The sequence below is a fragment of the Melanotaenia boesemani genome, chromosome 17, assembly GCF_017639745.1.
Source record: "Melanotaenia boesemani isolate fMelBoe1 chromosome 17, fMelBoe1.pri, whole genome shotgun sequence".
In the NCBI taxonomy this organism is placed as follows: domain Eukaryota; kingdom Metazoa; phylum Chordata; class Actinopteri; order Atheriniformes; family Melanotaeniidae; genus Melanotaenia; species Melanotaenia boesemani.
Window position 1 is genome coordinate 20,846,493 of NC_055698.1, and position 272,216 is coordinate 21,118,708.

The following is a 272,216-nucleotide window of genomic DNA, read 5'->3' on the forward strand; positions in this document are numbered from 1 at the left end:
AATCATTGGTAAAAAAAAATAAATAAAACTATAAAAAATTACAAGATGACATCATGGTAGATATCAAATAAACTAACAGCTAACCTAGATTGCTGCTAACCCAGATTACTGCCATTACGGATGATGCTAATTTCTTCAATAACTTCAAGACTATTATGAGCTTTTGCTTTTATCTTGGTGTCTAAAGGATCTGTTACCAGAGTCGAGGACTCTAAATAAGTTAGGGCATTTACTTTGATGATGGAAATTGAAAGTGATATTAGCTTGAAGTATACATTAGAGTCTTGGCATGGGGTTGGTAACTGGGTGGGCTGTTGGGCCTTTTGGGGTGTTTCTTAGGTGAGTGACCTTTTGGCTTGGCAAAGGTCTATGCTCTCTGAATGCTTGTAGTTTGATTTGTTTAACAACACCTGGCTGCTATTTAAGCTCTTAAATCATATAGAAACAGTAAGGGTTAAGTAGTTTATTACACACTTGCTTTTTTTTTTTTTTTTTGTTAAACAACATGTCATGCATTTTTTTATAGCTGTGGTATGGGTCCCAATATGTAACATTTGGAATTAAAAGAGTGTGCACTTTCCTTTTTATCATGACATCTATCTCATCCTGACTTTTTTCTGCCTCCTGACGTTATCTCAATCGCAAGTGTGTAAAAGAGAGAACATGAAATAGTGGAAATGTGTTCTGTGGTCGAACCAATCAGTAAACAAGATCTTTTGAGGAAGAAGTGGATAAAAGACTAAAATGATTTACTGCTTCTATTAGTAGTAATAGGTCCAAAAACCAGACACTGTAATCCAGTGGGGTTTGTATCGGTGCTGTTGGAAAAGCCAATTTCTTCTTCTGTGGCAACAGTAATCCAAAAACAGACATTTTAGAGCAACATATGCTGTCTTCAACACAACATCTTTCCCAGGGATGGGTGTGCATTTTTCAACAAAACAATACAGAACCATGTTCTAGACACATTTCAAATGCATTGCTGCGGAAGAAGAGGATGTAGATCAGGGACCTCTTGGGCCAGTGTCCTGCAGGTTTTATATGTTTCCCTGCTGCACCAGCCAAGAGATCTGGAGTTGTTGATCCCTGGTATAGATAATGGACTAACCTGTCTGCAGCCCTGACACATTCTATCTATCTATCTATCTATCTATCTATCTATCTATCTATCTATCTATCTATCTATCTATCTATCTATCTATCTATCTATCTATCTATCTATCTATCTATCTATCTATCTATCTATCTATCTATCTATCTATCTATCTATCTATCTAAAGGACTGTAACTGCACAACAAATGTTGGACAAAAGCAAGCTTTCTTTTCTTTCCTTTTAGCTTGGAACTCAAATGTGCCCCCTTGACTGATGGACAATTCATCTAAGGGGTCACCATAGCAACAAGCAGAATGAGCTGAAGCTTTTTGTTTAAATCAAATAAATTAATACGTTATTTATGTTTTTCCTGAAACAGTGTCAGGTTGATCAACGCACTGCAAGGGAAATAAAACTTTCTGGCAGAGCCTCTCAGGGTACGTTTGTGTAGTTTACTCTGTCTCTTTCTTTTCTTTCCTTTCACAAATACTTTTTCACATTGCCAGAAATATTTCATCAGGTCTAGATCAGATGGGACCCCTCTGGAAACATGATGCACAGCAATCAGCCAACAAAAGGAGTCATGATGTTATCTCCCCAGGTTGTGTAAGTGTCTCTCCAAATGGCACCTTGCAGACAGACTGTTCCACAGAGTCACAGAAAGATGGGAATTAACCTTGTCTGATATTGTATGTTGAGAAAGGCCTCAGAAAAGTATTTTTGAATGCAAATTAACCAACCTTTCCTGGCAGCTCTCACCGCTGGCTGACCTCAGACTCAGACATGCAGACGACAACAGCTACTCCAAGCTGAAAATAGGAAGAAAAGAATGGCCCTGATGATTGAATAACACTGGACACTGCAGTAACCGCTGCTATGACAACAGATATTGTTTGATAAATCTCTGATTACCCTGAAAGTCCTTACTTAATCTAAAGAGATCTGATGCAAACACTCATGTTTAAATATGTAGAAAACACAGACATTAACCTCTTTATCTAAAGCCTTCAGCTTTTTTAATTAAACTGCACCTATCCAATATGTTGGTAGGACAATGTTGAATGACATCCAACATGAAAGCTAGATATAGCTACCACACTGATCACCTACTGCCATCAGTGAAGCACAGGGGTGGTGATGTGGAGCTGCATGTGTGCAAAAAGAAGTTGGTGAGCTGACATTTCTGCATGCTCCTAAGAATGTCTGTAGATACTGAAAAAATACTGATTGATATGATGTTCAAAAGTTACTGTCAAAATGTTTATAGAGAAGCAAAAAGTGAAAACCATGACCTGGGAAAGTTTTGAGTTAAGTAGAACAGCTGTTGGATATTTTAATGAGAAACACAACTATTCCAGCAAAGAGCAACTGAAAAATGTCTTGAAATCTGTTAATTATTTGAGCATTTGTTCTCACCATTATCACGATTTCGCTCAATATTTATATTAATAAAATATTTGCTGCATTTTGTTGAATTTTAAAATTTCACATATGGGTAAGTAGACTGTAAAAATAACCCAGTTATCATTTTTAATCATAAGACCTTTTGATTATTTTAGTATGGACCATTTTTTTTTTATCCTATTTTTTTTACAAATTTGCAGAAATGCTTGATTAACTATAGAAAAAGTCAACCCTATTAATTAGGCTCCACCAATACAGTATTATAGTGAAAATCAATTTAATCTGAATATAGATTTGTGTTTAGTAAATTGTCCTGCTTTGGGGTTGTATATAGTTTAGAAGAATTGTTAAGTGAAGCGCCACCTAGCGTTAGAAAATGTGGCTCTACCGGCACCCGGAACCTTTTCAATTATGCGTTAGCAGCCGGACCGGAATTGAGCAAACACCCAACTCATCATGGCGAGGCACCTACGTTTCATTTCCCGGACAGTTATGGTGGAAGATGGGAAAGTTGATGCAGCTTACAAGACATTAAACAGGTAAACCTAACTTATTTAGGTTGAATGTTAAATGAGATTTGTATTTGGAATGATACGCTAACCTAAGCTAGGTCAACGTTAGCCTTCCGCTCAATGTCACTGAGATGCGGCTGCGCAGTTGACGCAACACTTAAGTCATTTCAATGTAATACTCAGCGGTAGGAAAAATAAACTACATTGAAAGGATTCAGAGTCTGCTGCAGCATAATTATATATTAATATACATTTAATTGTAGTAGAACGTACTAGTTACTGTTTAAAAAAATATACAATCAAATATTTCAAACACAAAACTATGGTGAAAAGTACTATTTTTCAGCGGTCATATAGATCATAGCTTTGTTTTTTTTATGTTTAATATAAGGTTTTAATAAAATCTTTAAAAATAAACAGTTGATTGTGGATGTTTATGCTCTTTGAATTATCCTAAGGTTGTATTATAATCCATTATCAGATGCATTTATTTTATACAGAGAAATCCATATGTACACTTAATTTGTATATGTACAACAACCAGATGGCATTCGTATTAAGAGAACATAAATTGTCTTTGTATATGTCTTATTGTTACTTTTGAGTGGGATGTCTGGATGTGCAGTTTAAAAAAACATTTTTGATTGTAGTAATAGTAAGCATAATATTAAAAAGAAAAAGTAGAAAAAATCTAATTACTTATTTAAAGTTTTAGTAACTTATCAATCCACAGCTGAGGGTTGCTTAATTTTAAAAGTGTTTTACAAACCTTAATAAGATATTTTCCTTTCAGAAGTTTAAGAGGCTTAAATTTATAAATAATCAAGATTAAGAAGTAGTCAGAAAATTTAGAACTGTTTTGCAAGAACCATTTCCACCACCCTTTCTGTTTCCACCAACCTTTCTGTTTAGCTGTTGAACAGACACTTTCTTCACTCCTTCCAGGGTGCTGGCTCGGGATGGGGTTATTGACACGGTGAAGAGAAAGCGCTACTTCGAAAAGCCCTGCCAAGAGCGACAGCGGAAGAACTATGAGAACTGCCGCCGCATATACAACGTGGAAATGGCCCGGAAAATTGCATTCATCTCCAGGACAAACAGAGATGATCCCTGGCTTGGCTGTTAAGATGATGGAGTGTGTTAAGAGTAGACTTCTACATTAAAGTGGAAGAAAAAAAAAGCCTAACTAAGGGTCTCTTTTACATTTAAAGGGACTTACTGATGAAAGAAGCTGTCAAGATTGTTATGATGTCTGGAGGGAATGTTTGTAGATATGCATTTGTTGTAAAGTTAATTCCTTTACTAAATTTTGTCTGAAGATTTTATGAAGGGCAATTAAGATATGTGTATTTTCTGTCTTTCTAATTACTGTGCCCGGTATTCATCATAAGTTTTTATTTAAACAACAAAAAAGTTGGTTTATACTCCAAACATGTCTGTATACAGCATGATGTGACATTTGCCTACAAATTTGCTCGAGGAAGTTCAGACTATGTTGAAGATGTTTGTGATAATGAGATCTTGGCTAAACAGCTGCTTGCTGTACATTAATTCAGATCCCTTCTGCACACTGTGTTGTTGTTGTCACACTAACTCCCTTAAGTGAGACTCACCAGCCATGCACGTCTGTCGAAGCTTGAGCTTTTGCCATGGTATGAGTCTTGGAAGTGGGACAGCCCCAAAGATTTCTCTTATTGCAAAATTCCTACACAGCATGGAATTCGTATTGAACAATTTCCACATTTGTGAAGAAAACAAATCTTTCCATTTTGTGTTTCTAAAAAATGTTGATAAAGGCAGATTTTTTTTAAGCTGCCAATTAGTCTTCTGTCATTGAAAGATTGTCAAAAAAATGTGGCATGTGATAATCCTGTGCAGTTCTACCTCGATGCTTGTGTGTACCAGCTTGCGAAACAGCTGATTCAAATATAGCTAAGTCATATAACTGAGTCACTGTCATAAAAATAAACATTGCTAAAGACTGCCCCAAAAGGAATGTACAAGTGAAGTTATTTTGTTTATACCTATCATGCAAACATCTAATCCTCTTTAAAGCACCTTTCAAACCACCTTTGAAATGAAATTTTCTTTAAAGGGATTTCTCTTTTTAAATGTCAAAATTTGATGTTGGCATAGTAATTATCCATGCAAAAGGACAAACTGGATAGAAAATTAGAAAATATTTGACTATTGTCACAGATCCAGCCCAAAGTGAAAACGTAACAGTATATATAGATATATAATTTTATTTTAAAGAAATACATTAGAGAAATAAGCCAGAAAACACCCTTTTTATTGGCCCTTTTGATAGCTGAGCAGCTCTCTTTTTTTTGAGGGGAGGGCATATGTCTGTGAGAACATTTTAGTCATAACAGTTTAGCTATCTGCGTAACATAGGCTGTGCAGTAATGTGAAATGTGCAAATATTTTTGTTGGCCTTTCCTAACTTATGCACACGGCCAACCTCCTGTAAACTAATAAACTGTGGTGAGTGCTAAAAAGATATATCTGTATCCATTTAATAGGTTACATTTACTATATATATATATATATATATATATGTATATATATATAATTTTCATAGCCATGTCTCCAAAGCCTAATCTGAGAAACACGTTGTATAACCAGCACTCTGTCTGTATAGAAAGCCTTTGGTGAAGACCACTACTGCTTGCACGTTTCTTTTTATCAGCTGAGAGTAATGACCGTTAATGTTTGCATGGTTACAGTATCTGGTGTGTTGCAATCAAAAATAAAAATGTTTCTATGCAATTTTAGAAACGTGTCAAGCCTGTTGCAACAATGAACCATGAAACCAGCATAACTGATTGGCTAGTTTACATGGGGACCCTGTGCAGTCTGTCAGGAAACTTGGATCGAGCTTCGTCATTTTACTAACAATTACAATCACTATTGTTCAGAACCAGCCTTAAAAGATGTTTGAACTGACTTTATCTAGCGTCACCCCTTTTTCTTTTAACGTTGGCATCTGTCACTTACTTTTTATTCTTTTACTAATAAAATGAGTATCATAACATCCCCATTTTGTAAAAATGATAATTTTGCAATAACTGTATGTTCCTGAAGGTAGCATCCTATTCTGCATGTGACTATGGAAGTGATTCACTCCTCCAGCCTATATCTTATTATGTAATTATGTAACTCCCTCCCAAGTCTTGTCTCAGAGAGCTTTAAAAGATGTGTGAAACATATCTCCTCATGCTGTCAATCTTACTGTTAGCTACTCCCACAATAACAGAAACAACATTCTGAGTTATTAATTTATATTTTGAAGCAAAGCTGTTTTCTTCTCTGTCATGTCATAGGCTATATTTCTCCCATGCACGTGCTTGGCCAAACCTAAGTTAACCAATGGAGTGATGCTTAGTTTTCAACACAAGAAAGATAATTTTATCAGGAGATAGGGATGTACCATCTCTTATTTTACTGAAAACCCTTACGTTAAAATTACTGCCTTCATATCTTCAAAATCATTTATCAAAATAAGTCACTTTTTGAAGTCACGTTTCTGTCTTGGCCCACCATATTTCCCATAAGTGACAAATTTATGAGAAAGAGATAACACCTACAAGGGTGCTATTTTAAAATTTGAAAAAAACTTGTTGCAGTTTTTATATCAAGAGGGACCAAATGTGAGCTGTTATGAAAAGCAAGATTCTAAACAGATGCCAGCTGCCGCGTGCTGCTTCTCTCCTTCTCCAGCCACACCACCCACACGTGCTGCTGTCGGAGGTGCGGTGAGAACGGTGTATGTCCGAGCCAACCAGCGCCGCGAACGCTGCCAATTGGGTAAACCTCTCAGCCAATGAGAACACTGTCCTCAGCCAATCGGCGGCTTCGTGCCCTGCTAGCACGTGTAGCGTCCGTTGCGCCCCGCGAGTACTTTTTGTACGGGTCGGAGATCTCGCCGCGCTAACGAAACACGAGCTCAAATAGAAGAAACAGGAAGGGGCTGAGCGTTTACTGGATAATAGAAATCGCAGCTGTGCTCGCTATTCAACCGTTAGCTCCGTTGAGAACAGTCCAACAGCTTCAAGTAGCTGGGACTTGTCAGTTTTTTGGGAGTGCAATTCGTCCCAAACTAAAAGGTAAGAACTCTCCTCATTTTTATTTTAAAAGAAAGGACCCATCTTCTTTTTTCTTCCCTTAGCCTGGACGTTTAATATAACTTAACAAAAATGCTTTCTGTCACAACAATGTGTACTTTGAATGGGTAAATTAAAACACTATTTAAATTTAGTTTTGATATTTCTTGGCTTATTTTTTTTTTGGCTTATTTCTTGGCTTAAGCTTAAGTTATGACATTGTTAGCTACCACACTTGTTATTACCACTTCACATAGATTGTATAACGTTGTGTTGGGACAAAAATACTGACACTAGTTTAAATGTTAAACCATGAATGCCACTGGTTAAAGGTTAAATAAGAAAATCAAAGCGAGTAGCAGCTGTACACATCTGATCTCAAATGACTATATTTTTATTATTATTATTATTATTATTATTATTTTTATTGGACAGTGCGCAAAAGTTGTGAGGAAACCCAATGACAGATGGGCGTAGTCTTCATTTTACCAGTGTGTGCCAGTAAATTTGCGCGCCCGCGCGCGTGTGTGTCTTGGGGGTCTTCTCTTTGAAAATTTACAGCTTCACAACTACCTTTCCAGCATTCTGGGTGCACCCATTTGTGCCTTCAGTGCATACACTTATGGGGAAACAAATATGGGTTTTTTTTTGTTGTTGTTTTTTGGGGGTCTCATGCTGTGAAAAATAAACCTTTTAAAATGTGTTTGTGGCACCTAATCTAACAGTTATGTGCCTATATTCATGCTCAAGTTCCAAATGTTCTTTAAATCACACATCCATATTTTTCAGTGTGTTTAATATTATTATTATTATTATTATAATTTAAATCCCAAGTCTTTTTAGGCAGCTTACCAACTACCACTTTGATCAAATGCAAATAATTTCTTTAGGGTGCGTTTTTTTCTGAATAGAACCAAACTTTCAAAGCAATGTGAGATAAATATGGACATTGGAATTTGGAAGACTATGTCTAAGGTAGTTATTTTTAGCAGTGGAGATGTACATAAATCTTTTTGAATTTATAAAAGGGTCAAAGGGGTTTTATGTGTTTCCTTGTTATACACTCAAGTAAAGATACCCAACAAAGAAACAATGGTTTCAAGGATTGTAGCAAACTATTATGAGCATCTTAGCTCCTGTGTTCAGAAGGACAAGCTTGAAGTCATTACTGCAGAACAGTATCTTTGTATGTATTGTTCATGCTGCAATCATATTTCAGTCAAATTGCACCAGAGTTTAGTTGGAAGTCAATCGAGACAGACCTCTTTCAGGGTCCACTTGATTTCTACGGACCAAGGCCCAAATAACAGTGCTATATCTAATAAATAATCTGCACTAACACAAAAATCCATCCATCCTTCCAGACATCCAACCATCCATCCATCCATTTTCTATTTCTACACCCTGGACAAGTCAGCAGCCCATCACAGGGCACAATCACATCAGTGTATTTTAACATAACTAAACCTGTTATGTGTGAACCCACCCTCAAATGTGTCATTTCTTTGGACAGGGCATAAAATGCCTCATTCAAACTGCATCAGAGTTGTACAATATTTTTGTGTACAGTAAAATGCTGCCTTACATTTTGACATTTCTCCACCTTGATTATAAATTCAAGCATAAAACAGCAGCAGAGCTGAAGTAGGATGGGGGCGGTGCCTGCTCAGGCCAGAAAAACTAACCAATCAGAGCAGAGTCAGTGTTACCAAAGCGTGGATTGCTTCCTGGCTGTTGTTTTTACAAGAAACTTGTGAATGATTATAGCACGCTACAAGCCTTTCTATAGGTACTTTAACATTGGATAAAAGCTAGCAAAAAATAGGAAATCGAAACTCATTATCAAGTGGTCAATTAGCTTGCAACTTATGCATCGTGAACATAGGAAAACTCAACCAACATGGAGGCTATGAAGACAAGCTTCCATCCAGCCTAAACGTTAACAGCCCGTTGGGCCTAGGAAGTGATGCTGTGAATAGGTTAGATTATGAATCTGTGAAAGTTAATCTGAATTAGAAAGGATTGACAGCATATGTATGAATGAATAGGCAAAAACGATAAGTAGGTTTCCATTAATGCTCCTTTTCTGTTAGCATTGTGAAGTTGTGGGTGAGAAAATAACCTTCCAAAATTTAGGAAAAAAACAAATAATTTAAATAAACCAAAACTGATCTTGCCTGTTGGCAGCACAGTGTTTGCTGTCTTGTGTTGATTTTGCTGTGTCTCAGCACAGTTTGTCCTTCACCTCCCACTGGTAAGATGATACTGGCAGATCCAAAACTCAGCAGAGCAGGGACTTTTATTTTTCGAAAAACAGGGAAAAGGTCATGGCATGTTACCAAGTTTGTACTACTTTTCATGCTTTGTACAGTTTAGGACAGTGTTTCTCAATCCTGGTCCTCAGGGACCCCAGTCATGTATGTTTTAGAGGTTTCCATTTGACACAACTGACACAAATAAATGGCTCATAAACAGGCTTACAAAGAACTTGATGAGCAGTTCAGTTAATCTGAATCAGGTGTGCTGGAGTTAGAAACCTTAAAAACATGCAGGGCAGGGGTCCCTGAGGACCAGAACTGAGAAACACTGGTTTAGCAGACACACATCTGCATGTTGTAGCTGTAATGTACAGGTTAGTATCATAGATAAATTAAAACAGCCTGAAATGTAGGCTACTTCAATTAGTGTTTGTGTTGTATTTGGTCAGTTTGCTTTGCCCTGCCAGGGAAAAACAGAAATCATAGGGTAACACAAGAGATAAGAATAATCAAGAATGTTTAGTTCAGACATTAGCTGTGTTTCCATTCAAATGTCAAATTAAGTTATAATAAACTTTTGAAAAGCTTTTGAATGATCAGGCATGCCTTCATGGACATGTTTGGAGTCAATAAACCAGACAGCATAGTTTAATCAAACTGTGGTAGGAATTTATTTTGAAGAAACATATCTGGGGAAATCAAACCATTATTCTCCAGTTCCTTCTGCCCTTAGGTTATATAATCCTGACAGTAGTTTTTCACTTTGTATTTTTATTTTTATGTTAGCACTTCTTTATCTACACAGGACCGTGTGAGACGATTTGCATGTACCAAATCAGATGCCAATTTGTTTTTGACATGTTGCTGTGCTTAACTATGTCAACCAGTAAGGTGGTCAAACTGAATTACTCATATGGGAGATGTACGGTTTTCTGAACTAACAAAAAGAGGGGATAGTTGAGAAAACTAAATAAAGTTTTCTAAATCATTTACTCTTTCACACTTTTCATCTCTCTCTCTCTCTCTCTCTCTCTCTCTCTCTCTCTCTCTCTCTCTATATATATATATATATATATATATAAAACACATTCTTATGTAATAAGTTCTTAGTGTTGAATAAAACACAAAAACCTTGTTGTTGTTACCTTCATGATTAAAGCCTAAGAGGTTTATGTTTACCTTTTTTATTATTTGCTCTTCTACATTTTTAATGGGGAGCAAACAAGTGTGTCTTTTAAATAATTATAACAATGATAAAACTGATTTTTTTTTTTTCATATTTATACCCCAGATAATATAAAGTAAGGTGCGGTAAATTATGACAGTCATCCCTAAATGCAGCTCAGTTTTCAATTATTCTTGTCTTTGCAGATGAATTCACTGGGCAGTTCTTCCAAGTGGCCATCATACGACTCGCTGCCCTCCACCTCGAGCTTCATCCTGAGTGAGAGCGAGCAGACTGAGGATGAAACAGACATCTTCTCAGAGGGTGAGGGAGATGGTGGAATGAAAGGATCCCTCTCAGCTGATGAGGAAATCTCAATTTCGAGAGTTTACCTCGACTTCCCACACCATGCAGATCAGCTGCACTCAAAGTCTAAGCACGACCAGTCTGAATTTTGCCCTGATAAAGCTAAACATCCTGACCCAGCCTCTTCTCCCGGAGCTGCCACACTCAGGTTATCATCGGCGACACCAGGGGACCTGGCCTTTGCTCAGAAAGTGAGCAGCATAGTCTTTGTCTCTGTCTTTCTGTTAGAAAAAAAGCAGTTCAATGGTAGAAGCAACACTTGACTTTGTATTTCTTTTTTAGTGTGCTGATTTACACAGGTTTATCCATCCATTGCTTGAGCTTCTGCGTGGATTAAAGACTGGGAGATTTGAAAAAGGTATGTAGCTGAGTTATATATTTAACACTATCTTTACGATTAAGTATCTGTAAACCTTGTACAAATATTTAGCTTGACACTCAGATGGGATATGTTGACAGGTTTAACCAGTTTCCAGCAGAGTGTTGCCATAGACAGACTGCAGAGGATTCTGGGAATGCTGCAGAAACCTGAAATGGGGTAAGATCATTATAAGTGACTTCATATTAATAGTAATAAACATGTGGATATGATTGTTATTGCTAACCAACTATATTAATCTTTGTTCCCTAATTCTTTTTTTTTTTCCTACAGTGAAAAATACCTTCAGAATTTGATGCAGATAGAAATACTGCTGAAAACATGGTTCCCTAGGGAGGCATTTAAGTCTACAGACACACCAAACCTGAGAAGCACTCCTAAACTTGCACCACACCGACGTGAAAATCAGCTCCACATGCCGGTTAAGGTGAGCTTGTAGCATCTTACCTTTGTTACTATATGGCAAAATATGGCACAAAAAGGTTTACAATATTCAGTTTATGGTAGTGAGTCTTCATGCTTAAGCTCCTCTAGCTAATTTTACCTTTGATTGCTTATGAGGGCATGGCAAGTTTATTTAGCTAGTATAAAATAGGGAGGGAGTAAAGAAAAGTTTTAATTTCTTTCTCAGAGACATTGAATGCAGGCTCTGTGTTACAGTTGTTATTTATGGTTTTGTTTTTCCAATGCAGAAGAGGAAACTGAGCTGGACAGACCCTGACGGTGCTGGCAGCGTCCCCACCAAGCTGAACTGCCACCAACATGGAAAACAGCAGAGCTGCCGCGCTACGAATTCACACAAGATCATTTCCACATGTCTTCCTTTATCACATAACATACAAAACACACCAGAGGAAGAAACAGCTGAACTAGCTGGTGCCAACTGTTCATCTGGAGATAAGTTTACAGACGGGGTTGGTTCTTTAGGCAGGTCCTCATGTTTATGCAGCAGGAGAGAAAATGAGGAGCAGAAGCCTCTCGAGATTTCTGTGCTCGCCTCGCGTGGCAGTCCAGTTACACAGGACTGCTCAGTGTCTTCGAGCAACGTCATAACTACAAATGACTCACCTTAACTGGTGGTAGCCGACCTTGCTCTCACATGGAGGTGCTTCAGCGTGCCAGCCAGAGTAAAGGCAGTGGGCGGACTTGATTACATAAGCATAAAGTTAGGCGTAGAGCCAGTCTGTGATGGCTGCAAGGCACAACACAGCGGAGGAGGAGAAACACAGAAAGACACCCATTAACCCCTAACTATCAGATGGTTTTTAAAATGTTTTTGCACTATATTATGAAATAAGGTATTAAAAAGGAGGACTATTGTTTGTAATAGGTTCACTTTTGTGTACATAACAAAGTTAAAAGACATTGAAATGACTTTATATGTGTTATCCATTAAGGCAGTTTGTGTTTTTTTATTTTTTTTATCTTTTCATATCATGAAAGAATGCCCCAAACGTTGCAGCATAGGAGTTCATACCTTTGGTAAAAATAAAAAAACAAACAAAAAAAAAAACCTATATAAGACATTGGTTATTGTGAAAAAGCACATAGAATCGTTGACTATGTAGTTTAAAGCTAAAAATGTTTTTATTCATCATATAAAGTAATTTAAGATGGGCGTCATCACTATTTTTGTATATTTTATGAATTTAATGTCAGATTTGCAGCTTATTGTGTTGTTAAAATAATTATTAGTTGCAGCCATTGCACATTTACACAAAAAGCACTTACCTGTAGTGGGTCTATTTTCTTTAAAAATCAGCACTCTGTTTTGTAGTTTGAAAGAAAGTGACCGCGAGCCACGCAAAATTTTATTCAGTTCTTCCTTTGCCCATGTTTCATCTCCACCAAGTTTTGTCAAATGAAGGTAGTCTTTGTGTAATTTTGCTGACAGACAAATCACACCTTCACCTTGACCCTCGCTAATCACTGTGAAAGGGGAGAAATATTGCTATAATGAGGAAAAATGACTAAAAGTGGAATTAAGTCAAGCTTTGTCAGCTGACTGGTTGTAGCATGTGATGGAGTAGGTACATGTAGCTGCTGCCAGAATGTGCCACACAAAACTCTTTCGCATTACATTGTTCACAGCTTACACTATTGTCACTTTTTTTTTGTTAATTTATTTTTTTAGAGAGCAACAAACATACGCACCATCTTTGCTTTTACCTTAACGCATTTAAAACAAAAATGATAAATTTGCATACATTGTTGAGTTGGATGAGCAATTGGAAAATTCTTGGTTGAATGTTACTCGTAGTAAACATCATCACCATGTTTTTAGTTGAAAGAAGTTTTGTCAAATGTTGTATTACGCTATTTAATTTAAAAGGTAATGTATGCCAGTTTTACACATTTGTGAATATCAAAGAATTATTTTTGCTTATAAAAGCATTACTTGACATTTTAGATCCCATCAGCTTACTGCATTAACTTTGAGATAAGAACTTGACAAGTATTTCAATTAGAGACTTTTATAGACAACAGTTATTTGTGGACTATGCTGTGAAAGAACAATTAAGGAATTGAGAATAAGTATAGCTTATTACCAGGCTTGCTATTTATAAAAGTTCCAAATACAGTGTGTCACAATGAAGACAAAGACCTTTAAGACATTTTTGGGACACTGAATTGCTGTTATTAAATTTGCAACACTGTATGTGCTTTACTGTTGTCTCAGCAATATGAAATATCTTGGAGATGAGATAAACTCAGCTGTTTCCATTCCTAAACATTTTTTTTTCCTTTTATACCATTTGGGGTTTGTACCAGTATATTTTAATTCGGGTATCATTCATGTTGAATGGCATCTCATTTGTGGTGATTTATCACAAGTCAGCCTTACTTAGAAACACAAAGATGAGATGTTTGCCTGACTATAAATTACACAAAAGAATTATTCGAGAAGTCTACTATTTATTTAATGATGGTTTTAAAAATAATCATCATTTCACCAGACGTGTCATTGCAAACCAAATGTGCTTCTGTGTAGATGTTTCTCAGGCTTTGTCATTATTGACTTCTGAGATTATTCTGTTATTGAAAATGGGAATTGTAAGCAAAAGGCAGAAAGCAATACTGTAGTGTAATGTTTGTTTCTGTAATTTAATGTAAAGTCCTACAGTTCACTTTAAATGTGCTGAATAAAACTCCTCATTTATAATATAGGAGTAATATTTGTTTTCTACAATTGTGTTTGTACAGATTGTCTTGTTTTTAATCTCTTCATTTCTTCAGATGTCATCACTGATGATTGATAAATGCAGATATTTTATACATTAAAATGAGATGATTTACAAAAAATACAGTTTGGTGAATTTTTATAATGAAATACACTACTAGTACATTTTCATGTGAAATATGTATGGAAAGCATTTATAGCTTCTTGCTTTAACATTATAGCCTATACTTCACAGTTTATGTAATTTCATGTTTTTAGCCAGTGTGTCACCTAAAGATTGAATGTAAGCTAAAGCACACAGCAGCATACAGAGCTGTTTAGTCAGCCACAAAGCATTAGTAATCAATGCCTAATTTAAAAAAGCTGGGATGCCTTGTAAAATGTACATAAAAAATTTATGATTTGCAAATCTTATTAACCTATATTTTATTCCCCATAGAAAATAAAGAACATATCAGATGTTGAAACAGAAGTTTTATCATTTCATGGAAAATACTAATGAAATGCAATTAAATAAAAGCAACAATAATTAAATATCTACTCACTTTTAATTTGATGGCAGCAACAGATAGCAAAAATGTAAAAAGTAGGAACAGGGTAAACAAAAGGCTGAAAAAAAGGAGGAAAATTTGACAACTAACAGTAACTGAGTATAAAAAGAGCATTTCAGGGAAGCAGAGCCTCTAAAATGTAAAGATGGCAGACGTTCCCAAATCTGCGACAAATGACGTCTACAAATTGTACAACAGTTGCATGAAAATATTCCTGTCTGAATTAAAATGTGAAGACATCCATCTATAATGTATAACATCATAAAATATTCGAAGTTTTAGGAGGAATCTTAATGTGCACAGGATAAAGCCACAGACCAAAACTGGATGAATCTGAAGCTCGTTTAGAAACAAATGACTACATTCTGTTTTTATTTACATTTTACACAAAATCCCAACTTTTTAAAAGACTGAATCGCTGTTTCCAAGTTTCTTTTTATTAAACTATCAAAGAATCTTTGTCCATGTGCTACCATTAGACATTACCCGTAAAGACATTGCTACAAATGCACGTGCAGCTTACCGACCCAACCGATAACCGCAACGTGCAGCAGATGGCGCTACTGTGTGATGGGAAACTTTGAATAACCTTTTTTTAAAAAACATTTTTATTGAATTTTTAGTGAGCATAAATACACATAACAAAAATCAAATACGAAAGACTGTGTAATAAGGTCAATCATATGAAGCAGAAGAAAATTCAAACATTGCAATATAGTGAACATTAACAATCATCCGCGACGCTCGGTGGCGCTATAACTACGCCATATTTGCGGAAGTGATCATCACCGTTTTCATCAACGAGTAAACACAGCTAAATGATGTCGCAGGGCGCTAAGTTTTAACCACAACTGGTAATTGATATTAGCACGACGCTGCGTCATAGTCTCACGTGGGATAGCTGGTAAATTCAAAAGGGGACCTGAAAACTGAAAAGCTAAAATTTAACACTGAAGTGGAAGCTGGGTGGCTGCTGAATACGAAGATTTCTGTTTTACGTTAAGCTAGCATGCTAAGCTAAGTGCAGGTTTCGGCTAACTTCATCTTGTAATGATAGAGCGCAGCGCGAGCTCATCTGGACATGGCAGCGGGAGCAGGAGCCGCTTTTGGTGGCTCTCTGGAGTCTACATTAGAAAAGAAATTTCGAAGTGTGACCAACACCATGGATTCTATTCAAGGACTGTCAACGTGGTGCATCGACAACAAGAAATACCACAGTCTCATTGTGCGACACTGGCTAAAGTGTTTGAAGAAATGTAAGTCGATTTACTTACCTGCTGAACTGCTGCTTCTGTCTTAACTGTAGGAGTGAACTTGTGCGGTTATAATAATCCAGTAGTCAAAGTTACGAGATTTATTACATTTTCTCTTCCATATGGTACATTTGAGTTAGCTTGAGACCCGGAAAACGGTGGAATATAAAACGTGTGCTCGTCCACGCTTAGCAAGGAGTCTGCCTCTGTAATGATCGTGTGGGGATGTCGAGCAATGCAGTTACACAGAATATAGACAATTTAATCACCCACTCTTTATATGAAATTAAACCGCTAGAGGACAGAATTATATTAGTAAATTAACTTTATTGGCTAAATGGTATTTGAGAGAAAATATGATTTTCAAACAGATTTTTTTCTGTACACCCCTTCTCACAAAGTGCAAATCAACTTGATAAAGTGGTGTTACAACAAAATGTTATAGTCTTGCTAATCTACAGAGGGCCCAAGGCCATCTGGTTTTTGTTTGTGCAAAATATTTAAATGATAACTCGAGAGCAAAGAACAAGTCTTTACCCTGGGCACTTTAACAAGTCAAGGGCATACATTACAAAGAGAATAAAAAGTAGTTTAATGTTCACATGAAAATTGTAATGGAAAATTATTATTAAGTCCTTATGCTAAAATGAGTTTAACTGGAAAGGTTACACTCAGTCCCATTTACACATATAGAACTTTGCCTTTTGTATACTATTTTTAATAGTTAAAAAATTGTTAAAAGTAATGTGTTGTTTTTAAGCTAGAAAAAAAGAAAATTAAAAATCGATTTTGTGAAGACCCTTTATTCTAATATGTCAGGAACGTATCCGCTCAACGGCTTATCCAGTAAACAGATTTCTGTTCTGGATATGTTAGCAAATTAACATGGATTTCAGCAGATGATAATTGATTTGTATAGTTATATGTAAAATTTTAATAAACTTGTTGCCAGAGAAGCTGAACATTTATATTAAGTAATCAAATCAAGTAATTTAGAATTAACTGGAGTCGCTACTAGGACAGGGTATTGTCACTAATTTCCTCAATCGATTCTGTTCATTACAGCTTATTTTGATTTGATTAAATCTGTATTGATATAGATTTATTTACAGCTAATTGTGTTAACACCATCTCTTTTTCTTGAATATTTAAGACATTCTCATAACTATTTTTACAAAACACAATGTATTTACTTGACAATCAAAATCAGTTGTCTGGAAGTAATTAGATTACTGTAATAATCTGATCTGACAGATCTACATGCATTTCTGAAATACCATAACAATACAGTGTTTTCCTAGAGCCAGAAATGCTGTGATGAGGGAGAAAAACAAAAACCCACTCCCGTGACGACTGTGAAGCTGGATTTATACTCGCGCGGTCTCTGCTGGTGGTCGGTTACGGCGTAGCTGATGCTGGTTAGTGTGCTCTCGCACTCGAGCGTAGGTAAACATGAATTTGGTGGCGTGTTGCAGTTTCTCCTCCTAGTCAGAAGTTGGCGGCAAGGGTGGTATCAGCTGCTAAACTCACCAGGTCAGAGTTCTTTTGATGGTTCACTTAAGTTCCGGTACGTATTTTCAGTTTTAAAACAACAATGATGTCCAGTATGTTTCAGTGTCTTTATTAGTTTGTGGAAGAAAACAAAGAAATAATTTGATCAGCCTCTCATAAACTTGATCCACTGGGTGTTGTTTTTAAAAATGGCGGTTACTACACAAATTCAGCTTAAAGATCCAGAAATCCGGAAACTCGTAATCCCAAATTGACCAATCATAAGGGAATACATCTTCGGAACTGTCTGCATAGCAGGGATGCACCTCAGGCCTGGAAGAGGTGTGCGTCGGGCCCCTGTGGAGCTACGCAGTGGCAACGGTGACGCAGCGCAAATATAAATCCACCTCACTGCTATTGGCATAACAGGATATATACTCCAACTGCTTCTCACCTGCTTGAGAGACTTTGGTAAAAACTAATATTTTTGTCTGGTTTTTATTTGGTTGACATGTTTTCTGATGGGTGCACTCTGTCCTCTGACGTAAACCTGTGTGTGTGTGCTCACGGCCATGGACACAGAGAGCAGATGCAGCTATGACACGGCGTCATGTAAATCAGATAAATAGCATCAGACTGTTTACTTTTTGAAGGGCGAAGTGTAAACCTGTTCTAGAGCAAATGTGGCTTTAAATTACCTTGTCGTATAATTTTAAAGGACATACGTGTGTGGTGACATCACTTCCTGTTGTGGAACGTGGGCGCACCCGCATTCTTAGCACTAGCTGTTATGGGCTCGACACAAGGGCAGCAACCAGCGACAGGCGACACTCTTCACCAAGCCTGGTGAACCCCAACACACAGGACACAACAAACAGCAGCGATGGCAGCAGTGTTTCGTATCGCACTCTCGGATTGCTGTTCTCTAAGAAATTTGATTGGTTATGATATTAGAGAGAATTTTGAAATGGGAACTTTCAAAGGAGTCTGTGACAGACAAGGCATGAAGGATGAAGAGTCAAAAGATTTTAATCTTATTGACAGAAATCTTGCTGTTGACTCTATTGTACAGAAGAAAAGGACTACCCTGGGTTCATCCTATTTTGCAAACAACAAACAGCTTGGTAAATGTCATCGTTTGATGGCAGACCTCAAGGCTGATCCAGATAAATCCAGGACCTACGTTCAGACAAATTCACCCTGGCACCATGCAGCCGCCTTTTTATTTACATCTCTAATCTTTGCATGAAGTATGGTAAAGTATGGGATAGTCAGACACAGTTAAAATGATGTGTTCCTCCATGTTGAAAGTGTTTGCAGACTGCACTGTCTAGCCCGCTCTCAGCTCATTGGTGAATCAGTGAAGCCCCTTGCCTGCTGGTTGTAGTGGCATGCGACAGCGACAAAAATTTTATATTTTTCTATTTTCTTGTGTCGCGTCGCAAGCCCCTATGTGCACTTCTATGTGAACGAGTGCAACATTTCACATGCACAAATGTCGCCTGTCGCTTGGGTGGAAGAGGCCAGCGATTTTCGCCCCATCGTGCAAGTTCCATAAGAAATGAATAGAGGAGTGACGTCACCTCCCGTGTGTTGAACCTAAAATGTAAGAGGTCCTAGCGTGAACTGCTAGTGGTCTCAGTGTTAGCTGCTAATGTGAGCAGTAATACGCTGCAAAATACTTTACAAGTGAATGTAATCCACAATGGTGAATGAAAACAAGGACTTACATAAGGGAGCATAAATGAGCCTTTTGTTTGTTTGGTTTTTTGTATCTGTGTCTGCTTACTTTTGTCAAGGAGTGGTCATCATGTTTTTATGTCAGAGATGTTTTGCTCTGTAGGTTTTGCCTCTTAGTCTGCAATTAAATAGTGTTAGTGTTTCTGAAGGCCCATGTTAGGACAGCCAATAACTACTTTTCCTACTGCCAGCATTAACTTTTTTTTTTAGTTAAGAGCCTATTTTTATGAAAGCAAGAGCAAAACGGTGAATAAAGTTTGAGAAAAGAATTAAATTTGTTTATAGTTCACCATATAGCTTTAAAATTATAAGTTTAAAATGCCTAAAAGATATTTAATTCCAGCCTTCTTGTATTATTATTCTTGTATTTTTTTCATTCCTGTCCAAAAGGGTTTTTACCTCACATAATACAGAAGTTTGTCTACTGCTGCCTCACTGGGTTAGATTGTTTTTTATTTTGTTTGATGTATTTAAAACAGCAATCTGTCATTAAACAATACTTAAATTATTATTATGTAGGTATAGTGTTCTACATTTAGAGATGGAAATTATGTTTTGAGCTTATGAAACTACCAATAGAGGGTGTGAGGCAGGGCTCCAGACTGACTTTTTTTACGAGGAGCACAGTGGCCCCTAACTTAAACTTTTAGGAGCGCAAGCAGAAAATTTAGGGGCACACACTGAAATCGCCTTGCAAAACAAATATTCACAGTTCCTCTCATTTTCACTGTATTAGTGATAAATACTTGAACGATAAATTCAGAAATTACAATGTTTACAATTCACATCATTTGTGCAGCAGTTGACATAACATTAAAAAAACACATCTTACTGGCTGCACTAATACAAAACAAGTACACATAGAACTTGTCAAATCAAATCAGATTTGATGATTTGATTTAATTTTCACTTTGTAGTCGAAATAGAACGGCAACTTTGTCACCATCATCCTCCATAGGGCATGGTATGACTTGTCCATGTAGTTCCTGGCAATAAACAGCTTCAGGGACTGATCCTCCTCTCCAGCCACTGTTCCCAACTCCTCAGTAAGAACAGTAGCTATTGGCTGTCCTGAAAGTCGCTAGAAGTCGTAATTAGCATAGTCAGCCTAGTAAATATAGTTGTAATGGATGCTGCTATAAAGAGGAATGTCGTGGGAAAGGCAAAAATTGATAAGACAACCTAAAACTGATTGGAACATCAATCAGTCAATCAATCAATCAAATAATAATTCTGTCAAAATTTCTTAATTTTTAGTTCAGTTTTTTAGTGTATTTTGTTTTTTAGTTAGGAGTCTGGAGCATTGGAACATCACAACATATTTTTGTTCACACTCTTCATTAGTAGACATTACTCTGACGGTAAGCCAGTGCAGGATCCTCCAGGAGCAGCTTTGTATGTTTCATTTTCAGCCTGGTCATGAAATAGAGGTGAACGTTGTCTGCTCTGAATGCAGCTGTGAGCTGTGTGCTGCTCAGGCTCTGGGAAGAGCAAACTACGTTCATTCACGTCAGTCTTCAAAAGTCTCCAATTATACCAGAAAAAGTTGCTAGATTTGTCGTTAGTCCCTTTTTTTAAAAGTAGTCGCTAGAGGGGTCTGAAACTTGCTAAGTATAGCCACAAAGTCACTAAGTTTGCAACACTGAGGAATAATAAATCCCCCCCCCAAGACCCGTCTCTTTCCACATATAAAAGCCAATCAGTGGTCGTTCGTCCCCGCTCACACGCACATTGGCTGCAGGAGCTTAATCGTAAACTGGAGGCTATCCTAGCTCAGAATGGCCAGCTGGTTGCGATTCCGGAGCTCGTACGCAGGGTGGACACCAACTTGGAGAAGTTGTCGGCTCGGCTGGATGGAAATTGACCCACAAATTCGGATGATTTAGAGTCGCCAGTGGGACCACTGAGAGACTCAAGGCAGACGAAACAGCTCTGGCCTGAAACTAAAACAAATGCTGTTATCTAATTTGGCTCCCTGTACTGGCCTGGATGGCTGGTTATAAGGTTCTCATGGAACGTTATGTTGACTGATGCTCAGTTCCCCCACCCTCCCCACACCCTCCTCTCGGGCGGTGGACTTTTCCTGGATCAGCTCCCAAGGTCGCCCCACTATCATCAGGTAGCAGAGACTGGAGAAAGGAACTGGGAGAAAGTTCACAGGCTCACTACTGCGCACACACATGCACCACACTCACGTACACCACTACAGATACACCTCCCCGATGATTCACAGTCTTGGTCGCGCTGTCTCACTTTTTAGTTGCAAAATGCGATCATTTGGTCGCAGTCTGGAACCCTGTGAGGTTATGACAATATAGAGGCATTAATAACAGAATAAAGTCTCTCCTCAGTCCAAGCCTGCATGTTGTGCTGATGGTCCTTGCTTTCCTTGTCTGCTATGTTGTTTTTGTGGATGGAAATTAATCAAATCACATTCTTAATCGGTGAATTAAGGAAAAAATATTTGGGCAGCATGGTCAACTGTAAGGTGGTGTAGACCCTTGCAGTTTAGTGGGGATGATAAAATTTACATCACACAGGCTTTTGGTTGAGCCGATGCACAGTCTATGAAATACCTTTTGAAGTGAGAGCTCTATACTATAATATTATACTATTATAATGATAGCATCAATTTTAGAGAATAAAGGACAATTGAATAATTCAGTGATGTAAATTATGTTCCATAATTGTGATTGCTGCAACCACTGCCGGATAATCCAGCTTCATTCCCACAGAGCTGCTGGTCATGTATGTCAGTTTGGTTTCTGTTGTTCTTGTCCAGCACACAACAGCAAACGGGAACAGCAGCTGTTGCAGATTCTTAAGGAATCCTTGCTGTAGTTGATGGGGAAGACCCTCATTCTCCTCATATAAGGGCCCGCTTATGCTTGCATAAATGTTTCCGTCTGTCGCTCTCAGTGGAGTGAAAAATATTTTGTATTTTATCAACCCAGACAAACAAACAAAAACCTAACGGTGTGTAGCTCTCAGAAATGATGCGATCTTGTTAGCCAAAAACTGATTGGTTAAGAGGTAGCTTGAGTTGGAAGAGGCTGACATCAACAGATTTCCCTGGTCAATCTTCATTATTTAACATTTAACAAACATACCTGTTTTAGTCACTACTGTGAAAATTGTTTAGGTTAATTATTAAACTTTTTAATATTCTGCCACACAAAATTTTGGACCATCCTCTTTTTCCTGTTTGTCATTGTATATGAAATGCCTTGTTTTTGTTTGACACTGTTGAAGGGCTGTATTGTTCTTTGGGAAATTATCAGGGTTGTTTTGTCTACAATTTTCACAATACAAGTTGTTTCTGGTGATTCAGTCTGTTATTATGACTGAATCTATTTTATTACATGCTGGAAACATCAAAGAGCCAAGTGCTTACATCCATAGTTTCTTCACCATATTGTAGTATGCTTGTTTAATTTTGAATTTTGTTTTCGGGTGTACCTCTGATCATTGGCTTTAGGTCCTCACTGTTGGCTTAACTCAGTTTACGTAAGCTTTATTCTTACACCAGTTTACAACCTATTCTGCTTATGTTTCCAGTTAACTTCGGCTTATTTATGTTACTGTGTTTTGCGTTAAAGTTTTAATTTGTGTTGAGTGACCCTAGAGTATTACGCTTTCATCCTTTTATTCTGCTGGTTACTTTGCAAGCTTAGGTGCCAGTATGATACTGAAATGCAGCAGTTGATTTACTTTTAAAAATAAAAACTAAAATCTTTTGTTTTTTTGCGCTAGTCTGTAGGAATGAAACAATATCAAAGATACACCTTTTGCTTTCGTGCTGCCATCACAAAGATGCTGCTTCAGACAGTTTCTTTGAGTAAGAAATAAGGACTTTTATCCCCTACCTGATGTTATACAGGAACTCAATAAAAAGCAGCAGCAGTGTAAAGATTTTGGCTTTGGTTTTACATGCGTTCAGATAGACTGGGTGATTTGTGTAGGTATCTCTTACTGTCAGTGAACATACAGTACCAGTCAAAAGTTTGAATACACTTTCCAGGGTTTCCTGGAACTCTAAAACTTTTATAAATAAATTATTTATGTAAGGCAAACATGTAATGTAACTTTATTAAATGGCACAGTTTTGCAGCCAGACTGAGAGCACTTGATTTCTTTTGTTTTGTTGTTTTATTTTTCCCTTCATGCACTACCGTACTTCTGTTTTTGATGTATCCCATATTGTCTCATTAATCATATTTTTACGTGAATACTTATTTGTTAATTGTATATTGCAAAGAGTATATTGTAAATAGAATTTTTATCTATACATTTTTTTTAGAACCCGACCGATTGATCAGCCGGCCGATTGACCGATTGTAGACCTTTTCAAAATAAACATAACTGACCAGAGCTGATATATTCTTTAAGAAGTAGTGCACCCTAAAATGTGTTTTTTTGTGCTGTAAACAACATAGTATTGCTTGATTGTGATGAAAACCACCTATACTGTTGATTAAATTAGTATTAGATGCTCTGACTCCATTCAGTCCTCACCACTGTCAACATGCGTGTTGTTGTTTCAGGGGAAACAGAAAGAAGCATGGACCAGCATGCAGGTAGCTATCTAGCTAGTTTACAAGTGTTAAGAGGTACAAACTAAATGCGGGACATCCCATTTTAAGCCACCTCAGAAATGACAGTGACAAGGAGACTGTTTAGCTGTGCATGTTTCCCGAATGACACAAAGTTCTTAGAGAAGGTAAACCCCTCCACCTGCTTTACCTCCTCTAGCTGCTCTTAGTGATGAACAAAATCAGACGTTATTATTGAAGCACTTATTTCTGTCCGTTTTTTAGGTGATTGATGCGACTATTTCCAAAGTCTGCTGATAAAAGTGCGACTCACCTGTATGTGTGTGTGTGTGTGTACTCGGCATGTAGTGACATGACGTGACATAACTGCAACATGAGAGAAAGATAAAGAAAAAAAAAAAAAGAAAAGATGAAGGATAAAACTGTTTCGTTTTTCATGATTAAAGGAAAAAATATAAACCCGTTCTAGTGAAAGGGAACCCTAGATTACTTCCGTTGTGATCTGGTGCAAAATAGAAAAAACCTAAATAACATATTTAAATATAGAATAATTGAACGAAACATTATATAAGATATTAATAAAGTAATTATAGAAAATAAAATAAACTTGGTTTTCTATGGGTGGCCAGGGTTGATGTTAGGGGGTTGGGGTGCCCCCGTAATATATTGGTCAGGGAAACACTGGTTCACAATGAAGTTAAATTTAGCAGAGTTTACTTAAATCCTACTTGTGTCTATTTATGCCGGATAATGTTAAATTCACAATTTACAGTGTTTTAGAGGAGATTTTAAAACATCAAGATGTATATCGTGTATCTGGATAAAGCAAAAAACATATCAGGATATCAGTTATAGGCCCTATCACCCCGCCCTAGTTTTAGTTTAACGCTATTTGTCACGATAGTGACCCATGCTTCTTTGAGTTGGTCATGCTTTTTATTTGTTATATAATTAGTGCTGGGCAACAATTAAAATTTTTAAACACATGAAATGTTGCAATTAATCGCATTGTTACATGCAAATGTCCTTTTTCATCTAAAATAAGGTCTACTGCTATATGAAGAAAATGCAGTAAATTTTTGGTTTTCAAGCACTAAATCAGAGGTCTGCAACATGTGGCTCTTGGATTAAAACACGTTTTTCCTTTTATCATTAAAGTGTTTGTGCAGCAGTGATAGAAGTCCAACAGCAGCATCACCCAGTAAACAACTGTTGATAAAACTATGTCATTGGCTGTTTGTTTTACAAGCTTTTCTTCACTTTTTTACATTAGATGATCACTTTAGTTAAGAATAATCAGTTCAATATTTCATAAAATCTAAACCTAAAAAACAATCAAAACTTTTTTAGACCCTCCCCTGCATATCTGAAACATAAACCCTGGCTACCTCCAGCCAACTACTGTGTTTGAAAAGGGTCCTGCCAAAACAAACTTGACAGTGTGAACCAGGAACCGCTAGTTTCCTCCTTCTCATCTGAACCATAAACAAACGCAACAGGAGAGAAAAGCCGATCAGTTGATCACCGACGCCATCATGATTTACGGAACAGCCTGAGAGGAGAAGAAGGAAGCATCTGCTCCACAAACAGAGACGACCAGAGAGCCACTAGAGGAGACAGTTTGGTTTAAAATGCAAGAAAAGTAAAAAAAAAAAGACACAAAAAAAAAGAAATGCTGCTCGTCTTTTCCATCTCGCCATCTTCTGTCTCGCGTCATTACAAATGACGGATGTATGGGGCTTGTGATGCCTCGCATGGGTTAATTGCGCTAAAAATAAATTATTTACCACCATTAATGCATTATTTTTGACGGCCCTAATATAAAATCAAATATTTATGAGAAAGAAGGATGGACATTTCAGGATTTACTAACTTAAAGGTAAAAATCAGTAGGATTAATTTAAAGCTGCGTGTAGCTGCTACCTTCTAAACTAAGAAGGAATAATGTCTGATCAATATCAGCCATTAGGTGAACAGACAGAAAGCAGGATTAGAATCTAACAGCTTATAGATGGTGAGGAGAGATAAATATTCACAATATGCACAACAACTTCCATCCATGCACTTTTTGTAGTTCATTTTCCAGTTTTCTTGCCTATAAATTTTCTAAATTTGCATTCTTAGCTTGACTGTTTAGCTTCACCCCTTGCGCCTGCACCCTCCACTACCAGGAGTTAAGGGGTTACAGTTTTACGAGTGTAATGTCAGGTCTGTAGATGTAACTATATACATCTGAGGTATCCACAGAAAATCCAGAATCTCAGCTAACAGCTCAGTGAAACCATTTCTATGAGCACCAAACACAATTAGACAAAAACAACAAAAAAAAAAACCTGCATTAATGCACGTTTAAAAAAATTTATTGACGTTAACTAATGCGTAAACGCGATAACGCTTTAAGAAAAAAAAACGCGGAACAGCCGGAACATGGTGCACATGGACACGGTGGAAATTGGCCGTTGGATAGCTCAGAAACTGGCAGGACTAGGCTTATGGTTTGAGAGGAGCGTGCCTGGTCTGTGTTTGTGATTGGTTGGGAGGAAGTAATGACTGTAATATTAAGCTAAATGATAGGCTAGAATGACAAAGGAAGGGAAACTGTGTTTTTCTATTGAAATTATTATTATTGACCCTTTTTTCCTATCGCACCACACGTCTATCGATTGATATGTATTATTAAATTATCATCCCGTGATATCCAGTATGTGGTATTTTTGTTTTTATTTAAAACATGCAAAATCTGGAGATGATGATCAATAACTGAGCCCCCCCTCCCTCCAGGACATCACTAAAAAAATATCAAAGTCTAAACTAGAACATGTGCTTATGTGATTAAAAGTAGCCATGGTGGTATGCCATGATCATGTACAATGTAGCAGAAACTTATTAAATCCGATGTGAAAGTATGTCCAAACTTCTGACTGGTAGTGTGTAATGTGTGATCCTCTTGTTTAATAATGTGTTGTGCTTTACATTTATGTTGGATCTGTAATTCTGGTTGGTACTTTATAAATTATAGTATGTTTCTAGTACAGTTTTTAAGATTGCTGAAACCTAAACTGCCCACAAGATGTTTGGCTTTATTCTTAGTTCTGCACCTACCTACCTATGTAGTTAGTTAGTTACTTACTTATTTATTCATGATTTGAATGCAATATGCAATATTGAGGTTTCCATAAAGGGTTTTCTGGGAAGTGGTATACTCAGTCAGTAAAACCAGGCAGACAATATTGATTTTATCCTTATATAATATTGGCACCACTATCAAATTATTTTAAATGATACTCTCTGTGTGTATAATCTAAAAATAAATTGTTGTTTTAAAGTGCTTTCAAAATTGAGCATACAGAATAAAGATTTGGATGGTTGTGTGAGATGCTTTATCTGTTGATGGTTTAATATGATAGTGGTTTGTGCAAATTGTCCATTTCAGTGAGTCATTTGTTGTTTCAAAAAGATTGAGATCTATAATGAAATCTGAAAAGCATGCACATTCATGGTATAACCTTAAGGTGCTGAACACAGTCTTGCTGAAGTAGCAAAACTAGAAAGTCTGTACACTGGGATAAATGCTCTCTGTATTATTTTTTTAAATTGCCACATCACAATGGTGTTTTGAACAGAAATAGTCCTGAGAAAAAAGAACAGCTGCAAACATCTTCTATAGCTACTGATACAAATAGTTTTACATTAATATATAACTGTTTAACTTTAATACATTGTCAAATAAATACAGATAAAATATTAATAATAAGCCAAAAATCACATTAAAATTTCAGCTTTCAACCCAACTTTCATACTTAAATTTAACATTTAATAACTTAAGTATTACATTTTACTACCTTTTATATCTTAAAATACTTTTTCTTTACCTTTTTTGATTGATCTCAAAATCTTTGCATGGTCTTTGACTTATGACAGAACTAGTTTCTAAACTGTTAAGGTTAAAATTTGATAGCTCATATTATTTGGTATGGATGATGTTTAGAGATCAGTATTACATCCAGTTTAAAGAGATGAGTCTGAGGTTATTTGGACTATAAACTAACAGGAATTTCTTTCTTCTCCAACAGCTGACCCCTCACACAGACTCAATCTCTTGTACCTTGCCAACGATATCATTCAGAACTGCAAAAGGAAAAACGCCATTGTATACCGTACAGCGTTTGCTGAGGTGCTTTCAGATGCTTTCTTGCTGGTCAAGTAAGTACTTTCTAGAGATTTGACTTTCAGAAGAGAAGTTGGATAGTCCTTATTTACTTTGTCAGCTAGTGATTTTTTTTTTTATGTTTCACTTTAACAGAGCAACTATACTTACAACTGTCCTATGTTTTAATCTTGCTGTCAAATTTCCTTTTTTTTCAGCCACGAGAGTGACTCAAAAGTGATTAAATCCGTGGAAAGGATTCTGTCCATCTGGGAGGAGAGGGATGTGTATTCAGGGACACTTATTGCTGAACTGAGAAATATCTTAGTCAAAGAGGATTCCCCACCTCCAGAGCAAAAAAGTGAGTGTGTTATCTTTTTTTTTTTTAACTTTTTTATAAATAAACCCAACACTCAACTTTGCTTCATGTTCAGATACAGTGTGCTGCTCTGTTATCATCTAGCTTTATTTTACAAAGCCTTTAAAACATTTGTCATTAAAAAAAAAAGTGTTTTCATACAGAACTGAATGCTCCAAATGTGCATGTGGATTATTATACTTTACCAATTACATTATATTATTATCCAATTATTTTAAAGCTCCTGTTGAGTCTAAAGCAGATCTACGGTCTAAGGTTGTTGCTGAGTTTGTGGTAAGCATGACTTTAAATACCCCCTAACTAAACTGCAACATTTACACAGTAGCAGACAAGCCAGCCATCTTTGCTTCCTTTATACAAATATTGTTTTGATCTGACAAGACTGACTTTCCCTCTGCTTCAGCCCCAGGCACTGATGGAGCAGCTGTCCAAGTACAAGAGATCTCTGGAGGAGGTTGACCTCAGAGAGAAACAACTGGCTGCTATGAGGGTTGACATCTTCAGTTCTGATGCTCTCAAGAAACTCAAAGGTGCCTGATGCCATTAATCTTTTACTGCTGTACTGTCAAACTTAATGTTATACACAAAAGCATTAGTGAAGTATTTGTTCTGTGTATTTTTCTCTTTCGCACAGTCCTTCTAAGTTTATTTTCACATGCTTGGTTCTTACAGATAAAGCAGGAGGAAAGAAGTTCTCCCGGGACTTTGAGGAGGGAAGTGCACAGCTGCACGAGTTTGTAAAGTTCTTTGAAAAACAAAGTAAAACAGGCCCTCCACTTATGGAAGCGCTCAGCAATGCAGATATCTTCTATGAGATGCAGTATAAGGAGGTGAAGATTGTTGCTAATGTAAGTATAAAAAGATTAAAATTTAGGATGTTTGTTTAACCCACTATGATCTAAGACTTTGTTTTAAGAAGCCTCAGAAAATGTAAAGATTTTCTGTTCATTGAGACCCTTTGGTTCTCAGTTTCAAAAGAAATTACACACATAAAACAAATATTTGAGAACTCGAACATTTGTTTGGGATAAATTATTGCCCTCATGCTAATACATATTAAACTAAAGATACAATACTCTGTCTAAAAATGTTAATGCAACACACTTTTTGCGTTCAGCGACAAAGGTGAAGCTAATGTTGCATCAGTTTATTGTATTTCACTAACTTTAACATAACTTGCATGTTGTTTTTCCATTTGCAGTAAGTTAAAACACATGGCAAAGGTGTGCTTATGTAATTTGTTATAGAAGGGTCAAACACAAAAATCCAAATTGAAAACACAGGATTTCATTATGTTTTCAATAATTTTGGGATACTGAGAATAGATTGCCATCATTTGTGAATAATTCAAACCAAGGGTGTCCAAAGTTGGTCCTGGAGGGTCACTGTGCTGCAGGTTTTGAACTAGCGATGTGGGGTGATCATGGGAGGAGAGTGGGCGGGTCGGGAAAACACAGGCAGAAATGATTGAATGACAAACAGCAGCTAAGCGGCCACTATATAAATGGAAAGTAAGATTCACAAAGCACCTACGCCACTGAGTGGTCTTTGAGGTGGAAGACTTTCTCCTCCAGAATCCCCTCAGCTACACAAGAAGAAGGTGGTCCTGAACTGTATCAGTCTGAACCGTTAGCGCTGTTGCGCTGGCCTGTCAACAGCTTCTGCAGACTCTGAAACGATGTGGCAGCTCGCTGCAGGTTGGAGCAGCTGCCGGAAGAGCCGCTGTAAGTTTTGAACTGCTGTCTGGCGCCTGATGAAAATCAGCAGGGAAGGAATGAAGTCCGGTGTTGCTTTTACACCCCTCGAAAGCACAAATCCACCCCATTGCAGGATTATTTCATCAGAAACTATATGAAAGAATAGAAGTCGAAACTAGAAGATCTACATCATATAAGTTCACATCCCTTCATATGAGTTGGTGGGCTCAGCTTTTCTATGTCTGCAAGGTGAGGATCTGCCTATTTGCATCTAGATGGAGGGGGGAGTGAGGTTTTTAAAAATTTCTCATGACAGAGAAGCACCAAGTCCAGCTTAACATCACAAAAAACAAAACCTGGTTTTACCCTGTAGGGGGCGTTATGAGCCATTTTTGACCCACAAAATCCCGTTGTTTTTTTTTTTTTTTTTTAAGAAATTAAAAAATGACAAATTTTATCAACATTATTGGTGGTTTTCATCACAATTAAGTAATACTATGTTTACAGCTCAAAAAATACCTTTTAGGGTGCGCTAACCCTTTAATAAGAGAGCAACTAATAAACTAAATTAATCTAATTTAAATGTTCTCCAAAATAAAGAAAAAAGCCAAACTAAATCAAAGACAAAGTCTGTAGTTACGAAAGGGGATGCAAGTTCCCCATGCTGTGAAAGACTATGTGGACAAATAGTTAATCTACAGACAATATTTTTCAAAAATCAAAAGACTTAGAATCTGGACAAAACTACACCAAAAGTAAGGAAACTTGTATTTTGGTTGATTATGTCTTTGTTGAAACAATGCTTATTGACAATGAAACTTATACCATTGGAAAACCTGTTTGTTTCACTTTTTTATGGAGCCATGTTTGTAAGGAAAATGCATTTGCAGGATGAACAGCAGAGTTCAGTATGTGGATTGCGCCCATGAAAAGCAAGCCAAACCTTCTCTGTCAATGACAGCCTGTTCTGTTAATTGCCCTTGTTTTGAGCTTCTGGTACTCCAGGTGCCTGATTTGCATCTAGTTAGCAGCACCTGTGAGCATCGACTCTGCTACAGTGGTCTGTTGGTATCTGCTCCAAGCACGCCGTGTTTGACTGATCTTGATGGGGCTTGTCCTATAAGGCAAATTCAAGCTAGTGACCAGTATGAGGAGGAGGTTCCAGGCTGTTGTGGCTGTGTATGGTTCGTCCACATGCTACTGAGGCCTCTGTTGAACAAATAAAATATTTATTTGCCAATTTCTCTCGTGTCTTCAGACTTCAAACATTCAATCCAATAGACGACATCAAACAAAAATCAGTAGCAGAATAACCTGTTTGGGATTGGCTTAAAAGATTTTCCTGGGCACAGCCCATATACTTAACTGCTGCTCATCCCACAGAAAACATATTATCCTTATAAATGTTGCACCATTTAATAGAAAAATAAACTGGCTTTCCAATGGTCAAAGATTTAATGTCAATAAATAAAATCCAAACACTAATTTCCTCGCTTTGTTTTTCGCTAAGTTTATAAGAGACATATCTGACCCTGTTCACAAAGTGGTTGTGCTCTGAAAGTTTCCCATGTTAGCCTAACATTTCACATCCACTCTGACCACTTTGAGCATCATAGTACCGTCCCAATGTGTGCTTTCAGATAGCAAGCTAGCATCCACAGTGGTGTGATGCATTTCTTGATTAAGTAAGAAAATGTACAATTTTCTGTGTATTACAACAGAGTGGCTCTGTAGCAAGGCAGAGTGCAAAGTTTCTTTTTTATTATAAAGCATGGGAAAGCAAAGTATTTATTTTTTAAAATCAATAAAATTTCTCACTTCAGAATTTGATATGATGTCTTTGTTTTAATTCAGTTTAGAGTTGAAATGATGTGTGAAATGAATGTGACGAACAAATATTTACCAGTTTATGAATCATAAAGTAGCCAAATAACTGATGGACTGCTAAAGGACAGTTATGTGTGTTTTCTTTAGGCCTACCAAACATTTGCTAACCGGGTGTCCCACCTGAAGCGTAAGCTGGATGCTTTAAAGGCAGCCTTACCAGACCTGGATGAGTCACCCATCCCCTCACCGTCTGCAGATGCACCATCTCCAACAGGGTCAGAGTCCCCTTTTCATGGACTGGAATTGGCCCACCCCGATCCAGATCTTGATGGTTCTGCTATGGATGATGAAGCAGAGCCACCAGCTCCAAGCCCTCTGTCCTCACCAGGAGGAACCCCCATACACACGCAGAATCTTGGGGAGAATGACAACCGTGAAGTAGAGGACATGGAGCTATCTGACGAAGAAATAGACAGTGTTGGCATTATAGGTGAGTTTGTTTTTTTTTTAAACATTTGATTTTGTGGAAAGTTGGAGTTACTTAATTGTTGTTAAAACTCCTGGGAGTAGTTGCAAGGTCTGTCCTTATACCTGCATGCTGTAGCTGACACACGTATGTGGATTTTTCTTATCAAATTAAAGAACATTTTAAGGTATATATAGTGATGAGGACGGAATGAAGTTAATATAACCCACAGTTAAGTGCTTTGCAAAGCAGTAACAAAACAACTGTGACTTAAATGAGTGCAAGATAACACTTACCTGGATCATTACACAGAACTCACTGCTCTCATTTTCATGCTTTTCACTTCAGTTGAGGAGCAGATCAAACCTGTACCTCTACCAGAGGTGTCCACTCCAATCCCAGAAAAAAGTGAATCATCAGTGGTCACAGAGCCTCCTGTCCCACAGGTCCCACCCCCTGTGACCACCCCTACAGCTGCTCTGGAAAGTGTTGACATGGATAAAATTGGCTCCATCCTCAACAATTTTAGCTCAGTCATGAAGAACACAGGTGAGTGCTGGTGGTTATTCTTCCATCATAATAATGAAGTCTGAACTGCTCTGATAAGTGACATGTATTCAGAGCTGATGTGGGTTTTTCGTGGCTTCTGTCTCTTGTTTGTCGTGACATCTGCCGTGAAAGGACTAACTTTGCAAAGTTTGATTAGATTGTGTCTGCAACATGAAAATGAAGTTTGAATTATTTCTTTTTAATGTAAGCAATTAATTAATTATTCCACTACAATTATTAAAGGGATATTGTTAACATTGATCAAAGTGAAATGATTTTATTAGAATTCAAACGATAAAGGAATCCTTGTTTTATTTATGTTTCAGCACCAGGGGTGGCAAGTCCTCATACAATTGCCCCTATCAACTCCTCTGTGACGTCCACACCTGCTGTCTCTGTGGCCACACAGGACCCCAGCTCTCTGGTCAACATCCTGTCCAAGGTGGACGTGAGTCCTGCTGACCTCCTCAGTGCTCTATCAAAAGTCCAGGGCAAAAGCAGCCTTGGGGGTAAGAACAAGGAATAATTTTATTAGTTTGAAAGCAACAGTTTTTTTTTGTTTGTTTTTTTTGTTAAATATGAAGAAAAATTCTTAAAACACCTTTTATGTAATTTTCATTTTGTCACTTAGGCATCACTTCACTCCTGAGCAGCTCGGCTGCAACTGTTGTCCCAGACACCTCCAGTACAGGCAAGATTACTCCCTCTCCCTCATCCATATCTGCATCAGCAGTGCCCTCTCAGAGTTCTTCTCTCTCCTTTGTAGCACCTGTGCCGTCCTCATCAAGCTCTATTAGACAGCAAAGCTCAAGTACTCAAGCTTCTCCGCAGACTTCCAACAAAGCGTCTGCTTTGGTCCAGGCTCTCCATAGAGACATGGACTTGACTACAGAGTCGGAACAATGTGTTTCATCAAGCTTAGAGTCTAAAATTCACAGCTTTCTGCAGGGAAACCCTGCTTTCAGTACATTTGATCTGGGTTTCTCTACCAACCCAACTCTGGGAGGTGATCATTTCAGTCCAGTACCTGGCACAGACACACAGGATGGGACGCCAGTGCGGGATGAGGGGGGAGGAACCCCAACACAAGATGAGATTATGGATAAGCCAGTGGTTGTCCCATTCGCTTCCAACATAAATCAGGTATCTGTAGGTGAAACTGCTAAAACAGCTCCTATAACCTTTGAGAAAAGCATCCTGCAGAGCTCTAACACCCCCCAACAGCAAACTCACTTACAGCCAGGTGCGACTCAGAATGGGCAGGCGTACCTGCCGAACCCACATGGCACGCAGGAGATGTCAGAGCATGGGATCACTACGTCAGCTGTACATTACCAGCAGATTTCTGCCCACACAGGGGGGCCACTGCCTGGAGAAAGACCTCTAGGCAGTGCCAGTGACACACAGACAGGTAGTGGCTTTCAAGGGACAAGCGAAAGAAGTTGGTATGGGGATAGTTACCCACAGGGGAACACTCTGCAACCCAGTGGCTACAGTGTGACAGTGCCTGGAGGCGCTAGAGAGGACAAGACTTTAGGACTTTACTCATACCCAGCAGGGCAAACTCAGGAACCACAAGAGTTTGCCTCCCAGCAGCAGGGGGGAACTGCAGCCCCTCCTTTCTTTGGAAGTATGCTTCCTCCTGTCCCAAAGTTTCCACCTCCTCCTCCTTCTTTTGACACCCCACCACCCTCAATGAACAGTACGATGATTCCCCCAGAGCAGCAGCCAGGTCCCAGTGTAGATGTCGGGGGTTTGATTGGAAACAGACGGGACAGCCTCATCAGTGGCATGGTGGTCCATGACCATCATCACAAGTCTCTGCTTCCTCTGGGTGACTCACTCTATGATGGTGACTCACATCATCCAAGGCGTCCTGAGTTTTTGCCCCCTCACCCAGATGACAAGCATTACCGGGAAGATGTCACACGTTACCATGACGAACAACTTGATGCCCATCACTTTAACGAAGGTCCTTTCTATCCCCCACATGATGCCTATTTCAGACCAGGCAGTCCTCCACATTCCTACCCTAGAGTTCGGGGGCGTATGACTCCCCCACTCTCACCCTCAAGTGACCCTTATTATGCCCATAACTACCAACGGCAAAGCCCCCCTCCTCTGCAATACACGCCCAGGCGACCTCCACCTCATGAAATCCAGCATCCTGGTATGCGACCGCCACATAGGCCACCCCACCCAGCACACCACCAACACCCCAGAGGACCACCTCGTCCACCATTCCCTCGTTTCCTTGGCCCTGATCTGAGATCAAGAGGCAAACGTCCAGGCCTAAGAGGAGGTGGTCCAATGTTCCCCCCTAAAAGACCCTTCCTACCCCCACAATACTGACCGAACATTTACCTTTGAGCTCTAAAACTGGCTGTGTATCATGAAGAAGGGGCAGACTAGCTAGTTCATGAATGTTGAAGTCTGCACTCTGCTGCAAGAAGCCTTTGAAAATCTGTAATTGAGCAAGGGGCTCAATACAAGTGCAAATCTTGATGTGGGCACCAGTGGACAGTTACTCAGAAGAAGCTACCAGAAGAATACAGAATGTTTAGAGGGTTGAGGACAACCAGAGACAACACCAAGAAACAAAAAGCTGATGGAGAAGGCTGAAGAGTGAAGACCGAAGAATAAAGAAAATAAGAGGTGGATATATAAATTCACTTTTTGTGTTTTTTGCTTCATTATAAAGCACTGCATTAAATGTTAATAAGCATCCGTTTGCTATAGGTCAGTGTGCACGCAATCAAATGTTAGTTAAATAGTCACTGACCATTCGCAAGTTTTTTTTTTTTTTCTTTTTTAAATCCCAAGTTCAGTTTGAAGATAGTTATTTACGCTACAAAGGTAACGGAAATGTTTCTGCTGCTGTTTAGTTTCACCATGAGCAGTTGTGACTGCTTCTCTTTCACATCAATCGTGTCTCTGCAGCTTTGAGGAAAATATCAATTTAAATTCCGTTTGGGATAAGATAATCTGTATGTTGAAGAATTTCTGTTGCTTTACAATAGCATATTTGGTCTGTCGTTTCTCATTGTTCCAGCCCCGAATGTCCTATTTGTGAGGCGATCTGTCTCCACCAGTGCGCAACATGCCTCCGGTGATAGTTTTACGTCTCGTTGAGTTTCTTAAAGAACGTCACAAGTCTAGACAAATGGAGAGAGAGAGAGGTGTGAGGTTTTTTTTTTTCTAGCCTTTGACGCCGCCGCAGAAGTATATTTCTGGAGGAGATGAAGATTTTCGTCTTCAGTTTTATTTCCTTGTATTGAATAATAAAAATCTGAGTCTGAAAAATGTGTTGTTTACTTTCTTTCCTGTGATCTTTGTTGCACCACCGTCCTAAACTGTTATTGCTTATTGCCTGGTAAACAAACTTGAATACAGGCTATAAATTTCAGTGTATTTAATTAAATTAGCTTTAATAAAAAAAATGTCCATATTAATCTTTGTTTTCAAACAAAAAAAATTTCCCTTTAGGGCAGGGATCTCAAGCTCTGGTCCTCGAGGGCCACAGTCCTGCAGATTTTAGATGCTTCTCTGCTTCAACACACCTGCCTTAAAATTATGAGTCATTGTGCAGAACTTAGCAAAAAGCTGTTGGATTTATTTCATTTAAATCAGGTATGTTGGATCTGGGAAGCATTTTAAACCTGCAGGACAGTGACACTCAAGAACTGGAGTTTGAGATCCCTGCTTTAGGAAATTATCCACTAAAGTGAGTCCTGTTCGCAGTCTTTAAAAAAAGGAGCTACCACGTTTCCAGAGGAGTAAAAGTGGCAATGCAGAATGTGTGTAGTGTATTTGTTCACCAGCTGAATAAAACAAATAGACTTAGCTACATTTAGGCACTTATTGCTCCAGTGTTTCTCAGTCTTGGTCCTCAGGACCCACTCCCCTGCAGGTTGTAGATGTTTATATACTTTAACACCTGGCTGAAATGTGTGTCATTGACAGGCTTACAAAGAACCTGAGGAGATGTAGTAATCACAATAAGGTGTATTAGAGTAGGAAAACATGCAAAACATTGGTCAGTGGGTCCTGAGAACCAGGATTAAGAAACACTCTTCTAAGACAATAGTTTGTAGTTGGCTCTAGAAGACAACGGTGCTTTTTATTGGCGCTGCTTGGTTGAGCTTTCTTTTTTTTTTTTTACAATCAGGCGTATGTCTTAATTTGGTGTGGAAATGGGAATGCATTTTTATTATTAGAGGTGCCCTTACTCATCCAGTTATGTTTTAAATCTGTTGGATTTTCAACTCACTTAAAAGTCTTGTGTGCAGGCTCTTAGCATTACTGGATTCAACTTGAAGTGCTTTGTAGTTTTATAGCCATATCTCCAGGAGATGATTGCTTTTCTTATGGCATGCCGTCATACTTTTAGAGCATTTAATTTAAATTCAAGTGCGAGGGTGAATTGATAGTAAGTCAAATTCATTCTACAAATGCTTAAACTGATTTCAAGGGCAAAGTCAGCTAGATTGTTGAGTTCCCACATGTTTCTTATTTTTAGTGTTGTCTTAAAAATTCATCTCAAACTATGTGGAGGAATAGTTGAGCTTCATTTACTACTATACCACAATAAAGAAACAAGTTATAGACTTTAATTTGTTTGTTACAAGCACTTTCCTGTGGCATAGTAGGCAATAAACAAAGCTGATTTCTCCCAAATCAGGTTAAGTTGATATCTGGGGCTGTTTGACTATTAACCGTTTGGGTGCCAGAGTTTTTAAAAGAAAATGTAAAATTTTGATAAAAAAAAAAAAAAAAATCAAAAGGCTGTAGCTTGGAAAGAGATAAAGGCATACTGTAAATTAGGGAGGGTGAATACGAGTTTATGATGGGAGCAAGTTTACTGACCTTTTTTGCATATTGAACCAGAATCTGCAAATAGCTGAGAAAGTCCACAAGCAGTGAAAGTGTTTCGTGTTTAATTGTAATCTCCTCTGGATCACCGACTATGATGCTTCCTCTTTAGCTCAGTGGTGTGTTTTCCAAACTCAATTTTCTCATTTACTTTGAATACACCCCCTCCCACACACAGAAAAAGTGTTAACTTTGAAGATAGGAGTGTCTGTCATCTCGTAGAATAAAGTGGTGACAGGGTTTGGCTCTTTCTCTGGAAATATGGCCTGTTTCATATGGTTACGTTGTTTGGTGTAATGGTTAACGAAAGTTAACTGAGTCAGAGAAAAATCGGCATTGTGTTAGACAAAGGTAAAGAAGATAAAAAATAAATTTGAAGCGATAGCTGTGGCAGTGAAAACTTAAAAAAAAAAATGAGCAAACACCAGAATTTTGCTGTGAGTTCTGGTGAAGCCGCGGTCGCCAGGTGTCAGTAGATCTTTCCAAGATCATTTTATTAGGATGTCACTTTGTCAAGTGAGCAGCATCAGATATAATTAAAGCAGCTAACTAAATTGTGCAGCTTTTATCTAATGTAACACCCAGAATGTGTTAGCTTTTTTTCTCGATGAGCTTTATTGCACGGAGTCCTGCAGTGCGCCAGCATAATTATTTACTTTGTGTTCTCTGGATGACTAAGTTACAAATAATGCAGGTTTTACTCGCACAGATCTGCTTTCCTTGAATTTTAACGTTGGTGCTTCTTGTTACATTCCCTCCCTCCTTCCTCCTGTTCCTCCTCCTCAGGGATCCGGAGCCACTTTGATGTGTCTGATGTGATGGAAACCTTTCCCACATGTTAACTGCTGGAAGTGGGGAGGGTGATGCTCTTTGAATCCTGTTCCGCTCCCGGTGATGGCTCTTCACGGTCTGTTATGAATGCTGTGCGCCGCAGCAGCTGAGTAAGCTCGCAGTTTTATACTTCAGAAACTACAGTAAGTGCCACCAGCAGGACATCAAAACAATCGATACAAGCAGGGGAAAGTAAAATGTTTTAACTGCGTCTCTTCCTCTGTGGGTGTTTAGTTCTGTGTTTGGGAGGAAACTATGGAGAACAGGAAGGACAGAAAGCAGCTGTAAGTAAGTACAGTCAGGTTTATAACTAAGCATCTCCAAATATGATCCATTATGGGGAAAAAAATAAACTAAATGTATGTTTTGGCGGAAATAAAGTGTTATTTTTGGTAATGAAATAAACATGATTTTGTTGTCTGTTGATTTATTTATAAAATACACATGTGCCTGGTATTTTGATAAAACCATTTATATCCATAAAGTGTGTTTTCAGGCAGCCTTAAAAAACTTTTCTGACAGAAATTTCTCAGAAATAGTTGATTAAATAATATTGAAATTATTAAAAACTATTGAAATTTACCACCTATCATTTATTTATACAATGTCAGGGAAAGACAAAGTGCTTTATGTACTGGGATTTATTGAACCTTAGTTAAGTTTTCTTGTAATTTCTTTAAGTAATCTTCAGGAATAGTTTTCCAGGTTTATTGAGGAGCTTTCTAAATCTCTTCTTTGGATGTTGGCTGTCTTTTGCTTTGTACTCTGTCAAGATGATCCCACACTGCTTCAGTAATGGTGAGGTCTGAGCATCACACCGTAAGACCTGTTAAGGTCTCCATGGAGACCATTTCAGATGAGGTTTCATTGAACTATTGATGGATCTTCTAAAGGACCAGATGCATCTTTCTGACATTCAGATACTATTTCAGATACAGTTAATCTATTGTAAATCGTTTTTAGGCATGCCACTTCTTATATTGTCCTTGATTTCTCTAGTTTAAAAATGCTTTTTGAGGACACTGAAGACCACGTTGAGTTATATCAGGTCATAGGTATCTAGTTGATGCGTAGATACTATTTTTTATCTGTCAAACTGTGTTCTCTTTTAAAAAAAATCATAGATGAAGGTAAATAGTTGAAACAGGTTATGAGTCTTTGACAAGCTGCTAGTAACAAAGTGCATGAAGATACGATTTGACTTTGTTTTTTGTTTGTTTTTGTTATGTGTAGATGCACAACACTGGTTCATTCATCAGAGTTAGTCATCAGTATTGTCTTAACCAAAAAATAAAAAAATTAATCCATATTCTTATGAAAATGTTCAGGTACAATGACTGGACAGAAAATAAGTTTGAAAAAATATGTCCAATAAAAAACTGAAAAACCTTCACAAAGCTTGGAGAAATGTTGCAGAAGACCACTTTAAAGCACAAAACATAGCTACTTGAAAGCCAAACATAAAGAATGACTCAAGACATTTCCACAGTACTGTATATTTTTGTAACCCTGTCTGGAGACCTTATAAAATTAACCTTTTTTAAAAGGTAAACTAATTGACTAAACTCAGACTGCAGACACATTTGGACCTAATCTGGGCCTCTGCTGCTGCTTACCTCTGCTGGCAGTGGCAGTGGTTGTGTTAGACAGACGTAGGCCAAAGATCATCAGCCAGACTTAATCTGAGTTATGGCAAGTGCTGTAGGCTATGCATCAGTTGTGGCCAGAATGAACTGGTCTTAACAGCCTGCAGATTTAAGCCCCATGTCTACTGGATCTGCAGCTGAGTGTAGCCAACCATGCTCACCCTGACTCAACAATATTGCTCAAGGTTAATGCGAGCCATATTTAAAGAACACATTTTTTGTTACCTGTGAAATTGATATGGGATTTGTGGTGCTTCATGTCTGTTGAAGCATATTGGATAGACCCTCAGGGTCAGTGTCAGGTACAATAAAATTGAGTTTATGAAGCTGTATTAGGAGTTTTGATTTGGTGAAAATTTTAATTTATCCTTTAATTAGTCAGTATTTCTGAATGCTTACAAGCATCTCCTGTCCAAAGTGCCACAAGTTAAGTCTTCTTGGCCAAATAAATTACCACACAGTTACGTCATAAGTGAATTGATTTACCATGATCTAGATTTCTGTTCCTGAAACGTAACTTCTAACCCGTGTAATTGCTCACCAGATCTGTGCCTGATTTCATGAAAAAAAATGTAATTTTATTGAAACTAGTCATGAGATGCAAAACATGAACATAAATGTAGCTTCATGTTAAAATCCAGTTAATGTGCATACCAAGTCGTTATTATATTTCATTATGAACTAAATGTATAATTTAGCATACTAATTCATTGATGCTGAGCAAATGTGAATGCTCTGATATTTTTACTCAATAAGAGGTTTAATGCTCCAATTAAAACCAGTAATTTGTTTATATATAAACTGTCCAGTAATATATTACAAACTGCAAATGTAAAGGATCATGAGTATGATAGTTAATCAGTAATATTCAAGAAATTTGAGCAATGTTTGACTAATGAAAACCACATTAATTTTTTTCCTGCTCTTGATCATTTCAGTGCAGGACCATTTCTTTTTAAACTAAGTGGTAGGGTTTGATTTGCATTACTATCCCTGAAGTATTTACTCTGAATAGTGGCATTAATGTTAAATGCACAAAAACCTCTTTAAACCCACAGACGCATCTGTTTTTTCCAAGTCTATTATGTGATATTATTTAATATTAACACCCTTCTTGCTGGCGTCATCATATGCGTTTGCAGCTTGTCACCAGATGTCGTCGTTGGTTACAATCTGCCGTCCATTGTGAAAATGATACAGATCACGTCCCCTAAGCATTTATATTGTCTTTTTTACACCTGATCAACTTAAGAGCAGTTGAGTCTTCGCCACACCTGCACTATAAGCTTATGGTGGCGTTTAGGGGCGGGGAGGCAGATAGGACTTAGTGACTGATGGCAGATGGCGGTCTTAACATCCGAGACAAGCCGGAGATATATTCTAACGTCGGAAATAAAGGAATTAATGGTGAACCCGCAGAGAGATTTGTGCCCAGAGGTTTGCTTAAAATAATCACCATAATGTTTCTGCTGCTTTTTGAGCCAAACAGGTTCAGATCGTGACTACTTTGAAGTGCCGCCGTGTGCGCATGTCGGGTGTGTGCAGCCCTCTGTCATGTGGGTTCATTGTTTACATGCTGCCGAAATTTCAGAGAGGGTGTGTGTGTATGTTGTGAAACAGCAATTTTACGAATACACATATGGAAATTTTGCCCTCTCCGCCCCCGCTCAGAGAGGTTATGTTACATCCCTGATAATGTGACACGAGTTGAGGAGATACATTTCAGGACCATGGCCAGCTCCACAGCGAGAACAAAAGGCGGATTTGAAGCCCTTGATGTCAGGGAGTGTCTGCTTTTTAATTTCCACAGGAAAAACGAAAAAATTAAACGCAGACACCTCCTGCCTTAAAATAAAAAAAATAAACAAATAAAACTATATATATATACATATATATATACCTCATTCTTTACTATTTTAATGCCTTTTGCATTTTACATTTTTAAAAATGAGCTTACATATGTTTTCATTTTAAGTGCATATATTTCATATATTTATGCCTCTGACTGTATTAGTTACTATCAGAATGGTTTAACTATTGTACAGACTTGACATAAAACCTGAAAACTTAAATGAAACCTTTCTGTACTAGTGAGTTAGACAAATTTTCAGTTGAATGTGATTTTGATCATGAACATTTATCTGTTGGAAAGTATGTCATATGACTGATTTGTCAAGAAGGAACCTCTTGGATAATGCTTGCTAGATTAGTCTTCAGCCTTTTGGGATGAGTGGATATAAATACAATAAATAATACAAAATGAACCAAAGTAATATTTTGTAAAGGCAATTTATTTGATTTCTTTCCTAAAGATCAGTGCAAAAGTAATTTTTGTAAAATATATTCATAACAGAATGTAATTCAAAAGTGAAATAACCTGTTGTCATGCTCTTGAAATCACATCTCAGATATGTTTATGTTTAAAGGTGCTGTGTGCTATTGCAGCATCCAACCCTATCTCCCATCCTTCTTATGAAGATTTTGTGGCTTCTTTAAGCAAAACTTGTCATATTTCAAGGTTTTAAAGGCAATGATGCACAGTGAATCAGCAGTGTTAGGAGTGAAGTTTTAGGCCGATACCACAATTTAGCTGAAATAGGACTTGCGCAACAATACTTTGAGGCTAAAGATAAGTTTCCGACCCATAAAACTATGTGCTTCTAATTCTTTTTAATGGCACACTGACATTCTTTATTCACATTCCTGGGGCCATCATTGCCCTGTAGCATCCCAGGACTCAGAAACTGCACTACGTATCTTTGTGTTCTGGCCTGGATTATCACATGACAGCCTCATTTTGCTTTATTGCATCGGGTCACATACCAGCAACTGGATATCAACACACTGGCCGTTTTGGGTGCGCACCATGGCTGATTCAGCAAAGAAAAGAATGAGAAAGTGAGAAAAGAAATGAATAAAATAAGTCAACATCAGAATGGCTTTTATTGCCTGGAGAGAACTCAGAAAGGAAACAGGATGTGAGACGAATTAGCCTCCATTAGGGGTTGTCAAATTGTAAAAACCTATCAAAGTTCAGTTGTGTCATTTTAATGAAAACAATTATAAATGACGCCTATTCCAATGTATAAATAATTGTGAGTTGTATTTCCCTCCACCTGTAGGGGGCAGTAATTTACCATTTTGATGGTAAGGACAGTATACAGACCACCAGCATAACAAATTCAAATCAAAACATAAAATCAAAGACACAATAATCAAGGGAATCGTGTACAGCAATGGAGAACAAATACAAGAGTGCCTAATGATTCAGTAAATGTATTTCTTTTCTTTTCCCCACCACTCATCTTTCTCCGCGGTGACAGAGCTGATAGTTTGTTGACGGTCCCTGGCGGCAGACATCACGGCTCTTCAGCCCAGGGGAGGGATGGAGCTGAGATGGACAGGGAGGGAGACACCGGCTTACGACGTCAAAGGAGTACAGACATACACACAGGGAGAGGAGAGGACAGCCAACCAGACTGCCAATTCCCCACGGTCTGCTGAAGGAAGTCTAAATATTCATCTATCACGAGACTCTGTTTAGTCAAGCCAGTAAGAGATAAGGTTTTTTTTTTAGTATACTAGATTTGTTATTTTAAAAACCATATATATATATTTATAGAAACACGAAGCTTCTGTCAGAAAAAGAGTAGTGGGGGGAAAAGGAAACAACAATCAGCTCTAGGAAAGCACGCTCATGCCGAATAAAGAAGCATCGCTGGATGTTACTTGTGTTGTTTTAGGGGGCGTGCAGGCCTAACTTGTTACAGGATTCAAAGACGCTCCGGCTGACAAATGAACTGAGTAACTGAGGTTTAATAACTAAAATAACAGCGGGGGAAAAGAAGACAGGCATCCACTGATCGCGCCCGATTCTTTGCTACGACCATCACCACAGGTACCTTTCTTTTAACTCCTTGTTGTTTTGTGTTTTTTGGTCAAATGTGTGAAATCGCATCCAGGTCATTGTTGTTGTCACCGACGTCTTGACAAAGGGAGAGCAGGTCTCCAGCTGTGTTGACTGACACGCTGTCACGTTCCTGCTGGAGCTCGAACATAGGCGGCCAAGGCTTATATTTAAGCAGGAAAACATTGGGGTTTTTTTAGGCTACTGTAATTAAGACAATGCACACGTCTCTATCTCTCTCTCTTTTTTGTTATTACTGTAGTGTAAGTCAGAAACCATTTATGTGAGTTCTGTTGCTGGGATTCTTGTTCACAATATGGATGTGACGCCACAAATGAGAGAGTTATTATAATTATTATGAATTGATATATATGTGCATTCATGTTTTGTGGTTGTATTGGAGTGAACCCCTAAATTGGGGCTTAAGTTATTAAAATATTTTTTAAAAGAATGTGTATATGCATACAGTCCATTCAAAAAAAAAAAAGGTAGTTCTTATAGATATTTTGATGTATATTTTTAAGGTCACTTTTTCAAGAGAAGTCAAATTGTTCGTTTCACTGTGAAATCTGTGCCATAAACTGCAAATCTGCCACAGTATTTGGTGCAGCCTTTCTCTAAGGACGTAGAAACCACTATTTCAGTTGCCTATTCCAATTGAATGCTCCCATCTGCACTTCCATCCCCGGCCTCCTGTTTGCACCTCCTGTGCAGTGTGAATTTAAGCCTGCAGGCTCCTGCCTGCTCCTCCTCATTGCTTTCACTCTGTGGTGTGTGTGTGTGTGTGTTATGATTCCTCTCCAGACTTCTCAATGAAGGAGCCTGACGCAATCAAGCTCTTCATCGGGCAAATACCCCGAAACCTTGAGGAGAAGGACTTGAAGCCCATCTTTGAGCAGTTTGGCAAGATCTATGAGTTAACTGTGATAAAGGACAAATATACGGGGATGCACAAAGGTAAGTAAGGTGCTAGAGAGGCCACTATAGAGACCAATGTGGAGGTTGTGTGAAGCAAGTTAAAACGTGCAACCCCAAGAGTTTCTACTAAATTTTCCAGCTGGGATTGGATTTCCAGTAAATATGATTTAGCTTAAACGACTTCTTATTGAGCTGTTGTCCACTGGAGCCTTTTTAAAGGCCAACATGGGGCCAATCACCCATTACAGCTTCAAACAGCATCAAGAAGAAATCGGATGTCAATAGTTCAGAGTTTATATCCCCCCCAAAAAACGGTTGTAGACCGTTCAGCCGATTCATATTATTAATAGAAATTATTTATATTGGTTTGTAGGTCAAATACAAATACTTTGGCAGAATTGGTCAAACATATTTAAAGATATACATAGTTTTAAAAAAACAAAACTTTAAGGCAGTCCTTAAACCAATTTCATGATCATATTGACTTTCAGAGCTGCCATCTTTATGCCTGTCTTGCCCAAACAGCTACTCAAACAAATTCAGGAAGCGCTCCTGTACAAACATATTTGAAGATATAACAATGAATAACAGCACAATGTTGTTTTCTCACACAACAATGCTTTGAGACTTATTGCTTGCTTCTCAAGAACAGCTGTAATTTAGTGGCTTCACAACAGCACACAAATCTTTATTTATAGAGATTTTTTCAAACAAGTGAATCACCCAAAGTAATTTTAACAGGAAGAGCAATATTTAAAGAAACAAACATGGAATTAAAGCAAAATGTAAAAGGTTAACAACACTTGTAAATGTACTATAATTGTAGGATTATGTTCAGGGTTTGTTTGAATTGTTTACTGTACAGTAATGATGAGAAATAATGCTGACCTCATACACAAAACGACTGTTAGATTTAAGTTTGTCGGCTCGATGCGTTCTGACATGTTTGTCTTCGCTCCTGATTTTCTTTAGCTCAAATCACAAAAGTTGAACTCGAAGCGTAAATCACATTCTAACACCAGAATAACGAGCAGAGCAAACTTTCTCCATTATTTATCAAAATAGGTCTTTTAAAAGAGTATTTTACTGGTTTCGCTTGGCATGGTCACCACCCATGCCACCCACTGCTGTTCCTCTTCATCACATGCTGAGCAGGCTTCTCATATTTTGGAAGAAAACTTAAAAAAACAAAAAAAAAATGACAGATGGACTGAATCTGGGAAGTGATCTAAGTAAACAATGATCTTACTGTCATTTCTCATGCTAATCTGAGCAGGGAAAACAAAAGGCTTTCAAATATCCACAAAAACCGTCAGCCATTGGGGAGACATACGGGCCAGGTGGTATCAGTCCTCTAACACCTATAACACCTATTCTGCATATATTTACATATTCATGATTTGGGGAGTCTTAAAGGTTAATGAAGGCCTTTCTCTATTATATGGGACTGCATACATTTTGTTTGAACAGCGTGATATTAAACACTCATTCAGACTGCTTGTTTCTCAAGATATTATGATTTAATAATCTCATGGATCTCAGCTGGTGCTGGGAGACCTATTTAACAAATCTGGGAGAGGCATTTTTTAGAAAATGTAAACACATTGGATCACAAATCACATGTAAAAAATAGCATTCTTATGATAGTTTGTGTCTGTCTTCATGCCTTATGATACTGCTAAAACCCAGCATATAGCATCCATAATCTTCTGTTTGCAGAACTTCTAACTTCTGTCTTCCTCCAGGATGTGCCTTCCTCACATATTGTGCTCGCGAGTCTGCCCTCAAAGCCCAGAATGCACTGCACGAGCAGAAGACCCTACCAGGGGTAAGTGTGTCATTGTCTTTTCGAGTTCTCACCAACTCACAAAGGGAACAGAAAAACAGGCTATCTGAGCAAAAACACATGTGGACACGTGGAAAACTAATAAAGTTTGACATGTGGGGTTGACTTCCCCCTTTAGCTGATATGCTCTAATAAAGGTCGGAGGCTGCTCTCTCTCTTATGTTTCATATGTGATGCATCCAGACACATCCATCCAGTTGAGGCATGACTCATCTTGCCTACATGTCACGGGTTGAGAGAGACAGCCTATGAAGCTCTCTGCTGGAGTGACTTTGCCAGCTCTTATTCTCGTCGATGTTTCTCTTCCTTTCTGCGTCTCCGTCTCCCCCCCTTCCCACCTCTCTCTCTGAATTCTAATCAAAGTTAAACCTAGTTTTATTAGCATAGCCAGGCAGCAGGTGTGCTGCCAAATGACATTTCCAGAGCTAAATATGACATGACAGCCGCGTCTCTATAATAACCATCTATATGGGAGACAAGGCGACAAGGCAAGGAATTACTGAGACAGAGTGTGCTCCCAGACTTGGTGCTGCTTCCTCTTTTACTAACAAGGCGTTACCCCTGTTTCCTTTTGGTTATTTTTGTTAAAATCTACATCATTCAGTTCTTTTTTTTTTTTTTTTTTTTTCCCTCCCTCTTCTGAATGTCAACTCATGGCTGTAGATTTTGAAGGGAGAAGAAGATGTGCACAAATGAAGGGCTGCAGTTAATGGACTGCTTTTAGTATTATTTAATGGTATGGTATGAATACAGCAAACTATGCTTCACACAAATAAGTGATCTAAATTAGTAGTTGTTAGATGGATGCTTCATCAAATCTGAAGAATATCTGTTTTTATTTGTCTTGTTAAACAGGAAATCATTTAGTTTAATGTTTTATTAGTACTAAATAAGACACATTTACTACATTTTAACAATTTATAGACTTAATTACATTAAAAATAAATGTAATCCCTAGAGAAGACAGAAGGACCAGAAATCCTATTTTGTGAAGCTTGAATTATTTTGAAGGTTTAAAGTTTACTTTATCATCATTCAGTGTAGAAATATGGAGAACCAAAATTTTAGCCTCAGATAATAATAATAATAATAATAATAATAATAATAATAATAATAATAATAATAGTGATAATAATAATAATAATAATAATATTAATAATAATAAATATTCTAAAACTAATAATAATAACATAAAACATTTATTTTGGATAAGAAATTACTTAATTATTTTAAGGTAATGACATTTAATTATCTTCTGGCCACATTTCAGTTCTAGAACATTACTGGAATTGCAGGGAAGAGGCAACTGGGAGGAAATGGAGACAGTTTTAAGGAATGGGCCGCTATTAGGACAGCGACAAAAGAAATCCCATTGTTAGCGTGACAGTAGCATAACCTTCCTGACCCCTCATAGAGGATCAGCAGGGGCCAGTGCCCATACTAAAACCCTCTCCCCCCTCTGCTTCTACTCTAGCGGCTCTCTTCCTCACAACCTCTTACCTCTAAGCCATGTGGAACAAGCTAAACCCTCCTGTGTTCTGCCAATCCTTCCCTGCCCCCTCCCCTTCCCTTGCCAAAGGAAGTGAAAAAAATGGGGGTGGGGGGGACCATCTTATTAGCTCCATACACGCCCACAAGGACAAGATCTGCTTTCCACCCCTGCCACCAGCTGTGGTGTAATTGTCATGTAATTGCACCTGCGCTGCCAAAGAATAATTAACTTTGGCATCTCATGGCCAGAGTGATACAAAAGGAATAACATGATAGCAATTATAGGACTGAGAGGATAGAGCCTAAATGAAAGCACACCTGAATGTGGAGAAAGCTGAAAGAAGTCATTAATGGTCAGGGCTGCTTTTTTTTTTCTTTTATTTAAGTTTTTTTAGCATCTCTCCTTCCTGAGTAGAAAGAGTCACTCATACTGCTCTTTTGTCTCTACTGACAATGGAAAAGAAGAACGATGGGAAAAGAAAGAAAGCAAAAGAAGTCAGGCAGGGGCGAACAGATGGTTGTATCAGAGAGGCACCTGGTCTTGTGTTTAATTTCAGGTGAGAGTCTTTCTCTAAGTAGGGAGAGGAAGAGGAGTGTCAAAGGCAGCTGAAAGCAAGGAAAGAAAGAAAGTGAGAGCAGTGAAGTTGGAAAGGAGAGGGGAAAATGTAGCAGAAATAATACATATTCACCCTGAATGTGGAAATGGATGTTTTTAAAGGAGCTGTACTCATTCTGTCCTATTTGGACGTCCTGTCCCCTCTGTTGTTATTGCTTCATCCATGTTCTGTCTTAGGCCATTTGTCTTGCCTGGTCAGCTGTTAAGAGTCTCATGGAGACAATAACATTCACATTATGCCACATTAAATTAAGGTGTTTCACAAAGCAGAATCCAAAACAGAGCTTTGGCTCTGAGCTGGTTAGTCGAGCTGAAGCGAATTTACATAATTAACATGAGTGAAAAATGAATCAGCCATATTTTTACAATCCATTAACCTTTGAAGACATTAAAAAAGAAAAAAAAGTCACAATTCTCTGGATTCCTGCATTTTCTATGTGCATATTTCCTGTGCTACTGAGGTATCTTTGAAACCCAACAGAATATACTGAGGTTTTAAAGCATCAGTCAGAGAAAACATGGTCAGATGGCTCTGAGATTAATCAAGTAGCAAGACAGGAAATTAAAGGAGAGGTCTGACATTTTGGGGTGTAAGCTTGTTTGCATTTTTGTTGATAGTTAGATGAAAGGATCAATAAAACTCTCTTGTCTGGTCTATAAATATAAACAGTATGCTAGCTTAGCTTAGCACAAAGACTCAAAGCTGGAAGAAACACTGACTCTAGCCATGCTTCCATGGCCATTTTACATTTGTATTCAGATGATGTGGATTAGAAAAGATGAATGGAAACTTCCACTAAGGAGCTAAAAAAATTTATGAACTTTCCTCAAGTGTCTATGCCTGTTTTGAAGGTTTTATTAGGGGAACATTAGGGCAAAAAAAAAAAAACTATTATGAATCATGTTTGACCTGGCAAATATTAAAATGATGTCACTCATAGTTGTTTCTGGTGCTGAGTTGACAGAATAAAGTCATGTGACTGACAGGAAATATATTATGAATATTCCAGATATTCTCAGAGATAAAAGTAATTATACAACCTAGTTTTGTCACTTCAAACCAGTTGATGGAAACATGTCAGATTTACATTTCATATTTACGATCACTTCATAGAAATCCAGCCTGTGTCTTGCCTGTACTTTTAAAGCCCACTCATGAACATGCTACGTCATGTTTGTTTAAGAGAGTTTACAACAATGACTCACTGTGTTTAAAATCTCATATCTAAATGTGATAGTGAGAAGTCAGGAAAGTAGCTGTGTGTGTACTTGTATATTTGCAGGGGAAGGGAGGGCAGGTGTTCACACTAGCACGGCTTAATGAAGGGTGTGCGCTTTTGTGTAAGGGTGTGCGAAACTGTCTGTTTGCTTTTGTGCACGCACGTATCCATGGAGAGCACACATCCGAAGATACGGATGGAAGTTTCAAGGTGTATTATGTGCTCTTCTCATGTTTCTACATTCACAATCTGCAACGTGCATGAGGGTGAAATCTCCTGCTTCCTTCAGAAGCAGAAGAAGAGGCCTCTTTATTTGGAACATCTGACTAAGCCTGACATTTACTCAGACATAGGAAAGACAGGGCAGACTGAAGGGTTTTATCAATACTCAGAAAAAAAAATGCATAAACTAAATATAGCCTCAGCTTTTTACTCGAGATGAGAAATAGGAAGTTGTAAAGATAGGATGGGATGGTATGTGCCATTAATGTCTGAACAAACATGTGGATGCACATCAACTATGAACCATTGCAGGGTAATGTTAACTATCCTTCATATACCTTTTAGCATAGCATGCTTATTCAGCGGCTGCATCTTGGTCTCTCTTTTATAATAAAAGCTGATAGAACAACATTTAATGTGTCACACGTCAAAAGGCGTGATTCACTGGGGGCGAAGACATGGTATTACAATGTGAACACTAACATGCGACCTGCAACATTATCTGACAATGAAGAGAAAGCAGCGCTTTAACATGTAACCTATATCTTAATGTCAGTGGGATGCGGATGGTGATGATAGCAATTAGTGCGCCTCAGAGCGAGTGCGTTCACTTGATGAATCTACATGGAGTTAAGTGTGCATTCATGCATTGATTCATTTACATATGCATGCATATCAATGTGCCGCGGGGACGACGTGGGACAGGCAGTGCTGACTGACAACAAAAAAAAGGGCTCGTCCTTTGTACGTCACTGTGCGGCGACTGTAATGGTGAATGCAGATTGGATCAACAGAGGTGGTAAAAGGGTGTGAATTAGAGAGAAATTGGGTAAAGAAGGGTGGGGGGAGAGGAAGAAATGAATGAAAGTTTGACATAATGAAGGGGGGGGGGGGGGGGGGGGGGGGGGGTTGGTTGGAGGTGCATTGAGGCAGTGTGTTTATCAGCTTAAATACAGACATCTGTTACTGAGAAATAGTGTGTTTTGGGGGGGAGGGTTGGGGAGTGTGTTTAGTAGATGTGCACACACAGAAGCCACAACATTCACGAAGTGCTTTGAACTTTGCAGGAGAAGCTATGTAATGAACATGCATACATATGAAGAGTAGTGGATTTAAGTGTGTAAATTGTGCACAAATTAAAAAAAAAAGTAGGACACACAAAAATCTGTACGTGATTCAGTTCCTCTCCCCCTTTGCTTCACTGATTCGAGTCAAACAACACTTGACATGAATATTTAACAATCAGAAGAGACAAGACAATTGAGAGTCAACTCAAGTGTTGTTAGAAATTTACTCTTTGATATTCAGTTTCTTCACTCTGAGGGATTTTTGTTGGCTGTCTGACAAAACGGCGGAGTGTCAGCTTCAAGAGCTGTCAGCTTCTTTGTAATACCGGACAAGCTATTGAACCCTATAAGATGGGAGACAACACTAGGAAACAGCTTTGACACTGAATACGTGGACATTGATTAAATATTATTGAACTGTACCAGCACTGTGCTGTCCGTCTCTTTGTGTTTGATTGATTTAGCGACTGGCAGGAGAACGTTGAGTTTCTCTTCACTCGGTGTGCCTGCTTCCTTATGTGTGTGCGCATCTGTGTGTTCATCCACGCATGGAAACATTAACAGACCGTAGTTGTGTATCTCTGCTTTGTTCCAACTCTTTGTGTGAGTGCACAATCAGGTGTCTCTTCATCTCTTTCTCGCTCTCTTTTTTTTTTTTTTTTAAATCATCTTTTTGGTTGTGAATATACCAATTTCCACCTGCGCTTCTCTTCTCTTCCCATCCCACCCTCCCCCCGCCGAGTGAATTCACAAGTGCATCTCAGCGTTAAGACGCGTATTTGCGACGAAGAGGCGGATGGAGAAGCGAGAGAGCAGGAGCAGCAGCAGAGATGGGAAAGGAACAGAGCAGGGAGTGAGTAAGGGAGGTGGGGGGTGGGGGGCAGGTTGATTACGGTCGCAGGTCTCGTTGCCTGGAGACGGTGGGGACAAGGGATGCCAGGTTGCTAGGCAACCAGAACGATGCAATGACCAGCTCTGTGTGATGGAGTGGAGGGGAGGTGAAGAAGGAAAATTGTCTTTGTGCCCCCCCCCCTTCCCTTCCCCATCCACCCTCTATGCCCCACCCAGCTACCCCTCCCTCCCTCCCTCCACCTCCCCCACCCGCTATCCCTCCAGCTCTGCCTCCCTGCTGTAAATGTTCTTGAAAGAGCAGGGGTGATGGTCTCTGCTGATATGTTTACCATTCAGAGTGGCTGCTTTTTTAGGGCAGGCAAACAGAATGGATTGAAATTGGAGAGAAAACAGGCGGCAGAAATGTGTCACCCTCACTCAGCAGCAGCGGCCGACTGTATAGAATAAACATTAGCGGCTACGCTGAGGGGAGAGATAATCATCTGATTTTTCAGGCCATAACAGAGATGTGAGAAAAATGTCACCATCAATATACTTCACTGTACCTAACTGTAAACAGTCGTCGATGTAAAGCACATTGATGACGCTGTTGTGAATGAAACTGCATTTACAACATGGTGAATGCCACACCTCCGTTTGTATGAGCATTGATGGCATTGGGGGGGTGGGGGGTCATGCATTATGGTGAAGGGGTTGAGCTGTGATTTGATTGGATAATCTATGGATTTAATATCTCATAATCCGAGTCAAATCCCACAGTGGCATTGCAGAAAGAAAAGTATGTGTAGATGTACGCTCTGGAGCAGACACTGTGTGTTTAGCCAGAGGACGATTGTATATAATGTCTGCTCTGTGTGCTTGGAGAGGGTGAAAAAAAAGAGAGGACAATCTCTAATAGCAAAAACACGCTGTCATAATGGGTTGTTGATCAGTCAGGTTTTGCCTGTGTGTTGTCTGTGCACAGTATGGGACTGTTTTTGTAAACAAGCTGAAGGGAGGGGATGGGAGCAACAGGATGAGGAGGAGGAGGGAGAGAGCAAATCACTGTAAAGTGTGTGTTAGCGGTTGAGGCTTAGAGGGAGATATTTTGCTCCCTGCTTTTGCATCTGCTCTCGAGGCAGCGCCAACATTCAACAGGCACAATTGCTCTCTCCGTCATCCCTTTCTTTTTTTTCTCTTTTAGATGTTCAGTGTCTTCAATTTTCCCCTCCCCCTTCCTTTCTCAAACATCTAATCCCTCCATCTCTTGACCTAGAAGCACCCTTTGTCCTTCTCATTGTTATTTTCTTTTCTCTTTCACACATCTCTTCTGCACATTGCTTCGGGTAACCTTGTTTACCTGATGTGAGGTTCTCGTCACTGGGGTTGTCATGACGATGGCCGTGCGAGCACAGCCCTCATCAGAGCAGTGAGACCAGTTGCTGTGCTGATCTGAAGTGGGGCAGCCTTTATGGCCTCCACTTCTCACTGTTTTCCCTCTTGTATATTCTAATTCCAATCTCCTGAGCCATCTGCTGCGCCTCTCCTTATCAACACCACCACGGCCTTCACTGTTTGTCCCCTACGGTGAAATATGGGCCATGGGATGTTTCTCTCTTTTTCCCCCCTCTAACATCAATCAAAGGTGTCTCATGAACGAATGACATGAGGTTGATATGCTTGTAAATCTTTCAATTTGACAAATTTTTATTGAGGATTCAAAAATCTTTATCTCATCTGTTTCCCTTTATCTTGATTTTTTAAAACATTAACTCACATATATGTTATATCCATGTAAAATGTGTTTTGTGGTATGATTCATTAAAACTCTTCCCTTTACCTTATCTAAGCAGTAACAGAAAGTTTTTTTTTCGTGAAAAGTGCCTTTTTTGGGGTCACAGAGCCTGTTGATTTGAATGAATTCTTTTTAAAAAGTGACCAAAATGTCTAAAAATGATCAACTAGTAACTAAAGTAAGTTTTTTATCCTGAAATTTGCTATGTAAACACAAAATATATCTAAAACATGCAACAATAAAATGTATTTAAAACATTTTAAATGACAAAAGGTAAATGCTGCAGTAAATAATATTGAGGCCTCTGTGCGGTAGGTGTGCAAACAGAATAAGAAGTGAGTGGTGCAGTGGTAAACAGTGGATAAGAGACATTGAATGGCCCTCTTATACTAACAGAGGTGATATTTATTGAGAGCTTTAGTCTGACTACATGAATTTCAGCAAGCAGACCCAGTCAGGATAATGTTCTTTTCACTGCAGCAGATTTCATGTGAGGACAAAACTTTACCTATAATTTAAATTAAAATTACTATTCATTGAATGCAGGAGAAGACCTCCATTTGCTTGAGTGATTGGATGACGGTTCTGACACATCTTCTTCCATCATCCCATTAATTGGTGCAATCAATTGGATGCTCTCAGTGTGGAGCCACAGGAGCAGCAGGTGCCAGTGGTATTTTTTTAGTTGGCCGTTTCAGTGCATTTGCAGCGCCGAGATGATTGTTCATGCGAGTCCTGCTGGCGGGAGCGCGACCGCTGCACCGATCGATAGTGTCTCCCGATCACAGCGGATCAATCAGTGACACAGGATCAGTGACTGGCCGAAATGTCACCAGCTCCATAATTAAGACCTTCATTAAGCCACAGTTAACAGAGTGTCACTCTGTTGCTTTCACCTTGACTTGTCACCCCTCCCCTTGTCATCCTCGTCTCTTGCGCGCACTTCCCCCACTTCCCTCCTTGCCTCCATATGCTCCTTTCCATTCCCTTCAATCCTTCTCAATCCCACCCTTCTCCCCTTTCTGCCCTCTCCTGTTCATTCTTTGTGTTCATTTCATTCAATGCCTCCTTTTACATTTTCATGCTCTCTATACATTTGAAGGAGAAGCTGCGAAGGCACTGATGTGTGCACAGTTTCATGCCGAGCTTTAGTTAGATAGTGGTGAGGGACACTGGAGAAGTACAGGAGGCAAAAAAATGGCATTTCAGCAGCTTGGTTCTTGATGAATTATGAAAAGGATCATTCTTCTCATTGTTGGGTGGTCTCAGTTTCCACTATCGTTCTGTTTTTTCAGATATTATTCCTGCCTGTCCAACCCTGTAGACATCCATCTCTGCATCTCTGTGAGGCTCAGAATCTCTGTATTCTGATGCTGCGTGCTCCTTTAATCCAGATTAGCTGGCGAGTGTTCTTAATCTTATCACTTCCCCAATCCCGCGTGGGTGTGTGCTTTTCCTGGTTTAGTGTGATAGGGAGAGAGGGAACGATAGACGGCGGGATTAGAGCAGATTCTGAGAGCGCTTCAGAGAGAGGAGGTGGGGAGGAAGAGAGAGGCTGTATGACACTGCAAATGTAATGTGGCACATATCAGTGTCAGCTGTGGTCTGCTGGAGTAATGTTGGCCAAAAACAAACAAGAGAAAAAAGGAAAGGAAAGAAGAAAAATCTGTGTGGAGTACAGGGAATATTGCCAAACATCTATTCAAGCACAAATATGTCACAAAAAGTCAGCAATAGTTGATTTATATTAATGGTAATGCACATGCATAAGACAGTAGCAGGAACATTTTGATTAAATGCCATAATAAAAATTCCAGTTAGTGCCACTTATATCCAGCTTGTACGTCTTTTGCCTCATAAATTTCACTTGTTTTGACTGTGCTGTGGTTTTGTTCCAGATGAACCGTCCAATCCAGGTGAAGCCGGCAGACAGCGAGAGCAGAGGGGGTAAGAGACGCCTGTCCCCACCCAGACATGCAGCACCTGTTCAAACAGCCAACATTACCAAAAAAAAAAAAAAATTTTAAAGTCTACAAATCCCTTAGTCTTAAAATGATGTTCAAACACTTGCAGGAAGTCTTTTAATACACTGACTAGAATGAGGTCAAATCTGACATTTAAAGGAAAGTGCAAAAACAATAATTAGCATAAAGATTTTACAAACACATTTAAAAAAAAAAACTAATATTGAGTAGTATCTTCTTATGCCAGTCGGGCAAAGAACATGCTGAGTGTGTCGTTAAGTGTCTGGAACTGGACGTTGTTGGGTCTTTGTGTTTGCTCCCTCGATGCCATCAGACTCCATCAGATCGGTGTCTTATAAGTTTTGTTGTGTTCTCTGAACTCCTAATCAATCTTTCCCGCTCCTATAGTAGAGGAGTTTGTCTTAGTTTTAGATGAGGAGTGTGAAAGCTGGATCCACGCGAGTGACAGGAAGCAGGCTCTGCTGCATTGTCAGAAGATGAGCAGTGTTCCTCGCTTGTTATAGGAGATCAGTGTAAGCGTATGCGAAGCGCTGAGTCTGAAATTAGACTTATTCTTGCTTGATAGATAATTTTAGCTTCTGTGTTGCTGACATTGGTAAAAAGCATGTTGCCTGGGTGGCAGCTTATGTTATTTCATAAAATTATCCTGATTGTATAAAAAAAAAAATGCATCTTAAACTTAAGAAATGTTTAAAAACAGCCTCCTGAAATCTGACACAATTATCACTGGCCTATAAAAACATAAATTAATTCAGAGGCAAAACCTTTGGTTTCTTATTTAAAATGACTGACTATGCTTTTATCTCCATCAATATGTAAGTGGAAAAAAAAATCCTTGTCTCTTGAATATGATGGCAGGCTTAAAGTGATGCTCATGTCACATCAAGCTTGAAAGGTCAAAAGCGCACAAACGTCCCTCCCGGTCTGAAAGTGAGATACATGTATACAGTATGTTGCATCTGGTCTGAGTGGGTTAATGGTGCCGTCACAGATGTGCAAGTTTAATACATCATGTGCACCAACGCACCCCCATATCATCACAGATGCTGACTTTTTGAACTATATGCCAGAGAATGGCCTGATAGTCTATCTCCTCTTTAGTCTGCTAGAGGAAGAGTCTATGATTTCAAAGAAAGAGTTTCAGTTTTTGATTAATCAGACAACAGTGTTCCTCCCCATCTCAGTCTACTTTGAATCAGTCTGGATGTACAGAAATTGTTTCTGTTCCTGGATCTTGTTTGTATGTGATTCTTCTTTTTATGGTAGAGTTACATTTGTGGATACAACAACAAGCTCTTATCACTGATAGCAATTTTTAAAATCGCTCCTTCGCCTATTTAATGTCTGAAAATGAATCGTATCTGTTGTGAGTGCAGTGGTGAAGGACCAACAAATATGGCCAATTAAAGCAGGTGTTTCATCCTGTCCCCTGTGCACAGGGACTCCTCTTAATTCTTTGAATCTTTTAATGATACAATGTACTGTAGATGATGTGAGCCCCCATTTTTTCTTTAAAGTTAGCATTAAATTAATGAACTAAAACTAAAAAATTTTGAAAACTCCCTTATCTTGATTTGTGAAAGACTCTGGGATGCTCATGTTGTATTCAGTCATGCGATTGACCAGATGTAAGTGGTTTTAAAAGGTCTGTCTTTGAGCACTATATAACTTTTATAGTCTTGAATTATTGTACTGCTTATTCTTTTAAACATTTCCTTTAAAATAAATAAATAAATAAAAAGAATACACTATATAGCAGATAGGATTAGCAGGTGTTTGGTTTTCTTTCATTTTTAACACATTGGATCAATTAACTTGCAGACAGAAATTGTTTTAAATCAGTGTAACAGTGGGTGTTATTTTCTGGCAAAATGGGTCTAAAAATGGCAGGACATGCACTGACCAAACAGAAGGTGCGTTATTTTGGTATCAAGTAACTACCATATCTAATAAGTGCCGATTATAAAAGTAAAACCTACAAGAAAAGAGTTATTTCTTATTTCAACATGGTTCTCTTTCCCTTTGTTTGTGCCCTAGCATCATTATCCAAGAGCAGTAAAAAAATAATACATAAAATAAAATAAAAAGAAGTGTTTGTGATTTTCATCAGTTGATATTTAAAGGCTCCATATCAACACACCACACAGGCAGGTGTTTCCAATGAAGCCGCATTTTCATCTGCTGCGTCCTGACATTTAAACTGTACAGTATGTAAATGAACAATAAAGACAACAGCATGTTCTCTGTGACTGATTGTATCTCAGTGTTTCAGACTATGGAGAAAAGTCTGCAGGAATGTAAATGTAGTCACTTGTAGTGGATGCAGAAATACTGGCATGTTCCCTCAGGGACAGACGGCACAGCTTCTTAGAGGGTGACAAACATTTGAGTCACAGCCAGATGCTGTTTTGTTTGTTGTGCTGCTCATGTTACTGCACTCTGGTGGTGGTCTGAAGAACAGCAAGCTGACATCCATCCAGACTATGACTGCTTATCACTTTGTTGTTTAAACATGGACAGAGACGTGGCAGCTCTTACTGTCAGTGCTTGTGTTGTAACTCTCTTAAAACATCTTTTTCCTCTCGATCTTTGTCCTCTTTCACATTGCCTACACATGATCCTGCTTCCTCCCTCCCATCTTGGCAACCTCCTTCTCCTTAGAAGACAGGAAGCTGTTTGTGGGTATGTTGGGAAAACAGCAGACGGATGCTGATGTGAGGAAGATGTTTGAGCCATTTGGCAGCATAGAGGAGTGCACGGTGCTCCGCGGGCCCGATGGGACCAGCAAAGGTAACGTCAAATCACTCCACGATCCACATATGAAACATATGAAAAGCTTAAATATAAACAAAGCATTGTGTAGAAAGGTGAAGCATGACAGTTAGATATCATACCACAAGACATGAGATGCTGATTTTATCAGCTGGTAGATTAACTTTTGTACTTTTTTGCAGAAAGACAGATCCAAATAAGTTCTGTTTTTTATGACTTATAGCTACTTTAAAAATCAAATATCACATTGAAATATTAATTACTTTATATATCTTCCCTATCAAAGTTTCAGTTTAACATGTTTTAAACTTTGTAGTTGGAAACAGCTACTTGTTTATATTATTATATAGCACAGTTAAGTAGCCAGCTTCTCTCCTGCTGCCTCCCTTGCATTTCCTGCTCATAAGCTCACTGTTATTGTGACATGGTGCATCTTTTTCTGAACGAGTATAGTTACAGCACTCAACCCCAATTACCCCTCTGTGCCCTACCACTTGGCTCTACTCCTCTATTTTGAGATAAAGTATCTTTTTTCTTTTAGAGATTAAGGAAAATGGGAAAATTGGGAGTGATTGTGATCATTTCGATGACTAGGTGACCATCACTCTTAAGCCCTAAAAGAAAAGTTGTCTTACTTCTGCAAAACAGAGAAGTAGGGCCAAGTGTAAGAGTGTTAAGTGAGCATTAACTGTTCAGCTTTTGCGGCATTCTACCCTGCAGGTTTTAGACATTGCTCTGCTCCAACACACCTTGTCAAATGAAATGAATCTCATCAACAGCTTGTCTTCCAGTTCTGCACAAGTCTGGTAATAACCCATTCAGTTAAGCCTGCTGAGTTCGAACAGGGAAACATTTAAAGCCTACAGCACAATGACTGAGTTAAAAAACACCAGCCTAGGTTTTCCTTCACTGAATAAGGTACTCCTTCAGTTCAAAAGACTCCTTCAAGTAGAGGAATATAATCTGAGTCTAAATTGGTCTGTTTTATCCCAAACAAAAAACTTTATGGGCTGTTTGACAGGATGCACCTTAGTCTTCACTTCCAGTTTTGGCTGTGTTTATCTTTATCTGAGTTGCTGCTGCTAAAGTGGGACACACACAAGATATGATTAATAAGACTTTAAATTACTGTTTTAAATATGCTCTTTGGGTGGGGGTTGATTTGCAGCCCAGAGTGAAGGAGTTAAGTATTTTGTTACCTTGTTCACAAATAAGAATAGTAATGCAGAAAGATACAGACAGGCAGACTGGTGTGGTCTCTGCAGTAATACAGCCGTTATAACAGACTGTTGAGGTAAAAAGAGTTCAGTCTGATTTACCAAGTGGTCCAAGTTCAGACCCTCTCCTGTGGTTATATGATTTTGTGATAGAAACAGAAAAAGATTGTGGATGCTATAGTGTCTTGACTTCAAACATGCAAAGACATTAACAAGAAAGAAGTCTGTTTAAATGCTGCAGGCATCTGGTTAGGATGCTCCTGGGCATATATATTTATATTCCTTTGGAGGTTTTTTAGTCATCTGGGAGGAGGTCCCTAGGCAGACCCACAATTTGCTGATGAGATTACACGTCCCATCTGTGTTTACAATTCCTCTGAATCTATCAGGATTAACAAGAAAGCATTGTTGGAGAAAATTATGTTTGCAATACCCTGCTGATTTTATGTAATTCCGAAGGAATTCACAAAATCACAGTCACCAGAAAATCCATCTTACCAGGAACCAAGTTTAATGCTGGTTTATAACAAGCAGCTAAAGGTGGGATTAAGGTGTGACAATATTCATCAATGTCGACTAATTTGAGCTAACTGGCTCCTCTTTTTAGACTTTGTTGATCCTATTGTTATAATTACCCTCATGCTGTTTAAGACACAGACGCACTGATTCAAACACAACCCAAGTTTTCAGTTCCTATTACCTTAGTTATCAGACAAGTTATTACTGAATGTATTCAAGGGTGATTTGACTACTTAAAATCAAAGGAAATAATTAAGATTTCTCCAAGTGAATAAAACGATTAACAAGTAGATAGTTTTCCAAACAGCCTCAAGTCGAATATCCTTTCAAGTACGAGAGGAAACGATTACGACCTGACTCCGGGTCAAGACTGTGAAAGTGGTATTGACTTTGTTTAACTGTTTGTAACCCTGACAATGAAGCCTGTGGCACATTACCACCACGTGATATAAATTACAATTGTCACTAACAACAATGCTAATGATATTTGCTGTGTAAATCAAAGTCCAACGACAGCTCGAACACAGATGCTAGATTTTTCTACTTTTGTTGCATGAGGCATGACTAATAGTGCAATAGGTTTTATGGGTCATGGCTAATGATGCGTTTGGTGGTTTACGGGTTATGATTGATGAAGCAATGAATGTTCTGTGGACCATGTTTAATGATGCCACGGTAACTGATGGAGTACTGGATGTAAGATGGCTTCTAATGTATTTTTAAAGGGAAGCAGTTTTGTAATACTGTGTGTGTGTGGTAGGCCGTGTTTAATGATGTGTCATTTCATGTAGGGTGTGCATTTGTAAAGTTCCAGAGCAACGCAGAGGCCCAGGCCGCCATCAACGCTCTGCATGGGAGTCGCACTTTACCTGTGAGTCCTCTCTCCAGTGAACGCACTCAGCTTTACTAAGCTGTACGAACACACACGCGCACACGTGGTCATAATTCAAATATATCAAAGAGACACACTCAGATGCCCCAAATCTAGTCATTTGGGCACTCAACATGGTGACTCAGCTAATAGCAACCACTTCTCATTTCTGTCCCCCTCCTCCACACACACTCACACGAAGTAGAGGACTTTTTACAGTGTGGTCAATTGTTTTTTTTGTGTGTGTGTGTGTTTTTTACATGAATAGCTGAGTTTATGTGAAAATTTTTAATATTTTTAAGCTCACAAGTGCACATTCTGAGTTACTTGCTTATCTGTTCATTATGTGTGATGTGAGCTTTTAAATTATGAGTATAGATAAACAAAAAGGCTTTTTTTTTTTTTTTTAAACAAACTATCCACAGCCCAGATGAGAAGATGTAACCCCTTTGGCCACAATAAACTATAAGAAAAGTTTCAGTAAATTGTTGTAGCTGCAGATCAACCTTTTTTTTCTGGGGGAATATCTTTCATGTTGATATCCAATGCCCTTTTTATATTCTAAGTAGGAGCTACCTGGCCTTCCCAAACAATTCAACTTTAGCTTTATTAGTCATTTTCCTGTCAACCGTGGAGAGTTAAAGTACTTTTTGGGAAAAAACTTCCTCCATCTAACCTTGAGTCAAGATTTCCCCATAAGAAATTCATGAGCATACATGTGAAGTCTTTAGCTCGTTTACTAGACTTCTTTTGCCTCATTGAACAGTTTTTCCCCAGCTGTAGCTGCAGAACTAAACCACCAGTTTGTCTAAATATGACGATGACTCGCTACAATCTTTGTTCGCAGATCAATCATTTTCATGAGATCTTTTTTTTTTTATTGAGGCTTTTTTTTAACATCAGCAAAATATAAATGTTTTGATAACAGTGTCACCCACATTCACACCTCCAGATGTTCCTATGGATGTTTCAGGGATATTTTATTTTGTTTTGAATTGTTATTTATGGTAATGTGAAGCATAAAATTGACCAGAAATGAGGGAAGAAAAAGAAGAACAAACATCCTTAGACAGACATGAACTAAGGAATGTGTGGGTGATGGTTCATTTATATGTATTTTTTAGAGACGATGTCGACATGGATCATTAAAGAGAAGGGCAGCCGGTGGTAGATCTAAAACAATGATAGTATTAAGCACAAAACTGCTGAACTTTAATTAATCTTTATTGAAGATTATTGTTTCTGCATGATCTCTGTTTAAGTAAGTCTTTTCTGCAGTCTGGGGTGTATTTATTTAAAATTCAAATGCATAATCAAAGCCGCTGTTACACAGCAGCCACACCAAAAAGACTGCCTGCTCTGCAGATGTGTGTGTATTATTATTATTATTATTATTATTATTGTTTTTTCTTTACTGACTGTGTGAAACAATCTTCCAATCTCAGGCATGTGAAAATGGCAAAGAATGGCTCCAGTTATTGGACACTTGGAGTGATTAACGAGTGTGTTTCTTATTGCAATGACATCCTCAAGTGTTTTTCTTACCTGTTTTAGTCTTTTAGAGAGGTGATCTGATGCGAAAAGCTGTGTGAGTTCTGATTTTCTGCATCTCCTCTGCAGGGCGCCTCTTCCAGCCTGGTGGTTAAGTTTGCAGATTCGGAGAAGGAGCGAGGGCTTAGGCGGATGCAGCAGGTGGCCTCTCAGCTGGGAGTCATCAGCCCCATGACCCTGCATCTCGGAGCCTATAATGCCTACACGCAGGCTGTGAGGAACATTCAATCTCAAACACAATTCTTTTAGACACACACTCTACCTGTACTTATTTTTTATTTTTAAGTAACGATCCACAATTAGACACTAGGAACCTTAATCTCGCATCTCTCCTTGTGTGACTTGAAGCCATATTTGATTGTTGGGAGGGTAACTAGACAGAGATCATGTTTGTAACCCCACAAACGCACTAATAGGAGATATCCTGTGTAACTGTATCCCTCTTTGTGCATTCTGGTTGTCTGTGGCAATTAGCAGTTTGTCCATCAATCAGTTGGTGGTGCAGTCACAGATGGAAAGCTCTGCACAGACTAATGTTTGTCTTAAAGGGAAACAAAAGTTAAAACCACTGACATGTAGTGGAAGCAGTTGTACTCAACACAAGCCAAAGAATAAACCGAATAAACTCTCTGGAAAGCAAAGCTTACTCAATTAGATATGCTCCATGTGATTGATTTAATATGTAACTAGATGCTTTTACTTGGAAAATGGCAAATTGCTAAATAATCCTCTGCAAGATCTCTGTTCTCCTCTTTGTTAATTGACTGCAAATGGCTTCAGCTTTGCCTCATTTAAAGCTGCAATTTGAGGTGTTTAAAGAAGCCTGACAGCATTTTTACTCAAGATGGATGTATTGATTTATAGTGATGTTATACGGTTTAGTGTAAAAAAAAAAAAAAAAGTAAAATAAAATTGCTTACTCAAATGTAAGTGCCTGAAAGATTTAAAATTATACAAAAGCAGAGGCAGGATTTTATAAATGTAATAATTTTTACACTTATAGTCCAGACACAGAGCACATACCGTGATGCAAAGACCAATTATTCCCCTACATTGGCCATAATGACTAATTATGAAAATCACGAGGTGAGCGCATGTTCCTACGGACAAATTTCTGTCACGTTATTCCTGGTTGTGACCTTCGAATATATATTGAGTGTACAGCCCACTTTAGTTCAGTTTATATGACTGGATGTCATTATTTGAGCTAACTTTTAATGGAAATTTGAACAAACGGTGTTAATGGTTAATCTTTCATTAAATGTCTGATGACCAAGCGTTCTTTAAGTGAGTGTTTGTGCTGGTGTTTTTAAACTCAATTACTCTCTCAGACTTAAAAGACACATGGCTTAACAATGTGAAATATTTATCTCCTTCATCACAACATCCTTCTCTCTCTGTCTGCCCTCCAGTTGATGCAGCAGCAGGCTTTGGTGGCTCAGTCGGCCTACCTTTCTCCTGTTGCCACGGTGGCAGCGGTTCAGATGCAGCAGCTCGCCGCCCTCAACCCCAGCAGCATCATTGCCACGCCAATCGCATCCATCACCCCGTCCTCAGGTAATGAGGGGCAGAGATGTCTGGCCCCGGCCAGCCTTGATTAGATTTCTGCTTGAAATATGAGGACAGATACAGAAGGAGAGGTGGACCCAAGAGGACTAAATTGCCAACGTCCATTTGGAAGTATTTGTTTTTTCTTTCTGTGATGTTAGCTTTTACTTTTAAAGTCCCTATTTTGTCCAATGAAATATTTAAGTGCTGTTTACCTCACATTACATGCCACATATCCACCAGAATCTGGTTAAAAATGGCCAAATAAGTCATTATGAAGGTATTCTTAATTGTATTTCAGAGTTCGTCATTTCCTGGACGTCACAAGAAGTTTAAAGAATCCTCTTGATCTTGTATCATAGACCAAATTGGCATCCAGTGCATCCACACTTTCCTGAATTTCACATTTCATTAAAGCTGATGCAGAATGATGAGTTTGTGCCTGCTCACACTTTTGGAGTTGACCAATCAGAGTGCAGTGAGCTTTTCAAGAAGGGAAATGCCTCCATATTGTTTTCTAGTTAAAGGAAATAATAAATAATCTGAAGTATATGGCTCTCTACTTGTGTTGTTATGAGATAATAAAGGTATAAAAACTAGTTAGAGGTAATTCAATAAAAGTTCCCTGCTAGGTTTTATTACAAATATACTTATGGGAAGGTTTATATGAGACTCTTAAAAACTGGTAACATAATGTCTCTTTTTGGTTTATTGGCCATTTGTTTTCCATTATATCAGGTTACAGTAAAAATATTTCAGATAAAATCACTAAGGATAACAATATTATCAGTGTATGTGCTCAATCAAAGTAAGGGAACTTTAAAAATCAGCACAAGAAAATCTGTAATGTTTTGATTATCAGCCGAGATCAAATTCCGATTTTATCATATATTTGTTATCAACATGATATTGATATCAATATTATGATGTATTTAAAAAAGAAATTTTAAAGTGTCCTATTATGAATATATCACCAGTAAAAGTCTGTTGCAGTACCACTACAGTCATTTATTTGAATGCAACTAAACAACTAGTGTCCTGATTTGTACATGAAAGGCTGTAACTTCAATGTCTTTCCCTACTGAGGCCATATCTTAAACAGAAATCTGTCTTGCACTGTAATCAAATCTGTCTACTCTTGCAGAAAACTGTGTTCATGTGAGATCCCATCACTTACAGTCTGAGAAAATAAGTCTCCAGGGCTTTGAAATATAACAATATTCATCTTTTTTCTCCACAATTGCCTGCAGGTACCAGCACTCCTCCCTCCATTGCAGCAACACCAGTCCCTGCTCTGCCTCCACCCATCGCAGTGAACAGTTACCCCTCTGTGCCAGCTCCACCCAATGGCCAATCAGCCACAGAAACCCTGTACACAAATGGGGTTCATGCCTATCAAGGTACAGACATTGTATATTTAGTAGATTAAAATTACAATTTCACTGTATAGATCCACATGCTTTCTGCTCTCAAGTGCAACAGTTAGGGTCTAATTAGAGGAAAATAAATTAGAAAAAAGCACCAAATATTAGTTTAAACATTCTTGGTTTTTATGCATTCAGTGGTTGGTAACCTCCATGTGTTTGCTATGTCACAGCTCAGAGTCCTGTCCTGGATCCCCTGCAGCAGGCTTACACAGGCATGCAGCACTATACAGGTTAGTCCACTTTAATGCCACAAACTGTGACATAAAATATCATTTTATGCACTGTTCAAAAGTCTCAAGCCACAACTCATTTCTTTAAATTTGACTTCCAAGGAGCCAGACTATCTTTTAAAGTGGTCAGTCTGGTCCTCGTACCTGAACGTTGTCAGAGGAATGTGATTTTTTTGTTTGTCAAAACACTTAACGCTGACGTATGAATAACTAACTCGAGGGATAAAATCCCTGTCTGTTCATAATAGGCAGCTTAACAAAGAACTCATTTTGAATAGTGTCTTTAGGCCCTTTCATACTAGCAGCTTGTCACCCTGAAAAAATTGTTCCCTTTTATTTAATTGCATTTAGAAAACATCCAGAAGATAACACAATTTGACAGATGCATAATAGTACTTTTACACCAACAAGCTGATTTCCGGAGAATTCATAAGCAAAAGCTTTGCATATTTCAGCAGTGTGCAGTGTGTCCTTGATAAATGAGAAAAATAACAAGTGAAGGACAAAATACGAAGCGGCTGGCCTAAAAAAAGTCTGTAGTAGATGAACAATACCTGAAAGTGATGTCCTGAAAAAATAGAAAATGATCCATCAAAGACCTGACACAGGACCTGAGAAATGCCTCTGACCCTTCAGGTGATCCATCTAATGCTCACTGAAGTCTCGTCAGAAATAGTCTTCATAGAAGGGTGGCTGTCACAGAGGCCATTCTTAAGGAAGGGAAACAGGAAGAAAAGGCTGAGGTATGACAGATGACTGAAAATCTGTGGTTTTAGGTCTTATGGAGGGATAAATCATCCCCAGAGTTTGAACCTCAGCATTGCTGAAGTAGAGTGTGATCATCCTGACAGAAAACAAAACAAAAGGCAGCCAACATGCAAAGAAGAGCTTATAATTTACAAATTCTGTTGTTATATTTTAGACTGAATTTATTTCTGAATCTATTTATATTTACACATTTTTCAATAACTTCCCATCTCCCATATTCCTAGCATTAAGTAAAGGAATTTTTGGTCATGCTTACATTATTTTATTATCAGCTGTGCCAGTATACGTGCTCAGGTTCTATAATACAATATACAAAGTCAGCTGTGTGAACAAACACGTTGGCAGTTCGACTTCTAGACGTCACAATAGTAGTTTTGAGAAAATTTCAGAAAACGACAAGACATTTTCTACAACATAATAAAAAGCTTTTTTTTTTACTTTAACTTATTCATCTACTCAGCATTGTATACATAAAGTAGAAATTTTCATCCAAGGTCAAAACATGCACCTATATAATTTAAAAACTTCCATCAGAATTGAATGAATGGTCGCACACCATGCACTAAATGCAAGTCAGTCTGTTTTTATAGCTCTTGGTGTCAGGTGTTAAAGTTTGCAGCATTTTTCCTCCTTCCTCACCTCTCATCCCTCTCCATCAGCCACCTACCCTGCTGCATACGGCCTGGTGGGACAGCCGTTCCCCCACCAGCCCACACTGGTGGCCCAGCAGCCTCAGCAGCCGCAGCAGCTTCAGCAAAGAGAAGGTAAATCAAAGAATTGCACACAGGTGTGGAATAATGGCTGCCATATCTTAGAGAAACATTCCAGTGGTTTTGTACTTGCATGGATTTGTGGTCGCTTTGATTACCACAAAACAAACTTTTCAACAGATAAGTATTTCTAACAATGAGACTGATTAAACCTTTTTATTTATTTTTTGTACTCTCTAATGTTAACACTTAAGAAAAAAAGCAAGAGAAAATGTTTCTTTGCATTTTTTCCTCTTCTTTTGTGCAGGAATAATTAGAATAGACGTTTTTAAGCAAATGGTTAAAATTAAAGTTTATAATACAGTAACAATTGTGAAATGGTCAAAATTTGAAACAGCAATAGGATGCCAAACACTTTAGAATGACCAAACGGTAGAATAAGACCTCAAAGGATTAACAAGATGCTGTTTTTTTGTTTTGTTTTGGCTTTTTTTTTGCCAAGAAGTATTGTTATGGTTTGCATCCCCATGTTTTAGTGGCTAATATATAAGTTACATGTACAAAATTCACACGGTGAGTCAAAATAGACTTATTATAATGTAGGAAACCTTTAAAGGTCTGATTTTCCTCCTTGATTGTAAGAAGTTGCACACAATCTGTCCTCAAAATGTATGTACACACAACAACCTAAAGAAGACTTGTAGCAAGAAGCAGATGTATCAAACCACACACCTGCAAGTAGCGCTAGCCACCAAGAAATGTTTTCTTTATAAATAACAGTCCACCTAAAAATGTGACGCACATTGATCAGAAACACCCCACTCTCTACACACCCACTACACATAAAAATCAATGGAAAAAAGAAAACAAAAAGCTTTTCTTGACGCATATGTCTATGAGTCAGAGGTATCTGAACTCTATTTTCCTTCTAATTCTTCCATTCATGCAGTCCTCTAGCAGCACTGGTTGTTTCACACATTGGCTCAACACCCAGGGACATTATTTAAAAATGAGTTTGATACGTGTTCAGACTTTATTCATTTATAAAATCAGAACAAGCAGTTAGCAAAGATGTAGCCTGAAGATGTGAAAATTTGTGAGTGGTAGTCTGGAATTATCCTTTTGATGATTATTTAATCAATTAGCTTTATTAACTTGAGGTGGAGATGCTGTAGTCTATTTATGTTTAATAACAGGGCATCAGAGGACAAACTTTGAAATAGTTTTCTTCTTCTCCATCCTTGCACTTCTACCTGTATTATCTGCATTCCATCTTACTTTGCTTCAGGGGTGAGGGATGTGATGAAGACAATGCTGAAGACATTTAATTCCACATTTGAGCCAGCTTCCATCTTTTACAATTGAACCAGGCTGAAGGGATAATTAAGATGCAAACCACACTGGATGTTTATGATCAGGTGGATCTGAAAGTAACTAGTGTTGGGAATTAAAGCTAAATGTTTGAAGACTCTCACATTTAATTTATTTATCTGGCTTTAATTCAGCATGTTACCTTCTGTGTCTTCAGTTTCCTTCATCTCCAAAATGTTTCTTGAAGTAGGTGTTCTTTTCATACATTCAGACTTGTGCATTAAAGATGGATGCCTCTGTCCTGTCTCCTTTTAAGTATAAACAACAATTTGAGCCACTTCCCACTTCTATAAATGTTAAAATTTTAGAAAATATTTATGGTGAAATGAGAACAAGAAACCATTTAGTTTACCTCAGACGTGTGTTTCCTCTGTTTTTTCTATGGTCTCGGCATGGTTTAACTATCTCTTCTGCCTTTGTGTACAGGTCCTGAGGGGTGCAACATCTTCATCTACCATCTGCCACAGGAGTTCACCGACTCAGAGATACTCCAGATGTTCCTGCCTTTTGGGAACGTCATCTCTGCAAAGGTCTTCGTCGACCGAGCCACCAACCAGAGCAAATGCTTTGGTGAGTCACAGTAAAATGGTGACTGAAATGGTCCTGTCTCTGGTGCTGTTGTTTTTCTCCTGATAAGCAATACTAGTTTTTCTCACACTTGAAAGTGTGTGTTGTGTAATTTCCCTCTCAGGTTTTGTGAGCTTTGACAACCCATCCAGCGCCCAGACAGCCATCCAGGCCATGAACGGTTTCCAGATTGGCATGAAGAGACTGAAGGTGCAGCTGAAGAGGCCTAAGGATGCTAACAGGCCTTACTGAAGGAGGTGAGCGGCTACATATTGATGTGTTTGAGGAGATGCGAAAAGCTAGGGGATTGGGGGGGATTGATTGACAGCTGGAAACGAAGGGCTACAAAGTGTATGCAATTGGGAGCTCAGCACTTAAATGGCTGTTTTGTTTTCATGTGGAACTGAAGAAGTCAATAACCCTACAGTAGATTAACTTTAATGAGGTGGCAGCACTTAAAAAACATCAATTTAAAATACATTACTGGGACTAGAAGATAGCTTTGTTGTGTAAAAGTAGTTCTTTTTGTTTTTGCTCAATATATGAGGGACACTTTAATTGAAAAGTAGATTTTTACTTGGTTCAAATGTTCTGTCTAACCAGTGTTCTGTCGCAGGATTGAATGGCAGCTGCTGTCCGTCATTAATTTTTTGTTTTATTTTCATTTATTGTTTTTGTGCTGTGCCACATGTGCCATTTTTCCTGAAAAAAACATCACACCACTCTCAAGACTGTCCCGCCCATACATATATCGTGGAGACGTGCGTCGCTATGGCTACGGTTGCCTAGCAACCGTTAAAACCTACCCCCCTTCCTTCTCACCGCGTTGTAAGTTAATTGGCCTGTGTTGGTTGCTGTGGCGATATTGCCTGTGATGGTTGCCATTAGCAATTTTTATTTTGGGCCGTTGCCTTGACTCACCATGCTCAGCTGCATGGCGGGTTACTGTGGCGACCGTGAACTGTGTTTGGTGCGTTGTGAGTTTCCTCTTATTATTTTGTCCTGGTTTTAATCCTTGCAAACACTGATCAGTAATTGTCACTTTACCTCAGCATCTGTAAGCAACTGATTATCATGACATGCTGTTTCCTTTTTTCTTTTTTAAGTCCTCTAAAATCTTCAGTGCTATAAGCTAAATTAGCTTGTTGTCCATCAAATATGGATCTATTAGAAGTTTTTTCCCTTTAGAGTTTTTTTTTTTTTTTTTTTTTTTTTTTGGTTTTGATTAGTTTCCTTTTCGTTGTCTGTCATGATTATCATTCTTACACATTCCCCGTTTAGTTGGTTGCTGTGATAGTCTTTCGGTGAGTGCGGGGTTTTGTTTGGTTGTTGCTAATTTCTAAGTGACTTTGTGCCTGAACTTTGTTTGGTTTTTGTGACACTGAAACTGTACTTAACGTGCCTCTGTATATGGTTGACAACATAGTGTTTGTGTATGAATGACTGTGCGTACATATTGTCTGAGTGTGACTTGGAAGAAAAGCGTGTGCATTCGTGTTTGGTAGATGTGAAAAATAGCGTTGGTGTGTATGTGACCGTGTGGGTGTGTTGTACTGCCCCAAAATGAGAAGCTGACCTTAGTCCAGAAGGTTTTGGGTAAAGCTGTTTGGTACCTGTGATACGTGCTGCTGGCTGAGGAACTGCATTCCTCTGTAGGAATTCTGGGATTGTAAAACCATAAAATATTTTAATCATACTTATAAATCGTAAAAAATGTCCACATCCTTTTCATAACAAGTGGAAATTCATAATGTGTCTTGCGCTCCGAGTATCTGTAGGTCATAAATGAGTAAGAATGAGTATGATGCCTTAAAAAGACCAAAACTGTATTTTTCTTTTTGCTTTTAATATAAATAGAAATATAAAGCAAAACATAAGCACAAACACAAGTTTTTATTAAATACTAATTTAATTTATCATTCTATTTTGTCTAAAAACCTCTTTAATGTACAGTTTTTCTCATTTTTATGAAAATGTTTAAAGAGCCACACTGTTTAAAAGCTTGGTTCTACTCTTTGTTGAAGCAAAACTATGTATGCTCTGAGTTAAAACCAGGTGAGATCAGTGACATGGGTTATTCTGATCCAATTCATTATTCTGCTGGGAACTTTTACATCCTGGGGTTACTTTGACGTTGGCTATGCATACAGTTACATCAATATTTCAACTGTTGACATTATTATGAATAAGAAAATATTCTGTTTATTCTACATATTCCCATATGCTACAGTAATTTGCACATTACCTAAACCCTTATTACATCGATATCCCCTCAAACACAGAGCATTACTAGAGTTTCTCCCCACCCCAAATACATGTCTTCTTTTATTACACGCTTGCTATTCTGCACTGAAGTCCACTGCAGCCATGTTACCAGATCTTGTGGCAGAAACAAATCACCTGGTCTGATGAAAACAAGCACAAAACACCTGACAGTGTTGCTGAAAAAACAAGCCCAAAGTTACTCATGAAAAGTGGGCCTGGCAGCTCTTATACCCAGAGAATTTGCTGTGAATTAGTACTACATGTGCATTGCAAGATATCTTGAACACCAGGGTAGGATGTAATGATTTGATTAAGGTGTATATGCGTTTACATAATGCGACTAATATCAGCATACCCCACATAGCTTTAACCAATTAACGTTTACTCTAAAAATGTTCTTATTCAGGTTAAAGGGCGCTAAAAATATTGTTGACATGGCAGTGTGTTATTTAGAATCTTAATCTGTTTAATGTGTGAGTATTGTGTCTGTAAACATAGCCAATGTTGCAGAAAAAACCCTCGTGTAGATGGTCTGTCTGAGCAGAACAGTGCACCTCTTAACTCCTCAAAAACAGTTCAAGACATTGACCAGATCTCCAAACTCCTTAGATCCTGTTGTGCCCTACAGGATACAAAGGATCTGTTGCCAGTTTCCTGGCATCAGATAAGTCAGAGGTCAGGTTTTTTTTGGCTGCATCCACACAATATTAGGAAGGTGGAATGTTGTGGCCACTCAAATATAATCATTCGTACAGACATCTTTTAAACACACAATTATATATTTTTTATAACTTGGTTATCTTGAATTAAAGAAAAGGAAGTGAAATAGATGTTTGTTAAAGAGTTTTTAATATCTAATCCATTTCAGTATCCAGTTTGTAATGACACATTTACTATTCCAGTACATAATTAGTCATAAATTCATGCAGAACAAGCGTGGAAAATAAAAAATAAAAAGGTTGATAAAAATAAAATAGATGTTCGGGTACCTTCAGATACTCTGTTAGCAGCAAAGTGAACCTGATTGGAGACGCTGATTCATACAGATGACTTTTTTTTTGCTTTTGAATGTCTTCACAGTAAATGTAAAATTCCCTCTGGCTGTTTTCCTAAAATTTGAAGAGCTAATCCCCACCAGAATTCCTACTGTGCATGTTCTGAATTAATTTGCCTGCCAAAACAGATGACAAACTATTTTTCAAATACTTGCATACACTTACAGCAAAATGACTGTCACTGTTACAGTTGCATGGACACTAGTTGATTACTGAGACTCCCCCTGAGGCTTCAGTGCAAGCAGTGTGTGTTTTGCAGACACATCTCCACTTCAAAAGTCTTGAAAAGATGTTTTTCTATTTCTTTGATTGGATTAAAAAGCTCTGTGGTCTTTTTTCTATTTCTCCTCTCCCTCTTCTTCTTCTTTACTTCCAGGAGTTCAATCAAGAAAAACCACTTGGGATGTCCCAGCCTTTTTTTGGTTGTTTGACCAACCGTATAGCACAGGAGCAACACTTCACAAAAAGCAGTATCCCGTGTATGTGCTTACAAAAACAACAACAGCAGTAATGTCAGCAACAAATCCATCGACAGAGTCCGCATCTGCAGTATCAGAAGTGCTCCAGAGTTCCTTATCATTCCACAGCTGGATTCATTTCTATTATGTACATACTCTATTGTTGGCAACAAGATATACATGTTAAGAAAAAGCATATCACTGATGTTATTCTACTGAACAGGGTTCTTCTGTATAGTGTGATTTGTGGTCTATGGCCTTAAAAAAAAAGGCCAGTCTACACAGACGGAGGCAAAAGAAAATACTATTCTGTATGATTACCGTTGGTAACATTGTTATGTAGAGTTAGTTTTATTATTTATACGTAAATAAAAGAAAAAAAAAACATGGAGTGATTAAAAATGGAAGAGAAATGGATTTCCTCTTACTGTACATACTTTGGTTTAAAAATGGAAGACTTAAAAACTTCACAAATTAACATTCTCTGCTGCCACTACTTTTAAAAATTAACAAAGCGAAAAGGAAGGGCTGGGAATTTTTCTATCTTGATTTTTTTTACGTTTAATTTATTTGGTAATCAATTTGACTGCGAGGGAGAAGTGACAATTCCTTTTTTAATTTAAGAAAAAAAAAAAAGATTCCTGTGGTCTTCACACAGTTATTATAGAGTTTTTAATTGCATAAATGTACTTATGGAAGTAAAAAACAAACAAAAAAAAAAAAAAAATTGTTTCTTTATTTATTCTCTACACTCGCTGTTTTAAAACATATGTCTTTAAAAGAAAATAAAGTACAGTTTAGAAAAAAGTGTGTGAATTCTTCTGTCATTTGCCAAATAAAGTGTTTTTGTTTTGTTTATTTTTTTAAATATATATATATACCTAATTCAATACAGCAGATTAAAAAAAAGAAGAAGATATTTTCAGAGCTTGGGTGAACGCTCATACAAGCGTTTTGTTTTGAGGGAAGTTTGCTGCTCTCTGTAGGCCTGGACAAGTATTGAAGAACATGAAAAACATCTTTTTTTGGGTTTTGTTTGAATATGAAAGTGTTGATTGAATGAACAAATAGTTTTAAGAGGACAGTTATTGAAATATAAGTACAGATCATTTACCATGAAATGTTTACATTAATGTGAGGCAGCTTAAAATGACCACTCTTATGTAAAAGTAAGAAAAGCATTTTCATGCCTGCACTTAATGCCGCTTGAATAGTGCTGATTAATGATGATTCTATCTTAATATTTAGCTCAAATATGAAGACGACAATAGAAGCGGAGTTGTGTATACCCACAGCTGGGGTTTGCAGAAAATCTGCCTGTCAGACTTTTGGGTTTGGTCTGATGAGTCTAAACATGCCTTGGCCTCCACTAACATGGCTGGATGGTATGAGAGGTGATTAATGCCACATAGCTCTGGACTGTTGCTATTTCGATAGCACTGCTGCACAATCTGTTGAACAATAATCTATTATAACTTGATCAATCAGAAAAATATTAACCAACGTATAACAATTGCTCTCAGGAAAAATGACATTTAGGGACAAATTAGGTAATCGATAAGATGATTGTTTCCTCACATCTACCCCGTCTGAGAGTTACATCATCAAGAGCTGTGGCTCCAGTTGGTCTGTCTATAAAATCAAAATAACCAAGGCCGTGTCTTGGACAGTATCAACAGTACTGCCTTTATCACTTTCTTTTCTTTGTATTTAGTTTGTTCTTAGTTGTCATTCCTTGATAATGTTTGAAATGCTCCCTTATATGGTCTAAATAACTGCACAAAAAGTATCTGGTCACACTTTACAAGTCTCCACTAAAGTATTATTTTTATTTTGTTTAAATAATACATCAAATAAAGAAAGCTTGCAATGTGTAAGTAAAATGTTTGAAGATATATTTCAATAAATACAGTGGAAATAATAGTTTTAATATGTTCATGTAAAATGTTAGGAAATTTACATACGAAACCTCTAGTGTGCTAATTTTTAACTGATAATGTGCAGTATTTCATAATATTAGATGTTTTTGTCACATTTCGAGTTATCCTTTAAGGTATCATTAAGATTAAAGCAATCAAAATATATGTCACAATGAATCTATGCAATATTTCTTTTCTTTTTTTTCTTTTTTTTTAAGAAAAAGGCTGTTCTTAAGACAACTGCACCTGCTTTCCCACAGAAACTGTAAAGGTATGTAATGTGTTGCATGCTAGGATGGTAGCGACATTTTGTAAAACTCTGATACCTCTGCCTTTTACCATTGTTCCCTGGTTAACTATTACCTTTGTTTGGCTCAGTCAAATCTGGTGGGGAGTTAAACAGATGGAAAAAGGACAAGGAGGAAGAACACTGACCTTAAAGAGTGAAAATTATTCTCACTGCTTATTCTCAAGCCAGTATCACACAATTTAATCCTATGCTAAATTTTACACAGCTACTACTAAAAACAAGACAGCTCCAACCTAAACTGAGAGCCTGCTCATCTTAAGCCCTGTTTCCACTGACGGTATGAGTCGGGATGCATTTTTTTGTGTTTCCACACGCAAAAACTGGGAAGGGTACCCTAATATCCGAACCAAACCATCTTACTTTGTTGGGACCCTTTCATTGGGGTACTACTCTAACCAACCCTACCTGAAAGGGTGGAGTTTGACACACTGCAATCTGTTGATTGGTTGAGAAAAAAAAAGTGACTTCACAAGCAACCTGGTATAAAAACAAAGCAGGAATTACTCCTTGTTTAGAGCAACTTGCGCCATGTCTCTTCTATGCGCTCTCTCCAGTCAGTAAAAATTTAGTCTAATGTTGATTCATGTCTCTTGCTCTGTCACTTTTTCTCTTTCTTTTCCTCGCTTTCTCAGATAAAGTCCTTTTGCATTTCTTTGCTGAATCAGCCATGGTATACATTCAAAATGGGAGGGAAAAAAAGTTGTCAAGTGAGGTTTCTCAGCTGCAGGGCAATAATGCCTCTGAACATGTCTAAAATGAAGCCCATCAAAACAAGTCAGAAGCACAGAGTTTTAAAGATACACTATGTAATTTTCCAATCTTAAAATTCAATGTTCCTAAAGGCACCAGACAGGGCTGCCCACTGTCTCCCTCACTTTTTGCTATTTTTATTTAACCCTTAGCAGCTGCCATTAGACAAAATACAGAAATTAAAGAAATCCATGCCAAAAATATAGTACATAAGATAAGTCTTTATACTGATGATGTATTACTTTCCCCCCCGAACTCACTGACATCTCTCCCCCAGACAATCACACTCATTAACACATTCTCATCAATATTGGACTACTCTATTAACTGGTCTAAGACCATAGTTATGCCTATTAACTGTGACTTACAGAACATACACAATACTGCAATACAGTTTGAAAACAATGCATATTTAGGCATAAACATTTCTCCCAATTATCAGAACTAACAAACCTAAATTATGTCCAGCAACTTAAAACAATAGAGGATAATCTCTCATGGTGTAGGTGCTTATCCATGTCAGTCATGGGCAGGATTGTCACAATCAAAATGATGGTTCTACCTAAAGTCAACTACCTGTTTTCAGTGATACCCACTAAACCATCCTCCAGCTGGTTTAAGTCACTGGACTCATTTCTATGGAAAAATAAGCCATCACGTATTAATCTAAAAACTTTACAACTGTCTAAAAAGAGAGGTGGATCGGACCTACCTAACTTAATTTCAGCCAGACAGTGAATACTCAATTGATGTTGGAGCTCGGAAGTCAGAAGTTAAGGCTGAACTCTGCACTATCCTCTAGTGGACGTTTTGTCTAACCATACTAACATGAAGCACACATGTGTTATATAGGACGTGACATTTGACAACATTTGAGACTGGCATACCTGTAAAGTGAGCAAAAAAAGGCCCTGAAAATGCAGCCTACAAAAAATGCACAAAATAAACGCTGAGGACAGACAGAAGACTCTTTTTATATGTGATGATCTATCAGAGCTCGCTCGGTGGCATTAATCACCCCTCATACAAGAAGAGGCGTCACTTTAAACTGCCTGCCCTCCTCATCCTGGTTAAACACACTAACCATAAAATCCACTTGAACTTTCCGACTGATATGTAACAGCAAGATTCAGATTACTAGGACCAGAGTTGTTATTATTTGCCATATTTTTGGGTCGGCTTTAAACCACGACCACAGGACATAGTACGACTTTGTTTCTTCTTTCATTTATTTTCACTGAGAATGAGGCGAACCTGACTTGGGAGGGGAAAAGGCGGATACACTCATTGTAAGAAAAGTAAGTCAGAGCCTCTTTAATAGCGAGATATTAATGAAATCCTCTCAGCTGCAGCGCAAGCAAAGGACCAGCAGCAGAAGCAGCGGCAGTAGAGCCGCCCAACATTTAGTGCCCCATTGCCTGCCTGCACACAGTGAAGAGAGAAGAGGTAAGTGGACCTAACCGTTACGCATTGGGCGGTGTATTTAGTGCTTTTTAACAGCCTCTAACTACACTCCTTGTGCACACAAACTTCAGGCTGTTATTTTTAGACAGAAACGCGAGAGTCTCCTTCCTTTGAAGATGTTATGCCAAGTTTTAGCCCATCAAACTTTGCTGACATCTTCTGAACGAAGCCCTGTCGTTGGAAGAGGTTTCCACATCAAAGTTAAAACAGGCCAACGGGCCTTTTACTTCTTCTAGTGTCGGTGGTGTTTTGTTCGCAAAGACCGCGATAAAACACGGTCGTGAAAGCTTTTAAATCTATTCAAATTATTCACCACTTTCTCGCGTAAAATAAATAAAGTTTTCCACAGATAAACGGAGATAGTTACGGTTGTTCTTGCGGTTTATGTGACCGTTAAAAAACAAATAAAAAGTTTTGAGACGTCGCCAATTAACGCTGTCTTTTTATTCACCAGAGAGACTTTTAATAAATGGCCTTGCATTATCACATTTTGATTCTGCAAGTAACTGTCAGTGTTTAGTAACTTGTTTGATCCTCCATCTCGGCTAGTTTGTTCCGCTAACTTTCTGGGGGACTCCCCGATATGCGCGCGCACCCCGCCACTCCCTGAGCGAATTTACGCAAAGAACGTAACGTAAACCTCGTTCAGCGTAAACAAAAACTTCCTGAACAACTTAAGCAGCCTTAAATGAAGAGGGTATGACTGATAGACTATTTAAAAAATTAAAGTTGATTTTTGGATGCATGTTTATTTTTTCATGTTGTTATTTTTTTTATTTAAATGAAGGCAAGCAGGTCAAATTAAATGCACTAATATGCAAATTTCTTTAGATTTAGCTTATAATAAACCAGACTTTCATGTGATCTTTTAAACTAGCCTTGAGCAGCAGTTCAGGATTTTTGAAGGTGTTTCTTTGGACTGTGGCTGCATTCTTACTAATTTCATTTCAGTCCTTGTAGCAGACCATTTTCAGAAATGTGTTTTTGTTTAAACCATTCAAAATTTACCTGTGAGTAATGGAAGCATAAAGAAAGCTCCTAATTTAAGGGATAAGCTAGTCTTGCATGAATACATAGTTCTTCACAATTAACCATTTTAAAATGGTACCTGTTGTCATTTGCAGCCAATAGCAAATCGATATAATTTTTTCCAATGTATTTAGTTGCATCAATAAGAAAATACCAAAGATAACACAGTTTGCTGTAAAGTACTAATACACCAACGAGGTGATTCCCAAAGAGTCATTTTCCATAAACTTGGCATATCTCATCATAGAGTGGCATTTTTCTTTAAAAATCGGAAGAAGCTGGAGAGTTGTCCTTTTTCCATCAATGGGTGCCTTCGTTTTGGAATGGAAGTAGGGAGAAAAGGCTGCAGTTTCCCAATGACAGAAAAACTGAACCGAAAATTAGGGACAGCAGGTCTCATGAAGTGATGAATCCTCCCCGTATTTAAGCCTTGTGGGGTCATTTTGACAGAAAACAGAACAATATACAGCCAATATCCAAAGAAACCTTTGGAAAGTCCTTCAAGAATTTTAGAAAACTGTTCCTGAAGACCATTTAAATAAATGACACAGGGTTCAAGCTTTGTTGAATAAGATAATCTTATTAAATATTCACTTAAAGTTCAGGTAACTTTTGAGGAGCTGTAAGAACTTCTTTGGTAGCTCAGTGGTTCTGGTCTGAAATGTTTTTAAAACTGTTTATATATCATTTTTTTTTTTTAACAATTAGTGTAATCTGTATGAGTGTTGGTAAAATAACAGTAGAAACCTGATCTTGGTATCGAAATGGTAACATCCTGATTATTTTTTAACTGCTGCATCTGTTGCAGCTTTGCTGTCCTCACAGAATTCACAATGTTATCTATAACTTATTTTATCTGACATAATGAGCTCATGATGTCATTTTGTTTCCTGTTATTCCCGTTCAGTATAATATGGCAGTATTATTTAAAAAGTTTATATTTTAAGAGATCGGCTTTTATGTGAAAAATCGTGAAGTTCTATCAGTACTATTACATTTCGTACAGCAATTCTGAGTGGCTGTTTTGAAATGAATAGAAATATTTTAGATTTTTCAGTGATCAGAGAGCATGTCGTAACCTAGCTCGTGTGTATTCAAACAGCAGAACCAGCTACAGCTGCCAGAAAAATCAGCAGATTATCTTGTAACGAACCCAGTCAGAATAAGTTCAGTAAAAGATTGGGTAGCATTATAAAGGGAGGTGACCCAGTTTAATGTCTGAAAGTCAAGATATTTTGGATTCTTCAACACACAATGTGCTTCAGCTTTCTAAAAGGAAAATGCTGTAATACTTTTTTTTCAAATCTGAGAAACAATTTGCAGCAGTTTTGTGCGCAAAATACTCTGAAATGTTTTTAACTAAAGCTGTCAAAAATAATGCGTTAAGGGCAGTAAATAATTTATGTAATTGCATTAATATTTTTAAGACATTTCACGAATATGCAGCATGACAAGCGCCATACATCCCTCATTTTTCTGTTATGAAGACGGAACATGGAGGTGTTTCAGGTCAAGATGAGCTGACTGGCTCTATGGATGGAATTAAGTATTAAAAGAATGTTGATGGAAAATCCAATGAACAGAAATGATTTGCATGATCTGCAAGAAGGAATTTCACTTTAACCAATGCTGTTCAACCTTAAAGTACCATGCTAACGCTAAGCACGCAACAAGTAGCTTGCTCTTTCTGTTGATACAATACAGAAGGAACAGGCATATTGCAGGCATATTTGTAAGTGGTGATTAATCATGATTAATTCATTTGTAAGCTGTGATTAATCTGATAAAATTTTTTTAATCATTTCACTGCCCTACTTTTAACATAACTGATAATATTGCTCATACAGAGGTAGAACAGGCAAGAGGTAAGTAATGTGAAATCAGAAATCATGCAAATAAAGAAGCAGACTGAACTCCCTTTGTTATGAAAGTGGTGATGTTGTCACTTAACTTTCAAGTATGAACCTCCTAAGATACAGCATGTTATTTGCACATACTTTGCTTTCATGTACTTCTCAAGCTGTTAGTTTGGTGATTAAGTTAAGTCACATTTCTACACAATGAACGCAAGCTATTCGGTTTACTTTTGCCACAGGCCGAGTGTTTACTTTGCATTCATATACTGAAATGCACAGCCTCAAGGAGGGGTTTTCACTTCCGCCATTGGACAAAAAATGTCTGAATGGGTTCACCTAAGTACCATAAAACACTCAAAGACTGAATGCAGACCTGCACTCACCAACCTTTTATACACAGTCGACAGAGAGCCCATTTTCTGGTCTTTTGTTCAAAGTATTTAAAAGAGTCAACCTGATCTGCTGTCAGGTAGACAACTGAGACAATGAGTTTAGGTATAGAGTTGGATTCAGAGAGACCATTATACTAGATGTCTGACATGAGAAGGAACAAACTGAGTGAAACGGGTTAAATGAAATCCTGACACTGACAGGAAAGTTGATCTGTAACTATTGTCTTTTTAGGGTGAGCTGATGTATCTTTGTCATTTAATGAAGTCAAGCCAAGTCTAACAAAGTCAGGCTGCACTAGTCATTCTCCCTTCATTAAAGATTTACTATGGTTTAAAGTCCATACACAGCCAAATTTCTATCTCAAAAGATTTGGATCAAGTAAAGTATCATACTGTAACTCCAATACCGAGTGGAGAGCTAAAGGTAAAGTTGCAATTTGAAAAAGAGAGTCAGTCTGCCCATCAGGCGTTGTAATGAAATCCGCTGGTGGCTAAACACTCCATTCAGGTGTTGCCAGTAATTACACTGATGTCATCCCAGTTTACCTGAAGATCCTCTTACTGTTTGTGTACTCTCATAAGAAATCACTTATTTTTGCTTTTTTGACATCAGCCCTCAGGAACGGGGAAAAGATGTTGCAGATATTAAGACTAAGAGAGCATTGACATTTTTTTTTTCTTTCTAACCTTGAATACTGTTGCTGTAAAAAGCTTAGAAAACTTTAGTTCTTTTATTTGAGAGTGCAATTTATTATTAAGAGCCCAGCTTATGTTAATTTTAAAATTATGTTTTGAGGGTTCAGTTCTGCTGTTATACTTTTAGGGAGTCATGATGTAACAGCCAGCTGGTTATTGAATAGCACAAAAGGCATTGTGAAAGTGCAGTAAGCCACACCCAGTCTTTAATCATTGGTTTCATATCCATATTAAACTCTCCACAACCACTGATTGACCACGTTTACATGAGAGTTTTAATTCCCCTTTAATTTAGAGTAAAAATCCTTTTTAAATGAGCTTGTAAACACCTAATTCCGAATGAACATTCTGAATTTAACTTAACACTGAAGTAAGTGACTGTTTTATTCAGATTTTAAATTGAATTGATTAATTGCTCGATCATGTTGACGTTAATTCTGCTTTAAATTAATTCTGAATGTTCTGCGCATGCTCGTTCCTTTGTCCTGTCGCGATGACGGTACGGTACTCTACCATCTCCTCCTCAGCTGACCAAGTAGTATGCTAGTGTCGAGCTGCTGCTTCAAAACTAGAACCAAAATCAGAGCGAAAATGGTTCTTATTATGTGGTCTTCCATGTTGTAGATAAAAAGAAAAGAAGCAGGAACTGGAGTTTGTTTTCTTCCGGTAGATGTAAATACGTCACGCCCGCTCCCTGTCCAATCAAAACTCTTCCCAACCCCCTGATCTAAAGCGGAATTGAATAAAGAAGATTAAACATGTTTTCCATTTAAATCTCAATTCAGAATTATTATTTCCATGTAAACATGAAGGAGAATACTTTAATTCCGTGTACATGGAGGGGATGAGCAGGCTCTACTTCTTGAGACGGCTCAGATCCTTCAATGTCTGCAGCAAAATGTTGGAGATCTTTTATCCGTCTGCCGTCTCCAGTGTGATTGTCTTAGCTGCTGTGTGCTGGGGAGGCAGCATCGCAGCCTGCAACAACAACAGACTGAAGAAGGCTGGATCTGTCTTTGACTACAAACTGGACAATTTTGAAACTGTGGTGGAGAGAAGGTCGCTGAACAAACTGGTTTCCAGCATGGACAACCCCCACCATCCTCTCCACCACACACTGGTCAGACGAGCTCCTTCTCTAACAGACTGAGACGCTCCGCTGTCGTACGGACAGATACAGGAACTCTTTCCTTCCATCACTCTGTTCAATAAGTCACCTCTGGCAGACAGGGAAGACACCAGGCTTTACCTGCTGCTTTTATCCACTTGCCATTTTATTTTACTTTTTAAATTCTACTTTGATTTTGCACATCCTTATTTAAATTTATATACCTCTATAGCCTATTCTCCTTACTTATTCTCTCTTGCTCTTTCGACTCGTATATGTTGTACATAGATTTGTATATTTTGCTTATTATCTGGTATAAAGATTTGTATGTTTATTTTGCTGCTTTTTTTGTTTATCTAAATATTTTGCGCCAATGCATGCTGCTGCAACCCCTAATTTCCCAGCTTTGGGATCAATAAACGTATCTATCTATAAGCTGCTCAATTTGCCATATCAAAGGATTATCTTGTAGTTATGGGGGCTTTGTGATTTTGTAAAAGTCCTCCACTGATCCTCTATGATGAAAGGAATGCATTAAGACTGTTCTGTTTGTACCACAGAACATTTGGTGAAGTGCATTAACGGGTGAGAAAACAGCTTGCTTTGAAGCATTTGTGCGTCCTAACTAGCTTTGATTTGAAGCTAATCAAATGTACTACATGGAGATGTGGATAAGCAACAGGAACATTGGACCATGAATGAGCAGTTTCAGGTGGTTCAGGAACAGATTATTTTTGTGGAAAAGAATCTCCTGCTTTGGACTTGGTGTTTATAACTTTGCAGACTTTGAACACACACCAAAAAGTTGCAATAGCCTACGCACAAATAATAAAACATAATAAAACAGTAAAACATGCAAGCTCTTTCAATTTTGGACTACGCTGATCTTTAAATGATATCCTCTTGCCTCATCTAAATCTTAGATTTAATTTCTTTTCAAAGCTCTTTGAAGGACTTGTTGAATATTCAATGATTAAAATGTGACCTTCTTTGGTTAATCAAAATGAATATTTGTATTATGTGAGTGTGTAATATATGCAAAAAAAAGCTAAACATTTGTTTAGTGTGATATGTCTCCATGAGCAGATGTTTTGATGATTTTCCATAGATGCTTTAGTAGAAATGTGATAACACTCAGAGGTATAAAAAGAGTTATTTTGCTTAAGATTATCTGCACATGCTGTTAAAGTTACGCAATTTCCTTCCCTAGATTCAGAAACCATGCATGTTATGAATCAGTGGGAAATAGTTTATGTAAAACCATTTCTCAATCATAGATGTTGCAGAAAAACTTTTTTTTCTTTGTAAAATCCTTTTAATGTTACGATAAAGCCTTATGGTCAACTTTCTGGGGATTTTTAAAACCATGTGTTTGAGTAAATGCATCATCCAGGAGCAGAAATGCTTTAAATTTGTGTCAGATTAAATTTAACTATAGAGCACGGATTTTGTTTTTTATTGCATAGGCTCCTGCATTATAAGAATCCTTTCATTATTCCCTTTTATCTAGATAAGGAAGTGGTCAGATATGGAGCCTATTTCAGATGCTCTGTTAGATTAATAACCTCCCATCAGTCATCATTCCTCTGAGCCCCGTTTCCTCTCCTTCCTCTCAGGATATTGTCATGCCTGAGTTAGTAGTTGTAAATTTATCTAATGGAAAATCTAAGTGGAAAACGGCAAGCAGACAAAATCTTCTTTTTAATACCTGCCTTAATTTCCTTCCTCAAGATATGAGTCCCTTCTCTTCGTTTTGTCTGTAGGATGTTATCTCATTTGAGTGAGCAGATATGGGCCGACTGGATTTGGTTCCCTGAAGGCCACGGATGGGATGACTTAAAGGATCGTGATGGAAAAGTCTTCCCTAAAATTCAAGACCTGTGGGCCTCTTTACCCATTGCTCTCTGCTTCTTACTCATAAGACCCATCTTTGAGCGGTGAGTCATTTCCAGAAGTGACTTCTGGGCTTCGTCTACCTATCTGATTTAGATGTTTCGTCTGACAAGTATAAAGCGACCTGTAAGCCATCCATTATTCTCCTCCGCTTTCTAGGACGGTAGCGATTCCTTTGGCTTCTCTGCTGGGAGTGAGAGACAAACAGCGCCTTTGTGCTCCTTCAAATCCCATCCTGGAGTCCCATTTCTGCAGCACGTCAAAGCATCCTTCACAGGTAACCGTGCTGCAAACATCAGCACCTCGTAGCTGTTTGAAATGTGTATGTTTAAGGAATAAATGGACTAACATGGCAACATTTGTTTGCATTTGAATCCGTTTTAGCCAGTTAACAAGTAATTTAATGACTTCATTTTCTTTTCTTGTCTTCTTTTGTTTATAGAACTTTATAGAGAATTTAAGTAAGCAGACGGGTTGCTCAGTACGACAGGTGCAGAGGTGGTTCAGGCAGCGAAGAAACCAGGACCGGCCAAGCAAGCTCAAAAAGTTCAGGGAAGCAAGGTACATTTATATCTCTAATCACATGTTCAACCCTGTACTTCCTCTTCACATTTATGACAGAACAGTGTTTCATTTCACCAGCATAGTTTTACTTTAGTCAGGATTTTGAGGATATGATGTTCGATTAGACTCCAGATCCTTTGCAGCTGTCATGACACCATTAACAGAAAACAAGAGCAACAATATTTCTCATCATGAAAGACTACAGTAAAACTAACCTCACCTGTAAGAGTTGTCAGCACTTCATATCGTTACAGCATTACAGGCAGCTCTGTGCAACGTAAAACTTTCAGTAAATAAAAGCAGCAACATCTTTAGTAAAACAATAACAATGATTTATTGAGCCGTCTCGTAAAACTTTGGTAGTATCTGCCACTGCAGCATATTAACATTTTAATTATAGCGTTTTACTGTTCCACAGGGTGATGATGATTATTTTATCATAGCTGTCCCCAGTTTCAACCCAGACATTTGTTGCAAAACAAGCAGAAAAATGACAACTGCTGCACATAAAACACTACTCAGGGTTTTCCCTGCAGCTTTGAAAGGAGGACTGTGGACATATGTTTTGTTATCTTTCCATTGTCTACTGTGATCTTGTGTTTATTTTGTTTTTAAGTGAGTCTCCTTTTTTCTTTTTGATATACTGGGTTTACTGGAAAAGTAAATAAATCAGATTTGACTATAACATTTGGTTGGTTTAGATATCTTTACGACTAAAATGAAAAAGCTGAATTATTTCCGCTTGTACTTCCTCATACCTTTGAACATTGTAAACAGATGTGGGAAGGTTTGTCAGCTGTGGTTTTTTTTTTGTTTGTTTTTTTCTTCTTACAGTTGGAGATTTACCTTTTACCTTCTTGCTTTCTTTGCTGGCCTGGCAGTCCTTGTTGATGTGAGTAGTTCATTAGAAAATACTTCCATGTGTCGTAATAGCAACTAAAGAAAAAAAAATTCCTTTAGTTAAATACAGTATTCAGTTCAATTCAGATTTATTTGTATACCACTAATTCATGAGTCATTTATTGCTATTTTTAAAGATACTGTTACACCCATTTATAATTCAATTAAAACAAATATGATCCACAGTTATCCACTTTATAATGTGTTTATATGAATCCAAACAAAAAGAGAAAATTCCCAATAGATGGCATCAAATCTTCTCTATTTAATCCTCCATCCTGAGCTTGCATGGTGTGGTGGGTGATAGTGGAAAGGAAAAAACTTTTCCTGTTTTACAGGAAGAAAAACCTCCAGCAGAACCAGACTCAGGAGAGTTGACCATCTGTCTGGATTGGTTGGCAGTGTTAAATAAAGTATAAGAAATATTGGCTACATGTTTCAGCTATGGTTGGAAGCTGCATATATTTATATTGAACATGAATGTTGCAGTATTTGATTCTCTTTTTGAAGACATGATGAACTCCATTGGATTTAATGGGGAAACTGTGTCCAAACTATTGACTGATAGTGTAAATACAGAAGTCTAGAAGTCAAATGAAAATTCAGTTCAAACAGCTGTATGTACACATAAGTGATTCAGGTAGTTAGGAACCACCAGAGTGCAGGTCCACTATGAACTGGAAGTTGCTGGAACACCAGCTACAGTCCAGCAAGTTTTCTCTGACTGCATGCATGAAGAAGAAAGACAGATGATTTTTGTTTACTTCAATAATAAGAGGTGTTCATGGAGGAGCAACGTTATACTTACTGTTAAACATAGTCATAGGTTGAGTTGTTTTGCTGTTTTGTTAGAACTGCTAGATTGCACAAACTGCTGAGTAATGGAGGATTTTCACAGGAACATTCATTTTAATGTAAAACCATTAACTTTGCAACAGGACGACTCATCTTAACAGGACAGTGATTCCAGAACGCACCAGAACTGGTTGTTTAATGGATAAATCCAGCTAACATTAAGTGTTTGGAAAGGCTTGACGTTAATGTGCGAATTATCTTTGAGAGTTGAGTCTGTGCCTAAAACAGACTTCATTTCTATTAATTTTTGTCAAGAAGACTGGTGGAATATTCAACCATCGTTTTGCATTATCTTAAAGTGTCAGCTGAAAGTGCAGCGAGCATTTGTTAGTCATGCTGTGTACATTTCAGCCTGTGTTTATCTCAAAACCTCAAACTTAGTATATTTTTTTCTACTAAATATGTACACACATTGCATCTGGAAGTTGAATCACTCCTGCATGTGTATGTTTATCTACACTCATCCAATCTCTGAAGCTCTGTCTTTTTTAAAAAAAAAAACAAAGCATAATAAAATGTATGTATCAATAAGTCTATATTCCAAATGAAGCTGCAAAGACTGTGGTTCAGTTAAAAAGCCAAGTCTAACTCTATAACCAGTCTAGTTTAACTATAGATGTGACCATGATGGATAACATTCATGCTTATGACAACGGTGCTGCTTTCCATCACAGTTGCACACATGCCTGGCAAAGTACAGAAAAGGATGGGATTTTTCTGTTGCATCCACAGTAAACACCTTGTTTAACGCCACATGTACTTTGTTATAAACAAAAAGGAAAAAACAAAGTTAAAAATAATCTATCTCCCCTCAGAAACCATGGTTCTATGATGTGAAGCAGGTGTGGGAAGACTTTCCAAAAATGGTGACTAATTTCCTTTTTGTTCTGTAAAATCTGTGATCATACATGTTAGTTTATATCTTAACCAGTGAGTTACAGTAAACAGTGGGTAAAAGACTCTTTGCCCTTCTCTTGCAGCCACTGCTGCCCTCACAGTACTGGTACTACATTATCGAGCTGGGCTTCTATGTCTCTTTGGTTTTTAGCGTAGCATCAGATGTCAAACGTAAGGTAAGTGAAACCAAACTGTTTCTAAGCTCTGTTGGCTTTTTACTCTATCGAAAAACCATTCAGTAGCTTTCCAGTGAGAGATGACTCCCGGGGGAGCATGAGATGATAAGAATGATCTGTTGTGCTGGTGTCATATTTTGAGGTTTGGGTATTGATTTCCCCATTAAGTTCTAACTTGATGTATTGAGTGTAGCTGTTGGCTTTCAGAATGCCATTAAAGATGACGTTCAGTTTAACTCATGCGCTCCAGCTGGAGTTGATGCAAAAAGGTCTAAATGTTGTTCAAAATGTTCTGAAAAGTGACAGAGCTTCAATCCTGTCGGCACACACAGAGGTCACCGTGCCAACGCTGGTTTAATAACTCATGTTCACAAATGCAAGCTGCTTATCTTTTAAACCCAAACAAGAGATTTCTTTAATTTTTTTTCTGGGACAAAACCACCATGATGAGATTGTCTAGTCTGAGGATTCTAAATTTTTATAATTTTTCTTTTCCACTAATATGTTTTAATTTAGCTTTTTTTTTAATCCCACTGAAGCTCTGCAGTCTGCTCTGTGAAGAGTTAATCATTTGTAAAAATCAAGCGATCCTGATTAGTGACCAATCTTTACAGCTTGATCAATAAGTGACCAAACACTGCTAAGTTTTGTTTTTTTTACATCATCTCCTTTATGTCTGTCTAGGATTTCAAAGAGCAGATCGTGCACCATGTGGCCACCATTGTCCTCATCAGTTTCTCCTGGATGGTCAACTACATCCGGGCTGGGACTTTGACTCTGGTGTTGCATGATGCCTCTGACTATCTAATGGAGGTATGATGCAAGTGTCAGTGGAATGTAAATAAGTTGTACTCAAGTAAAAATGTGCTGTACTTAAACTTGACTTGAAGCTTGAAGAACAATATCTGTTAGTTTAGTACATTTTATCTTACAGATTTAGTCACTTTACAGATGATGATGTTTAAATACAAAACATCTGAAGAACTAATATGATTTTTTATTAATCTAGGGTACAAATAGAACTTAAATGATTAGGCTAATCTATATTTAGTATTCCTAAATAGATTTAATGTAATGTGAGGATAACTTGTGTCCTCACAGAGTTGGTTGTCTGCCCTCTAGAGGTAAATAAACAAGAAGCTCAGACTCATGATGTTTTTTCTTTCTTTCTTTCTTTTTTCTTCCTCCTTTTAAATATAGTCAGCCAAAATGTTCAACTATGCAGGCTGGAGAAGAACGTGCAACTTCATCTTTGTGGTGTTTGCTGCAGTTTTCATCATCACCCGCCTTGTGATCTTCCCCTTCTGGTAAAAAGGATGTTACATCAAACTTTTTGTAACTGTGAATGTGTCATCAATGTTCGCATTAGTTAAAGAGTTGACAATTTTTTTTTTTCTTGATTGAGTTTTCATGCAGCATTTCTTATGTTTTGTCTGCACTACTAGTTTATACTTGAGGGTGAAAACCTTTTATATGTAGTGTGAAAAAATTTGTGACAAAAAGAAGTGAATCCCTCAGCAAACCATCCAGCAGTTAGCTTAGTTCAAGTCAGAAATCCTCCCTGATTCTCTAAAATGAGAGCTTCTGAATGCTGTCTATTGTGGCTACATTTAGAAAAAAAAATCTAAAATATCTCTTTGACATCCTTAAGAGATAAAAACATTTAAATGGGTTGCTTTTAGAATGTTAGAATATTTTAGTGATTTCAGTGTATTAGTTGACAGTAGTTCAAGTTCAGGAAATCAGCATTATCTTTAAAGTTATGCTGCCTCCCATGGTATAGCGCTTTATCTTCTTTAAAACATGAATAACAGCAAGTGGGTGTTGGGTTCTTCTTTTTTTGCAAATGTCTCCTCACTGTGTCACAATAGCAGCTGTTCAGAACAGGCCAGTTCATTCAAAATAGCTGAGAGGCGTCAGCGGCAGCCATGCTGTTTAGTTTCTGATAATAAATTTATAAATGCTATCTTAACTTTTTAAGCAGGAAGCTGACTAAAGCATGTACAGATTCATATTTTATTGTGCAGAAATTAAAAAAAAAAAAAAAAAGCTTTGCAGACTTTTTTCCCCCCCCTGTAAAAACAACAACCACATTGTCAGAATTCCTCTCAATGGGCTGTTGAGGGTGACTGTAGGTGGCTCTGACTGGACTCTTTGTTCTTCCTTTTGTCCTCTTGCCCAGGATCATACATACAACAGCGATCTACCCACTGTCTGAGTACAACCCCTTCTTTGGCTTCTACTTCTTCAACGGCCTGATGTTTGTGCTGCAGTTTCTGCATATCTTCTGGGCAGGGCTCATCTTGCGGATGGTTGTCAAATTCCTGCCAGGCAATGTAAGAAACGTGTTCTTCATACATACGGTGACATGTAACACAAGCGGCCTTAGACGTGCAGCATTTCATGCCTTGTTCCGTCTGACAGGACATTGTGGAGGATGAGCGGAGCGATAAGGAGGAAACGGAGTCTGATGATGAAGAGGATGATCGCACGTGCATTGAAAAGTCCAAAAATGGCCATGTGCAGAATGGCCACGCGCTCCTAAACAACAACCACAATAAGATGGACTGATGGGGCAGCGAGGGTGTATGAGGGGCAATGACGGGCCCTCGTCTGGAAGCCAAAGAATGGGAGCATGGCATGTTGAAAGGGGTGGCTGGCAGCACAGACTCAGATTTACACTCATATCAAATCTTCCATTTCAGAAGTCCTGTGCGGGGTGGGTTGTTAACTTTTTGTGGATTACACTAAGTTAAATAAGAGAAGAGGGTCAGATGAAAAGCTGCAAACGTGTCTCTCTTCTTATCTCTTTGTTCACGCCTGCAGCTTTTCTTTCTTTTGCTTTCCGCTCAGATTTTGTGCTGTCGACCAAGCTGCCAGTCAAACCTCCCTGCTTGTAGCTTTGTTTTATTACCAGAAGCGTTTCAGAAGATTCTGCAATTGGGATGAGTTGATCATCCCCCTTGCAGTCGGCTAACACTTTTGAGTATTAATTATACCTTAAACGTGACCTAATTTTGCTCTACATAGCCACCCTGGCACTAGGGTGAATGTGGCAGTGATTTTCTATGGACCATAAATCTGTTACCTGTAGTCCAGAGTTTCATTCAGTAATGAGCCTGCCCAAGTATCGCAACTACCAGTTTTTGTTACTTTGGCTCTTGCCAATGAAGCTTACAGTGAGGTGTACAACAAAATAATCGGTTATCATTTTTAGCAGCATGAAAGAAGGTGCTACTACATCTGCATGTGCACTAAATCGTGCCTTTGTGGAAGTTTGTCTTAAAACTGTATTCTGGAAAGAGATCATTTTAAATGTTTAATGTCTTTTAGTTGTGTAATTTTTATTTTGCTTTATGTTTTATTTGTTTTTCACTCCAGTTCATGGTTTAAATTTGGGAGCAATTTGAGTATTAAGCGAACCAATGAGTAATTGTAATTTCTTTGTGGACTGGAAGCATTCAGTGTTGTTTTTTTCCCCATCCAAGATGCACTTTATGGTTCTTCCATAGTTTAGTGTCATTAAAAAATCTTGTAACAAACTGAGCTAGTAGGTTCAATTCAAACAGAAATGTGATTTTTCTTATTAGTTTAAAAAAAATTCTGAGTATAATTTCAGTTTGTTTGATATTTATTCTCATTGATTCCCTCAGTGGCAAAGATTTAGTTAGTATTTCTATTTTCTTTTATTTCTTTGGGGGGGGTATTTTTGTTAAGTCATTAAAAGAAATCTTCAGCAAAGAGGTAAAAATTGAAATGCCAAAGCATGGTTTACATTTTTTATCTTGTGATTTTTCAAGTGCCTTCTTCATTTCAAATATTGTTAAAAAGAAAAGAAGTTTGTTTCTGTGCCCGTTGTGTTCTAACATTTACGGTAATTTTCCTGAGTGCCTCCTTCAAGCCCGTGCAGCTCCTTCTAAAAAGCTTTGCATCTGCTGATGTTTTTAACTTGCAGCCTGTGTTGCTAAGCTGTAAATTTTGGAATTAATGATAAAAGATAATTGTGGATAACTATTCTGTGTTTCTTCTTTCTTTTTAGAATTTGAATCTGAAATAAGTTTGATCTTAATTTAAAGTTGTCTTTTTTTTAATTGTAACAAATTTAAAGATCAACTGTGTAATGACTAAACCATTTACACAAGCCTCTAAATATTTGGATTATTAATCAATGTAATTTTCATTCAGATGTTATGGATAGAATTTAGTTAAATTTTCAGGACATCTGAAATAGAATAAGGAACAAGTTATTAGACTTTGGGGGTGACCCGGCTCACGGTCTGGACCCAGGTATTTTATAAAGGATTCTTTACTGTGTGGAGAATAAAAATCTGGTCCTTCCTGCACAATAATTTAAGTTAGGAGCATTTAAAGGGTAACTTAAACTCAATGTCCCAAAATTGGTATGTGCCTTTTGAAATATTTTGTTAAAGCACAATGTCATTTTTTGCCCATATCCTGTGTGGCTTTTCATTTGTGCTACAAAGCCAAAACACAATAGGTTTGGCAGTATTTGACACTGTTGGACATTCATTGCAATTCTTTAACTCCGTTCTATTTTCTTCTTTCTAATCTTTAGTTTCTTTTTTTCCTTTAACTTATTGCATGTCTTGAACAACCTTTCACTTTGATGTTTTGGAGATGGGAACCGTTTTATCATTTGTATCTACAGTACTTTCTCTGTAAAGAACAAAACTTGGCAACGCTCACAAAAGCTCATAAAAGTGGAATAAATGCAGACTGGTGTGAGAAGCATCCAGCAATCACTGGTCCCACTGGTGTACAGTAAACCTGAAGGCGCCATGGAAGTTTGTCTTAAACTTGTGAGGTGATGACACATGGGCTAGCACAATTCTGAGATCATGGATGCAAATACATACATATATATATATATATAAAGTCAAAAGGCTATTTGAGGCTATAAGTTTTTAGCTTTTTTTTCTCCTTTGCTATCCAACAAAGAAATGGAAAAATAAGCTAATTTTAGTCCCCCTGCTCTGCCTTACAGTATTTTGGCTGCAGCCTAAAAGCCCTCCTTGGCTAATTGCATATAGAGTGCGATCACTTTACAATCCTGCACTGCACTTTAGCCTCTGCACTGGTCCTGTCACTGGTAGCCTCACTGTAACTATTACCATTTTAAAGCAGCAGGGTCAATTTCAACCCGACTCCTGCATCTGGCTCTGGCTCTGTAATTTAATTGCCAATGCATCTCCTGTTTCTCCTTTCTAAGCCCCCTTCTGTGTCCAGTCTTACTCATCCTCCGTAAATCTTTTGCATCTCCTTTATCCAAAAGTTCCCCTTTCCATCCTCTGGTGCTGTTTCATCCTTGTGAAAAAAATAACCTCAGTGCCGCCCTAAGGTGCCTGAGTTGAATGTGGTGTGAAGTCTAATTGGTGACAATGATGAAGGTCTCTTGACAGGAGAACAAAAGCGGAGGGGTGTTTGATTCACTTGTGAACCGTGTAGGCCGTTATTCAATTCCTCCTAAAGTATTAATAAAGGCTTTACGTGCCAGGGGGAGGTTGCAAAGTGCAACTGCACTCTTGTGTATCTTGCATGTGTATGCATGTGTCAGTTCAGGAGCTCATTTCTTGGCTGCCTTATTTTTCGTGCAATAATACTGAAAGGGGAGGACAGTTAAGACTTTGGTAACTGATGACAGTCTCATGTAACTCAAGGAAGATTGTGGGGACTCAAGAGTTATGCTTTGAGAGTTTTTCAAAGGTTTGGGCAGGTGGTGGAAAGGCTGCAACAAAAAAAAAAAAAAAAAAAAACTGGTCACTGATTAAAGGACTGGACAGATGGTAAGTAAAGATGTCTTTGAATTTTAATTGTTTCAACTAACAATTACCCAGACTTGATGCTAAGTTTTACTTTTAAAGATATGAAAACGTGTTTCTTTCTCTAAACTTTCAGTCATTTGTGTTGTTTTTGCTTCAATATGAAAGGCTTCAAAATGACTATAATTTTAAGACCTTGTGGCAAAGTTGTACAGCTGTTTCCAAAACATGTTTGGTAGCCGTGTAAAATGGAAAATAAAAGGGAAAGCAATGATGTGCATGGTTAAAGTACTACATTTAAGTAGAAACAGCACAAAGACACGATGTGAGGCGTTGAAACTAGGAAATTGTTTTAAAATGCATCCTACTTTTGAATATGATGCTTGCAGCACTTACTTTTACCACTGCGTTGCATCATCACCTCTTTCAACACCATTCAAAGTATGTGGGAACTGAGGAAACCAACTTTCTTTCGACTTTACTACAGCTTTTCACATGTGTGAACTGCAGCTAGGCCTGTTTAACACCCAAACTCTTTCACTATGGCGTCATGCTGTTTATGTTTTTTGTTTGACGGACTTACTTTATTTACTCAATTAATTTAATGAAATTGTATGTTCATGTTTTTTCTTACACCGACCTGCCATGTGACTACAGATTAAAATGAGCCTGAAGAGCTAAATCTGACATCTTTACATAGTGAACTTCATGTCAATCAAGAGCCACTGTCACATTTTAAATAACAAAAAATGAAAAAGTGTGAGCAGAATGCTTTTTTTCTGAAATCAAAACTTTCCTTGAAAAGACATAATCTGTGTGCCAGCGTATATCTGTCCAAATCTTGTATGTATATCATTCAGCATTTATGTATTTATACATGCTCAGTTTACATCATGTTGTGTGTACTAATGCACCTCCAAACCACCATGGAGGTTTAACTATTTGTCCCCCTTGTCTTTCACAGAGTAGTGAAAACCTCCCTATCGTTACTTCTGAAAGTCTCTGCCTCTACATTGCTGACCTGTTGCCAGTTAACCTGATGTTCCAAAGCATTGTTTTAAGTTTTAAAAATTAGGTTTAACTCTATATATTTTTAATGTGGCATCAGTTTAATTTGAGCTTATGTTTTCCAAATAACACAGTTTCTGTTTTGACATTTAAGATGTCATTTAAGAGTTGCAATTAAATGGCTGCATCATTTCCCTACATTTAAAAATGGATCACAACTGTTTTGGAAACAGGGCTGTAATGACTTGGCTAGTGTAAATCTAAGCTTCTCATATGTCTTTGAATTGCATCAATTGTGCATTACAAATTCTGCATGATTTACCAGCTGACACACACACCAAGTAAGATAATATATCCTGGCAATTATCTCATATGTAACGGTCTGGCTAATTTTATCAGTGATTCTTTTTTTTTTTTTAATTTATGATATTTTACTGACCAAGCAGTTGATAATGAGACTAATATCAACTTCTATCAATAACAAATGCAAAGAGCCAAAATATTTAAGGAGGAGTTTATATATCTGTTTTCGAGCGAGACAGAAGGATGTGGTATATTATGCAAAAGAAATGTGTTTCATACCAGAAATTAAACACAGCTTCCTTCCTTTAGATAACCAATTCAGAACTACAGAAATAATGTGCTGTCTTTTCATTTAAAAGCTTTATGTAATTTCATTTATCTCCATCTCTCTTTCTTATTTATATTTCTTTCACCACATCTTCCCTACATCTCAGTTGCACCTTCCTAAAGTAAAAGTGCTGAAGTGAGGAGTGAAGACTATTTAACAAGGATCCCCAGTCCTCATCACCCACATGGACCAAGTTTCTGACCCTGCGCCACAGTTTGAGGTGGACGTGGACCTCGGCTTTGCTCTCTTCTTCCTCTTCCTGTTGTGTTTCTTCCTTCTGGTCACGGTGGTGCGTTGCGCCCAGACAGTGGTGGATCCTTACGGCATGATCTCCACCTCTACCTACCAGGAAGAGCAGATCACCTGAGACAGAGAAGGGGGAAAGTCTCACAGTAATAAAACTTTGCAGGATAATGAAAATATTCTCACTTGTATTTATGGAGGGGACATGGCAGAGAAGGCAGGGGTCACTATGAACAAAGCAATCACAGTGACACTCAAAAGACATGAGACATCAGGAATCCTGCTGTGTTTGCATGGATTACAGACTACAGCGGAACCATGAGCTTAAAAAGGGCCTACCCCCTTCACTCCCACTGAGGATCAATTCAGTAGGAGTTCAAAGTTGTTGTTTTTTTTTGTGAGTGTGTGTGTCCTGTATAATAAACTGTTTGAATGAAGGGTTTGAGCCAATGACTTTTTCTTCAGTTTCCAGAATATCATCAGTTTGTAGCAAACCCTTTTACATGTTACCAGGTGGTGGTGGTGTTGCACTACAAAACTGTTCCCCAGCCTCCGTTAAATGTTAAGAAACATTCGAAGGAGAAAAATCACACAACCAAAATGCAACAATTCAGCATGTAATGGTTGACTGCAACAGAGAGAGATGAAAAGGAAGGAAATGGTAGATGAACTCAGGACAATGAAAGTAACATTTGAAATCCCAGGCATTGTACAGGGTTGCTCAGGAGACTATGCATCTAATCATAATTAATTTTCTATCTAAAACAGGGCTGATTGGAGGTCCCTGAACAAACTGGTCTCCATCATGGACAACAGAGCTCTTTCTCAAACAGACTACTGCAGCTCCGCTGTCATAAAGAGAGGCTCAGGAAATCATTGCTTCCTTCCTTCAAATAACTCCTCCATGTATGAGAGTGATCGTCAGCTGTGCATTAACCTATGCATACCCAACAATCCATAATCATAATTGTAAATAGTCTGTGTGTATATCTTGAGTTTATTTTCTATTTATATGTATACATTTTTTCTTATGTATGTTTTTCTTATGTCTGTTTTTTTTTTAATAAAGTATCTATCTATCTATCTATCTATCTATCTATCTATCTATCTATCTATCTATCTATCTATCTATCTATCTATCTATCTATCTATCTATCTATCTATCTATCTATCTATCTATCTATCCATCCATCCATCCATCCATCCATCCATCCATCCATTTAGAGAATGTAGAGGATATAGAAGATAGTTTTTTGTTGTTTTTTTTTTGCCTTTTGTCCTGTCCCACACTCCTAACCAGTAGGTGGCGGTAATGCACATCTGTACATTGTTTGTCAACCGCCAAGAAGAAGAAAAAGAAGAAGAACGGCGCTCAGACGTAGGTATAATAAAGATGTCTAGTATGCCAACAATAACAACGGCTGCAGAAGATGGTGGAAGTCGTTCTTTTTGCTAATTTGTTGCGTAAAAAGCTACTCAACTTTTCCACAGTGCTTAATCTAAAACTTTCATTTTTTTTGCTTTACTAATTCATAATGGTCCTAGCTTACTATAGCTAATCTAAACGACTGCGTTATTCTGGCGATAACGTACACGATCGAACAAAACAGATAAACCCCAAAGAAGAAGGAATAAATAAATAAATAAAAAGCATCTGTGGCGTGACCAGACTTTTGTCCTTTAGAGGCAGGAACTCGTCTACAGGTAAGCTACGTGTTTTGTTTCAGGCTTTTAGGCCTCGCGTTGTTAGAGCCAGTAGGTTTTTGGCTTGAAACGTAAACATGTCGGTAGCGGTTTTACACGACAAACAAGCTAATGCTGCCAATGCTATGTGTTATCGTTTCAACCCATTACTTTAATCACGAATTCATGTCATTATCACGCGATGACAGTCTAAATTTGACAACCTTAATCTTTCTTTTATGTAATGTTGCCAGCGGTTTAGACATCGTGTGGACACAATAAGGCAACCTACTTTTACTATTTTAAGCTAATCTGAGTCACATCAGCATCTAGATGGCATTAAGGAGGACTGGTCCTGATCTGCTGCGTGATCTTTGGAATAGACGCAATATTGTTGTATATTGGTATGACAGAATGGCGTCTGATATAATAACAAATATTTCAGTATGGTGTTCATCTCAGATGTGTCAACAAGGGCAGCATCGCACCTCTGCAGCTATGCCGGCTGGTTAGTTGTTGAACTTGACCAAGAGATGAAGTTACGTCCAAGTTTAAAGCTGATTTTATTAATCCATCTGTGCTTGTTTTATTTCAAGTAAAAAAAAAGAGCAAGATTTCTATTAAAATAAATAAAGAAATATATATATATATATATATATATATATATATATATATATATATATATATATATATATAAAGCTTACCGTTTTTTGCAAAACAATGCAATGATATTTATCATGCACATATATTTTTAGAATATATTTTCCAAACCTACTTCTCTGGCAAACTGGCAAAACACCTTTAAAATGCTGTATGATATAATGTCAGTAGCATGTGCATAAGAGAGGTAGAAACCAAATACTTATAACAGCACCACTCTCAAAAAACTAAAGAATTGCATTAGAAACAAAACATATAGAAAATATAATGTTTAATGGACGCACAATCGATTCCTGTTTGTTCTACTTTTATTCAGGGTAAGTACTCAGCCATTAAATTTTGTTTTAGTTTATTTTTATACACAGGTAATGTTATAGATGAATCCAAAAAGAAGCAAACATCTGTTCCACAGTTTAGCACCATGGTATCTGATTGCTATTGATCATGTGATGTTTTGTACAATGACAGATGCTGATGTAATTTTACCGCCTGCCCAGTAGAATAATGGTGGGGCTGATAATTATATAAAAAAATAATGTTTTATGTAGTGAAGTTTTAAAATATTCTTTGTTGGCTTTAAAAGATTTGTTCACCACCTGTAAATCAGTCATCAGAAGGAAGAGTGTTCAAAAATCCACATTTTTAAAAGAAGGCAAAAACACCAGAGTTTGAGTAGAATTGACAATTCTTTGTTAAGCCAGTAATAAGAAAACAATACATATCTTCTCGAGAAGGAGGCTTGTTAGCTTAGCTTCTGATCAACTAATACACAAAGTGTCGGGACCCTTCGGTTCAGCCAAAAGACCCGCCTAACTAAATTATCCTCCTCATTTATAGTGATACAAAGCATTGTGGCTATGTGCGTGCATGTGGTGAGCCTTCATGTGAATGTGTATTTTGCAAGGTGGTCCTTCCTTCTTCCGGGAATTTGATTCCTCCAGGTCCTTCTTTTGGGGTACGTCAGCTGAAAGGACAGAGATACTATGCTCTGCCCTGTTATCTGTCTGCCTCTCTGTGCTGACCTCCTTCTACCTGTTCCCACCGTTTTACACAAAAGGCTGTACTTTTAATGATTTCTGAGTTACTGGGAAATTCCGTTCTGCTAGGAGTGAATAGATAAGCAAAGAGATGCAACAATATTTACGATTTACTCCCTACTGGCCATCCAGAACATTGTCAAGGCCGCTAGTTCTTAGCTCTTTTCTCAGTATTGAACTCAGTAACCTTATATGAGTTTATGTGAATGCACTACCTGCAAAGCAATGATAACAATTAAGCTGTAGTTCTATTAATTAAAAGCAGAGCCTAATGCATGTTACTAAAATCTAAGGATAAAATGTAAATGAATAAATTAATAAGAATGCTTAAATGAGTAAATGAATAATAAATGAGTAAATGAATCAAAATGCTTATAAAATATTTGCAACAGTAGGAAGGCTAATCATCATCAAACAGTGCTCTAAATACAAATATACAGGACAGAAGATCAGAAGAGTATTAATATAAATTTTTTTTTAAAAGTTTTAATAAAAAAAATAATAAAACAAAGGTGAACTTGGGGCACTGGGTTTGGAAAGAGTTGCTATCCAGACAAACTTTTTTTGTAGAATAAAAAAATTATTTAAGTAGGTAGTGAAGGCATTTACCCATACTATATTACAATAATTTAAATAAGGACGAATTAAACTGTAATATAGTGTTAAAAGGCATTTATAGTGTACTGGATTTCTTCCAAAATACTTGAAAAGCACAGATTGAAATTTACAGCATATGTGTTTAGAGGCCTATAAATACTGCCTTTTAGTTCTGTTATTAGATCATTTTTATATGAAGACAGATTCCATTTGTGTTTCATTTAACATCATGACAAGTTCATGTCATGACAAGTTCATGTCAAACATTGAAATCCAGATTTTTAAATGGAAATATTTCATTACATACATCCAAATATTACACTACTTGGCTATATTGTAATCATCATATATTATCATATAATAGATTTACAGTGAAGGATGACATTGCAACTCTTCGAGCAGAATTTGTGAGACTAAAATTTGATCATTAAAAGGTTTTGAAACTGAAAAACTTCAATGACCTAATGCTCATGGCAGCTACTTTAAAAAAGCTTCCAACATTCGTCGCGTAATATTTTTAAGAGGCCAGAATTTACTCATTTTTTAGGGGAGTCAGTTCGGTTATTGATGGGTTTCCTCGTTGATTGTCTGCTGCCTTGTTTTAAAACTTGTGTGTTTTCAGATATAATGGAGGTGGACGAGGTGGAGACAAGAGCGCCGGAGCTTCAGGAGTCCAGCAGGAGGATAGAAAACAAGAGAAAGACTGATTCTGAAGAAGAAAGGGATGATGATGGTAAGTATAAATGTACTTGTAAAAAAACATAAACTCTAAACTCACAGGTGTAAGATTTTCTTTAATCGACAGATCTCACCACCACAGTATGAGTTTAATAACGACTGGAACTGTTCATGTTATGTAAATTTATCTCACTAATTTTTCCAGCCTTTGGACATGTTCATTTCTGATGTTTTTTTTCTAGGATTTGTTGCAAATCACAGTTTAACAAATGCTGTTTTTATTTATTTATTTTTAACCTGCAGAAAATATGTCTGAATCTCCATGTGACTCCATTTCCTCCATGCATGAAACTCCCAGCAAGGCAACAAAGTTGGAAAATGGTTGCAACTCCTTCAATCTAATAAAAAATTCAGTTGTGGTTTTGACCAGACTGCCCGAATATAAAATTGGTGCTCTGCGGCCGCCAACACCTGCACAATTCTACAGTGAAGATGAATCCTTGAGCAGCTCGGATTCTGATATGCCATGGGAATCAGAAGAGGACTCTAGTGATTCAGATTTTTTAGTCTTTAACAAAACATCAAAATCCACAACAACTGAAATAATAAGAGTTCCTGCAGTACCTACGACCAGTAATGGTAAGCCCACAAATAAATCATCATTGAATACATTTATTATACTGGCAGTAAAATGTTTAAACGTCCACATTTTTGTACTGGATTTTACTCGACTGTGGCAGAAAATAACTCTGAATCTGTCAACAGTTTTTGGCCATAGCTCTCGTGAAACTACAAAGGTCCGCCCTGATATGCCAGAGGAAGAGATCAAAGTGGACATGATGGTCCTGGCCAGGAGGAGACCCATGAGGTGGCAGCGGGGGAAAATAGTGGAAATTGTTACAAAAGGTAAGAGAAAAATGCTACAAGGTACACCGGAAACATAGGCAGTGAAAGAGGTCACATGTTGTTTCTGGAAAATTTAAAACCTGTATGAATATTAGAGCTAAAAAAGAATTGGGTAATTCATTTTATGTATTGTTAGGAAAATTCTTCCCAACACCAAGCACCAAGCTAAACCTTCAACACAAATTTTACTTTGCAAAGGAATATGCGCATCATACAAGTATGATACACACACTGCATTGTTTTACCCATCACAAGCGGTGATGTGTAAAGGGAGGTTCACGAAGTCCTTCCCTTGAACATCAAACACTTCAGAATTACACAAGTCTCAGGTTTCGGTATTTTCCACTAAAGACAAGACATGAAAAAATAGGAGGCATCACGTCCTTTCATCTCGTCCATGACCTTGACTTTCTGTTCCTTCAGACTCCAGCATAAAACCAGCACACATGCACAAAGAATGCTGCTGAGTACATTTCCTAAATCTTAATACTTGCAACATAATGATTGGTACAAAGTATAATGAATCACATATTCTAATAGTCAAACATACTGATAATATACATGTTTTTTCTTACATGTATTTTATTTAAATTCATTCTGTTAGATAAAAAAATCTCAGACTGTAGTCGGGGGAAAAACCAGCGGAATCTTGGTTGTGAAAGTTTTACTTATAAGTAGGGCTGACAGTATGGCCTAAAACTGATATCCTGATATTTTTTGGCTTTGTCCAGATACACAATATAAATCTGAAATCTCCAGTAAAGCACTGTAAAGATTGAATTCAACATTACCATGCATAAAAAGACACCAGTAGGATTTAAGTAGCGAAATTTATCTTTATTGTGATTTTTCCCTTTCAACAAACTTTTTGTTCTGACCCAGGGACCTGCACACATTTAATTAAACCCAGTATTTCCCCAGCCATTATATTAGAGGTGCGCCCCAACCTCCCAACAACTCCCACCAACTCTTGAAATGCAAGTTTTCCTCAAATGTATTTAAAAATATACAGGAAAATATGTTTTCAGCCATGTAGTTGTCATTTTAACTAACACATGCAGAGAAATAGAATAGAATAGAAATACTTTATTAATCCCTTCAGAGATAAATGTACACTATCGTCCCCTGTGGTCTAGGGCTGCAACAATTAGTCGCTGTTGTCGACAATAGTTGACAATAAAAATAGTTTACAACAAATTTACACGTCGACTATTGTCGGCAAAAAAACAGAGTGAGACATCGTCTTCTTTTCTTATCTCAGCTGAGTGTTGCACATGCGCAAAAGAGTCCGCGGGGGGAAAAATATGGTGGCGGACCAGGGAATAAAACGATGGAAGAGGACGTCAAAAGTCTGAAATAACTTTACGTTAAACTTACAAAATAAATAAATACATGTGAGATTTGTAAAGCGGATTTTGCGTACCATGGAAGTACGTCTGCAATGCTCGAACATTTAAAGACGAGGCACGTCGGACTTACATAACAACCTCATGCAAGATTTCAAAGCTGAAAGTGAAATAAGATCCATTTTATAATTATGAGATACATAATCCGATTGGCCGACTAATCGTTCTAATAGTCGGTGGCTAATTGACAATCAGAATAGTCATAAGTTGCAACCCTACTGTGGTCACAGATTTTGGTGTAACACCAGCAAAAAGCCCATCTTAATCCTGTCATAATGGAAGTTTCCTTTGCTTGTAAGCAGAAATATACAGGAACATAGTCGACTACTGCATAGCCTGTGGCATTTGTGCCATCAGGGTTTTTCTAAGAAGAATCATCTACAAATCAAATCAGACAATTTATTTCGTTGTTTAGTAAGTCTAGTCTGGGAAAGATACTCTGTGCTTCCAGCAAGGCAGTCATGTGGTGTCCCATCATCAAACCTCAGTAATAATGTGGCTGGATTTAAGCGTGTACATCTTTCAGTGTTGCCATGCACGACAGATGTCTAGAGGGTTACAAAAACGCCATTTTGTTCTAGAGAAGTAATACTGTTACTGCATGAGGTGCCAAAAGTTTGAGTGGGTGAAATAATACCAAGGCCACAGAACTCCGCACTGGATCAAGCTTAGATGAGTAATTAACTACTGGTCTTAATTTGTCTCCATAAGACCGCAACAATACTGAAGTCATGTGTCCATCCTTGGAGTTAAAAGTCTGAATAAACTCTTTTCTGTAGTCTGGAAAAGCTAGTACCGTACTAGTCAGAACATTTTTTTTTTTTTGATGTGTTAAGACTTTTTCAGCTTCTAAAGTCTATTTTAATTTATCTGTCATTACTTTGGGTTCATCATAGATAAGAGCTGTCAAAGCCCTTTGTGGGAATTATGCCCAAATTAGAAACATACTTGAGAGCATAACATCTGATCCTGGAGTAAAAAGGGAAACACAGAATGAGGCATCAGCACTTTGCTCAAAATTGGGCAGTCTTGAAATATCATTTATGGCACAGTTTTGGTTCTGTATCTTAAACAGATTCAAAGCAACAAGTGCTTGGGCGCTACAAACGCTACAAAAGGCAGACATCAATCTTATGACTGCTATTTGTCTCTGTTTGACTCATTGAAATAATTTGAGGCCATTTTGACCATTTTTAAAAAATCTTAGAAGAATGTTTCCAGTGTTTGCCAGTCATACAGAGATAAACTGCAGAGGACCAAGAAACGCAAAGCATTTTCTGATGAATCTACAGAGCGTGAAGTAACACTGAAAGGTCAGGAACGATACCGGGTAGAAACAGTTAACATTATTGACAGCCTAGTTAACATTGGAGCAGAGACTGGGGGCATACAACAGCATTAATGAAAAGTGTGGAGTTCTACTGAACATGGAGTCTGAGGATTTGGCCTCTGCTCGTAAACAGGCTGCTGCACTCTGTGCTTTGTACCCTTCTGACTTGGATCATAACCTAGCAGATGAAATTCTCCAGTTCTGGTGTTTCATACAGAATGAGCAGGATAAGTCTTCTCAAAAACTGCTGGAGGTCCTCTTGAATCATAGCCTGCAGTCCACCTTCCCTAATGTGTTTTTGGCCCTACGCATTATTTTTTACTCTGCCGGTTACAAACTATGAAGGAGAACAATCTTTTTCACAGGTGGCAAGAATTAAAGATGAGCTGAGAACAGCACAAACTCAGCAGTGCCACAGTGCTCTGTCACTGATGGCCATTGAATCTCAGCTTGTCAGGAACTTGAACTTTGATGACATTGTGACTGAGTTTGCTAATAGGAAAGCCAGGAAAAAGACTTTCTGAGGACACCTGAGGAGAAGATCTTCAGACAGGAGGACAAGGGGCAGACAGGAGGAAGACGACAAAAGATGTGTGAGAGATGGGAAACAGGAAGAAGAAAACTGTAAAGAAGACCTCTTCAGATAGACAGAAACAGAAACAGACATTGAAGCATTGGAAAAATCACATGTAGAGAAGAGGTGAAGACAGAGAGACCAGCCTTTACAGGATGAGAAACAGAAACAGGAGAAGCAGAAGCACTGAGAGACAGAGATGGTGAAAGGAAGAGAGAGACAGTCAGGTGAGTGTATGTGAAGACAGTCCTCAGGAAACCGTATCATCATTAAAAGAGAAAGAAACCTCCCTTTTTAAAACTTTGCTTTATTTTTCATTTAATATCAGATCTTTTAAAAGTTTTAGTCCAGTTTATCTGAATTGATTCCATATTGTTTTATCACAAGAAGAGGGAAGAAAAGCGGCTGAGACACTACAAGGTAGGGATGGAGAGCTGAGGAGTAAGGACCAAAGGAGTGCTGTAAGACAGAAAGAAAGAGACAGAAGCCATGACAGAGAGATGGGACAGAAGCACTGAGAGATAGTCGGGTGAGGGGGACAGACACAGGAATGAAACATTAGTAGGTGTGACTGTGTGTTTGTGATTGAGTAATGGAAAAATCTGAAATGTAGACCGCCTTGATGGACATGAAACAAAATGTACAAAAGCCAGTGAGTTACACCACAATGTGTAGTGTGTTGCTATTGGCACCACTGACTGAGAAATGTTAGAAATGTAGTTTTACATTGTGTCATGGACAATTTTCACAATATTGCTGTGGGTAGGGGGGGCCTTACCCACGTGTCCAGGGGCCCCTTCACTTTTAATCCGGCCCTGTTTGCTAAGCGTCACAAAGCTAACTTTCCAGGAACCCAAGTGAAGAAAATCACACGTAGACGCTTTGAACGCCATTTTATATATAACACGTAAAACTTCTCGGGATACATCGAGTAAATCCAATATACTGCCCAGCCCTTGGAGTTCACATCAGCACAAAGACGTAAAGAACGAGCTGCCAGCTGTGAACTGAGGATACAATTGTTGTGCACAAGTAGTTAAAGCTGCGTTATGTTTTTGGGAAGGTCATTTTAGCTTCCCATGGGAAAAATGAGTTCTACTGACAATATTTATGCAGCTACAATGTAAGATTCACAGAATATGATTTACAAGATATGTTTGCAGTAGTCTTAAAAAGAAACTATTGTAACTTTTATTTCTATAACACCTTTTAGATTACTCAGTTTCTGCAAAGTGATGCTTTTCTCAATTAAATGAAAACTACTTTATAAATCCTCCGAGGTGGAAATTATATATCTTTTTCTTATTCTGTGAATTTGAGAATGCTTGTATTTAATTTATCTTGCTACGCACATACAGATACCAGTGGATGTTGTCTAAGTGACCCATTTGACTTCTTCCACAGTTTTGTATCAACAATGGAAATAAGTAAGCAATAAAAATTTGACATATTTTATTACAAATCTTTTGCAGAGGATGGGCGGTTAAAGTACAAAGTCAGTTTTGAAGAAAAGGGGAAGTGTCTTGTATCTGGACACCACATCGCCTTTGACACGAGACCAAAGGTGGAGCAGCTGTATGTCGGCGCCCGTGTGGTGGTCCGGTGTCAAAATAACAAGTTCAGGTTTCGGCCTGGAATTTTGTCCGAACTCCCCAGCAGAAAGAACCAATTCAGGTGCGTATTTGAATTAATTTTACCCATAGATTTATGAATCAACACAATTAGTTATTTTAAAACAAATATAACACAAATCTCTACAGAAAAGCCACATTTATTAGTAAATACTTGTTTTGATACAATTTCATATTGCAGGTTTTTGGTGTTTATGGATGACCACACACCAGTATATGTTGGATTACCTTTATTTCATCTGGTATGCAGACCATGTAAGTTCACACTCAGATTCATAAACTTTGATTCACAGAGTTGGCCAGACTTTATATATAAATAAAGTCTGGCCAATGATATATATAATTATATGTAGATTTCCACAGATTTTGCAGATGTTCTACATTTAAAATGAACTATCATTTCATTTGAGTTAAATCAGTTTAAATGGGATCAAAACATTAAATAAAGAAGGTTGCAGTAATAGTAATGAAAACAAAAAAAGATTTTTATTATTATGCACATTAGCTGTTCACAGGTCTTTTTTTGCAAGTCCAAGTCAGGTCTCAAGTCTTTGACCTCAAGTCAAGTCACTTTTTGCTACATCTAATGCTTGCTGTCTGGACTAGAATTCCATTATAATATCCAAGGAATTAAAAATCTGTATTCACCCTTTAGCTACTAGCACGTTGTAACAGCACTGATCTTTAGTTTTAACTGACAAATGCTCTGTCCCTCTCATCTGGACATTTTTTTTCCCAGGATCTAAAACCTGCAGGATCACCAACTGTCCTGCTGGTTTTAGTTGTTTCCCCGCTACAACACGCCTGAATTAAATGACACCTTGTTGTCAAGTTCTCCACAAGCCTCTAAATTACCCGTTAATTATTCAACTCAGGTGTATTGCAGCAGGTAAATGTAAGGTCTGCAGGACAGTGGCTCAAGAAATCCACATTTGGTGATCCCTTAACCAGTTCATCAGAGAAATCTTTTTTCTTTTTAAAGGGCTTGGTATAACTGTTAGATGAGTGCAACAAAACAAAAAAACAAAACAATATTAAACTTCTTAAAATTTAATATAAAAAAAAAAAACATCTTAATTAATTTAGATCTAATACTTTCAGGTCCAATAAATATTCCTTACATTCCCCAATCAGCAACAGTGGTACTTTTCTAATAAACAGAGCCAATAAAACTGTGTTGTTTACAGTGGGTCTGTTCCCATTTTGGTCCTACTTAACGTCATCATGGCAAAGTCAGGATTTTATGGTAACTGTGTTCAGTTAATGTCTTATTCCTCTTCTAAACACATTCAGTGAAGCCAGTCTGATAAAGTTAACATTATTTTAGTACAAAGCTAGTAACAAACTAACATTTACACTGCTGTGGCGCTGAGCTCTCTGCAAACATTGATGCTAACATTAATATTTCATATTACAGTGACTAACTTATCCAAGTGTGTTTCCAAAGTGGATGAATGTGGGTGTTGTGGATCCAGCTTCTTGGTTTTTAATATCACACATATTGCAGTTTGCTGCTTTTGTGTTTTTCTCTTTTTATGACGTTTTTAATACAAAAAGTTAGAACGGTGCTACAGCAACAAATGTGTTCACCGGTGCGGCCATTGTTTTCATTGATTGTGCGTGCGGACACATCAATGTTACATCTGGGGAAATGACAGCACACAACACAGACAGCAGACAAGAGATTGGACAGAGAGAAGGTAATGGGGGGGGGGACAGTTTACAAGTCTCAAATTGTTAATCCAAGCCTCAAGTCTTTGAGTGTGAGTCTAAGTTGAGCCCCAAGTCACTGGAAATGCAACTTCAGTGCAACTTGAGTCCAAGTCCTAGATTAACGTTCCCATCTCTACACAAACATAAACTTCAATCCTTATTTTCTGCCTCTGAACTGAATACAAAATAAATAAATGGGATTTACGTACGTCACTCTTGTGCCAGATTTTCTTGCAGCTAAAGGAACCAGAGCCTTCTTTTCCATGTTTGTTGATTAGCAATATTTACAAATATATTTATTTACAACACACTAGAAAAAGAACTGACTTCTATTTTGTTTTTTATGTTTTTCAACAGTGGATGATGTCTTTGACGACGTTCCAGACGGCCCCCACAAGTGTTTTATGAAGCAGTACCTGAAAGACTGGCCATACCCTCGTTTAAACAAGTACAGGGCTGGACAAAGCTTTAATGTAGAATTAAATGGAGTCCAGCAGAGGTGCGAGGTGCTGGCTGTCGACTGCAGCTTAATGCAGATTGTTTTTCAGGTCAGTATCTCTGCTTCTTTGTGTGTTTTTATTTATCTTTAATGCATTTTAAAATCTATATATGAATAAATGTAAACAAGACTAGGTAAAACTTCATGGCCCAACTGAAAAAGTAGATAAGTGCTCACAGAGGTGGTTTTCTCTTGTTATGGGAAATTCTGGATAATAGCAGCCAAATCTTCTAAATATATGAAATGGCAACAAAATTAATATTTTTATATTCTTTTATCGGTTGTATTTAAGTTCAAATTTAACAGTAATTTTAAGTTAAAAGTTACTATATACTAATCACTATTCTTTATTGTGTCAACATGGACCAATGGGGTTCTGACAAAAGTGAGAAATTTAAAAAAAATTGAATGTTGGGTGGGCAGTGGCCTTTCTGTGTGGAGTTTGCATGTTCTCCCCGTGTATGCGTGGGTTCTCTCTGGTTCTCCAGCTTCGTCCCACCGTCCAAAGACATGCATGTTAGGCTAATTGGCCACCCTAAATTCTCCCTAGGAGTGAGTGTGTGCTTTTGTCTCTCTGTGTTGGCCCTGCAACGGAATGGTGACCTTTCCAGGGTGTGCCCTGCCTCTCACCTGCTAAAAAGGCTGGGATAGGCTCCAGCTTACCCGCGACTCGTAGTGGACTAAGCGGTACAGAGAATGAATGTCCGTCTGTCAATAAAGTCAGTGGTGTGAAATGTGGATGAGTGAATTTGAGCCCCACCCTTTCCACTAAGGGTCCAGCTCAGGATGGGATGTTTTGCTGTGGTAAATCCCGATCTCTGTTGTTTCCACAGCCAAGCATACTTTTACCCGGTAGATAAGGTTTTAGCCAGATGTGTTGACTACATGGTTGTCTGACTCCATAGCAAAGCAACACCTTCTGTGAATTATAACAAAGAAAAATGAGACAGCAGAAACAAAGGACAACATTGGTGGACATCCAGTAGTTTGTGCTCTTTTTTTCTGGCCATGTCGCTTTAAACAACAGAAAATTCGGAGTATATCACAAACATTAACAAATATTTTTTCAGGTTTATATTTTTTGATCGTGCTGTTATTTATACAGTGACTGTTCTTTTATTTTGTAATGCAATCAAAATTTTGTCTCACAGGAAAATCAGCGTCGGGAATGGATCTTCCGAGGCTCCATGCGACTGGAACACATTGCTAGGTTTTGGGAGGTAAAAGAGAGGGAAGAGGCCAAGGATGATTCTGACTCTGATTAATCCACAGACACAGGTAAACTGTGAACTGACTGTGGACAATAAAACATGAATGAATTATTTAAAGAGTGTCATCAATGTTTATCACCTCAGAGGTGAAGTTCCATATGAATTTTTGTTTGTGGGGGAGGAAAGAAACATTTATACTCAAATAATTTTTTTTTTGTCAAAATGAGTCTGTATTATGTTTAAATATGATTTTCTCCTTTCTTCTGTTTTACTTCTGTTGAGTATAAAGATCTTACCTTGTAATGAACTCTGCAGATTAATTTGAAATAAACTGAACTGTGAAACAGTCATGAAGACTCCACTTTCTTGTAAATGTTGCCTGATATCACCTATGTTGGTTGTCTTTGACGCTTGTGAAAATAACTGAGAAGTGGGGGTGGGTAACAAGATCCTATGACCATCTATTGAGGTAGAATCATGACCTGTCTTGTGAGTAACATTTAAGGCTAAAGCTTAAAGTCATCATTCCTTACATCCTATGTTTGCTCTGATTGTTTTGCAAATGCTTTGAAAGGAAATGGGGATTCAGATCTCCATGTTTTGGTAATTTTCTTTTAGTTCTATCAGTTTAAAAAATATCCAACAAATGTTTGGTTACAACTTTTGGGATTGTTGGCATGTAGTAGAAATTTTAGAAAACTGGGCGATTGGTGAGTTTTAGTAAATTGTAATCATGATAAAGTTATGCTCATGATTGGGGGCAAAAAAAAAGTTGAGGTGAGGTGATGCGGAAGCAGAGATATCATGGCTATCAGGTCAAAATGGTTCCTACAGGAACTTTCCCAAAACTCAATTTCATGCAGCTAAGATGAGAGCCTGCGTCAGATTCTTCTAGTGGACAAGTTATTGCCAGCAAGCGCTACCAATTTAGCAATGGAGCGATACCAACTGATTTCCTCAAACTTTCACTAAATCACTGGACTACAAAAGGTGCACTTGGTATAAGTAGATTATCCCCACTGCCTGGTTTATTGATACATATAAAATCAGAGCTCTGCACCAATGATTCTTTTCATAGCCTGGTGAATTAGCACATTTAATGTCTGCCAGGCAGAGTGAAGCATTTTTCAACTAAATGTAAGGTTGCTTACTGTTTCAAATATACACATATATGTTGATGCAGCTTCCTCTTTCCTGTTTAGATATTTAAATATTCTGCTTCACTTGTCACCAAAAGATATATGTAAATTATGGTTAAGATTCAGGGTTTTTGCATACAAGCTAACCCTCTTTTCTAACTCAACATCGAGCTACAAGGCTGCAGATTAAGCACAGCAGCCATCACGATGAGTGCCTACAATACAAGGCTCTGGGGGCAGTGTTATGCTTTGCCAGGTTCAATAAAGGAATACCAGATGACCATGTTTTTTTCCCCCATAAATGTTTCCCCCCCTGATAGCACATGCATATTACAAGATGACAATGCCAGAATTCATTGGGCTCAGTTGTGAGAGGGGTTTAGACTGAATGAAGCATTTTCTATTTTCATGCATGAATTGGCCACTGCAGAGCCCAGACCTATTGAGAATCTTATTCAATAAATGTGCTGAATAACTGTGTTTTGGTCTGATTCTGCTATCATTAATAGAAGATAATAAAACAGAAATTAATGTTGTGACATTGCATGAGTTTACTGAAACAATGCCACAGTAAGTGCCCGTCATAACTGGCCATATTTGTCAGGTAATGTATATACTGGTCTGCTGAATCGTGTATAAAAGTTATAGACTTCAATTTTCAACCCTCAGCTCCAAATAAATAATTTTATGAATTTGAGACTTGTGTATGTACCATCAGCCACAAAGATGCATTGATCCTTGTTCAACTTGTTTTTTCTGCTATCTACTTAAAGGCATTTAACTCACTGTAACCCTATGATGCCTAAACCATGTTAACATAGACGTCTAAGGTCTCAGCTAACTAAAATTGGCATTTAAAACAGATTGTATTGTTTATGTATTAGACTGAACCTTCATTCTGCCTTTTCACACTTTAATTTATCTTCATTTTAGATTCCATTAGTCTGAGGACTTAAGAAATGTGTTGAATGCATTGCACTAAAACTCAAAGCCAGTATGTTCTCACAGTAAACATTGGCACATGAAAGGAGAGCTGTGATAAAGCTGATCATTGTGGGTAATGTCATGACCTGCAAATAAAGCAGTTGAGCTTGAATTTTGCTTTACCAAGTCATGGCAATGAAAAATTCTGAATATATTGTGGATACAGCTTTTAGAGACTTCAGGCAGAATGGCAAGAGTAAAGAAAGAAGGAATACAGTGTTGATGTGGTGTAATCCTGGACATATTGCTGTAAAGGAACGGTCTCTGCACCTCAGATGTTGGACTATCGTGAGTTTTTTTCCATGTTGTCTACTTAGAGTTCATCTTTTGTTACCTGTCAGCACCACAATACATCATCAGCATAGTGGTGGCTGTCTATAAATACAACATCCAAATGTATTCACAGTGGACTCTGAAGATTTTAACCATACCTTTCTAGTCTACATTTTCAACTCTTGATCACTTATCTACTTTATTGTTGTTATCAAGTTATTTTCTTCATTATTTATACTGCAGCTATATAATTTCTTTCTGGGGCTAATGAAGTATACTTAAATTAAAATTTCCTTTAAGTCCATCTTGCTTTTGTACTATTTTGTAGTGCACAGACATGCAAAACTTTATGGCAGAATATTTTAACACCATGGGAATACTTTATTAACCAGCACCGAATTGGAGGACGTGATCAAAGTTGACCACAGAGGGCAGTAATGAGATTCACTGGACATTAGTACATAAAGTGAAGAAGTCGGTTAAGCTGTTAAGGAAAGAAGCTTCGTAAAGGTACGTTTTTGTGATTATATATTGACTGATTTGACTGACTCATGGGTGACGACGAAACAATAAGTCAGCCATGTCTCTTATATTATTTGAGTATTAAAGATTAGCCCAAAACAACTTTTATCTGCTGACTGAGACTTTAGCGAAAGTCGAATAAGTGTTCCTGTAGTAAACGGTTACTATGAGCTGTATGAGACAAATGCCACATATAACTAACCTAAATTAAGATAAAGCCAAATTAATCTTAAATCCAAACTCTGTGATGTGCTGCCAAATGCACTGCAGAGGAAGAAAGGTACGGGTGCTGGAATAGGCCAAACTGAGGAAGTGAAGTATATGAAAACAAACGGTCGGACTAAAACAGTAGAATAGATTTAATTTTTATACAAACAGAATAAAAAGAAGAAAAATATTTTCACATTATGTCTAAGACGGCAGCAGTTTATTGCTTTGATGTTATTTTCTGTTAAGCCTTCCCACACCATCGGGCTTTGTTTTGTTGAAAAAGGCCGTCATAGAGGCAGTAAAGAGTGTTTAACGAAACTTGGCACAAAGAGTAAGTAAATTAGTGTTTGTTCAAATATTTCTTTGTTTTATCAGTGGTTCTTTGAGATATATTTCATATAGTTTTGAGAGCCAGACTATATCCCTTAAATGGTGCCACATTTGTGGGATGAGTATGTGGGGGTAGCCCCATTACAAAACTTGCCAAATCTGCCAAAAAAAAAAAAAAAAAGGCACATTCTGCTGTAGCCTCTACTTTGTTGTTGTTTATTTGGATGATTGAAGTCTGAAAACATTAGCAATTTAACAGTTTAACTAACAGGGACCTCAGTAGAATGTCAAAACAATACACAGCCACAAGAACCTGGTTCCTCCTCTTCATACTGGTCACCAGCTTGGTCACACATGCTGTGGGATGGCATCCCATTCTTCAACCAGCAGTTGTTGCAAGTCAGCCAATGTGGTTGCATTTCTCACTCTGGCAAGAACAGTACACCTAAGCTGATCCTACAAGTGTTCAATGAGGTTGAGGTCAGGACTTTCTATCTTCTCCACTCCCAAATTCAAGAGGTAGTCTTGGATAAACCCCGCTCTGTGGGAACAAGTGTTAAGTTCGAGACTATGGAGATATGGGATTGTCACTGGTTGCAGAATCTCATCTTGATATCTCCAGATTACGATTGATTTCAGTGATGACAAGCCTTGTTTTTCCAGTGAGGGTGATGCCGTCCCATACCATCACACTGCCTCCACCAAGTTCTGTCATCGTATCAGTGCAGCAGTCAGCATAGCGTTCTCTGTGTCTTCTCAACACTTCACACACAATCCAGCTGACTGCTGTCACAGATGCAGTATCTGGGGTACTAGAAGCTCAAGACAAGTCAAAAGAATCAATAGCAGAATTAGCTGTTTGGCATTGGCAAATAAGATTAGGAAAGTTTTTCATGTTCTCTCAGCTCTTTTGCTCCTCCCAAAAAAAGCATTTACCTTACAAACATGGCACCATTTAAATAAACAGGCTTTCCAACAGTCTAAGAGTTATTGACAAGAAGCAGTGTTACTACAAAGAAATGCTCGACCAAAATCAAATTTTCATTACTTTTTATGCTAAGTATTTTTTAAGGTCAACAATGTTAACATGCGTCTAGGTGAACAATAAAGTTTAACCTCTTCTGCTGTGTGGAACAAAATAATCAGGCTTCGAATAGTTAACTTTTATTTATTAATTAATCTGGCAGTGATATGCAGTAAAGCATGTTGTGAGTTCATTATTGTTTCTTGACATATGAGGCTGTGGTTAACGGGGTGGTGGGTTGTCAGAATGGGACGACAAGAAGCTGACAAAGTTTTGAAAATATAAAACCTTTTAAGTGCCTAATTTTGCTATGCAGGGAAAATAAAAGCTGGATAAATAAACTCAGTTTTATGCTTCTTTTTTCTGTTTCATGGTTATGTTATTTCTGTTTTAATAGTGTTACAACTTTTGTTTAGGTCACCTAAGATTGCCCAGTGATCCTTACTAATGAAGCTTTCAATGCTTCACCTCATTCACACATAATAGACACTTGGTAAGTGATGTCTTCAATCTAACTGCTTGAGGGTAATTGAGGGTAATTGTATACTATATCATACATTCAGGGGGTATCCTCTTTCAAATTTGTGGCTAAATAATTAAATTGTTTACTTTGAAAACTTGTTTGTTGCAGTAATAATGGAGGAAGATGAGATGGAGATGAGCAAAGAAGAGCTTAAGACTTGGATCAGAGATCAGGTAGAGAACACCAGGCTGACCTCCCCAGGCTTGCTTGAGAAATACAATTTGCTGCATTCCCTGCTGAAAAGGAGAGAGAAACAGGCTTCCAACTTCCTGAAGCTCTGTCAGTGAGTGTTACATCTACTTGAAGCTTTTATTCCTGCCTCTTCTAAAAGGCTGAAAGACATGAGGTTTTCTACTTGTCAGGGACAAACATCTGGATTAGGCTCAGGCTGAAGATGTGTTTGAAGATCCCACACAAATACAACAAATGTAGAAAGCTTTAAAGGATCCACATATACATATTTGCTGTATACACCATTTCCAGTTTAGTAACATCATAATCTTAAATGCATTGTAACCACTTCAGTTATCACAAATGCTCGTAGTCTTGTTCTAGCCTGGGAACTGGATCTACAATGTGTCTGTGTTTCTGTGTATGTTATTTGTTTTGTTTATGATGTCTGTTGACATTATTCAGGTCTGTGGCAGCATGTGAGGAAATAGTGAAAGAACTGTATGCGTTTCTGGAATGGGAGTACAAAGACTCAGATTCTGATGATGAATCCACAGGTAGTGGTATGAAACAAATAACTTACTTATTTGGGGAAAAAAGTTAATCGTGTTTCTATGCCCACCTTTTTTTTTTTTTTTCCTTTTCCTATGCTTTCTCGTTTTTTCTTTCTAGGATGCACAGTTCAGCTACAGTCCAAGCAGCACTTCCACAACTGTGCAACATCTAACAGCTCAGATTCCCAGTTATCAAAGTCTAAAGCAAAAGAAATAAAGAAAACAGGGCATCCCATTTTAAATAGAAAAGCAGTGGTGGTCTTGACAAGACTTAGGAGATCTCAGATCATCCGCGCTGTACGCCGACCCCGGCCTCAGTTTAATTTCAGAGAAAATGAATCCTTAAGCGGTCCTGAGTCTGATATGCAATGGCAACCAGGAGATGAGCCAAGTGATTCCGATTCATCTCTGTCAGATTTTAATACTGGGTCAAAGAAAAGAAGAAAAATCCAACAAAAGAGCAAAACACGGGAGAGGAGTCCCCCAGCTTCCGGAGGAAGTGGAAAATTTGCTGCTGTCATTGATGGAGCAAAGACACGAAGGCTCACAGCCAGGAAACGTATCAGTACTCCAATAAAAAAGACATTAACGCCACACACAAGTTCAAATACGGATGTTAATGGCAAAACTGCTGAAACAATACCACAAGTCAGAACAAGAAAAACAACAACACCTGAGGCCAACACAATTAAGACAAAAAAGCCTGAAGCCAACGCAGTGCAAACAATAACATGTGAAGCCAACGCAACAACTAAAACATGTGAAGCTAACGCAACGAAAACTAAAACATCTGAAGCCAACTCTACGAAAACTAAAACATCTGAACCCAATGCAACGAAAACTAAAACATCTGAAGCTAACTCAATGACGACTAAAACATCTGAACCCAATGCAACGAAAACTAAAACATCTGGAGCCAACTCTACGAAAACTAAAACATCTGAACCCAATGCAACGAAAACTAAAACATCTGAACCCAATGCAACGAAAACTAAAACATCTGAACCCAATGCAACGAAAACTAAAACATCTGAAGCTAACGCAATGACGACTAAAACATCTGAACCCAATGCAACGAAAACTAAAACATCTGAACCCAATGCAACGAAAACTAAAACATCTGAACCCAATGCAACGAAAACTAAAACATCTGAACCCAATGCAACGAAAACTAAAACATCTGAACCCAATGCAACGAAAACTAAAACATCTGAACCCAATGCAACGAAAACTAAAACATCTGGAGCCAACTCTACGAAAACTAAAACATCTGAACCCAATGCAACGAAAACTAAAACATCTGAACCCAATGCAACTAAAACATCTGAATCCAACGCAATGAAAACTAAAACATCTGGAGCTAACGCAATGACGACTAAAACATCTGAACCCAATGCAACGAAAACTAAAACATCTGGAGCCAACTCTACGAAAACTAAAACATCTGAATCCAACGCAACGAAAACTAAAACATCTGGAGCCAACGCACCGAAAACTAAAACATCTGAAGCCAACGCAACAACTAAAACATGTGAAGCCAATACAAAAGCCAGTGCTGAGAGGAAGGAAGCGACGACCTCAACGCCATCTGCAGAAACCACAGGTAACGTCCTGTGGACATTTTCAGAAGCTTGCTGCTGAAATAGCAATACTGGATTTTGATGATGAGTATTTAATTGTTAAATAAAAATATAGATTTCTAAATATAACATCAAATTCAGCAATTTATACAAATCATATAATCCTGTAATTTGTAAATGTATTTTCAAATGCTATTTCTAAAAGGAGAAATAAATAGCACAATTTATAAATTTGGTTATACCTTTCCATTTCATACACTATAAAAGGTAATTCCCTTGTCCATGTCCATTTTAGTTAAACCAATCACAGCTGCTCCTCAGATGTAACCAGCTCTCTCATTGGTTAGAGAGCCACACTTTCATGCTGTCTTGCATGTCAGATTTAGCAAAGTAATAGCTCTACCTCATCATACTTTGAAAGAAAATCATATTCTGAATGCTGGATTGGACTCGTCAAAGTTTATGTGCAGCTGTCTCCTTTAAGTATTTGCATTATCGTCTGTTGCCTCTGTATATGCATCTGTACTATCGCCGTAGTTAGCTAGCTGTTAGCGAACACTTTGTGTTACAAGACACATTGTGATTTGATTTCTTTTTGTATGAATTGTTCAATTTGAAATTATATTTAGAAACCTATATTTTTATTTGACAATTAATGCTCATCATCTAAATGCTGTATTGCTATTTCAAAGACCCCCCCCTGGTCCTCCATACGCAGATGTGTACTTATCATTGTAGGGTATAAGGTTTTAAACAAGTCGTTGGTTTAAAAAAAAAAAAAAAAAAGGCGTATTTCACTTTGAACTTTTGTTTATGGATATTTAAACACCTCCTGTCCCCTGATAGATCTAAATTTATGAATGAATCAGTTTTTCTATGTTAATATGTTGCTTCTTTTGTTCTGTTAACAGTAAACCCCCTGAACCAAGGGGCCACTCTGTGTATCAGGACTGCTCCGATCATGCCACCAGGAGAGGTCACCATGAACATGAAAGTCCTGGCGAGAAAGAAGGAGTTGAGCTGGCAACTAGGGACAATTAAAGAAATAATTACAAAGGGTAATCATTTAAAATGCTCTTTCCAGCATGCTCTAAAGATCACAATTAAACACTTGACTGCAATTGTTCTGTTTAAGGTAATGTTTTTCAATTGCCATCAACTATCAAGATATGGTTTTATTGTCGTATTAATGTTGAACACTATTGTTTTGTATATAAGAAAAACAACAGGAACGGTGTTGTAGATTTTAACATCTTTCACAAAGCCTTTTTTACAAAGTGGCCACACTACATCGGTTATTCTAACAAATCACTTGAAGGCAGACAAGATGGTGATTGGTTCTGATCCATTCTGGTTTGAATGTGTTGTGTGAGAAAGGCTGCAGATATAGGCCCATGATGCATTGCATATTATAGCTATGAGATTTTCTCTTTTTTTAATTTCAGATGATGGTAGATTGAAGTACAAAGTCATTTTTGAGAAAGGGAAGAGCCTTGTGTCCGGTCACCACATTGCCTTTGAATACTCGCCAACGGCGGAGCAGCTATTTATTGGTGCTCGTGTTGTCGTCAAGTATACAGCTGAGAAGCCAGAGTTCATGCCTGGTATCATGGCAGAGCTTCCCAACAGGAAAAACCGCATGAGGTTTGTTCATGTTTACTGATTCAGGAACTCTCATTATTTCTGGTTTTGTCTATTTATTTAGTTTTAGATGAACCAAAGTTAAATTATGAAGTCCTGTTTAATGTTAAAGTGTTTTTTTTTTATTTTTTAGATTCCTAGTCTTCATCGACAATCACACCCCAGTTTATGTTGGTTTACCTTTACTTCGCCTGGTGTGCAAACCCTGTAAGTTTAGGCATTTATAAGTGACCCCCCACCCCCACCCCACCCCAACTCTAATTTATTTATCTGGAAATATAAATACATTTAATCCAAAGTGAGAACTGCTTTAAAATATTCTGGTCTTGACTAAAAGTTTGCGTCAGTAGAGCCGTGTATTTGGCTTCTCACCTTGTAAACTTAAGAAGTAAAGGCCAGTGTATACAAATCCACGTGAAAGGATGATATTGTGGCACATGGAACCCTTTATACTTAGTTGCATCAGATGGAAAACAAATGACTTAATTTGTTTCAGCTTAATCAGCTTAATTCCTACCAGAAAGGTGTTATTTACCATGTATTATACTCTTATACACAACAAAGAGGAACAGTCTCATCTCTAAAGAATTGAATCATGTCACCTAATTTGTTGACTTATTGCCTACAATACCTGCAGGAAGAAGAGTGACTTTTTTTCTATTTTCTGAAACAGTGGCAGACCCTTTAAACGACATTACTGAACAAACTCACCAGAGTTACATGAGAGAGTATTTGAAACACTGGCCTCACCCACCCCAAACCCAGTACAGGGTTGGCCAGCCTGTGAAGGTAGAGCATAATGGTACTCTGCAAAGGTGTGAAGTTGTCTCAATCGACTGCAGTTTGATGGAAGTTTCTTTTAAAGTAAGCATTTCTCTTTTTTTTTTAAATTATTTCTTAATCATTAAGATAGTTTGACAAAGTTGTTTGTTTTCATGTTTAGAGTGATCAGCATAAAGAGTGGCTCTATCGAGGCTCCATACGGTTGTATCACATGTCTGATTTGAGGCAAAAGATGGTGTCAAACAAGGATGATGAGATGAATTCTAAACCTACCTCACTCAAGGGTATATTAAAATCTTTTATATAAAAAATGGGCAATTTAGTTATTCCTAATACCTGATTTGTCTTTTCTGTTTCCTTTTTTTGTGTACTTCAGGATCATCAAAAGCGACACCTTGAAGGGACTGTGAACACAGGATACTTTTATTGGTTGCCTACTGCTACATCTATTGAGGATTTATATTGTTATGATTTCTTTTAAATATGTTAATGTAATCCTTTTTTTCTATCCAGACCAGAGCATGTGGCAAAGACACATCCCTGTTTTTGTAAGTTTCAGAAGAGTTAACCAAAAAAAAATAAAATAAAATATGTATCCAGCAGCCATCTTTTGCATCTGCAGGTGGTAATCAGTTGGTTCAGTTGGTTCCTGAGTGATGCAGATGTTTCTAGAGAAGAAAAATGCTTGCATATTGAAGCAGCATGAACGTGTTTGTTGCACTGTGTTTTATCTAGATTGCACTTCTAACTGCAGCGTTGTTCAATAAAAGGGTTGATACACTTCTTATGTTCAGATTTTCGTATTGTTGGACTCTGTCTTTCCAAAGTGTCTGAAGACTGTTAACTGTCATGAAACCAACAAAGAATTGTTTTTGTGTTATTTTACCCATCTTTTAATAAATATTTTTGCATTTTCTTCAAGCTGTACGTTTTTAAAAGTCTAAAGTAAATGCATATGAATATTTCAGGTATATTTTTTACTGTGAATTAAGGAAGTAGAGGCAAATTTTACACTAAGGAAATATAACCTGTAGAAAACTGTGTTTGAAACACAATTACAGGTTTTTACATCTTAAGTAAGGCTTGATAATGGGCTACATTTAGAGTTACTGTAGCAGCCCAAATGAAGGATGATATACATTTTTTTTTAATTACCAGTATTATACAAACAGTTATGGATGAATTCAAATGAAAATTTTAACCAGAAATGGAGGATGATCTGGTTTAGATGTGATTAACTTGCACATAATCCATCTCTGGATCTACTGCTAGAAAAGTAGGAAATATTATACATACACTACTTTATATATATATATATATATTGTAATCAGTACAAACTGAATAGCATTTCAACATAGAATATTGGGCTGAGTATTCAGATTTCTGTTCAATTTCCATTTAAATTATTTATATACACTTTTAAAACTTGTAAATCAAAACGTGTTAATATAATTGTCACCTGTAGTACTTCCAGGATTTGTGATTACTGAAAAATTATACATTTTCATGCAGTTAGAAATCAACATGAGACGAGCCCATTTTTTCCATAACATATCTCAGTATACCATTTCACCCTAAATCTTGGCAAATGTCTCATTTTGACTTTATTTATGATAAATAAACACTGGTTGCTAACTAGCTGGTTATACATAATCAGACGGGACTACTACGCCTCGGCGCCGGGAGGCGTTCCACTCTAGTTTAAACCAGACCTTGCTGTGCTGGGTAGACGGGTTAAAAAAAAGGAAAAAGCGTTGGCTACGTGTTAGCAACTGAGCTTTGAAGATCGATCTAGTAAGAAGATATTGGATAAACGTACAACGCCACCACGGATTTTTTATGGGACAAGCGTACAGGCCTCGCTGCTAAAACGGTTAGACAATATTTTTAGGTTGTCCCTTTTACATTAGTTAGACAGTGTTTAATAGCTAGCATCCGTTGCTGTGTGTAGCTGGTGAACGTAGCTAGCTAAGATGGCGGTCAAATTATTTACATTAGCACGGTATGCTAACTGCTAGGACGTAGTGGTGCAGTAAAATATATTCTGTCTTAAAACTATTTTTATTACACTCGTTTGAGTTTTAAAGTGTTTAAATACCTAATATCATTGTGTTAAGTTAAATGAAATGCACTGACGGTTTTTTAAAACCTTCTTGCCAATGTTGCGCTATGACAGGACGAGAAAGCGATGGATTAGTTAGCTAACGTTATTTTGTGAGCTTGCAGTTATTAATAATTTAATTAGGTTAAATGTACATGTAATGGCGCAGTGCTAGAATATTGTTTGTTATTACGAAGCTAGCTTGTTATTTACATCTATATGAAGCGCCTTTGTGTTTACAGTAGGAGGTTGTCCGCAGTTCAGTGAAATCGTGCAACAGGGTTATAAACATGCATCTCCGCCGTCTACATATTTGCAGCTTACACCAGTGTACCTTTCTGAATAAACTTGGTTTCGCATTAAGGCTACATCCCTGCTTTTGGTATACGTTGTAGTTAGACCACTGTGTGGTTTTAGTTTTGATTACATTTAAATCTTGGCAAGCTGTATGTTGCATGTCCGATTCAACCACCATTCTTGACCTTATTTGTTTATTTAAGGAAGAAAGAATTGGTCTTGGTTTCATTGCAACTAATAATTTGATCGTTGAATGATTGCAACATATATGTAAAGAGAGTTTAACTGTTGTACTTAATGCATAGTTGACTCCATGCTCCCAAAATTTGTAGTTTTCAAGGCAGTTATTCAGTTAATTTTGGTATTGCCTATTATAGCCAGTCCTCTTACTCAAAGATGCTTGCAAGCAGCTGTCCAACCTTTGTTAAAAGCCTCTATAAGAGCAACCTTTGTCAAACAAATACAAGCAGTTTGCAGTACTTAAGTGTTAATTCATTTTAAATTAAGTTATTTGTTTTAGTTTAGACTTCAGTGAGTTGTTATTTAATTAGCAATAATGCTTTGTTTTTCAAACAATCTACTAGATGCCTCACACCAGACGATACTCGTCTTCGGAAAGAGACAGCCGTAGCAGCTACCATGACCGTTACAGAGACAGGGGGCGAAGACATCGACACAGAAGATCACCTACTAACTCTTCTAGTAGTGAGAGAGACCGTGACAGAAGAGGATGGGGGCACAGACAGGAAGGAAGCTATGCACGCTCACGGAGGTATGTTGTTATTTTAGGTGCATCTTGTTGTTTACTTGATTGTTTGACTGTCTTTTATTTAGATTAAAAAGATTAAAAGATCACCTTGTTCTGTTTGTCCAGTCGCAGCTTTGACAATCGCTCTACGGAACATCGACCATTTGATCGAAGATACTGCGAGGGATACAGGCGGTTGGATCAGAGCCGAGATCGAGACCGGGACAGGGAACCACATGGAGCAGCTGAAAGCTATTATCCACGAGACTTCTCCCCAAACATGTATGACTACCGACGTGGCCGTGAGAGAGAACGAGAACGGGACGAATCTTACCGGCGGAAAGGCAGCAGGCGTAAGCACAAACGAAGGCGGCGTAGAACCAGGTCCTATAGCCCATCCACCTCGGTGAGTACAACCAGGCCCGAGATTGTATTCTAACTCTCTTCTCATCCTCTCTTTTCACCCCTTGTTTCTTTCACTCAGCTCTTCCTGTCTTTCTCTAACATTTCTTGTTTACAGCCCGTGGACTTGGTAAGTAGTACATTCTTTATGATTTATTTTGTTTGTTTTTGTTTTGTTTTTATTTAATTGGACTTATTGAATTTGGTGAATATTTTTGGCAGAACATTTTCATTTTATTCTCTATTTAATAGTAAAACACATTTTAGTAGTTTAGTAATGACACAGTAAATGTTTTGTCATCAAATTTTCTTTCTTTTTTTTTATTTTAAGTAGAAAAATGGAACAACTTGTTTAGCTACTTTTGTATTTAAGTAAAGATGGCCTGAAAAAGTGAAAATGTTCTACCAAACACCAGGCAAAGATTTATATTTAAGTTGAATTTGATTTTTGCTTGAAGTTAGCTGTATTCAGAAAATGGAATCCTTTTTGTGTGGATTATGTTTAACCACACCTTTTAAGTATGATAAATTAAGTTAGAGGGTGAGATTGATGTAGTGTAGATAATGGGATTATCTTTAAATATTTCCAACTTTAACAAATCTGGTCCAATCATTTTATCTTCCATCTTTTTTTATTTGAAATGTCAGCCTGAAAAGTTTTGATTTAGTTATATTAATGTCTTAATGGGTTTTTTGCGTTGATGAATGGATATGCCAGTTGCTTCCTTGTTTGTAAGCAGCTGTGGTACAAAGGTAGAGGGGGGAGCAGAGGACAACATGTGATCTTTGACTTGTTCCCTTGCACTATATCCCTATCGTTATATATTTCCTTCACGTGGTGTCATGCGTGAATCGCCCCATGACCACGAAACCCACCTACAACCACAACTACATCAACTACCAACACCCTCCTCCTCCCTCCTCATCTACCTGTGCCGCCTGATGCCATGGCTGCGGCTGCCACTGAAACCCCTGTCCCCTTCGGTCGTGTTGTGACCTGCTGATGCGGTTTGGGTGTGAAAACAGCGGAGCGACAGCCGGACGCGGGCACTGAGTGTGAGGGACGACGAGGAAGGGCACCTGATCTGTCGGAGTGGGGACGTCCTGCAAGAGAGATGTACTCACTGCCACTACTCTATCGTAACCCTTCTCCACATGAGTATTACAGCATAGAGCATTTATATGACATGGGAGTGCCATATGATGATGATGCTGCCTTGCTAGAATGCTCTTCGCTCTAGCTGAAGTAGCAGGGTGGATTGCAAGAATGTTGAAGAATTTGACAGGGACTTTAGATACAATCTGCTTTTTGTTCTAGGATTTTAAGCTGTGGAGCATTTCTGTGTTTCACAGGTTATTTGACTTTCCAAAATGTAGAATCCCATTTGTAGCTGTTGTTTCTTTCTGTTTCACTTTAGCTTTATACTCAGTTACAGAAGTCTGTAACTTAAGCTAGTCGTTTTTGACTACAGTGGCTTTAGAGATTGTTGTAAAAAGCTCATATTCACATCGCTTATGTAGTCATTTTCTTTAATGTTACTACAACCAGCACACATAATCACTTGATTTACATGTAATTCTTAAAAGAATAGTTTAGCTTTACACTAATCAGTTTGTGTTATCATGCATGTATATTACCCATATATCATTTTGTGTAAAGGCAGCAACATCTCTAAAAAAAAAAAAAAAAAGCTGTGATTTTCACTGGCTGCCAGTTGGTCATTAAAGGGAGTGCTTTATAGTTGCCCCCTTGTTTTGCATCATAGTGCCGTGCATTCACTTATCATAGACTCAGAATGTTTTCAGCCTGCCAGATTGAATAGGCAGCTTTTTGAAAAGGGGATGGGCGCTAGAACTGATTCGCCTGTCTACACTTTTGGATAACGTATTTCTGCTTAAGTCCATGTCTCTAATGCTATCCTATTCTTTCTTTCCCCACTCTCCCTCTCTTCCTTTTCTCTCTTGTGTTGTGTCGCAGATGAGATTGTCAGCACTTTGGGTGAAGGAACCTTTGGGAGGGTGATGCAGTGTATTGACCATCGCAGGTGCGTGTCAACTGAAATTGTTAAACAACAGTCAGCCTTTTGGAATCTTACTTCCATGATCATCTGTAGGAATATGTGTTTATTGAGCTTGATTTTCGTTACAAGTGTCTTTGCCAAATAGGATTGGGATAAAAGTATTAAACATAGCCAGAGCTATCTTGTTAAGGCAGAAAAATGTTTTCATTCTACTTTGTTTACCTGTTTAGTAGAATTTCATTCTAAACATAAAATCAATGAAAACCCCTTTTCACTTTTATGTTGAAACAGGTTGCCAGTATACCTCTGTTTTCTGGATTTCTTTTAGATTTGTTGTTGTTTTAAGGTTATAAATGAAAACCTTCTACTACTAATCATTTTTTTTTCCTTGCTTCATACTGGTCCAATGGGTCCAGTTTACCTCAGGGGCTAGCTCGGTTATATTTTAGCTTTGTGTCTCTGGGTCCCCATGAATGCTTGGACTGTTTGTGACTCAGTCCTCATGGAAGATTTATTATCTTGTGGCAGGCCTAGATATATACATCCACCTAATTTTCATTGCTCATGCCTTTGTACAGGGATAGAAATGGCTTGCTATTTGGCAAATAATAGCTTTTTTTCACATCAGATAGGTTGGGTACTATAAATGATATAGATCTTGGGAGACCTATATTTTTGGTTTTGTTTTGGTGGTGGGGTAAGTGTTGTTGATAATTCCACTGTATGTATGTCAGCTGTCAGGATTCTAGCAAGGACCTAACATTAACTCTGCTGGACCATGCAGGAAGATTAAACACAGTGCTGTCTTTCATTACCTGCTTGGTCTGGAGGTGTCTGGAAGGTCTCTTTGAAGATAGTGTTATCTTTGATTACTATGTGTCTCAATGCCTTTTATTATTTTTTCAACACTAGAATTGCATCCACACAATAAACTGTCACTTTTAATTTATTAATTTTGTTTTTATCTGTGATTTTATTTAACTTATTTTAAGCTCCTTCATTGTTTTGAATTGCGTGAATCTCTTTTTTGACATATGCCATTGGTTCTGATTTTGTTTTTTGATGTTTTGATGAGATGTTTGTCCTATTTGTGTTTTCTGGCTGCAAAATCAATTTCCCCTCTGGGGACAATAAAGAATTTGAATCGAATTGAATTTAATTGAATAGGCAGTAGAGAAAATTTGCCTGAAGTTGACTTAATTTTCACATTTTAAGAAAATGTGCTGTGATCACACATCTTTGAACAAGCTTTCATGATCTAACATGAGCATTTAGAATTATTTAGGTGAAAAATCGGCCGCCATAGAGTTTACAATACAAGAAGCAGACATGTAGTGTCTCAACAAAATATTACCATGTGAAAAAATACATCGTATCTCGTTAAATGGCTTCACAATGTTACACTGTGCCATTGTGACCCTGCAGAGTCTTTACTTTTATTATTATATTAACAGATTTCTTTGTTTTCCTGTTGTATGCTTTACAGAGGTGGAGCCCGTGTTGCTTTGAAAATTATCAAGAATGTGGAGAAATACAAGGAAGCAGCTCGACTGGAGATTAATGTATTGGAGAAGATAAATGAAAAGGACCCTGATAATAAATTGTGAGTGCTGCATTTAAATAATCTTTCAGGCAGTTTTAACTGACAAGATTAAGGATTTAAACACTTTGCAGTATTAAAATTAAATGTAACCCACCTTACTAGTTTTGCTCATTTTAGTAGATTTCTTAATGTCTTTTATGAAGAAAAATGATACCGGTGTGTTGTTTTGTTGTTGTTGTGTTAGTTACTGTTGACTGATAGATCACTGTGGAACTTCCCATGTTTTTTCTATTACAGTTTGTGTGTACAGATGTATGACTGGTTTGACTACCACGGTCATATGTGTATCTCCTTTGAGCTGCTCGCTTTGAGCACCTTCGACTTCCTGAAGGAAAACAACTACCTGCCCTACTCCATTGGTCAGGTCAGGCACATGGCCTACCAAATCTGCCTTGCTGTGAAGTGTAAGTCACTCTCATGATATGAGACATTTATAATAACATGATTTGCTGAGAAGAGATTTAGAAATGCAGCTTAAAGTTTGCAAATTAGAACTGGTTCTCAAACATTTTTTACCTGGTTAAATAAAGGTTAAAGTAAATGCATTCTCATTTTCTTACCTGTTCAGTCAACCTGTCTGTAGTAAACTACCTCTAACCACAGGAGGGCGTCAGAGTAAAATGTTTTTTTTACTGTCATCTGGTGTCCACACACATGTTTGAATAGTATACATGTATAGTGTGTACAGATAGTAGACAGAATTCTTAAGTTGCTCAGTCTGTTGCCTTGAATGTTTGTAAAGATACAATTTTAAAAAATGTTTTCTAAATGTTTTAAGTGGTCTGTTAAAAAGGTTTACATGAGTAGTTTTAAGTAAATTTATTGTCAGTTGTGAAAAACTAAATTAGTTGTTTTTTTTCCCCCTCTATAGTTCTTCATGACAATAAGCTGACACACACAGACCTAAAACCAGAAAACATTCTTTTTGTCAACTCGGATTTCACAATGTCATACAATGTAGAGAAGGTAAGAAACGGAAGGTTTTAAAGGAAGAAATGTAAATACCTTTTTATCATGTGTATCTAGATAGCAAGTGGTGACCAACCAAGACTTGCTCTGTCTGATGTTTCTTTTACTTAAAATTAGCCTTACTTTCTCGTTGTCTTAACATCCTTGCTCAGTTAGTAGGTATTACATTTCTCATTAGCATACTTTGAACTCTTGATTCGACTTGATTATGTAACATACAGCTTGCCATAATTAGCTGCTAAATAACAAAGAAAACAATTTCAAAGTTGAATATATTTTGCAGATGAATTTTTCTGGTCTGGACACAGTTTGTAGGTCTCATGAACACATGAAATTATGCCTTTTTATGCTAAAAGCATGCATTAGACAAGTTATACCACATGTTGTTTAACTTGCAGAAACGGGAAGAACGGACCGTTAAGAGCACAGCAGTGCGAGTGGTGGACTTTGGCAGTGCCACTTTTGACCATGAACACCACAGCACCATTGTATCCACACGGCATTATCGTGCCCCTGAAGTGATACTAGGTAAGAATAACTGTAGGTGTAGCAGTTGAGTGCATGGATATTTCTGCAAACTGATGGCCCAAATATTCAAATAAGCATTGAAATCCTGTCCATGTTTCAGCAGTCACAATTGAGTAGTTCTTACTTTACTCTGAAGACTAAAGATTGGCTTCTTGTTCCAGTAGAAACTGGCCTCATAATACCATTTGGAACAAGGACAGCTTACAATCACTACCGAACACTTACAGAAAATTGAGACAATATCTCCTGATTAAGTTAATGTGTGATAGAATCATCTATACAAAAAACAGAAGTAGCACGACCACGTTTTGATGCAACAGTCAGGTACCGAGATAACTTAGGGCTGTTTAACGTGAGGAATACAAATTATCACCCACGAGTAGTCTTAGGTTCATGCTACTTTTTAGGTTCCAAATACTCTAGTGAATAAATGACATTACTTTGATTGCTGTGTGAAGCTTGTTTCATTTGGAAAATCTTACGTGATTTTAACCAGAATTAACCATAGTCAAGAGTACTCACCACATTAGACACATTTTTAAAGGTGTTATCATGCATTCATCACATGTTTTGTCCTTTAGAGCTTGGCTGGAGTCACCCCTGTGATGTGTGGAGTATTGGCTGTATACTGTTTGAGTACTACTTAGGCTTCACCCTGTTCCAGGTACAAAAATCTGTACTTATTTCTGATAACTGATTAACTTCATTTTAACTATTGATACATTTCTATTTGTGGATATATTTCACTTCACAGTGGCAGATGTATTATGCATTGCCGATTTCAAGCGCACAGTTTAAGTGTAGTTGTGTTCAGTAAAGCTTCCTTTCACTGATAGGAAATTAACTCCCTGTCTTTTGTGAGGGCAGATTTAACTTCCTGTTTGAACCTCATATGCTGAATTTAGCTTGTTCCATTGAATCATTGTTGTTTTCTATCTTATAGACCCATGACAACAGGGAGCATTTGGCCATGATGGAAAGAATCCTGGGACCAGTGCCCTCTAGGATGATTCGTAAGACTAGGTAATGAAGCAGCTTTAAAATGCATTTGACACATGTGAATACACCTTTTAGATACACACACTAGTATACTAGATTGCCATTCACATGTATCTTCTTAAACTCTTAGGAAACAGAAGTATTTTTATCGTGGCCGTCTGGATTGGGATGAGAGTTCCTCTGCAGGAAAATATGTCAGAGAAAACTGCAAGCCCTTACGGGTAAGAGTAGTGGGCAGAGACTGGAAAAGATTGATTGTGATTAAAAGGGCCAAAAATTTAAAATGCAGCTTTGTACTGAAATCACAATTATGTTTTTTGTTTTGTGAGAGTTTTTATTTATTATTATTTTTTTATTTCCCCAGTCTGCCTTAATTTTGCCGCTCATTAGTTCTTGTCTCTGTTTTCCCATCAGCGTTATTTGCTGTCAGAGGCAGAAGAGCACCACCAGCTATTTGACCTTATTGAAAGCATGTTGGAGTATGAGCCTTCTAAAAGGTTGGTGCTGGCTGATTCTCTAAAGCATCCTTTCTTCGAGAGTGGAGGCACTGGTGAAGCAGCAGGCAGCAAAAGCTGGGAGGGTAACCGGGACATTAGCCGGTGACCCGCAATCCAGCAAAGACTGAATGATGGAGAAGATCAACTCCTTTTCATGTGGAGCAGCTCAACTGTTGAATAACTAGGACTTCAAAGGTTTTCTATTATTTGTCTTTAAAGCATGGACATTGACTTCCTGCTCCTCCACCCTCTGACACCGACCTCTGCAGCCACAAGAGACATGCTTTTTCAACAGAGAGACCAAAATAACCCACAAAAGATGGGAGAAGAGTCATGATTTTTTTTTCCCGCCAAAATGGTCACAGCTTAATTACAAGCTGAAAAGTCTTAGATGGAAAATTGTTTATACCTAGAGTAGCCCTCTATGCAGCTCGTCTTCCTTTTGACTTCTCTACACTTTTCCTCCTTTCCGTCCGACTGCCCATTATTTTCATCAGCATGTGATGAAAATAATGCCTCTCTTTAAAGAAACGTACACAATTATCAGAATTATCAGAAAGCAGTTTGGGAGAAGAAATGTCTTCCAATGCTGAAGTAAAGCGCAAAGGAAGACAGAGCATTATATGCACCGCAAGTTTTCACCCACTTTTAATTACAGAGAAATCAGAGACATTCTCTAATAAAGTTGTCATTAAAGTTGAATATCTCATTTCATTCTGACAAAAACTTTTAAATTTTTGCTAATGTGATGTGAGGACTTGCGTTGCATATATTTGTCTCATGTATAAAAGAAATTTCTCCTTCGTAAAGACTCTGACTTGATTTTGTGGTCGGTGGGTCACTCTTATTGCCAGTGAGATGATGTGATGGCCTCTCTGTAGCCTGACTTATTGATGAATACGTTCGTTATGTTATGCAATGTTTTCTAAATGTGAGTGTGTGTTTGTGTGTGCGCACGTAGGGTTGCGAATGGATTGGGTGACTTTCATGTTTCGTTCATTAGTTCAGTTGAACATTAGTTATGGGATCGATCTCATACTTCATTTTTTTTTTTTTTACCCAAACTGCCTTTTCCATGTTTGACATCAGACCTGAAATCTCCATTTTGAGAGTAAGCACACAGCTCCTTTTGATGATATTTATTTTAAATTCCAGTAGGTCATAGTCTCCACTCCCCACCTGTACAACTGTTTTTTTTTTTTTTTGTATGTAATTAAAGCGTATAAAAATGTATATATGTATTATTGTGTAGAATAAAAGTCATCTTACCAAAGGCTAAAGGGTGCTCTCAGTAGCATTTTGGGCCTTTGGTAGTTAAATGTAAATGTTCCGTCTTTAAATACTGTTGCTGTGTATTGAGTCCATGTCTTACCTAACTGACTTATACCTCTGCTGGGTAATCTTAAAGTCTGGGACACTTGAGTAGGCAAGAGAAAGGCTGACTAAGTAAATTTCTCAGACATAAATGTGTAAATTGACAGACCTGCTGACTTGTCCCTGAGCTCTCTTGATAGTTGCTCATACAGGTATACTGTGCTAACATAGATCAGTTTCTAATTTATGTTAGACACTAATCTTGTATTTCCTCCCAAAACTAAGCCCAGATGGCACTATATCGTGCTCTAGAGAGGAACAAACGTGGATGATCTGTCTCAACAGGTGTCCAGAAGCACCGTCATGCAGGCTTTCCCCATCTGTTGGTAGTGATCCAGTATAGGGTTACTTGATTAACCCCACTTGCTGTCCCCGTTCTTTCCCGCTTAGCTCTGCTCCCTGCTGTGTTATTTTTACAGCAGACAAAATTAGGATCATGCTGTACTACACAGCTTTGTGCTAATAATACAAAATCTGAACCGTTTAATAGAAAAAAATTCTTGATTTACAGATTTGGTACATGTGGGGGTCCAGTTGACCAGTGAGCTTCAACTGGCTGAGTCAGGTGCTCACTTTGCTTGGGTGGTAATGAGGCGTTAACAGTCAGAGAACATAGAAATGTTTTTCATGACATATTTTGACATTACTTTTAGGTTTAAGTTCAAAATATGCCAGCTGAGTATTTCTTCAATTATTTTGGTAAATTAGAACAATTACTTAAATGAATGAATGAATGAATGAGACTTAAAATGAGTCATATTTACTTTTTAAGAAATTGTTTTTGTTTACCAGTGTCTTTTTAAAGCTTCCAAGCAGGACTAAATAAGGAAGTTCTCTGAATGAATCAGTCAATGAGTCATTGAACGTTGTAGCTGATGTCCCCAGTCAATGAAAATAGGGGAAACAAATCCTCTCTGCGTCATCAAAGCGCCACCCGTCACCTTTCGTTATTTCCGTACTGCCATCTGTTTCCCTTACTTTAACACTGGCCAAATTTTCTCACCTGTCTTCACTTACCTATAATAGTGTTGAAATTAAAGTATAACCTTTTAAACCAGGTGAAGGCCACATGAAGCATAATCCTCAAGTGCAAACATATTTTAGTTATTGCATTGGCCAAATGTAAACATGCAGGTTTCCACTAGTGCATATTTGTTTTGGACTGTTGTTAATGGGATCAACAACTTAAGTGTCTTTAGCTAATCCTGTTTGAAATCCAGCAAGGTCATCGGTTAAATCCTCATAAGAGCAGAGGGCAACTGAGCAGAGGCGTGTACAGGTACACGACCAGGGCTGGGAGCGGTGCATCAAATGAACATTGTGCTTTTAAAGATTTAACAAATGACTCCAAGCTGAATGTATCAGGAGGAGATTTCCATCACAGGTTAGTCTGGCTGTTTTTTATGTAATGTGAACTGTATGTAGTTATATTACACTTAAAATATACATTTTGATTATTGTAGAGGTGTTTGCTGTCTGATGATGCTATTGAAAGTTTCTATTATCGTCATACGTTGCAGATTACAAGAAATAAAGCCTCTTCTGCAAATCAAACTTGGTGAGCCAAGCCGGGATTCCAGTGGGCAGTCCCTCATGCCGATTTTGCCTTAAAGGCCAACAAAGACCATCTGCAAACATCTACACACAACAAAAGTCTGGAGATGGATTCCTTCATGTCACTGGGTGCACCACTGAAGCAGTTCACCACCTGCATGTCAGGCACAAACACCTCAACCAAGAGAGGGACCAAGAAGAGCCAGTCTGTCCGCAGAAGCAGTTTCACCCGCAGGAAGAGCATCAGTAGGAGGAGAAGCCTTCCTTGCAACAGCCAGAAAGTCCCTGACTCCTGGCTCAGGGTTTACCAGGATGAACTGAAAAGAGAGAGGTATGGAGGGGAGAAAAAGATGTTTTGAAAAGATTTTTTTCTCATTCTAGTATGATTTTTTTTTTACAATTCAGTGTTAACTTTTATTTATGTTAATTATCAGTCATTTTAAGTAATTTAAGATTTTAAACTACTAGTAACTGTCTTGTCATCCAGCCGAGACTCTTAACTGGCTAGACTTGGCTTAATGAGGATAAGGCTTTTCATCACATGAATAAGCTACTTGCCCATGTGCCATGCCTAATGTTGCTTTTTGCTATTTGCCAAAGGAAACGTCAGCAAGCCATGCTGGCTAAGAAAAATGCTGAAAGGACTGTTAGACAGACTCACTTCAGGAGCCACCACTGCCTCCCAAGGGTGAGTGAACAGTTAAAATGAGACTTGAATTATTTTGAATGTTCACAACACTCAAGTCATCACCTTCTCTTCTACTTGCAGCACACCAATGCTGCCAGGAAACCATCTCCAGTGAAGGACGATTCTTTCTTTGGAGCCTTTCAGGGCCTCAGTCTAGACGGATTGATGGGAGGCACCGGCGGATCTCCTGCTGTTGCTGCTCCTGCTGCAGGAGGAGATCAGTGCATAGTCATGTGAGCTGAGGCATTTAAGGACAGTTAAATGCTGAAGGTTTTCCAACAAAGATGTAAAGAGAAGTGATTTGAATTGAAAAATGACTGTTATCACCTTGCAATGGCAGGAATGGCTGTAAGCTGTAAGAATGAATTATTTCACCTGAGATTATTACATGTTTGTAATATTTTTTTTGTACTTGAATAATCTTTGTGTTCACTTATTTGTCAGTTAATCTATTTTCCTGAAATGAAAATTCTGCAACATCTTCATTGCCTGATTTTTATACATTCAAGTTCATTTCTAGTTGAACTGTTTGAAATCCAGAGCAGAAACTAAAGCAAGCAAAAGGTTTTTATTGAGTTTTTCCCCATGCAAGCTAAATTATAAATGCTATTCAAACACCTCCAAGGTGTCTGATTATATTTGAATACAATTAAGATACTATACACAAATATTTTCTGGCTCTAACAGAATATTTGGAAGTACAGTGTTTTGTCATTATTGTAAAATAGCTTCTCAAAAACAATGTCACCTCCTAAATGCCTATTAAGCTTTTCTACTAATTACACTACTTTGCTCTGCTTTGTAGATCACAGTAAAATAGGCTCTTTAAGAACAGATTTATTTGTTTAAAAAAGAAAAAGACAAGCCACACACTTCCTCTCGGTTACATAAATGGAAGGTTCTTTCTTACACATGAAAAGGTACGATCTCCGGCTCCACATCACAATATGTACATTACAAAAACCCAGGTACAAAACTACATTTGTCTGGATAAAGAACCTGTCATACGACTCATCCTGATGACTGATGACAATTACACAGCTGACTGCAGACAAGGTGAGGATACACAGAACAGAAAGATTTTTTTTTTTTTTTCCAACAGTAAATTTTGATCTAGTAAAGTCCAATTTTCTGCATCATTCCCTCTGTTCCATCTTGACTTTGGGAGGCTTGAGGAAGGACCTGTTCTTTTTCTCCTTGCTCTTGCCTTTGGCCTGAAAATTTCTCCAACTATCCACCCGCCCATCTCTTGTTTCCTGGAAAACATTACAAAGAAATTACCATTTTAAAAAAAATGCCTAAAGCAACAGTCAATGTAGCAAGTAACCACAATCAGGGAAGAACGCACCTCGAAGTTTTTCTGCCATTCTCTGTCCCGTTTAGCTTTCTCAGCTGCCTCGATTTCTTCCTCTCGTGCTCTTTTCCTGGTAAATTAATCATTTCCAAAACAAACTTATTAGGACACTTAAAAATACTGACCTTTTCTAACTTATTTAAGTCACACAACAACCAGGTTGGAAATACAGATTCGTCTACCTTTCATGCATATCCTTTGCTTCCCTTTCCTTCCTTTTGATTTCAAGCTCCGCAAACAGCTTCATGGTCTGTTTATACACCGCTTGTTTAAACTGGAGAGACCAATATTTCATGTTATAAACATCTGGCATTCTTCTTTACATCCAAATCTAATTGACACTTTTGTGGACAGGTAATTCATTTAGATCGTCTCTTTATAGAGAGCTCACCATTTCAGGGTCATCCTCCTCCAAAATCTGTGATTTTCCTTCCTTTTTCAGTTGTTTCTTTTTCTCCTTTACCTGTAATATAACATAAACATAACTAAACAAGTGCATATTATCAACACTTTTTAACATGAACCAACACAACACTTTTTTTTAAAGAGGTAAGTTGGGGTGGAGACCACTCACCATGTGCTCCACATACTCTTTTCCAGCTTGGATCACATCTAAGGCTCTTTTCTTTTGCTCCGGGTCTAGCAGTAGTTTATATGCTTTGTCCACAGCTAAAAACACATAACGCTACTGATTCAAACTGTTCAGCTTAAATTTTTACTTGTTTTGGGGGGGGATACAATAAAAATTTGGGTTTAACATTATTTAATTATGTTTAGGTGCAAGTAAGTTACAAATAAACTTTGAATGTTTTCCCTTTGGAAAGTGTAAAATGCACACCAAATATGTAAACACAAGTATCTGTACCTTCAAAGGCTTTCTGTGCTCTGTCTACATCATCTTGATTTTTGTCTGGATGGACCAAAATGGACAACTGCAGAGATGAAGATATCAAGAACAGTTGTTAAAAACCAGGACTATCAGCATGTCATAAACTAAGTTATGTCTTCTATGATAAAACCACTGAATTGGTTTCCTTACTGCTCGAAATCTTTTCTTCAGTTCATCATCTGTTGACTCTGGATCTATTTGCATAACCTAAAAAAAAAAAAGTAGACACTGAAATAAACGTTATGCACAAAAGAATGCATGGGATGTAAAAGTGATAGGTGAGATGAAAAATAATTACTGCAATTATGATAGTATCTGAGGACTTTGAAATTTGGGGATGAGACTTTTTCAGGTTCTTTAAAGCTTCTCTAATTGCCATTTATCAAGCCTGCTGTTGTGCTGCTGGGAGAGACTGCTACTGTAGGGGAGTCATGTTGTTTTATAGGGATGTGCAAAATTAGCAGGGTATCTGGCAAACTGTCTGCGGTTTACACTACAAATGAATAAAACACAGCATTATTGCACATGTTTACCTCAAATGGGTTAAGATTGAAGTATGACGAACCAGGTCTGAGCAGTCTGTCAATCTGCTGCTTGGAGGTCAACACGGAGTCTCTCTTCTCAATCTGCTTCACCTGTGAAAATACCATACAAATCAACCAAAGTTAACTCTATGTGTAATAGCTAATGAGTACAACCACGTTTAGTAATGACTGAGGAAACACTTAAGGATGCTTTTAATATTTGCCAAGAACCTGATGTCATCTGCCAATGAATACTAAAAATGCGCTGCAGGAAAGGCTTACCCCAACCATCTAAAGAAAAAACACTAACGAAAAACGAATATTTAAGTTACTTTTGGTTACAACATTCTAGAAATGCGATAGTAAGTTTAGAAAATCTTTGCTGCTTTTGTGAAGCGACTCACAATCACCTCAGTAAACGTTAGCTTTTTGCCATTAGCAGATGCTCCTGTCTCTAGGGCCTCGTAATTGATGGCCGTAGAGACGTCGTAAAACTTGAGTTGACACAATTATTGTAAACGACGTGAAACAAATACAACTCATAACTTAAATTCTGTCATACCTCCGTGTAAAAGTTCTGGAATAATTCATCCGAGACACTGTGAGAAGGCTCTCCTCCGGCGGCCGCCATCTTCGCCCGGGTTTACATGTGACGTATCAAGTCACGTGACCACACATTAATTTACCGAACCGCTTTAAACGGATACTTCTGCGTATAACATTCATAAACTTTTATTTCACATAGAAATATAGTAAAGCAAAATAATTTTGTGCCTCTGCGTGATAATTGTGATCATATTAGAGACATGAAAAATTAAACAAGTTTACATTAATAATCTGGATCACCAAGTGAAAATATTTACAAAAGCAAGGTGCAGTATGTAATAGTAGGGGGGATCAATGGGCTCTCTCCGTAGCAGTTCTGGCTTACTCTCTGGTGGTAGTGGTAGATTGGATCATTGAGACTGAAACATAGTGTGGCTCCACGTTGAGATATATCAGGCTGGTAATACTAGCTTCTGGGTCTGTCTTGGCCTGATCTGTTCTTATTCTTTTTACTTTTGTCGGTTCTAATATGAAAATCTTGACCAAGATGTGTGCTGCCTAAATAGCTTCATGTTAACATCAACTTAAAAATAGTCTTACATAACATTAGCAGTTGCATGTATGTAGTGTGCAGTTAAATATTACTATTTTCAAATAATTAAGAAAATACTTAAATCTAACTGGTGTAGCAACACCGGGGATCCACGCAAGTCTGGAAAGACGTTTTCATTCTCCTGGAGTTACCCGTCAATCACCTCAGGCGGCACCTAGGAGTATGTCCAATCAGATTTCAGCTGTGGCCAACGTCACCCCGGACCTTTCTAGCTCCGCCCCTGCAGCGCTGCCCGCTCTACAATGTTAACGCCTCTGAAATGCCTGTAGTCGCTTACTCATTTGGCTGATTGTGAACACAATTTAGAATTAATGCACCAGCGGTCATTCAAAATACATTTTAACATAAAATATCACAACATTCATATGACTGTTAAAAAAAGTGCCAAAAAAAAAAAGCAAACAAACGTGTAAAGACATTTATTTGGGTAATACATATTGTACAATTTTCAGTTTAGATATTCTCCTTTCCTATAAGACTTGAAGCAGAATCGAAGCAGTGGTTTGCTAGATGTGAAGCTGTAGGTCACATATTGTCCTCCATTTCTGTCAAAGTGAAAAGACAAAAGAACATTGAATGGGGGGGGGGGGGGGTGTACTGTCCTCTTATAACTCAAAGATGGACAGCTCAACAGGTTTGTTGTGGCATTTATATTTAGTGACACTAATCAGTTTATAAATTAAACATTTTTCCTACACTAATCCACAAACACCTCTTACCTTTGATCGCTGTTTGGATGAGGGCAGACAAGAAAGTTGCTGCATTTTCACAAACTTCAGTGTTGATAAATCCAACTTTAGGTGTCTGAAATCCTACAGAAGATCTGGCTCACACCTGGTAGGGGCCAATGTACCGACTGAGCTATAAAAAAAATAAAATATAAAAAGGGCCACACAAAGACATGCTAACAAATCTTGGATGTTTCTCTGGAATGGTCTAACCAGCAAACCCAAAACATTGTTTAACAAAAGATTGTACAAAGCTTTATTTTGGAGAAATATTCACAGAACTCACTTGCTCTGGAAGATTAAATATGTTGATAAGATATTAAACATTTTAATGGATCTGAGCGTTATTGATAATGAACAGTCTTACCAATCAGTCTCTCCCAATTGTGTGAACTCATTCACATGGATGTGGGCAGCTCCATTACTGCCTGCTGACAAGAGGCAACATATAAAGACACAGTTCTGATATGAGAAGATGTTTAAGTGACACTGCAGCATTTGATGGTATTTTGGTGCTAAATCAAAATATCTCAACAACTACTCTATGCTGTTTTGTGTTTATTTTTATTTTTTTACATCCCAGTTTTACCTGGAAAATACAAACAATGCAGACTTTATACCGCCATCATGTGGTGATAAAAAGTAAATTCACGTTTTGAAGTGCAGCCATTGTTCCTAAATAAGCCAATATCATAGATATTTTAGTATCCCCAGTGCTTTCTGCACAAATTTAAAGCGACCGTTCTTGAAAGGACAGAGCAACACAATACCTAATTTTCCTTTTCAGAATATGGACAGTAAATGCAACATCGAAAAAAGAAACAATGGATCAGTAGTCATGCTGGCGTGGAGCTGCTACCTCTAGTGGCACAGGAGGGGAAATGTCGTTCTTCTCCATTGCCCCACTCGCAAAAATGTGTGCAGACAGCTGACGTGACTTTGGTGCAGTGAGCTGAGACATGCGGCAGGTGCGTGCATGGCTTTGGATTTATAGCGATTTCCAAATCCTTCCCTGGCTGCCTTCTAGCTGTTTAATCCAGTTTAAAGAGACAGCCATTTGACACCTAGAGGTGTGCATAAATTCTATCCGTAAGTGAAAAATGTGCTGTCTGTGAAGACATATGCCCTGATCATATAGCCCCTTAACGACCAAATTATACAGGAAACAAATTTTGTAGTGGTTTTTCAGTCAGCTTGAGTGACTTATCTTCTTCATAGCTTAGAAAAGATATATAACTCTTACCTGATTTTATTTTTAACATCTGATTTACAGGACAGTATATAAAGCCAGGGTTATTTTTAAAAATAATATATTTGTAACTAGTGCTTCTCCAGTGATTAAAATTAGCTACAGGAGAGGAGACAGTACTCTGTGCAAGGCTAGCTCACCCTTGAGTACCGTTCAGGTGAGTTCTTCATTCTAGTGGTGCCGCTGCCATTGCTTCTCCACCTAGGCAGGTTGGAATAAGAGGACAGACACGTGAAACAAAAGACAATAGCATGGTACCAACAGGCAATACCTAAAAACAAACTTGACATTAACAAAATTCTAACAGGCGATCTCTTGCTATTGGTGAATGCCAGTTTAAAGAATTTTAACCCTCTAGATGGCCAGATCCTTGGTGTCTTCAAAAGGAGATTTGTTGAGGTGATGTGCTGATTTTGGGAGGAACAAAATTAAATTCAAACAACTCAGCATACAAGAAGAAATCCATTTAAAGTCAGATGTGGTTCTAACTGGGTGTCACTGTTGAGATTGTTCAGGTTCACGACTTCTCACCATTATCCAAACTTGCTCTCGTCTTTTCAGTTTGTGACGGTGTACCGAATCAAAGCTTCAGTAGATGTCAGCCCATATTAATATATAATCTACTTGAGAAAGGTGTGTAAAAACAATGGATTTCAAGGTACTAATAATGATCATGTCCAAATATGCAGGTAAATGTTTATTTGGTTGTTACAGTATAGGTTTAAGCACAAAAGACATTTTTTTTTTGTAAGGGTAAATTGCTTTTCTCCCTCATCGTAACTAGTAAAGAACATTTTGTTTATGGTAGGCTGAGATTTACTTAAGCATAAACCATACACCTGTTAGCACAGTCTGAAAGAGGTAAACAACGCTGGGGAATGGTAAGGAGTCAGATTTACAGTTTGATCCTTTAATTGTTGGTGGCATTGCTGAAACATTTTCAATAAAAAATCTGTGTGCAGGAAATCATTGCATTCTGAACACACTGAGGAAAAAACGGTTCAAATCCTGCTTGACCACCGTATCATCCAGACACCTTTCAAGTTCTCGTTCCGTTGTCTGACTGCACAATTTCAGTCTTTTGCAGTTCTCCTTTCAGGGACAAGAAATTTGACTTGGGTAAGAAGTTCTTCCAAATGTGAGAATTGAGATTATAAATCAAATCAAATATTGAAAGACAACACTGAATTTGAGTATCTGACAATTGACTGATTCTCAGCTGAGTTTTATTGAAACTGAACAAACGTAAAAGTTATAAATACAAAGAACATCAGAGAACAAACTGCTATGGCTCTTAAGGTAAGCCAAACCGAATTCTACTGGGCAAGTTTAAAGAAAACAAGGAAGTTATGGTATTTGTTTTAAAAAATAAAATAATCACAATTTAACTACTTCTAGAAATGCTAGGCATACACTTCGAACATTACAAAACTTTGATTTTCTTCCTTCCTGTGGATTCTTTTCTCCACCATAGCAAAAAATGAAGTATGAAGCTCTAACCATATGCATTTATTTACAAGCAAGTCCCTAAGCAGCTATGAGAAACCACAAATAAAGGGAGTACAAGAAGGGGAGGGAAGAATGAGGACATAGACAAAAACTTCCTGCAAGGCAAAAATCATTATTTAATGTCTTCTCAGATTTTTTAGAATGAATGTCCACGTTTTAGTAAATGTTCATTGTTGGCTTTAAAAGGACCAGGAACAAAAAGTAACAATAAAACTGTTTTTGTGTGTTTGTATTTTTTTTTAAAGAAAAGTCCCAATGTTACCGTAGGAGTAAGAAATGACCATAACGGTTAAGTTCATTTCTTCAGCCAAAAGGATTTCCAGCCAATCTTGAGCCAATTCTGCAGTCTGTCCATTTTTTTCTGGCATATATACAGATTTTATTTCGTGAGGGATGAAGAATAAAAAGTCAATCACAAAATTGTGGCCAATCTCCTGTCTTTTTTCTTTTGTTGATGTTTTTTTTAAATTTTCTTTATTTTCTCTCTTTTCTTTTTTTGCTTCCAAATACCTTTTGATGGATCTACTTCCACTGCTGCCCATAAGAATCCTGTGAAAACTCCATGGTGTCATTACTGTAACCATAGTTACCGGAATAGTCGGCCCCTTGCTGCAGGGGCTGCTGGGCGATGGGCTGGGACCCCCAGTTCTGTTGGTTGTTGGTCTGGCGGCGCTTGGAGTCAGGCTGGTTAAACACGTCTGCCTTCCTCTTTCCGCCGACGTTCCCCCCACGATTACCCCTGGCACCACGCGGACCACGGCCTCTCTGAGGCTGGAAAGGGGCTCCTCGCCCCCCTCGGCCACCCCTAGGACCACCAAGGGGTGGCCCTCTTTGGGCATAGCCACCTCGGCCTCGGGCTGGAGGAGCACCGCGAGCCCTGGGCGGTGGAGGCCCTCCCCTGCTGGGGCGAGTACCACGACCCCTCATGCTATACACATCTTCATACCCGTAGTAAGGGTCCTCATAGCCACCACGGTAGTCATGATAGTCGTAGCCATAGTAGTCATCATAGTAGTCCTCATACCCATAGTAATCAGGTGGATAGGCATAGCCCCCTCGCCCACCACGACCCCTGCCTCGACCTGGTGGTGGCATGCGAGGAGGTGGGTAGTAGTAGTAGTCATCATATCTGTAGAGGATAGGGCTTCATCAGTTTAACTGCTTAAATTAAATTGAGTTGGATAGCTGACCAGTCACATGCCTGACTGACTCACCCTGCATTCCTGGTTGTCTGCCGTGCTGCTTGCCGCTCTTTTCTCTTCTTGTCTGGGGGCTTTGCCAGGACAATCTCAATTTCTTCTCCACCCAGCTCTTTACCGTTCATCTCATCCATAGCCTGATCGAGCAGAACAATCCATTACTGTAAAGTACACAGAATCATCACACATGCAAATGCTTTGGCCACAGCATGAAAAACACACCTTTACTGCAGCATCTCTTTCCTCAAAATGTACAAAAGCATAGTCTTTCAATTTCTTCACTCGCTCTAGCTTTCCAAACTGTGAGAAAGTCTTCTCAAGAAGTTCTTCAGTCACTGCTGTAGCGAGCTTCCTCACAAAGAGTACCTTTACCTACAACGATGCAAAAATGAGGAATTAGTAAACTTAAAATACAGAGGACTATAGATGTGTTTTTTAAAGATGACAAGAGGTATGCTAACCTTGGCCATGACCTCTGGGTCTGGTTCAGCAACAGGGTCAGCCCACTCCACAGTGACAGGGTTTCCCCACACTTTGACTTTCCCACTCATAAGGCGGCGGCGTGCCTGTGCTGCAGATTTGTGATCCTCATACTCCAGGAAACAAAAACCACGATTTTTCTTCTTATCATCTGGCTGGTGGTACAATATTACTTCCTGGAGACCCTCTGTGAGGTAAAACAATAACACCTCTGACTACAAAAAAAAACTGTACATTTCTATTCATGTCTATGGGTTTGTGGTAAGAAGTTTAAAATTATATTCATCGCTGTGCTTTGGAAACAAACCTGTGACCTTGCCAAAGTCTTCGAGTATGCTTTCCCTTGTTTTGTTCTTTGGAATTGATCCAACAAATAGACGATTGTTTGCAACAGATATACACACTCCCAAGTACTTGCCAGGGCGGATTTCATGGTTATCACACTGAAAATAAAACAAAACTGTAACTTCTGAGCAAAAAAATAACAGCACTGATTGCAAATACATAAATAGAGGCGAACTGATCCGCTTTTTGGGGGTTCTGATCTAATATCTGAAATTTGGAAACTGGCCGATATTGATAATTTCAAATACCAAAAGCAGATTATGTGAACATTACTGTAATTATGGTTATTATTGCTTTTGTTATTGTCTAAGGTTTCATTAGGCTGTAGTGTACCACACAACATGAAATATTTTATGAACTGATTCTGCATCAACATATTTTGTTTGGCCTAAGCCTGCATAATATGTATAATTTGTAAACATAGGACCATAAAAGGTCCCCCTTTAAATCGGTGAGGTGGATTGGGGGAGATTTCGCCAAATACTGTGAATCACGTTAATATCGGAGCTCAATATCGGATCGGTCTCAACTCTGGTCATAAATTACATGGAATCAATATTCCAGATTACAAAAAAAACAAACAAACAAGCAAAAAAAAAAACAACAAAAAAAAACAAAACAAAGCAATAACCCTTGAGTAGTGTCAGTGTCGACTTGCTAATTTCAGAAATCTCAAAAACTACTTACAAGCTTCACAGCCTTTTGTGCATCCTCCTTATTGCAGTATGTGATAAAGGCATAACCTCTGTTTTGACCAGATAGCGGGTCCATCATTAACCTGAGATCCCAGATGGGACCAGCTGACTCAAAGAGGGGCACAAGCTCATCTTCATACAAATCCCTAGGGATTTTTCCAACAAACACCTGAGAGAGAGAAGAAAAAAGATAGACATAGATTAATGTACAGATTTGCAACATACATTATACAGGACAGCAGCTTGTTATACGTCCTATAGCCACCCTCTAAAAAAGGTAATCAGTGTTAATATTCTCAGATTAGGCTCAAAATATTGTTTTCGGCTTTGTCCTCTTAGTTCAGTTTATTTAAATTCTCTTGAGTGTTGTGCAGAACTGGTAATCATTTGTGTATGAATGTGCTATTTAATCAGATCTGACAAGTCAAACCCTTTATGAAATAAAATAAAATAAAATTCAAGTCATCAACTCCTGACAAAACACATCAATCCATTTGTTTATCAATTACAGCTCTACCTCTGTTCCAATCCCTGGTTGTATGCCTTTGAACATGCTCTCAGGTGGGGGGCCTCCATATTTTCTTTGTCCAGTTGTAACATCCAGGGTATATCCTGTCCGCTCCAACAGTGCCTGAAAAACATGTAATAACATAAACCAAACTACAGAGGGATACCTAAAAATATGAATAAAAAAAGCTCAAGCAAACAACAGTTTACCTTTATTTTTGCCTCGTCTGGGCCCTTGGTGGATTCTTGTACTTTACTTCCTTGTTTTTCCCTTTGCCTGTATGTTTTCATGACTCCGCACAGGAATGCACTTTTATTCTAGATTTAAAAACAAATTACACATTAAGTGTTGCATTCGACATTAAATAAATCTCTTGTCAAGGGCAAAACTACCTGCACATGGGACAGGTCACTCTCTTTGAACTGCTGCAACACAGTGAGTGCTCCCTCTTCATTAAACTCTCGTAGGGCATCAATAGCCCTTTCATCCAGGTCAACATATGACACCAAGCCTGCAGTAACAAAAAAAGGCATGTCATGGTAAGCTACAACATTATATCTATTTATCAAAGTTAGAATGGTCATAACAACAATTACCCACCTGTTTGAAAGATGTTATCTAGACTTTCTGCAACTTTCTGCGGCAGCCCTGCTGCAATTAGTGTCTTGTAGTCCTCCGTGTGTTCTGCAGTCACATCCATGGGCTCTTCTTCCTCCTTTACCGTGCCAGAACTACCATTCATTTCAGCAGCAGCCATTCTCCTGTAACAAAACAATCAATGAAAACTTTTTTCTTCTGTTATTTTTGGAAATTGTCCAATAGAATAAAACTAATAATGAAAAACACAAGGATTCATAAACTTCTTAGCACGCAATTATTCAGCTATCCAATACCAACTACAAACAGTTTATGGTAATGTGGTTTAGGGTTTGTGGTTACAACCATTGCCATTTCATGTACTGCAAAAAAGAATGTGAGAATCAGTTTTACCTCATATAACAAGGGCAACAGCAATAAAAACTGTTTGACAATCAAAGACGACGAGGAAATTTTGATATATTTCAAGGCAAGATAAACCGGTCACTTGAAGAACCCACCAATTGCCACAGTCCCGCCCCCTTCACATGCAGCCTGCTAACTAGCGGTGTAAAAGCGTTTTAATGTATAATATTTACACAAACAGGCTTTCACCAGATAGACATAATTTCAACTAGCAGTTAACGTCAGATGTATATCAAAATATCCCGAGCAAGCCGGATTCGATTACACGTGTATTTTATTTTTGATTTAATAGCCCTAGCGGTTAGCTTTCTGGCTAGCTAACAAGCGAGCTAACTAGAAGGCCTCGTCGTGCAGACAGGCATCTCTCAAGAAATGAAACGCACGTCGTACAAGGTTCAAATAGATAGTTAGCAAGACTTACCGGTAGAAATAAGATAACTAACTGCGACGTCTTTAAAAATACAAAACTACTAACTTGCCGAAGGTATAAGAAATGCCTAATACGAGTAATGTTTGTGTCCAGCCCACGAGACAATTTTCCAGACACCAACGGTCTCGTCGTCGGCTCGCCCGAACAACGCCACGGCTCTGTAACCATCGCGAGATCTCACCGAGAACACGAGAAAGGCGAGTGGTGAGCTCGTATATGCGAGCAAGATTGATAAAATATTCCAGAGGCACATTTTCTTTACTTCAGGGATAAATATGGTAAAATAATCAAACAACGGGGCCATGGTAATAGTATATATATATATATATATTAAAGGAGCATCATTTACTTACACTGCCTCAAACATGAAATTGTTGAGTAACAAAGAAAAGGGTATAAAAATATAAATGTACATATATATATATATATATATATATATATATACACTCTCACATTTATACATAAAGACATACACGTATACACACACACACAAAAATACTTCTATGCACATGCTGAAGGGAAATGTACAAAAATGATGGTGGTATATGATGATTTATTGTACTTGATCCCTTTCAGGTTGTAAACTTGAGGATTTCTAATTGACTGCTGAGCAGCATTTAGCATCCTGATAGCTGTGGTATGAAAACTATCCTTTAATCTACTAGTCTTTGTTTTTAATTACCTGAAATGTCTACCTGAAGGAAGATGTTCCACCAGTCTGTGTCAGATCCTGAATAACCCTCAAAGTCTTTGAGACAGTGAAAGTTGTGCAGTTCTTTAAGAGAAGAGAGAGGGCAACCGACAATCTGCTGGGTGACCTGTATAGCCCTGTGCAGCTTTTTTCTCTGTGCTGCAGTGCAGCTGGAGAACCAATGTGCAGCAGTACAATGACAGCAGCAGTGTTTCAGGAATGTTATTCTTCCCGAGAACCTTTAGGAAATAGTCTCTTCTGGGCCTTCTTAGTGAGCTCAGCGGTGTGGGTCTCCCACGTCAGGTCTTCCCTGATGTTAACTCCCAGGAAGCGGAAGTCTGTGACCCTCTTTACATAGATCCCTTTGACAGTAAGTGGTTGAGCACTATCTGCCTTCTTCCTAAACGCCACAACCTGCTTCTTCATTTTTTCAGTGTTGAGAAGAAAGTTGTTCCTCCTGCACAAAAAGTTATTAGATTGAAGAATTATAAAATGTAAGAATCCAAAAAAGGTAGGAAAATGCCTTATTAAAATAAATTTTTTAAATGCATCTTTCTAGGTCACTTGGGTGTGTGTGTGTGTGTGTGTGTGTGTGTGTGTGTGTGTGTGTGTGGGGGGGGGGGGGGTCATTTTACATCCGTTTTTGCAATACACACATTTTTAGAAAATGATGGTTAAACTGTCCTGCAGGCCTGACCAGCTTCACCTTAAAAAAGTAATAAATATGGGAAGCCAGTTTTCAGAAAAGAATGCACACTTCTATTATGCCAGTAAACTAACCTTTGACCCAGTTTTAACCCAATAAAATCCCATTGTTTTGTACATACGGATTAAGCCTAATCTTTTCAATAGAAAATTAAAAAGTGAAAAACAACTTGACAACAAAAGGAAAATCAATCTTTTTATTGTTTTAACAGTCATATTGTCAGTACGATGTCTCATGACTCATGACTTGACCAGCAGATAATCAATATGTGACCATTCCTGACTTGTCTGACTGCTTTGTGAGGTAGAGAAATAACAGCAAGCTTCTTTGCCTCAGTCGTCATGCTGAAGCTTTCTGATTTTGCCCTTGTGGCGGTCAATTTCCCTCTGTAAGCGCTCAATCTCCTTTTTGTGGTGCTCAATCTCCTCATGGTGATGTTTCCTCAGCGCCTCCAACTGCTCCTGCTCCTTCTGCCTGTAGGTGAAAGAAAATGCAGAGGGTTAAAAGGAAAACCAAAAGACACAGGCCTGAGTTTTCAATCACTGCCGTCATGTCTCGCTACTCACCTAAAGTAACGCTCCTCCTCAGCTACTGCTCGCTTTCCCAATGCACCTCCTGCCTCTCTCACAGTGCCACCACCACCTCCACCTCTTCCTGCTCCTTTACCCAGCTCACCAAGCTAGAATACAGAAATGTTTTCATACAAATTGATAGTTGGCAACTTGATTAGCAACAACCCATTAAGATTATGGCAAATGTGCAAACATTTGAAGTAATCTGGTATTCTCTATAAATCAGTGAAACATAAATCTGATTTTCATCTAAGCCTCAGATCAACATCACATGTTGGGTGCTGATGGGAGCAATGAGAAATCATATAAATTAAATTAGTAATGTCCCTTCTGATATTTATTTTCAATGAAGCATTTTGGATGGCTGTGGCTAATGTGTTCTCATCATACTGTTTCCCAGGACTTAATATAAAAATGCTACTTCATTATCAAGATTGGCTAATTCAAAGAGGAAAGAAAGCAAGAGAAACATGACACTGGCTGCTCACACACACCCTCCTGTCATTTATTTACAGTCATCTCAATCAGTGCTAATACATGAGAATTACTGAGCACAGATGGAAACTGCAACTGCAGAGATGGGACAGATTTAAATTTCTCTTTCTCTATATGACGACCCATTTCTCAAGTGCTTTTAATTCACACAAGTGTGATATAAGCTAAAAAAGAGTTGTTTATCACCCGATCCTGTTTTCTCAACATTTTCTGTTGCATAAGTTCATGTTCAAATAGTGGTAAAGTAACCACAGCCTCTATTAGAGGTGACTGTGTAGTACCTTATAGATGCATAATGTTCAGCCAACGGGTGCTGTAAGTTAAAAGGAACTAAAATTTGGAACAACATCCCAGCTGATGTTAGAAACTGTCACATTCAAAGTATTTAAAACAAAACTCAAATATTAGCTAAAGAGGAACCAGACATGTAAGCACCAGTAAATATTCTTTTACTTATGTCCTATGTCTCAAGTGTTGGATTGTGTGGATGGTTTTTGTCTTTGATTCTGTTATTGTGGTACTTTTATATTTCCTTGATCTGCCTGGGACTACAGATGGAAAGTAGCCACTGACTAATTCTGGCATATTCAAATTTTTATGTCCAATAATATGCACGGTCCCTTTTAAATAAATACATAAATTATAGAAATAATATTACATAAAAGATTTTGTAGGCTGAAAGGTTCGGAAATTCAGAACTGCATAGAGATAACGGGAAACCTGGATACTTTAATAATCATATAGAGGTGCTCAAAAAGACTAATGTTAAAACTTTTTTCTGTGATATAGATATATCAACCAATTAATCAGCTATCACCACAAAGCGTTTGTCTTTTGTGAAGGGACTCTGTGCCCTTGACGGGTCCCCACCCCCACCTATCATCTTTCCTAAGAAACAATCGATGGATATATGTTATTGTTTTCATTTATAAGATAATTACTATGCTGCAGTCTTATTTGATTGCAGATTTTACTTTAAAGATCCTAATTAAACCTGCATCTGGTAGTACCCTGACTAGACATGAAGTTACCAACTAACTGACCAGCTGGCTTATCTGACTACACGTGTGGGGGTTGAAATGATCAAGCTAATGCTAACAGCAGCAAACGTCAACATTTTTTTTTTTTAACAGTTTACCTGATCAGATTGCATTCTAATCTGAGAGAAGACGCATCTCCTTAGGCTTGATCTCAGGAAAAGTGTCGCCATTGCAACTTTCATGTGAATTAACGCCACGGAAACAAGGGAGGGAAGACTTGTGTCAGCTTCTGCTAGTCCTCCTGACTACTATTGTGGGTCGAAATGTGGAATTTAAAAGTAAGTGGGCGTGGTGAAAACTGTGCATCACATGAGGGCTCAGTGCTGCCACCGCCTGGCCAGAGTGGGAAAGTGCGTCAAAGATGTTCTGAACACAAACTGCTCAGATTTTGGTTTATAGCTTTTTACTTTTTATTTTATTTTTTCTAATTTATTTCTTCCCTTTTTATTGTATATATTTATTTATTGATTTCACAAAATATTTACATAGTTCTGTTATTATGGCTCTGGAATTGGCTAAACTAAGGAAGTTTGCAAGAAGAATTAGAAATATACAGAAAATGCAATTTATTTTAAAGACTGGACAAAGATTTTTGTTTTTCTTAATGCAGTTTTCATTATTCTTTTAGATTTAATTCCTGCAGAATTATTTGATTCTTTTTTTTCCCTTAATGTGTTTTACTATATGAAGGACTCATGATAGTAATGTGTTATGTTGAGTTTCAATTTCCTGCAGAAATAGTGCCACTTATATTGAAATTTCAGTTCTTTTGAAATAACTGCAACAATTAAAATCTTACTATTTTATTATTTTTGGAAGCACATAATTAATTTTAAATAGCTTTTCTGTAAATAACTTCCTTTTATTCTCATGTTCAGCTAACCTACTTTAAACTCGCTGAAACTTAAAACCTATTGCTGAAATATTAAAACTGAGAGGAAATGCTAGAGTATTGTGTGAAAAACTAAGTAAAACACATGATTGTTTGCAGAACCAACTGTAATAGCAATTACATGATGTAACTATTTTCTGAACAACTTCACCATTTTGTCAAATACTTGTGAAAGAATTTTGTCCCTTTCTTCTTTACAATGTTGTTCCACGTCTTTGAAGTTTTTGGCTATTTGTGTATGCCAGACCCTCTTAAGGGAGGTTGCACCACCGCATTTCAATCTGATTTTGGTTTGGACTTTGATTGGACCATTGCAACACTTTAATTCTCTACTTTTTAGCTATTATGGTGTATCTTTGCTGCTGTGTTGGGTGTCATTGTCCTACTGAACCAAGTTGCAGTAGTGATTTAATTGTTAGACAGATGGCCTCACATTTGACTCTAGAATACTTTGGTATCTCAGAAGATGCCAGAAGAAACAATAATTCTGTCAGAAAACTGAACGCCTTTGGAATGAACTAGAGTATCCTGCAGACTTTTTGTTATTATTTTATTAAGTGTCATCATATTCTCAATAAACTGCATATTCCACACATTAAATCCTCAAAATCTGCCTTCAAAACACAGTGAACACCATCACAAAAGTGTTTGGACATCCATTCAGGTCCGTTTCCAGTGTATGACCAGGAAACTCTGGACAGTGTGCAGGATCTAACACAAACCCTCATTGGTCCCATTTTAGAGGGTTCCTCAGGACCCTGATTACACTACTTGGCTGCAGGGCACAAATGAGGAGGAAAACTTTTGAATATCTTCTTTGTGTTTAGATTTATTCTTCTTTTTACACGTATATCTTTCTTGTACCTTTTACTTTGTTTTAAACTTATATATTCATGTGTGTTAACATCTGCCCTATGTCTAAATGTTTCTATGAGGACAAATAAAGTTGGTTAGAATCTAAATGTTGAATTTTCAAATTCCAGGTCAGCATTAATAACTTCAAGGTGTCCCGGTTCTATGGCTGCACACTGGTCCAAATTATCACCCCTCGAGTGGTATAAGGTGCTTGTGTTGATATGAAGCTTTTGGTTTTCTCCAAACCTGGCTCTGTGCATTATGACCAAACATCTCACTTTGGTCTCACCTATTCAAATGACATTTTTGCTGAAGATTTGTTCCAGCTGTTCAAACTTAACTGTAATGACAGGAATCTTAACATCTAACAACCGAATTGAGATATGGCTCTTGGGCTTTTTGTAGTTTCTCTAAACATTGCACAGAGAATTCACATTGGCCTTAAATCTTTTCCACTTGTGAAAAATCCTTCTCATTGTGGAATAATAGATTACAAATAGTTTGGAAACAGCCAAAGAATCTTTTCCAGGTTGTTGGACAACAATTGCCTCTCTAGGATCATTACAGATGTTTTTCCTTCTTGGAAATGTGCAAACAAACACCTGAATCCAGACCACACTGCCAAAACTGCTTTTATAGAGATACTCTAACTTGCTGATGATCAGTTAATAAACACATTTGATTAGAAGCACCTGGGTGCCACTTACACACTTACAAACACACTGATTTATTGGCTTAGGTTTTCAAATAAATCATGAAATTATGTAATATATCATTTGTTGCTAATCTGAGGTTGTATCTCATTTCAAGTTAGGAACCAGATGATTAATATATAAAATCTTGGAATTGAAAGAGGGAATGTTTTCTTATCAAGTGGGAAAACATGCTTCACTTATCTATGGTAGAGTTGTACTCCGCTCTGATGCAGTTATACTTTGTTTTTGAAGCAATACAAGTTATAGACAGAGGGTGCTCATTTCTCAAGTGCTGGATGAGACACTTTCACCAGTACAAAGAGAGGCTTTGCACAGTAAGGAGGATAGGTGGGTGTTTAGTACAGATGAGTCATAATGTAGTTTCATTGATAAAGAGCTCCCCACTACCTGACAAAGCTCATCCCTGCACAGTGTGGCATGAGCTCACCTTCCCTGACAATCCCCCTTTCATCTCTTGAATCCAGCAGAGGTGAGGGTCAACGAGCAAGTGTTGGTGTGGGGCTACTGTGATGACGTGCTACATCCTGTTATTTATTTAGTTAAGCATTGGCTATGATGATATGAAAGTGCTTGCTGGCCCTCTGTTTTGTGCATCATCCTTGGTCTGTAAATATGGAGAGCAGAGACACAAAGAATGAATGAAGGTTTCTGCACAATTTTGTCAGAGTAAAGAAAACATTGTGAGAAAGTACTTGCACTATTACGCAGGTTTGTTATCTTTTCCGATTAAACTCGACAACTTAGAGGCACATTTTGACTATAACCTCACTAAATTCCACGTCAGTAAGAGGAAACAGCTTGAGAGGCAGTAACACCTGTTCAACAAATGGTGGCAGTATGCACTCATTCAAATGGAGAGCATCTGCTATCATATGCAAGGATTATGGATTAAACTACCATTCATATGGTTAGTTAGTTATGCTTCATCTACTCTAGAAATCTCTTATATAACAACAATCCAATTTATTTCCTAAAAACCAGCATCTCACACACATACACTCCAGTGTTAATAAAATCAAGCATACTAGAAATATAAGCTACCAAAGCTTTAAAGTGTCAGAGGAATGAGTGTATTTATCTTTAAACTGAATTACAGCTTGTTCCAGAATCGATATGTGTGCACGAAGAACCTAACATTCAGATAAAACTGCACTATTCCCATCTGTAATGGACCACGCAGAACATTAAATGTAGCACTGCAGAAACATTTATTGGATAGAAGACTTTAGAAAAGAGTTTACAGTGATAGCACAAACTGACACATTTGTCACAAGCTGTAACTCACAAAATGCCTCCAAACAGCAGAAAAAAATTATCATTATCTTATAGTTTACAATAAATGATACAAAATTTAACAGAATTATAAGTGCAGGTTGACTTATTCCTAAATTTATTTTTGTTAGCAGAAAATGCTCTGAGGTATGCTATGACTGAAATTTCAGGGCTGTTTCTGCGTGTGGTAGTTTGTTATTGTGCAAGTTTGTCTGTGGTCATATATGGACTTCCGGTCCATGGGATGCATAGCAGCCACCTGAATGCTTTCAGAACAGGTCACTTCAGTGGTGAAGTGTTGCAACAGGAAGTGGTATCCTGGCAACAGCACTAACCTGAGCAAAGACAGAGTAAGGTCATACAGAAAAGATGTGACACACTTCTGCAGTATGATCAATTCCTTTTCATAATCTCTGCCTCCCAGCACATTTGTTAGAATTCTGTAATAATATATTTTCATAAATTTGCATTTCTGTAACATGCAAACTCAAATTTTATTTACATGGATTTCACATCAGCTTCATTGCTGCAGGCTTTTGTAAATCCACATATTTGGATGTCAAGCACAAGGTAATATTCTGCCTTCCTCCACAGGTGCATCAATAATTTTGCAAAAGAGGCCCCCAGTCAGAAATGCTCTAATACCCGTGGGGAAAAAAGCAGGCTGATGCACCTCTGTAAATGTACCTTTTGTTGAGGATATTAACAGATATGGTTGAGATAATTACACTGTGGTGGCAAAGAGTTACTGAAATGCAATCTGTTTCTGAAAGCCTAATCTTGTGGAGGACAATTAATAAACCTACAACACATGGATATTCAGTGAATATGTCTCCACACAATATTCATTTGTGAAACTGTTGTCCTAATGGTACTTCATGGTTAAATATCATCATTACAAACAACCTTACTTTCCTATGAGCCTCTCAATAACCTTGTAATTCTAAGTGATAATAACTAAAACTTCCTTTAAACTTCAGACTTGAAGTTTGAAGGTTTCACTATATATCCAACGTTTTTCATGATTCCTATAACTGTTGATTGAATTTTTGTGCTTATCTGGCCTTAAACTGACAAAATTGCATAAAAATTGAAATTCAGGGATTGTCAGCTGTCTGATTTTGTAAAGAATAAAACCCATATTTTACTCCTCCATGTAGTTTTTCCATTTCTTGGTTTTCTTTATGTGCTTTGAGTTGATCAATTTCTCTGGGTCTACTGGAGTAGAAACACTGTTAATAGCTGTCATGAGCTGCCTAGACGCTGCCACTGTTGCTATGGTGATCATCAGGACTGATAAAGGGTACCAGATTCTTTATGTTCTGTACTTATAATGTCTTTTGGTGAAAGCACAGTGGGAAACCTTACTTGCTGGACTCACAGGTGGCTTGGGAACAAATAAATATTGAGCTTATACATTTAGCAAACTGAGATGTGAAGGCTAGACTCAAATAACATGTGAGTTCTTGTGATAAAATGAGACTGACATAGCACAGACCTGTACTTTTGTAGCATCTATTCAAAGTTACATTAAAATGTGAAGGATTTTCTAATAGTTAACAGCTTCTGTTCATTCTTCAGTCATGTTTTAATCTTTTAGGCAGTGAAGTATTTAGCATCAGAACTTATTTTCAATATGAACATGTTTTCTGCAAATAACATGCTGCCACTTAGAGATTAGCAACATATTTATTTTATTGTTTAATGTTTTCCATGACATTAAGCATAATAAACACCTTATGATATCATGTTCACTTAATTCATTTCATTCTATGGGGGACATAATTGTGTGTAAAAATAAGAACCTAAAATCCTTGTGGTCCTACAAGTAATTGCATTATGTTCTTTTTTATGTGTAAAGGCTTATTTTGGTTTTAATATGCATGAATTGAATTGTGCTTAATTTTTTTTTTATCTTGTAAAGCACTTTGTATTGCCTTTGGCATGAAAAGGTCTTTTAAATAAAGTTTGATTGACTGATTGATTGAAAAGCCTGCAAACTTTCACACAGCTTTTAGATATTTGTGAAAGTAGTACCCATTAGAATGCTCTCCAACTAGTCTGGCACAACTCCTGACAGACGCAGCTGATCTGGGGAAGGATATGTTGGCCAGCCACTGTGCATGCAATGGGTTGTTTAGTTGAGAAAATAGACAAAGCAAACATGAAGGAAACATGTGATTGCAAACATGTGATTTATTTTTATTAGGTTTGAGTTGTATTTCATGAACTTTGCTCCTCTCTGGCTGTTCTGAATAGCCGTTAGCTCTGCTCTCATAATTGCTGTCTCATTCTCTAAACTAAGCGCATTCTTACTTCTTTTGACTTACAATAAGACGGACTTGGTTCAAACCTGAGCAGTGACATTCCTGTATATGCTTTTGAGGGGTGCTCTTATTTCCTCCCACAGTCTGAAGACACAAATTGGTTTAGTTTTAATTATAAACTGTGCAAAGATATGAGGCTGCAAGTTTGTCTGGCTCTGTGTTGGCCCTCTGGACTGATGAAACAGAAAGGGTGACTCCCACCTGTTGACCCTAAAGACCACAAAGCAGATATAGGAAATAGAGGGAGGATTGCATATCATGGTGATGCCATCCATCAGTTTATCAACTGCTTTATCAGCTGTGAAAAGCAGTTATAAAGGGCTGGAAGTGATCATATCTGGATAACAAGGTGGAATTGGAGAGTGTGGAAAATGAGTATAGTATGAGTTTATTGACTATGAACACTAATCAGAATATATTAATTTACCTTAAATGCTTGATGGAAAATTAGAGCCAGAGATGTTTTAGACCCAGCATGTAGCACTCATCGCTAGGGTTATTGTAAAAGACATTTCCATACAAGTAATTACAGCCATGTTATACATGCAACTGTGATTTTATAGGAAACAGGAAGTATACATGTAAAATACACATTGCTAAAAAGTAAAATAGAATAGAGGGAACTCATAATCCTTAGCATGTAACTCAAAGTCAGTCATACTCTGGGATATCAATCTGTCCAGTTAGGAAGTAACAATGACTGAGAATTAATTACACCTGCTATTGTGCAAATGGAACAGGTGGAAATGAGAAGTAATTAGCAAGACAACCCTTGTAAAGGGTCCTGCAGGGAGTGTCCACAGACCATTTTCCTTTCTTCATTCTTTTTGGCTGATTTTGGTCAAGTTTGCATTTTGCCAGTGCCCTCATCACTAGAGGTAACATGAGGTGGTGTCTGCAGCCCACAGAAGTGGCTCAGGTGGTGCAACTCATCCAGGATGGCATATCAATGCATGCAGATCAGTATACCAGGAGATGTGGAGAGGGCTGAAGGAGGACAACAACCCAGCAGCAAGACCCCTAACTCTTTTGTGTAAGGAGGAATAGGAGGGGCACTGCCAAAGTCTTACAAAATGATCTTCAGCAGGCCGCTAATGTGGATGTTTCTGCATAAACTGTCAGAAATAGACACTATGAGGTTGGTGTGAAGGACGTACACAAGTGGGGCCTGTCCTCACAGCCTGACTGCCATTTGCCAGAGAATACCAGGACTGGCAGATTCACCATTGGTGCCCTGTGCTCTTCACGGATGAGAGCAGGTTTAGTTTGAGCAAATGTGACAGATGTGAAAAACGGAGATGTCAAGGATAACCTTCTGCTGCCTGTAACATCCTCCAGAATGACCCATTTGGCAGTTTGTCAGTGATGGTCGGGGGAGGCACATCCTTGGAGGGCTGCATAGACCGCCATGTGCTACCCAGAGGTATCCTGACTGCCATTAGGTATCGGTATGAGATCCTCAGACCCATTGTCAGAACATACGCTGCTGCAGTGGGACCTAGGTTCCTTCTGATGCATGACAGTGCTTGGCCTCATGTGGTTGGAGGGTTTCAGCAGTTCCTGCATGATAAAGGCATTGAGGCTATTGACTGGCCTGCCTGTTCACCAGACCTGAATCCAATCTAGCACCTCTGGGACATCATGTCTTGTTCCATCCACTGCCGTCATGCCGCACCACAGACTGTCCAGGGGTGGACTGATGTCCTGATCCAGGTCTGGGAGATGAAATACACTAGACCCTCATCTTGGATTGTACTGAGGAATTTCCACAGATGTTAGGTCAGCCTGTGATCAGATCGGTGTGATCACTTTTATTTTGAGTATGATTCTGAATCCAGACCTCCATTTTGATTTCCATTAATCATTCATTTATTTTGTTTTCAAAATATTCCACTATAATAAACATATGTTAAAATATAAACATATATATTGTGTTTTTTCGAGTCATTATTTTTCTTTTTTTCAAGCTCATCTGGGTGTCTTATAGACTCTGTCCATGTGAGTCTGTGGTAGAAAATGTCACTTTGCATACCCGCTAAAGACACTCATTAGCCTTCACAAGTCCAGTCAGCCCATGGCATTTGCATGCCGTGTAAAAGCAGTAATACACCACAGGCAACCATTCTCAAGAGTGTGTCAGCATTTCACTATGACGCACAAGCACAGCTGTAACCCACCACAGCTGGTTTCTTGCTATTCAGAAATAAAGGAGTCATATAAACTGAGGTCTTTTATCACTGTTTCTTCTAATCTCACTCCTTCATTTTCCACAATCAGGAGGGAAAATGCAAGTTTATGTGTCAAGTGTCTTTGTATAAATTCTTATTTTAGGTCAGTGAGAGCCCATTTGTCATCTTTTGACACACTGAAACACCCTGAAAGCGTTTCTGGGATCAGAAGTAGACAGACCAGTGCTCTGAGGAGCTCTTGCTTTGGTAGACAGAGCTGAAGACATGCTGTGCTAGCTGAAAACAATGGCTGTAGCTAATCTCCAGTGCTGAAGTTTTGTTCTCGATTAACGACCTGAATTCAGCACAGTCTTGCGACAAAAACAGAGCAACACAAAAGAATCCTACACTAAGCTTCATTTTAGATTATATGAAAACTGTTGGGAAGGGGCTGAGATCTGTGATGGTTTTCAAATGCTTCCTTTGATTTTTTTGAAGAATAATACTGTAAACAATAAACTGTTAATAATATAATTTAGTGTGAATGTTTTAAATTACAGCGGTATCTTAGAATATAAGACAAGTCAATACACCAACACTCTAAAAGCTGTGATATTAATACATTTATTGCAAAAATAATAAAAATAAAAAAAGATAATCTAATCACATAGGAGCCGCATGGCTCAGTGGGTAGAGTGGTCGTCTTGTAGCCTGAGGGTTGCTGGTTCGATCTTTGGCCTGTTGAGCTCATGTCAAGGTGTCCCTGAGCAAGACACCAAACCCCAAATTGCTCCTGATGGGTCATGATTTGCGCCTTGCCTGTCAGCTTCCGTCATCAGTGTGTGAATGTATGTGTGTGTGAATGGGGGAATGTAACGTATACTGTAAAGCACTTTGGGTTAAAGCGTTATATAAATACAGACCATTTACATAATCTTTGAGAGTCTTTGCTTAATTATCATGGAGTAAACTGCTCAAATCTAATTTTTTGAGCACTGTAACTTATAATAGACAAATTCAATCTTTTAAGGAAGATTCAAGTTGAGAAGCTCCAGACTGTCTAACACACTGAAGCTTAACACCTGCATGTAAATGACATGGTATTACATAACAGCATACAGATATGAAGCGCATGAGCTGGTGGTACTTGTGCCATGCTCCACAATATGTTTACAGGTTGCAGGGATACTAATAGATTGATCAATCTGTGCACCAATGGTTTAATTGAGAAACTGTTTCTGTAATTACCCATGTCTTTCCAGTTTCCCAGATAAAATTTCACCTCTCAGTGTCAAATGAATGAGAACACACCATTACCGGCATCATTCATAGGTTAACACTTTAAATTCTTTTGTTAACTGGTACAACAGTGTGTGCTCTGCAGAGAGCTTTCTGTTAGGAATGAGATGCAATGTTTTGCTTATTCATTTTTACTGATGTTATCCTCAGATAAACTTTTTATACCATTCCCTGTGAACCCAGAGCACTCTGAAAGTAGCAGACCTGTAAAACATATGTCCTTATCAAGCCTAATAGAAGCATTAAGAACAAGAGATTAAGACCACTAACTTGGCTCACACTTAACTTAATGAACTGCTAACAAACATTAGGACATCACCTTTAAGAAAAAGATGCTCTTTCACTTCTCTTTGGGAGTTTAAAGCGTTTCTCCTCTTGACATCTTGTAGATGAACATCTTGTGTTTCTATAGCAACAGGCCTCAATTAAGGGACAGGCTTGCTGTTAGCCAACTTGGTACTAATTGATATTGGATTTTCTGGCAGGTAGAGGTTGAGATGAGATTCAGGGATTTTGTGTGTGCTTGAGGATAGAGCACGGAGAGTTGTTGAGAGCTTTGGGTGTTATTAGCTTTGGAAATTTGTGTTTGATATACACACACAGACAGACAGCATCTACATCTAATTACTGTACAAACTACTAATTAGCTCATTGGCTAGGAAGGGCTGTATTCTAAAACAGCATACTATTATTCAGAATGTGCAGTTTTCTCTGTCTCCTGTTAATCAGAAGTATTAAAAACTGACAGGATTTGTATGTGTGTAACTTTCAAGCCTATTTGTTAATTTATTATAAATGGAAAGCATTTAATTTGGACATAAACGTTAGATGCACCAGATTACAGCTACAAACTCATTTAAATCTGCAGTCTGCATTTGAAAGTGATTTGAGTGAAATTCTGTGACACAAATAAAGCTGAACTGAGCTGAAGGGAGGTCAAAGGACACCTCACTTATAACTTATAACTTATATTATAAATTCCGGAAAAATTAACTTTTAAAAACACACAAACAAAATTGAAAACACAGGGTGCATGTGAAAAAGTTACATGAATATACATACAAAATGTTTAACTCTTTTTTTCTAATATGTCTTTAAAATTACAAATAAAGATTGAGTATCAGACAGTTATTTAAAATTATTCACCACATCAGTGTTTAATCATTCAATAAGGATATCTGCATCAGAAGGTGTACCATCGTCTTTTGTACCACATGCCTTTTTAAAATAGCAATAATAATCTGAATCATCTGCTATCCAGTGTGACCAAAATGAGCCAAGACTTTTGATGTTTTTTTTAATCTTTGTTTTTTTTTACACCTTCCTGCTCATTTTTCTGACAGTCCATCCTCTTGCTCACTGATTACGACACTGTCTCCAACATTAGTCCCCTGAATCATCCCCATTAGCAGACTGTATAGATATTCACACTGATGACTTGTGGTGAGAAAATAAATTAGCACAAAATGTTCCACAAATAAAAAAAAATACACACACACACACACACACACACACACACACACACACACACACACACACACACACACACACACACACACACACACACACACACACACACACATATATATATATATATATATAAACACAAGAAAATGATGCTGTAGCAAATATAAAATGCAGTGACAATGACACCTATGGTAAAGCACCATTTGCTCAGAGGCTGGTCTGCTGTCAAGGTGACCTCATAAAATGAGCAGTGTTATACAAATGCATGGTGAAAATCTACATTTACTTACTCACTGCGGCAAAATTATGGTGCACTGGTTCAATTAAAAAAAACAAAAAAAAAAAAAAAACAAGAGCTGAATATGAAGAAGCAATACTGAAGACAAAATACTCAGAACTTAATTTGAGCTGTTAAGCATTTTCTATATTTAAATATGATCTTGGCCCCTGTCAGATTTGTTTTCTGATTAATCTCCTTCACAAATAGCCTGTTTCTTTGTGATGATTTGCCTCTCCGAGAAGTATGGAAATAGAACAGAGGAGAATTGCCCTTTTTCATCTTAAAAGATTGCTGTTTAATGTACCTGCTAATCATGTCTATATTTAGAGGAGGGAAAAGTTTGCCAGAGGCTTTAACATGACAAGAGTTTGAAATCTTCACACCTACTGCAGCATTTTCTCTTAGATATTTGACTTGTGAACGTTTATTTTTAGGTGCCGATTCTTGTTTCAATGTTTTAGAAATACCTGTCAAAATGCAAATTTTTGAAGTAGAGGTTGTTTAGCTGCTCTGAATCGGATTAAAGCCCACAATCAAATACCGCATCCTTTCATATTATGGTAGCGTTGCTGGTTCAACACCCAACTCATGTCAAAATATCCAAAGTCACTTTGGAATAAAATGCTAAATTAATGAACTCTAGACAATTGATTTTGTAATATAGACGTTTTTTTTTTATTAGAAATAAGTCACATTCATTTTGTGCTGTGAAAACTGTACATTTACTGGAGGTAAAACAGAACATAAGAAACAACATTGTGACAAGAAAATACAAATGGGTATTCAATACAAATAACTCGAGGTATGACTCGGGCTTTTGGGCAGGACAAGGAAATCTGAAGGGACAGGGGAATTGGCTGGTAGTACATACTGTTGAGTTACAGTAACACGCTGTTAAAGAAGACATGAGGTTCTATTACCCATCGCTACAGAGCTGAGAGTAATAACAAATATCCTGAAGCACAGTAAGGAGATAATCATAGGCTATCATTCACTCTATATAATGTTTGCTTTATAGAAGAACAATTATCTACCTGTCACAGGGAGCTCCAAATATGGAGTCTTCTGCTAACAAATCTCTAATGAATAAATTCCTTGAATTACTAATACAGATTTGTTATACAATATTCTCATAAAGCATCTATGTGCTCTTTAAATATGAGGAAGATGGTACAAAAGTTTTGAAATATCTGTAAGAAAAATCTCTGCCTAAATTATAATATCAGTCTTGCTTGAGCATCAAGCGCCCATCATATTGCACTATTTCACACTGATGGCTGAAAACACAAATGTGTTGAAGTCTTGAGGACCTGACGCTGCAAATGGAAGTCAAATCAGCGTCAGGAGGCTCTGCTCAGTCCAAGAGTCCTGCAAGGCTGAGAAACAAAAGGGCGATGATGAAAGGCTGCACTGACCCCATAGAATCCACATGTGTGACATGGAAGAGCCTGCATCTTGTGCCAGGTGAGAGGAGTAGGCGAAAGACCGTCTCCTCACATTTCCATCCAGCGTTTCCAGATTGCACTGCTCTTCCTTTGTGAGAGTCTGTGTTCATCCTGGTGCTGGTCATTTGTATTGTAACCAGGAAATGTTGACTGATCAACCATTACCTCCATCACCACTCAGTATGTTTGTCCCGATGCAGTTCATATGGGCTCACAACACATTATGGATGCATTGAATCCTTTTGTTTTAGAGCATAATGTTGCAGGTCATGGTACAAAAATAATATATCTTGAGCTCGACAATCATTAAGGAAAATAATGAAAAAAAAATATAGTCTTTACAATTAATAATGACAAGAACAATGCTAATCATAACACTCGCAATAATCACTGAATTAATCATAATAAACATGGTGATAAGAACAGTGAAAAACACTTTCGGGATGATTAGGCTCCAGTAGAAGAGCTAAATTCTCAGCAGAGTTTCATTTCTAGCTCTGGAGTGGCGGCTCCAGGTGTGAAGCAGAAATAACAAACACAGACTGGCTAAAGAAAATAAAAATAAAAATAAAAACTCACTGCACAAAGCCAAAATGTGTGTGCCCATCTACCAAAGTGCACAGTATTGGAGCATGAAACTGGCCCCTTACACTCGCCTTGTCTTGTTGGAAGGTTACTCGGCTGCAAGCTCTGCCAAGACTTCCAGCTGTGCCCCCCGAGAAACAGGGAGGCCACGCTGTTTCAATGTTAGTTAATTTTTCTCCAAAGTTAAGTTGAAGGAAAAAAGAAGCACAGACATGTCGACCACATCTTCTGAAACCCAGGCTGCAAGGTTCAGGAAACTCCCAGTGAGGCATTAATGGAACCACAGACAGTCCTGGTCCATGGACTCCTCTGATCGCTCCACTAACCCTTCTGACCTTTAGAGCACTCTGATAAGAGTCCACACAGAGAAGCTACATTAAACATCCCATCACTATCACCTCCACTCTTTCTCCCCTCTTCCTTCTCTGCTCTTGATGAGGGTTTGAAGACATTGATTCTGGGACCTACATTCTCACTTTCTCCCTTTTTTGGCTTCCTCTACTCTATCCATAAAGGATTCCTTTCCCAAACCAAAAAAGGTAACTGAGGTGAAATCAGGTGGCTTCGCTTGCCCCCATCCTCCCCCTCAGACCTCTGTTTGCAGGTCAATAATGTCCTGTCCCACCAGAGGGATGGTGGTGCTCGTCTTCTCCCACTCCACAGAGTGCAACTCCAGAGGTGAGGCAGCTAGGGGCTCCAGGTCTTTACGCACCCATGCAGGGGGTGACTGTGGTATTCCCCGGACTCCCTCCCATGGCCTCTCCATAGGAGCCTGCTGTTTGTCCTGTTGAACAACAAAGAGAAGACAGTTTAGCATTGGTGTCTCTCATCAGCCCTGAGCTATTCCTAATTTAGTCAAAATGAAATGAGCTTCATCAAAGGTGGTGGTCAAATAATGAGAGTCATTCTGCCATTTGGGAAAATTACTCCTCCTTGAGGCAAGTGTACTGATAATCTAATTTGAAGGTGCGTCTTATCTATGGGCTATAACTTTTGAGATTGTGAGGTTGTATATAAACACTCACGCTGTGGTTCGTTTTGTCACTTCCTCCTGATGACACACTCCATCTCACAGACTGTAAGAAGGAAGAAAATACATCCTTATTCAAATGACCTCAAGGTGCTGACAACCATAGTTCAATGCATTATGTAATACATTGGTTTTTAAGGCCATTTCACATCAGAGAGAATTTTTAATGGTGTCATTCTCTCTGATATTCTTTATTATTATTTTTTTTAACTTTGTTCTGCTTCTCAATCAATGAGTGTCAATGGAAATGGATGATGAGAGTAATGTTACAATGATTTACCTTGCTATCAGAAGCAGGGGACTCTCTGTCCTTCTCAGCATGATGTAACTTCCTGTTAAGGTCCTGAAACATGTTCTGGTGGCGTTTCTTGGTGTGCATTATTTTCTGGAGAAGTGAGAAAAAGATTTTCAAATCAGTGCTTGCTGAGATACATGTAGTAAACATCAACATATGGGTTATAATTTCAGAAACGGTAAATGAATAATATTCACCTCAAAGTCCAACTCTGCATAACGAGACTTCTGTCGCTGCAAAAAAAAAAAAAAAGGGGGAGAAACAAAGAAACAGTTTAGTTTTAGATACATGAAGATAACTTTGTAAAAGAATGCATGAAACAACCATTTCATGTCCCCTTACCTCCAAGGAGCTCATGGAGAGGGTTGAGATGGTCTCACTCTTGGACATCATGGAGTTCATAGACTCAAAGGTGTTTTCCAAGCTGCTATGGGTGATGTGAGACTCGCTGGACATGTTGTGGATATTCTGGATGGGCGAGTCTCTCTCTGAATATGACATGCTGACTTGATCAGGAGGGATTGACTTCATCCCGAACGCTGCCTGGGGCTCAGCGAAGGGCCCACCAAGGTGCATGAGTCTGGCCTGTGGCAGCTGCTCCACAGCAATGTTATATTTTGTTGGGTCATCTTTAGGCTTTGACCTCAGAGTGGAGGTAGTGTTGGGCATTAGAACGTAGCCGCTGCCATCAGAAACGCTGCCCTCAGCCTGAACCTGAGCGAGGTCCGCATCCAGTTGCTTGAAAAGCTCTCCCTCACAGACGTACACGGGTTTCCCACAAGATGGGTCGACTCCTCCTGCCAGGCGGCTTTTCTCTCTTTTCAGGGTGAGGGTGTGGCTGGAGTACTCGGGAACTGCCTGCATGTGACTGCTCTTCGATGGCAGGGTGTGGAAGTTGGAGCCCATGGGAAGAGGCAGCTGAGGAGGAGGCATCTTCTCTTCAGAGGAGCTCTTCATTCCTTTGAGGGAAAAAAATCATAGGAGAGGGTTTAAAATGATTAAATATTTGGCTCAATAAATACATCCTCTTTTTATGTAAGATCAGATGTTTTAAATGCAAGTGCCACAAAAGTTGAAATGCAAATGGAAAAATGGTTAAGGGAAAAGGGAGAAGTTGCTGTAAAAGGGGTTTACCTTGTCTGCTTGAATCTCCATCCTTTTCATTATCAGACTGCCAATAAAAGAGCAAAAACATTCTATCAGTGCTTAATGCATGCATATATTCATTTAGGGATAAATGTAAGAAGCACTCAAGACATTAAAAAGGCAATAAGCCAAGAAACTCACCATATGCTGAGGGTGGCCGTTGTGAAGGGAACTGCCAGAGTCCCCATTTCCATCGTCCTTGCGGTCAACTACTCTGCACTTTACAGCCTCTTGAACCTAATGGATGAACAGAGAATTCAAAATATTGTCAACCATGTTCTTTCCCAAGTAACCTGATGGAAAACGGCTAAATCAGCTTTGCTTTTATTTCTAATTCCTTTCCTTTCATATTTTCAAATTGCCTTTCTCACCTCTCTGCGTAGAATGCAGTGCACCATGACAATGATGAAACCTTCCAGAGAATCGAAAACGGCAAACAGGATCTGAAAGAGAGCTGAGCGGCGGTCTGTGATGGCCAGGACTGCAGACATCCAGGTGAGGGCCAAGAGAGGCAGAACCACACAGGAGCTCCATAGTGATGCTCTGCAGGGTGAAAAAAACAGCAGATTAAGTCTCAACTCCTCTTGTTTGATTGTGAGGCTTGATATCAAAGTGCATCATAAATAACCCTGTAACAGCACTGATAAGGGTGATCAGTACACTACTCCAGTGTGTGGTGAAGATCAATAAGACCTACCCAGCTCTCTCCTTTAGTTTCACATCGGTGATGCCGTCCTTGGATACAAGCTTGTTGAAGACCAGAATACCAATGACCATATTCACCTGTTTAAAAAAGAAAACATTGGATGAGAGAATGTAAAGATGGGTAATGCATTTAAAAAGAGAAAATCTACTCTAAAGGGCTGGACATCAAAGTCAGAATACGAACCAAGACAACAGCTGCAGCTGGACCAACAAAGGAGTAAAGGAGTCCACCCTCAAGAGACAGCCAGCAGCTAAGAGAGAGGAGGAGGGATAATATTAATACTAAAGCAAATGGATATAAAAAAAAAATGCAGAGAAAAAATAAAATGCAAAAATAGAAAGCTGAGACCGGACTTACTAGTTGACAGTGCCATATCCCTTAGCTTTTGTGAAACCAACAGAGACAGCAACAACCAGAGCAGGAAGGCCTGCAAGACAAGATATATGCATTGAAATTAGAGCCTACAGGATACAGAAACTATGTAGAAAACTTATGCAGCAAAGCAGAAAAAAAGCCACATTTATACACGGCCTCTTACCCCAGCCTAAGCATAAGAAGCGCTTGCGGATGATGCGGTTGCGTAGACGACCAGTGACAGCCATGTAGGACTGCCAAGCTTCTGTCAGCACCCAGCAGAAAGAGGAGAGGAAAAAGAAGTGGAGCAAGGCAGCTACAAGAGTGCACACCACCTGCAGGATCAAAGATAGAGGAGACAGCGCTCTGATGAGAAGTCAGTGTAAGCAGCACTGCTCAGTATCCAAGCGTTTGAGAGAAGTTTATAATAGAGCTTTGGGTTATATAGAAGAGTGATTTACCTTGTTGCGAGCCTGAGTTTGTCCAACAAGAATGAGGGCATTGGAGCAAATAATGGAGAGGCAGAAGTTGATGAGGATAACAGAGCGCTCTGAGCGAATGTACCTGAAGATTAGAAAAAGGACAGGACATTAGGGGTTAGCAAGGACAGGGAGGATATACGAAATATCACATCATATAAAATTAAAGGCTAACATAGCTGAACTTTGCTTGTAGGGTAACTTACTTCCACACGGAGACATAGATGATGATGAGGAGCAGCAGGGTGAGAGAAGAGACCCCACAGCCAACGATGAGAGTCACGGATGGGAGCAGTGCTTTGTCCATGATCTGCAGAGGAAAGACAAGACCAAACATACATTTTAGAGATGATTACGCACACACAAAGACAATCATGCAGAGGGCAAACCAGAAATGGGAGCCACACATACACACAAGCACACACAACAAAGAATAGGCCTCTGGGTGTGCTCTATCTGGAAGAGCAGACGGCTCCCTGTAGGGAAACAGCTGAATGGCACAATCAGGCCACGGCTGAGGCAAGGTGACCTCAAGGTGAGCATGTCAAAAAGATGGAACGGCCACCTAACAAACAGTCAGTGCTTTTCTCCATTGAGCTTTTGAGTCAGCAAATGAGGTGAGAAGGATATGCTGTTGTAATCAGCCATTTGTTTTAGCTGCTATTGTAAACCTCTAATTACTGCCAGCCACGTTGCACTCTTCTTTTGATTTTCTCCTCGTTTGAGATTTTCTCACTATTTTGGTGCATTTGTGCCAACCAACAGCTCCTTGTAGATCCCTGGAGGGGGGAAACAGGTGGACCATTATCACCTGTGCATTAATCTGCTGCCACCTGCCCTTCTGATCTTTGACAGCAGCTTAGCGGCTGCTGCTGCCAGCGGCAGTGACTGTCCCATGTTTCAAACAGCCCTGGCACCAAACTTCTGGTGGATTAAACAGAGGAGGGGTTGTTTTATTGCCTGTCTTCCATGCAGCTCATTCACCCAGAGGGCTAGTAGGTCACTGCTGCACACACAAATCTCAGCTCACTGACAGTTCACAAAAGCCTTGCTGCTTGGCTAACACACCTACAGATAACAGTTGGTTTTCACTGCTTCTATAATCCTTGTCTGTTTCACACCTGCTCTCATGGCTCTAATGAGGCTTCGAGTTAATCTAACACCCCTGATCAAGTTGTCGTTGCCCCATTTGCTGAGCCGGACAACAGTCTTTTATGCTCCCTGACTGAGAAGTACTATGATTATAAAAACAACAATATTTTGTAAGGGAAACCAGCCAAGAATCTCCAAAAGGTAAGTAAGAAAATGCTCTTGATATAATAAATCTGTAGGTAACAAATTAGCACCGGTAGAGGGTGTTACATTTTTGTATGGTGGGAGTATGATAGCGTCACCAAATTCAAACCATGCAGTATTTAGCCTTGAAGGCTTCTTCACTCCCTCATAATGTGTGCTCCATATATGTGCTTCTTAATTAAACCACAGATGGTGAAGTCCAGCCCATGGCAGCCAAAAATCTAATTTAGTATGGCAAATTTGTTTCAAAATCTACATCAGAAGAGTCCCCAAACAGATGGTAGATAACAGAGTGGTTAGTTGTCCTATTGCCTTGGCTTTTACTGAATCTGGGGTATAACACAGTTGATACAGTATGTCCTGTTCCCTCTCCTCTCAGTCTATGAATCTGGGTCGAATCTTGCTCCGTTGGCCAGTAAGCAAGATTCAGACAGCCAGTTTGACCTAAATATAAAACATGTCTTCTGTCTGTCCTTGACCACATTACATATGCTCGTTTTAAACAAATTTAGTAGGAAAAAAAAGTGCAGAGAAATTCCTATTTTCACCTGTAGTCAAGGGCATCTGCTGTTATTAGTGTGTGGACCATTATGCTTCCAGCATATGAGACCGCATCAAATCAGAGCTGACACACTGCAGCATCTAGCTGTTTTACACATCTCCTCCCTCTCCATTTCTACCTCTCGATTCTCACTGGTTTTTATTATGCCGTTCCCTGGAAGACATTACTGAAAATGTCCACAGCACAGATCAAAGGATGGATGTAGAGGCTGGCAAGATGGAGGGGGGGGGGGGGGGGGGGGGGGCATCAAATCAACCATTAGTGCATGACCAGACGTCTGTCTCTCATTGGTCTGCCTCACTGACATTTTGAGTCTTGCTGCTGTGGCTGAAGGAGCAGGAGAAGAAGAAAGAGGAGGAGGAGGAGCAGGGGTGTATGTAATCGAGAATTCAGAGATATTAGCAGACTGAATGACTGGCTCCACTGCCTTTTCACTGTTGCGGGATGTTGGGGGGTGGGACAAATATGGAAGGCGCTGTTCGCACTGGCAACAGCAAGAACAAATCAACTGAGATGTAAATAACAGGTTTGAGGGGAAAAAGAAAAGCCTGAGTGGGTTTAACAGCAGAAAAAAACTGCAGTCCTAATTCCTGTTTTTTTTTTTTTCCCCTACCTGCACAACGAATAGAGATTAACAAAAAGTACCCAGTTATACAAATCACTTCCTCAAACTATTAGCATCTGTTGATCAGATTTCAACTGTGATGGACAGATCATTTCCTTTTTTCCTGCCCTGTGGGTAATGTTGATAGGTGGGTGGGTGGGGGTTGTGTTTTTTCCCCCTTTAGGATCTCAGTTTTCAAAAATTACACAGGCCGAGTTGGTGCTGCAGAAGCCGTTACCAAGGCAACTGGACGACCAGCAGCACAGAGACTGCACAGTCTATAGGGGTAAATTACACACTGTTTTTGGCGCATGAAATTGAGCGATGCATAATGGTATACTTTGGTAATCAATGCACGAGGCATGCAAGCACCTTTTCACTAACTCTGAATTTTAAAAAAGGTATTATCAGAAATTAAATCGAATTGGAACAAAAAGTCATTTTTGTGAGATCTAATTAATAATTTGGTGCCCACATCTTTTAATTTTATTTCTTCTGTTGCAAACATACATAAGATGTTTCTCAGTGCCGCAATAGCCTAAAGCAATTATGAATCATAATGCTGTAAAAAAAAGAAAAAAAGCTTTATCAGACTGTTAAGCGATAAAATCAACATGGCAATATGAAATTCGCAAGGCATTAATTTAAGAATCTTCATACAATGAATCAACATGTTGAATAAGAATACAGGCTGCGATTCTCCGTTTGGAGGCACCTGCACGGAGACAAAGAAGCGCTACAGCAAACCGCTCGAAAACAACAAGTCCTTCTCGTTCTCACTGCACCGCATTCACACGCGCACTGCAGGAAACATTTAACATGCATAGTTGAGGGGAAAAACAAGCCCATTCTGGGAATACATAGATGACTTACCGAGTCGAAGTTGATGCGCGCTAAAATGGCGAAGGTGGAGAGGCTGTCACACACGCATTTGGTTCTGTATGAATGAACGGGCACAGCTCTGCAGCTCCGAGCAGACCAAGATCCAAGCAGAGAGGAGCTGCACAGGGGAAGTGAGGGAAAGGCAGCTTTCGGTTAGGAGAGGGGAGATCTGACAAGTCTCTCATGAGTGTCTTAAGGGAATTTTTTCTGTTATGAATTTGAGATGAAAATGATTGAATATATAAAGAAGTAGAGAGAAAAAAAAGAAAGAAAAAAAAAACAGCTACAGGCTAGTAAGGTGTAGATTTTACTCTGAGTACTCAAATTCTAATGATAAGATTACATTTATTTAAGCAGAAAGCAGATTTGATTTTTTATATCATTTGCAACTTAGGATTCATTTGGATATGGACCTTTTTGTGTATGTGTGCCATGAATAACAATAATAAGTCATCATAAGCATAATCTGCTTTTTTTTGTTATGTGCACTTTTTTCCTCAGAAGATATGAGGGTATTAGTAAAACCTGTCCTGCTCAGGGACAAAGGATTGCATGTTCCCTACAGAAGGTTAAGAACATGAATGCATTATGAATTATGATTATTTCATCCTTTTGAGAAAGCCACTAAAACTGCACTTTTGTATTGAAGCAACAGATCCAGGAGGATCCCCCTCAGGCCCTGACTGACTTGTGAATACAGGGGGGGTGCATCTTTGCCAGCAAGTCCACCCTGGTTCAAGGTATGATAGGACAGCCGGAGGGCAATGATCATGTCAAAGCTGCACAGTGTAACATGTGCTTGTTGTGTGTGGAATTGTAAAGCAGGCTTTATAAAGCCTCAGTGGCTATGTTGCTGTCATATAAAGCTGCAGATAATTAGTATCTGTAATCACTGCTGTAATGGACTGCTTCTTGTGATTTGAGTGCTCTTAAACATATGTAACCCTGCAAGTAAACACTGACCAAAAACTCTGCTGTCAGCCAGACTCAGTGCCATTTCCCCAGTCCTTATCCTTTCATTAATCACATCCGCTATCTAAAAATGAATCTAATTTGGCTACAGGCACACCATCCTCCCTTGGAAAGTATGAGTAATTACATTTTCCCTCTCAATTCAGTTTTGCTTCTGCTTGTGGAAAGGTGTGGTAGGTGCATGCAGTTGCATTTTTATTTCTTATTGGCTCAAAATGCAAACAGTGTACTGTTTCCTTTATGGAGTGTTCATAATGAGGTTGTAGGTGCTGCCTGTGTATTTTGTTGCATATTAGAATGCATGACTTTCCAAATATTAAGTAAAAAATAAAAACGAATGTAAGTGATAATTAAATGCACATTTATATAGATAAACAACAGCATTCAACACTTACGATTCGCTCTCGTCCCATGAAAGGCATGTCTCATTTACTGTGCCCTGCAAAGAAGAGGCAGATGGAAAACGCAGTGTGAGGAATCTCTGTAGAAAAGGGAAATATGTAGGCTGAGACACATTACTATAAACGTGTGAGATGCAACAGCTTGCTGGCAAGCACCTGCCCACATTTTTCATCACCTTCCTTGTAATTCATGCATGAAACTAAAAACAGTTTCTTATCAGCTGCAGAGACTAATTATTGCTCATGATGCTCTCATCATCACCATCAAGTGACCATTTGGCTGTGCTGTGATCTTTGGTGAGTTTCAGCTGCCGCAGGTATACGTAAAAGTCAGTATCACAGCAAATGTCAGCAAAATGTCAGGCTCTGTGCACTGTGGTGCACAAACACCCAGAGGGGGGCTGATATTTTTCATAAGGCTTAGTTTGCTTAATCATTAGGGACTCACATTGTACAGGTGGGGGAACTCAATCTCAACGGGGGATGACAGGAGAGCTGGTGTGGGTTTGACGATGACGGTCACCACCTTGGAGTTGAGTAGTGTAGTGTTACTGCAGAGAAACAAAATGTTGCAAAAATGAAAGGAAAATTAGATCATGAACGTTAGAAAATACAAAAACACAGAAGCAATGCATTGTGGAAGAAGGGGCGCCATCTTGTGACTAAATGATATATTTCACAGAGGGCCAGTTTAATAAGTATAACAGCAGAGAAATTGTATTACCTCTGGAAGGACATAATAGAAGCAAGGTTTCTGTAGAGGACGATGCCTGTCACAAAAGCATCATTGCCATCTGAAATACAGAACACATGCTTAGATTCAAATTCATAAGATTGCATTTAATTAAAAAAAAAAAAAAAAACATCATATTTGATTGATCTTACCAGATTGTTTGATAGAGAGAGCATCACGGGACACAGAGATCTTCTCCTCAGAGGTTCTGACCCAGTCCAGCATGCCTCTCCAGCCCTTCACAGGAAAGGTGAAGTTGGAGCTTGTAGTTGTGGGGCGCTTGTGGATGCTCAACACTGACAGACACAAAGGTTGGCAGACAGGCGCTTATGTTAGTAAAAGCCACTTCCTTGTGAATTGTCTGAATGACCTGATGGAAACAGTGTCAGGTACATTCAGGTTTCATGGACTGTGTTTCTGAACCTTGTGAGAATGTCACTTTCACTGAGCCAAAGCAGTCACAGAAGACATGAGTGATTCAGTGTATGACGTTTACATTTCACACTCCATTATTCTTAAAGTATTTGACAGATTAAAAAGTTTGTGTCAAGCCGATTAGGCATATCTATTGTGCAAAATATATTGCACAACATCTTAGAGATGGTACAGCTGATGGACTTGACAGCCTGTCAGGATGATAACTGATTCATTTTGCTGCTGCTTATATTGCCTGAGATTAAGATTGATGGATTCTCTAGCTGTAGAAAGGACAAATCATTTTGACTTGACATGAACAGAGATGGGCTGGCAGAGGAAATTAGGACTCACCTAAATTCTCTGTGACTTCATAAATGTCCTGAAAGCCGCTCATTTGCATACCAATCATGTTCACAAAGTCTTCAACTGTGCGGAGGAACTCTTTGATGGTGCCACCCATCTGGATAAGAAAATAAGGGAAAAAGAGGCAAAAGAGTCAGAAATATGGACAGGGGCATCTGGTTGCACAACATGTTATTAACACAAATGGTTTAATTCTGCAAAGAAGCCATATGATTTATATATGATGTGGCTCAAATCTAGATAGTCAGTTCTTGCACCATTCCAGCCAGTATTTATTAATTCAGAGCACTCAGCAGTGGACTGAAAAAAATGAGAAAAAGAAGATTTCTTGCTGCTATGCAACCTCAGAACTTCCTTATGGCCATAAATGGGCAGGCCGTTGATTCATACTCAGGTTTTTATGCCCTCTCTCTTCTCCAGTGAAAAGGAGGGCTGCCTGACTTGCGTGTCTCTGACGCAGAACTGCAGCGATGTGGGCGCAAGGTGTGTGCTTGCATGCAATGTGCTGTGTCTCCTTACAACAGCAATCAGTATGTAGGATGGCATGGAGACACAGATTGCAGAGTGGGAGTAGTGATTTTCCCTGATTCAGTGATGCAGTGGCCTTGGTAGCTCATCCGTCTGTTTTCAGTTTGTGCACAAATAAGTGTTTACTCTCTACTGTGGGAGTCTACTGTTTTTCTAACTTTTTTGTGACTTATCTTAACTCTGGGAAACTTCATGAGTGTTAGCAGGAACACTGATAGGAAGGCACGACTGTTAGGAAATATGCCAACTGTTGATCAAACTAGAAAAGGTTCTGTTGAGTCTGTTGCAAGGATAATGGGTTTACTCAAATTAGTTAGGGATAGATAACAGACTAAATTCCACACATCCAATTTCATGTTTTTGTCTATCAGTTATCCAATTTGATTTCTTTCCAACTCAACATTTGGATAAGAAATAAAGCCTTTTTTGGAGTGTTAATAAGCACCAATGCAACACCCAAACACACTTCCTGAAAATTCTCTTCCAGTATTTTTTTCTTTCACACACCCATCCCATATAAAGAATCTTAGCATAATAGACTTATTTTCTTCCCCCTGCTCATATATAATCTCGCTCGCATACACCCTCTTATCACGTACCCGCTGTGCCTCCTCCCATTTGTCACGATGTTCCTCCTTCAGTAAGTTGCTGATAGCCTGGACGTAATTCTGCAGATTGTTAAATGGAAGCAGAGGTGTAAGAAGATGTTATTTCTGGTCAGTGAATATGAAAAAACAGTGTGTGATATTGTTTCTAAATATATGAATACTTGTTGCCAAGTATTTTCCAGATCTTATTTTCCAGATTCATGCTTACCTCCACATCAGCATTGCTCAGTCTCAGCCTGGTTCCCTTGTATAGTTCAGTAGTGTTCCTCAGGATCTCCATGACAGCCAAGAGGTCGCCACTGTATTTGGCCCCTTCATCAGAAGAGAATCTCAGGCGTGAAATCACCTCAGCAACACCATCCACACTCTGCCCCATCTGTGCTTTGGAGATGTAGTCCCTTGACTACAGACACAAAGTCAGAGGTTAATATGAATTCTGGACTGCACGTGAGAAGAAAACAGATGAGGAATTTAACATTTTAATTATGCTTTAAGGGGCTTACCAGCATTTGAATGTTCTCATAGTTCTTAGAGACACACTGGATGTGAGTTGGGTTCTCCCAGGAAGCGAGCCCTACAGCATCAAGGGTGCAGCGGCGCAGAATCAGACCTGTTAATGAGAAAAAGCAGAAACTTGTTTTTGCTACTGCTGGGACTTTTAGAGGATTGATGTTTATTTAAGCATCATCTAACAACACTGTACGGATTGTCATTGTACCTGAGGCATCGGCAGGGCAGGAAATGGCAGCCATGTCCCCAGCAGGAGTTTTCTTCCATACAACATCTCCAGTGCTCTCCTCAGGGCAGATCTCATGGGGCTCTAAAGGTTTAAAGAATCATGTGTGATGAGTAATTTATTTGCTTTTGGACTTGGTTTGTTTTGTAATTGGACTTCAATTGTTTGCGAGCTACTAACCAGGGCATCGCTTCTCATTGCAGCGCTTCTGCTCTCCAGTTTCACCAGGGCAAGGTTCTCCTCCAAAGGAAGGCCCTTCACAGACTCTCTGTCTCTGCTGGATGCCTCCACCACAAGTCTTGCTGCAGCTGCCCCAAGAGCTCCACGAATGCCAGCGCCCATCAACTGTGGAGAATATTGATCACCATGAATTCTGCACTGTGGTATACTTAATTTATTTCTATTTTATCTACATAGCTAATTGCAAATCTTGAATTTTATTTATTTATTTATTTATTTTACCTGGGCACTCCCTCGGAAAGCAGTTGGCTGATTCTTTCCAGCTTCCATGGCACTCTGAGCCTCCATAAGATGGCCCGTTGCACTCCCTTATTCTCTGCATGGTGCCGTTGGAGCAAGTGGCAGAGCATGGGCTCCAGGCAGACCACTCATTCCAAGATCCATCCACTAGAGGGAAGCAGATGAACATATACGCCAGAGAATTAGTCAGTGCAAGGACAAAACAGACCTTCAGGCCACAGACATCATGGCAAACCTAACATTTTACATGGCCCATTTAAACTGAGTTTCAATGAAACAGAAAATTAGAGCGCAGATATGAGCTCTTCAAGCACCCTTCTACCTCTAAGATCCACTGTCTTTAAAACAAATCACATTGAAGCCCTTTTGGGCATTATGCAGATTGGTTCACTTAATTTGACTTAACTGAATGGGGGATTTATTAGTGATTTAAATTTGGGAATACAAGGGGCCTAAAATCATATAATAAAAAAAATGGAAATAGAAAAAAACAAATCAACCACAGTTGCTTTTAAAAATCCTGCCTTTCCAGATGGTTAAAAAAAAGATTAGGGGTGTATTCTTAAAAAAGAATAAGACTGGTCAAAATAAAAAATACTATTATGCCAAATGGGCTGCTGAAGATGATTTAATTTCCTAAGCCTTTTGGTTTCAAATGAAAGACATAATCACCTCTCAATAATGGCTTTGGATATTCTCTGCTAAGTTACTTGTGGTGCACAGAGACATCTACCGATGAAAAAATGTAGCTGCAACAAAACCATATTGCTTTAAAGTAAAGTGTATGCGTCTTGCAACGACTACTGAATCTGGTGAGGATGAATTCGAACAAAAAACAAAGTGCAGCTTTGACTTAAAGTTAAATATGATCTGCACAGGAGTAGGTGGCAGAAAAAGAAAAAAGTAAAGTTCTAATGGACTGAGTGACCATGAACACAGCATGAGTCACTGGCTGCTGTTACAAAGCCACTGACTAATACCTACAGAGGGTTTTGCTCTGATGAGTCAGATTTAATATCAACCTGCCACTGCAGTTGCTGTTTGTGATGATGGTGATGCCATGAAATGTTTAATTATCTCTTGTATCTGAGTCAGTTAGATAAAGAGTTAAGTATCATTGTCTGAGTCAGTTATTATAGATTTTTAAAGTACATTAAAAGAACAAACTAGCCTACAGAGGCAATATTTGGATTTTTAGGGACCTTGATGATACATCCGGACTTTAAATTAGCAATTAAAAAAATACTCAAACTCTTGAAGTGCCTGACTCACCTGGACAGACAGCAATGTTGCAGAACTTGGTTTGTTTTGAAGGGCCACTGCAAGGCTCTCCTCCATTCTGGGGCTGCTTGCAAGCGCGGGTACGTGCACGGAAACCACGGCCACATGTGGATGAGCACAAGCTCCAGGGGGTCCACTCGTCCCAAGCACCATCCACTACACAGGCAACACAAAAGGGCTTTGAGATGGACATTGTGGCTTTTTTAAACAATGCCAAGCTGTTGCTTTGAACTCACTGGAGCTTCATGTCTATGAGGAGCATTTGCAAACTCTCTCCTAGGTGGGGTACATCCATACAACTTCAAGGTACCATTAGTCTAATAAATACATAATGACTGCCTTTCTCCTCCCTACTTCATTAACTCAGCTGCTACTTTTCCTTTGTGACTATTGCCGTATAAAGGAAAAATATTATGTGATAATGGTTTTGCCTCTATTGTGTACTACAAAAAGCCAAGTCTTCCTCTTACTCTTTTTGTTGCTTTTCTACCCCTTTCACTCACAGTGGAGAAGAAGAATCAGACACTCACCAGGGCAGACGGCTGTGTTATTGCATGGCCGGTTCTCACGCAGGGATCCAGTGCACTGGTTGGCGAAGGGGGAGGTGACACAGAGACGAGTACGGCTCTGCCAGCCCTCCCCACAGGTAACTGAACATGCACTCCAGGTGGACCACTCATCTGTTTTAGAATCTGTTGTGAACAATATGAATTGGTCATGACAACAAGCCTTCAACACTGTTACTTAGTGGCCCTGTACTTTGTGAATTTTAAATCTAAAACATGATCTTGTTTTCTCACCTGTTTGTGTTGCAACAACTCCTGTGTTGGAGTCAGCAGCATTGTCTCTCTTCAGACCAACAATAGCCCGCAGACCCTGGCTCCTATTGCGTTCCTTGCCTGAGAAAATTTGAAAATTGCAGACATTATTACTTTAAACCTGAGCCACCTGCAGGAGCGCTCATAATTTACCTGCTAAATTACAGTTTGGCTTACCAATACAGGGCTGAGGGTTGCAAGCACGGCCTTCTTCAACTGTTCCCTCACACACATCATCCTCAGGCTGGCAGGTTCGGCTGCGCACCTGGACTCCGCCACCACATTCCTGGCTGCATACAGACCAGCGGCCCCAACCAGCCCAGCCCTCTGCAGAAACAGATGAAAAGAAGACAGATATTGAGCTCAGTTGGAAAGAAACAATGCTGCTCAAAATGACAGCAATTTGAAACAAAATGACTGTCATTGTGCAAAAGCGTTCATAAAAGTATGATTACACAAACATTTTTTTTAACTTCATGTTTAAGAGCAGGAAGTGAGTAATATTTTCTTTATGTGCAGAGAATGAGCAAGGACGTTGCTTTGTGAGCAGAACTGAGCACTCAAACCAAAAGATGTTACATGCGAAATTATGATCGTTTGCTTTTAACCACTTGGTGCGAGCCGTAGCAGAGCAGCATGTGAGGCCAACTGACAAGTTGCTATGGCGACCACAAGTGGAGCGCTTCGATTTCTGCAGCCAACTGAGTGTGAGGTCTTTGTGTTCTTTTCTGCTCCCTCCCCAGTCTAAAACACAAACATGCTCTCTATCCCCTTGCTAAAAACCTTAATTCCTTGCCAAGCACCAAACCAACAAGCCTTCCTCAGATAAAATGAAGAGCTGGGCAATGTGTGAGGTTCAGGGGGTAATGCCACTTAGGCTTTAAGATGCACTGGCAAATATCTCTAACAACTTCAATTCATTTCTCATTACTTTGTGGTGGCATAGTGCACACCCTATCCCTGAGACCCTTGCTCTGCAGACATGGATCATTAGTCTTAGCAGGTCCTAAGACACACTCCTAAAACAATTGGTATTAGCAAGTCTGGAGAAGGAACTGTGAGGTCCTATGGAACAAGACCTCACAGCCAGTCAGCCCCACTTGTAGCCAAGTAACTGTGATTACAAACAACAATGAAAACAGCAGAACACAGTTTTGTTTTGCTACTTTGATGTAAGCTCCTGAGAATCTTTGCTGTTCTTTAAGTTTCAAATTTTTAAAGCTTTTCTTTAGGTGTGAGCAAATGATTGTCTAAACTTACTGATAATTTCAGCATCACGTCCATTGTCTTTGGGAACAGGAAGGCAATTCTCAACATAGACGCCACCCCTGTAGCAGCTTCCTGGCTTCCTCTTTGGGGCCTCCCAGCACTGGCAGGGGGTGTTCATGATGCCACAGGGATAATCATGGGTGCTAGTTGACAGGCACTTCTCCAGCCACTGGCACAGCATCTGGCAGGCAGGCATGCTTGGATTCCTCTTCCCCACGACCAGAAACTCAGCCTTGAACTCGCTAACATCATTCTCTCCTCCCACAATCTCCAGTCCGTTTCTTGGGGCCACCTTGCGCATCTGCAGGAACTGCTTGCTAGACTCTAAGTAGGTGACAGTGGTTGAAGCATCACACAGCCTGACAACCTCATCGAAGCTCTCCATGCCCAGGTAGGTGCGGGAGGTCTCAATAAAGGAGTCAAACTGGAAAGTTTTAATCTGGCGGGGCACACAGGAGTCAGTAGGCTTGGTGATTTTCATGTAGACAGTGTAGCGGCGGGGATCGGGATTCTGGAGGGTCCAGGAACATGGTGTGGAGGGAAGAGTGGTTGTTGAAGAGAACACACCAAAGAAGCGGCTCTGTTCCAGGGTGGCGCAGGTCGCAGAGGCTGGGCCAGAGGGAGTGCAGGATGTCAAACCGAAGAAGAGCAGAACAAGGGCCACACAGGGGCCGGGAAGTGCTGACCGTGCCATTGGGTCGGCTTAGGTAGAGGACGTTGTTGATGTTGAATAGTTTGACTAGGTTTTTTCTTTGACTTCTTTGTTGCAAGTTACTGCACTTGTTACAGATCTCTTGCTTATCTTCGCAACCCCTCTGAGGAATTGTATTCGTAGGCTTTAGAACATCAGACAGTCTGTCTTGTCTGTATAAGAGAGGGATCTGAAGAAAAACATTGAAAAAGTTTGTTAGCATGCTTCAACATCTAAGGGAAAAGAACACAATATTAGTATGCAGTGTAGGAGTTTTCTTCAAACACAATGCTTTTTCCCCCGTCACAATATAAATGAGATGCATATTAATTGGACCTATTGTTAAACTAATATTTATGCAAAGGGATTTGCCTCTGATTTGTATCACAGTGTTTCAGGGTATGTTCACTGATCTAAACTGCACAGTTCTCTGGGACATAATTGCCACAGCAGTGCAATTACAGTCCTTCACAGCAAGCTGGTATCTCCAAGCTTTTGCTTTTTCCTCCCACACACTGAACTGTGTGCGTCAGTCTGACGTCCATAGATGCTTCGCCACCGGCAACAACAGATGCTTAGTAGTTCCATTATTTGTGTAATGCAGTCTTTTTATTAACCAGTAAACAGGAAAAACGGTTCATCGGTGTCTATGGTGAGGGGTGATTACATACCCTGCAGTGGCATCTCGCAAATTGCATTGCAAATATGTTCTGTGTTACATACCAGGGCATGAAGTAAAATGATGTAAATGATTATCTTTTGCATACTATGGTGAATGCATACATGCACATGCATGTACATTTACTAAAACCTGTTCAAATTATGCAGATTTTGCTCTATTGCAGAGATGCTTAATGCATTCAAATTACTTTAATTTTTCTCTTAACTCTGTCTTTTCTCATGCAATTAATTTTTGCAAACATGCATATCTAGGGACGCTTGCTTTTGCACTTGTATAACATACATTGGTAACTGAAAGCAAAGTGAACAGTTGCTTTCTGAGTTTGTATTTGACTGAACCAACACAGGTAATGGGATATGCTCCTTGGAGCACAGAAGAGAAGGGTTAATGTTGTTGCTCAGCAACATCCTTCCCATGCAGTCAGGGTTAGTATTCTGCTCAGACTTTTTCTTTTTTGGTCAGTATTGTTCATAAAATGCACAATCTCCAGTGAAACATAAGTGATAAGTGATGAGGACTTGTATAGTATGCATATGACAGGAGGTGTTATTTCAACATCTTCGGTAAAAGCTTGTATTCAAATGTGACCGTGGGGTTAATCATAAAGACATGGCAGAGACACCGCGGCACAATTGATGCATATAGCAGCAGTCTCTATGTGAAGCACCTGCACTTTTCATGCAGAGAACTCATAATTACGTTCCTCACATCTCTCCCTCCCTCTGCCTCCTTCCAATCCACCCTCCTCTCTGTGAACAACTCATGCAAAGACCTCTACTTTGTATCAGTGAGTGTCTCTCCCCCACCCCCTGACAACCGGAAGCTCCATGAATGGGCACCTGATGAGGAACAGAGTGAAAAGAAAGGTCCAGCTGTGGTGGGAGAACTGTCTTCTGAGTTCCCCCGCCCTAACCTGTCTGTCTGTTTCTCCTGCTTATCCATTTGCTCCCATCAACAACATATTTTGCAGACCAAGCAGCATGAAAAGCAAGTTTGTTGTTATGGTGACAGGGTTTATTTTTTGTAGATCAGTGCGAAAAACACAAAAGGTCCATACTGGCCATCTGTGACATGCTTTCTATTTATGCAGGAGCATACAATTTTGTAATAGTTTGTCTCATCACAGATACAACAAGCTTTTCAGAGCTTAAGGTGCATAAGCAACTGAAACACTCCTGCATTGTAAAGCAATAAGAATTGTGCACACACTTGGAAGGGGATGTGCCACTTTCACAAGCTATATGCAGCTGGTTAAATAAGTTGTGCAAAAAGCAATATTTTCCAAAAAGCTATGTAAAGATATAAGAGAGAGCCTAAAGTACACACTGATTTCTGCATGAGTAATGCAAATATTAGATACACCAATTACTATTACTGCACTACAAATGCAGGCAGGTCAGGTTATGATTTTCCACTCTAACTTACATTGGCTTAATGTTGTTGAAGACAAGATTTTTCCCTTCTTGAAAGCTTATTGATGTATGCATATGTATTTATGAGTGATTGCAATAAACAAAGAATGACATAAGATTGTCAGTATTTCACTATCTCATTCTTATCCCTCAAAGTGATTCTCATTTTGCTGAAGCAATTTTTGTAGCACAGGTGATTACTCATCCACAAATTGTTCACATTTTTCTTTTGCTGCACCTGGTGCAAGGACTTACAGATGTACAAGAAACAAAACCTCCCAAAGCTTTGCTGGAAATCTGTACCATAGCAAAAACACACACACACAAAATTATACATGCATGATATGTGAAAAGTCTAAAACGTGTATAGGAATAAACAGGGATGAGTCTCATAAAATTACTAGAAATGAAATCCAGTTTCTTGGTTTTCTTAGTCTTTGCTTGTTGCTGTTCAAGTCTGGGAAAAACTTTGATTAAATCAAAGTCTTTCAAATCAAAGTCTTTCTTTACAAGATGCTGTCAAATCTTTTCAGTTGTTTAGGACATAAATTAAAACACATTTGCACACAACTTAATGGCTTTGTGTTACATGTCATTTTAACTATTTGCACAACCACACCCAAATCTGTCGTACAACAGAAAATACAACCAGAAAGTTCTATCAAGCGACTTGTTGCCTTGGTATAACTTTCTGTTGCTGCTCTCACACAGCGGCATGACAGTATTAACATTCTAGATGCAGGCAGCATAATGTAAAGAAAAGACTGTGGAAATATCAGATGTGCAAGAAAACGAACAACTTAAGTATAAACAGAAGTTGAAATACACACCAAAAGCAGAGTAAAAAACACGCTGCACAAGCAGGAGAGTTTCAGCACCACGGACAGCGACGCACAACTTTTAAACCGACCGACACAGCAAAAACTCATCCTCACTTCGTAACTTTTTCTTCAACCAAACAAGAAACATGTTTAGACAAAAAAAGTAAAGTAATGAAAACTAGTCTTACCTTGAAAATTCTTCTTTGCAGTCTTGCCAGTGGCTCTCTAACCGGTCGTCCAGGTGTCTTGAATCTGGACTCGGGTCAGCAGCTGCTGAGATGATCTCAAAGTCTGACTCGACTCAAAGTCTTCAGATCTGCGGTCTGGCCAAAACTTTCGCAGTGTTTGAAACCGCTGAAAGGATGCGCCAGGTCCAAACCCGACCCAGAGCGGGTCGATCCCAAGTTTCAGTGCAGTCCACTCTCACAAGCAAAGAAAAAATAAAGCGACTCTAACCAAACTCCAAAGAGTTTACTACCAACTTTGTTTAGCTGCTATATCCAGAGAAACTGGCGTATAGCGGAGTGACAAATTGGTTTGTATCGGAGCTCCAGCAGACAGTCCGTAGAACCAAAAGATGTGGTCTCGCTTGTCTTTTCGCTCTAAGCTCCAGGATAAATGTTGGTACTTCTACTCCCGGCTTCGGAGTCTTCTTGCTTGTGGTCTTTGCACTGCAAGTGGGTCCAGTCTCAGTGAAGCTTGTGGCCTCCTCTCGGAGGTATATATCCAACCCCGCCCCCCCGGCTTCAAGTTGGAGTCAGTGCGTGGATGGACTACCGAAGTGAATGAGACAGCAGTAAGACGGGGGGAGTGTGCGGGGGAGACGTGTTTGTGTGTGCGTGCGTGTGCGTGTGGAAGTGTGAGAGTGACTATGTCAGCGCACGGAGGAGGGAGGGAGCTGAAGAGAAGGGAGGGATCTGTGCAGAGAGACAGAGACAAACGATTATGAACTCCAAACTACGCAGATATCAACGCACAGCCAAAGGTACCGGAAAGAGGATCAGCGGAATATGTGTGCAAGCACAGGGACGCAATGAAGGGATGAATTGTCTCAGTTGAATAGTAATACGACGTATGACATTAACAGTGTAGGTTACAAACATTGCACAGGCAAATATGGTTTTTAGCAAAGTGTTGATATGCTAATTTTAAATGTTCATATTTAGATGATGTTCAAGGCTATCGTTATTCTGTCTTTTATTTAAACATGTGATGCTTTGGTGATAATAATAAAAACATTTTAAGGTTTGTTGATGTGCTCATTAAAGTGTACAGGGATGATAATTTCATTAGGGGCAATAAAAAGGCAATAAAAGTTAAATGATCACGCGGGGTGTGATCTCATCTGTGTAGTACGGATGGTGTATACCAACATTACCGACAGTACCACCTCGACCAATTAAAAGTAGAGGTTCAGACAGTGCGGTAATGCACGAGTAAACACAGGTGGGTACATCCTCTCTGTGCCTGCCTGGCTGCCTGCCTGGCTGGCTGCCTGCCTGTCTATCTGTCCCTCGCGCTTCCTCTCAGAAACTCACACTCACACAGACAAAAACACACGCGGACACAGGAATAGGCGTCCCTCCTTTCCTCCCTCCATCCTTCCATCCCTCCCTGTCTCTAGTCTCTCTCTCTCCGGGGAATGTGGGCGGATCTGGGTAGTTCTCAAAGTGTGAAAGGGATAACCTGACGTGGGTGTCTGACTGTTGGTGTAATGCTGGCTTTTTTCCTCTAGCAGAGCTCCACGTGTGGAAAAATGAGAATATAATAAATAAATGACTGTCCAAACAGCATGAGTCAGGAAGTGTGAAGCTGAAGCTCTGTTAGCAGTGATCATTAGTCGTGTCCTTTTTTAATATTGTTCCTCAGTTTACTCAGGAATTGTGGGAGTGAGGAGTCATAAGCTGTGTTGAGATTTGGGCATTTTATGGGGGAAATCACTGCATACTTTTCAGAGCAACTCAAAAAAAAAATACTTCATATTCCTCTTCCTACTTAAGTCTATTAATTTACAATAATGTGCCTGGAGGGACTTCATCCAGGTGCTTGGTGGTTAAGGTGACCTACTGGACTGAATGGCCTTTACAGCAGTACATAATATACCAAGGTTTCAATTTCAGGTTGCTATAGAAGATCTACAAATGTCACTTTCACCAAGCATATATACTCTGTTTCCTATTAGGGAAAATGGGATTTCTCACTTATTAAAGCTTAAAAAATTAGGATTTAGCATCAGATCACCATGCTGGTGTCTACTTTAGGAATTATTTCATAAAAATTCTTAAATCTTTAATTATTTTCATATTAGCTTTAAAATCCATTTTTTAAAATGTGGATTTAAGTGATTATTAGAGGAAATAGATTGATTTAATACATTCTCTTGATCAACTTTCAAAAGTCATTATTTTGTCTTTTTTAAAAAGTATTTCAGATAATCAGTTAAAAAATTATTTGTAAAATCTATTTGTATGTTTATTTTCTATATAGAAACTTTGAATTGATATTGATTTGTAACCTTTTTTGGTTTACAATAACATCATAAAACAGTATTGCTACAACTTTCTTCAGACTTTATCAACTGCAGCTCTTGTTGTCTTTCCTGTTGTGTGAAAAGTCAAATCCCTCCTGGGAGATATTTTAATAACTTTTCAGACAGAAATGAAATAACCTGCAGTAAAATTATTGTTTAAAATGAAATCAGAGGGGAGGCTTATGACGTCTGCACTATGAGTAAAAACAACAACATTTATTTTTCTTCACACATGCGTATGTGAAATGTGTCACTACAAAGCAATGTCCTGTGCATGCAATGCAACAATACATATTACGCACGTGTGTGTGTGTGTGTGTTTGTTGGGGGGATGTCACACAACATGATTTGATCCCACACACTTCTGCTCTCTCATTCTGTAGCTTATGGCTATTGAAACCAGTCATTCATAACACACCCTGCAGTTATTACATTAACTTTTGTTTAATTTTATTCTTGTTATTAACCTACTTTTATTCAGAATTAGCCAGAAATGTAAATATTATCTGTATTATTAATTAACTGACTGTTTTGGCCTGTTTGCAAAGTGACAGGATCTGCCAGTGAGCAGATTAAAGTATAAAACTTGTGTCACTTTCACAACAACACATCAGCCTGAGGGCATTTCCCTGGGCCAACGTACAAGAACAAACTAATCAGCTGTTGGTCAAAAAGACAAAAAACAAAACAAACAAAACAACAACAACAAAAACCAAAAACCAAAAAAACATAAAAACCAACAAAAAACAAAAGAACAAAAAACAACAACAACAAAACAAACAACTTGCAAACGTAGTTAATGCCCCCTTTGAATAAAGCCCTGTAGCTGGTTTATTCACCAAGATAGTTCCCTGCAGACATGTAAGGAGAAATATCAGCGGTTATTCTTAGCTTTGATTTCACTCGTCACACTTTCCACTATTTAAGCAGAGTGCTTCTCAATGGATGTGCCAAAATGATGCCCAGCTGTGTAATCAAATAAGTTACCAGACAGCCAGCATGTAAGAAGGTTAGGAGAGTTTGACCCAATGCCTAGCATTCCCTTTCTCCTTGAGCATAATTGGTGTGACAGGCACAAAGAGATAATGACAGGTAATGACTTGTAATGATGAACTATTGGTTTAAAAAACAGGACAAACAGTGAGTCCAGTGGAAAAACACCTGGCAGGCTTTAGACAAAGAAGAAAAACAAGCAGCAAGTGGAGGGTATGACTGTTTGCTGTTTACAGTTGAACTGCCCTTACGTAAATTTATTTAACCTGCAGCTAATGAGTCAAATATACAACTGTGGACCAGTGAGCATGCATGGGGCTTATGTTGGAATAACTAACAAATATGCAACATAAGCTAATGAACAATGATTTATCCAAATGCTGCACTTACTGATGTGAACCTCAAATGCCTTCTAGTTTGACAGTGCTCATTTGCAAGGGAGGCGTAGGCTGCAGCAGGCACAGTTATATAAACAAATGTCCATAAAAGTCAGAGAGAGATAAAAGTTTTGAGGAATCACCACTACACCTGTGGACCTCTTACCTCCACACTCCTTTCCAGGACAGCCCTCTCCAAACAGGTATTTTGGAGGCAGCATAAAGCACTTATGGGTCCATAAAAAGGTCTCACTTTCACGTTCAAACAGAGGCAAATCCCTACATATGTCTGACTCACAGGATGTAGTTCTTTTCAGCAAAGTGCGTGAGCGTTTTCTGCATTAGTGTATTGATTTTGTTGTAAAAGCTGGAATAGTCTACATTGACTTTATCTAACATTTAGTGTATTCATTTCTGCAGCATTTTAGCATTTTCAAATCTCTATACCTGTGTTGACATTTTCCCGATAAATCCCTGATAAAATTTCACAAATATGACTTCCATAATTTGCAATGCTCAGTTTCTGGTGTCATGGTACATGCTGACTGCAGCTATGGTGCCATCTCAACCCTAGATGGTGCTGTTTTTGAATTAAGCTGCTGCACGCTGGACCAAAATCTCACTTATATTTCAAACAGGAGGAAGAAAATTAGGTTTATTGATTAGAAACAGCTAATTTAACCATAAATAAAAAAACAAATTTGTTGCCAAAGACTGCAAAGCATGGAGGTGATTATGACTTTGCAGAAATGCACCCATTCAAGTTTGATTATCAAACACAGCTGCACTATATGTAATTTGCACAGGGGGGGATAAGGTGTTGATTTATCTTGATTTTGACCCAAAAATGTCCTTCAGTTTGGTGGCTGCAAGTGGTAAAGAGTGCCTGTAGCTATACTTGTTGCAGACTGTCGGGAAGAAAAGGCCTCGGAGAAGCTTAAGCCATGGTTAATGTCTCATATATACTGTATGTTAATTCTAAAGCCTGCACTTGTATTACTGCTCCATAAAGGAACACCTACTGCTTTCAACACGTGCTTGAATAAGAAGGTTGCTGTGCCTGTGTGCAGAGGTGCTTGTCTTGTATAACAAAGAGATTGCTGAGAATCAAATTGGCTGAGATGCTGCTCACATTTTCTGGTTCATGTTTTACACCTGCTGCAATTTCAACATGATAAAAAGTTTTGAAGAGAGGGAGGGTTACGGAAATAGAGATGTATATATTTTTTCAAACATTTTCCCATACCTGCAACTGTGATTCTCTGTCACTGTTTGTCTTTCTCTATTTAACAGTAAAGCACAAAAGTAGGACAAGCAAAGAAAAAAAAAAGAGATAGTTGGTGCTTGTCCAAAACCAATTATTGTCCCGTGCCTGCAAATGATTGCCCACAAAAGCAGGGAACACACCACTTAGTTAAACAGGTGTCAGTCCTGCTGGCAGAACAGTATAGATAAACTGAAGCAATTCATCCTTTCCCAAATGCAGCTGAAACACCTGAAAAGAAAGACAAAATTCAGGACAAACTGTTCAGTAGATTTTACTGATGGTAAATGAACAGACTGAACTTCAGAAGACAACAAGTAGCTCCTTCAATCCCCCAAATAAAAAGCTATGTGTAGATTATAATAAGGTACCCCAAGGCAGATACTTAATGCAATTATAACATCTCAGTGTTCAACAGGTCATAGATGCCACATACTTACTGTGCCAATAAGGTAATTTTAAATCAAAATGCCTTCTGGAGTATAATTATAATAGGGAGCTTTAAACTGTTCCCCTTTAAAGTCAGTCCAACATAACCCAACCTAGATTTTAATGTGCTTTTAATGTGTACTGATATTACTTGTAATGAGATGAGACAGAGAAGTCTGGGCTTCCCTTTTTAGGCAGCTGCCCCCGCGACCTGACCCCGGATTAGCAGTAGAAAATGGATGGATGGAGATGAGACACTTTTAATGAATGGTTTGTCAGGGTTTTTATCTTTACTCTTAGCATGTGCAGAAATATTTTGTGTTTTCGGGTGCTTTCATGTTGCACGTTGGCCGAGATAGTGAGAAACAAAAGACAAAAACAGAAATCTTGGTGGGTGTTTGCAGGCGTGGGCAATGCTTTAGTCCTCTAGATGCTTCTCCATGAATATAAAACAGTCCTAGAAAGTCTTTATTCTCATTTGGATACATTGGCAAATTAATGTAATATATAACCTTTAATGGGACAATACCAATCAAAAAGTACAGGTATAAGAGTTTTACAATCATAAAAAAAAAAAAAAAAAAAAAAAAAAACATGCAAAAATTGTGGCTTGGCCTTTCTACCTCCATGTTCCTGTGTTTACCCACAGCCACCATATTCCACATGTGGCTGTAATAGGTGCAGCATTAGTGGAAGTACAGGCTGCCCTGTCTCTTTACTCCAAGATAAGGACCTTCCTGAAAGCTGAGGGAAAAGAAGAGAGTTCCTAACAGACATAATAGGATCTGTATTTGAGAAAAGAAAGATATACCCTGCAGTCAAGAATATTTGTTATACAAGTTTTTCACTTCCTGTTGTGGGGGAAAAGGATATGACTTCATAATGTAAATCAAGAAATGTTGTTTTTCTCCTCATTTCCCTACACTCAGCTCTTTTCCTTTTTATCCATCATCATGAACTGATTGACAAGCACATGTTTGAAAACCCAACTGGCAATTTGTCCTAAGCTATACATCGCTGTCTTAATGAATTTGTAAAATCTTTATTATATTAGTGACTCTTAAGTGTGATAACCTAGTGTGTCAGTCAACAGTGTTGTATGTCTGATGAAGACAGATGATAAAAAGCAACACAGAAACAGGTGCAGGTCTCTGTTGTTGTTCACTGTAAGCTTAGTTACGTAATTTTGTGCCAACATTATTCAAATTATTCTAGTTACCCCCGCTGCTAGCCTTGTAGTCATCACAGAATAACACATTAGGTGAATTAGGCTGTCATTGTCAAATTCATGTGGAATCAGGTTATAGAAGAGCTGTTAAAAAGGCAAATTTGCCCTGTTTCATGTTCTCACCAAGATCGGCCTGCTTACTTGAGCAAGAATTATAAGACATATGTCAAAGTATGCTAATGAAGTCTTTTTGAAAATGTTGCTGAAAACAATAGACATAATATGGGTGAGAGAACCACAGGGAAGTTTTTACAAGACACAAGCTGAGTGTTTTAAGAGCACTACATTTTCATACAATGTACTCTCAGCAGGACAGACACTAAGATGGGGTTTCACTCCTTGTAATCAATATCCCGCAGTGCTCATCGCTTGGTCGTAACGTCTGCTGAAGTCTCACATTTCCGTTTATTGCTGGGTCTGCTGAACATCCTGGGTGGCAGCTCGATTGTTTTGGCAATCAATTTGAACATGGAGAAGAAAAAGGAGAGAAATACTGCCACTTGACTTGTGACAGGAAATAGATTTATTTTTTCCAACTTCCTGCAGAACTAAATTGAATTCTCCCGGTTTTGCTTTTAGCTGGACTGTGATTTGGTCAGACTGAGTCGAAAAGTTTATGCAGTTTGGTTATAAAAAATGTGGAAGTAATTTATTTGTGCCCATTTTCATTTCTATGGTTTAAAATGGAGTTGGACTTATATAGCGCTTTTCCAGTCAGTTTGACCACTCAACACGCTTTACACTACTTATCACATTCACCCATTCACACCCCGATAGGCACATCGGGAGGCAACGTGGGGTTAAGTGTCTTGCCCAAGGACACTTCGGCATGTAGTTAGTGGAAGCCTGGAATCGATCCGCCTACCTTCCGGTTGAAAGACGACTGCTCTTCCTCCTGATCTACAGCCGCCCCTTTACATAAAAAAAGATGAGTGACTTGCAAAAGAAAAAAAATCTGGCAGAGGCTTCCCTGCTGTTTTTCCACTGTTAACGACAACAACAACACAGAGCGGACAGCACGCACCAAACTGTTCTTAGTCATCATCATGTCTATGAAGCACCCAAGATTCATTAGGTGTTGATGGGGCAGGTGGTGTGAATTTAATAAACACCAGAGAGAGATCTGTGGGCTTGTAATAGAATGACTCACAGGAGTTTCGCCACTCTGAGTGCCAGAGGAAGGCCTCTTATGAACAGGTTCTCATGGAGGAAACTGATTCAAGTGTAGGAAAGACATACATGGTGTTACCTGTCAGTTAGCACTGCAGTAAATCCCAAGAAAATGAAGACAGCATGAAAAATATGCACAAAGTAGAGCACAGCCAGGCTGGCCTTGATGCTTTGACAAATTTCTTGTTGAGTTATTGAAAGAAGAACTCATGTAGGTAGTTACATAAAAATATTCACTTTCAGTAAAAAACATCATAAACAAAGAAGCAGAGAAGTAATGTTTAAAGAGTGGTTAGGAAGTAACTACATCAGTAATTCAAATCAGTGATGTAGAGGCTACAGAAGATTAATCTGTTTCTAATATTGGTCCAATTAGCCTCATTGTGTCCAATATATGATACTTAATCAATGTTTCATCTTACAAATCTAAAAAACTGTATTACGGTTAAGTGATTTGACACAGATAAGAACAAATAAGAAGGTTTCTGACTTGAAAATAGCAGAGAACAGAATCCAAGATACTCAGATAACTTCAACAGCCTACTTTGCAAACAGTATTTCATAAGAGTTATTAAAAATCCTAGCCATTTTGCAGTGTTCCCAGCAAGGCGTGAACAACCTATTTAAAGATTTTCGTTTATAAAGTGTGACATGCTAAATATATCACAGACATATCAAGATGTAAATGTGCGCCATGAATATTATTAGCAAGTTTTCTTTCACTAGAAACACTAGAACTGTCACCCTATCCTTTGCTGTTTGGATTCCCCAAAGACAAAACAAAAAAAGAACAAATATCACAGCTTTTTATTACCTTGTGGGTGCATGTTTATTATAGTGGGAACTCAAAAGCTCATCCACATGTCTGAACTTTTTCTGTGTCTAGTAAAATTTTTACTTTGAAGAGCAGCCACATGACAGAGAAATGTACCACTTTGATAACAGTGTAACTTTATGGCTCTTTGCACACAAACAGCAGACAGAAGAGCTGCTAAGGCTCAAAGGGGATTATCCTCCTCCTCTCCCAAATGAGAGTTCCAGAAAGTTAAATTATGTGGCTCTAAGCCGTCTAAAAAAGATTAGGGATATTTTCTTGATTATGTAATTCTTAGTGTTTGTATTATTTTATAAGAACACAAGCTGCTATCTTCATAAAGCCGTTGAGTTTTAATGCATTTATCTATAACCTGAGCATGCTCTGCTGTTCTAAAATGTTTAGTTGGAGTTAAGGCTATACTTACTCCAAATCAATCCACTGATTGAACATTTGTTTGAACAAACAAACAAATGGATGTTATATCAATGGGATTTTCTTACCTTAAGTGGGTCAAATTTTGGAAACATAGAAAGAGATATGTTCCAGACTGAGACTGGAAAAACTAATACCTAATTGTTTTAAGAATACATCAACTTATCCCTTTCCCCGGATTACATGGTTTAGATCCACTAACTGCAATAATCCAGCAGTGTAGTTCTATCTCTTTTCTACTTGCTCACCGGCAATTTTGCTTTCTATTGTAGAGGAGCATCATACTCCCACTGCATAACAACACATGTTGCAGCCTGGTGCATGTGCATATCAAAGCTTATGTGAAAAATCTCCATTGCAGGTAAAATTATGCAAATATGTGAAAATACCCCCCCTCCCCAGGTTTATTAGTCAAAGGCATTTATTTTTCACTCTGAATCTTAATGCATTGCAAATATGCATAAAACATGAGGCAAACAGTGTTTTGGCTGCAGGTGGAACAATCAGGGACTTAGAAAGAGGAAAAGGGCTTTTATCACCGAGAGCAGAGACTAATGCAATGAGAAAGGCATTGCAGCTGTTTGCTGGTCTCATTATTTCCTCGGTGCACATGTGTTGATATCATAATGTAAACTCCATCCTTTGGATTTAAGGATTGCTCTACAGTACACGTTTTTTGCAGTGCTTTTGTTTCGTTATTCTCTTACAGTCTCACTCTGCTCTCGCTCCCTCTCTGTCTTGCACACATGTATGACTGGGGAGAGTGGTAGTCTGGAGGGTGACTCATCGGTTCCTCACATCATCACTGCCTGACCATATTTGGGCTGCCCGGAAATCCATTTTGTTTAGCAGAGAGGAGCAAGCAATGCAGAGACATCACGATGAGCTCTTTTCTGCCCTTTTTTTCTTATTCCGTATTATTTCTCAAAGCAAGGACCTTTGTGGCGTCTTCGTTATCAGGACAAATAGTACGCCAGTTTTCAATGTGTTTTTTAAAGCGCTCTCTTTCATAGAAGGTTTCTTGTTTAAGCGTTAATCAGCAATGAATTAGTCAGCGATATATGCATGTATAGAAGTGTATGCTCTATCATACACAAACTAAGACATGTCATCTTTCTTGGTCCCGCTCAAAAACACACACACAGCTGCAATGTGAAAATCATATTCTCTGCACTTGATATGATGCATAAGATCATATAAGGAAGACTCAAAAACTGATTTTTTTTCATTTATTTCATACAGTTGCTGGATTTAAATTTATAAATCTGGTTTACCATTGACACTCTGCTGCACAGGTTCTTGAAAGGAAGCCATATTTAAGATAGTTCTGCTAGAAATGTAAAAATATGGATACCTATTTGGGTGTGGATTTAAATGTCAGAAATAAATGAGTGTGGGTAAAAAAAATTTTTCTGGGAATCATCAATTACGCAGAGGCTATTCTAGAAGATAATTGTGTTTGTGTGACTTCACACAGTGGAAAAAAGAAGAGCACTAAGGTCAGGATGCTCTTTGTGCTTTACTTATTATGTTTGGCCACAGATAGAAGAGGAGGTGTGCACACATGTGCACAAAGAGATGCTCAAGCACACCACAGACGTCACTGCATACAATATACTTGTTTTCTCCTCAGGCAGACTTTCCACATGCACTGCAGACTTGAAATTTTATAAACATTAGATGGATGAGCTGCATGTGACTGATATAGTACATACTTTTAATACATGTATATTAATTTTAACACAAAAAAAGTCATCATGGAAAAGTTGGAAGGCTTGTCTGCCTGTATGTCAATGGTGCGCTGCAATCATAACACTGTAATTAAAGCAGCATACTTTGGGCATAATTTCCCTTTTTCTGCACCGATATGAGAAGATTCTGTGGCATTATTCATTCAGTGTTAGCTTACTCTAACTGTAACCAGCACCTTATAATGTTCAGCCCCAGCCCTTAACCTAGTTTATGCAAAATTTTGACCTTTAGGAAAATCAGCTCTTCTTTAAAAGTGTGTCAGAAAGTAAGAACTAGTCAAAGTGTCTGATTTCTCAAATTGTCTTCATTGCCATGTTCTGAAACTCAGGCTGGTTTTCACACAGATTGCTGGACAAGTATACAGACACATATGAATACACAATGTATTACAGACTTAAAGACCTCACAGACTTTCGTGTTCAAATATAATAGTGTCCACAGAACCTCTGGTAATTACTGCTTATATGGGATTTATTTGTGTTTGCGTCCACTGTTCAGGATATTATGTCAGAGGGATCCTTTAATCAGACGCTGTATGTCTGCAAGGTGTCTCTGCAGGTTTGCTCCAGTTTCTGCAGGTCATCTGCTCCCAGTGCTTTCAAATAGAGCGAGCACAGGCAAGCCACTGCTGCAACAACCTGCTGTGGAACAGACAGCAGAAGCTATCTGCAGCTGTTGGGCATTTGATCAAAAATGGTAGTAGATGCAAATATAGTACTGTTAGTACCTAAATGGCCAATTAATTGCTGTTGTGATTAGTACATTCATGCAAACAAGATGTTTTAAAGGAAATTATCTTATATACTGAATAACACAGTAGAATGATGACCTGAAAGTCAGATGCAAAATTATTTGATATTGAATGGGCCTTTTAAACAGCAATAACTCAAATTGCATTTCCTCATATTTAATTCACAGAGCCTAATAACTGACTACAATTGCAGTTTACTCCCAACCACAAGGGACTGTCTGTTGATACACGTACAATGTTGGTGAAGACCCATGATATCAAGCATGACAAGATTTTAAATGAAATTACTTTCTTGAGTTTAAATTTATAATAATAATAAATAATAATAAATAATAATATATATAATATATATATATATATATATATATATATATATATATATATAATCTTACAACTAGATGAAGTGTAGTGTTGTTGCTAGCCTAATGTCATTACAATGCATAGTTATTCAGGGTTAGACAGGTTGCGTGTTACTTGTATGTGCTATACTTTAGTTGTAACCATTTGGTTTGTAATTTGAACACCATTAACTTCCAGCTAAAAGGTTACAATGCACCTACATGACACTCAAAAAGTACCAAAAGTAGCATGCTGTTCATATCATATAGTACTTGCCATGTGCTTGTGGGTAAGGGTTTCCATGCTGACATTAACATGTAACTGGGTGCAGCTTCAAAGACCTGATAATGTGGCAATAGCTGATGTAGTTTGACGTCATCCATTGATTACAAGGCTGCAGGGGTAACACCTCCACCTCTGACTTTGGGGAAAAACTCAAAAAATTAATCTGCTCCTGATGGAAGTCTAGCAAATTGTACAGCTATTTCACTTTGACTGGTGTGGAAGATTGAGTGTGTATGACAGGCTGAATGTGAAACCCATTATTTAGTAGAGCCAACCCACCCAGCACATGTCCTTCTAAAAGACATTGAAAAAAAAAAAAAAAAAAAAAAAAAAAAAAAAAAAAAAAAAAAAGAAAAAACGACTTCGCCCAACATCTAATCAACATTGTGATTTGGGTGAAAAGTGAAAGGTGAAAAGATGTCTTTTTCATTACGTTGAAAAGACACTGAAGAGAGGACGTCCATAGACCTCTATAATAGGGTCAAAAATGAAAGGGGAAAAGAGGGAATTTTTCATGACTTAGAAAAGATGTTTATTTTTAAATAAAAACTCCCTCCATTGTTATTACCCACATATTTTAATGTAGATTTACGGAACGTTTGCAGCTATAGAGCAGATACAACCTGAAGCAGTCACCATTCTATCAGGGAGAGACAAAGGAACTTCCTGAGACAACCTACACATCACTGGACCACACAACCCAGCCGAAGTTCGAACCAGTGACTCAGTGACAACAGCAGTAACCACTGCATCACCGGCTCAAATGTGAAAGATGAGGACATATTTCTCATAACAAAGAAAAAATGTCCTCTGAGGTTGTTTCAGCAAATCAATGATCAGAAAACAAACAGCTGATAAAATATAGTACATCTGAAATATTTCAAAACATTTTATACCACGACTTAACACAACAGACTTTCTTTTGTTCCACATGGTGAAACATTTAACAGTGATAAAGAAAAAAAAGGAGCTGGAAAAAAATAAATAAAATAAAATAAAATAAAATAAATAAATAAATAATAAAGTAAATTCTCTTATTAGCTGCAGAGCCACCACCTCCAGGCCATCCAGGGCAATGTTTGAAATGACCAGCCATGACAATTGTAATGTGATGACCTCTGGTCTTACCATCCCATTTTGTGACTGTCACTGCTGTGACAAAGAGAAACAATGTTTTAATTAAACTTGTTAATATGAATCATGCCAATTTCACTGATATCCTGGTGTAGTCTAAAAGATTATCTCATTGCTTTTGAGATGCATGAAAGAGTACAGGAAAGTTGCCCAAACTGCCCTTTCATAGCCGTGCCCACTCATGTTGCAGAAAGACATCAGGCTGTTGGTCATCACCCTGACAAAACTAACCCAAGGCTCACAGGATGACTCATTCTACTCTCTATGATTCTTAGTGGACAACAGGACTCGAATTATGGTGGAGCTAAGGAAAACTTGGCTCCCCTGAAAAGACTCACCTCGGACACTAAGGGAGCTCTGAAAATAGTCCACATATAGGTTATATTTGATTTTTTCTATAAGGTTCCTATTGTTTTATTAAATGAAAAGAATAACATTAATTTGTCAGCATTGTGTGTTTATACATTTAATCCACCAAATCTTCCAAACGACGCAAGTGATCCATGCCGTTTTTCATCATTAATTTGCTGTGTGCCATGAGACGCCCAGACAGCAACCACTTCATTTGCTGGATGTTAAAAGAACTTCATCTAAAACTTTTCACTTTCTCAGTTATGGAGCTGATGAAGAATTCATGGCAACGATAACATTAACCTTGCAGCTCATTGGGATTTTTCTTCCCTCTCAAAAATGCTTGGAAAGAAAGTGCTTGGCAGATGCTTCCACAGTAAAGCGGCTAGACTCCTTTTCTTCCAGAGATGCTGAATTTGTGAAATTATTAGCAATATATGTACAAGAACCTTATTTAAAGCTTCACTTGTTCAATGTAAACCAATGGTTTTCAAATTTTTTTTTTAACATTTTACTCCCTGTAGAATATTGTTTCAGCCCAGTAACCCCTAATCCAGAGGTGTCAGTTTACATTTTAATTCAGGAGCCGCATTCAGTAGAATCTGATCTCCAGTGGGCATTTAAAAACAGAAAGTAGCAAAGAGGAAAACAGATGTAAATGTGACATAATGATGCCATGAACATGCTGTTTAGCTCATATCATCTAGGGAAAGTTAATGACTTTAGCAGACTTTAGCTACATTACATTTGAAATAGTTGGCAACACTGAAAATTAAGTATTTAAGTAATTTCCAAAAATGTATCAGTAGATGTTTGTTACTAGATCCCGAAAACTTCCGTCACAACATTCCTCATTGTGACAGTATTTTATTACAGTACTCTTAACTAGACTGTGTTTGTAAGATGAAAATATAACTTACCACTACAGATACCAGCGTTATAGAGCTGAAACAGACGCTGTTGCTCAATACTGAGACAACCTCTTTGTTTTCATACTGTGACAACAGAATGGTTCCTTTCTCATTCTCTCCTCTCTGACGGTTGTGTTTTGTTGTCATTAGCTTCTCTTGCTCAGCAGGATTCATCATGACTGATTTGACATAATATGCGTTTACTGAGCTCCTTTTGTCTTACAATATTATGCCTTCTATTTTTAAAACAAGTCAGCTTTACACATGTGTGTGTTTCCAAGTCGCCGACCAAGTTCACGTCCACGTTATTTTCACTTTGCCTTGCCCACGATGGACCTCTCCTGCCTTTTGGATATCTGTACATTGAACCATGCGCTGACTCTTGACCACTGATTCTCACTTGAGTATCGTGATATCTACCTTTTCTGTGTTTGACCATTGCCTGTTTATTGACAAAGTTTCTGGTTCTTTAACTGTGGACTTTCTTTCAGTGTCTACCTTTCCCTTTGCTGTGATCAGGCTGCCACCCTGGAGTCCTCTGCCAACCATCATTTTCAACCTTCTACTGCAGGAAGTGAATGTTGTTCTGTCTGCCTCTGCCTCTTAATGTTATTTTCTATTTTTTTGTCTTTCGCTATGATGGATAGGTAAAACACTAATCTATAGATGGATACAGATTTACTTATTTACCACTGAGCTGCTGAACCAAGCTAGGTTTATTGACAATAGGCTGATTTGGAGTCAACAATGTCAGGGTGTGGTGTACAGACAGGACGTTAAATGTGGAATCAACCAGGAGGGAGGTGGATGAAGATCTTAAATGATTAATTGTCCAAAAACAAAGGGCACTGCTACAGCAAGTTATCAGAACATGAACCAAAAAGAAAGAATAAATAATAGACTGGATAGAGGGAAACACTACAACCAACAAGGAAAAGGGGGCAAAGCAACAATAAGCTGGCAAAGGAAATACGGAAACCAAGGGGTATAAATACACTGAGGAGCTAACAGGGAACAGGTGAAGCGAACAAGCAAATCAAACCAGGTGAACTAATGAACAGGAAATAAAACAGAATAAAATACACAAGTGGAATGGACTACAATGTAAAACAAGAAACCAGACATGACCATGAACCCACAGGAACGTAAAAGCAAACCATAAACACACAGATCCTGACAACAAGTCTCCAAATTTCCAGCCCTCCACTTAAAAAGTATAAGAGGGCTAAACAAAAAGAGGAATCTGAGTCATTCATTATATTAACCTCTCGGAGCTGGACGTACACTTTGCAAGTGGTAGCCTAAATCAAATAACACGTTTTTAATTTCTAGAGACAATTCTAAACCAAAATGAAAACAAAACTGTCAAGATGATAAAAAACTAACTTAGGAGGAATCCTGGAGAAAAACAAACACACAGCTGTTTGTTACATCAGTCCATAATGAGAATATTGTGACTGTTTTGGGTTTCTTTGTCTATGAAAAAAAAATAAAAAAATAAATAAAAAATCCCCCCCTGGGTGATGTGGTGCAAGAACATACTCCTACGAATAATGATAAACCATTATTTATGTTCTTTTTAGATATAAAGTTGCAAAAAATGACTTTTTAACATTTCAGATCAATAAGATAAAATAAACTAAGGCCATGCCATGGTTAACATTGTAGGACTACAGATATGTTTAAAGTGAGGAAGGCATTTTATTCCAGTATCGCTCTTATTCATCCAGTCATGCCAGGCTGAATTAGGACACATTGTAAATGAAACTGAACCACTTCCCTCAGACTTCCAGGAAAAATGTTAAGAAATAGTTGAAGGTACCTTTAATAGAAGACACATTTGCCAAAGCACTGTCCAAACGGCCAATTTTAGATGGAGCATGAACAATGTCTAACAAAACAGTCTAATAAAAGGAGCATACACGTGTCTATTAAAATAATCTAATAGGGTCTAATGATGTAGCACGGTTCCAGTCATCAGAAGTAACATTTGATTTAAAAAAATTTTCAATGAGCCAGCTGCTTGTTAACAGAAGTTAAAAGCATACAGTAGAGTAAATATCATGTGAAATATTAATGTAATAAAATCAAACATATATGACAAAAAAACCTCAGAATTTCAGAATTTATTTGTTAAAAGGTAAAAAGTAACCATATCGCATTTAATTTTTAATATTATAGTTTTAACATCATATTTTTAAACTGGAAGTGGTGGTTTTCTGTGGGTGAATTACAGCGAGGGTCTGCGGTGGGAGGGACTTACAAAGCCAGCAGGTGCATGGTTTGGGTAAGGTTGAGCCCCGAATATTAAATAATTATAACCGTACTTTTATTAATTCTATTTTAACAGTTAAAAGGGAGAAAAAATGCCTTAAATTTCCAATGTAGTTTTTTCATTTAAAACAAAAATCATATAAATACTAGCTGTTTTTTTAAAAAAAAGACATCTAAATGGAAAAATATACACTGATGCTTCATCAAATTCTTTTGTTTCCATAATCATAACCATATGGTGCCTTAAACAAAGGTTATAAACTAAAACTCTCATATGATGCTAGAGGCATTTTTCCTGGGTGAAAGCTCATTAAATGCTTCACCCACCATCCATCTGTATTCAAATAAATACTACTCAGAAATACTTTATACAATTTCCAATGAAATGAAAAGAAAATATTTAATTTGTCCCCTAAAAGAAATCATAAAGTTTTGTGTATTTTAAATCAGAAATAATAAATAATCAGTTAAACTCTTGTTCTGGAGGGCGATGGCTGCTTGCAGCAATGATCTCCTCTAACTTTTTGTCTCACAATGTACTTGAAGAAGCTGCTCTCCCCTTCTGTTAAATCTGTTACGATTCTATAGGTTTCTGTCTGATGCTGCTGCCCCAACAGATTGCTGTGAAGCAGATTGTACTTACCACAACAAACTCATAGAATACACGCACATTGGTGCAGACACTGGATGATCTTAGAAGTAGCGTCTGCTCTGTCCTTTTGTTCCAGTCTCATCTGTTGTCCAGCTGAACTCTAAAGTTATTGTATTCCTCCACCATCTCCCAGGATGTAAACAGTGCTTTGCTAACTGTTCTTTCTAAGTGCATCTTTTACTCATGTACAAATACTCATCACTTTCCACACAACAATATTGTCATGATTTTGGATGTTTTGTTCACTATTCCTGTCATTAGCTAAAGTTTTGTTCTTGTACACACACTTCCTGATTTAGTTTCCTCCACAAACATATATACTCACTAAGAATGAATGCACACTGACTTTATATTTTCATTTAAGTTTTAGCAATACCTGAAGAAGTATAGAAACTATTGTGCTGAATGGTCTTTTTCCCCTCCAATGCTTGCTTGAAAAGGGGTTATAAACCCTTTTAATGTCACTGTGGATGCTCCTTGTGTTAAAGGTCCTCAGTCCTTCACTGATTCACTCATTTGCTCGTTTGCTCACACACTCACTCAGAAAATAGGAGTCACTTTAACCATTAAACTGTTTTTTTTTTCGAAGTAGGAGCTGTAAGGGGTACAACAGGATTTTAAAATCATTTACGGAGGGAATGTACTTCAGTGGCCAGATGTAGCTCACTGTGACTTCTTATGTTAAAAGCTATTGCTCAGAGATGTGCGTCAGAGACTCGTTATGGGCAAAATTCTTTATCTGTAATTGCCATTGGTACAAAAAAGAGTTTAGATCTCAGCAAACTGAACATGTCCTGCAATTCAATATCATATCGACAGAATATATGACAATGCAGAGGGTGATAAATAACTTATGACTGATGTGATAACTGCTTATGTGATGAAAGTTTGACTTTCTGAGAAATGCAAAAATTAAGACATTACATTCAAAACTGAACAGTTTTATTTATTAACATGTGTGTGGATCTAGTCACACCTCCTTCAGCCCCTCAACAATATCTATTAAATGCAATTTTTTGCTACACAAACTTTTTCATTTATTTTCTGACATTTTCCACAAAATAATCCAGCACTTATTGGAAAAGAGACTGAAAATTTTGGCTCAGGTCATTTATTAGCACCATATCAGCTGGTTTACTAAGATGACGTAAAACATTATCTGTTCCTAATGTGTAACCACTAGTTCAGTAAAGCTGAGAGTTTATTGCTCAGAATTTATTTGTTTTTTTATTAATTTTTCTTCCAGTTCATTTTTGAAAGTGCGATTGTTTAGCCTGTGCATAATAAATTTCCCAGGTAACAACAGAGCATGTATGATAATAGTTTCTGACAGGGCTGTGCTGAAGTGCGGATGTTTTTCTGTGGTTTAGAACAAAGCTGCTGTAAATCAATGGGTCAGTTACACTTGATTTCTATTATTTAGGGTTGTGTCCTGGCTTATCATAAAAACTTTCCTGGGTCTGATATATAATGTTTAATTTAAAGCTGTGACAGTCATTTTTGTCCGTTTAAAATAAAGCCAAACTATTTTAAGAACATAGATTCTGTGACTCTCTATTCAGGATTAATGAAAATGAAAATATTTGTTCCTTCTTGGCATTAATTGATCAAATGAAGAGACTTGCAAATGTGAGTAGGTCTTGATCTCATGGTCTCAGCACTATGAGAACCAGCAAACTGACACCATTCTTCACACCTCCTCGTTTTAGGTGATCAAATGAACAGTGTGCACCTCAGTTTTGTTGTCATAAAGCAAGAGGTTGTAGGTGATCATCATGAAGCAACGATGTGGGAAGATGTTGAACAACAGGTAAGTTTAGTCATAATACTGACTCCTACACAGGAACTTACTACATAAAACTCAAGATAAAAGCAAAATCCTAAAAAAGATAACTGCATGCAGTTAAAATCCAAACAATTCATACAATAGATAGATGGCTACCCACTAACCAACACTGTGGTCCAGTGAGGACATGCAGATATTACCTGAAGAGATCATTTGTGTTGCATACAACTTAAGTCATGGGAAATTCAGGCTACCTGATTATGAGGACCACGCTAACATGAAGGTGGTACTTCTTTGTAATGGAAAATTACCCGAGCTGAGTAAAGTCAAGCTGAAATGAGTCGAGCCAGGTACTGGTGGAAAACAAGCAGTTTACTCAGTGGTTATGTGCCACTACTACAGAACCAGAGACCTGCGTATAAAACAAAACAAGAGGAAAGCTATAAACCTAAAGCAGACGAACAAACAAAAACTTTAAAAGAAAAGACTGGAACAATGTGAAAATAAACTTGCACAATCTGTTTTAGTAGAATTACCCTTTTAGAGTAGTAGAATTTCCCTTTTAAAGTAGTAGAATTTCTCTTTTAGAGTAGTAGAATTGAAAGAGGTAATTTTTAAAAACCATTTATCAACTTTAATATTTTGCTGGTAATTTGAAGCAAATCATGTTTTTATTCACATCTGATGAAAATAGGGAACTCTGATCCCCTGTACTTTGGTACAGCCAGTCTGGTCTTTCCAACTGGTTCAAGCTGTTGTCTGCTCTGTGGGTACAAGGTAAATTACAAACAGCGCTATCAACAATTGAGTATTTTTGGGGCTTGCTTTTGTTGGTGGTGGTGGGACATCTTCTAGCACTATCTGTCTGCACATTGTAAAAATAGGTTTAAGTGGTGTTTCAAATCAAATAAATATAGCTGTGCTTCATATACTCGGTGGGTATCAAGAATGAGGCATACACACAAGAACTGCAGGCAAAGACAAACACCCTGCTGAGACCTTAAAGAGAGGGAGGTTTGTGTCTTTCTGAACACAAGTACTTTGTTAGCACTCTGTCTGTTAGGCTGTCAAAAAAGTTTTTTTTTGTATGGATATTTGACAATAATGCATGATAAATGAATGATGTTGCAAACTAACTGTTAAAAGAGTGATAATCCAAAGATTTTAAAACAGAGTCTTGTTTTCCATAAAGTAGTCAGTGCATTTATTAGAGCAAGATTTCTCATAAATCAAAGTTTCCACAGTACCAGTGCACCATGTAGTGTTATGGAGGAGCTGAGAAGTTCATAGGGTGACTAAGAAGGAGTGAAGCCAGGTCAATAAAACTTGGCATGCATTAAATGAGACCATTATAAATATATATTGTTTACCTTTATAAAGTACATTTGACAAGTTATTATGCAATTTGAAAGTATGTACTAGAGAAATTTCTTGAAGACAGAGAAAATATGGCACTGTGGTGTTACCAGATGTTTGCAGAAATCCTCCAAGGACCTTAAAGTTAAAATGATTATTACATTATTAGGAATTAAATGATTACATTTACAAAATTTTTATTGTTACGTAAATGTGACTTATTACTGGTTTAATTATTTTGTGAGAGAGGGGCAGATTATATAAGATTTTTTTCTTTCTGCTCTTCATTTAGTTGTTTGAAAATGTAGCTGTAGATTTTTTTTAAGTTCTTGTTAAGAATGAAATGAACATAAAAAAAAAAATTAAAAATAAACATTATTAGGTTATTGTATGTAAAAAGTTAAAGCAAATGTCATACTGGGGAGGAAACCTGGCACCTCCAGTTGTACCTTTATGCATGGTTAATTGCAGTTTGGAAGCCACCATGAAGTGATTCATATTAAAGTCGTTGCTTATGACTTCAACAAGCACCCTATTAGAAAGTGGAGCTAATTTAATGATTAATAATAACAGTGAAATTCTAAAAGAAGCGTGCTGTTTAAGTTTGCACATTGATTTGAGTAAATACTGTCTTTATAAAATGTACATCTCAGGGTCATCAAAGGACTTTAGGGGCGGAGGATTTGCACTGTAAACAGTTTTTCTGTCTATGTTAAACATGTTTTTTCCTTCCCCTTTAAACTTGTTTTTGTTTTTCCAGTATGTAAATGGAATTTCCTTCTGTGACTGCCAAAAATAACATGTCCATGCTGGGAGATGTTATTCAGAAAAGCAGTGACGAAGACGTCTGCCCCGAGAGGCTGTGTTGGTGATGAAACACCACAGTGGGGAGTTAATGACGATTTAGTTTACACCTCTTCCTACACTGTTCAAGGCTCAGCCTAACTGTTGCTGTCCATACCAGCCAGAATACCACTTGTATGACACATTGCATGGCACCCATCTCTCCATACACGTTTTTTTTTTTTTTTTGTGACTGAGAACTCGGCCAGTTGCCCAGAACAGGCTGCTGACGACTGGCAGGTCTCCTGTGCAAGGGACAGCACACAACTTAGTCTTCCTTCTAGTTTAAATGAATTTAGAATCATCAATGAGTTTGGCACACAGTGGCAGTGCCTGCAACTCACACAGTCACCATGCGTGGCTACAATATGGACTTATTTCAGCAGAAAGGATATCACAGAGTCCTTTCTATTGTAGTTCTAACGGTATTGTTATTTGTATTTCATACATATCAAGACATTTATTTGGAAACAGGCAGTTTTGAATCTGTGTGCTTTGTGAACCTGAGCAGCATCCAGAACTTCCACTGAATAACAAGCTATGTAACATACAGGTGTCATATAAGCTCAATTTATTATTATTGGTCATTTTTAATTAAAACAGTTGTTTTAAATGGTTCTATTTGTAAAAAATAACATCCTCATGTTTTAGTAAAAATGGTTGGTTTTGCTTCAACCATTAGGGCCAGTAGCAGACAGAACAAGATCCATTCACACCATTAACATGTCAGAAAGCCTTTCTGCTAGAGAAAAGTATCTGGCAGAAAGGCAAATGACTAATGGCTTCACCCTGTGCATGTTCGCTTTTATGTAAATCTGTGGGGATTCCTGGATCTGCTATTGATCTCCATGGCTGTTTCTTCACACGTCATCTATCTAGAAGTCTGAAATTGGATTCTCTTAAAAGATTTCTAATGTTTGCTATAAGAAAATAGTTAAGTCTACAGAAACTAAAACTACAAGAACATCTATAATAATAATATTAATAACAATAATAATAATAATAACATAAATGCTTGTGTAGTATAATTCTTTATTCTTCATTTCTACCTTCAATGAAGTCTGACCAGCTCAGATCCACAGCAAGATTTGTACATCATTGACTGTTTTTTGTGTAAAGTAATGTTTAGATAATTTGATCTGTAATGTTGCCTTCACTCATTTTTAAGCCTAGATTTTTTTTATCCATACCCTAAACCATGTTTTCATTTTAAACTCTAATAAACCATGACTGACAGGAAAATGTAAAAGTTTGAAGTCCTTAGGCAATTATGGGTAATTTAGGGTTCAAAGTCGGGTTTCCTGGCATAACAGCCAGTGAAGTAATGCTGCCTTCCACCCTTTCCTACACCCTTGAAACCATTTTCAAATATTTCATAACATTGCTCATTGAAAATGTGCAGTTCAACAGATTAAAAAAAAAACTTGTAGGATAATTTTAGGTAATGCAAACATAGGCCTACTATGATTTTAAAGGGGAAAAATAACATTGTAGCAATTATTAACCTGATTTTGTGGAGCTGCTGCATTTTTGTAACTTGAGAAAAAGCCCAGGTAGCTATTATACATTTGGTTTGAGACCGTGTTGGCCTGGTTCTAAACAGAAAGACGAAGCTTTACTCCCTTTAAGTCAAAACTCTTTGGCAATTGGATGTTAAATTTATATGCTGTTGTTTTTAAAAGGAAAAGGAGGCAGTGCATGTAGATGTGCCCACCATCACGCCCACACCTGTGCACACCTCCATCCCTACATTTGTGATTGCACGACTCACCCACAACCACCCATGCAAGCCGGCACATTCAGCAGATACACAGAAAACTCAAACAAATTCTGAAGCAGAGATTTAAAAGGCATCCCTGCCAAGACTTTGCTCTGATTCAGTTGTTTTTACAGAGAGAGGAACCAGACGGACTTAGCTTAGCAAAATAATCTGGTTAATCCTGATGACTTTCTTCACAGCTTGCTACTCTTATTTGTCTCTTGCTTTGTCAATACCCCTCTCTCCTTACAGTCTTTTCAAATGTGGCTAGAAGCTGGTTTCACTAACTGCTCTGGTAAACAAAGGCCTCAAATTTGCTGGAGTCATATTAATTAAGAAATTTTGAAAAACTGTTGGAAATTATGATAAAATTATGACATTGCTAACGTTCTTGAAAAACTATGAGTAACAGCTTTAAAAGAACAAACCTTGAATTTGATCATTTGCAGATCATTTTCAGTGGTACAAATAAACGGATGCATCACATAACCTTGGTGCTAATCATTCCAATAATTACGCTTATTTCCCAGGCAGAGAAGATAGGATGTCTGTGGATCTTTGGACTTTTGTAAAGGTGACTACCTGAGCTTTGTGGTGAGATTACCTGTAATGATTTTGCTTTTATGTGGTTGAATTACAGCCCTTGGTGCTAATATTAAGACCTGTAAGGACATGAAACCAAGGTACCTATTCCATCTTGGACTCGTGACTTATGTCTTATTGTGATGCCCACACACTCCTGTGATAATGACCTTGTTTATTTCCGAATGGGAATCACGACCCCCATTTCCCATAGGAAGTCACAGAGTCCCATGATCTCTATTTTTTAAAGAGGCTGTCACAGTTTTTGCTTTCCACTTGGAAGTTTCTGCATGGATTACCCTTTTTCCTTGTAGCTGAACAATATATCAACAATAATGTAATCTCTACATTAATGTTAGCTCTGTAAATAATTCAAGGTGCATATGGTGAGCCTTGTAGCATTGCTAGTGGTACCATCCGTTCTCAAGTCTTTTGTCCTTTTTTTTCCACTTCAGTGTGCCACTAAACCAACTGGCAAGCCTTAATATGTGACGTACAATACTGTGACAGGATCTGTCCAATCTACAAAACAAGTCTGTTCTTAAAGGAGCTAATGAGGGAATGAAATGCAGCAGCAGCAGATATGATAATGTGCCATTGATCAGTGCCTGAGTCATTCACATCTGCTGCCACCCTGACTCCAACTATGATTTAAGTTTAATAAAGCAGTTCCATCATCCTACTTAAATTTAATCCAACGTGACTACAGATGACGAAATATAGAACTGAACTTTAAAGAAGGACTTATTTCCATCTTACTTATGTATATCATCCACATCAATATCTCCTCTAAGTTCATTATTCTCTTTTTATTGATGATGTAGAAGCCGGTAGTGATTCTGATTACATAGTCTTCTTTCCTATAGCTAATTGGCTTAAAAGCTCCAGCTACATCTTATCTCATCACCAGTTAACTTGTTCACTAACTGTATAGCTACACTTTTGTGTAGCAGGTGGCAGTAATTGTCACTCCAATCCCTGAACTCTTCCCAACACATGCTGTGTGTTTTCTGGCGTCAAAGATCTTCCATAAGTGGATTATCTTCAGTTAAGCCTGAGTTGATCATCGCTGGCACAGCTGGAACTTTTGCAGAAACATATTTTGTTTTGACATCTGCCACAGATGACCTGTTAAGTCAGCATACTTTAAATAAACTTTAATCAACTCACTTTCTCCTTTTTTTCTCCCTTGGTTTCAGCCTGTGGTAACAAGTCAGAGGTCAAGCAGTCTTCTTTTATAAGGACCTTTTCAGTAAACCTCTCCTGTTATGTTGTACACTTGTATAAAGAGCACATCTTTACATTTTCATCTAACTTGTGTTCAGAGCATCAGCAGTGTGACAGCTACTTTTCCCATCTGCTCTAATCAACAATAAATCACAGACTGTGGCATAATGAGAGCGTGATGTGTCATTCTTTTAATGAATGCTAGAAGTTGAGATTAATTTGTGTTGGCCAGATTAACACTTGATGCATCTTTGATTGCAAATTACTCACAATGGATCTGACTGTATATCAAATGCACCATGAATAACCTGGAAATGAATGATGAAGAGATGTACTGAAAAACATAGAGAAATGTTCTTATTGGCATTATTCTATACAAAACAACTGTTTGTTGTAAGTGTCAAGATTTTTGTGATTAAAATCAGCTTTGCAACAACAGTGGTTCATGTGATCTATTTCAATTAGTTAAAAGATCGGTTACATGAAATAACCCCACCTTGTATTCTTCCTTTTTCTTTTTCCAGACTTTATGTAAATTACTTTTTGATTTATTTAATACCTAAAATAATCACTCAGGAATCCCTCCCCACACAAACACATGCGAGTCATTATGTTTACAGAAGCAGAATGTGTGTAGGAGACCAAACCACTCTAAGAGATATCCGGCGCACTGAAATTCTTATCAGTTCCAGGGTTTTTTTTCCACTCACCCTCCTCCGTTCATACATTTAACATGAGGCGTCTTTAGGTATGTTCTAGGATTTGTCATAGATGTGTGTTCTATATTTGGGCCAAGTGTGGGCCTCCTTCATGTGATACCCACTCTGCAGTGTGAGGGCAGGCAGGGGCCTGCCATGCTAAAGCCCAGTGGTAGGTGCAGGAAAGGAAGAATTAGGGCAGTTGTTAGAGTCAGCCTGTACAAATTTTGGAAGTGCAACCTATTTAGCTTCTACGGAAGAAAGCCATTAATTAGAACAGTTCTTTTATCAGGATTGTGAACTGTCTATGAGCTATTTTCTATGTATAAATGTTTTTTAATTACATATTAGAACAGTAAATGTGAGGGAGGCTGATTCTGTTGTTGTCTTGATGCATTCTATCAAGTGATTACAGTCATACTGTATGTAGCAATTAGTGTGGAGGAACAGAAGTGGTGGGGCATGATTGAAACCAGGAGAATTTGTGGGAGAATAAGATGACCTTTTGCAGTTTGTCGTGGAGTTGCTTGGTGACGTTATCTTCCTTAATGACATCACAGTGTGCTCCCACAGAAACTGGAACATTACGAACAACAACAGAAGGGGAGCTTCCTGGTGATTCATTCATTCCTAGTTACCTCCTTTACTGTCCTCTGATATCTGTTAATTAATGTCGAGCATGGATCTTTTTCTAAACTCATTATCTCCACTACTATTTATAAGTTATTTTCATGCCAAACATTAAGGAACTGGCTGGTTTACATTATGACTAAATTATTCATGTCCTGTCCTGACTGTCTGTGGTAGGAAAGAGCCAGAAGGACGAATAAAAAGTCATATTTTGAAGAGGAGGAGCACGTGTGAATCACAGCTTCACTGTAAAAAAAACTCACAGCACTAGCACCTGGCCCGCCAGTCAGTTATATTTAAAAGTGTGAGGCTGTTTTATCCCATAATACCTATATTTTGATCTATAACCAAGTCTTAAATATTTACATTTATTTATTTACTTCACTGTAGAACTGTAGTTTGGACTCATAAAGGTGATAAAAATCTTACTGCTTCCACTGCAGTTTAAAAAGGGCTGTTAAACTGCTCTAATATCACATACGTAATATATTTTCTTACTGACAACTAAATATATATCTTTAAAGCAGTAATAATCACTAATTTAAGCACAAAGTAGTGAACTGTAGAGGACATATTAAGGTCTGGTTCTGTCAGCATTAATAAATTTAGCCTTCAAATGTGGATTTTACGCAAATAGATGCATTTAACTTAGAATGAGGCCTGTCTAAGCAGTATTAAAAATGATTTTTCCATTCACATAACTGGTTAGATAAACTGGTAGACATAAAAAAAAAACCATCAATTGGAAACTTGAGGCTCTTGAGAAATCTCATGATTCGCTGTCCTTTTTATAAAACCTCTCTAGGCAACATGATAATACCATTGGGGTAAGTCCATTAAAAATATCTGCCTGGATGTTATTCATAATCCAGTTACCAAGCCAACTGGCACAAAAATAATGTAAAAATAAAACTTGATGACGGAGTGAATCAGCGGGAGAGCTTCCTGGAACAGCAAAGTTAACTTAGTAAAAAATAAAAAGGTTCATGTGGTTTGAGCACTGAAAACTGAATAGACTTCCGCATCCATATAAAATAACATGAAATTTGTCTATATACAAAACAAGCTAGTTGGCCAAATCAGATAAAATACTCTAATGTCAAGTGTGCAGGAAGAAGAATAAAGCACTGAAGCTGGTAACAGCAGATAAAATTGGCTTTCCAAATAGGAGACACAGTGTCAAACTGCAACCTTATTGCAACCTCTTTGAAAATGATGTGCAGGCGATTATAGGCAAATAAATGGAATGATGCTGTGTTTGAAGACCTCCAGCAGTTGATACTCAGTTTTACAATTTTATACATACACTTTTGTGTTATTTTCATAGAAATATAATCAGTATAATCACTTTCAAATGAACATTAATAAATCTTGTCTTGGAGAATGCCCTTTTTTACATTACTGTTAAATCTGCGTGTGTGCTGCACGTGCAAACCTGGCAAGAGCAAAACTGAAGAATAAGCTGAAATTGACAGAGGGGATCTAAGAAAAACCCTGTTCTTTGTTGTGTTTATTTATGAATTGATTGTACCTGCTGTTATAATTGTAATGTGGCATGCTTTGGATAAATCGAAGGGTCTTCACATTACAACTTGTTTGTTGCATGAGCAGGTACAGTGCTAATGTACATAGGAACGTTCTGCAGAAAACAGCTAATGGCCTTTCAATAGGAAATGAGAGATTTAAGATGTTAAATTTTACACTTAAAATTGAACACGTTGAAAAATGTAAATACAATCATATTTGGAGAAAGAAAGAAAGAAAGAAAGAAAGAAAGAATTTAATTTAGACTTGACCAAAGGACTTTGCTGACGAAGGCTATAATATTGGAAAAAATGTGGAAAGAGAAAGAAAATCCAAGAGAAAAAAGAACTCTACAATGTGGAAGAAGAAGTATGCTGGAAGATGTCCATTTGGTTTGCTGTTGTGATGATATTCAGCCTGTCCCATATTGAGACAATCAGTCGTGCCAACTGAAGAGAGATGGAAGATGGGAAGCCTCCTCTTTAGTTTAGCTGATTTAGCTGATTCACTGCAGTCTCATCTTTGATGACATCATCCCCAAGATCACAGGCAGAACAGATCAAACTTTCCAAGAACAACAGATTCAAGGTTTTTAGGCTTTCCCCATGAATTTGCTGAAGTCCGAGCAGCTTTCAAGCCAGCTAATTTGACTGCCTCATAGAAAGCCCTGAGTGATGCTGGGATTGTCCATCCAGTACATCTCTGAGTGACTCACAGTGGTACATAACTGATGTATTTTCCAAAGGGAGCGCTGGCTCATGCTGAACATCACTTTGGATCGGGGTAGATGTGAAAATTGGTGGTACATTTATCCAGCCAGTGGTTTTAAAGTGCTATAGAGATAATACCGTAACTTAGATTGTTGCTTGTTAATGCTGCTGCTGCTCTTTTCATTCAATACAAATAATTTAAGGGAGATTATCCCCATTTTAACCTATGTTTTAAATTTACTTTTTTCCCCCCCACTTTAACCTCATTCTTATTTCTCAAAACAACTTTTCATGAGACATTTCACAAAATACAACAACAAAGATAACATAGTAATGGTAGCTAATGCTAGCTATAAGACAGATCTTAAGTTTTCTATTGCTGGTGTTTACCATTCTATCATTGCCTTTAAACTAAAAACATCTGGAAGCCTCCTTTGAGCTGCTTTTGTAACTAACCTGACTAATTCACCACATACAGCTTACATACTTGCATGCCACTGTTATCATGTTGCAATGACATGCAACATCTACTCTTCACTACAAGGCAGTGTACATGTTTGACAATGTTGAGTTGGACACTAAGGGAGAGAAAGAGGGGTAGAGGTGCCGGCTGGTCCACTGACTCCCAATGGTGGGGCTAGAAGTTAAAAAATATATAGTTATATATATATAGAAGAAATACAACCAGCCTGTGTTTGAGTCCTAACCTGTGGCTCTTTGCTGGAGTGACGTGCAATGAGGTTCAAGGCTGGTGACGCACTGACTCCTTTGGATTCAGATTCAGGTTTGTAAGAACTCAATTTTCAATTAGCAGCATGCATATTGACTACTGGTAAGGTTTCATATCTAATCAGCATTCCTCTCTTTCATTCACACACCAATAAAAACACTCACACAGGAACAATTATGGCCTAGAAAGAACATTTCTTTTATAGTAGCAAGAAACAATAAATAGAGCAATGCTTGTACTCATTCTAAGCAAATAAAAGCACAAATTCAATTTTGACCCTGAGTTAAATTCTTAGTTGTTTATAAAACTTTAAATTCTGCTGATTTAATCCATTTTAACACAGGTTGCTCATCAAGAGGAAAAGAAGAAAAAGGAGAATAATTAATTTTAGGTCAAAATTCTGTTTTAAATTTTCTTTTTTCTTTTTTTCTTTTCTTTTTTTACTTAGTCCTTTTTTAAACTGACAGCCATTTGTGGCCTTACCATTATTTTTATGTGAATTCCATGCGCCAATGCTTCTCCCTGAAAATATGTGTTACTTGGTTGTAAAAGTTCTCCTTAGGATGATTTTTATCACTACAAGAGAATATATTTTGTTGTAGTGTTAAAAATTTCTTAATCTCAAAAAAGATGAAGGCCAAAGAAGAAATTTCTGTCTCATTCCACCAGCAGGACACAAAATAAAGTAAACCACTGCAGTGCACTGCTAACTTTAGCCAACAATTATTGCATCAAGTGTCTGTAGAAGCATGGCAGCATCAAGCACCCACGTCTTCTTAAGGTGTGGCAGAGTCCTGTCGGCCTCACTTGATGACTTTTCTCTGCAGTTTATTGTCTGATTAGCGAGAATAAAATGTCACACACTTACATTAAAAACATTACACAGACAGCAGAAAGTTATGGTGTATAATAAATCTTTCTTTTAGCTTTATATTGGCGACATGCTGAGAAACAGAAATGGGAACATGCCATACACAAAAAGTTAGAGTCATACATTTACAACACAGATCGGTGGACAAATATGAATATTATTTTATGTGATCGTAATTAGTTTCTGCCTCCCCTGACTGCACATCACTGCTTTGCTGCATTCCACCACGTCTCTGTCAACTTTGGATCACAGCTACTATGATCTCACATGAATGCTGTCCAAACAAAACACTTACAGATTGAAAGAATTCACAGAACTCATGATTAATAACTGATTCTGACACTGCTATACTTAAGAGATGTGAACAAAAGCACCTTTGACATGTTTTCATGTTAGACTGGTCTGACTAAAGTGCATGTTAGAATTTGCACCTTTGTTTGACAGTGTGACATGGTTTCCAGAGGAGAAAAAAAGAGGGTTTGAAGCAGAGAAAAGCTGCAGCAAAGTGATGAAGTTTTTAATGAGAACACTGGGCAGACGGACAGCTCCAGCCTCTGCCAAATCATTTGCTGCTCCTGTGTTTGTTTTGTTGCATAAATTGTCTGTTTCTGTGTGAGAGGTCACAGACAAGTGTTTAGTGCCACAGTCTGGTTTTTAGCATTTCTGATCTTCTGGCACCACACATCTTGGTGGCACCTACGCTCTGACAGGCACAAAGTCAACATCTTCATTAAACTCCAGAGTGCTGCCATCATGGCCTTTTCAGTTACGCAATGCCCACAAATGTCAAAAGAGACTTTTTCTTTTCAGTTTAAACATTACAAATTGTAGACAGAAGGGGGAAATTAGAAATGCACTATCAAAAATGGTAATCGCTAAGCCTGGTTAGCATAAGTGACATGAAGCAGCAGATGGTTTTGAATATTGAATACTGTATTTACACTGTGAGTATTAACAGTGATTGAAGATAAGGTTCAAGCCTCAGACAGACAGAAAACACAGGCCGTACCATTCTGCAGCATGTCGCCTCTCCGGTTATTTATTACATTAACTGATGATCAGCTTTAGAGTGTAATGATTATAATAAATTTCTTGACAAAGAGGATGAGTTCTTGCAATGACTCATTTTGCAATTTTAAGCTTGTTTGAATAATTACCATTCAGAACTACTTAACTCAGTTCTAATATTTAACTGTGACGTTGGAAATGTTTTTCAGTGGAGAAACTATGAGATCTTTACTTAGAAAAAGTAATATATTAATTTAGCTTCTGTTCAGGGTTGTAGGAACACAGATTGCTGATAGTGAACCGGAGGCAGGTCTAAAACAGAGAGAAAGGCAATCAGACCCACTCACACTCCCACAGTCACTTTAGATAAACCAGTGGACCTTACACACATATATCTTAAAACTAGGAGAACCAGAGCATTCAGGGAAAACCCACATGTGAAAAATATTCCAAACTCCTCACAGAAAGGTCTTAGCTGATGTTTGAATAAAGGTTTAAAAGTTCTGGTTTATTATTTGCATTATAAAGTGTAATATTAGTTTCTGGTGAAGGAAGTGTATTACATCCCTTTTTTAATTTTCTGTGTAGAACACACAGGCTGTCTGGCTTTGCCTTAGTGAGGCAGTGAGTAATACTAATTACAATCAGCCAGTGTTTATGGCTGCTTTTGCTTGTCGTATGGGTGTGTATGCATTCACACAGGCAAATGTGGAAATATTAACATGGTGGAAAAAGCAGTTTTTTACCAGAGATGTTTTTTTTTTTAAATATACAGGCACCCATACATTCTGATGTATACTTGCAGCATACACCCACATGTGTAATGTAAACATGTTTGTTCCCCTGAAGTCTAGGACCTGCATTTAAATTAACACAAAAACATCAGTGGAAATGTCCAAAGAGCTCATTCAAAGAGCTTCACAATCATGCTATAAAAACAAGGAGCTGATCAAAAGCCACACAGAGCTACTGGGAAATTCAGACAACACAAGTCGCAGAAGATTTTGCTCTTAAGATGCTGCACAGAAACACAATTTTTTCTGATTAAATCATAGAGCAACTCAAAATCCAAAAAACAAAAACAAAGAACAAAACAAACACATTATGGAACCTAAGCGGCCTTTATTTTATATCAAGGCAATGCTAACAAGTAAGCTTTCAATTAGATAAATGTGTTGTGCATAGAATGAAGTGGGAGAAGGCAAGCTAATGCACTTTAAAAGTGTGTGTTGTTGAGTTCACATCCATGGCAACTAACTGGGATTGTCCATGCGCGGAAGTGTTCTTTTCTACATGTCTGCGTAGGAGTAGACTTTTTGGGGATCACCTGTGGAGGTGCAGTGCTCATCACTTGGTAAAGCCATGCTCTTAGTGGTGAGCAGAAAATCCCTTTATCACCATGACAACACCTTCTACCTGCGTCGGAATGGCGTCAGTCAAGTCCCTGAGCTTCATAGCAATACTTTCCCCCTGTAACTCCATGAAAAGCTTGCCCTTCAGCTTGGGTTAAGCTTTAGTCTCGCTGTCAGGCACAGGAAATGACAGAAAAAGGACCATTGGTGGCTGCTTACTGACAAATCTGAAATGAATTTGGCCTGTCTAGCCTTTATTAACAAATATCTATAGTCAGCTGTGAAGATCCAATTCCCATAATTACACTAATACTTTATGGATTAGTCTGAGTGAAATCAGCCATATTATTTATAAAACCCTTCAACTTTCATTTCATTTTATTGTCTAAAAACCCAGAGATGGTGGTGATTGAAGTAAGAGTTCCTTTTATAAGAGACACTTCCATCTTCATAGATTTTAACTCCTCTTGGGGTCTCAGTAAGTAAAGCTTGCAATTTTCACCAAACACAGAACATTGCTCTTTCCTTCTGTCATTTGCATTGCACCTTAGTACATGTAAAGTAGTATACACCACCATTAACATCCCTTTAAGACTGTCTTCACAACTATTTTGTATTAGAGGGGCTCTTAGTCAGACATGAGACCAGCTGATAACATCACCATCACATTCATACAAAAAATGCATTAAAATTTAATTGCAGCTGTTAATGATCAAGATTGATGGAGATAACACAGGCTTCACTTGCACACTATTTTAGAACTCCATTCTTTAAATAACAAGATTTATTTCAGCTTTTTTATTTTTCCTTTGACAAATGCTTATTAGACCTTTGCATCTATGCAAAACCAAATTCCTAGAAAATGTCAAGACAAGCGGGAGGTGGCATCTGTCTCTCACAGTAACATCTGGAAACTCCCACAAGACCTTAACACTCTGCCTGCCTGGTGACTAGAGCTGTACTGCATATTCAGTCAACTCACCCTTCACACTCACTGGAAGAACCAGCACCAATCCACCCTCAGATTAACACTTTAAACTCATAGTTCAGGTCCCCCTCATTCTGAACTGTGAATGACTGCAAATGCCAGCCTCTAATTTGTAAATTGTCACAGTCCCTTCATTTCTACACCTCGTGCATGATTCAGTTGACCTGTATGTTTCACTGGTTTCTGTCAAACACAAATGCCTAAAAGCTTGCACTCACCATGCAGAACACAGATTTTGGAGTGTACACACACCAACCTGTTTACTTTTTGACCTATGTTAATCACTGAATCTCATCGCAAAGCCTAGTCAGACTGTCTGGGTTTTGATAGTGATGAGCAGTAAACAGATTGCTTGGTGGAAGCAGAAAATCACTCAGGGTATTGGGTATGCAAGGTAAATAAGTTGAGCACAGTAGTAAAAAGTTAGATAAGAATAAAAGAACAAAACAAAACAAACAAACAAAAAACAGTAGTTTTCAAAATATTTCTTTTCAAATAGCATTTTCATTATAACACAGCCATATTTTTACTTCTATTAGAGATGTTGTTTGTCTTTAAAAATACCACAAAAGACAGCAACATATAATGAAGCACTTTGCAATATTTTGCATTTTATGATATGCATACTGTATTATGGGAAATTGTTCTTTGCTACCTTCAGATTTTATCTACAGCAGCCCTCCCTCCTCATTCTTGTAGTTACCTTGTGTATTAAAGATAATTCTGCAGCTGTACTCTATTATCACTAATTTTGGAGAATGACTTTATCTCACGAGTAACAAATCTTATGAAAATACATGAAATACAACTCAGCAGTCTGCTATATACCTTGTATAGCAGACTATATAAGGTATATTTTATCATCCATTAATAGAGGAAATGTACATATGGCACACAGTTACGCCATCACTGGATTAAAAATCATGAAGGATTTAAAAAAATTAATTATATGCTAGCCTGGCACATGTAAATAAATCTGTTAAGGTTTACATAAGGGTAAAGTATTGGTAAAAGGGCATCTTGTGCAGTCTATCATACTTTTTCTGCAGCAACATTAAGGTTCAATGCCCCAACAGAACATTATTATGGTTCTAGTCATAGCTTCATATTAACAGATTCCCTTTATAAAACATAAATTAGGGAAGCCATATGACTCTACAAAAAGCCCAGTCTACACTGATTGGTCAGCTCCAATCAGATGTTACTTATCACTCTGCATCTACTGCACAAATTCGGGATTAGAGAAAATTATGCAATTGTATTTTAAAATCAGCTTATGCCATCAAGTGCAGGATGAGTCGTACCGTTTTTGGATTGTTTGTAGAAAATGACAAACTTTATAATATAATTAATGGCTATGAAGTGATTTATTATAGTTAATAATAAGAATAAACCTATGATTTCTTGGAGACTTAAACCTTGTAAAGGAAAAATATAGTTACAAAGTCTGGTTTTTCAATCTTGGAATACTGCAGGACAAAAACGGCTCCAGGAATGTACAAAATAGATGATAGTGTGCCATCAAAACGAGCACAGTTTTAAGGTTGGAAAGTTTGTTTCTTTACAGTATAAATGAATCAGCTGACTTTTCAGTTTTAGGTCTATCCCTGCCTGCTATACTTAATTTCCCTCAAATTTTTTTAACAAGATATTTAAAAAAACATGTACAATGTAATGGCAATTCTAATTAATATTCCTAATCATAGATGCCTTCAATATTCTCTTGATATTGTACTTGGGGAATTTATGGTCAAAGTTCAAGTTAGTAGCCAAAGGAAAGAACATACAAACACAGACTGATTCTCAGCGGAGACGCTGAAGTACTTTGAAGAAGTTCAATGGTCAAATAACTAAGTCTACACTTGCCAGCAGGAAGACAAACAACTCTAACAAACGACTCCAATAAGCAGCAGGCATGAGGGAAGGATATCAGTGAGGGATTAGGCAGTGGAGGGAAACTTGTAAGCCTGGCAGGCAAAATGTTTACATTGCTCTTCTCTTTGTTTTTGTTGTGTTTCCCCATCCATGAATTTAAATAAGAAAAAAGATTATGGATAATGGAAATTGATGTTTATATATTAGTTATATGTACCATCAGTAAAAACCAGAAGATATTACAACTCATTAATATGTGCAACCTTTTTGTTTCAAGTGATGCAGTGTAGTTTAACAAATTAACAAAATCATGAATAACACTGAATAACAAAGCCTGAATAACATTTTCATTTTATATTTAAGAGTGTCTGAAGTTCTAATCCTGCAGAGCACCAAAAAAGAAAGAAACAAAAGGTTTCATCCTTTGTGATCCTTTGCCAGATCTTGGCTAGAGCTACTATCAGTTTTGTGTTTTGGACTTTTTCAGTCTTAGTTTTGCCTCATGGTGATGCAGCTTGATTGGATTGATATCAAGTAATGGACACAACCCCTGCAGAATAGTGCACCTCTTTACTTTTCATTGGGTGTCTTTGGGGGATGTGCCACAAGGTCAAATCCTTGTTTTTCTTTTCCTTCCTGTGAACCACTTCCAACCAATGTTTAGTTTTTCAATGTATTTTTCATTTCTTTTTTCTTGGACACTGTATGAAGCAAACATTGGTAATCATAACTGCTGGAAGGTGTGTGACTTGACCAGATGTGGCAAAAACAAATCTTTACCTCTAAACATCTGCTCCTAATCTTCCTGTGAATTTTATAGTGGTTGCAACTAAAGAATGGTCAGATCAATTTCCACTTATTTGACTGCATTCTGTTAGTTCACATCAACAGTTTGAAATAACTCTAAGTAACCTTCTTTAGGGTGTGTGGAAGTGTGAAAATCTTGACGTTTGGAAGTACATCTTTAACTGATGAGAAAGTATTGAAGGAATAATCTACACAATGCTGTACTTTAAAGTTAAAGCTGAACATCTGCATTTCTACTCATTATGTTAGTGTAACCCGAAGCTGTTATAGTTTAAAGCTAATATAAAAACATAGATAAATAATAACAATATATATATATATATATATATATATATATATATATAAAGTCAATGCATTTTTCCAGACACATACACTTGGTGGTTACTTCTTGGTGCACACCTGGAAGTTGTGCATGCTTCCAGTTTATTGAGTTTCAGTTGAAACCTTGGGAAAAGTAAAGATTAAAATTTGGTTTCCCACCATGTCCTGGTGTTTCAGATGACTGTATAATATTATCAGGCATTTCTAATATGTTGTGTTCCCTTTTACATTCATGAGGATTGAAGAACATTAGATACAGATCCATCTTTGCAATTGAAAACTTGGATCTTATTAATTATTGGACAATGGCTCAAAATATATTCCCAATTTAATTAGACTTTGTAATTAGTTTCACTAAGTGCTTAGGGTTTTGTCTCTTAGATCTAAATTTAAGGCATTTTCAAAGGAAAAGTAGTCCGGTGATCCTCTTGAGTTGTAGATAAAGGACAGTGCATTATAACGTGAAGTGTAAATGTGATGTGGGTATAAAATGTCAGGATACAATGAAGATACTCAGGTGGACTAAATTAATGGCTGGGTGTAAAACGGTATCAGTTTTGTGCTTAAGCAGCTTTTTTGTCATATCGCACACTTTCAGACTGCAGAGGTGTGCAAATTAGATAGCATTAAAATGTAAGAGTTTCCATTATTTTGGGCACTCATAACACGTGTACCAAAAAGATCAGGCTCGTAAGTGCTGGACTCCCACGCCCTACCCGTGCTCACTGGCCTCACTAAACAAAACCCAGGACCACTACCTTTGTCTTCTTTTTGTCATTGTGTGTCTGGTCAGCATTTGCAATGTGTGGGATAGATGGCCCTGCTCATTGTATTCGACTGCAATTCATATTCATTATGTCATTTTCCTGCCTAATTCTGATTGTGGCAGAAGGGGCACATAGTGTAAAACACTTTGCCACTGCCATCTCAGTTATAACGCAACCTCACTATCTACCAGTCTTTAGGAAGATCTCTCTCAGCCACCTCCTCTGACAGCCATGGCTGGTCCTGCATGCAGTGCCCCATCTACGCAATGGTGATTTTGATATCTTTTGGGTCAACAGGACACCAAATCCATTGACGTAGAGTGGGCAGCCATGTGGACATTGTTGATGCTTCTCATTACAGACACTTCATAAGCATACTCTTTCATCCACTCACACACCCGCGATGAGTCAGAAGCGGGGGAAACACAATGTGGGTGAAGTGCACAGAGTGGAGGATGCAAGATCAACCACAGGGAAGAAAGGAAGGATCAGTGGTGTAGAGATCAAAACAGGAGGACATGAATGGTTGGTAAGAAATGGTCCATTTCCTCATTAGCATTAGAATATGTGCCATGGCAGTGTTATACATACTCTTTGGTATCATGTGCACAGTATTATGTGTACTGGCTTGTTGAAGTGCCTGCAGGTCTCTGTTTACTTCTTGTAGTTTCTACAAGTAACAGGACGGTTTGTGCTGTATTATGGTCTGGAGGCATTTCTTTTCACATATAAGTTTTTTTTTCTTTTTGCTGTACAATATTGCCAAAATAAGGAAAATCAACTTTCAGAGTGATGCAGGAAAACTAGCCTTGCATGTGTTACTTTAAGATTAGATAAGAGCAAGTCATTATTGAGCTGTTCCAAAAAGTTTCCAGCTGATCCAAAATACTACAGTGAGGGACCTGACTAGAATTGTCAGGGATGATCATAAGATTTCTAATAACTTCTGACAATATTTTATTTTTCTTTACTGTTTATCTGTAAAATTATTTAGAATATTTCTACTCACATATAAACCTGTGAATGACAAAGCTTTCCCAACAGACCATTTCATTATCAGACAGTTATTTATACTTCCTGGAGAAAAGCAAATCCCCCTGTTATCAGAGCCTTCTCTTGATTAGTTGGATCCCAGATGGAATTTTCTTCCTTTTTTGGGTTTAAAACTCCTTTTGGACAAAGTTAGCTAGGGCCAAGTCAGGTGACCCTGACCTATCCCTTCAGTTATCCAGCTATGGTGGTGGGATACCTTCCATGAAGTCAAAACCATTTTTGCTGCAGAGCCATTGGTCATCTTCCAACATAAAGGTTAGCTGTTTAATCTCTAGTGCATCCACATGTCAAAGTGTGCTTGGTAAGGTACAGAACCACACATTGCTCTATGTTCACCTGTGCGTGACTTCAATCAGAAGGATGCACCGTGGTGTTTTGGTCGCCCCACAGTAAGAATGTTTCTTGGTTTGAATCTTTACTAGGGCCTTTCTGTGTTCTGAGTTTATATGTTCTCCCGATGCATGCACATGTCCTCTGTGAATACTCTAAACATAATTTTCAAACAGTCCCTGAAATCCCCACCCATTTCTTTGTTATGTCTAAGTGTATACCAATTATCAGCTGTGTCAAAAGCCTCACTGAGGTCCAAAAGCACCAAGACTAAACACAGCTCATCATATGCTGCCAGTAGAAGCTAATCTGTTACCTTAAGCAGGTCTGTTTCTGCATTGGAGCTCCCAAAATCCTAATTAAAATATTTCAAATAGAAAATTTTCCTCAAGTGCTGCTAAAAACTGTGTGACCACTATTTTCTCTAAAATTTTCAATATAAAAGGTAACTTAGAGACTGGTCTGTAGTTGTGGTGGAGAGATGGGTCCACATGAAGTTTTAAAATAATCAGGGACACAAGCAGTTGCCAGAGTTATTAAAAACAGAAAGCAGACAAGGCCCAATGCAATTAATCAAAAGAGGGCAGCACAGCAAAACTCCTCTAAAAGTTAAGACAGAGCTGATATATATTTAGTTAAAAACATCTTCTGGGGGGTAGAAAGCATCATTAAAATAGGCACTGGGGACAGTTGAGGCTCTGATAGCTTCTACTTTGTCATTATAAGATAAAACATTTCAGAGTCAGCTTTGGATTCAACTGGGATAATAGAAAGGGCAGGTGATCAACAGTCTTAATTAAAAACCTGGGATTTCGCTTATTTTTTAAAGATAAACTCTGAAAAATGGTGTCTTCTTGCCTCCTCTACCACACAGTTTGGGGTAATCAGTAAATCCTTCTTAAAATGTATTATTATTTTTTTCTATTTGCGCTTTTCTTTCCTACTTTCTCTTTTTATATTTTCAAATATTGTCATTGAGCCATGGCAGCTTCATATGTAAGGATTTAGTTCTAAGATTTTGTGGAGCAATGACATCAAAAGTGGGCATGCGGATGGAAAGCAAATGACTGACCAGGTCATTAGTGTCTGAATTTTAGGCAATTATTGGTAAAGCACGCATAACTCTGCTCCACTTCTTTTATTAAAAATATGAGCACTCCAACTGGAACAACTGCATTAACACTTGTATATTTACTATTAAAACTACATTTATGGGCAGATACAGTAACATCCATAAAATCCAAAGAAGATAAAATCACACCTAAAATAAAAACAATGTCCATTGTGTGACCCTTGTTGTGTGTCAGTCCACACACATGCTGTTTAAATTGAAGGTGGTTGTGATGCTTAAAAGAATCAGCTGCTTGTGAATAGGTTCCATTATCCATTTGTGTGTTAAAATCACCACAGAAGAACTTTATAAGAGCAACTGAGGATAGACTGCCGAGCAAATCTACCTATGGATACTGAAAAGATCCCCTTGTCCTTAACCTTGAAGTATTTTGAAATGTTAGTATTGATACTTGGAAATGTACATTTATCACACCATGATAGAAATTATTTGAAATGATTTCTTCTTCCAAAAAGAAAGGAAATCTTTCATTCAAGAAAAGTGGAGTTAGCACACGTTCACTGTCAAGTGAAAAAAAATGCTGCACTGAAAAGAGAGAATAGAAAGCAGAGAGCTGCATGAACAGCATTTATCAAAAAAGGAAGAAATACATTATGAAATGCTTTTAACATGGCTCTTACTGGATATAAGGAAGTTGGTTTGGAGTCCTAAAAGAAAACTTAATACACTGAACAGTCTGAGATTTATAGGACATATCACACAAAATAAAAGTTATGGAGGATTGAGAATTCTTTAAAAACTTCTTGATTGTAAAAAAAAAGGCCAGTAGCCTCTGTTATTAATATTGATTTTTAATCAAACGTTAAAACCTACTCTTCAGTACTCATTACACGATTTTGCATGACAGTCATACAACTACAAATGGGAGTAGAAAATTGCTTAAAAATGCTACAAATTTAAGGGAAAGCTGTCCCTTTAATTCATCTAAGCAAAACTGCCAGAATATCATTGGGTGAATATCAGGTTAAAAGCAAAATTGAGAGCATTTTTATTCGTCATCTGCCACCCTCTTTAATCCATTTACTATTTAGTTTCTTTTGCCAATATGATCTTGGCTTTAGCCAAGAACAGCAGAAAATATTGTAGCCCACATTTTTGCATCATCCGCCTTAAAAAATGAGCACATACGCAATTTGTCTGGTTTGATGTCTGGGAATAGCTTGTGTTAAATTTAACCACTTACACCCTTTGAGCCATTAGCCTGCCAAGCCTCCTTGTCGTCACAAATGCTGACATTCGTTGTCTTTCAAATATACATTAATGGGACTGATGACTGAGACTCCCCCTTGAACTTAATGTTTAACTTTTAAGTTTAAATTAATGTTTCTTTATGCAATAAAAAGGGAAGATCACTTTACGATGACTAATACAATTTGCCAATAAGCTTGCAGTGACATCTTTATATTATTAATATAGAATTTGTTTCAAAGTTTATTGTAAACATAACTGAATGTTTACCATCTGACAGTATGAAACCAAACTGGTTTGGGGACTTCTTATCCTGAACAGAAAGACAAGCATTTTGATTACTTGGGAAAAAAAACCCTACTCATCTGTCTGTACTCAAAGTCACACTTTCAGTATGAATACAGATGATACAGATGACAGGAAAGTCAAAATTACTTCATCACAAATAGGTGTGATTAAACCTGGGATTCACCCAAAATGTCCATTCCTCATTTTTTTATTTTTTATTTTTAAGGGTTAATGTTAAAGGGGAACATACCATAAAAGAAATTCTTGACCTTGGTTATGTGGTTAGGTATTTACTATTATTTTGCCATAAATTATGACAGATATGGAGGCTTTTGTAGAGAGATAAATGATATAATGAACAAACTAAAGGTGAGTTAATTGACTGTGGTTAGTAAAAGGCTCCCTGTGGAGATGTACTGCATGCTTACAGTTCTGTCATTGCTCTTAGGTTGTTTTAGGGTTGACAACTAACTACCCTTATGTTTTTTTTTTTTTTTTTTTGTAGTGTACATCTATTAACATAATGTCTAGTGAGTTTGCCTATGCCATTTTTCAGTTGAATACCTTAAGTTGTATTCAGTCATCACAAATAAAGGTTGTATATACTTTACACAGTCCTCAGAGGAACAATTCCGCCACATTTAATGGGATTTCTCTCTCATAAATATGTATGAATATTCATGAATCAGTGAGTGAGTGGGATAGTGTAGATTTTCCTTTGCCATTGCTTCTAGAATAGCGGAGGAAGGGATTGGATGCAGATGACAAACTGTGCAGTATTAGCACTGCAGCCAGTTAAATATGACCTTTCTGAAAGTCACTTTTCTAACAATATATATATATATATATATATATATATATATATATATATATATATATATATGTGTATATATATGTATATAATTTAATAAATAAGTTAGTGAGTTCTTCATGCATTTATTCATTCATTGTCTACACCTGCTGGAGCCTAGCCATCACAGGGCAACAGGTCCATCACAATATCCAGTCCATTACTGGGCCTTTAGTGTCACGCTGAGTAAAATCATACTTTGTGGTTGTATGACATTTTTCCTGAGTAAGCAAAACTCTTAAAAACAACAAAAACAATTGTGAGACTGCAGTTTGCTGTGGCATAGAGTTGAACCGCTATGCAGGATTGAGTGTTCTAGTGAGCTTAAGGCCACTTGTGTCAACAGAGAATTGGCTGCATATCCAGACATGTTCTTCAGCTTGTTTGTCAGCACACTTGGGTAGTTGATGGAAAGATTAGCCATCTGGGTCTGTTAAACCGCCACGTGAGGATGGAGACTTTCAGAGATCCCATGCAATGAACTAAAACACATTGTGTCCTCAAAGTACAGCATACTGCTATAAGCATAGTTTCTTCAAATGTGTAATACTGCAAAAGAAAGTAGTCACAACCCATTACTGCTGATTACTTTTTCTACAGTTTGTAAAAGAATAAACATGATTTCATGAGTAGTTCATAGATCAAGGTACCAGTACAACAATACTGTTCCACATTTTCCACCATCCTTTTTCAATGTACACAGACACTTTTAAACCATTTATTACTGGTCCAAAAACCTACTAACATCAGGATTTTGAGTACAATCAGAAAGTGTTTACTAAGTTGTAAATATTTTTTAGCTTCAGTTCCAAAATGCACTGATGGCAGTACAATTCCAGCATGCACATTACTTTCCCTTAGGGTGCTGCACTTGAGGATGGCTCACTTTTTCTTCACAGAAACACAATTTTACCAACTTAATCTCTGAAAAGGAGAATCTGATGATAACAGCAACAAGTCATGGGCAAAAAGAGGCTAACTTAATCAGTTTTACTTGACTGCATGTAAAATCTTACTCCTCTTAAGAAGATGTATTGGTCTGATGTTCACTCTTCAGCCAAAAATAATACACTGGCAGAATTTTCTCAGAAAGTTGTGATTAACACCCTGTAAGATGCAATGTGATAACATCACCCAATTTGGTTTTAAACACAGGCTTATTTCCTGGTAAGTAATGGTGGTTATTGTGAATAGTTCTTAAAACACTGTTATTGTCAGAGGAATACCATAAACATGCAACATGCTTGCACTGGGAAATGATTAGACTGACTTGTTTGCAGCTTGTAAGAAAGAATAATATTATTTGTTGACAATGCTTAGCTAAAACATTCTCAGTTCCAAGTCAGCACATTAAAAGAAGAAATCTTTACTTGTTAGTATATATCTCACTTAACACATCAAAACTGTTCCTCTGCTTCTAACCCATCACCAGCTACACTACGAGCATTGGGCTGCCATTTTTCCATTGGCCAAAAAAATTCCAATGAACTGTAATGGCTATATGCATTGCATATCTCTCAATATAATACTTATCAGTGATGTAAATTTTAATCTGGCAGGTAAAAATGATGGTCATTATTTTGATTGTGCAGCTGTACCCTATTTTCTTGTTTTCTCTGTTCTGCTAATCCATGTATTTAATCATTTGTTTGAAATGTTGTGCACACCAACTCCTGAATCTGCCCTTTTGTTCTGCAGGAATATGAGTTTAAAATGAAATATTTTGTACACTGAAGCTGTACTAATAACAAACTTATAGAGCTTGGGTTGGTTTGGTTACTTGTGTTAGAAATACACAAAAGAACTAAAAAAAATGTGGCTTTGAAACCCTAGTAACATTGTGTCTTAGGGGTCTAAATGCATAGTGATGCAGAATTTCACATGTACAAATACTAACAATGGTAAAGGCTACAGTGTATGCTGTACATAAAAGCTCGTGTTTTATGGTGTCTTAAACCCAATCAAATGCTAAATCCTAACACTCACATTGGCATGTGAAAGGAACTCTTGGGATTATTTCTTAAAGACTGCACAAAGCAACATGCACAAGTAAATTGCTTCCCTCATTGCTGATTTAATATGTATCACATAAAAATGCTGTTGTCCTAATGTCACAAGTTGGGGGTGAAACTGTTTTTGTTTCACTTAGTTACATATTCAGCTTTCAGTCAATGCTTGGCTTACATTCTTAAATGATCAGAAAAAAACCTCTTCAGGAGTGTTTCTGTTCTAACTAATCTCTGAAAAGCCTCTGTGGCATAATTTAAACACCCCTTGGAGCCAAAAATGTTGCTGACATTTCTACTTTATTTTCTTTCCAAAACGAATAGAGAATTTTAAGCTGGTAGTACAATCAGGCTTCCATATTATTTAGTTAATTTTACCCCATGGAGTTTTCTTTTCCAGAAACAAAAATTGTTTATATTCAGTGATTCACATCAAAATAGCTTCTAATAAGGCTGGTAAACATGTTTCCTTAGGGCTGTTTTTTTCAGCACTCTTACAAAACATTTCTATTCTGACATTCATAACATCTGCTATTATTTACTATCCTGTTTTCCTCTGTCACACACCAGTTGTCTCACACACTCACCAATCATACAGTCATGATGAAAAGAAAGTACATCCTTTTTCAGTTCTAAGGTTCACATAAAAGGACATAACAGAAATCACCTGCTCCTTAACAGGTTCTCAAATGGGGTTAAAACAATCTCAGAAAAACAGCGACATATGACATATAACATCCTGTTGTTATTTGTTTAACAAAATCTAAACTGAAAATGCAGAAGCAGTGTACAAAATCTAGCTAAACCCTCATTGCTTTTACAACAATTAAGAGAGAGATAGCACCCAAGTGCAGCTAATTAAATGCATATAAACTGATCACCAACAAGTGCAAACAGACCTATTAAAGGAGAGGTTTTGCCATTCTGCTTGTCTCTAATACAACACTAGGGGAAAGACATCAGCAATATCTTCCTTCCATCAGAAAAGATCAGAAAAAAAAGTGGCTGCCCATCAATCTGGAAATAGTTTTTAGGGCATTTCCAAACAATCTCATGTCAGTCATTCTACAGTGAGAAAAAGTAGAACACAAACTGCCAATCTTCCCAGGAGTAAACGTCCCAGTAAGTTTACTGAAGGTCAGGCCCTGCGATGCTCAGAGAAACAACAAAAAGACTCAAGAGCTGCATCTCACAAGTTAGAATTTTGAAAGTTTCACTTCATAACAGTACAGTTATAACAAGGCTGAACAAGTATGTGTATACCATACCGTACCATACCATACCATACCGTACCATACCATACCGTACCGTACCATACCATACCATACCCTACCATACCGTACCATACCGTACCATACCGTACCGTACCGTACCTTACCATACCATACCATACCATACCATACCATACCATACCATACCCTACCATACCGTACCGTACCGTACCGTACCGTACCATACCATACCCTACCGTACCGTACCGTACCGTACCGTACCGTACCTTACCTTACCTTACCATACCATACCATACCATACCATACCATACCATACCATACCATACCATACCCTACCATACCTTACCGTACCGTACCTTACCGTACCGTACCGTACCGTACCATACCATACCCTACCATACCGTACTGTATCGTACCGTACCGTACCATACCATACCGTACCGTACCATACCATACCATACCATACCAATCGTACCGTACCGTGTCGTACTGTACTTTTTTATAAAGCACTTTCACACACCCACTGATAAAACAAAGTGCTGCACATTGGTGATTAATAAAGTGTAAAAACATAAGACAATAAGATAATAAAAAACACAAGATAATAAAACAATTAAATAAAACTAAAAGTAGTAGAAGTAAAGAACAAAATCCTAAACTTAAAACCATGAAATAAATAAAACCAATGTCTCAAACTGGATTGAAAGCAAATGTGTACAGGGCCTATTAGTAAGGACTGTGTGCCCATGTTTTTGACTGGTGACATGTCCTGCACAACACCCTATTAGGCCCAGAATAGAATAAGGTTGCTGTAGAAAATGTTCTCTGGAAAGAAAAAACCCAAGGTGGAGATGTTTAACAGTACAAACACCTCAAAGCAATGGTTAGTATGGCTATGGAGGGCTGGTTATTTGGGCTTGCTCTGCAGTCACTAGACCAGACACTTTACTATTAAGTCAACATAAACCCATCTGTATAACAAGGTATTCTGTAGTAAAATGTTAGACTTCTAATTGGGCTTTAACTTGTTTACTTCTTCTAAGTGCCTTGAGATGAATTTTGTTGTAAATTGGTGCTCATTTAATGTTATTGTTGTTAAAGGTAATTCTGCAAGTTATGGTTCTCAGATTTTTTTTACAAACTACTTCTGCATTTTAACTTAGTTTTTCTAAAAAAAAAAAAAAATGCCTGACACATGTTGCTGATTGTCTGAAGTTTATTTAGCCAGTACACCCATACATGCACAAACACATACAGCCTTGCCCAATCTGCTCGCAGTGAGTAACTCTTTGCAGCTTCCAGGCTGGAAAGTTCAAATGGATCATATGTGAAAAATCTTCATTGCTTACTTAAACCCCTGGTCCTTGCTGGGACAGTTATGACTTACAGCATAAATATTTATAAAAAAAATCATTTTAGATCTTCCAAAATTCCTTCACAGAAAAAACAAAATGTGCAACCACGGACACCTGACACACACGCTTTCACTTCACATTGCAGCATGAAAGTCAAAACATCAGCTTACTTTTCAGCTGATTAGTCATGCTTTGCAACATCTTCATCCTATCAAAGGAGGACTTAGTCAGACTGTCAGCCATCTCTAAACATAGGTGTCTTAAAAGATCTTTAACATTTGAATGAGCAAGTCTTCGCTTCCAGCTAAACTAATATCAAATCAACATCTCATCATTGTGATACTATTAGACAATTCATATGACCTTATTCACATGCAACTTCTGTCCAGTGAAATGAAGAAATTAATACATCTGACCTGGGGTAATGAAAAAATGGAATACAGTTTTTCTAGTTAAGCAAAAAATGGGTCAAATTTACATTTAAAACATTCATGTTAGGAGAAGATTTAGAAAAAATATTCCTTGAATAACAAACAAGATCAGTAAACATCCTCCATCCAGAAGCATCACTTAAAAAAAAATCTAAGTCCATCAGATCAGCATTTTCTCTGCTTATGAGGCCCCGTCTAACTATGAATGGAAAGCACACAATGCTATGTGCAGCAAGTGGAAATGCATCAGAGGATCTCATTGTTAACTGTTTGACAAGTTATTTTAAAACTCGGGCCCACAGTTAGACCAGACATAATTATAGTCTGTGGTGTAAAAAATTTAAAAAGGGTGAAGTAGTGGGTGTAAAATGTTCCAGGCTTTTGTAATCCAGGATTAGCAGGTTTTTTTGTCAACTAAAAGAAACAATAGCAACAGGTTTTGTGATTTAATGAAGGGGATATTCATTTTCTTTCTCCTGAATCTAGCAGTGATAACTTTAATACAAAAAAATATTATTGTCTGCACTTCATCTTATAAAAATGCAGGACCTATATTAATCCTGCAGCCAGGAGTGAGCTCATGAGTTGAGTGGGTTTTTCCCTGTTGTAGTCTTGCTGCACAATGATATAAGCTGTTGAAAAGTGTAAGGGCAGGGGCCAGAGGGTGGCCCTGTGAGGGAGCACAGGCCACCCCTAAAACCTGTTTTGCCCCCTAGGTGCAACCTTAATAATAACATTATTATCATATTCAAACTATATCTCGGGTTTTCCATGATTCATCAACGTCAAACAAAAACTGGGAAGGAGTTTAGATGAAGTTGTGCTGGAACAAAGGCTGTGGCAAAGATATTATTATGTGGTATATAAAAGCAAAATTAGAAGTATTCAAACAACCAAAATAGTCCCAGATCCCCCAGGGTTCTGGAGAACTTTGTTGAGGGTTATCCTTGAGTTGTGTGACAAAGTTCACATGTCAGTTCTGGGGATAAACCTCTTTTACAATGACAGCTATCCCCACTCAACTTAGGTAATACTTTAGTTTTGGAACTGACCTACATCTGTCTGTGCCTGATGGAAAAGGGTTGGTTTTTTCTACTATATTTTAATGTCAGTTATAAAGGTGGTACTTGAGAGCGGTACATTGAGAACCAGTGGAATAGCAGATTTCTTAGTTATCTTTAAGTTTAACTTTAATTTTGTGGTATCACAAATCTATTTTACTTTAAAACCAGTGTAGGCAACCATGGCAACTCGAACTGCATGGTTAAATCATGAAAGTTAACTACATGAGATTAATTCCCAAATTTAAAAAGAATGTTATTTACAGCAAAATTGGTTTACTAATACAACAATGCAGACAGTGACCGACTTTTGATTGGTAAAAGAAATCAGTTGGCAGTTCATGTAATGACTACTTTAATAACAAAATCCGAAACAAGATATTGCATCTATGATGGTATAGATGACTTGCATATGTATGTAGGTACCACTGATTTAAAAGTGTGTATTGGTAGTTATTTCAGAGTCCTTATATGGCACTAGTCTCAACCCACCCTTGCTAGAAACATCAAGTCAGTCCAAACTAGTCCTGACACTCACCTGTTTCTATATTTTGCCACAATGCAATGAGGTTATTTATAAAAGCACTAAAACTAATTTTGCATGTAAATATATTGGTGAAATAAAAGTTCAAACAAATGAAAGAATTACAGATTTAAGATTTTACAGCTATTTCTGTAATACGGTTTGATCAGTGAAAATACAGCAAATGTGGCAAGTCACTGATTTTTCTCTGAATACATAATTATTGAAAATACTATTTTATATTCCTGCTGTGTGATACATTACTGTTGTTAATTATCTCTTTATATGCCAGCCTTCTCTAGCAGGTAAGTTATTGGATGTGTTTATTTTCCAGATGGGCCAGTTGTTGTACACCCAGGAGCAACTCCTGATTGTCAGATTATTTTTTTGTTTGTTAAAAAGAGGGCTAAGGAACATAACACAACAGTTGCAGGCCTAAAACTTGATCTGAATTTACAGTTTTGAAAGAAAATGACAAAATACAAATTGCAAATACATCCAGAGAGGCAACAGATTTGTTGACATGCTGTTAGAGATTAAAACAACTCACATGATTAGTTGTTTCAGCAATTTAGGTATCAGTCTGCTTACACTTTACTTTTCTGGGTACGAGAATCAGCCCTCTAGGAATTATTTATCTACATATTTATATCTCTATGTACCAACAGTCTTTCCACCATGTCCATCACTTCTCCAGACAGGAGCAAATCTATGCCGGAACAACACACACCCGCCTGCATGAGTGAACAACAGCAGGGGAACTTTTCACAGTTTTCACTGCTTTTTGTAATTGTCAGCTACACCAGCAGGCCAGCTCATTTGTGGCACAATGATGCACAGTTTCACACCTTTGCAACATATACTCTTGCATTTCATATGTTCAAACTTAAGCAACAAGATACCAAAATGGCCCTTGGCCATCAAGTTTGATAAAAAAAAAAAAAAAAAAATTAAATAAATTAAAACAAAAAACAAACATAATTTAATCGATATAACAATTAGTAGTGTTGCCAAGTTGGACAGAAATAGAGGTGTAAACCTTACTGACGTCAGCTCTGCTCAGTTTTTCACTCGTGAACAGTCACAGAAACAGAATGTGAGTTTTGTTCTTGTGGAAAAAGTGAGGGATGGTGGATGAAGACGCGTACAGTACACAGCAATCGGAAGGTATCATTTAGACCTGACTCATCTTCAGATGCTTTAAAAAAGCAGTCACTTGACACCATCCTCATCCACCCATCCACACTGCTCCCCTTACTCACACTGTATATTCCTCCTAAAGCTATAAATAAATGAAGAAATATGGTGTCATTCATTCAACTTCCTCGTCTTTCATCCTGTTCATACAGTACTGTTGCTAAAACAAGTAGCTCCATTATACCTTTCAGCTATTGTGAGTACTTCTTGTCTACCCTTCCCCCATTCAGCTGTCTGAAAAAGTAGGATTTTAGGCACATGAGTATAAATATACACCTTGTTGAGATCCATTAGGACATCAAAATATGCCATCCCTGAAAGTAGTTTGGAGCAGAGGTTGGAGTATTAGCTGTGATGGTAGATGTTTTTGAATGAAAAGCAAGTGGATGTACAGCTGGAGACTGAAATACAGAATAAGTATTCCTTTACTAGTCTGTTTTTATGTCTTCCATAGTAACCTTAACAATTACACAACAGAAAGTACAGTACTAACAATGTATATCTCATTTCATATAATTTCTTCTTGAAAGCGGTTGTTTTTCGCCTTAATTAAATGTTGGATCTGAAAATCCTTTCACTCTAAAATATAGAATAATCTCTTTATTACTTTTGTTTTAAACTCCATCTCATCATTTGGATTCAGTAGCAGCAGCCATGTGATGACCATGGTGCATATGCAGCTATAGGTGGGTGACTTTTTGGATGAACATCTTTATAACATAAAAATTTCTACTGAGGCAATTACACTAGTGCTGGCTATGCTGTACTTTGTCTTATGTGTCAGATCATGTCATTCTGCTGAAATGCGTACCTAACAGTCTTCCATGCTTAATAGTCTGTGTGCAAACAATTATCACAAATAGGGATTAGTGGGCAATGGGTTCACTTCGCAGGATTATGCAAACATAATATGCAACTCAGACTGAAACGTCACAGAAAGAGTGTGTATTCTACATTTACAAAGCTTGAATGTTTTGCAGGCATGCTTTGCAAAGGTGTAACACATCCCTATATATGTTTCTATGTCTAATAGAAAAAACCAAAGCAATCAAAGAAAGTCTCTGCAAACACACAATCTCACATTGCAATGTCTAACAATTAGTGCCAATTATTGGGACTTTTAGGTATTTTTCTGTACTTTTGTCTACCATTAAAAAGAAGATTGAAGTGGAAAAAGTAATTCTCCTTCATAAACCACCTGCCCCATAATTATTATACATTTTGTAGGTAATATAAAAATGTAGGATTTCTTAGTCAGAGCTGTGTAACTGAATATATCCCTCCAGTTCCCTCAGCAACAATGGTTTAACTTCTTTAACTTGACTTGATCATTTCGTGCACAGTAAACGTAACACATTCATATGCTTAATTTGTAGTTGGCTGAAATCATTCCAGTGTAATCTGGCTATGGTTTTTAACCTTACTGGTGTAGCAAATAAAAAAAGGCATTAATTCAATTTTTTTTTAATATTCAAAGTGATGTGTAAGTGTGGCATACAGAACTTTCACTTATGCATGCACCATATGACAGAGGCACAGCCCAGCTGCATGTGTGCCAAACACAAAATGTGCAGTATTGTCGTTAAAATGGTACAAAATTAGGTTCTTGTGTACATTACCAAATTAATAATAATAAAAAATATTTTATTCAATTATATTTTTATGACCACTGATGTTATTATTAAAAAAATAATAATATGTCCACATTTCACACACTCTTGGGAGCCCCAAGTGGCAGATCAGTGTGCTTATGCCTTGGGCTCTGGGTCAAACTATCTGATGTACTGATGCTATATGAGCCACAGAAATGTGTAAAGAGAATCTGGCTCGAGTTTTTCCTTTCATCCCAAGAGTTGAATCTATAGGAGGATACATATTTAGATCTTATGCTCCTAACTATCAGAAGACCTAAAGTCTGCTCCAAAAAAAAAGAGCAAAAATAAATAAATAAATAAATAAATAAATGAAAAAATGTCTTCAAACTTTATTTGTCACCACTTTTAATTAAGCTAGAAAGTTTTTCTTTTTAATCTGTTAACTTGAATATGCACACTAATGATATTGATGATTATGCATTTTATACTGACCCCACTATTATATGTTACTATCTGTATTCTCTTGTCTGTTTCTTTTATTGTGTTCACTTTGCCTTAAGTAATAAATGTTCTACATAAATACATCCTGGCACGCAAAAATGGCGGTGCAACTTTTATTATCAGTTTCAGTCAAACCCAACATAATTTACAAATACCTTTTCCATTTAAATGCATGTTTTCAGCATAAATCACACAAACAAGTTGATTTTCATCACCTAAATACAGCTCGATAGTCACTCTGCCCTGAACATGGTCATTTTCTCAGGAAACAGATTTACAGATGTCCACTGAGCAAATATCAAAGAAACAGACAGTGCAAAGGGAAGACACATAAAGAGAAAAGCAAGAGACCTGTCGTTAGGAGAGAGAAACAGCTTTCTTCTGTGGGCAAGAAAACATAACAACCTCACATTATGCTGACGTGAACCTGGCTGTGAGACAGCTGCCCAAGGATAAAGAGAGAGATACAAGGACAAAGGGAGGGAGTGAGAGTACACGAGAGCGAGCGGAAGTGGTGGGCGAGGCAGAGGTAGACAGCATGTTGAGTTTGTGCTGGACTGATTGAAAAGCAGTGATAAGAGCAATGGAGAGCTGCAGCAGAGGAGTGAGGGATAGACATGTAGAGAGAGATAAACTACGTTGTAAGGGTTGATGAGAATTTGGTGTCAGGGGATCCAAACAAATGCTTATCAAAGACAAGAGCACTGAAAGAGAGTTCATCCTCTGTATGACATGCATTATGCATGGGCATGGACTGAATGTAGAAGAGAAGGAGAGGGAGGGTAATACTTTGCAGACATAAAGCTTAAGTGTCTAAATGAAGTCAAGGCTAATGAGCAGATCATAAAATACGATTTTGTGTTGTCAAATTAAATGATATGTGGCTTGAAGGAATAATTGATGGTGTCATTGTAAAGAGATGTTTTTCTCTTTGCAGTGAAAAGACATGCAGCATATCTGTTGATGAAGACTTCTGTATGCTGCATTGAAACTGAATTTGTCAAATTATTATGTCAGAGGTGTCACTCATAACTTTGCAACTACTTAGTCTTACTGACCATTTTCAGCTTTTAGTTTGTCCACAGAGTTTCCTTCCTGTCCAGTACCACACTGCAGGTGAACTAAAGTGAGTAACTGGTAGTGGTCATTAGGAGCATTCAGGTGCTCAAGAACCATATATTTCCTCCCAGAAGTTCAACAAGCCCTCCAAATGAAAATGGTAATATCTGTTATTTGTGCATGCGACTCATAAGTCCATCAAGTTAAGTACTGCACCTACAAGCATAATGAGGGTAATGCACCTCATAACGGTGTTTCCATGCTGACGCTGATGTCATTCAATGGTGTAACAAGGAGCAAAGTCTGCATAAGGAAGGGCACTTGGATGACAAAACTAAATGCTTTTGCCCATGGGTCATATCTTCAGTGTAAACATTTCCTCTACTTTAGACAAAAAGTTTGTCATGTATTGAATGAATGTAATCATAGTCCATATGTGTTTGCATGCACATATGGTACATAGCCAAAGTTTGAGGAGTAGACAGTCTCTTGAATTAGGTAAATATCAGTAGAAGGTTGAAAGGAATGTTAGTGATAGACAAGGAGTGATATCACTCAAGATAAATACCTTGGTTGCTTCACATTTTCTGTTTTTTGTTTGCTATAACGTGATAAAATGCCACTCAAGATTTTTAAAATGTGTTATGAACTTCTTAATGTCACTCAATTAAAAGGTGAAAACTATATGATTACCAGACATGGTGTGCTATTTGGAAAAAAAAAAAAAAATTATAAAGAAATTTAATAAATTTCAGTGAAGACTTGAAGAGTTTGAAAAGTGATGAAGTTAAAGCAGGTGGGATATGATGATTGTGAATGCACTGCAGAAACACTTTCACAGTTCTGTCTTTCCTTCTGTTTCTCTTTCAACCTGTCTGCTCTCAGACTCTGCCTGACTGTCACTCCCTTTCTCAGCTGATTAGGTTTCCATGGAGACAGAGGATCATTTTGAAGGCAGGTGGTGAATTCTCGAGGACCAGTATTAGCAATGGGTTTTTCAACTTCCGATAGCTTAATCAGCTCTTACTGGAAACAAAGTAGACAAAAGAGCCAGAGAGAAATGGAAGGAAAGTTCTGGCTGAGCACAGTGTTTATACACCCTTTTGATTTATACTAAAGCTGTGCCTATTATACTTTTAACAACTTAAATATGCACTGTGCTTTTGTCTTGTCCTCTACCTATGTGAGGTTATGAAGTAATGGAGTAATCATAAGAACAAATAACAATTTCTGTAAGTGCCTTAAGTGATTAATGCTTCAGTTCTGCTCACAAAAGCTGTGTGAATACTTGTGTAACCATGTTTTTTCTTCAAAGCCAAATTAATAAGTTTTTTTTCTTTAAACATTTGTCTTTCCTCTTCTGACCTTTAAAGAATTCAATATAAGAGCACAAAAATGATGACCTTTTCTTTGCCACAAACTCATCTTGCATGTGAAACCTTTTATGTAGACTGTCTTAAAGTGATCGCGCAAGAATCACATATACACTAATTACCTTTAACATTAAAATCTCTGAGAGGTGAACTGAATAATAGTAGTTATTATGGCCTTTAGGTAGAATTCGCTTTGTTAAATGCCACCCTCCCACACCAGTCTCCCTCAGCAAGCTAGTGTTCCCAATCGCTCTGCAAAAGCTACTCCATCTTAAGGAACACAACAAAGAAACAGCCCTGACCACCAGACTCCCAATCCAATCAAGCATCCTGGGGATTCAGCACAAGTTGACTTTAATAAAAATAAAAAATAAAGAAAAGGAAACAAACAAACTTGGCATTAAAATCAGAAGTAAAGTAAACTAAAGCTGGATCACTGTTGTTCCTGCACTTTTTTCTTCTAGTGGTTTTAAAAGCCTGGAAAATTGGTGTTCGATACTTGACGGCAAATCCAATACCTACTGTGCAGAAGTATTGACCTTTACTGGCAAGCTATCCAACCCTTTCTGTCTTGCTGACCCATTGATTTACATTACACAATGTGAAGTCTGTGTGTATTCATGTCAAAAGGTAATAACTCCTGCTGGAGTCCAGTAGGTGTGGGACTCCTGTAATATCAGAGTTTTTGCCACTTGCATTCAACTCTGAGAGTCAAATCTTCTGACTAGAGCAGTTTTATTTGATCAGCCTATCAGTCAAAAAACATAAAATTGCTCTTAAGGTTTAAAGTGATAGATAACGCACTTATGTTACGGAGAGTGAGTTATGTAATCCATTTTTCAAATGTCTGAAGATTGAAGGGCATAAATGGGGCACTGCTGTCTTGGTCAAAAGTAGCAGGCAAATTAATTTAATCTTTGCTGGTTTTCACAAAAACATATCAGCTTTGCTGATCAAGAAAGCTACATTTAAGTAAGGGATTTAGGAAGCTAACTGCAAACTGAAATAAAAGGATGCACTACAAGACAGAAAATATTAAACTTCTGCAGAATCTCACACCAGCCCTCATCCCTGCATCTGCCTCTCATGCTCCCTTTCACTGAGAAGGATAAAGATGAAGCAGCAATTCTTATAGAGTTATCATTACTCAAGAGTTCTGCTTCTTCTTAAAAAAAGAGGCTGCGACAAGCTTATAGCTGTCTCTTGCTCTGTGTTAGTTCTTATAAGCCTTTCCATCATCAAACTGACTCATTACAGCAATTGCTTCTTAAACAAATAACCACCAACAAATGACATTTTAGTTTTGACTTTATATATAGAGCAAGTGTCTCCAAGAAAAATAGTCACCAAAACTAATTGCAGGGTTTATTCCAAATCCAAATATACCATTTGCACAAAGAATGCATGTATGTTTTTTTTGCTCTGAAAATAAACCTATCATTAAATGGCTATTCTTGGATGAAAAAGTGGATCTTGCTCGACAAGGACAGTAATCAGCCCTTAGTTCAGGTCATGCCACTGCTACAACAGAGCAAAAAATAGTGTTCATTTCCTAAAACCAGGTTTTAGGGAGAGGGTTTTCAAATTTATGAGATTCAATTACCTGTGCACAAAGTGCCGTCTTCTTTGAAGAAAATAGTCTGTATATATCAACATAATTTAACTCTGCAAAAACAGAATGATTGAACCACTTACAGAACCCCTCGCCTGACTGACATCTGTATTTGTTTTCATTTAGTATCAAACAGTATCAGCCAAGATAAATGTAACATAATTGATTATGTTCTGAAAATTGAAATACAAAGTGGAGCTCATAATTTGAAAGCTATTTTTACTTGGCTGTCCATTTTAATAAATTCTAGCAAAACAAGGAGATGGCGGGTATTTACAGCAGTTTATAGGTGCAGTAAATAGACATTAAATGGCCTACTGCCAGCTCAAATGACTTACTTCTATCTGATTTTATGTAATATGTAAGAGCAAACATTGCACTGTAAGATGTTCTGTTTGTGCTTTGCTTATATGATGCTTGTTATTCAAAACACATTAAATAAGTTAATGTTAAAGGTGAGTTAAAATAGAGAAGTTTTATTAGCTTGAACTCAGTGATTTACTGTACATATCTTTTAAAGCATAAACACATCTTTGGGACATTTTGGGGCATAAAATAACATCCACCAATTTCCACATCCAGAAATGAAGTAACTGCTCACCCGGTGATTTCCTCTCTTGCATTCACTGTCTTCTAGTTTTCTTTTGGCTCACTGACAGGTAAATGTTTTGCTTTGATACTTTACTATCAGTGACCTTGTCAGTAAATCTTTTGGTGCTTTTTACAAGTTGAATACAGTTTACAAAGAGGTGTCAATAAAAACAGCTTCTTACTTCATCTACATATGGTGTGAATAGGTGCAATGAGACAGAAAGTTGTCATGTAAAAGTGTAGGTTAAAAAAAAAAAAAAAGTAAAATGATAACCACGCAAAATACTATAATAATATAATAGCCCATAATATAAATATTTACATTTACAGTATCACATTCTATGGTTGTAAATTGAATGTGATGGTGCTTTGTGTAGTGCAGCGTCCAAATGACATGACAGGAATTACAACCAGCATGAAAATGCATTTCCATTTCATACATCCCAGATCATAAATATTTTCTAACCCTAACCACATGTTTCTAACGACTAACCTTAAACATCTGAGAGGAAGGGGAAAGCAGAAAAATAATAAAAAGGACTTTCAGGATTAAGCATGGTGGGTCTTGAACACACATTGCAATGCATGAATATTCATGGATTAGCGCCTTCTGCCATGTCTTCTGTTTTCTTTTTATAAGATTTTGTAGCCAAATTAAAAGTGCTGAACATGAAAGTAAATATAATACACTCAGCGAGTCGAGAAGTGTGAATGCCACAATTTAAAGAAATATAACCTAATGCCACTTGTGAACATCGTCATGCAGTAAGATGTATGAAGGTGTTAAATATGAAAGTGATAATGCATTGAGACATAAGCTGCACGTCTGTGGTGAACAAACCAACATGGTGCATTTGTGCAATTTTTGAGATTTTATTGATAGATATAAATTCTAGGCCAGTATCAATTAATAATATAATTTGACCAGGGAAACATCAGAATATGCTTTATAATATATCTCTAATCACACTATCTTTTAAAAGAAACTTTTACATACAAAGATCATTTCTAAAACAAAAATCAAGGCTTTTTAGCCCGTTAAACCATTTCAAACCAAATGACTTCTCAGATTAAGAGTAAACAAATCTTATCAATTTCAGGACAATGTCAGTGCAATACAACAAGGACATGCTAGATAAATATTGGCCACTGCTATTGGTTGATGTTATACTGTTTGGAATTTGGCCAGTTTGGCCAACTGTTTGATACATTCCTAAATCAGTAATTATTAATAATCTGCAATGTTTTGAACTGTTGACCATTGTATCTATTATATGTTCTGTTATGAAATGGGAATAAACAATCTGTTAGATACAAGAAACCCAACCACCATGGCAATAACGATTTAAATCAATTCACCGATTTCTAAAAATTAACAACTTTTGAACACATTGTCAATATATTTTCAAATACACCTTTTGAGACTTGAGGTCACTGTGCAAGTTTTACTTACTGCAATGATTTGTTGTCTATTACCCATTTATGATTAGCATCAGGCACACATGTCATAGTTCTCAGTAAACAGATGTCTTGGAGGAGTTGGACGCCATCTGTCCCCAAATCGAGCCTCCCAACTGTAACACTTTGATTGCTACTGATTTACCTCATGTCACAATGTTCAAATATAGAATGGATCCAAAAAATATATAGATTTTTTTTCAAAATGTAACTGTATTTCTTACTGTTTTGACTGGAAATAGAAAAAAGTTTACATAAAGCACGATATGTGCGATGTGAGTTACACATATCAGAAAAGTGACCTACTTTCTCAGCTGCAGACAACAACCAGAGTAAAACTGTATTGTGAAATGCTTCATTGTAGTTAATTTGCATGGATTATTTTCCTCCCATTTTTCTCATTTACTAAATTCAATTAATTCCTAATCATTACTAAATTTAATTTAGTAATGATTACTTGTTATATGGCTGCATGTCAGTGTGGTGGTTAGCACCGCAGTCGCTGGTTCGAGCCTTGGCTGGGGAGAAGTTTGGACAGTGGCCTTTCTTTGTGGAGTTTACATGTTCTCCCCATGTATGCGTAAGTTCTCTCTTGATACTCTGGCTTCCTTTCACCATCCAAAGACATGAACGTTAGATTAACCGGTCACTCCAAATTATCCCTAGGAGTGAGTGTGAGCGTAAATGGTTGTTTGTCTCTGTATCTTGGCCCTGTGATAGACTGGATAGTCCAGGGTGTATCTGCCCCTTGCCTGCTTAGAGCTGAGATAGGCTCCAGCTTCCCTGTGGCTCTGAATTAGACTAAGAGGTCTACAAATGAATGAATGAATAAACTTGTTATCACATGCATTTATATAACTATTGAGATCAGTTTGAAAACTTTTGGGGCAACATGGGTGAGACAACCTCAGAGCTCTCAGATAACATCCTAATCTACAGCTTCAAGACAACTCCATCTGGATAGGAAGTAGTTGTAAAATGGCTGAGATCTCACTGATTTCTAAAGCAAGCAATTTGTTCCTTGGCATTTTGCAGTGTCAGCATCATTTTCTGAGCAACTTTTTCACTAGGGATTTTGAAGCAAGCTATTATTGCTTAGAGAAGTGTTTCTCTATTATTTCTCTGTTTCAGAGTATAATGCTACCTCATACGCAGCAGAATAGTTTGCTTTTACCTCAGGATCTCTCTCTGTGACGTTCTCTTAAGTGGTATTGATGATATTGAGTATGCAACAAATTACCAAAACATCAGCCAGTTTACTTCCTACACTGCCACTATTAATACAAACATATGACTGTCACCAGCCCTAACATCACCGCCTCTTTGTGGACTCAAAAGACAAACAAGAAGTCATTCTTCTTATTTAATTGGTGATCCATCACTACGAATTGTAGTATGAGTAAGCGCTGACACACAGTCCACTCCCACCTCAGGCCCTGTTGTAGGTTGTAGGATGGGGAGACCTAAGGCACGAGGCTTCTGGGCTAAAAATGATGCTAAGCTGTTAACCAACCAGCAAAGACTTTCACACTCCCCCACACAAAGAATGGGCATCCGCACACTCACCACCATCACACACTCACTCCCCCTCACTGTTTCCTCCCTCTCAAGTTAAAACCATCTTTGTTTATATATATACCAAATATGAAGAGTGTTATTTAAAGAGTAAAGTGAAGTGTATCGGATCACATATTAACTGACAAAGGACTCACAAGAAACATCAATGTTATTTGCAATGATGTAAAAGAAGCCTCACACTAATCCTAATGAATAAATGTTGTTTTAGAGAGATAAAGATGCATTTGATTAACTCTTTTAACAAAACGCCATGTGAAAAAATAATCACCTACCACTAAAAAGGTAAATAGATTATCTCTGAAACTTGTTAGGAATCAGTAACACATAGGCCTTCTCCTTATCTGGTGTTTATAAAATCAAAATGATGCAGTCTAGATTACAAGCCAACGGTTAAAGCCCCCTTAGCGAAGGTGGAACTGGTCTTATTTAATTTTGCACGTGTAGTTGATGTGTTCACTGTGCTGTAGAAATGAGACATGTCATTGCAAGAACATTAAAAGTCTCTAAAAGCCCTTAACATTCAGGTAAAGGTTAAGTATTCAGGTTGTGTAGAAGAGTACATCTGGTAAGGTATCTGACTCTAAAGAAAACCATTCATATATTTTAAGGAACTGCCACTTTATGAAGGGTTGGCCGAATATTTATTTGGTCTGATGGAAAAGTAATTCAAAATGTCATCACATAATCTTGCAGCTGAAACTCAATGCTGCAATCCTGTATGAGAGGCATGGCAGGAAAAATACTTTTAAATTAGAGCAAAACTCCACCTTACTAATAAAGAAGTAAACAAAAGCTAGACAAAAAACAAACAAACAAACAAACAAACAAACAAACAAACAAACAAACAAACAAACAAACAAACAAACAAACAAACAAACAAACAAACCAACAAACAAACACACAAACAAACAAAAAAGAATTTAGGAAAAAAGGCTCATACAGTCCCGTATAGTGATGGAAATGTCATAATTTAGGTTTACTTCACTGGTAACTTGTGACCACTGCTTCAATTATAAATTGTTAGGAGAAATAAAGATAATAGTTTTATGGTTATAACTGTTTTCTTCTCAAGACCTTTGGAACATTTTGTGAATCATATTCTGTGAATCTTACTTTTCTCATGGGAAAACTGAACATGACCTTGTTAAGAAGATAACACAGTTTTAACACTTGTGCTGAGCAATTGTATCCTCAGTTCGCATTTGGCTCACATTCGGTACGCAGCTGGCTGCACACTGTTCACAGCTCGTTGTCTCTATCTTTGTGCTGAAGTGAACTCCTTGCAAGTAAAATTAACTCTACCAAGATTCCATTCATCTGTCGTTCCTGATTAAAGTCTGACCTTAGTTTTATCCAACATAAATTCTGCTTTGCCAGACTTTATAACACACTTAACAGTTTAGGGTCAAAATGCATCCTGGTTTGTTATGAATCACCAGATCTCTCAGGTCAACAGGGTCAAGTCTACTTTCTCTTCCCAAAGTCAGAACTAAACATGGAGTTTTTATTCTCCTCACATGTGGAACAAACTCCCAGAAAACTGCAGGTCTGTTGAAACTCAGCAGTTTTAAATCAGGCTTAAAACATTTCAGTTTGCTTCCTTTTATCAAAGCAACTGTTACTGCCTCATACTGTAACTTTTATTTCTTGCATTTTATCTTATTTTATTTGAGCGTTTTCTGTCTTTAATTTATTTAATTTCTTTTTAACATTTGTTTTCTATGTACTTTTTAATGCTTCCGCTGCACGCTGCTGTAATGTGTTTAATGTTTTATGCAAAGCACTTTGAGTTGTCTTGTATATGAAATGTACTTTGCAAATAAACTTGCCTTGCCTTCACATGAATGAGTTCTTTAAAGAAAGTGTGACTCTATCTGTTTGAAGGCTGATGCTGAACAGATTTCTATCTTTCATCAGGATAATGATCCATACAGATAAATCTACAAAGGAGTGTTTTAAAAAAGCAACAGCTGTGGGAATGGACCAGACAAACCTGATGTTGAACAACATGCTGTGGGGAAGAATACAGTGAAAAACCTCAAACATGCAGCTGAAAGGAAAATGCACATGTAAATTAAATTTATACATAAAAGAAAAATTGCCCTTAAGCTATTATGCAAGTACATAATTTTTGCCTAAGGGCTTTCTTTTAAGATGCAGGCCTCTACTGGAAGCAATGTGGCAGACTAAAAAGCAACTTTAATTTGGCTTTCAGTTGTGTCTGACCTAATTAGGCCTTGATATGATGAATCACTGTTAGACCTGAGTGTGACTTGTTGAAAGTGTTGATGTCATCCCTCTTTTGGAGAAGAGACTTGCATCATGGGATGAAGGACGAACACAGAAATATCTGGTGCACAGTTAGTCATGTATCTTTGCATTAATGCATGTGCAAAACACATGGAGTATGAATGTAAAACACTTTATATGCAAGATACTAAAGTAAAACACTAAATTACTGATCGCTTTGAAGTGTTAATGCCAAAATGCTTGATGTGGTTGCTTAATTATATGCCAACAGCCTCAACTGTTAAATGCATTTCTAATAGAAATCTGAGGAAACTTCTGGAATCACTGTCTGAATAGCAAATGAATGACCAGACGGCTGAGATGTCCTGCAGTAACCTCAGTCTGCACTTTCCTCAGAGACTGAACTCGCTGCTGGATCAGAGGAGGCTTAATCAGCTCTCTTCTGCCCCTCTCAGGCTGAACCGAGAGCAGCAGCACTTCCGGTTGTCCTTGTGTTTTGTATTCATGTGGTGTCCCTCCCTCTCTCAATTGCCCTGGGCTTTATTCAAGAGATATGTGTGCACACACAAGAGCACACATTTTTAATTGAACTGTGTGTGGTAAAGCTGAGAAAGACAGCAATCAACTTTGCAAGCACATTTACATTTTAGACACTTCAGACCAGAGGAAAAAACTTATTAGAAAGATTAGTCTGTGTGCATATGTAAATGCAATGAAAAGGTTTTGCTGTTGCAAAGGACCATTATTTTAGCAATAAGTGGGGGGATGTAGGAAGAGCGTTTTACTTAAAGAACTGTCTAGCTGACAGATCAGAGAGAAATTGAATAGGTCAAAGAAAAAGCTTCTGGCATCTGCAGAGAAAGAACAAAAGTTAAAAAAGTGCAGCTGGAACAAATTTTAAACAGCCCACACTTAGTGATTATATTCTATTATATTTAACATATTTTAATAATCTTTATTAAAATTGATCTAGATTAAGAAAGTTGCTGCAGCAGGTGGATGTCAAAATACCATCATGTGAATGTATATTATATATCTTTAACAGCATACTCATACAGTATCTCATATTTGTTTCCTCGCCCATCCTCTGAAGATGATAAGCACATTCTCTAAGCTCAACTTTCTGCATAGGAAGTAGTCCACTATTTAACACTCAAGTGAATACCTCTAGCACTTCATGAGGTCAAGAAAGCTGAGCTTGATGACGATCCTCAGCTGCATGAGGTCACAGCAGTGGGCGAGGGGTGTTTTCTCAGATAGTTTACTTTTGTTCACATCCTCCCTTCAGTGCTGTGGAAGTTTCCAGCATTAATGAGAAAACAGCCCTTCTTCCTTACTCCTTGCCTTGCCTGGTCTCAGCTCTGCCTTCCTCACTCTCATGCTGCATCATGCAGACCACTGCAAAGGCAGCAAACATTACATCAAGCACAACATTTCAAACAGAGATGTTTGTCCTGCTGTTCTCTGGTCAGCAGCAGTTTCAAAGCACCTTTCATCACCACCTCCTCAAAATGTCTGCAAGTGTCTGTGCTGGAACCCACAGCCAGCTCCTGGGTCTTAGTACTGATACTAAGCTGTCTACATGGGTCTCTGCTGCACGTGTTGAAGTAACCCAAGTGATCACTACATTCCTCTTCCTCTCCCTGACTCATATTTCTTTTATTAGATAAATCTTATATCTGATTTGTGTACAGTATAGAAAAAGGTCATCATAGTGGGTGGATAGCATTGCAAGGAAAAAAAGAAAATAAATTGAATTTATGAGACAGGAAGGAACTTCCTTAAAAAGATATCGCAGGAAAGAAAGACAATAGAATATCAGATGCAGAGATAAGTTTTTTATTTCTTCATTCAAGAGGATATAACCATGATTATAGTTATTATCTACACTGTAAGTGTGGAAGTTTGAATAACTGGGCTGACTACTTGTCATGCCATGTTTGTAAGAGGTTAATCACAGAGATTATCTGTCTGCAAAATACACATGCTGGAGGCTTTATCATGAATCATAGAACCTGTTCTGGTGTATTTTTATTTTTTGAATATTGAATTATCAAAGTCAGTCTAGGCAAATCAATTTAGGCCCCCACATAAATCTAAACAAATAATATTTGCATACTTATATATTTGCATAAAAAACTAAGACAGGCAAATAGGGAATATAACTAGAGTTAATTGATAATCATGAATCCTCTACGTAAAGGACCACCAAGTCCAGTCCTCGAGGGCTGCTGTCCTGCAGGTTTTAGATGTTTCATTGCTGCAATACCTGACTCATATTAATGGACCATTGTGTAGAACTTAAGTTGTAGGAGAACAATTTCATTTTAATCAGGTGTCTTGCAGCAGGGAAACATCTAAAACCTGTTGGACCGCAGTCCTTGAGGACTGGACTTGGTGGTCCTTTCTGTAAACCAATAATACAGACAGGATCATTTTTTACTTCATGGCAACGGATTCTTCCCTAACTGATCCTTTGATTAGCAGTGAATTTTCATGCTATGGCTAACACATTCTTTATAAAATGTCAAACTGCTGGGTGGAGTAAATTGTCAGGGGGATTACACAGAAATTGTGCACATTTATTTCATCTGTCTTTTATCTGGCATTTTCTTTCAACACACTTTCAAAGTAATTATTTGCTTTTGCTGTCATTTTTTCTCTTTCACTGTTTTGTTTGTTGTGATATTTCATCATATGGGACACATACTGCCAGCAATCACAAGAGAATGTCTGAGGAATGACTGACTACCTGGCAATCAATAGTTAAAAGCAGATTTTAAAAATCATACAATCATACAAACCATATTCCCCTTAATTATTATGTTTTGTGAGCCACTAGTGAAGTGTTATATTTCTCTACAGAGACAGCCTCGTCTGTTGCTATTCCAAGTTCTGTTCTGGACAGATTTTGGCTGCAATTATTAACACCAATCAATGACAGTGCACATTTGGGACTATTAAGTCGGTCTTCAGCAAACTAGAAAAAAAACTGAGTTTTAAATTCAACATTATAACAAATTAGACGTTTTATTGAGTCTGACCACTTCTCTCTTAAGCTAATATAGAAACTCTACCTGCTGTTATTGCCTGCAGCACTGAGTATGTTTTCTAGGCTTCCAAAGACAAGAAACTCACAGCTCCAATTACTCAATAATTTAATCAGTTTTAAATACTTTTGCTCAGGTTATCTGTCAGCTTCAGAATTTATTTAAAGGTTCAGTTATTACCGTATAAAACTTTTAATCTTGGTCAATGGTCCTGCATATTTATGGGATCTACTTTTACCCAATTAACCTGTAAAAACACTTAAGCCTCCTGGAAGAGATATTTTGATAATGTCCATTGTACTGGTTTTTGCATTTATACTCTCTAAATCTTTAGAGTAAATGGTAAATGGACTGTACTTATATATACTTATATCTAGTGCTTTTCTAGTCATTTGTTGACCACTAAAAGTGCTTTTGCACAACATGTGACATTTACCCAACCACACACACACATCATACAGCACTTCTACTAATATTATACTAAGTGCTTTTCTCTATCACACACATTTATTCCCTGATAGACACATCAGGAGGCAACATAAGGTTCAGTGTCTTGCCTTGTCTGGGGAAGCCTGGACCCTACTCTCTGGCCTTCTGGGTAATAGACGTCTGCTCCTCCACCTGAGCATCAGCTGCCCCAAAGTAAAATGCAGCAATGCAGCTACTTCCACATGTGGCTTTGAAGAGGTGTGTGAATGTGAGTATGTGTACTTAAGAGTGTGATCATTGTGAAATGGTTGGTATATAATTTGTTATTTCGCTGAGTGCTTTGTTCTGCAACTTGTTGCAATCTGCCTTTGACTTTCTGAGGGCACTCAGACTTGTCGCAGCCAAAAAAACACTTGTGCCTTTAATTACTAAGTTTTAATCAAATATTAAGTACCTCAGTTGAAAACTAATACATTTTAAATCAACTTAATAGGAATGATTATATAAGTACTACCCTATTAGAGATTATATTACTGATCACGATACACTTTTAGAGGGCACTGATTGATCTCACAGTGATAAACCATTGAGTAAAGAGAAAAAATGTCATTTTTCTGATATCATACTAAGCACTTTCTTTCCTCATTACTAATTTATGAGATAATTAAAGCTACTAAAATCTTGCTGCTCTTATTATGACCTGCTACAATTGAATTGTTTGAAAAAAGTTGTCTTTTTACTATTCAAGAAATTATTTGGTAGTAGGCTGGTTCAAAAACTAAAACACTTTCTCTCAGTGGTGAGCAAATGCCAGCTGGATCTAAATGGAGCTAATGTTATGTGCCATAAAGTTTAAATTGTATAAAATATGTGTTGTGTGATCATGAGAGGAAACAGATTTATTTCAAGTTTCTATTAAAACCTGATGTGAAAGCCTAGAAAAGCAAGAGCATCAGCTTGTAAGAATGTGATTGGTTCTTTGGTTCCTCAGCAGGTTAATCATCTATTATTCTTTATTTTATGTAGGAAATTGATGTATTGAAGACTATTACAGCTAAAACACTATAAGAATAAATATGCTCATCCTCAAGTTTTATGTGGTTCTTTAAAGTTCTTTTCAACAGTGCAAGGCTTTATTATTTTTTTTAAAAAGTACACTTTTTTTAAAATCAACTTCAAGTTTTCATTTTCCTTTTTGAACAAAAAAATTCAACCTAGCAACAATAACGTCCTTTCACTGTCTCCGCTAAGGATGAATCACTCAGCTATATTGAGCATTTACAGCCACAGGCGTCATTACCAGTTCTGTCTCAACTATCATAACATACCCTGAACATGTCCCGCATCACAGTACTGATGGGAAGTATTCATCAAAAATACCAGTTTCACAACAGTTTGTGTACTCTTGTCTTAAAAGCGTGTTCGATGAAATGCTGGCAGTTTTTTTGTAATGTATGCATAATTCAAAACCCCAGCTTTATGAGACTACGCTGGTTTTTCATGCCCACTCAAAGTCTTGTTAAATGAACTTGACTTAATGAATGAAAATGTGCTTAAAAAATGCCCTGAAGACAAAATAACTTACTGGCCAACTGGCTTGATTAACAGTAGAATTAAGTTGCAGCTGCTGTTGTTAATTTAAATGTTAAATTCAGATGGATCTGATCTACATTAGAACAAAAATTTGGTGAAACTTGCTAAATAAATGGTTGTTGGCTACACTTATGTATCATACAGACAAAGTGATAACGGATAAATTTGTCTATGCAAAGAAACTAGGAACAGTTGCCTCGTTTCATTAAGTCCTTAACGATTACTTCTTAAAGATTTAAAGGATATACAACTAAAATCAACCTAAAAGAAAGCTGACAAATGGTAATAATTATTAACATCCTTTATATTTTTCCTATTTACTGCTTTATTGTCTTCTTAGGAGTCTACAAGAACAGGTTTATGTACTTTAATGTGAGTAAAAGATTTAAAAGAAATGTTCGTGGGCCTACATTCCTGTGTTTTCATCTACTGTATTCTGAATTTCTTAATTTTAGCTCTTGTCTCTTTAGGGTTCTTCCAAAAGAGCTCAGTCTGCTTTAACCGAGGCATGCCAACCTGGTTACAGACATGAATTGAGCAGATGTGTTTCACATTGTTGTTGAGTAGGGCGAGAAAAGTAAGGACTGTAAAATAGATTTTAGTATTAAATTTGTAAATTTTCCCTGTTTTGTATGCACCCCCCACCCCCCCAAACAAAAACAACTAAGAAATGCTACTATAAATAAGAATATGATCTCTGTAAAGTCTGAGAAAATTAACAGTTTTGTTTGTTAAGCCAAACAGGAGCTTGGTCTGTCCCAGCTGTTGAAGATTCAGCAGACATTGACAAAGTGTGAGCACACTGATAAGGGAGTCTGGCAGTGATAGTAGTATGTTGTACATCTGTTAATAAAACTGTCTCTTGCTAAAAAAAAAAAAAAAAAAACTGCAAAAATACCAGGTGAAAAATCTGAGCTGGTCATCCTGACCTCTCTGGTCTAGAGCAAGCTTGAAAAGCGTAATGGAATACAGATATAATTTAATTTACCTCTGTGAGTGCAGGTATTTTACTAGAGGATGGCAGGTAATTTACCAGAGGCCTGCTTAAGAGCTCACCAAACATTCACCCACATAGGTTTTTAAACTTTTTCCCTGACTGATCCTCTGTTATTTACAGTGTAGCATATATAGGTAGTGGTTGTGAACATCTCTTTAGTGCTAATATTGTTTTTTTTTTTATAATTTATCAAGTGCAAATTTTTATTTTATTCTCATTAAATTCTAAGCTAACTGTAATGTTTTTGTTTGTTTTTTTTTTTTTTTTACTTTAGTTTAGATAAAGAGAGCAAAATCCATCTTTTCATTCACTGTTTATACCAACTTATTCCAGTGCAGGATCATAGGGGGAGCTGGAGCGGCGGTCTCTAGGAAAGAGGCAGGGTACACCCTGGACAGGCTGGCAGTCCATCACAGGGCACGTACAGAGACTTCTCACATCTCATATTAAATCCAAGCCTACCCCAAGGGAGAATTTAGAGACATTATTTAACTTCAAAATTGTTTATGGTCTCGTACTTTATTTACAAAACTATCAAAATGTGAAAGACTAGGCAAAAAAAAAAACCCTTGTTCTGATTTGCTGTGTTTGCACAACACTGCAAATGTGTCAGCCCTGCAGTGCTAAGTTTTCACATACAGTGAGAGCATTTTTGTCTACAATGTTTTGTACAAGAATTAACAAGATGAACTCTGTGTGGCTTCTTGTCATTTGTTCAACAGCTTAAGCATGTCTGTTTATTTCTAAATCTGGTGTTAGGAATTTCTGGTTCCTTCAGCATCCCAACCTCTTTAAAATAACCACCATTCAACTCACAATCAATCCTTACTTCAAATGGTCTGAACTTTTATAGTTACTGTTAGCTGAGTCATTGCACAGGTTACAAAATCCCCTTTTCATCATCAGATGTTTTGTATACAATATAAAACAATAAAACTGAACATGCAGTATATTAAAACAACTTAAATGCACAAGTGAATACAGCATGAAGCCTGCCTCAAGATCAAATATGCTGTATTTCTCTTAATTTGTACAACTATCTATCAAACAAAGAAATAATGAGCATAAGGCACAAAAGATGTACACAGATAGGTGAGTGCAGAGTAGTTTGCTTTGATAATTACAACTGTGTCACTGCAGTGAAAGGCTATAATGCACATTTATATTGCAGAGCTGATAGTAGCTGTTGATGCAACATGAAAACAGTCCTTCAACCTCAGACTCTTCTTAATCTGATTGACAAGGACATAAGCACCTCAATTAAAACAATAACATCAGGGTGAGACCTCATGTAATGTGGATGCTGGGCATATCAGTCTGTATTGTAAGTATGCAACATTACCATCAAGTAGACAAGCAAAGAGTTTCACTCCACAGTTGTGAAGATGTTATGAAACATCTGTCCTGGGACTGAAGGGGGCTCTTAAGCTGCATCAGAGAGGGAGCTTTGCTCTTGCTATGCAGTCAAACCGGTAATTAGAGTCAAGAGGTACAGCAGTTCAGCTGAAACACTATGCCCCTCAATTAATTAAGGCTGTCCTAATAATCTTTATTAATTTATTTAGCCTGCTTCAGAGAGGAGTTTTAGCTTATTAAACTGTTGATTCTGTTTCATCCTGAGATCCCTGTCCTAATTTGTCTTAAAAAAATACAATATATAATGTTTGATGAGATTCATCAAAAAGTTTCATAAGATACTTCAGGTGCTTATGCTACCATGCATTCAAACTTAAATTTCACAAATATTATCATCTGTGTTTTTTTATGTGTAGCAGCATGTATGACTCAAAAAAATGTCACATTTTCCATGAAGCAAGAAAGCTATTACTCATGAGTTATTGATCCTTCGTGTTTAATTTTAACAAGAGCAACCTGAGGATGACTGTGTGTGACATCATTTCTGCCAGAGAGCCATCATGAGTCTCTCTTGGGACTGTAAGCGGAGGTGATTACCATAAAGGTTAATGATGCTCAAAGGAAGCTTAATGGAAATGAAAACAGTTACAGTAAAAACTTCTCTCCAAATGCATTTTTTTTTAGTTGCTGTACAAATCCAACTAATAAATCCAAAATTGAGTTTTTAATTAGTTCACGATTTCCTGTAGTTAGTTGTGAAATATGCGATATGCTGCTGTTGGTGTGTTTGTTTTTTTATGTCCTAAAAAAACATCCTTTTGTTTATCTTTTTTGTCATAATCACAGAAAAAACTATAAAAACGGATGTTTTTGTTATTTTACAAAGCAAAATGGACTTCAGGTCAGTGGTCACTTGTGTATTTCAGTGATCCCTGGCGCCATGGCAACAGTACTGTGTTCTGCTCAGTTAAATGGTTTTGGGAAACTATATTTCACAAAACCTTTTACTCAGATGAGACTGAAAACAAGGAGTTCAACAAAGTTTTTTTATATCCATTTATAAACAATGATAAGTAACACACTAGATGCATTTTTACCATAAACATGGCCCAAACACTATTTTTGACATGATCAGAAATAGTCCACTCCACTTTTTAAACAGATTATACAACGAGGCATTAAAAAGTAAACACTGACATTTAAATAAAGCTTTATTAAATAAAAAAAGTTACGTTAATCCAATAATTCACACCCACATTAAAACTCTTCTTTTTATCAAGTTTATAAAGATACATCAAGTTTGATTGATTTGACAAAATTGAGACATTTTATTCATTGAATGTCCATCACCGCCTACGGTTCCTAATTTGTCATTTTCATGTTTACTGCTGTCATCATGTCAGTCACTCAGAATGTCTTCATTGAATGAACCATGATTCATTGAGGGTCTATTTCCAGTCTGTGGAGGATGAAATGCTCTTTATATTCCTTTTCTGGTGGGAAGAAGAAATAGTTTTCTACTTGATGGTTTTAAATATAGCTTTGATTTATGGAGACTTAACAATCCAATGATTCATGACAAAATAAGAGGGGATTTTGTCTTGTTTTTTTTTTTTGACTTCAAGACTTTCTGTGTGGTTAAATACTCTAGTGATGTGTCCACACGTTTCTTTTGTTTTAGTCATTTTGATAAAGCATATGTGGTCTGTGTTGAAACTGAAATATTTGATCAGTGCATCTAGGAAAGATCCACTGAAAGTAGAAAGTACTCTTCTATGAAGTAGCATTGATACGAGGTATAACTAAGTGAACAGCGCCCCAGTGTGTAGTGATACACTGACCTACTTACAAAAGCAAAGAGGCTTCAACACTTGAAAAGGTTGAGAGAGCCAGCAGGAGCAATGTATGGATTCTATTGAAATTGTAGCATCATTATACTTTTGGTGTAAGGAAATAATAATAATTTAAAAAACAAAAGAAACCTGTTTCAGTTTTTCTTTTGGTCACACATCAGATCCGAAATTACCACAAACAAATAAATCTTAATTTGGGCACAATAACAGAATTACTGTGTTGTATATTTATTAACAAGCTATGACAACTAAAAGTTCATTTCAGTGTCTCTCTTCTCTAATCTTCTAGCCATCTACTGCACAATTGTCTTCATAGTTCAGTCTCTAGAATTAGTCCCTGATGATAAAGCAGTTGTTTGTTATTCACACTGGATAGGCTTCAATAGGCTAATTAAAATAACTTGTCATGTCCACTTCACTATCACCAGATGCCTGCATCAAAATGCTTCATTGACTTGCAAACAGAATAATTGTTACAACAGTGTCATATCCAAAACCAATTAATGGAGATGTTTTATCTGTTTCAATTCATTTGAAGGTTTAAAGATGCAAACAGCCTATTATTATGTTATGATCATAAATGAATCAATCACAACATTAAAAACCTCTGACAAAAGAGGAGACCAACACTGTCTCACAATGCAATGTTCTCTTAGGAAACTGGGTCGTGGCATTCATGAGGCAACACTCTGCTCTCTGCCTTTACCCCATCCATATGATGTGTCATTTATGTAAAAAAAAAAACATGTGTGTAAATTACGCTTAAAGTGTACCAGGAATTGTGGGTTACTTGTCCTCAGTGCCATGAGAGCATAGTGGACTCAAAGGATAGAGTCCTAGAAGCCATCACAGAGATCCTGTTTTCTGACCTCTTATGGCAGGGGTGCCCAAGTCCGGTCCTCCAGATCTACCATCCTGCAACTTTTAGATGCAACCCTTCTTCAACACACCTGAATCAAATGACTGGCTCGTTACCGGGCCTCTGCAGAGCTGAATGACATGCAGATGACATTTGATTTAGGAGTGTTGGAGAAGTGTTGCATATAAAAGTTGCAGGATGGTGGATCTTGAGGACCTGTCTTATGGCATGATGGCAAGTAATGAAATATTTGGTTGCTGGTTCTGATGTTTTAAATAGATGTATTGTCTAAATGCTGCTCAGTTTTTTCCTGTGTTGTAGTTGATGCAAACAAACTTTTAGTATTTATTTCCATTAGCTAAATTCACCCAATGTGCTAATTCTTTAAACATGAACATGTAAATCAGTGTGTGTTAAAAAAAAAAGGAATCGTGAGACAGAGGGAAGTAGATAAATGAAATTACTGTGGAAAAAATATACTTTGCACAACTTATCCTGTACAATGTCTTAGCACCTGTCATTGTCTCATCCTTCTTTTTAACCAAATGAACACAAGCAAGAAGCAAAACAATTTATCATCTCATAAAAACACAAATAAAAACAGTGACTTGATGAAAAAAGTAATGCTTCAGAGAGAGGAAAACAATAAACCATTGTACGATTTCTCAGTCTTCATTGATGGAGTTGTCTTGGAATATGCTTTCCATTGATATTTCTGTGTCTATACAAGTTCATTTCTTTACGACATCAACTTTTGAGGTTTAGAAAGAGTAATTTTATACAGAAGATGCCCATTAATGACAATGTATCCTCAAAGTACTGCAGTACTTTTAAGAATGCCTTCTGGGAATGAACAGAATCGACTGTATTTCAAGTGTGAAATTAATGTGACTCAAGTTGTCTGCACTTATATTATACTTTAGGCCAGTGTTTTGAGCTTGACAGATAGTCTTATTTCTTTCATAATAATTGATTTTTAGGTTAAAGCACAAGTGTCCCAGAGGGTAAATGGCCTCTAGCTGAAAATTCAGTCTAATGGCTTCGAGAATAATGTGTTTTACCAGGTATACGGCTACAATAATTAATTTCTTTCCCCTTGTTGACATCTTTAAAGTCATATAATATATGAAATATCATTTATTAAACACCTTATTACTCTTTTTTATCCCTTATCTGTTTTAACCTAAAAAAAATCTTTAAAAGCCAGTTTTGTGACAGTCATGCTGTAAAATTGTGTCAAAATTCCTGACCTGCAAATTTTCACTTTCTAATGATTTCATGAACTAAAGAAAGCGATTATCACCACTTTATCATCACGCATATTCATTCGGATTTAATCTAGTAGAAGAAATGACACATCAGATGACCTTAAAACTCCCACACAGATTCCTTCATAACCTCGGCCTCTTTGTGAATAAACAGCCATTGATTTTGTCTGTGTCATTATCCAAATCTCCTCTACTCTTTGTGGCTGAGAATCCTTTACTATAGAAGTGGTGTGTCATCTTAGTTAATTTATTTTGTATAATTATCCCCACAAGAGTTTGTGCCATTTGGTTTTATTGCTTTTATGCAGTGTGCAGCACTATTGTTTTACAATAAGCGGAAATTCTCTAAAGTGAGGACGTGAAACCGAAAGATGTGTAAAATCTGTTGGCAACACTTCTACTCTAATGAAATCTTTGATTGAGGTGGTCCTTTGCAGGAGCAGCTAAGCATCTGCTTTCAATTTTCATCTAAATAGTGAGCATTTGTTCATGCATTTAAAAAAACTATCCAAAATAACATAACTCAATGAACCTATCCTCTGGTATTAGACACAGAGTGATTCTGCATAACAAATTAAGCAGAGTTCAAATTTAAGATAAAGTGCAACTCGTGCATTTTGCCTTATTCTATCAATGAACTTACCAAACATATTTATAGGTGCAAAATTATGCAAAATTCGCTTTCTAAAGGTTTTCTAACAGTCATATGCGCCCTCATAGCCTGTGTATGAGGCCCAAAAATAAGAAACTTCTGTCTCCTCTCACACTTGCTAGCTCCACTTTTTAGCCACTGTGTGCTTAAACGAGTGAGTCTGAGATCTTTCCCTTTGTGACCTCACGAAGGGAAATAACTACTCACCTCGGTAGTGGATGTTGCCATTGACCCGCCTCCACGGCTATCTGAGCCGGCCCTCTAAAATCACTGAGTGGGCACCAGCGAAAGCCAGATCCTCTCCCAGAGAGGGGCATGGAGTGGGTGTGGACAGGCACCACTCATGAACATTTAAAAGTTTGGACACAGAAACAGCCTGTTCTCATTAGAGCTCACTAGAGCTACTTTTGGAATGGCTGATACTAAGGACAAAGGATGAATTTGGGGTAATATACTTTGAAATCAATGTTGTTTGACCTCTGAAACCCATATGAAATTGTTGATTTTTTTTTAATATACAACCTTTAAGATGTTGGCAGATCCACATTGTCTTCTGTTTTCCCGTACAGGATAACACACGTCCTACAGTATAGTACACACATTTCACCTCCTGCACTGGCACATCTCCGAAATGCAGCTGTGTTAATTGATGGTTAGAAACCATGAAATCACAGCTTTCCCAAGCTTTCCCAAAAAATCAAATTAGTGAAATTTAACCACTTACAAACCATGTTTACATGTTTATACATGGTTGTAAACTGTGTTTACTAATATTAACTGTAAATCTTTTAAATACTTTCATTTAAATCCTCCAATAAACCTTTTGGTGAGAAATAAATCCACAATGCTCCAGTTATTATTTATTTGTTTTTGCATCTTTATTATGCTGCAGCAGGATACAGGTTCTTAAAAAAAAAAAACTCTGCTCAAAGCCTTGGTTCACATCACTCTCACCCAGTTTCTGTGAGTGTTGAAAATGTGGTCAGTCCATGCATGAAAACAATTTGAAATGGTCTAAACTAAGTCTCAACTTAATAAGACTACAGCTGGAATAGGGATATAATCTAAACTAACCTTCATCTGGTTAGTTTAGACTATAGTTTGAGTTCTGCAGAGTCTTTGCAAATGCAAAATTTGAGTTCTGTCTGTCTGCCACTGCTCTCAAATAAAATTTAACTATAGCATTGCTATGTAACATTGCATACATTTGAGGTTAAATGCACATCAGAATGTAAATTTATTTACTAGCACTTAACCTTCAACTTATAAAGGCATGAGAAGATGAGGGTGACTCCTCTGTATGCTAAAAGAAGTGATATTGTACAAAGAATCTCTCAAAGCCTTGAATAGAGGAGCATAAAGAAGAAAAATCTTATATAATCTGTCTCACACAAACCATTAATTAAACCAAACATACTGTACAATGAAAGTGAACTAAAAACAGCTGCAAGCCAACATGCCACTGATTTCCAACAGATTCCTTTGTTAGACTTCATTTACAATATTTACATAACCACAGAGCAAACAAATTTTCTTTATTTTTCTTATAACAGTGGCTTAAATAACACACATTTTGATATAGCTTCTTTAAATTCTTCATCCAGATTCTTTATGATCAAGCATCATTTTTGCTGTTCTCAGTATAATCAACATCTTGCTTTTAATGTCTCGACATAGAAAAATCAGACTGTTAAGGTTTCAACGTGGTTGCACACAAACAAATAGACAACGTCCTGTTGATTATGTACATTTTTTTTATGCTATGACATCAGTCACATCTTCATCTCTGTTCATAATGCCGTGAATACATTTGCATTTGACTGCAGTGGAAACTGAATCCCACCTACACAATTTATGGTTGATTATAAGAATTGTAAATACATCTCTTGGCATGCACATCATAGCTGCAGCAAGGTTCTGGTAACATCAGCAGCTCACATCCCAGAGCAACTACGTCATATGTACTATTTGTACTATGCTTAAGATTTTCTTGAAATGTTTTGGTAAAATTTCAATCAAGTCAAATTGTTTTACTTTTAAATTCATGATTAATCGTGCTAGTCATGCTAATAATTTCTTTAGAAATTGAAACTTTTAATTAATTTTAACACGGAAATTTTACTTATTTACTTATAGTATGATAGTTTTTGCAAGTTCCAACCAAATGGGACAATTTCTTTACAGAGTAAAAAAAAAAAGAAGCTAACAACAAGACCAGAATGTGTTTCAGAAATAATTATAAACATAGCTGTATTTAGACTCTGTGGGAGCAGTATTTCAGCTCAGAGAACACTTGGCTTGGCACTGGCTTGTGCTTACGTACAAAATGATGCAAATCTATTCATACAGTACAGTTAAAGCTATACTGAACGTAAATTGAGTCATGTCGCAAAACACCCACAGACATACACAGAGGACTCTGGGTTTGCAGACTGTGAGGCACAGACAGAGTATTCCCTCCACTAACTTCACTTCCATCCCAATGTGCGCACACACAAACAATTAATACACCATTTGGTCAGTGCTGCATTAACACCTGCTTACAAAGACAAACGAGGCACTCAAAGAGACATCTACGCACAAACACATTTTCCAACCTACGCCAGAATGAACTCACTGTTGTGCTGCAGGATGCAGCTTCTCAGAGTGTGACGTTTTCCCTGACTGTTTCTCACCAGAGGCCATCTACAGAGGAGCTCTCGTTTATTGAGGAAGGGATCAAGGGTGACTATGAATCACTGCCCTCCGTAGTGGTTTGCCAATATTGATTTGGATTTCCAAAAGTGAAGAGGAAGTGGATAATTGCTTTTAATCTCTTGGCAAACATCAGCTATAAAAGTGAGGGAAAAAAAGACAGTTAAATTCTGTTACAGCAGATTTACTCACAGTGGTTCCCTGAATATAAAAAATACTCTATGGTATTGACACAGTGACAAATTTAATTTTTATTTCATCTTTATCTGGAATGGATTGCTTTTCACAAGCTGCTTCTAAACAGAGACGGAACTAAATAAAAATAATAATTAAAAAAAGCAAATGAAAGAATGTGGTTGACGACATAATTGTCATTATCTCAGTATGTCCATTCATGCACACAGTTTTTCATTTTAATATATATTATCACGCTCTGCACATGCAAAGCTAATGTCAGTAATTTTCATCATGTCTCTTGTGTTAAATTAAGTTTTGCTCTGACGTTGCTTACACCCAGTCGTGAGCCACGAAGTGGTAATTTTAGAAAATGTTGATCCGTGAGTTCTAAAACAAGCTCTCCTTAATTTGCAAGATCCTAACCCTAATAAACATACAACCAATTTTAAGGAAATAATTTGAGCTGAGAAAATCTGTTGTGGACACATTGGGGTTAAAAACAAAAAGAGAAACCTTAAAAGGAGTAATCCTGGGTTCACACACAATAATCATCCTAAAGAATATACTCTTGTTGATCATGCAGGTAAAGCTCAACTATATACCTCACAAACACATAGGCCATGTCCAGCAAAAATATTTCTTGGGACAAAATAAATCAGGGCACCAGCCAAATCTGAGAACTTTTGCTTAATTTGTTCTGGTAATTAAATGCCGCTAAGTAAAGCAGAAACCTCCAAGAGAGAAATATGAATCCAACAAAGAAGTTTCTAAACTGCGCTTCCCCACACAGCCACATGAGGCTGCCTCTAAAAGCAGCTCAGCCCCTATAGATGTTATAATTAAAATTTTCAACCTTACAGCAGAAATAAACAGATTAACAGCCTGAAATGGCAAAAGTTTTGGTCTCTGTAGCTATTTTTTCTCCTCACAACAACTTCAATTGACCATAGATCTAAACAGGTGTGTCCAGAGTTATTTAGCATCAGACTTGCTCAAAATAACCATTGAAATAGAAAGCATATAAAGAAATAATGTTGTCACATGTGAAGATAAAAGATAATAAAATTTACCTTGTTTTTCATTGCTGAACACTACAGAAAAAAAAACAACCCAAGAATTAATAAAATCAAGCAAGAAAGCATGCAAGTTACTTTCAGTAACATATTTGAGGCAGATAGACCAGTTGACACATGTCAGAATGACGAAGATTTTTTAGAATATACAGTCACCAGCCACTTTATCAAGTACACCTTGCTGAGTTAGGCCTTGTGATTCAACAAGGAAACATTTCTCAGATGTTTCGGCTCATACTAACATGATAGCACCATGCAGTTGCTGCAGATTTGTCGGCTGCACATCCATGATGAGAATCCTGCTTTCTACCTCATCCCAAAGATGCTATTTTTAAATGAGATCTTGTGACTGTGGACGCCATTGGACAGCAAACTTATTGTCATGCTCAAGAAAAGTTTCAGAAAATTTGAGCTTTGAAACATGGTCCATAATTCTGCTGGAAGTAGCTATCAGAAGATGGTCCACTCATTCAAATACACTCATTCAAATAATATATGATCTTGTTTATTAAGAAGAATTAAACCTCACCCTTGCAAAATCATTGCAGGTAAATCGGTAAATCGAGAGCTTTGCCTTTTGGCTCAGCTCCTTCTTCCCCACGACAGACCGATGCAGAGTCCGCATCACTGCAGACAACGCACCGATCCGCCTGTCGATCTCCCGCTCCATCCTTCCCCCACTTGTGAACAAGACCCCGAGATACGTGAACTCCTCCACTTGGGGCAGGACCCTATTGCAGACCCGGAAAGAGCACTCCACCCTTTTCCGGCTGACGACCATGGTCTCGGACTTGGAGGTGCTGATTCTCATCCCAGACGCTTCACACTAGGATGCAAATCGCTCCAGTGAGAGCTGAAGATCAAGGCCCGATGAAGCCAATAGAACCACATCATCTGCGAAGAGCAGAGACCCAATCCTGAGGCCACCGAACCGGATCCCCTCAACACCTCCGCTGCGCCTAGAAATTCTGTCCATAAAAGTTATGAACAGGATCGGTGACAAAGGGCAGCCTTGGCGGAATCTGCTTTCCCCTCCTGAGCCGTCGGATGGTGGAACAGAATCTCCTCGAAGCCATCCAGAAGTCATTCTCCATGGCCTCTCCAAACTCCTCCCATGCCCGAGTTTTTGCCTTAGCAACCGCCGAAGCCACGTTCCGCTTAGCCTGCCGATACCCATCAGCTGCCTCTGGAGTCCCACAGGCCAAAAAGGCCTGATAGGACTCTTTCTTCAGCTTGACGGCATCCCTTACTGCCAGTGTCCACCAACGAGTTCGGGGGTTACCGCCATGACAGGCACCGACGACCTTATGACGACAGCTGTGGCTGGTCGTCTCGACAATAGAGGCATGGAACACAGCCCATTCGGACTCAATGCCCCCCGCCTCGCCCGGGACATGGTTGAAGCTCTGCCAGGAGATGGGAGTTGAAACTCTTTCTGACAGGGGACTCTGCCAGACGTTCCCAGCAGACCCTCACAACACGCTTGGGCCTGCCAGGCCTGACCGGCATCCTCCCCCACCATCTGAGCCAACTCACCACTAGGTGGTGGTCAGTTGACAGCTCCCCCCCTCTCTTCACCCGAGTGTCCAGAACATGCGGCCGCAAGTCCGACAACACAACTACAAAGTCGATCATTGAACTGCGGCCTAGAGTGTCCTGGTGTCAAGTGCACATGTGGGCACGCTTATGTCTGAACAAGATGTTCATTATAGACAGTCCATGACGAGTACAGAAGTCCAACAACAAAACACCACTCGGATTTAGATTAGGGGGGCCGTTCCTCCCAATCACGCCCCTTTAGGTCTCGCTGTCATTGCCCACATGAGCATTGAAGTCCCCCAGCAGAGCTGAACTGCTATTTGGTGCATAAGCACAAACAACAGTCAGGACCTGTCCCCTTACCCAAAGGCAGAGGGAGGCTACCCTTTCATCCACCAGGGTAAACCCCAACGTACAGGCGCCAAGTCGGAGGGCAATGAGCATGCCCACACCTGCTCAGCGCCTCTCACCGGGAGCAACTCCAGAATGGAAGAGGGTACAGCCCCTCTTAGGTACAGTGGTTCCAGAGCCTAAGCCGTGTATCGAGGTGAGTCCAACTATATCTAGCTGGAACCGTTCAACCTTGCTCACCAGCTCAGGCTCCTTCCCCTCCAGAGAGGTGACATTCCACGTCCCTAGAGCTAGCTTTTGCAGCCGAGGATCAGACCCCCAGGGTCCCCACCTCTGGCAGCTGCCCAGCTCACACTGCACCCGACCCCTATGGTCTCTCCTGCAGGCGGTGAGCCCACTGGAGGGGAGGCCCACGTCACCCTTTCGGGCTGAGCCCCACCGGGCCCCATGGGCAAAGGCCCCACCATCAAGCGCTCGCCTCCTTCCCCCACCTCCAGGCCTGGCTCCAGAGGGGGGCCCCGGTGACCCACGTCCAGGCAAGGGAAACCTTGGTCCTTGTTTTCTCCTCAACATAGGGGTGATTTGCGCCGCACTTCATCTGGTCCCTCCCCTAGACACCTGTTTGCCTTGGGTGACCCTACCAGGGGCATGAGCCCCCGACAACATAGCCGCTAGGATCGTCAGGACGCACAAACTCCTCCACCACGATAAGGTGGTGGCTCAGGGAGGAGCAAATCAACCTACAAAAAAACCCACCAAAAAACCCAAAAACAAAACAAGAAAGAAAGTGAATTTTCCAGATGAACGTTATGTATGTGCTCTATTCAGTACTGTAGTTCCTTGAGTGCTGTACTGTACATGTAAAGGAAAAGCTGTGTTCATAAACACAATATAGTTAATAACTTTGTGATACTTCAAACAGTCATCAGATTTTTGAGTAAAGGTTTTACAGTAAAACTATTAAAAACAATTATGGAAGAAAAGCAAAAGGGTTGCTTAAATTGTTTATTAAACCAAATAACTGAATAAACTTTTCATTACATAACAAAATCTGTTTTTAACCAATGGACTAAATGCATGGTACGACAGGCAAGCGTGGTAAAAACAACAAAAAAACAAAGAAGGTAATGGCTACAAAGACAATCAGTCTAAGCAAAGCTATGGAAGCTAACTCTGTTTGTGACACAATGAGTTCAGCTCACATATTATTCCTCAGCTCATATGCAAAGTAAGAGCAATCAGTATCAGATTATGTAATCAGGCACGGGTGAACTCAGACAGGAAATCAGGGAAGATGCTGCAGCAGAAAACAAGGCATGATATTAACATATGGAGTGGACAACAAAGAGACTGTAGGGATATAAACAGTAGCTATATAAACAGTATGTTTGAGATATTGCACCTACACACAGTCAAAGCCTCAGACAAAGCAAGGAAGGTGAATCAGGCTTTACAGAGAACACAAAATACGACAAAATGTCCAATTTAAACAAATGAGGGTAAGTATGAAGAGGAAAGGGATGTTTGGATGCTTTTAATGGCAACACATTCTAATGCTCTGTATAGTTATAGTAACTATGAAGCTATAGCAGCTATTGTAGCTTAGCATATCAACTGGAAACAGAAGAAACAAGTGCTCTAGTTTAGTTTGTAAATAATTTTCTTTATATCCAAATTTAAGCCAAAGAGTAAGTTTTATTGATTATCTTTACAGGAGCTTGTTTGGTATGTAGAGTTCATTAGCCTATAAACAGATCCAGCCAGCATTTTTCTTTCTTTGTATCCAGTCTTTATGCTATGTGACCAATATTAGCATCACACACATTTCTCTAAATATTTAAATATTCAATTTAATAAATGCAAAATAAGTTGTGCATTTTCAGAGAGTGCATTTTCATGAAAATCGAATCTGAGACATTAAAAGTTGAATCTTTAATGTAAATCACTGACTTTACCACATTTTTATGTCTTGAAAAGTTGATGTGGTACTCATGCATCAAGTGTGAATAGATTAAAGATGCATTTGTTTTCACTTTTACTAACAGCATATTCACCACATAAACACAGACAGCTGTCTTTTGGCTTGACCCTAGTTTGGTTGATGCTTTTAAAATGAGTACTGCTTTCAATAGTGGTGCAATGAAAGAGGGGATGCTCTCACACCTTTTTGGGCTTTAGAGAGGGATTATGTGCTTTAGTGAGAAATGCAGAATGTAAACAAACAGAATTTGCTCTAGATGAAAACTCAATAGATTGCTGAAGGGTATGACAAGGTGAAAGCATGAACGATACATGTGTACACTAGTCGCATTATTAAAAGGTTCCAGGTGAGCTGTCTGGGTCCATCATTCTCAAAATGAAATAACAAACATTTTAAACCACGGGAAGATTGGAAAACTGTGTCTGTTTCAGACATACACAAACATGCACAACTATCGATACCCAAGTTTTGTCCTGCCAACCCTCCCTTCTTAAACGTGTTTTATTTGAAATATCAAACTCGATTAATCTGCTCAGTCCACTGCTCAGTATTTTTGCATTGTAAAAGACAAGGACAAGTACATGTTGTATTGATGGAAGATATTGTGCAGATAAATAATAGTTTTTTTTGCATTAGATCAATCAAGTATTTGAGCAATTGAACAAACTACACATAAGTTTTTTGATATAAGTCTTTTTAGCTCCTGCAGACTGTAAAAGGACCGAAAGTAAAATGATTCTGAAATGCAGTTAAAATTCAAATTAGTATAAGAAAGATTTTGTTGCACCATAACGACCTAATAAGATGTTTTCTACCAGTACTTTACTTGTATTAACAGAAAAAGAAATGATCTGGCAGTAAACTACAGCACATTCTAGCTGATTTTCATCATAGTGCATCATTTGATGCTAATTCATGCTAGCTGTGTTCTGTAAAGAAAGCAATGTCCCTCAGTATTTTAGGAATTGTTTACTGTTAAGGCGCACTTAGGAAATATTTGCTATTATATGGGTTTCATGTAGTTTTTAAGTTGAATTGATATTTTTTTTAAAGTAAAAATTAAATGAAGCTGAAAAAATGTCTTTTGAGGCAACAAAAAGAGAAAAAATAGTTAGAATTTAGGACACATGTAGTTATACGTCACATTTTTATTTAGTTGCACAACTTAAATGCAACAATCACAGGATGGAGTTTGACAGAAAAAGTACAAGGTTGAATAATTTGATTAATTTCATCAAAATGATGAGTTGATCCAACAAATATTCCGTGAGAGACTTATTCAACTCCAATGCAAGACAGAAAGGTACTGGAAATCAAGTCACCACCCTTCAGAATAAGTCACTGACATCTTCATCTCTTTATTAATTGTTATTGTTTTTAATTAAAAACACAACTCTGGGATAAATAAGGTATTTTTCATTTTCATTTAATTTCATTTCATTCAACAAATAAAAAGGCAAAATTTCAACTGACCAGAAAAATAGAAGCAGAATGAGAAAATGATTGAAAGTGAAAACCATGACATCATAGAAAAATAGACAGACAAATATATCTTAGTAGGAATGAGTACTTCATGCTTCGGCTATCCATTCATATCTCCTCCCCTCTGCTCCCCACTCACTCAGCAAGCAAGCTGATGCCATTCTATCCTCAAGTTTGCCAATCAGATTTCAGTATGAGTCATTTTCATCAACTAGTGTAAGCTCATACATAATGTTAGGTTCCTGTACAGCTCACAGCATAACTATAACTCTTAGAAGATGGACACGTCTTGCGTAGGTATACATAGTATTTTTGGTTCAGTTTGACCTGGTGATTTACTGTAAGAAAGGAAGAAATTCTGAATGATATACAAACTGTAAAAACCCAGAGTAAAATGTCAAGTTTACAAATCAGCTGTGCAAAGAAATCAAATTATTGAATTGAAACAACTTTCGATAATATTGGTGCCTCCATAAATGCAACTAGGAGACCATGCATGACGGAATAGTTGTTCCAGGTCTTAGGAGTAGTGTCATCTCACCAAGACAATACTATGACTACATGTTAGTAATAAGTACCAATAAAAGTCCAGACAGACATGTTACAATAGTATATATTAAGGCATTGTCAACTTAAAAAACATGAATTGTTTCAGCCTAAAGACAGGAGTAGACCTGAATAGCTAATCTAACCTAACTTTGTGCACTTTTTATTTATCTGTTTATTTTAGGTTCACACAACCTTGTAGAGCACTGGTTCCCAACCTGGGGTCCAGGACCCCCCAAAGAGCAGAGGGGGTCCCTGAGGCTTTGAACATTAAGAGCCATTATGATTAATGTCCACACATTGTCCCTTTTTTAAGAAAAAAAGTAAGGCTATATGTTAATTTATTTAACTTAATTTAACTTTGGCTTTATTGAAGGACAGGACTCAGCCAGAATACATCATTTATGGTGAGACCAAATATGGTTTTAGCACAGGGTGGGGCAGAAGGGTCCCCAAGGATAATAGGTTGTTAACCACTGTTATCGAGTATACTCAAAAAACTTTTGCAACTGGTTGACTTACTTTACGTTCACTCGACTTTTTTTTTCTTTTTGAAGATTAGGGTCTACTGAGAACAAATTTCTTCCTTTCTTTGAAGTGTTTCTATTTAGGGGCTGTTTTCAGGAGGAAACAAACAGGAAATTAAAAAAAAAATGTTTGATTATGGTGGAAATCTAAGCTTGGATGAGGTATATATCTCATTGGTCTTATGACAACTCATTTTTTCAAACACTTAATTACACAGGAAAGAGGAGAATTAGTATCATTGTCCATCAAGCATAGAAGTGATTCTCTCATGTTATTTTACTGAGACTTCACAGCTTTCACTTAAGCACGTACTGTTACACATGTGTAAGTGAAATATATTTAGAAGATAAAAATTCATTTGACTACTTTAAATACAATCATCAACATCATCTCTCCACAAACTGCATAATTCTATTTGCATCCTTTGTTTGATCAGTGTTTTATTTATTATCTGACCCCAATGCAGCACAAAACAAGACTGATTATGCAGCAAATTAGTCTGTTTGATTAAAATGCACCTGTGAGGGGCATCCCTTTCGTGCATTATTAAAGAAAAGCCTCTCTTGTCTATTCTCAACCCAGCATGTTAAAGACACTTTCTAAACTCTGAAGACATCAATGCCAGGATTTTACAGCTAAAAGCCATTTTCTGTGTATCATTAATGCAGGCTCTTCATTTGTGTTAACAAAGCCTGATTTCATTCAACACCCTTGACACTTAATGCATTTCAAACATCAGGCTGACAGGTTGAAATTGCACTGGCTACACTAGTGGTTATCCAGTGTAACCTCTCTGCCTGACCACTAATAGATAGAAGTATATGTCAGACAGACACACTACCATGATTTGAGTTAACCCTCAATAACAGACAAGAACTTTATAATAGGGGTTCCTTTAGAGTTTGTGGTTGATGTCAGCTATGTTAAAGAGTGAGACACAGGTTTACATCCATGCATGTTTCTAGAATTGCTCTAAAGACTGTTGAAGTTATTAGACATAGATCATGAACTTTAACCAGTCCAGTTTACAGGAAGAAAACTTTATTTCTAGTGACTCAAACTACATCTGTCGTGTATGATCGACCGTTCCATATGTAGGCATTTTATGTCTTGTAAATAAATATGGACACTGTACATGGCTCCTTTCTGTGTGATTGTGGAAGTATTTATTGGAAAGTTATGTATTATTCCCAAACCTTAACCAAGTGTGCTCAAATGTTAAAGAAGTGTTCTTTGCTAAACTAAGAAGTGTCTAATTCCCTTACTTTAATCGTGCCTTATCTTTCATTTCCTTAACCAGGATTTCCTAGTTAAAGTTGCTTCGGTGTGTGCTGTTAGTAAAAAGACTTGCAGTATCTAATAGCCCTTTACAAAACTGATTGTGTACCTGCCTTTAAAATAAACTAAATCCAAAACAAACTAACAAGAAGTTAAATACCTGCATATGCAACAAGCTGGTTTCACATGCCTCTGATTCTCAGAAACCTAAAACAAAATATATTGCATCCCATTTTCCTGACATCTGGTCTGGTTTATTAAATATTTGGAAATGCCAAATAAAACTAACTTGTCAACCAATATCCAAACAAGCGGGTTAATTTTTAAATAGTAAATTCATAGAAGTATACTTTTATGCATGGTACATCATGAATTGGTTTTTCCTGTGGAAGATTAACTTTTTTTTGTATGTGGACAAGAGAGACTGCATCCAGCTGAAATAACCATTTACACTCAGTGACCTCCACAGCCACACAATTGAGTTTATCACAAACATGTCCTCATTCAGAGGTTTTCCCAAGCTGAAAAGAATACAACCTTGCCCTAGTGCGTCTCAGCATAGAGGTGCCCACAAAGGAGTTGGAGTGGGTCATCAACAAATCAGTTCACTGGTTCAGCACCCAACACATCAGCCATAAACACACAGCCAAAATTGATGTGTTTATGATGATCCTTTTCATACAGCAAAAATGTGCATTGATGTGTAAGTGCATGTGGCTTGTAAAGTGCCTTGGGTGGTCAATCAGAATAGAGCAGCAATATAGAGTTGCAGTTCATTCCCCTTCCTTGATAAGTTTTCACAGAATATCTGAAGGAAAAAAAGATAAAGTGGATTTCATTTGACAGCCTATAAAAAAGCAGCAATAATTCTTACATTTACCCATGAAAAGGTTTCTGAGATTGAAATGCTTTACTTGAGACATCTCTCTCTTTCTTTATTCTTTTTTTGTTTTTTTTTCTTCTTTTGTGACACGTGATGATTTCTTGGCCTACTGTGGAAAAACCCTGAGCCATCTTTATGTCTAAAAAACTTCCTCTTAGACACGTCAACTTACTCCTCTACTGGATCTCACACATTTTGTTGGGTTTTTCTTTTTGATTACTGACCTACTGTTCCAGACAATACACCAATACACTGTTTTTAGATCAATGAATGCTTGAACCCTTAAGCTTTAAGTGTTAGATTAATAGTTGCCATACAGTTTTTAAAGAAATTTATTTCTGTTCTGGTCTATTTAGTTAGCTATCTATTCTCATGGTCAAATTATCATGTGTTGACATGTTGTTCTGGGTCATGGTAACAGTTTCTATGGTAATATAATAACAAGCAGTTGCAACCTCGCAAATTCTCAATCTAACCCAAACAGACCGAGGAAGATGATGACGTACAGGCCTTCCTAACACCATGTAATCCATATTCAACATGAGATCTAGCAATGTATAATTAAAATTTCATCCATGGAGACAGAGAAGAGCAATATTAGCATTTTAATGTGACCAGTGGGTAAAAATAAAAAAACCGGTGGAAATTCGTGCACATGTATTACTAAGCTGTGCTCTCTGTTTTGCAATCTGTGTGTATTTGCTTGATTTATACGCACAAATGGCGATTCCGCTGATTTGTTTTTAGGTCCTACTTAAGAAATGCAATACTTAGACTTTTCAAACGTGGACTGATATGTTCTACACATTGTGTAGGTTCATCAAATCACAGTTTTTGATTTGTGAAGCCTATTTTGCTTATGAAAATTCACATTAGGCTAATGTTATTTACCTTATTTATACATTTGAGGAAACATGGGTACCCATCATCTTTAATCAGCTGGACAAGATAATTGCAGACCTGTCAGATTTTCTTTCCAGCTGCAGTCACCTGTCTCCTAAAGTTTGCACAATAATTTTCAGGTATAAGATCTAGTTTTTCCTAAATGTTCTGCTTTCAAAGGTAGATCAACAGGTAAACTGAGAAATTATATATTTTACCCAAATTGTAACTAAAACTAATGTAAATTTATAGAAATTAACTTTAGCTGCAAGGACAAACAAGCACAGGGACGTTTTCCAAGTAATGGATAAAGATACCAAAGAAACAAACAGGATCATTTCATTGTCTATGTGGCAGCTGCAGGTAATTCCGTTCATAAATATTAACAAAACTTAAACAACTAATAGTAAAACAACTGAGAGTATCCAATTTATAGATGCACATGTGTCTGGTCTGAAGACAGATGGGAGGTCAGGAATGAGCAGGAGAGGAAAGGCAGGGTCTGAAATAATAGCATACATTAATGGAAAGATAAGTTAGATGACAGAAATAACCTTTCAAATAGGCTAATGAGACAAAAAACATCTCTGTATAAAAATACTTTATAATAGGGATCTTTCTTTAAAAAACATTGTATATGTGTTTTATGACCCATTTCAGACATAACCAGTGTATTTTTGACATAATTTGTGTCTTATGTGGAAAATTCTGTCCAAATTAGTCCGATGTGATGTCATATATGTTTCTTTTCTTTTTAGATCAAAAGCAGAAATGTCTCAGTTGGGTAAAGTTTTTGCATTGTGATATAGGATGTCCATAATTTGAAATTTCACAAACAGAAAAGCTTTTACAAATTAAAAACTGTGATTTAATGAATCTGCACATTGTGTAGAATATTTACGCCCAGATTTGAAAAGTTTAAGTATTGTAGTTTTTAATCAGGGCCAGATCTAATGTGGTCTAGGTTCCCCCCCAAAAATCAGAGGAATCGCCTTTTACGCATGTAGCAAATATGTGCACAAATACTGCAAAACACAGCACAGTTTAGTAATCCGTGCGCAGTTTTTTTTTTGTTTTTTTTTTGTTTTGTTTTTTTTAACCCACTGATGGATGCCATGCTCCATAGAAATCAGATCAGTTATATAAAAATAATTTTCTATTTCTACTAAGAAAGTCTGACTAAAAACTGTCAAGCGGCCACAAAACAGGCGGTGGAGGAAATGAATGATAGAATAAGGATTATTAAAAGCTTCAGCCAGACAGACTACAATGCCAGCCTTTTCATAGCAGCTTTTTAAAAAATCTCTCTAACATTATTCACAGTTTAAGCCAAGATGTGCTTGAATAGCACACATATCCCTAACCACCCCCCCTCTTCTGCTGTGTTTGTGTACTTGTTTCATTTTCACAGGAAGTGAGGGCACACAGGGAAGGCAACCACTGGCAGTGATAGATATAACTTCACTAAACCCAAATAGAAATCAAATAAGGGTACTGACGTCAATGCTCAGTTCAGAAGGCACAGGTTGATTGAATCAGTGAGATTTCTGTGTAATGAACACAGTATTTCTGTTTAGTAGTGCATTTATTGTTGTTATAATGGTCAACCCATAGGCAGCTGAAACTCCAGCCTTGGTTTTCTGGAATGAGAATTTAACTGGAGCAAGTTGAGTTATGAGTACAAACTTAAATTATTCATGAAATACCATAAAAACAAACAGGTTTGCATCCTGGGGATATTCACGTTTATGGCAAAGCACTGTCATTTATTATAAGCTTGTGGCAATTAGACTTTCAAGCTTTACTGAAAGAATAACTTAGTGAGCGTGACTCATTGTCTGTTCCAAATGTAATGATACTGCATAAAGACATTTTTTTAAGCATTACTTTGTCATATTCATATTAACATTTTTTAATATTCATTTATCCACAAAGGCAATAATATGCTTCAGAGTTAGCCAAACAAAATAATGTCAGACTTGTAAATGCTTGTTATGTGAGCTATTCAGAAACCTTTTTCCATGACATATTTCAATGCAATTGATTGAAAAAGTTGAAAATCTAATGTAATATATATAAATATATATATATATATATATATATATATATATATATATATATATATATACAGATGTATACACACACACTAATAGTAAATATCTTGGGGTTGCAACCTGTTGTTTCCAGGAAGTAACATTTTTCACGTTACTCCCTGTTTTGTATCATTTAAAGTTCCTTGTGTTTTATCATTAAAACCCTTGATGACACTTGGCTTCAGCTCCTCTATGCTTGTTGTGCATTTGGATCTTTATCTTCACCTCATTCCCCCTGGACCGTGACAGGTTCACTGTCACAAAACCACATGCATGGATAGTTTGACTAATGTTTTAAACATTAAAGTGCAAAATAGTCTTCTGTATGTTTAACTATTATAATAACACATTATACCTGTCTGACTTTACTGAGAAATGATGAACTGCAAATATATCTGCAGAACCTTTGTAAAG

The 272,216-nt window shown here is 37.9% G+C and overlaps 12 protein-coding genes across 46 annotated transcripts; 8 read left to right on the forward strand and 4 right to left on the reverse strand.

Annotated features, from left to right (window-relative positions):
- Window positions 1-2,924: 2,924 nt before the first annotated feature.
- mrps21 (mitochondrial ribosomal protein S21) lies at window positions 2,925-4,998 on the forward strand. The gene is made up of 2 exons (XM_041967259.1): window positions 2,925-3,037; window positions 3,956-4,998. The coding sequence occupies exons 1-2, from the start codon at window positions 2,955-2,957 to the stop codon at window positions 4,134-4,136; spliced, it is 264 nt and encodes an 87-aa protein (XP_041823193.1). The 5' UTR covers window positions 2,925-2,954; the 3' UTR covers window positions 4,137-4,998.
- A 1,912-nt stretch (window positions 4,999-6,910) lies between these two features.
- ciarta (circadian associated repressor of transcription a) lies at window positions 6,911-12,500 on the forward strand. Its single transcript, XM_041967098.1, has 6 exons — window positions 6,911-7,119; window positions 10,746-11,096; window positions 11,188-11,263; window positions 11,365-11,443; window positions 11,558-11,711; window positions 11,977-12,500. Exons 2-6 carry the CDS (start codon window positions 10,746-10,748, stop codon window positions 12,355-12,357), a joined length of 1,041 nt encoding a protein of 346 aa, XP_041823032.1. The 5' UTR covers window positions 6,911-7,119; the 3' UTR covers window positions 12,358-12,500.
- Window positions 12,501-15,820: 3,320 nt separating this feature from the next.
- Window positions 15,821-74,371, forward strand: celf3a (cugbp, Elav-like family member 3a). 19 transcript variants are annotated; one of them, XR_006008132.1, is made up of 17 exons: window positions 35,467-35,773; window positions 38,777-39,109; window positions 43,791-44,365; window positions 45,179-45,331; window positions 47,038-47,120; window positions 56,279-56,327; window positions 59,027-59,155; window positions 61,665-61,744; window positions 63,365-63,508; window positions 64,708-64,852; window positions 66,094-66,243; window positions 66,441-66,500; window positions 67,928-68,032; window positions 69,776-69,919; window positions 70,041-70,173; window positions 70,647-70,744; window positions 73,613-74,371. XR_006008132.1 is itself a non-coding variant. In XM_041967280.1 (16 exons), the coding sequence occupies exons 4-15, from the start codon at window positions 45,187-45,189 to the stop codon at window positions 70,166-70,168; spliced, it is 1,362 nt and encodes a 453-aa protein (XP_041823214.1). In that variant the 5' UTR covers window positions 35,467-35,773; window positions 38,777-39,109; window positions 43,791-44,365; window positions 45,179-45,186; the 3' UTR covers window positions 70,169-70,173; window positions 73,613-74,371. The 19 variants fall into 19 exon arrangements, 4 of the variants coding, with proteins under 4 accessions (XP_041823214.1, XP_041823215.1, XP_041823216.1 ...); XM_041967280.1 differs by lacking the exon at window positions 70,647-70,744; XM_041967281.1 differs by lacking the exon at window positions 70,647-70,744 and having other exon boundaries at window positions 59,030-59,155.
- A 3,375-nt stretch (window positions 74,372-77,746) lies between these two features.
- cers2a (ceramide synthase 2a) lies at window positions 77,747-92,517 on the forward strand. Of its 2 annotated transcripts, none has more exons than XM_042012095.1 (11): window positions 77,747-78,119; window positions 84,982-85,155; window positions 85,271-85,388; window positions 85,554-85,672; window positions 86,510-86,567; window positions 88,246-88,296; window positions 88,411-88,503; window positions 89,188-89,316; window positions 89,704-89,810; window positions 90,686-90,839; window positions 90,928-92,517. In XM_042012095.1, the coding sequence occupies exons 2-11, from the start codon at window positions 84,983-84,985 to the stop codon at window positions 91,072-91,074; spliced, it is 1,149 nt and encodes a 382-aa protein (XP_041868029.1). In that variant the 5' UTR covers window positions 77,747-78,119; window position 84,982; the 3' UTR covers window positions 91,075-92,517. The 2 variants fall into 2 exon arrangements, with proteins under 2 accessions (XP_041868029.1, XP_041868030.1); XM_042012096.1 differs by having other exon boundaries at window positions 77,747-77,971.
- A 5,036-nt stretch (window positions 92,518-97,553) lies between these two features.
- LOC121656881 (histone-lysine N-methyltransferase SETDB1-B-like) lies at window positions 97,554-110,440 on the forward strand. 2 transcript variants are annotated; one of them, XM_042012094.1, is made up of 8 exons: window positions 97,554-97,869; window positions 100,765-100,875; window positions 101,124-101,459; window positions 101,586-101,726; window positions 106,509-106,710; window positions 106,849-106,922; window positions 108,738-108,928; window positions 110,031-110,440. In XM_042012094.1, exons 2-8 carry the CDS (start codon window positions 100,770-100,772, stop codon window positions 110,142-110,144), a joined length of 1,164 nt encoding a protein of 387 aa, XP_041868028.1. In that variant the 5' UTR covers window positions 97,554-97,869; window positions 100,765-100,769; the 3' UTR covers window positions 110,145-110,440. The 2 variants fall into 2 exon arrangements, with proteins under 2 accessions (XP_041868028.1, XP_041868027.1); XM_042012093.1 differs by lacking the exon at window positions 97,554-97,869 and having other exon boundaries at window positions 100,746-100,875.
- A 2,465-nt stretch (window positions 110,441-112,905) lies between these two features.
- On the forward strand, window positions 112,906-120,597 carry LOC121656878 (histone-lysine N-methyltransferase SETDB1-A-like). 12 transcript variants are annotated; one of them, XM_042012083.1, is made up of 13 exons: window positions 112,906-112,996; window positions 114,989-115,065; window positions 115,204-115,378; window positions 115,732-115,829; window positions 115,939-116,668; window positions 116,699-117,172; window positions 117,203-117,423; window positions 118,312-118,458; window positions 118,846-119,044; window positions 119,175-119,248; window positions 119,715-119,905; window positions 119,985-120,108; window positions 120,201-120,597. In XM_042012083.1, the coding sequence occupies exons 3-13, from the start codon at window positions 115,209-115,211 to the stop codon at window positions 120,221-120,223; spliced, it is 2,451 nt and encodes an 816-aa protein (XP_041868017.1). In that variant the 5' UTR covers window positions 112,906-112,996; window positions 114,989-115,065; window positions 115,204-115,208; the 3' UTR covers window positions 120,224-120,597. The 12 variants fall into 12 exon arrangements, with proteins under 12 accessions (XP_041868017.1, XP_041868019.1, XP_041868022.1 ...); XM_042012085.1 differs by having other exon boundaries at window positions 116,729-117,172; XM_042012088.1 differs by having other exon boundaries at window positions 115,939-116,638; window positions 116,729-117,172.
- Window positions 120,598-121,533: 936 nt separating this feature from the next.
- On the forward strand, window positions 121,534-131,314 carry clk2a (CDC-like kinase 2a). Of its 2 annotated transcripts, XM_042012091.1 has the most exons (13): window positions 121,534-121,697; window positions 122,807-122,994; window positions 123,097-123,376; window positions 124,399-124,489; window positions 125,351-125,417; window positions 126,880-126,996; window positions 127,234-127,400; window positions 127,868-127,962; window positions 128,364-128,493; window positions 129,075-129,157; window positions 129,437-129,516; window positions 129,623-129,713; window positions 129,907-131,314. In XM_042012091.1, the coding sequence occupies exons 2-13, from the start codon at window positions 122,807-122,809 to the stop codon at window positions 130,093-130,095; spliced, it is 1,578 nt and encodes a 525-aa protein (XP_041868025.1). In that variant the 5' UTR covers window positions 121,534-121,697; the 3' UTR covers window positions 130,096-131,314. The 2 variants fall into 2 exon arrangements, with proteins under 2 accessions (XP_041868025.1, XP_041868026.1); XM_042012092.1 differs by lacking the exons at window positions 121,534-121,697; window positions 122,807-122,994; window positions 124,399-124,489 and having other exon boundaries at window positions 123,243-123,376.
- Window positions 131,315-132,061: 747 nt separating this feature from the next.
- si:ch211-81a5.8 (uncharacterized protein LOC560648 homolog) lies at window positions 132,062-134,215 on the forward strand. The gene is made up of 4 exons (XM_042012098.1): window positions 132,062-132,747; window positions 132,884-133,248; window positions 133,518-133,605; window positions 133,687-134,215. The coding sequence occupies exons 2-4, from the start codon at window positions 133,025-133,027 to the stop codon at window positions 133,840-133,842; spliced, it is 468 nt and encodes a 155-aa protein (XP_041868032.1). The 5' UTR covers window positions 132,062-132,747; window positions 132,884-133,024; the 3' UTR covers window positions 133,843-134,215.
- A 352-nt stretch (window positions 134,216-134,567) lies between these two features.
- Window positions 134,568-137,548, reverse strand: dnajc8 (DnaJ (Hsp40) homolog, subfamily C, member 8). Its single transcript, XM_042012097.1, has 9 exons — window positions 136,935-137,548; window positions 136,382-136,483; window positions 135,999-136,055; window positions 135,825-135,891; window positions 135,534-135,628; window positions 135,351-135,422; window positions 135,142-135,233; window positions 134,954-135,029; window positions 134,568-134,861 (listed from the first exon to the last, which is right to left on the reverse strand). Exons 1-9 carry the CDS (start codon window positions 137,001-137,003, stop codon window positions 134,742-134,744), a joined length of 750 nt encoding a protein of 249 aa, XP_041868031.1. The 5' UTR covers window positions 137,004-137,548; the 3' UTR covers window positions 134,568-134,741.
- A 387-nt stretch (window positions 137,549-137,935) lies between these two features.
- On the reverse strand, window positions 137,936-145,834 carry LOC121656893 (heterogeneous nuclear ribonucleoprotein R). Of its 3 annotated transcripts, none has more exons than XM_042012115.1 (15): window positions 145,668-145,834; window positions 144,845-145,005; window positions 144,637-144,755; window positions 144,454-144,561; window positions 144,254-144,367; window positions 143,729-143,905; window positions 143,004-143,139; window positions 142,678-142,883; window positions 142,439-142,588; window positions 142,232-142,353; window positions 141,608-142,146; window positions 139,649-139,709; window positions 138,627-138,687; window positions 138,251-138,392; window positions 137,936-138,076 (listed from the first exon to the last, which is right to left on the reverse strand). In XM_042012115.1, exons 2-12 carry the CDS (start codon window positions 144,999-145,001, stop codon window positions 139,675-139,677), a joined length of 1,863 nt encoding a protein of 620 aa, XP_041868049.1. In that variant the 5' UTR covers window positions 145,002-145,005; window positions 145,668-145,834; the 3' UTR covers window positions 137,936-138,076; window positions 138,251-138,392; window positions 138,627-138,687; window positions 139,649-139,674. The 3 variants fall into 3 exon arrangements, with proteins under 3 accessions (XP_041868049.1, XP_041868050.1, XP_041868048.1); XM_042012116.1 differs by having other exon boundaries at window positions 138,627-138,690; XM_042012114.1 differs by lacking the exons at window positions 137,936-138,076; window positions 138,251-138,392; window positions 138,627-138,687; window positions 139,649-139,709 and having other exon boundaries at window positions 140,718-142,146.
- A 1,422-nt stretch (window positions 145,835-147,256) lies between these two features.
- LOC121657046 (ATPase inhibitor A, mitochondrial-like) lies at window positions 147,257-149,446 on the reverse strand. The gene is made up of 3 exons (XM_042012405.1): window positions 149,279-149,446; window positions 147,640-147,752; window positions 147,257-147,547 (listed from the first exon to the last, which is right to left on the reverse strand). The coding sequence occupies exons 1-3, from the start codon at window positions 149,360-149,362 to the stop codon at window positions 147,406-147,408; spliced, it is 339 nt and encodes a 112-aa protein (XP_041868339.1). The 5' UTR covers window positions 149,363-149,446; the 3' UTR covers window positions 147,257-147,405.
- Window positions 149,447-161,103: 11,657 nt separating this feature from the next.
- LOC121628250 (adhesion G protein-coupled receptor B1-like) lies at window positions 161,104-182,728 on the reverse strand. Its single transcript, XM_041967239.1, has 32 exons — window positions 182,241-182,728; window positions 178,438-179,327; window positions 177,355-177,504; window positions 177,160-177,258; window positions 176,890-177,051; window positions 176,351-176,515; window positions 175,061-175,225; window positions 174,779-174,943; window positions 174,581-174,682; window positions 174,366-174,472; window positions 174,071-174,265; window positions 173,854-173,922; window positions 172,715-172,823; window positions 172,099-172,242; window positions 171,938-172,007; window positions 171,662-171,764; window positions 171,208-171,251; window positions 169,832-169,958; window positions 166,703-166,806; window positions 166,479-166,581; window positions 166,202-166,352; window positions 166,021-166,090; window positions 165,847-165,913; window positions 165,655-165,740; window positions 165,329-165,500; window positions 165,099-165,194; window positions 164,946-164,982; window positions 164,154-164,770; window positions 164,009-164,044; window positions 163,797-163,901; window positions 163,512-163,562; window positions 161,104-163,270 (listed from the first exon to the last, which is right to left on the reverse strand). Exons 2-32 carry the CDS (start codon window positions 179,138-179,140, stop codon window positions 163,073-163,075), a joined length of 4,572 nt encoding a protein of 1,523 aa, XP_041823173.1. The 5' UTR covers window positions 179,141-179,327; window positions 182,241-182,728; the 3' UTR covers window positions 161,104-163,072.
- Between the last annotated feature and the right edge of the window lie 89,488 nt (window positions 182,729-272,216).

Excerpts from the sequence above, each read along its gene's own strand:
- mrps21 (XM_041967259.1), top strand. The coding sequence starts at position 2,955 with ATGGCGAGGCACCTACGTTTCATTTCCCGGACAGTTATGGTGGAAGAT. Across the intron at positions 3,038-3,955 it reads GCTTACAAGACATTAAACAG|GGTGCTGGCTCGGGATGGGG; the intron begins GTAAACCTAACT and ends CACTCCTTCCAG.
- ciarta (XM_041967098.1), top strand. The coding sequence starts at position 10,746 with ATGAATTCACTGGGCAGTTCTTCCAAGTGGCCATCATACGACTCGCTG. Across the intron at positions 11,097-11,187 it reads ACCTGGCCTTTGCTCAGAAA|TGTGCTGATTTACACAGGTT; the intron begins GTGAGCAGCATA and ends TTTCTTTTTTAG. Across the intron at positions 11,712-11,976 it reads AGCTCCACATGCCGGTTAAG|AAGAGGAAACTGAGCTGGAC; the intron begins GTGAGCTTGTAG and ends TTTCCAATGCAG.
- celf3a (XM_041967280.1), top strand. The coding sequence starts at position 45,187 with ATGAAGGAGCCTGACGCAATCAAGCTCTTCATCGGGCAAATACCCCGA. Across the intron at positions 47,121-56,278 it reads AGCAGAAGACCCTACCAGGG|ATGAACCGTCCAATCCAGGT; the intron begins GTAAGTGTGTCA and ends GTTTTGTTCCAG. Across the intron at positions 66,244-66,440 it reads TGGGGTTCATGCCTATCAAG|CTCAGAGTCCTGTCCTGGAT; the intron begins GTACAGACATTG and ends GCTATGTCACAG.
- cers2a (XM_042012095.1), top strand. The coding sequence starts at position 84,983 with ATGTTATCTCATTTGAGTGAGCAGATATGGGCCGACTGGATTTGGTTC. Across the intron at positions 85,673-86,509 it reads AAAAAGTTCAGGGAAGCAAG|TTGGAGATTTACCTTTTACC; the intron begins GTACATTTATAT and ends TTCTTCTTACAG. Across the intron at positions 89,811-90,685 it reads CTTGTGATCTTCCCCTTCTG|GATCATACATACAACAGCGA; the intron begins GTAAAAAGGATG and ends CCTCTTGCCCAG.
- LOC121656881 (XM_042012094.1), top strand. The coding sequence starts at position 100,770 with ATGGAGGTGGACGAGGTGGAGACAAGAGCGCCGGAGCTTCAGGAGTCC. Across the intron at positions 106,923-108,737 it reads TCATCTGGTATGCAGACCAT|TGGATGATGTCTTTGACGAC; the intron begins GTAAGTTCACAC and ends GTTTTTCAACAG. Across the intron at positions 108,929-110,030 it reads TAATGCAGATTGTTTTTCAG|GAAAATCAGCGTCGGGAATG; the intron begins GTCAGTATCTCT and ends TTTGTCTCACAG.
- LOC121656878 (XM_042012079.1), top strand. The coding sequence starts at position 115,209 with ATGGAGGAAGATGAGATGGAGATGAGCAAAGAAGAGCTTAAGACTTGG. Across the intron at positions 119,249-119,714 it reads TCGCCTGGTGTGCAAACCCT|TGGCAGACCCTTTAAACGAC; the intron begins GTAAGTTTAGGC and ends TTTCTGAAACAG. Across the intron at positions 119,906-119,984 it reads TGATGGAAGTTTCTTTTAAA|AGTGATCAGCATAAAGAGTG; the intron begins GTAAGCATTTCT and ends TTTCATGTTTAG.
- clk2a (XM_042012091.1), top strand. The coding sequence starts at position 122,807 with ATGCCTCACACCAGACGATACTCGTCTTCGGAAAGAGACAGCCGTAGC. Across the intron at positions 125,418-126,879 it reads CAGTGTATTGACCATCGCAG|AGGTGGAGCCCGTGTTGCTT; the intron begins GTGCGTGTCAAC and ends TATGCTTTACAG. Across the intron at positions 129,517-129,622 it reads AGGATGATTCGTAAGACTAG|GAAACAGAAGTATTTTTATC; the intron begins GTAATGAAGCAG and ends TTAAACTCTTAG.
- si:ch211-81a5.8 (XM_042012098.1), top strand. The coding sequence starts at position 133,025 with ATGGATTCCTTCATGTCACTGGGTGCACCACTGAAGCAGTTCACCACC. Across the intron at positions 133,249-133,517 it reads GATGAACTGAAAAGAGAGAG|GAAACGTCAGCAAGCCATGC; the intron begins GTATGGAGGGGA and ends TATTTGCCAAAG. Across the intron at positions 133,606-133,686 it reads GCCACCACTGCCTCCCAAGG|CACACCAATGCTGCCAGGAA; the intron begins GTGAGTGAACAG and ends TTCTACTTGCAG.
- dnajc8 (XM_042012097.1), bottom strand. The coding sequence starts at position 137,003 with ATGGCGGCCGCCGGAGGAGAGCCTTCTCACAGTGTCTCGGATGAATTA. Across the intron at positions 136,484-136,934 it reads TCCAGAACTTTTACACGGAG|GTGAAGCAGATTGAGAAGAG; the intron begins GTATGACAGAAT and ends GTATTTTCACAG. Across the intron at positions 135,629-135,824 it reads AGCACAGAAAGCCTTTGAAG|CTGTGGACAAAGCATATAAA; the intron begins GTACAGATACTT and ends ATGTGTTTTTAG.
- LOC121656893 (XM_042012114.1), bottom strand. The coding sequence starts at position 145,001 with ATGGCTGCTGCTGAAATGAATGGTAGTTCTGGCACGGTAAAGGAGGAA. Across the intron at positions 142,589-142,677 it reads ACCCAGAGGTCATGGCCAAG|GTAAAGGTACTCTTTGTGAG; the intron begins GTTAGCATACCT and ends GCATCGTTGTAG. Across the intron at positions 142,354-142,438 it reads AAAGAGATGCTGCAGTAAAG|GCTATGGATGAGATGAACGG; the intron begins GTGTGTTTTTCA and ends CTGCTCGATCAG.
- LOC121657046 (XM_042012405.1), bottom strand. The coding sequence starts at position 149,362 with ATGAAAGTTGCAATGGCGACACTTTTCCTGAGATCAAGCCTAAGGAGA. Across the intron at positions 147,753-149,278 it reads TTAGAATGCAATCTGATCAG|CTTGGTGAGCTGGGTAAAGG; the intron begins GTAAACTGTTAA and ends TCTGTATTCTAG. Across the intron at positions 147,548-147,639 it reads GAGGAGGAGCGTTACTTTAG|GCAGAAGGAGCAGGAGCAGT; the intron begins GTGAGTAGCGAG and ends TTTCACCTACAG.
- LOC121628250 (XM_041967239.1), bottom strand. The coding sequence starts at position 179,140 with ATGGCACGGTCAGCACTTCCCGGCCCCTGTGTGGCCCTTGTTCTGCTC. Across the intron at positions 177,505-178,437 it reads ACGTGATGCTGAAATTATCA|AGGGCTGGGCTGGTTGGGGC; the intron begins GTAAGTTTAGAC and ends CTGTTTCTGCAG. Across the intron at positions 164,983-165,098 it reads ACGGCCACCCTCAGCATATG|TCTGATAATGAAAAGGATGG; the intron begins GTGAGTTTCTTG and ends TTTTATTGGCAG.